This window comes from Podarcis cretensis (assembly GCF_951804945.1).
Source record: "Podarcis cretensis genome assembly, chromosome: 1".
Classification (NCBI taxonomy): Eukaryota; Metazoa; Chordata; class Lepidosauria; order Squamata; family Lacertidae; genus Podarcis; species Podarcis cretensis.
In genome coordinates this window covers 9640246-9928603 of record NC_137170.1, presented here as the reverse complement: position 1 = coordinate 9928603, position 288358 = coordinate 9640246, and the positions used below count along the sequence as shown (strand labels likewise).

The 288358-nt window shown below is 45.2% G+C and overlaps 3 protein-coding genes and 2 long non-coding RNA genes across 6 annotated transcripts; 3 read left to right on the top strand and 2 right to left on the bottom strand.

The window, feature by feature from the left end:
• The first annotated feature begins 10297 nt into the window (after positions 1-10297).
• LOC307208977 lies at positions 10298-32965 on the top strand. The gene is made up of 4 exons (XR_013835281.1): positions 10298-10400; positions 21991-22113; positions 28942-29080; positions 32816-32965. It is a non-coding gene; the product is annotated as an uncharacterized lncRNA (long non-coding RNA).
• A 19708-nt stretch (positions 32966-52673) lies between these two features.
• LOC307209010 lies at positions 52674-57705 on the top strand. Its single transcript, XR_013835288.1, has 2 exons — positions 52674-53279; positions 56864-57705. It is a non-coding gene; the product is annotated as an uncharacterized lncRNA (long non-coding RNA).
• Positions 57171-120550, bottom strand: SLC38A6 (solute carrier family 38 member 6). The gene is made up of 16 exons (XM_079952128.1): positions 120418-120550; positions 117147-117277; positions 115206-115279; positions 108056-108108; positions 106876-106915; positions 91938-92016; positions 79433-79515; positions 78866-78924; positions 70874-70939; positions 63962-64015; positions 63088-63167; positions 61234-61334; positions 60737-60861; positions 58663-58807; positions 58455-58549; positions 57171-58032 (listed from the first exon to the last, which is right to left on the bottom strand). The coding sequence occupies exons 1-16, from the start codon at positions 120535-120537 to the stop codon at positions 57952-57954; spliced, it is 1386 nt and encodes a 461-aa protein (XP_079808254.1). The 5' UTR covers positions 120538-120550; the 3' UTR covers positions 57171-57951.
• A 45-nt stretch (positions 120551-120595) lies between these two features.
• Positions 120596-131351, top strand: TRMT5 (tRNA methyltransferase 5). 2 transcript variants are annotated; one of them, XM_079949779.1, is made up of 5 exons: positions 120596-120737; positions 125307-125962; positions 126385-126512; positions 127371-128016; positions 129410-131351. In XM_079949779.1, exons 1-5 carry the CDS (start codon positions 120733-120735, stop codon positions 129493-129495), a joined length of 1521 nt encoding a protein of 506 aa, XP_079805905.1. In that variant the 5' UTR covers positions 120596-120732; the 3' UTR covers positions 129496-131351. The 2 variants fall into 2 exon arrangements, with proteins under 2 accessions (XP_079805905.1, XP_079805906.1); XM_079949780.1 differs by lacking the exon at positions 120596-120737 and adding an exon at positions 122293-122416.
• A 578-nt stretch (positions 131352-131929) lies between these two features.
• On the bottom strand, positions 131930-283765 carry MNAT1 (MNAT1 component of CDK activating kinase). Its single transcript, XM_079959202.1, has 8 exons — positions 283608-283765; positions 238557-238709; positions 237507-237580; positions 231453-231556; positions 229867-230007; positions 217969-218094; positions 175880-176001; positions 131930-132396 (listed from the first exon to the last, which is right to left on the bottom strand). The coding sequence occupies exons 1-8, from the start codon at positions 283694-283696 to the stop codon at positions 132276-132278; spliced, it is 930 nt and encodes a 309-aa protein (XP_079815328.1). The 5' UTR covers positions 283697-283765; the 3' UTR covers positions 131930-132275.
• Positions 283766-288358: the final 4593 nt, after the last annotated feature.

Genomic DNA, 288358 nt, shown 5'->3' with positions numbered 1-288358 from the left:
ATAACCACAGAAAGGAGGAGAGGGGAGTTGAGGGGAAGGTGAATTAGATTTTGTAAAGATTCTAGGTTTTGGTTTTGGTTTTTTGTTAAAATACTTGTGAAAGGTGAAAATGAAAAATAAAATTATCAAAAAGCAAAGTTGTCGTGCAGATGGGACTTGAGACAACCAGGATTCTCCTTATTATCCTGCAGAGGGCAGCATTGCTCTCCAAACTTCGCCGGTTGATTCTCTAGGCTGCAAGGCAAGGAAGTCTTTCCCTGGAACAGAGAAGCTGGTATTTGGACAAAGGGTCGTTCCCTCCCTCAGACATGTGGACAGAGAGCATCTAAGCTGGGTTATCTATGTCCCACCACAGTCTTGCACCCCAGTCCTAAACCATAGGGCATAAAGGTAAAGGGACCCCTGACCGTTAAGTCCCGTCGCAGATGACTCTGGGGTTGCAGCACTCATCTTGCTTTATTGGCCGAGGGAGCCGGTGTACAGCTTCCAGGTCATGTGGCCAGCATGACTAAGCTGCTTCTGGCGAACCAGAGCAGCACATGGAAACGCTGTTTACCTTCCCGCCAGAGCGGTACCTAATTATCTACTTGCACTTTGATGTGCTTTCATACTGCTAGATTGGCAGGAGCAGGGACCGAACAACGGGAGCTCACCCTATCGCGGGGATTCAAACCGCCAACCTTCTGATCGGCAAGCCCAAGGCTCAGTGGTTTAGACCACAGTGCCACCTGCGTCCATAGGGCATACCTGGTACAATTTCTTCCTACTGATTACTTTCGGTTTCCACTCTGATCCCATCTGCTTTCGCTGTTCTTTATTGGTTAATTCTTGCCTTGTTCCTGGTGTTGCTTTGTATCACTGTATCACTGTCATAAAATCTCAATAAAAACATATATATATATATATATATATATATATAACACCTTAGTATCATGTCCTGTTTTGTGATGCTTCATTGCTGGTAGGGCATCACCAAATACGAGGATATAAATCACCCTCCCCACCCTACCCCCCCAAAAGGAGGACAAAAGAAGGCATTTTCCTACATTGCAGGGGTTGGGCTAGATGACCTCAGGACCCTCGTATTTACGGGACCGCCTCTCCTGGTCTGCCCCGCAGAGGACCTTAAGGTCCATGAATAATCATAGTTTAGATTATGGGCTGGAAGTCAGACTATCCTCCGCCGGGGCCGGGGCCTTCTCAGTGATGGCTCCGACCTGGTGGAATGCTCTGTCTCATGAGACCAGGGCCCTGCAGGATTTAACCTCCTTCTTTCGGGCCTGTAAGACAGAGCTATTCTGCCTGGCTTTCAATTTGAACTTAGCCTGATCTTTTATTCCCCTTCCTTCCCTTCCCTTTTATGAAGATTACCTGCTCTGGGACCCCACAGCTAATTCTCCCCTGGTCTCCTCATTGGCCCAAATATGACTTATTTAGCCAGCTAGCCCTGGTGATCATCTAATGTTTATTGGATGGTTTTTTCCCCTAAATTGATTTTTGAATTCTGAATTTATTGTTATTCATGTTTTATACTGTATTTTATGCTGTTTTCTGTTGCATCAATTAAGTGTTTTAAATTTGTTGTTAGCCGGTTGTGAGCCCGGTTTTCTGAACCGGGAAGGTTGGGGTATAAATATATATATATATATATATATATATATATATATATATATATATATATTATTTATTATTCCAACTCTACGATTCTAGGTCTGCGTCTATGAACCTCCATTGGTTGGAGTTGAGCCAGCCACAGCCTCCTAGCCTAACCTACCTCGCAGAGTTGTTGTGGAGCTGAAAGAACCTTGAGTTCCTTGTAGGAAAGGTGGGATTTAAGTTCAATAACAAGGATAAAACAGATTTTTGGGTATTGAATTACAAGAGGATCTGTCCTGGAGTGTCAACACAAGGGGGCTTGTGAAGAAGGCGCAGCAGAGACTGTACTTTTTGAGAATCCTAAGGAAAAACCACCTTCCGCAGAAACTGCTGCTTGCCTTCTATCACTGTGCCATTGAGAGCGTGCTCACTTATGGCTTATGCGTGTGGTACGGAATCTGTACTACCCAGGACAGGATGGGGTTGTGCAGAGTTGTGAAGGCAGCAGAGAGCATTGTTGGCTGCCCACTCTCCACCTTGGAGCAGATTTATGCCACAAGGTGCCATAGGAAGGCACTGGACATAGTAAAAGATCCATCGCATCCTGGTCACTGTCTCTTCGAGCTCCTGCCGTCGGGACGGAGATACAGGACGATGAAGACAAGAACGAGCTGTCTCAAGAACAGCTTCTTCTCCAGAGCGATCTCGGCCCTGAATGGGAAACCTGGACTTTGAAAGTCATCTAATCTTCCTTGCTGTATTATACTGTATTGTTTTAATTAGTGTTTTTATAGTTGTTCTGATTTTGTGTGGAGTGCCCTACCTGGGTGGATGGAGCAGCCAAGTAAATTTCGTTGTCCCTGAGAGGGGGCAATGACAATAAAGATATTATTATTATTATTATTATTATTATTATTATTATTATTAAACTGTGAATTGTGATAATGGATCAGAAAGATGCTGTAACAGTATAGGCAGTCTGTAACTTCCTGCGTACCATTGATCTGCAAAGTCTTGCACGTTCTTTTCTTTCTTTCTTTTTAAATAGCTGCAATTTCGTAGCACCCTTTCCAAACTTTCTAGAAGTTAAATCCCTTGGATTTTGTAGATGTATATCTGGAAGGGGTGGGGTGGGATTTCTACCCCCCCCCCAACCCTCCACCCCTCGCTCTTGGTGATTATGTCTCATTACCCTTGTCTGGCAAACCCATCGTCTCGCCTTGATTCTTCAACTTTTTCATGCAATAACACTTGTAAATGCTCACCGCAAGCTTAAATATTTCTGCAGTGACTAATAAAATCCATAAACCAGATGCAGACACTTGCAATGCGGGATGAATCAATCCGTTGTGTGTGCAAGCGAGGGCAGAGAATATGCTGTGGGTAGCTAAAATACCGGGATGGGGGGCAGAGAGAGAGAGAGAGAGAGAGGAGGGGAAGCAACAGCTGATTTTAAATGCCTACATCCTGACTTTCTCCCCAGATACCCAAATGGGCGAGAATGTTTGTGGAATACATATAGAATCCTTGCCAAAAGAGCACGCTTTAAATTTAAATTGCTTTGTTTCTTACTTAATGAAACAGGGGCGGGGGGCATTCCGTTGTGAAATAATTTTTAAATATTTTCAGTAGAAAGATTAGATGTTTTCTTTGGGGGGGAAAAAAAATTCCAACCCACCAACCATTTCTGCTTAAAACCCTCCAAGGGAGGGGAGTCCACCATTTCTCTTAGGGGTCCATTCCACCGCTGAGCAGCTCTTACTGCCAGAAATTTCTTCCCAGTGGTGTAGCATGGGGAGAGGCTGGGGGGGGGGGCTGTGGCCTCCTGGCACATTTTGGGGATGGGGCGAGATCAGGCACCCCCATGACAGGCTCCCTCGTTGAAGCCTGGCTCCAGAGCGCAAGGGAGCTGCCATGGAGCAGCCTTCTGGCGCATGACCGCAGCAGCTCTGCCCATCTCTGCTGGGCTGCGGCATGTGAGGTACAATGAGCTCCCTCTCTGCCCCCTCATAAGGCTTGGTTTCCAGACCCTTGATCACATAACCAAGCATCCTGTCTTCACAGTAGCCAACCAGATTACCGTATTTTTCGCCCTATAGGGCGCACTGGCCCATAGGACGCACCTAGTTTTTTTTTTGGGGGGGGATTAAAAAAAATATCCCCCCCAGCCGCGGGGCTGGGGTGGGGGAAGCCCAAGCTTCCGGGCGCGCAAGGCTTGCGGACATCTGCCCGAAGCACGGGGCATGCTCCGGAGCGCGCCCCGTGGTTCGGGCTGCAAGCTGCCGCCGCAAGCCTTGCGCGCCCAGCTGGACCTCCCACCGGGCTCGCTAGGCTTGCGGTTGTCTTCCTGAAGCCTGGAGAGTGAGAGGGGTTGGTGTGCACCGACGCCTCTCGCTCTCCAGGCTTCAGCAAAAGCCTGCATTCGCCCCATAAGACGCGCACACATTTCCCTTTCATTTTTGGAGGGGGGAAAGTGCGTCCTATAGGGCGAAAAATACGGTACATGTGCACAAGAGCATCACTCTCTCCTCTCGTGGTGTCCGGCCACTGGAATTCAAAGGCTGTTGGGAAATAGCCACCATGGATAATCCTGTCCTCCGTGACTTCGTCTCATACTTTTTTAAAAGCCATTCACCTTTGTTGGCCACCACTGCCCCTTGTGGCAGTGAGTTCCACAGTTTAACTATGTGCTGTGTGAAGAAGTGTTTTCTTTTGTCCCAAACTTCCCAACATTCAGCTTCGTTTGATGCAGTGGCGTAGCTTGTGGGGGGGCACGGGGGGTTGCCCCAGGTGCAAAATTCTTAGGGGCGCAAAATTTCAACACCCGGTGCTGCACGCTCCATTGAAAATGGCTTCTCCATGTGAACCAGAAAGTGACCTCTCCAGGCAATGGCTCTTCTTTCCTTATCACTGCGGCTGGGATCTCCTGGGTGACACAGACGCTGTTAGGCAGTTGAATGCTCATGCACACGCTGTTGGTTTCCCTCCCTTTTTGCGGCCCCGGGCACTGGCATCCCACACTATGCCACCGATTGAATGCCCACGGGAAACAGACCGTTGGCCATGCTGGATAGAATCACAGAATCATAGAGTTGTAGAGTTGGGAGGGACTACAAGAATCATCTAGTCCGAGGGTCAGCAAACTTTTTCAGCAGGGGGCCGGTCCACTGTCCCTCAGAACTTGTGGGGGGCCGGACTATATTTTTTTTGGGGGGGTGAACGAATTCCTATGCCCCACAAATAACCCAGAGATGCATTTTAAATAAAAGCACACACACTGATTCCCGGACCGTTCATGGGCCAGATTTAGAAGGCGATTGGGCCAGATCCGGCCCCCGGGCCTTAGTTTGCCTACCCCTGATGTAGACCAACCGCCTGCAGTGCAGGAATACGCAGCTGTCCATTTCCATTTCCAGCTGCGAAATGTAAATTAAAAGAGGGTGAACTTCTCCACATGTGGTGGGCATGCGAGAAAAATGAAAAACTTTTGGGATTCGATATATAACGAAATGAAAAAACTGTTTAAATATACCTTCCCAAAGAAACCAGAGGCTTTCTTACTAGGGATAATAGGAGATGAAGTAAGAAAAGAGGATCGTAAGTTATTTATGTATGCTACGACCGCCGCTAGGATTCTCATGGCCCAGAAATGGAAAACCCAGGAGAACCCAACGTTAATGGAGCGGCAGATGAAAACGTTTGAATATGTTGAGTTGGCGAAAATGACTAATAAGATTAGATACCAAAAAAGTAACAAAGTTTGAAGAGGAGTGGAGTAAATTTGTTGTGTATATACGGAATAATTGTAGACGCTTAAAAACTGTAGCAGGGTTAACTTAAATCTTGTGACGTGGGTGGAGTTTAAATAAGAATCTGTATGAGTGGATGTTAATTTGGGAAAGCCAAAGCAGGGAAGGAAGGACGTCCGAGAGCGACAAAGCGCAAGGTAAATAAGAAAACATTAAGATGCTGAATGTAAGAGTATAACACCGGTCTTGAAAGACCTACATTGGCTCCCAGTACGTTTCTGAGCACAATTCAAAGTGTTGGTGCTGACCATTAAAGCCCTAAGCGGCCTCGGTCCAGTATACCTGAAGGAGCGTCTCCACCCCCATCATTCTACCCAGACAATGAGGTCCAGCACCGAGGGCCTTCTGGCGGTTCCCTCACTGCGAGAAGCCAAGTTACAGGGAACCAGGCAGAGGGCCTTCTCAGTGGTGGCGCCCGCCCTGTGGAACGCCCTCCCACCAGATGTCAAAGAGAAAAACAACTACCAGACTTTTAGAAGACATCTGAAGGCAGCCCTGTTTAGGGAAGCTTTTAATGTTTGATGTATTATAGGATTTTAATATTTTGGGGGGGAAGCCGCCCAGAGTGGCTGGGGAAGCCCAGCCAGATGGGCGGGGTATAAATAATATATTATTATTATTATTATTATTATTATTATTATTATTAGGAAGGAATATGCAGTGTCTCATACGGGGATAAAACCTTGGTCTAAGCAACTGATGGATGGAGCTGATGTGAGTTGCTGTTCAGCAATATTTGAGGGCCACTGGGTTCCCTACCCCTCTCTTCTTATAGAGTCTCCTCTGAACTCCTCAGAGGAAAGACCAAGCACACAAGCGCATGTGTGCACATTCAAGGGAGAGGAATAATGCTCTTTCCAAGAGCATCTCCCCGTCCTGCTATCCCCCCACCCCTTGGGAGCTGTGTGAATTCGTGGCCAGATCAAAACGAAGCCCTTCTGTGTGTGTGGTTTGCATTTTCCCGTATGGCAGATAGCAGGGAGGCCATTAACAGAATTAGCCGCAAGCCGGCTGCCCTGCCAGCACATCAGGTTTACCAGCATTCTTAAGCTTGCGCCTGAATAATAAAGGTAGCCGGTGTGGTCTGCAGCCTCTTAAACATTCCTTGTGTTTTCGTTTTATTAGCATAACCCCTGTTAGCCTGAAAGAAAGAAAAAAAGGCACCCCCAAAGACTTACCAGCAAGTTGCAATGTTCTCTATTTAACACCGAATTGGACTCCGGGGAGTATGAAGGACGTTTTGGCAAGAGGGTAGGGGTTGGGGGTGAGGTTGAAGGAAGGAGCTTTAAAGCATTTTACAAGAGGGGCCTGCTAAAGTGCAAAACTACCTGGTATCTAAGTGGCGGTTGAGGCTGCGCTTGTTGCTCTCAGAAAGGGCTCAGGCATACGCTGGTACCCACCGCCGTGAAGTTAGACTTAACCTGCATGAGAAAATCCCCAACTGAGCGCAACTTTCTGTTTCTGATGGTGGGTGCTTTCAGGAAGCCCACAAGCCACCCTCCAAGCGTCCCGATTTTCCTGGGACAGTCCCAGAATTATGAGAGTCATCCTGGCTTCCAATTTGATCCTGCAATATCCCCATTTCCCTATTGCCAATGCTGCCACCACCAAGCTCAGAGAGGAGTATGAGCCAGCGCTTGTCCCAAGCAGCAGCAGTGAGGGAACGTCTTCTTGCCTCTCCATGGCCGCTGATGCCAGCCTCGTTCTCATGGGCAGCTTGCAGAAGCTCTGGAGAACAGGCAAGGAGGAGAAGAGGTTGCCACGACTGCCAAGGCCCAGCCCTGCATGGTGTGCCAGCTCTGAGGGGCAGAGGGCAGGGCTGCCCTGGTTGGGAAGAAAAGGGGAGCAGAGGGGAGCACAAGAAGTCTTGGGGGGAGCACTCTGCGTCCATCTAATAAAGGTAAAGGGACCCCTGACCATTAGGTCCAGTCATGACAGACTCTGGGGTTGCAGCGCTCATCTCGCTGTATTGGCCAAGGGAGCCAGCGTACAGCTTCCAGGTCATGTGGCCAGCATGACTAAGCCACTTCTGGCAAACCAGAGCAGCGCACGGAAATGCCGTTTACCTTCCCACCAGAGTGGTACCTATTTATCTACTTGCACTTTGACGTGCTTTTGAACTGCTGGGTTGGCAGGAGCTGGGGCCAAGCAACAGGAGCTCACCCCGTCATGGGGATTTGAACTGTTGACCGTCTGATCGGCAAGTCCTAGGCTCTGTGGTTTAACCCACAGCGCCACCCGCGTCCCACTTGCGTCCACCTAACCAAGAGCAAAAGGCTGCCTCTCAAAAAAGCTAGCAGGTCAGGGAAGAGAACAACCCTTCTCCCAAACCTGTGAGATTGTGGGGAGGGTATTTGGTCACACAACTATTCAGCAGTATTGTAGAGTTCAGCCCCTGATGACTATAATAATGCTAGAGGTAAAGGACCCCTGACCATTAGGTCCAGTCGTGGCCGACTCTGGGGTTGCGGCGCTCATCTCACTTTACTGGCCAAGAGAGCTGGCATTTGTCCGCAGACAGCTTCCGGGTCATGTGGCCAGCATGACTAAGCCGCTTCTGGTGAAACCAGAGCAGCGCACGGAAACGCCGTTCACCTTCCCGCTGGAGCGGTACCTATTTATCTACTTGCACTTTGACGTGCTTTTGAACTAGGTTGGCAGGAGCAGGGACCGAGCAATGGGAGCTCATCCCGTCATGGGGATTTGAACTGTTGACCTTCTGATCGGCAAGCCCTAGGCTCTGTGGTTTAGACCACAGCACCACCCGCATCCCTGTAATCATGGTACCTTTTCTGAATTAAAGCTGGAACAAAGCATTCAGAGATGCAGCCGGCAACCTCCTCAGTGCACGGATATGCTGAGCTCACAAGAGCCTCAGATCATGCAACTCATCCATCCATCCACCTGCTCTGTCTTTAATCCTCCCAGTTAGAGAACAACTAGCTCGGGGCCAAGCTACACCTGCCGTTAAACGCAAAGCTTTTGCATCACATTTTAATGTCACTTTCATGTTTTTCTTTATCGCTTAATTTATGCATCGCTTCCTGCGAAGCACCTTGAAATGATTTCACACCATGATGAAAGCAATGCACGAAACAATTTCATATGTGAAAAAGTTAAAATAATTATGCACACCACACATACATGTGCACGCACACAATTGTATATACATATAAAAAAATCAAATAAATTCATAAAGAGAGTGGCATAAGAAATTCCACTTGGAAGTAGGTCTGATCTGCAGTCTCCAGGTTTGTCTGATCCCTTCCAGGTGGCAGGTGGAGGGGTTTAATATCCAGGTAGTTGAGAAGGCCTTTAATAATCATGTTATTTAGAAGACAGTGCATGAAGTTTATAAGCTTAGGCCTGGCAGAAGCTGGCTACAGATAAGACACCTGAGGTGGGAGGCTGCCCTCCTCCGCTCCTCTCTCCCAATTAACCTCCATCTCCTGGGCTCACTCTGTAATGTGACTAAGGGCGTCCCCCTGTGACATCATTGGGCCTGGGTCCTGAAACATCAGGGGCTGGGAGTATTCAGGGACAGTCCCAAATTTACAGAAGCCATCCGGGTCTCTGGTTTGATCTCGGAATGTCCTGCTGTTCCTTAGGACATCCCTATTTTCATCAGAGGGTATGGAGTTGTGCAACCCCTGGAAGAGTTTGGATTTGATATCCCGCCTTTCACTCCCTTTAAGGAGTCTCAAAGCGGCTAACATTCTCCTTTCCCTTCCTCCCCCACAGCAAACACTCTGTGGGGTGAGTGGGGCTGAGAGACTTCAAAGAAGTGTGACTGGCCCAAGGTCACCCAGCAGCTGCATGTGGAGGAGCGGAGACGCGAACCCGGTTCCCCAGATTACGAGACTACCGCTCTTAACCACTACACCACACTGGCTCTCCCTGGGCCAAGGAGATAAGTAACTATACAACCTTTAGAAGAAATCTGAAGGCAGCCCTGCATAGGGAAGATTTTTTTAATGTTTAAAGTTTTTTTAAAAAAATGTTTAATGTTTTGTCATGTTTTTATATATGTTGGAAGCATCCCAGAGTGATATTACAGTGGTACCTCGGGTTAAGAACTTAATTTGTTCTGGAGGTCTGTTCTTAACCTGAAACTGTTCTTAACCTGAAGCATCACTTTAGATAATGGGGCCTCCTGCTGCCGCCGCACCGCCGCTGCACGATTTCTGTTCTCATCCTGAAGCAAAGTTCTTAACCTGAGGTAATATTTCTGGGTAAGCAGAGTCTGTAACCTGAAGTGTATGTAACCCAAGGTACCACTGTATTATCATCATCATCATCATCATCATTAATTATCATTAATTATTATTTAGTATGTACCTATTTTCATTGGAGAAATGTTGGGTGGTATGTTCTTCTGATCTGGCAACCCTAATTAGAAGGCTTATTGCAACTTAATTCCATTTTTAAACTGCAAACGCACCAACTTATGGGGCAAAGGAGTCAAAATAAGAAGATCAGAGCAGGAGAGGGTTATTGAGAGGTGGTAGACTTCAGCATGTGTTGTTTGACTCTTAAACTAATGTAAAAACACGGTGCAGGCGGGTCCTTGGTCCTGACATTACTTTGCTTAAAATTAGACTGATCAATTCCTGCCGCCTGACCTCATGGCCCAAGTGTTTCCGAGTGAATTTACCTGTTGAGGTGCCAGTAACATTAATAGAAGCTGGAGCGAGGAATATCTGTGCACTTCACTTCCCTCATCTCATCACAAACACATCCCTCTGGCTCTTAACCCTCCACAGATTATCTTGCACTCCAAAGGGCTTTGACGTCCCTTGTGCCAAAGGGGGCGGGGAAAATGATGCCAGCTCGGGAGGACATACCCTGGCAAGTAAATTGTTTACCACTTGTGGGTCTGCTTCTACAGAGGCCTCCCAGAATGGACCCTTTTGCCTCCAGGCCTTCCCCCCAATCTTCTGACTCTTCCCTCTGCCACCCGCAGCTTTGAAAACTTTGGCCTTTGTTTCCCAGCGAGTGAACTTGGTGAGCAGGACGCAGGTGGCGCTGTGGGTTAAACCACAGAGCCTAGGGCTTGCCGATCAGAAGGTCGGCGGTTCGAATCCCCGCGACGGGGTGAGTTCCCGTTGCTCGGTCCCTGCTCCTGCCCACCTAGCAGTTCGAAAGCACATAAAAATGCAAGTAGATAAATAGGTACCGCTCCGGCGGGAAGGTAAACGGCGTTTCCATGCGCTGCTCTGGTTCGCCAGAAGCGGCTTAGTCATGCTGGCCACATGCTGTACGCTGGCACCCTCAGCTAATAAAGCAAGATGAGCATCGCAACCCCAGAGTCGTCCGCAACTGGACCTAATTGTTATGTAATGAAGTTCTAACCCTGGGCCAGCAGGGGGATACTGTAGATAGTTATGCAAATAAGGGATCGAAAGTGACGTTCAGTGATTGGATAGTTTTTGAAAATTGTTACAGTTACGTTGTACTGGAGCTCTATATAAGCAGGCTGACTGAACCCTTCAGTTCAGTTCTGTTCTGGCCTGTGAATAAACAAGAGCTGTTTGAAGAATCGCTGTGTCGTCTGATATGTTCACCCACAACTTAACACTAATGTTTACCTTTACCTCTAAGCTTGGCGAACACCAGCCTACTGAAGACTTGAAGCGAATCCCTTTCGCAGCGATCCTCTCTCTGCAAACCTTGCAGGACCTCAGTGTAAGGAGGCAGCCTTGCTAGACATCAGCTGCTAAACGGCCCCTTATTTAACGGGGTTCAAGAGCGACCTCAGCTTGAGCAGGACATAGGAAGGGGGGGAATGGGGTGGGAGAGAAATGAAAAGAACTGTCTGTCTAGTGTGGCACTTCTCTCAAGCTTGGAGTGCAGTTCATGCAGAATGCTGCAGCAAAATTGCTGAGGGAACTTTGGAACTCCCTGCCTATTGAAATCAGGCAGGCTTTTTCACTATGCTGTTTTCAGTTCCTGTTTAAAACATTTCCATTTAGGCAAGCCTTCCAAGACTAGTAGAATGCCGGCATATGTTTCAGTCTGCTTTTACATTATTGCCGATTTTATCTTCTGAATGTTTCAAAGAATTGCTTTTGCTGGTAGTTTCATTCTTTTCTTCCCTTTGAAAGCAGCTTTGAGGGTGGTTTAGTTTTTTCCAATCAAGCAGTGTATAAATTTTATGAAACTAGTAATAAAATAAATTACGGCTTCACAGGCCAGATTGCAGACCCTCCAAGCGTTCCTATTTTCCAGGGACGTCCCTGATTTAGAGAAGCCGTCCCGGATTCTGATTTGATCCCAGAATGTCCCGCTTTTCCTTAGGATGTCCCTATTTTCATTGGAGAAACGTTGGAAGGTATGGAGTTATCTGACTCCCGAGCCGTCCGAATGCAATCCTGTATAAGGAAAGGGATTTTTTAATGTTTAATGTTTTATTATGTTTTTATATATGTTGGAAGGGACCCGGATTGCGCTGTGGGTTAAACCACAGAGCCTAGGACTTGCTGATCAGAAGGTTGGTGGTTCGAATCCCCGCAACGGGGTGAGCTCCTGTTGCTTGGTCCCTGCTCCTGCCAACCTAGCAGTTCGAAAGCATGTCAAAGTGCAAGTAGATAAATAGGTACCACTCTGGCGGGAAGGTAAATGGCTTTCCGTGCGCTGCTCTGGTTCGCCAGAAGCGGCTTAGTCATGCTGGCCACATGACCCAGAAGCTGTACGCCGGCTCCCTTGGCCAATAAAGCGAGATGAGCGCCGCAACCCCAGAGTCGGCCATGACTGGACCTAATGGTCAGGAGTTCCTTTACCTTTATATATGTTGGAAGCCTCCCAGAGTGTCTGGGGCAACCCAGTAACATGTGTGGGGTATAAATAGATTTTTTTTATTATGGAATGGGACGTCCCTATTTTCGTTGGGGAAACGTTGGGAGGGTATATTGAAGGAGTGTGGAGAGTCTTGGACCTATAGCAGGTGCTGTGACAGGATTGGTCCTCAAAGACCACCTGATTTGGAAGACCAGGAAGATTGTGGTCTTCATTATTCGCACCACAATCTGAGCAGTTTACAGCGATGTCCTCCGGCCACAGGCCTAGCAGAGAAGAGCGCAATTTTCAGGGAATTTGGCTGGGGCACGATGCCCAAAGTATTGAGGAACAAAAGGGAGGGACCCCGCATCTGGCCTTACTTGTGCAAACTCGGCTGGCCAAACTCTGAGCTCGGTGGCTGGCGGGGCCTGACTCTGCGTAGCAATTCCTAATGTTCTTAAATGCAAATCTGTCCTATATTTTCCCGGCGTGGCTGCTTCTGGCCTGCCTGCCTCGGTTACCTCATTGCCCTGTTTTTAGCTCCTGAAGACTCTGCACTCTGAATGGCCTGGGACGAATTTACGAAGCCCATATCTGTATATGGGATAAACGGTAGTAACTGGTCCAGAATTTTCCCCCTTCCAGCCAGAAGCCGGAGCATAAATCTTTGAAATATGTGTTGAGCCAGCTGCTGCATCATTTAAAAATAGTTAACTTGGTGCCAATAAGACAGATCACTCAACATGGGGGCCATAAAGAGAAAATCAAAGGCATGTGCTTGTGCCCTGACGGAGGCAGAGCCTTCCAACCCCCCCACCCCCCCATTGCAACCAGCCCCCTCCCGCTGAATACTTTACAGTGTTACACATCCCCCCCACCCCCGAGGAATTGTCTGCTGTCAAACATTGATTTCTCCCTGCCCAGGAGGGCACAGACAGCTTCATGTTGCACTGAAGTCTGGTGGCATCCGTCCCAATCCCTTTTGTCTGACATTATGCAGAGTCTCCTCTACAGCTTAACAAAGGGAGGAAAGCGGTTTTCTTCTCCCACGTATTAACAAAACATATTATGAAGAATTTTTCTGACAGTAAGAGCTGTTTGACAGTGGAATAGTCTCCCTCAGGAGGCAGTGGGCTCTCCTTCTACTTTTAAGCAGAGGTTGAATGGCCATCTATCATGGGTGCTTTAGCTGACATTCCTGCTTTGCAGGGGGTTGGACTAGATGACCCGTGGGTCCCTTCCAGCTCTAAGATTCTACAATTCTGTGTAGTAGTAGTAGTAGTAGTAGTAATAATAATAATAATAATAATAATAATAATAATTTTTATTTATACCCTGCTCTCCCCGGCCAGAGCCGGCTCAGGGCGGCTAAAAACAGTAAAATTACAGTAAAAACGTGATAGGAAAAAACTAATTTAAAAGGCAGGTTAAAATGCCATTTAAAATGCAGCCTCATTTTAAAAGTAACCCATAGATCAAAAGCATAAGGGGAAGGAAACATAAGGGTCAGACTGAGCCCAAACCAAAGGCCAGGCGGAATAGCTCTGTCTTGCAGGCCCTGCGGAAAGATGTCAAGTCCTGCAGGGCCCTAGTCTCTTGTGACAGAGCGTTCCACCAAGTCGGGGCCAGTACTGAAAAGGCCCTGGCCCTAGTTGAGACCAATCTAACCACCTTGCGACCTGGGATCTCCAAAATGTTCTCATTTGTGGACCTTAAGGTCTTCCGTGGGGCATACTAGGAGAGGTGGTCCCGTAGCATACAAAATAAAAATAATAATACTGAGAAGGAGGAGGATTACTAATTATCACATGAACGTAAGGTGAGCCTTGCTCCCAGTGGTGAACTTAGAACCTAGCCACTGCAGCTAGTAGCCTTATGCTTCCTTAATACATCATATTTTTATGTAGCCATATAAATTATTTGCCATAAGGAAAGAGGGGGGGACTCCCACAGAATATTCATGCAATTGTTGTTGTTGTTTAGTCGTTTAGTCGTGTCCGACTCTTCGTGACCCCATGGACCAGAGCACGCCAGGCCCTCCTGTCTTCCACGGCCTCTCGCAGTTTGGTCAGACTCATGTTTGTAGCTTCGAAGACACTATCCAACCATCTCGTCCTCTGTCGTCCCCTTCTCCTTGTGCCCTCCATCTTTCCCAACATCAGGGTCTTTTCCAGGGAGTCTTCTCTTCTCATGAGGTGGCCAAAGTATTGGAGCCTCAGCTTCACGATCTGTCCTTCCAGTGAGCACTCAGGGCTGATTTCCTTAAGACTAAACCGCAATAATAATTATTCTATCTATTCCCCCAAAGTAATTTGGCTGATTGTGTCTTGCACCTTATTATTCCAATATTTTATAAATAACGTTTTGACAAATGTGTTCCATCTTCTTAGCATATAAGCTAAATTCCCAAATCCTTAATAAAAACAAATTATATTGTGGCTGCCCCCTGCCCCATCACAATTCCTCATATTTGAGCAGCTGCTAATGAATTAATACTCTTTCTGAGGCCACATTAAAGACAAGGAAGTATTAAGGAGGCATTTGGAATGGGGACCCCTGCCCACAACACAGAAAAAGGATTTTGGCAAAAGGAGGGTTCTCCGATTTTTAATGCATAGCTTTGTGGCCCTTTCCCAGTTTGAGCCACTGGGATTATTTATCGGTTGGCAGCAGAGCCAGCAGAGACACTGTTCATGACTCAGGGCAGCAATATCTCAAGGACCACCTCTCCATATCAGCCTATCCAGACCCTGAGATCATCCTTTGAGACAATTCTTCATGTGTCTCCTCCACAAGAGATCCAGAGGGTGGCAGCAGGACCTTTTCTGCAGTGGCTCCCAATCTGTGGAAGGCTTTCCCCAGAAAGGCTCACCTGCAGACCCTCCGAGTGTCCTTATTTTCCAGGGACGTCCCTGATTTAGAGAAGCCGTCCCGGTTCCTGATTTGATCCTGGAATATCCACTTTTCCTTTGTTGTTGTTTGTTGTTTAGTCATTTAGTCATGTTCGACTCTTCATGACCCCATGGACCAGAGCACACCAGGCACTCCTGTCTTCCACTGCCTCCCGCAGTTTGGTCGAACTCATGCTGGTAGCTTCGATAACACTGTCCAACCATCTCGTCCTCCATCATCCTCTTCTCCTTGTGCCCTCCATCTTTCCCAACATCAGGGTCTTTTCCAGGGAGTCTTCTCTTCTCATGAGGTGACCAAAGTATTGGAGCCTCAGCTTCAGATCTGTCCTTCCAGTGAGCACTCAGGGCTGATTTCCTTCAGAATGGATAGGTTTCATCTTCTTGCAGTCCATGGGACTCTCAAGAGTCTCCTCCAGCACCATAATTCAAAAGATAAATTCTTTGGCGATCAGCCTTCTTTATGGTCCAGCTCTCACTTCCATACATCAGGCGCCAGTTTTACTTAGGACGTCCCTATTTTCATCGGAGAAATGTTGGAGGGTATGGAGTTATCCAACCCTCAAGCTGTATGAAGGCAATCCTGTATGGGGATTTTTTTAAAAAAAATGTTTTATAATGTTTTTATATATGTTGGAAGCTGCCCAGAGTGGTTGGGGCAACCCGGTAAGATGTGTGGGGTATAAATAGTAAAATTATCATTATGAAATGGGACATTCCTATTTCTATTGGACAAATGTTGGAGGGTGTGCTCTCCTGGTGCCATCATTATACATCTTTAGAAGCCAGGCAAAAATGTCCCACTTCAACCAGGCCTTTCATTGATTGACACTTAAAGCCCCTTTAAATTTGTTGTAGGAGCGGGGATTATTGGTTTGTTGTTGTTGTTTACTATGTATCTTGTTGTTTTTATATTGTGATCTTATGTTGTAGAGCACCCTGAGATCTCTTTCTTTTAAGGCTACACCTTTGGTCTCAATTATGACGGAACTCACAGGCGGAGAATACTTTCATTTATATATATATATTATATTATCTGTGAAGGGAATCTTCCTAGGAGCTGATATTTTTATCATTCCCTTTGGAGCTGCGTTCTGCCTTTGCCCTTTTGTCCTGGTGGGCTCCTTATGGTTAACATTTTTTTTATTCTTTGCTTTCTTCCTTTCTGTTATGTTTGCACTTCTTAATTTTTGTTAACAAATCTATAAAATAGCTTTAAAAGAAAAGAACCAAAAACTACTTGGTTTTTAAAGGAGTGTCTCCAACCCCATTGTTCACCCCAGACACTGAGGTCCAGACCCGAGGGCCTTCTGGTGGTTCCCTCACTACGAGAAGTGAGGTTACAGGGAACCAGGCAGAGGGCCTTCTCGGTGGTGGCACCCGCCCTGTGGAACGCCCTCACACCAGATGTCAAGACATCTTAGAAGACATCTGAAGGTAAACCTGTTTAAGGAAGTTTTTAATGTTTGATGTTTTGTCGTGTTTTTAATACAGTGGTACCTCAGTTTAAGAACAGCCCTGCTTACGATCGATTTGGTTTACAAACTCCTCAAAACCAGAAATAGTGTCTTGGTTTGAGAACTTTACCTCAGTCTAAGAATGGAATCCCAACGGTGGAAAGGCACTAGCGGTGGGAGGCCTCATTAGGGAAAGTGCGCCTCAGTTTAAGAACGGTTTCGGTTTAAGAACGGACTTCCGGAACAGATTAAGTTCGTAAACCGAGCTACCACTGTATTCTGTTGGGAGCCACCCAGAGTGGCTGTGGGAACCCAGCCAGATGGGTGGGGTATAAATAAATTATTATTATTATTATTATTATTATTATTATTATTATTATTATTATTTCAATAGGATGCCTGCATTTGCAGGGGTTGGACTAGATGACCCCTTGCTTGGGGTACCTTCCAACTGTGTGATTCTGTGATTTGCCGTTGTTATATAGCATTCATTGACAGATCTGAGGTTGGCTCTGATCTCTCCCCTTCCCCCCTTCACCGCAGTATGTGCCATTTGTTTCAGCAGTCCTGATTAAGTCATGAATTTACAAGCAAGCGTTCCATCAAGACTGAATCAAAGCAGATGTTTGGGTTTCCTGCAGTCAAGAAGGCATCAGTCAGAGAGAGCCTTGTACATGTCTGGTTGGGTACAGCTCCTCGGGCCCACCCCACTTTTCGCGAGTTCACTGCTGCAAAAGTTTAATTTCAAATCAGGCTCCTTAATAATAATAATAAAATGCATATAGTCTTTGCATTCTGTCACACAGCATCCAAATTTGGTACCAAACTCTTTTCTACCCTGCAGACGGGGAAAGAGGCAGAGTGGAAAAAGTTTAATAATATTCTGTGGAAGGTTAGGAGACACACACACAAAGGAAGGCTGTTGCCAATGCTCTGGGAATTTTCTAACAGCTGCTGCTGCCAAAAACATAGGCAAGGAAACATTTTTTGATGGGAATATTTATGAGGAGAGTAATAGATTTGCACAATCTTAGGAATAATGGAGTGGGGTAGAGGAGAGAAAAGACATACAAAGTCGACTGATACCAAATCATTGGTCCATGTTGTTCCATCCTGCAACTGGCGGAAGATGTCCAAACTCTCAGGCAGAGGGAGAAAGATCATTCCCAGGCCTCTAGGGTAATGGGAGACACTCGATTCAGTTCACCTGCAAAAGTGAACCTACCAGATTAGCATTTTCCTAAACTACATACAAACCAAAACACAGCCATCCGCCAAAACCTGCAATGCGCAAAGCGGTTCCCCAGCCAAGCAGGTTAAACAGTCCTGGTTTCCCCGAAAGATTCTGGGATCTGTAGTTTGTTAAGGGTGCTAAGGTTGTTAGCACACCCCTGTTGCCCTTCGCTGAGCTGCAATTCCCAAAGTGATTTACATATCATCCAACATTTTGCCAATAAAAATAGGGATGTCCTATTCCATCATCATCATGTTATTATTTATACCGCCATGCATCTGACTAGGCTGCCCCAGCCACTCTGGGAGGGTTCCAAAATATAGAAATACATAATAAAACATCGAACTTTTTTTTTAAAAAAAAATCCCCATAGCCTTCAGATATCTTCTAAAGGTTGTATAGTTACTTATCTCCTTGGCTCGGGGGTCACATAACATTTCTCTGATGGAAATATACAGTAATAATAATAGTTGTTGTTGTTGCTGCTGCTGCTGTTGTTTTTTTTTTATACCTCGCCCGACTGAGTAGGTGGCTCCAGCTACTCTGGGTGGCTTCCAACATATATAAAAATATAATAAAATTGTAAATTTCACTATGCAGGGCTGCCTTCAAGATGTCTTGTAAAGGTTGTATAGTTACTTATCTCCTCAGCTTGGGAGTCACATAACTCCATGCCCTCCAACGTTTCTCCGATGAAAATAGGGACATCCTAAGGAAAAGCGGGACATTCTGGGATCAAATCAGAAACAGGGATGGCTTCTGTAAATCTGGGACTGTCCCTGGAAAACAGAGATACTTGGAGGGTCTGTGTTTAACCATCCCACTTCCCAGGGAACTTTGAGACTTTTGATTGTCAGCAGCTGGAAACAGCATCCGGTCCAGATGGGCTTTACCTTGGTCAGATCCAGCAAAGCATTATCAGGCCAGGAATCTGAACAGCTTTAATTAAATTGCTTTAAGAGCAGACTTAACCCTAAGCAGGCCACATCTCCCAGCCGAGAAGCATTTTAAGTTGATGTGCTGGCCGTGCCGTCCAAATAAACAGAGCTTCCCCTATGTTCCGAGTGCATAGCCCCAGGGAGTGCGCCAAGCAAGCACGCCCAATGCCGAGATGGCCTCTTGACTCGTAAAAAGGCTAATTGAAGCCACTGCGTGCGGCTGAAGGGCGAGATGGCGGGTTTACATAGGGACCAGGAAGCAAAAAAGTGGGCGGCAGAAGGGGAGGGCAGGGGATCTTCGGGACAATTTAACAAAAGCCGCCTTCCAGGTGGTCCACAGGCCAGAGGCATGACCCAGGAAAGAGCAATTGGGAGCTGTTCACCTGCAATCAATTGGAGGGGGGCTGAGCTGCCAAGGCTTCTGATGCTGAAGTAATCCAGGTTCCAGTTATTAATTTGGAGCCGGCAATTTAGGACTGTTCCACTAAACGGTTTGGAGAAGAAAGGGGGAGAACAAACAGAGGAAGCAGCCCAGATCCGGGGGGGAAGCCCCGACCTCTCGGCTGCAGCAGCTTATGCGCCGTGGCTTAGAAACAACAGAAAGCCCAAGGTTCTCCCTGACACACCGGCAGCTAAACCAAACAGGCATTAAGGAAATGAAAACATGTGTGTGCCACGCAGATTCTTAACCCACATTTTGTGCAGATCCATATACCAATGGCTATCAACTATTTTGGGATGGGGGTGGCGCTGTGGTCTAAACCACAGGGCCTAGGGCTTGCTGATCAGAAGGTCAGCGGCTCGAATCCCTGCGACGGGGTGAGCTCCCGTTGCTCGGTCCCTGCTCCTGCCAACCTAGCAGTTCGAAAGCATGTCAAAGTGCAAGTAGATAAATAGGTACCGCTCCGGCGGAAAGGTAAACGGCGTTTCCAGGCACTGCTCTGGTTCACTAGAAGCGGCTTAGTCATGCTGGCCACATGACCCGGAAGCTGTACGCCGGCTCCCTTGGCAAATAAAGTGAGATGAGCGCCGCAACCCCAGAGTCGTCTGCCACTGGACCTAATGGTCACGGGTCCCTTTACCTTTACCTATCAACTATTTTATTTATTTTCTGGGTTAAGGACTTCCCTTTTAGGAGATGCTCTTTCTTTATTTAACGTAACTGGTCGTCTGCAAGATTCCATGTGTGAATCATCCAACCATCTAAGAAATTAGTTAAGTGCCACAAACATTGGACAGGGAGAGGTTGGATGAATCCTCTGTCTCTGTAAGATAGCCTTTCCCATGCTGGTGCCCTCCAGTGTCAAAGTGTGAGCTGGCAGTAAATCACACTGTTCAAAGTTGGAGTTAACTTTTTATTAGGAAAACACAATCTTCACCGATTTTGCTGAGTGTGAGGCCTAATGAGCACAGCGGCTCATCCCCAGTAAGTCTGGCCACATGAATCAGTTGCCGAGACAAAGCTCCTGTCTCCCTAGCGCCTTTTCCAAGCAATCGGAGACTGCACCTCCATGCAGCGAATCTCTCCTCTGCCCTCTTCATGTCTCTTCTGGTTCTGGGAGAGAAGGAAGAAGGGGACCTTGTAGCAGCAGGAGGGGGAGACACCGGTGATCCTTTTTTTATAATAATTTTTATTAATTTTCCAATTTTTAACACAAAACAACAACAACACACAAGCATCAACAAATACAAGCACATACAAAGATATCATTTCTTAACCTCATTTTCATAAGCCTCTTTTCTCGGACTTCCCCATACCTCACCCTTTTTGCATCCTTATTTTACAGTTTTTCAACAACTCTTTTTGCCAATTAAGTTTAAGCTCATTGTCATTCTCAGTTTTACCTTAAATCATCAAACAGTTTTAGCTGCAATTCTGCATCTTCCTTCCCCTTGACATTTTATCACTCCTCTATTTTACAACAGTTCTTAAGGTATACTTTAAACTTCTTCCAATCTTCCTCCACTGTCTCTTTCTCTTGGTCGCGGATTCTGCCGGTCATTTCTGCCAGTCCCATAAAGTCAATCACTTTCGTCTGCCATTCTTCCAGTGTGGGTAGTTCTTGTGTCTTCCAATACTTTGCTAAAAGGATCCTTGCTGCTGTAGTAGCGTACATAAAAAAAGTCTTATCCCTCCTTAACACCAATTGGCCGACCATGCCCAGGAGAAATGCCTCCGGTTTCTTGTGAAAAGTACATTTAAGTACCTTCTTAATTTCATTATAAATCATTTCCCAGAAGGCCTTAATCCTTGGGCAGGTCCACCAAAGGTGAAAGAAGGTACCTTCAGCTTCATTACATTTCCAACATTTATTATTGGGCAAGTGATAAATCTTCGCAAGCTTGACTGGGGTCATGTACCACCTATAAATCATTTTCATAATATTTTCTTTTAAAGCATTACATGCTGTAAATTTAATTCCGGTGGTCCATAACTGTTCCCAGTCAGCAAACATAATGTCATGACCTATGTCCTGTGCCCATTTAATCATAGCTGACTTAACAGTTTCATCTACTGTATTCCACTTCAGCAACAGGTTATACATTCTTGATAAATTCTTAGTATTGGGTTCTAACAATTCTGTTTCTAGTTTCGATTTCTCCACCTGGAATCCAATTTTCCTGTCTTGTTTAAAAGTCTCCATTATTTGATAATAATGGAGCCAATCTTGTACTTTAGACTTTATTTTCTCGTAGCTCTGTAGTTTAAATTTACCACTTTCTTGTTCTAAAATTTCAAAATATTTTGGCCATTTAGATTCCATGTTGAGTTTCTTCACCTCCGAGACACCGGTGATCCTTACCCAGCCTGACTCATCTCTGCCTCTTGGCCTCCCTCCACCCCTGCTTCAGCTTCTTCCTCCAATTCTGGACTGCTCTCTGCCACAGTCTCTCCCCGCTCACTAAGCCCAGTTAACATGGAGTCAAAATGGAGTGAAGGGGAATTCCCCAGCAAATCTAAAATTGGCCTGCTCCTTTGATACATTTCCCCCATTGATATATGGATATTTTAAAAGTTTTATAAGGAATTGAATAGTTAATTCAATTTTTAAAAAAATTAAAAAGTATTTTGCGGGAACTGAAAGGACTATACAGTCGTACATTGAAAGTCAAACAGAATCCGTTCTAGAAGTCTGTTCGACTTCCAAAATGTTCAGAAACCAAACCATGGCTTCTGATTGGCTGCAGGAAGCTCCAGCAGCCAATCAGAAGCTCCATTGGATGTTTGGCTTCCAAAAATAGCTCACAAACCGAAACAGTCACTTTCAGGTTTGAGGCATTCATTAGCCAAAACATCTGAAAACTAAGCTGTTCGAAAACCAAGGTATGACTGTACAACTACTGGAAGCTAGTCAGAAGAAGAAAAGGATACAGTCCTTTCAGGTATTAAAAGTTGCAGTTATTTCAAACTTTTGAGTATTTAGCGGTTAAACAAAAATGAAAATCCTCCCCTCAAAAAATATTGAATTCTAATGCTTATGTTCTGCCAAATGTCAAATGTCTGCAAAATGTTGTCTCTCCTCCACCCTCCATTCCTTTACTCTACGAACATAGCACCTACTTCTGTCCTATTATCATAGTACCATTAAGAGTGTCTTAACTTATAGTATATTATCGTGGTATGGGAGCAGCTCTGGAATGGATAAAAAAGCCTTACAGAGAATAATTAAAATTGCCCAGAATGTTATTGGGCTCCAACTACCAACCCTGGATGAGATCTTCACGTCTCGCAGCTTGAAGAAGTCACACAATATCCTGAGAGATCCCACCCATCCTGCTCACAACCTCTTTGAACTGTTGCCTTCGGGCAGAAGATATAGGACAATGAAAACACGAACTACACGCCTTCTGAATAGTTTCTATCCAAGAGCTCTGATTGCACTAAACAGTGATCTCAGGGCCAGTTGTAAGAAATAGCAAGCAGTGAGTAGTAAGGAATGAGATAGGTTTTACGTTATGCTATGCTTCTAATAGGTTGTGTTATATTCTGGATTATGTATGTTTTATAGATTATGTCTGAATAGGATGAGAGTGTTGGAGATACGTGCAAATGTGTATGTGAATCCGGTCTTGGGTGTTTGATTTTCGTTGTTGTGTATACTGTGTATATACGGACAATGACAATAAATTTATCTATCTATCTATCTATCATCTATCTATCTATCTATCCATCTAATCGGACAAAAAAGAAAGGAAGCAATCAGAATTGTTGGCACCTTCATTCGAGGAGCCAATAATAAGGTCAGGGAAGGTGGAGTTCTTAAAAGCCAAAGGGTAAGAAGCCTCTCCTCCCCTCTCGCAAGGACTTTTGTTTTGCTCTTTTGTCTACCAGTCAATTAAAGTCCACTTCAAGGTGACCCGGCCAGGTGTGCTCTCAAAGGGACTTAAAGATCTCTTTTGCTGACTCCTTTTCACTCTAGGCTTCCATTGGTTGGTCTTTTTTAAAAAAAAGAAAAGAAAAAGAAGTATCAATAAGTCCTTTCATGCTGAAACAAGGACTGGAGAAATGCTCTCCAACGGAAACACTTGTAACTGAGTGCAAAGTTACTGGATATATCAGCAAGGCAATTTTTATGTCAGGAAAAAATATATGAAAGCAGGAGTCCTTTAGGCTAACTGAACAATGCAGATGGGAGAAGGAAGGAAGGAAGGAAGGAAGGAAGGAAGGAAGGAAAAGAAAGGAGAAAAAGGAAAAGGAAATGAAAATGAAAAGTCAAGTACTTGCAATGTTTAAGTGTTACAGTGGTACCTCGGGTTACAGACGCTTCAGGTTACGGACACTTCAGGTTACAGACGCTTCAGGTTGTAGACTCCACTAACCCAGAAATAGTAATAATAATAATAATAATAATTTATTATTTATACCCCGCCCATCTGGCTGAGTTTCCCCAGCCACTCTGGGCGGCTCCCAATCAGTGTTAAAAACAGTACAGCATTACATATTAAAAACTTCCCTGAACAGGGCTGCCTTAAGATGTCTTCTGAATGTCAGGTAATTCTTTATCTCTTTGACATCTGATGGGAGGGCGTTCCACAGGTCGGGCGCCACTACCGAGAAGGCCCTCTGCCTGGTTCCCTGTAGCCTCACTTCCCGCAATGAGGGAACCGCCAGAAGGCCCTCGGCGCTGGATCTCAGTGTCCGGGCTGAACGATGGGGGTGGAGATGCTCCTTCAGGTATACAGGACCGAGGCCGTTTAGGGCTTTAAAGGTCAGCACCAACACTTTGAATCGTGCTCGGAAACGTACTGGGAGCCAGTGCAGATCTCTCAGAACCGGTGTTATGTGGTCCCGGCGGCCACTCCCAGTCACCAGTCTAGCTGCCGCATTCTGGATTAATTGCAGTTTCCGGGTCACCTTCAAAGGTAGCCCCACGTAGAGCGCGTTGCAGTAGTCCAAGCGTGAGATAACCAGAGCATGCACCACTCTGGCGAGACAGTCCGCGGGGAGGTAGGGTCTTAGCCTGCGTACCAGGTGGAGCTGGTAGACAGCTGCCCTGGACACAGAGTTAACCTGTGCCTCCATGGACAGCTGTGAGTCCAAAATGACTCCCAGGCTGCGCACCTGGTCCTTCAGGGGCACAGTTACCCCATTCAGGACCAGGGAATCCTCCACACCTGCCCACCTCCTGTCCCCCCAAAACAGTACTTCTGTCTTGTCAGGATTCAACCTCAATCTGTTAGCCGCCATCCAACCTCCAACCGCCTCCAGGCACTCACACAGGACCTTCACCGCCTTCACTGGTTCTGATTTAAAGGAGAGGTAGAGCTGGGTGTCATCTGCATACTGATGAACACCCAGTCCAAACCCCCTGATGATCTCTCCCAGCGGCTTCATATAGATGTTAAAAAGCATGGGGGAGAGGACGGAACCCTGAGGTACCCCACAAGTGAGGGCCCAAGGGTCTGAACACTCATCCCCCACCACCACTTTCTGAACACGGCCCAGGAGGAAGGAGCGGAACCACTGTATAACAGTGCCCCCAGCTCCCAGCCCCTCTAGACGGTCCAGAAGGATGTTATGGTCGATGGTGTCAAAGGCCGCTGAGAGATCCAGCAGAACTAGGAAACAGCTCTCACCTTTGTCCCTAGCCCGCCGGAGATCATCAACCAGCGCGACCAAGGCAGTTTCAGTCCCATGGTGAGGCCTCAGGTTAAGAACTTTGCTTCAGGATGAAAACAGAAATTGCAAGGTGGCGGCAGCAGGAGGCCCCATTAGCTAAAGTACCTCAGGTTAAGAACAGTTTCAGGTTAAGAACGGACCTCCAGAACGAATTAAGTTCTTAACCCGAGGTACCACTGTATTCTTATGTTGACAATATGGGCACATGCAAAGGCACACATATGAGTGGGGTTTGAGCCCTCCAGATTAGGGTTGCCAGACCTCCAGAACTGACCTGGTGGCAGGTTTGAATTTCCAGGTAGGTGGGAGCACCTTAAAAAAAATAAAAATAGGAAGACTATGCATGCAGTTTTCAAGCTTCCATCCCATCCTCCCATTCTGTCCACAAATCATCCGGATCCATTGATGGCTGTCCTGTTCAAGAGAGAAGCGGCAGCAGCTGCTGCTGCCAGTTTCAACTTTGAAAACAGGAAAAATCACCTGTGCCAGGAGTCCTGCGGTTACTCTGAATTTCCACTCCATCTGCAAACTTGAAAAGCACAGGCTCAGATGCAGAGCAGCCTGCAAGATCAAAGGCCTTATTCATTAAAAAAACAAAAAACAAAAACAAAATTGCTTGCCAGGGTTTCCCCTTTCCTTAAATCTTCAGGCACGTGAGGCGCTAGAAGCACTGCTTTAATATGAAAATGCATTGGATGCACAATATGCTTAGGTACCAGTGCAAAATTTAGGTGCCAGTTTTCCAGTGTGATCATGGCATTCAGCTGTTGTTGTTGTTTAGTCGTGTCCGACTCTTCGTGACCCCATGCACCAGAGCACGCCAGGCACTCCTGTCTTCCACTGCCTCCCGCAGTTTGGTCAGCTGGTAGCTTCGAGAACACTGTCCAACCATCTCGTCCTCTGTCGTCCCCTTCTCCTTGTGCCCTCCATCTTTCCCAACATCAGGGTCTTTTCCAGGGAGTCTTCTCTTCTCATGAGGTGGCCAAAGTCTTGGAGCTTCAGCTTCAGGATCTGTCCTTCCAGTGAGCACTCAGGGCTGATTTCCTTAAGAATGGATAGCTTTGATCTTCTTGCAGTCCATGGGACTCTTGAGTCTCCTCCAGCACCATAATTCAAAAGATAAATTCTTCGGCGATCAGCCTTCTTTATGGTCCAGCTCTCACTTCCGTACATCACTACTGGGAAAACCATAGCTTTAACTATATGGACCTTTGTTGGCAAGGTGATGTCTCTGCTTTTTAAGATGCTGTCTAGGTTTATCATCGCTTTTCTCCCAAGAAGCAGGCGTCTTTTAATTTTGTGTCACCATCTGCAGTGATCATGGAGTCAAAGAAAGTAAAATCTCTCACTGCCTCCATTTCGTCCCCTTCTATTTGCCAGGAGGTGGTGGGACCAGTGGCCATGATCCATGAAGGGGATTTTTCCATATAACCCAAATAATAAAATCATGAGAGAAACGCATAAATACAAAACGAAGCCAAAGTTGGCATGGGATGTTACATGCACAATAAGAAGTGATAAAGCAGGCTATCGGGATATTTGTCATAAGATGCAGACAGGGAAACGGAGAGTATCATCATAAGAACTGAGAGGTCCACAGGGGTGGCAACTAAACTATCAGAGGCACAAGGAGTGCAAGAATAAAAAGCTCTATATCACATCAAGAATTTTTCTGATTCAAGCAGTCAGATGTTACTTATCCCAAATTTCCTGAGAGGCTTGTGGAAAAGGAAAATTTAAAGTTTCTCCTTTTTTTTTAACATACAGTGGTACCTCGGGTTAAGTACTTAATTCGTTCTGGAGGTCTGTTATTAACCTGAAACTGTTCTTAACCTGAGGTACCACTTTAGCTAATGGGCCCTCCAGCTGCCACTGCACGATTTCTGTTCTCATCCTGAAGCAAAGTTCTTAACCTGAGGTACCATTTCTGGGTTAGCGGATTCTGTAACCTGAAGCGTCTGTAACCCGAGGTATCACTGTATTCCCACCAAACCGAGACCAACGAGATTACCTTTGATTTTCCTTTAAAAAAATGGGTGTGCCCAGTAAAATTTTCATACACTGTAATCTTCCATATATTACTCCATCATAAAGATAAAGGTAAAGGTAAAGGGACCCCTGACCATTAGGTCCAGTCGTGACAGACTCTGGGGTTGCGGCGCTCATCTCGCTTTATTGGCCGAGGGAGCCGGCGTACAGCTTCCGGGTCATGTGGCCAGTATGACTAAGCTGCTTCTGGCGAACCAAGGCAGTGCACAGAAACACCGTTTACCTTCCCACCGGAGCGGTACCTATTTATCTACTTGCACTTTGAAGTGCTTTCGAACTGCTGGGTTGACAGGAGCTGGGACTGAGCAATGGGAGTTCACCCCGTCGTGGGGATTTGATCCAACCTTCTGATCGGCAAACCCTAGGCTCTGTGGTTTAACCCACAACGCTACCCGTGTCCCCATAATGAGGTGTTAATTTCAGATAATGTTTTCCATCTTTGGGCAATTGATAGACACCCAACAGAGGTAATTTTACGAACTTGCTATTTATTGTGGAATCAGTACTTCCTGTGCATACCAGTTTCTTGAGCATGCAAGATGATTGCAGAATTGGCATCAAGACACCAGCCAGTATCCTGCCCTCAAATTTAATCTGGATTTCCCCTATCTCTAGGAAATTTGATTCTTAAAATAGTTTTTTATTAAAAAAGAAAAATGCCAATGACCCATTTGCGGTATCCCTGGGACCCATTTGCAAATTAAGCCCCTACCTGGAAGCACCAGTTGATTACAGGTGGGGTGCTGTTGGTTTTTTAACATTTTTAACATTCTTAACCGCAATACTTCCAGATCCATGGGTAACAGCGACCTCTGTAGATGAGGATTTCCTCTTCCCCACTCTGGTCTAATCAGGGCTCCCATCTGTGTTTTCCTTGTCTGCTTTAGGAAGCACATGGCTTAGCCCTGATTGGTCCATACCAGTTGTGTCTGCCATGTGTCATGTCTGGAAACGACTCTGGCAATTCTTCTGCAATGTGTAAAATATTAACCAAAACACAACAAAACACAGAGGTAATAGATATGATCTTATCCTCTGCTGATATTATCTTTGGGAAATCCAGGATTTCTGACAGACAGATAGATAGATATACATATAAATTTTCGCCTTGCCACTTTATAGGCAGAAAATCACTAATTGATTTCACACTCTCCAAAAAGAATGGCTTGCGGCAGCGTTGGCAGTGGGGAAATATTCGTACATATCTTAGGAGTCATTCCCGGCACGAGCAAAACTATGAATAGAAACTGTGTTAAGTTTCCTCCTCCGATGCTCATTCCCTGCCCACCTCCAGCAATATATCATCGTAATAATGGAACCAAAAACCTTGCTGTAATGCACTCTGAAGCATGCACTGGAGAAAATGTCGTATTTCCCATTGATTTCCCATTTGATCCATTATCTTTCACACTGGGGCATAAGAAAATGCCAGTCGCCGGAAATCTCTTCACATCTCTGTTGATCGATGGTCAACCGGCTCCAATCTCTATGATGCCTCACTATCTTGGAGGCCGTTCCAGTTTTGGTAAGAAGCTGCCTTATAACAAGTGAAGTCGTCTACACTGACCAGCAGTGGCTCTCCCCGCCCTAACTGGCGATGTCGGGAATTGAACCTGGGATAGTCTGCATGGAAAGCAGGTGCTTTAACCAATCAGCTATCCCTTCCCCTAGTTAAGGATGGAACAAGACGTGACACCTGACACAGGGATGTCCCTGAAAAGAGGCATCCTTTGTTGCTTTCTCGCCTCCTGTATCATTTAGTTAGATGTACCCATGCTGTTTCCCTGAAAATTCCTGAACAGCAAAAGCCAACAACACTGAATGGAGTTGGAGAAACAACACAGAAACGTTTAGCTAAATGTAACAGGATGGTAGGAAATAATTTGACACAGGGCTACCATTTTTGGTGTCAGATCTGTGTCAAGTTTAGCCCCCCCCCCCTTAAATTTAAGACTGCGTATCTCCATCTTTCACTCTTCTCCCGTCCCTGACTTTCTCTTTCTTTCTCTCTCTACTTGTCATGAACTGCCTGGATGCTGAGGAGTGGTGAGAGGCCCAGCCAGGGAACATTCAAGAGAACCCACAGGGGAAGAAGACTCAGAGCCAGGGGGCTGGTGGTGGGACGACAAGGAGCAGTCAGAGGAAGAAGAGGGAGCAGACTGGAAGGAGGAGGTGTTGTAAGCTGAAGAGGTAACAGGTCTTAGTGAGCTGGGAGAGTCTGTGGCAGAGAGCAGTCCAGAATCAGGAGGCGGAAGCAGAGGCTGGTTAGGAGTGGGGCCAAGAAGCAGCTGCTGAAGAATCAAGGGAGTCTTCCCCCGCTGCTGCAACCAGCTCCCCTCCTTGCTGGTCTCCCAGAACTCACAGAGAAATGAAACTGGCAGAGCAGAGGGTGGTTGTGCACAGACGCAGCCTGACGCAGACTTCATGGGAAACACCCTGGAGAGGAGTTGTTCTAGAGCACACTGGGAAGGCGGTGTCAGGCTTCGGGGAATCTCCTTCCTCCCCCATGGCCATAAATGAACAGATCAAACGAAAGTGAATTCTTACCAGTTAATGTCTTTAATAAAGACAGCGAAGGACAAAAGTAAGCCTCTAACCAAAATGGCGGTGCTCCCAATTAAGGTCACTCACTCCTCCATCCCTATTAATCTACGTCACTCCTACGTCTTGTAATCTGAGTTTGTAGCCGCTGCGCTTTCTGTTCTGAAACTTTCTGAGCTCTCCAGGACTTTGAGGAAGGGGGTTGGATACGATCCAGAAACTGAAAATTTGTTAACTCTCTTCTAGTGTTTCTTCTGCTAGCTGTTTCCCCCATCCATGATTTCCCAGCTTCTGCCTTCTGAATTATGCCCCTCTGCAAACCACTGTTCCAAATCTATGCTGTCCTCCTGCTCCTGGGAAGGTTCAGGATCAGGATCAGGACCAACATTCTTCCTCAGTGCAGGCCTCCTCAGCATGGTCCCTGACATGCGGGGACCTTCAGTCCTTCATTGGGATTGCTACATCAGGACAGGACCTCCTGGAAAGGGTTGCTGAGACCATTAGGCCTGAGCTGTGGTTTGTTTCCTTGAACAAAGCTTTAGCTTCACTGGCCTCGAGTGAGCTATTCTTTTTGCTGCTGACTCCAACCATTACAGTACTTTCTTGTCTTTCTGGTAGGCTGGGGCCTCTGGTTGGCCACTGTGAGGACACTGGGATAGGTAGGCCCATGGCCTGATCCAGCACGACTCTTCTTATGTGATTACAGGGCTTCAGGAAGGATTTCTGAGCTGATGTCTGCTCCAAACACTCAAAAAGGGTTGTACAAAATGCAGAGTAGACATGTTGCAGAATCTGTGTGCATAAATTCAAGCCTTATGAGGGAGGGTCACGGAGAACTGCAAGGCTGGGTGTAATTTTAACTCTGCAGCCAGCCAATGGAGAGCCCTTCTGCGATGCATTATTGCATTCAAGATTCCTCCCTAGGACAGGTGACCTCTTCTTCTTCTTGTGACCTTTAATACTTTTGATACTCTTGCTGACATCTGTGACTAATGGATGATCTATGAATCCAAGCTGTGACCAAGTCAAAAAATCTTCATGAAAAATTCTCCAAGTGCATTAACCTGCCATGCTGACCTGTCGCAGAGGTTTGATGTAATAATAGCCCAGCACACACAGAGAGGCACACAGATCGGTTGCATGTGCCCCTCTTTGTTGTCGTCTGCACATTTAACCATTTACTTGGTGTTGGTGCAAGGGAAAAAACCAGGTATAAATATAGAAGAAGTCCCTGGATGCAAAGATCCAGGTTTGGGGCAAGCACTCTTGGGTGAGAGAACTCCACCAGAGATTTAAAATCACAAAATATGCAGCAAGGTAAAACATAATATAGGTTGTTAAGCCTTTAAAATATGCCTTTGTGAATTCCAAAACTTCCCTCTTCCCCAGCATTGGAAAAGACCACACATTTGGTAAGTTAAAATTTGGTTTACTTACAAACTCTTTAAAAGTCAGGTTCATGTGCTTTTCCATACATCATTCAGAATAGGTTGCACAGGCAGTAAAACTTTGCTTAATTACAGTGGTGAAAGTTCCTAAACCATTGGTATAGGAACTCAATAGTGACTTGCAGTCAAAGCTTGGAGCATCCAGCTCAGACCTGAAACACTGAGCTTCTCAGGTAGACTAAGGTGCAACAATAGGCTTGATTACCTTCCTCCCAAGGTGAGGGGTGAATGACCTAGCTAAGCCTGGCAGGACAGCTTACTCTATGGAGTTAACCCCTTCAAGCATTGATTAGACTTAAGCATGCTGGTTACATGAAGCTCAACATGTAAAGCCTGAGCTGGTTGCTGCAAGCTCAGACCGCATGGCTCTTACAAGCCACTAAAAGGAACAAACAAGCCAGATCGCATACAGCTTCCACAACAGCATTCTGAGAACACATTCCAAACACCTTTCTGAAACTTTCAAAGGGTGTGGCTTATGGGGTAATCCTATGGCACCGGTAAACTTCATAGAGGGCTTCCGTATCTGCAGGTACCTGCAGATTGACCACAAACTTGACATGAGCCAACAGTGTGACGCGGCAGCTAAAAAAGCCAATGCAATTCTGGGCTGCATCAATAGGAGTATTGCATCTAGATCAAGGGAAGTAATAGTGCCACTGTATTCTGCTCTGGTCAGACCTCACCTGGAGTACTGTGTCCAGTTCTGGGCACCACAGTTCAAGAAGGACACTGACAAACTAGAACGTGTCCAGAGAAGGGCAACCAAAATGGTCAAAGGCCTGGAAGTGATGCCTTATGAAGAACGGCTAAGGGAGCTGGGCATGTTTAGCCTGGAGAAGAGGAGGTTAAGGGGTGATATGATAGCCATGTTCAAATATATAAAAGGATGTCACATAGAGGAGGGAGAAAGGTTGTTTTCTGCTGCTCCAGAGAAGCGGACACGGAGCAATGGTTCCAAACTACAAGAAAAAAGATTCCACCTAAACATTAGGAAGAACTTCCTGACAGTAAGAGCTGTTCGACAGTGGAATTTGCTGCCAAGGAGTGTGGTGGAGTCTCCTTCTTTGGAGGTCTTTAAGCAGAGGCTTGACAACCATATGTCAGGAGTGCTCTGATGGTGTTTCCTGCTTGGCAGGGGGTTGGACTCGATGGCCCTTGTGGTCTCTTCCAACTCTATGATTCTATGATTCTATGATTCCTGTTCACCACTACTCTAATAACTGGGCAGCAGGGATTTGAGAGATCACGCGAGTGGTAGGTGAGAAATCCTAGCTCCCTTGTTCTGAGCAGTAAATCAGAACACATTTTACAACTGAGTGGTCTTATTCCTTCACTTTCCTCTCTATTGCTGTAAATCACCGAACCCTGTAAAAGACAACAGGTGGTGAAACTGAGGTGTTTTCACTTGGTCTTTGTAGGAGAGCATTGTCTTGTCATTCTGATGGATGGTTTTGGTTTCTAGCAGTTAGTAGAAAGAAATGGGGATTGTGTTGCATTATTACATAGATTGCCAATGAGTTGGAGCTGCTGCAATGTGTTGCAGTGTGGAATGCTCCTGCTCAGGGTTCCAGATTACTTAGTTTGGTGGTTTTGTTCCCCACGGTGGCTAAGCAGGTGCCTTCAGGAAGCCCACAAGAAAGTCATGGAAGCAAGAGCCTTCACTATAATAATACCATATTTACTCAAATTAATGCTCACCTTTTTTGGCCAAATTACACTGCGAAAATTAAGGTGCACATTACATTTGATGGCCCATTTACATTCGCCAGCCAATACTTTTTTGGGTTTCAAGGTTCTGAAAATTGAGGTGTGCATTAGATCCGATGGTGCATTAGACTCAAGTAAATACGGTAATAATTTGATATTTATATGCGGCCATCTGACTGGCATTAATCACAGTAAAACACCAAACATGGAAATCTTCTCTGTACAGGGCTGCCTCCAGATATTGCTGAACCAAAGCTCGCATCATCTCTGCCCATTGGCCTCTTTTAAATGGAAAAAGCCATCACGAGACAACTGTGGTTTTGAGAAAAGTAGAAGAAAAGCAACTGCTCGGTCCTTTCCCTTAAACTGTTTCTCCCACTCAGCTGTACCCATCTATTAATTTTTCCCCTTTAAGGAAAAGATAGGTAAAGGTAAAGGGAACCCTGACCATTAGGTCAAGTCGTGGCCGACTCTGGGGTTGCGGCGCTCATCTCGCTTTATTGGACGAGGGAGCCGGCATACAGCTTCCGGATCATGTGGCCAGCATGACTAAGAGCACCATGAACCAGAGCAGCGCATGGAAACGCCATTTACCTTCCCACCAGAGCGGTACCTATTTATCTACTTGCACTTTGACGTGCTTTCAAACTACTTGGTTGGCAGGAGCTGGGACCAAGCAATGGGAGCTCACCCCGTCGTGGGGATTCGAACAGCTGACCTTCTGATCGGCAAGTTCTAGGATCTGTGGTTTAACCCACAGCGCAATCCGTGTCCCTAAGGAAAAGATACAAGGAGCAGTATCCTTTTCCCCAATGAGAAGGGGAGCACCCTTCTTGAAAGCGAGGAGGGTTATGCAGCCCTTGACCCTCACCTCCTGCTTGCAGCTGTTATGAAAAGAAAAATCTGGGGAAGTTATTCACAACCATGTGTAGCATGTCATTTTGGCCCCCAGGCAGTCTTTCCTCGAACTCCCAGCCGGATCAAAATCTTCTTAGTTGGAGCTTCTCCATACGCCAACGACATCTGCGTGCGCACATGTTGATGATACAGAATTTCACCCTTTTCCTGGGGAACGGCGGGAGAATGGAAAGCCGAAGAGGCAGAGCAGCGAGGGACTCAGTTTACAGCCTGAGGAAGTGTTTTAAAGGAGGGAGTCTTAATAACCAGACGCCACCAGGAAACCGCAATTAATTGGCCCTGCTTTTGCGTTATCTCCACAGATGTGGGGGGAACGGGGAAATAAAAGCAACTCCTGCTGTTGACAACTCTATCTATAGCGTAATCCCCGAGCGAACTCATCCATCACCCTGCTCTCTCCTGTGGCAAAACAGGGATGTAATCCTGTTTTTCAGCTGTGGAAATCAATCACTGGATTGCAGAAGTGATCATTCGCCATGGGTTCTATGTGTGTGTGTGTGTGTGCGTGTGTGTGTAGTTTTATTGTGCCAGTGGATTTATTTCTTTTTTATATATGAAGCATTTTGCTTTTAGCAAGCAGTGTGTTTTCCCACTGGTATGGAAAGGCTTGTCCTCCAACGAAACCAGACCTGATCCTCTGTAACAATGGAAAGGTGTACGCTATGCTTTATGGAAGGAGTGGGGAACGTTGTTCCGCAATTAGGGCAAAAACGGGAAGATGGACCAATTGCCTGACTCCGTGTAAGGCATCCTCCCATGTGTTCCTGTGGCTCCTCCAGACAGCATTTGCAGGGGACAATCTTGTTGGCATCCATCTGTCTTGAGAGACAATGGAGTGTGCCTCTGTGGGTGAAGTCAAGGTAAAGGTAAAGGTACCCCTGCCCGTACGGGCCAGTCTTGACAGACTCTGGGGTTGTGCGCCCATCTCACTTAAGAGGCCGGGGGCCAGCGCTGTCCGGAGACACTTCCGGGTCACGTGGCCAGCGTGACATCGCTGCTCTGGCCAGAGCCAGAGCCAGAGTCAGAGCCAGAGCCGCACACGGAAACGCCGTTTACCTTCCCGCTGGTAAGCGGTCCCTATTTATCTACTTGCACCTGGAGGTGCTTTCGAACTGCTAGGTTGGCAGGCGCTGGGACCGAGCAGCGGGAGCGCACCCCGCCGCAGGGATTCGAACCGCTGACCTTTCGATCGGCAAGCCCTAGGCGCTGAGGCTTTAGCCCACAGCGCCACCTGCGTCCCTGATCCTCTGTAACAATGGAAAGGTGTACGCTATGCTTTATGGAAGGAGTGGGGAACGTTGTTTATGGAAGGAGTGGTGAAGTCAAACCACTGCATTAACCTAAGCAACCTTCCTGGAGTGCAAGCCTGGGCAATGTGTATGGAGGTCCTGAGCTGGCCAGATGACAAGACTGCCCTGTCGGCCTCGGTGATGTGGTCCAAAGGAAAGCGGAGCAAGACGTTTGGCACCAGCTTGGTTGCCAGAAAGAGGTGCACAAGGCACCATCCAACCGTCTTACGGACTCTGGATTTCTGCACGGTTTATGCCTTCGTCTTTTCTTCTTCTCCTGAAGATATCTCACAAGGCAGCGGAGGTTTAGGATCAGTGAAACAAGAAAAATGCCAAACACAGCTGCATAGAAAAGAGGGAATAGAGAAAAGACTGCACTTTTCCAAGGGCAGAGAATTCTGTTTCTCTATCACAGAGCCACAGTGGTTAGAGTGTCAGACCAGGACCTCGGAGACCAGGGTTCAAATCTGCACTCGGTCATGGAGCTCGTTGGTGACCTTGGGCCTCAGTAAGAATATGTGCTAGTAAATATTAAGGATTAGAATATTAATAAAGGAGAAGAGGTTAGTAAATGAAAGGAGTTAATATTATTAGAAATATGAATTTGGAGAACTGTTAAACAGGTGATATAATGAAATTATAGAGGGGAGTTAGAGGGGATTTGAGGAATGTAATGAAATTAGGGATATGAAGTAATAATTCTTTTTTGTGTCTTTTTTCTTTGTTTTGTGTTTTGTAATGTTTTTAGAATCATAGAATCATAGAGTTGGAAGAGACCACAAGGGCCATCGAGTCCAACCCCCTGCCAAGCAGGAAACACCACCAGAGCACTCCTGACATATGGTTGTCAAGCCTCTGCTTAAAGACCTCCAAAGAAGGAGACTCCACCACACTCCTTGGCAGCAAATCCCATGTCGAACAGCTCTTACTGTCAGGAAGTTCTTCCTAATGTTTAGGTGGAATCTTCTTTCTTGTAGTTTGGAACCATTGCTCTGTGTCCGTTTCTCTGGAGCAGCAGAAAACAACCTTTCTCCCTCCTCTATGTGACATCCTTTTATGTATTTGAACATGGCTATCATATCACCCCTTAACCTCCTCTTCTCCAGGCTAAACATGCCCAGCTCCCTTAGCCGTTCCTCATAAGGCATCGTTTCCAGGCCTTTGACCATTTTGGTTGCCCTCCTCTGGACACGTTCCAGTTTGTCAGTGTCCTTCTTGAACTGTGGTGCCCAGAACTGGACACAGTACTCCAGGTGAGGTCTGACCAGAGCAGAATACAGTGGCACTATTACTTCCCTTGATCTAGATGCAATACTCCTATTGATGCAGCCTTTTCTTTGTGAAAAATGTGAAAATCAATTTAAAAAAAAGAAATCAGATCTACGGGTCTCTCCACCCATAGGGCAAGGTGAGCAATTGTCCTGGATCCCACCCATTTAGCGTTAAGCTGCTGGCTTCCTCTTCTACTCCCCACCTTATTCCCCAAGCAACCTCTCTATATTTTGCTACCCAAGCTGCCTCTCTAGGCGATTTTCCCAGCTGGAAGCTTCTCCCCTGGCCTGGTGCTTGGAGAATTCTGGCCATTGCTGCCGGATTTATCTCGGATGAACACCAGATGGCTTTTCAGGGTTCCACAGCTCATGTGCTTCAAGCCCAGCAGCTGTTGGCCGAGAAAGCAGCAGGGCTCGCCATGCCTTCAAAACCAGCCTTCATTCTTCACATGGGGATTAGCGGTTCTCTTTTTTTTTTTTTATAAATATTTATTGAGATTTTTTAGATACAAAATGCAAAAATAATAAACAATATAGCATGGATCATAACGCATTTTTCAGAACTTCTTTGGACTCCCTCACGTCTCCCACTCCCACTTACATCATTATAAATTTTTTCCAGCAATTTATCATCTTATTTATATTCTTAAATCTTGTTCAGTTAATTTAATCTAATCTCCAAAAATTTTATGTTTCCCTCAATCTCACTTATCGTCAAGTTCAAATCTAATTCAATGGTAGGCAATTATTTATGATCTAGCATCCTTCTTAGCATTCAACCAAATTACAATACTTTTGTAAATAAATCTTGAATTTCTTCCAGTCTTCTTCAACCCTCTCTTCTCCCAGGTCTCGAATTCTGCCAGTCATCTCGGCCAGTTGCATATAGTCCATCAGCTGCATCTGCCACTCTTCCAGTGTGGGTAGATCTTGAGTTTTCCAGCTCTTAGCGATGAGTATCCTTGCTGCCGTTGTTGCATACATAAAAAATGTTCGGTCCTTCTTTAACACCTTCTGGCCGACAATGCCCAGAAGGAAGGCCTCTGGTTTCTTAGTGAAGGTATACTTAAATACCTTTTTCAACTCATTATATATCATTTCCCAGAAGGCCTTCACTCTAGGGCAGGTCCACCAGAGGTGAAAGAATGTTCCTTCGTGTTCTTTACATTTCCAACATTTATTATCAGACAAATGGTATATTTTGGCAAGTTTAACTGGGGTCATGTACCATCTATATATCATTTTCATTACATTTTCCTTCAAAGCATGGGATTAGCGGTTCTCCCTGGCAATCTTGCGTGCCTTGCCAGCTTTGAGTTTCAGCCAACTCTGCCCCCAGCCCCTTGGCAGCCTCTCCACTACCTGTCCGTTAATGGTGTATCAGGGTGTTATCTCAGGAGGAGCAGTCCCCTAGCACACCACAGTCTTTGCCCTGCTGCTATATGCCACAAGCATAATTGACTTTGCCTCTCCACACTCTGTAAGGGGTGGAATATACTTGCATGTGTGCATCCCACTATATCTCATCCAAACTGAAGGCGTGATGACTGAACAGTGGTTCACTTCAAATCTCCTTACCCCCAATGCTCAGGGTCAGTTGTTGTTGTTTAGTCGTTTAGTCATGTCCAACTCTTTGTGACCCCATGGACCAGAGAACGCCAGGCACTCCTGTCTTCCACTGCCTCCCGCAGTTTGGTCAAACTCATGCCGGTAGCTTCGAGAACACTGTCCAACCATCTCATCCTCTGCCGTCCCCTTCTCCTTGTGCCCTCCATCTTTCCCAACATCAGGGTCTTTTCCAGGGAGTCTTCTCTTCTCATGAGGTGGCCAAAGTATTGGAGCCTCAGCTTCAGGATCTCTCCTTCCAGTGAGCCCTCAGGGCTGATTTCCTTCAGAGTGAATCGGTTTGATCTTCTTGCAGTCCATTGGACTCTCAAGAGTCTCCTCCAAGATCATAATTCAAAAGCATCCATTCTTCGGCGATCAGCCTTCCAGGGTCAGTTACGTTGGTTATTTTATCTTTGTTTGTTTGTTTGTTTGTTTGTTTGTTCCCCCTTTTTTCTTTGGAGGCCTAAGCTTGGGGCCTTTAGTAAGGTACAGAGACTGTATACTCATGGGGGTAGTAGAGGGTTTATGGAGAATCCTGGGTGAGAGACAGAGAAATGGCAGATCTCAGGTGAGAGGCTGGGAGGAGATGCTTAATCTTCTGTGGGTGGTAAGGGCCAAGAACTACTTTTAAGAGAGGACTCCATATCCTATATAATTTTTTTGTAGTTGCTATTTCATTGCATTATGAAAAACTTTAATAAAAATCTTATTGCAAAAATTGACTTTGGCAAGGGATGGGAATATAAGAAAGAGTGAAAGAGAGAGTTTGCATCCTGCTATATCTCTTTTACACTGCAGGCATGACGACTGATCAGTGATTCCCTTTCCCCAATGCTCAGGGGTGAGTTTCATTCAATTAATTGCTCCCTGAAGTTCTTTCTTCAATGGGAGAAGTCAACATTTGACAAGCTGGTGGCCTCTGGCTGCTTTAGACTACAACTCCCATCAGCATATCAAGATATCTCTGCAAGAGGAACGTAGATACGCAGCTGACCTCTACGCAGGGAATCCGGGCTCAGCAGGTGCTGGGAGGCTCTGCAGAAACAGCCTGCTAATTCTGCAAGGGGCAGGAATGCCTTCTGGAACTCAAAGGCAGACGAGGCCTATTAGGTCATGGTCGGGCCTTCGCCAGAGCCAAGACCATTCCTTGCATTCTGCTTCCTGTTGATTGTGGGCCGAATCCTATGATGGGAATGGGATTGTCTCATTTGCCAAGAGGAGAGACTTCTTGGCTTGCGTGCTGTAGTCATAAAATCCTAGAATTGTGGAGTTGGATGGAACCACGAGGGTCATCTAGTCCAACCCCCTGCAATGCAGAAATCTTTTTGCCCAACGTAGGGCTCAAACTCACAACCCTGAGTTTATGAGTCTCATGCTCTACCAACTGTGCTATGGAAGCAGTTGACCATCCAGAACTGCCAAGAATGGCATGAGAGTTATCTCCTCCTTCGCCTTTCTCCTGAAGCTTGGTGGCGGACTCCACCAGTCAGGGGAAGCAATTCAGCTTAGCAAAATGTTTAATATTATACTGTGCAAGGAGATGTTGTAGCCCTCATTCCACATGGTTCTCCCACACTCAGGGTGCTGGGTGGCAACAATGATTTAAGGTGTTGGCTGCTAATTGATCTACTGTATGTTTTGGGAAGTTGTTGTCTATTTTGCTCTGCATTTGGACACCACTTAAGTTATCATCACTGCATGTTGCATGACGGTTCCTGAGATCAAGGAGAACGGTTACACAAATGCATACATTAGGAGAAAGGATGCACTAAAAATGCACTTACTGCTGAAAATAGCACACAGTGCTTTGTTGTATCAGGGACAATTGCTAGCAAGAAATATTTATATCAGGTTAAATGCACATTACATGGAATGAACATTCAACACTGATGAATTTACATCCTATGCCCTTTAAAAATGTGATTTTTTTGGGGGGGGGCTATTGGGTTGCTGTTTTTATTTTTATTATGTATTTTGTGGTTTTATATCTTGATTTTATTATGTGAACCGCCCTGGGACCCTTGGGTATAGGGCGGTATATAAATTCAACAAATAATAATAATGAATTTTCAAGAGGACTATTTCATTTTAAATTCATTTTGAAAAATTAAATCATAAATTGATGCAAAAATGCTGCAAAATGAGACAAAAACTGGAAAAATGTGACACTAAGAAATACCCAAATTTACAAATCCACTGACCCCTCTTTTAAAACATGCATCAAAATGATGTGTCAAATTCCTAAGACTTCAGCTGGCAGGAACTCTATTAATCCTCTTACATATAAAGGTAAAGGGACCCCTGACCGTTAAGTCCAGTCATGGACGAGTCTGGGGTTGCGGCGCTCTCTTGCTTTATTGGCCGAGGGAGCCGGCGTACAGCTTCCGGGTCATGTGGCCAGCATGACTAAGCCACTTCTGGCGAACCAGAGCTGCGCATGGAAACTCTGTTTACCTTTCTGCTGGAGCAGTACCTATTTATCTATTTGCACTTTGACGTGTTTTTGAACTGCTAGGTTGGTAGGAGCAGGGACCGAGGAACGGGAGCTCACCCCGTTGCGGGGATTCGAACCGCCAACCTTCTGATCTGCAAGTCCTAGGCTCTGAGGTTTAGAACACAGCGCCACCCGCGTCCCTCCTTCTCTTACATATAGATATAGATTTAAAAAACTGCAGGTGGAAGAAGAGGGGAAAATCAGAATTTGAGAGTTAGGGCGTCCTGAAGTGCCCAGTGCTGGGAGTTTATTCCTATTATTCATTTATTGCATTTATATCCCTCCTTTTTCCTCCAATGAGCTCAGTGTGACCTGCACCCCCCGCATCATTTGACGCCCACAATAACCCTGCAAGGTAGGTTAGGGTGAGAAGAAGAAGAAGAGTTTGGATTTGATATCTTGCTTTATCACTACCCTAGGGAGTCTCAAAGCAGCTAACATTCTCCTTTCCCTTCCTCCCCCACAACAAACACTCTGTGAGGTGAGTGGGGCTGAGAGACTTCAGAGAAGTGTGACTAGACCAAGGTCACCCAGCAGCTGCATGTGGAGGAGCGGGGAAGCGAACCCGGTTCACCAGATTACGAGTCCACCGCTCCTAACCACTACACCACACTGGCTCTCATGAGGGGCAGCGACCGCCCCATGATCACCCTATGAGCTTTGTGGCCGAGTGAGGATTTGAACCCCGGTCTCCCGAGTCACAGTCCAACACACTAACCACTGCACCTCCCTGGCTTCCCCAAAACAGCGCTTAGGCATGGATGTCTCGGGAGCTCCACCGCAGCCTGCAGACGATTACGGCAAGAGCCCCACAATGGCGCAGTTGAAGAAAAAATCACCTGTCCGGCCTCGAACCATTCCAAGCATGTCAGAGGGGAAATTCAAGACTTCCAGAGCGCCCTGGCTTGTGCAATGCCAGCCCACGGGACAGGAGAGGACATTTTCCATCTTAATCCGAACAGGTGACCGGATTGTGCAAGAGAACCGCTTGCCCTTGCAACCCGATCCGCGCCGTCCCTGACAGCAGATGCTATTCTTACTCACCGCAAGGCCTAAGCCGTTTCAGCACCCAGGGATCTGCCACAATCATAAATCCCCAGCAGTAAATTGCCAAATAATTACTCAGTTTACACTTGCATGTCTTCAAGTGATTGTCAGCAACAGGTTAGCAACTTGGGTGCCCACACGGATTACGCTGGTGGGTGTGGGAGAATCTCTCTCCTCTCGCTATGAAAAAAGCTGGGGATTTTCCATAAAGGCAGCCTGGGGAGGTCTACATCCTCTCCGCAATGCATCTAAACAGGGCAGAGAGAGGGAAGGAGGGCTCCCATGCGGCTCCATGGTCCCTGATTATCCAGGACAGTCTGAACTTTCCCGGTAAATCACTGCTGCTATGTTTTCCTTGCAGAGATGCCTCTGAAAATGTTGTCAACATGAGTTGCTAGAGGCAGAGAAGAAACTTGGTTCGGTTCACATTTAAAAGTGAACAGGCGAAATCTGCACCTTCTGAAACAATACGCGAACCCAAACACAGCCACCCTATGAAATCCACTTTTCTCAGAATTTTGCAATGAAGTTCTCCAGCCAAGCAGTGTGTACAGGAATGTCTATCCTAGGGGAAAGGGTGTATTTTAAAAATGCATCTGTTGGTGAAAAGAATATACAAAAATGCTTTTGGGAAAAATGTGTGCCATTAGGCAAAAATGCATACAACGATGTGTATATTGGCTCTATGATGGTTATGAATTTTCATGAAGTCCTTCAAAAATATTGCAAACTGCGGCGGAGAATTGAATCCAAACTTGGGGGGGGGGATAAACTGAAATGGAAAGGTTCTCCCATCCTTAGAGGGGTGCATCTAGGCTCTAACGCCCACATGATGCTGGTACCAACTGCAAGACAAACACAGGCACCTCCAGCCAGTCCGGCAAAAAGACAGGGTCGTGTTCTCACAGCAGCCAAGTAGACGCTGCAATAAAATAATAATAATAATAATAATAATAATAATAATAATAATTTATTATTTATACCCCACCAATCTGGCTGGGTTTCCCCAACCACTCTGGGCAGCTTCCAACAAAACACTAAAATACAATAACCTATTAAAAATTAAAAGCTTCCCTAAACAGGGCTGCCTTCTGATGTCTTCAAAAAGTTTGGTAGTTATTTTTCTCTTTGACATGGGAGGTAGGAGGGCGTTCCACAGGGCGGGCGCCACTACCGAGAAGGCCCTCTGCCTGGTTCCCTGTAACTTGGCTTCTCGCAGTGAGGGAACCGCCAGAAGGCCCTCGGTGCTGGATCTCAGTGTCCGGGCTGAGTGGTGGTGGTGGAGACGCTCCTTCAGGTATACTGGACCGAGGCCATTTAGGGCTTTAGAGGTCAGCACCAACACTTTAAATTGTGCTCGGAAACGTACTGGGAGCCAGTGTAGGTCTTTCAAGACTGGTGTTATATGGTCTCGGCAGCCACCCCCAGTCACCAGTCTTGCTGCCGCATTCTGGATTAGTTGTAGTTTCTGGGTGACCTTCAAAGGTAGCCCCACATAGAGCGCATTGCAGTAGTCCAATGGGGAAGCCTGAGTCAACAGCACTCTCCTTATTTGTGATTCCCAGCAAGGGCTATTGCTTTAGTCTGAGTGGATACAGCAACCAGGGCCAGATTCAGTTAAACCATTCCTGTAGCTGAAACCAGCACAATGACTCCCACAGCAGAATAGGGATTTCCCTCCCTCTCCTGCCCCTGCTGTCTCCCCAAAATCTGCTCTGGAGCTTTTGGGGAACCCCCAGATCAGCATATAGAGTGGGAGGAGTGAGGAGGTTATTCCATTGGGCAATCAGAAATGCTTGAATTGATGGAATAACTGAATTTCACCCCTAGTTCTCCAGATCCTTTCTGGATCCTTACCGACACGGGATGTTCTGAAAGGTGCTGTGAAGGGGGAACCACAGAATCTGGGGCTAGATTTGGAGTATCTTGAGAAATGATTATCTATGCAAAAAAAGTGCAAAACTGCTTTAAAGGTGTCCGAAGGTTTGCATGTGTCTGTCTGAACGTGTGTCTGTGACTGAGAGTGTGTTGCGCACTTTGGCCACAGGATATTGGTTGCTGTTAGGCTCGCTCAGGCAGCAGCTGATCTCCCCTGACTAGGCAAAGCTGGCAGCTGCCAGAGCAAACAACTGAACAACTGCTCTCGAAAGACAGCCACAGCTGCGGAGGAAGGTGGGGCAAGTCTTTCTCCTGCCTAAGAATGAGGGACAAGCTGACAGTAAAGGAAGCCCTTCCTGTCCTGGCCAGCTGCCTCGACTGCTGCGGAATTCGCTCCCACAGTGATGGCCACCAACTTGGGTGGCTTTAAAAAGAGGATTAGATAGAGGAACGAAGGGAAAGGCTATCAGTGGCTGCTACCCACAATGGCTGTGCACCATTGCTCCTATCAGAGGCAAAATGCTGGGAATCACCAGTGCAGAACAGGAGGAGGAGGAGGAGGAGGAGGAGTTTGGCTTTGATATCCTGTTTTATCACTATCCTAAGGAGTCTCAAAACGACACAGGTGGCGCTGTGGGTTAAACAACAGACCCTTGCTTGCTGATCAGAAGGTCGGCGGTTCGATTCCCCGCGACGGAGTGAGCTCCCGTTGCTCGGTCCCTGCTCCTGCCCACCTAGCAGTTCAAAAGCACGTCAAAGTGCAAGTAGATAAATTGATACCGCTCCGGCGGGAAGGTAAACGGCATTTCCGTGCGCTGTTCTGGTTCGCCAGAAGCGGCTTAGTCATGCTGGCCACATGACCTGGAAGCTGTACGCCGGCTCCCTCGGCCAATAAAGCGAGATGAGCACCGCAACCCCAGAGTCGGCCATGACTGGACCTAATGGTCAGGGGTCCCTTTACATTTACCTTTAAGGAGTCTCAAAGCGGCTAACAATCTCCTTTCCCTTCCCCACAACAAACACTCTGTGAGGTGACTGAGGCTAAGAGACTTCAGAGAAGTGTGACTGGCCCAAGGTCACCCAGCAGCTGCATGTGGAGGAGCGGGGAAGTGAACCCGGTTCACCAGATTACAAGTCTACTGCTCTTAACCACTACACCACACTGGCTCTGAGAGCTCTGTTGCGCCCAGGTCATTGTGATGTCGGGCGATTGGCATGTGGGTGGTTCTGCCCACCTGCCAAATGTGCCCTGTGAGTTACATAATCTGGCGAGAAAGGTTGCCTACCCCTGGGCTGGAACAAGGGTGGCCAACATGGTTCACTCCAGATGTTATTGGACTACAAGGTCCCCACCCAAAGGAACACACATGCCCAGATAATTAACTTCTTGTCAAAGCTGATAGTTGTTTCTATGGCTACAAATACCCCCCGCCCCCACACCAATCTAACTTCTAGGCAGCTATTCCCAGATCCATGCTCTGCGGAACAGTTGGGGGGCCAATAGTTTAAGTAGCTCCCCCTGATGGGCTGCAAGACATGCAGCCAGAGACGATGCCTACATGGAAACTTCCTCTGCTCCTCCCTTTTCAACCCGCTCCTGGTTCTAGGAGACAGTGGTGCAGGAGAGGGTGGGGAAACACACGGCCCTCCACTTGCCCAACCTGCCTCTTCCTCCTCGCCTTCCAACCCATATTGAGCTCCACTCTCCAGCTCTGAAGCTTCCCCTGCCTCTGACTCTTGCCTTCCCCACAAATCACTGGCCCCCCTTCCCGAGTCAGACTCCTGGCCACTTCCCCCTTCCCCCTGGCCATCAATGTCCTGCCAGTCCCCAACACCTGATCACTGGCAATGCTGGCAGAAGCTGATGGGAGTTGGGAGTCCCAACAGAATCTGGAGGGCCACAGGCTCCCCAGCTGTGGTTTAAACCATACTCTGCTCGGGACCTGTCAAGGAGGAAGCTGAAGGGAGAGTGCTCCTTTGTTGCAGGTCTTCAAGTAGAGGGTGGGTAAAAGGTGCTCTAGCCCTGAGGCTCCTGCACAGAGCAGAGGAGCTGGACTCAGGGGTACCAACTGGAATAAAATATTGTGGGGGCCCAGGTAAGCCCTGCCCCGCATAATCAATCACACGATGCGGTGCAAACACACCATTTAAATGGCAGTGCCCATCAATTTTGGGGGGCTCCAGCCCCCTCAAATATGTTATTGTGGGGGCCAAAGCCCCCACGGCTCTTATGGTTGGACCAGATAGCCTATGAAGCTGTCTTTCACTTTTGTGAGTCTAGGCAGCGCAACGTAGATTTATGGAGAAAGCACTTTGAACATAAGGGAAAACAAAGCAGAATACAGTATGACTGCATCTGATGCAGAATTAATCTGTGTGATTTCAACCTTGCATGGTTGAAAGTAAACTCACTGAAATTGTCAAATTACATGCCCGCAAGGCAGAGAGCTTAAAGGCTCTTTTTGCACTGCATTTTCCCAGCCTGCAGAGCTTCTAAGTCAGCCTTTCTCAACCTGTGGGTCCCCAGATGTTGTTGAACCACAACTCCCATCACCCCTGGCTAGCAAGGCCAGAGCTCAGGGATGATGGGAGTTGTAGTCCAACAACATCTGGGGACCCACAGGTTGAGAACCACTGTGTAAGAAGTCCTGCTCCACACATGGGCTCTGGGATGCTCTTGTGAGAACACAGGCGGCCCTGCAAGATCTCCTGAGAACATCCTGGAAGCCTCACACTGAGCAGAACTTGCCCAGTTAAGCAAGGCGGAGAGTTTAAAACTTCTCTGCATTACTTGGGGGGTGGGTAAGACCCCCTTGGCATGGAGGGTGGTTCCAAGGGGGTGGTTGGGTATATGCATTTTTGTGTATGCCCCATGCCCAGAAGATAACCCCCGCATGAGATGCAATGTTAACAAGGTAAAGGGACCCCTGACCATCAGGTCCAGTCGTGACCGGCTCTGGGGTAGCAGCGCTCATCTCGCTTTATTGGCCGAGGGAGCCGGTGTACAGCTTCAGGGTCATGTGGCCAGCATGACTAAGCCACTTCTGGCGAACCAGAGCAGTGCATGGAAACGCCGTTTACCTTCCCGCTGGAGCGGTACCTATTTATCTACTTGCACTGGTGTGCTTTTGAACTGCTAGGTGGGCAGGAGCAGGGACCAAGCAACGGGAGCTCACCCCATCGCGGGGATTAAAACTGACGACCTTCTGATCAGCAAGTCCTAGGCTCTGTGGTTTAACCCTCAGTGCCACCCGCGTTCCTGATGCAATGGTACTGTATAATAAATCCCCAACAATAATATGGGAGCTGAGAACATGCATGCACGCAACAGCCACACACATTTTCACGGCACCAGCTGACCGCTCCCCGCGCCTCTCCAAAGCCCACCGCCATCTCACGAAGCAACCACCCACCTTCCCAGCCTTTGCAAACTCTCAGCCATGACTTTGATTTGCTACATGACATTTGCTACAATTTTCCGACCCGTTTTCCAGAAAAGTAGTTCCACGAGACCAGGCTGATTAGCCTCCGGGCAAGTAGCTCCCTGTTCGGTTTATTATAAATCTCGGGCCTCAGATTACATCATGCCCGAAAATTGAAACGCAAGTCAGATGGTTAAGGCATCAGCCGCCGCGGCTCTGTGGAGACTCAACAATGCAAGCCTTCCCCAAATGACCCATCGCGACCTTCCCTGGGCTGATAATAAAAAAAAGTGACATCATGTGCAAATGAGTTTTAAATGCAAACCAGGTGCATGGCCCAGGAGTATTATGGGCCACAGAGCAAGCTGCCAACAGCCCGGGAGCTGGGCTAAGCACCTTCAGTATTCAGAAAGGGCTGCCACCAGCCTTGATTCGAAGTCAAGTTCCGGTGGATGCGGTTTCCCCCCTTGAAATCCTATGAATTATGGAGCATCATTTGGACATGCTGCTTGGATGTGAAAAAAGCTCTCTGCATGTAGAAAGCCAGCCTGTCAGGGTGAAGGGCAAAAAAATAAATATGTGGTGGTAAAATTCTGAGACAGTAAGAGTGAAAAGTGGAAGTGAAAGCTGCACAATAAAGAAGGCTGATTGCCAAAGAATTGATGCTTTTGAAATATGGTGCTGGAGGAGACTCTTGAGAGTCCCATGGACTGCAAGAAGATCAAACCTAACCATTCTGAAGGAAATCAGCCCTGAGGGCTCACTGGAAGGACAGATCCTGAAGCTGAGGCTCCAAGACTTTGGCCACCTCATGAGAAGAGAAGACTCCCTGGAAAAGACCCTGATGTTGGGAAAGATGGAGGACACAAGGAGAAGGGGACGACAGAGGATGAGATGGTTGGACAGTGTTCTCGAAGCTACCAGCATGAGTTTGACCAAACTGCGGGAGGCAGTGGAAGACAGGAGTGCCTGGCGTGCTCTGGCCCATGGAGTCACGAAGAGTCTGACATGACTAAACGACTAAACAACAACAACAAGAGTGGGCTGTGCAATGTACCACTTCAGGCTGCAGGTGGGGGCTGCCCACATTTTGGGATGTTCCTCCTTGTTGCAAAAACAAAATCCCTGCAAATAAAAAGCTAACACATTAAGGAGATGTCCCTATGGAAGTTTCATACCTGCAGGGAGGTGTGTTTTGCTTTGGAAGCAGAACCACAGATGAGTTAAAATGCATGGTTCCTCAACTTGCCATGTGACGTTAAGAAGCCCATTCTGCAGTCTCTGGCACCTCTTTTCCATCTCGGTGGATCTCAGCAACAGGTAGCGTTGAAATACTGTCACACCTGGCTGTCAGCTGCACGCCTGGCTGTCAGGCTGTCACCTTGACTCATTGGAAGACCACTTGAAAAAGCTCCCAGGTTTAATCTCAGCTAACATCTCCACATAAAAACAAGAATTATTGGGTGGCAAATAATAGAAATGAACCCGCTTGCTGGACAAAGACAGAGTAGGGAAGGCTGGACTTCATGGACAAAAAGGCAGCTGCCCACATGCCTATGGCAGGTGGAAGATGCATGCACTTAGGCCAGCCTGGGGAGCCTGTGGCCCTCCAGAATTTGTAGGACTACACCTTCCATCATGCATGGCAATTCTGGCTAGGGCTGATGGGTACTGTAGTCTAGCAAATACCTGGAGCATCCGGCTACATAAGCTTGCAATTCACCTGGGAGGTGTGCTGTTGTTTTTTGCACAGTCCATGTGAAAGTGTCAAGTCCCACTGTTGCGAGTGGAGCCAATGGGCAGAGGCAGAACAAGCAGGACACCCCCCCTTTACTTGCAATCCTAGGGCTTCTATTTAAAAGTGAGGTGCTGTTATGTACTGAGTTGAATAGGATCCAAAATGCAGCAGTCTGATTGGTCCTAAAACAATAGGATCCAAAATGCAGCTGTCTGATTGTTCCTAGAACAATGCAGCAGTATGATTGGTCCGCAGGAGCCACCCAATCCAGCTCCAGGTAGGAATGAATCCGCAATCTGATTGGCCTACAGGAAAATCCTGGAATTAGCCAATCATGTGCGGCCCATTGTGTAAATAATGTATATAAAGAAGATACTTTGGGGAAACTTTCATTCCTCACTACTATGAGATGAATAAAGAGCATGAAATCCACTCTCCACTCAGAGTATATTTCAGGTGCCTTTAATTAATTTATTCTAGAATGGGTCAACTAGGAACCTCATAGCACACCATACTATGCGTGCAGCCTGGGATCTCTCCACATCTGTGGACAATGAAGATAACCTGTAGATTGGAGTGTGAGTCCCCCCCCCCCGCCCCGTTCTGTCTGCCCGGCAGCACGATGGAAATTATATTGCTCCCATGAAGGTGTGACTTGCCTCCATTCCATTTAACAGAGTGTCAACTTCAAAGGCTGAGCCTAACCATTGAAACCAGCAGTTTCTAAAAAGCTTGTCTCCCAAGATGTTGCCCATGATTGATTTTCGTTTACTGGCAGTGCCTTGAAATGGTGGGCTTCCCTGCAACGAGGCACTGAGACTATAAAGGAAGCTTCCCAACACTGTGATTTTGAGCCACTTTTACATCCCTGGGTCTGGACATCTAGTTAAGGCTTCTGGTTACGATTGCCAACCCATTCTCCTCCTTTTCTTGCAGGGCTAGGAAGTGTAGGCTGGCGGTTGAGCTCGTACGCCCATTCATGTTTACTCAGTTACCGTATTTTTCGCCCTATAGGGCGCACTGGCCCATAGGACGCACCTCATTTGGGGGGGGGGGGAATGAATAAAAAAAATTATTTTCCCCTCCCAGCCGCGGGGCTGGGGCGGGGGAAGCCCGAGCTTCCCCCGACCCCAACCCCCAGAACAGGCTGCTATCCGCAAGCCTTGCAAGCCCGGCAGCAACTCCCACCGGGCTTGCAAGGCTTGCGGATAGCTTCCTGAAGCCTGGAGAGCGAGAGGGGTCGGTGCGCACCGACGCCTCTCGCTCTCCAGGCTTCAGCGAAAGCCTGCATTTGCCCCATAGGACGCACACACATTTCCCCTTCATTTTTGGAGGGGGAAAAGTGCGTCCTATAGGGCGAAAAATACGGTAAGGCCCGATGCGTTCAGTGGGGCAAACTCCCAGGTAAGTGTCATCCGGTTGCAGTCTTAGCAACGGGCCAGGCTTCTTCCTAAGCAGTTGGCTCCTTACCTCTCTCGCCCTGACCTAGCCACTGTGATCCACGCGACGGTCACCTCCAGACTGGATTATTGTAACTCGCTCTACATGGGGCTGCCCTTGAGACTGACCCAGAAACTCCAGCGGGTGCAGAATGCTGCGGCGAGACTCCTTACGGGGTCCTCACTGCGGGATCACATTGACCCAGTGCTATACCAGCTGCACTGGCTCCCGGTGGAGTACAGGATCAGGTTTAAGGTGCTGGTTTTAACCTTTAAAGCCCTATACGGCCTAGGACCCTCGTACCTACGGGACCGCCTCTCCTGTTATGTCCCACAGAGGAACTTACGATCTTCAAACAAAAACATCCTGGAGGTCCCAGGCCACAGAGAGGTTAGGCTGGCCTCAACCAGAGCCAGGGCTTTTTCGGCTGTGGCTCCAATCTGGTGGAACGCTCTGCCACAAGAGACTAGGGCCCTGCGGGACTTGACATCTTTCCGCAGGGCCTGCAAGACAGAGCTGTTCCACCAGGCCTTTGGCCAGGGCACAGCCTGACTCCCTCCTTTGGCAATCTTCATAGAACTCTAGCCCAATGGTTGCCATCAATTTGATTTGAATTAATTTTATAATGAAATGATTTTAGAATGTTGTATTATTTTATTGTTGTTAGCCGCCCTGAGCCCGGCTTCGACTGGGGAGGGCGGGATATAAATAAAAAAAATTATTATTATTATTATTCCTATTCCTTATTATTATTATTATTATTATTACTCCTTCTTTTAAAGGTGCAGGAACCAGTCCAGGGAAAAATGGGGGCCACAGAGAAATCCTAAATGCAACCAAATTAGTACATTCTATTTCATGTAGTGACAGGAGAGAAAATTGGCTCTATGTTTCTAAGCAAACCTAGCTAATTCAAACTGAAACGCAGCCATCCTTTGAAATTCTCACTTCCCAGAATGTTGTAGCATCATTCACCATTCAAGTAATGCGTACAAAGAGCCGTATACTGGGGTGACATAGTATGCATAAAAATGCATCTATTGGAGAAAATAGCATACAAAAATGTATTCGGTAAGGGAAAATTGCTTTCAGAAAATGTGTATATTGGGGGGAAATGCACACAAAGATGTGTGCTTTAGGATAAATTTGCACCAAAATGCTGCTGGTTTTTCATTAGTATTTGCTTCTATAAAAAATGGAAACTGGTGTGGGATTGTAAAGAATATTGGGTGGGGCATGGAAAAATATAGAAACTGAGGGAGCTTTGAGAAAGGGCTTATGGTTCTTTATCTTCTGACATTTATACCCCACCTTTCTTCCATCACAGAATCCAAAGCTGTGTAAACCCAGTGGTCTCCCAGACCAAGACCTGCTTAGCAGGAATAAGGCTTTGGCCTAAAGTGCCTTCAGGCCATAAGAGGTTTTCTTCTTTTCTTCCCTGGCAGGTCTATTTCAATCTTCCAACAGCTGCGTAAGAGGCAGAAAACAGCAGGTTAAGCTTTTTCCCATCGTTGGATCTCTATGCCAGGGAACTTTCACATCTTGATAGCCGAGAGTTATGCAGCCAACAAAAACAGTGGTGTGGCAGCAGCAAAATTTTGAAGCTCAGCATGTCAGCGCCTCCGAAAAAAAGAGGGTGCATAGCCACATTCTCCAAGGAGAATCGAAAAATGCAGGCAGCTGTGTCTATCCCATATATATATATATATATATATATATATATACACACATACACACACACACAGTGGTGCCTCGCAAGACGAAATTAATCCGTTCCGTGAATCTCTTCGTCTAGCGGTTTTTTCGTCTTGCGAAGCAAGCCCACTGACAGCTTAGTGGATTAGCGCTATTAGTGGTTTAGCGGCTTTTAGCGGCATATCAGCTTAGTGGATCAGCTGATAAGCGGCTTAGCTGCTTAGAAAAAGGGGGGGGAGGGGAAAAAACCCCCGCAGGAACTCGCAAGACATTTTCGTCTTGGGAAGCAAGCCCATAGGGAAATTCGTTTTGCGAAGCGCCTCCAAAACGGAAAACCCTTTCGTCTAGCGGGTTTTCCGTCTTGCGAGGCGTTCGTCTTGCGGGGCACCACTGTATATATATATATATATCCCCCACAAAGAACAACAGCACATAGCATAATACCAGTGAGCTGGTAGAGCATGTTGGAATCTGACCGGCAAGACTTGGTCCTATTGGGACTGGAAAGCTCTACGGTCCTACTGAGACTGTAGAGGTGGCATCCAGCTAACACATCCCATCAGCGCAAGGATTTACGCCTGTGCAACAGAGCTTTCCATCCCTCTCCTCCGCCCATGCATGTCCCATGCTCTTTCGAAATCCGCTCTAAAGGGTTGGGGAACCCTGGATCATATTTAGAGGGTACAGAGAGGAAGGAGAGGTGGGGTGGGTGGGGGAAGTTCACGTGCACGTGTATATCTTTCCTCTGACAGGACACATTACTTGGCTGCCACCCAAGTTCTATAAAATCCATAGCACGGCCAATGGTCCAGCACTGAATCATAGAAGCATGGGATTGAAGAGTCGGAAGAGTCATCTGGTCCAACCTCCCTAAAATGCAGGAAGAGCAATGGAAGTCAACAGGAGTCAGGAGTACATCATCTAAAAAGGTAAAGGGACCCCTGACCATTAGGTCCAGTCATGACTGACTCTGGGGTTGCAGCGCTCATCTCGCTTTATTGGCTGAGGGAGCCAGCGTACAGCTTCCGGGTCATGTGGCCAGCATGACTAAACCGCTTCTGGTGAACCAGAGCAGCACACGGAAACGCCGTTTACCTTCCCGCCAGAGTGGTACCTATTTATCTACTTGCACTTCGATGTGCTTTCAAACTGCTAGGTTGGCAAGAGCAGGGACCGAGCAACAGGAGCTCACCCCGTTGCAGGGATTCGAACCGCCGACCTTCTGATCGGCAAGTCCTAGGTGCTGTGGCTTAACCCACAGTGCCACCCGTGTCCATCATCTAGAGGACCTCAAATTCTTCAGCCCTGGAGTAGTGGATTATGTTCTTCCTTTGCCAGCCAAGAATATTTAGTTAAGTCCTGGAACATCCTATATTGGGTGCAAATGGAAGTTAACAAACTGCATTTTCTCTGGCTTCTATATTAACTTTTAGGGTCTCACAAACTGTCTGGTCAATCCTTGAGAGCTCACACCCGTATCAGAAGGAACCCTGTTATGTGCTTCTAGCTAAGCTTCATGCACCCTGAATTTCAAGACTGCTCTACAGTTCAGCTCCTCTTTCCAAGATGTTATGAACAAGCAATGTTGACAGATCTGATCCTTTTTTGGAAAGAGGGGAAAAAAGAACAGAAGGAAAATTTCCAGGGACTTCAGAAAAAAGGGGGATGCCTCATCAGGCCCTGGGGGATAAGGCAACAAGTAATCATTGATTTACAGCTGTCTTCACTTTTTGCACAAGGTGCGTTTTTGCCATCTGTTATCTATTTAGGAATTTCATCGCACAGACCAAGACAGCTGAGAATAACTGCAGAGCTAAGCCTGTGAATCTGGAGAATTAAGAGATCCTGGGAAAGGAAGGGGTGATGAAGACCACTTGTCAAGGCTACGAAGTGAGCGTTTAAGACTATGTTATATTCTAGTGCATGTGAGTTGGCTTCCACACCAGTGAAGAATCTTTTTTTACAGGGTGTGTATGCGAGAAAACGGGACGCGGGTGGTGCTGTGGGTAAAAGCCTCAGCGCCTAGGGCTTGCCGATCGAAAGGTCGACGGTTTGAATCCCCGCAGCGGGGTGCACTCCCGTTGCTCAGTCCCTGCTCTTGCCAACCTAGCAGTTCGAAAGCACGTCAAAGTGCAAGTATATAAATAGGTACCACTCCGGCGGGAAGGTAAACAGCATTTCCGTGCACTGCTCTGGTTCACCAGAAGCGGCTTAGTCATGCTGGCCACATGACCCGGAAGCTGTCTGCGGACAAACGCCGGCTCCCTCGGCCAATAAAGCGAGATGAGCGCTGCAACCCCAGAGTCGGCCACGACTGGACCTAATGGTCAGGGGTCCCTTTACCTTTATGCGAGAAAACAAAGCACGTACTGCCTGGTTGCAATGAAACCTTAAATCAGTTTGGAACTTTGGAACTCCTTGCCTAGTGACACCAGCCATTTGCCATCCCTTGTACTGTTTCTGACAGCTGCTAAAAACGTTTCTGTTCAGGCCAGCCTTATGCAGACATGTAGGAGTTGACATGTAATTTGAATGCTTTTAGCTCACTGTTGATTTTAATTACAGTTTGGTTTTTAACACCTGTCTTTTATTGGCAATGTGAATGTTCGTTTTAACCTTTTTTGTGAACAGGAATGGTGGAGGCAAGGGGAGAACGAGAGCCGCTGTGGGTCTGAAGTGCTGGCTTCCATCTAGGCTGCCAAATCCGAGGCAGATCTCCAGGCTATTTTAAAAGTGCTTTTAGCCCATGGCTAGATCTTGCGCATGCCAAGTCCTCAAGGAGAGGCACACCTATTGACAGACGGTGCAAGTCCTGTAAGGGAAGCAAAAGGTCGTCCAACTTGGAGTGGAGAAATCTCACAGCAGACCTGGGGCATCGAGGGTTTTTTTGTGCTTTTGGCAGGAAGTTCCAGCACGCAGGCAGGAGTGCTCTGGAGGCAGGGGTGCTTTTGTAAGCTCTCAGCCAAAATTAAAGTCCTTCCATCCATCTGGAAATAATGAGGAACTCCGCACTCTGAATTCTTGCCATTCCAGTATAAGGTTTAATGTCATAATTTCATGTTAAGCTCCTATTTTCTGGAGAAACTCGCTTCCTTTGAGCATACGATTTTCAAGACAGATGAAAGGCTCTCTCGGTTTAAAATACAAACCATCCCTTGGGACGATTTCGGGGGAGAGAGGGGAAAATGTTGTTGTTTCTACTCCATGAATAATATTGGCTTTGCCCAGAAGTGTTCGCAGCATAGCTAATCTGGAGGTTCCCCCCTTGGCATAAACACAATAGAAGTGGTGTTTACAAATCAAGATAGTTTTCCCACGTTTGTGACACTGTTAATTAACGCTTTTCAGAACTCAAGGAGGCAATATTCTCCTGCCCTCTGGAACACTCATGCACACCACACACACACACACACACACACACACACACACACACACAGTGGTACCTCAGGTTACATACGCTTCAGGTTACAGACTCCGCTAACCCATAAATAGTGCTTCAGGTTAAGAACTTTGCTTCAGGATGAGAACAGAAATCGTGCTCTGATGGCGCGGCAGCAGGGGGAGGCCCCATTAACTAAAGTGGTGCTTCAGGTTAAGAACAGTTTCAGGTTAAGAACGGATCTCCGGAACAAATTAAGTACTTACCCGAGGTACGTGTGTGTGTGTGTGTGTGTGTGTGTGTGAGAGAGAGAGAGAGAGAGAGAATGTGTGTGTGTGTGTGTGTGTGTGTGTGTGTGTGTGATTTTCCAATATCATTCCCACAGCAGCCTCATCATAACAATACCAATTTTATCCAATACTGGCCACCATATTTTGGTGCCAACCACATTCATTTCATGCAGGTATGAGAGTGGAAGGACAATAATTCTGACCTACCTAACAGAATTGCTGTAAGGATTATTGAGATCATGTATATGAAAAGCTTTGGGCGCACTCCCCGATTAAATTCCAGGTACAGCTTCCACCCTCTGTTACGGTGCAGGATCTCTTGCAACAAAGCCTTTTCTACAGGGGTCCTGAACTCTCTCCCTGGGGAAGTGCAGCCTGCCCTTTCGCTATTAGCTTTCTAGGAGCAGGGGGCAGGCTGTATATTTTCCCCAAGTCTTTTTAAGCCTTCTGACTGTGGAGGAGACTTTTTCCCATTCGTCATTAAGGTACCCTTCAGCTCCCTCTTGTGATTTTGGCTTTGCTGCTTATTTGATGGTTGCTGCTTAATTTTTTTAAGTTTGCTGTCTTTAATTGCTGCATTTCTTTTTGTCACCCACAATGAAGGCCCTTTGGCACTAAAGGAGGAATATCAATATTTTAATGAATAAAAGTATTAGGAACGCTAATTCTTGGGTGACTCTTTCCCCTTTGTCTTGCTTTGAGGTTCAGGGTGGCTGCTCGGCCTCTATTTTAATAAAATCTTCTCCCAGCCACCACATTACTTTCTCCAATGGCACCCAATTCTCCCTTAACACAGTTCCTTCTGTTCTCTTCTTTAAAACTGACTCAAAATACATATTCCATTTTGGGCTATGCAATTTCAGCCATGTAAATTAAGGGAAGGTCTCAGTGGCAGTTCAATCCCTGGCATCTCCAGATATGGCTGAGACAAAACTCCTGTCCCGAAACTCTGGAGAGCTGCTGGCAGTCAGTGTAGACTCTATTGAGCTAGATGATCTGACTCAGCATAAGGCAGCTTCCTATGTTCCTAGTCCCTAGTTTTCTAAACTTCAATGAATGCGGTGTTTGGACCAAATCGAACTTGGAAGGTTTTGAAGCGATGCAGTCCTAGTTTTGCAATAGACCAGCCTCCCCAAAACTGGTGTCCTCTAAATGTTTCTGATTGCAGCTCCCAAAAGATCTAGCAAGCACCAATTCAAGCTGGCTGATCTTCTAGATACTGTCTAATTGTCTTGCTTGAAAGTGCTTCCCTAGAAAGAGACCCCTTCATATAGAATCATACAAGCTGGAAGGGACCTGAGGGGTCATTTAAATGCCTATTCAACCTCTACTTAAAAATCTCCAAGGAAGGAGAGTCCACAACCTCATGAGGATGTCCATTCCACTGACAAACAGCTCTTACTGTCAATAAGAATTCCTGACGTTTAGTTGGAATCTCCTTTCTTATAACTTGAAGCCAACTACCTCCCTCCAGCTTCCATCTTCCATGTGACAGCCCTTCAGATAGTTGAAGATGGTTATGAGAGCCAGTGTGGTGTAGTGGTTAAGAGCGGTAGTCTCGTAATCTGGTGAACTGGGTTCGCTTCCCTGCTCCTCCACATACAGCTGCTGGGTGACCTTGGGATAGTCACACTTCTCTGAAATCTTTCTGACTTACTCACCTCACAGAGTGTTTGTTGTGGGGGAGAAAGGGGAAGGAGAATGTTAGCCGCTTTGAGACTCCTTAGGGTAGTGATAAAACGGGATATCAAAGCCAAACTCTAGTTCTTCATCATCCTATCTCCTCTCAGTCTCCTCTTTTCCAGGCTAAACATACCCAGCTCCTTTGACCATTCCTCATAAGGCTTGGTTTCCAGACCCTTGATCATCTTAGTTGCTCTCCTCTGCTGCAGAAAGCTTCTAATCCTGCTTTCTTCTCCACCACCCCCAATCCCCAAACCACCTTCTCCTTGATGTGTAACATTTTCAAAAGCAGGGAGGTATTGAGAAATTAGAGGTACCCCCCCCCCAACCTAGTTATATGTGAATTCTGAAGTGCCATAGACGTATGACAGGACTGTACCATGTCAATTTAATACATATGGTTTGAATTAGGTCTGTATTGACATTAAGGATGATTCATAAAATGGGAACTTTATCATTAATTGCACTGAAGTATAAAACGATACATATTTTACAGTTCAGTTATGAAGTCAGGACACGTTGGCAAGGCGGAGTAATTTCACCATCATATTTTACTCCTCTGTTGAACTGTAAATTGTCTCATATGGCAGGCTTTAATCAAACTTAAGACCAGGCCTGATTTCGATCTGCAAATCTAAGAGCTCTGGAAGAAGATTGGAGAGAGTTTGCAAGCTGTTTCTGTGAAACTGACAGTAACAGGTGTAGAAAGATTTCAGCAATTTTCAACCAACCTTCCGAGAAGACCACCTGTCTTGCTGGATTTCAGCCATAACGATTCCACGTTTTGACACGAGACACATGATTATTCACTAATCGGCAAGGAGCATTTCACAAATGATCTTCACACGCTGCAATCTCCACTAGGTCCCATTATGCACCTAAGACCAGATCTAGGCAATGTTAACACAAGGCCATTGGGCTCCAAGTTTCCTCGCTTGATTTCATTAGCTACTACATGCAGGAATTTAAAAAAAAAAAAAATGGGAGAGAGGAAGAACTGTGGAAATCCTCCATCTTCTCTAGCTCCAGCATAAGTGTGCAGGATCACAAAGGCTGCTTTGGAGAATGAAGAGGTAATTGGTTGGGAGTTTGGTTTGTGGTGGTTTTCAAAGCCCCAGACAGTCTCTTTCTGACATCCAATTGAGTGATTTTGCTTTAGACATAGCCGGAAATGATCATTTGGGCTGCTGCAAAGGTGGCAGGGATTATTTCACTGATGAATCCAATCATAAATGATCAGTACTAAACTGACAATACCAAACAAGAGGCCAAGAACTAGCAGTGCACATGCCTGTGAAGAAAATCACACAAACGGTTTAATCCTAAGCAAGAGAAACCAATTTACTCTTCTGTTACACATACAGAGTGGTGGACAGAAAATCGTTTTACCTCTTAGGTGGTAGAGGCTTTTAAATGGTTTCAATTGAAACAAACAGGATAAAAAACCTCTCATTGGTATGCAGACATCACTGAGAATAAGACATCTATTCACAAAAACTGCACTTGTGGGTTAGGAAACGATTACACCAAAGAATTTGCCCTTTTAACTGGGTAAGGCTGCAGTGATCTCCAAGACAGTAATGGCTAGACATAATTGCATATGATCTGCTATTGGGGGGGGCACAAGTCAGAGAGGGCCATGAGCTTTAGCAACTGCTTTAAGTACCTTCCACATTAGCATTCCGAAACAAAGAACTTAGGTTGGCATCTTACCCCAAGCTTCTGTCTCGATATAAAATCCTCTGTGCTAATCTTCAGATAAAACAGCCCAGGGTATACAAAGAGCAAGCAGGTGGATGTGGTTGAGCCTTTAAAAAGATGGCGGGAGCGGGGGAGTTATTTAGTTATTTAGTCAGGTGAGGCTTGCATGCAGATTTTTTTAGAATATAGGATTGGGGAAGATGAAAGCACACAAACTTACCAACCACTCCAAAAAGGTGTCTGATGTCAGGCACATACATGGCAATCAAGAAAACTGTCGCATTGAGTGCCAAAGTGACAAGAATGTGGCAGATCAGGGAGAAAGGAAGATGTGAAAAAAACACCATCATCACAGCCTTCCTCGCCTGTGGAATTCAAAGGAGAAAAATAAAAGCCTATCAGACCAGTAATAAATAAATCTGAAGTTCATTGGGTGGAATTCAACGTAGCGCTAAGAGGGGTATTGCATGCATGGAACAAGGTCCACTCGCACAATGCAACTTCCCTGTGCACTCCTTAAACCTGTTCTGGGTTCCCCACCCCCACCCCCCAGAGTACATTTAGGGGAGGCAGAATAGGGGGCAAGGCCTGCCGTGCAAGTGGACCTTCTTCCACACTTAATAACTTAATTGAATCCTGTCAATTACTGAATCCCCACAAAACAAAGCAAAGCAAAGCACAAAATTGGCATCTGGATTGTTGCTCACCAAAGACTGTCAATTTGCACTAAGAACCGATATCTTAACACATTACACATAAATTGTGTGGGAGCCATGATTAGCTGCAGTTCCCTATTGGGTATATAAAAAAGGTAAAGGGTCCCCTGACCATTAGGTCCAGTCATGACCGACTCTGGGGTTGCGGCGCTCATCTCGCTTTACTGACCGAGGGAGCCGGTGTACAGCTTCTGGGTCATGTGGCCAGCATGACTAAGCCACTTCTGGTGAACCAGAGCAGGGCACGGAAACACCGTTTACCTTCCCGCCAGAGCGGTACCTATTTATCTACTTGCACTTTGACGTGCTTTTGAACTGCTAGGTTGGCAGGAGCAGGGACCGAGCAACGGGAGCTCACCCCATCGCGGGGATTCGAACCGCCGACCTTCTGATCGGCAAGCGCAAGGCTCTGTGGTTTAACCCACAGCGCCACCTGCGTATATACTAGGTTGTAAACAGAGGCAAGGGTGATTTGCCAGGGGGCGGGGCTGACATCACATGTGGAACTTCAGGACGTTGGGAGGAGCCGGGGGAGGAGCTGAGAACGGTGGCAGCTTCAATGGCCAGTAGCTCCTCCTCCTGCCGCTGTCACCGGAAGTGACCTTCCTTCATCTTTGTGACAGGAGGAGAGGAAGGAGTCAGTCCCTGAAGCCATGCTGTGCTCTGCTCCGCATTCAACCTCCTCCACCCGCTGATTTTTTGGGACACTCGGGGGGTGGGGTGGCGCCCTCCCAAAATAATGGGGGAGCAAAGGGCACAGCCCCCAGGAGATGGCACCCCTGGTGGGAATCCTGGACTTGTTACTACATAATGTGTGAGTTGGCCATAAGAGCACTTGCACTCTTCTTGCTCAAGTGCTCCTTATCTGCTTTTCCAAACAAAGGGGGGGAAAGGAGGAGAAAACAGCTTTCAGGAGTCTGAATAAGTAGTGAAGCACAGCATTTCCCTCGGCTGATACTCTAATCAAATGTGCAGCCACCTCCCAGGAACGCTATTCATTTTTTTAAAGAGGTTTGGAGCCAATGTTATATACAACTGTGTGACATCTAGTTTGGCCCCAATACAGCGGGGGATTTCAGAAATGGCTGCGGCCAGCAGCAGTTTTGTGGTTTTCTACAATCCCTGTTAAAAACTTAAAGTAAACTCCATGTCAGGAAGATCCGTTTTGAGCTTGCTTGCAGGAAATCATTAGCAAAGGCCACTTCTTGCTGACTCCTATTTACATTAAAATGCACGCTTGCTTGAAAACCAAATATGAAGAAAACAGAAACAAAACCAAAAAAAAATCAAACCAAATAAACTTTAGGAACGCCACATTCTGCAAACTGCAAGCAACGCTGTGAGTCAGCTCAGATCTAAAACTCGTTAAAAAAGAAGAAGAAAGAAAGAAAGCACAAATTAGCTTAGCGGTTTAGGCCTTGTTCCTTTGCCGCTGTTAACGGAACATACACAAGCACAGCACTCTGATCCACCGCAAGACAAATGGATGAGACAGCCAAGACTAGGATGGAGGGGCCTGCAAATAATTAAGGGAGCCACTTTTGCTGGGCCAGCAATCAGGTCTTTTGCAATACTTACAGGGAAGTGGATTAGGGGCACCGTCAGCAGCACCGCAAAGAGGATGCCCAGTTTTACAGTCATGATTACAGTGTCATGGGGCAGATACGTGCTGTATCCTTGCAGCAATTCTGAGTCCACATGGTCTGAAATTTTGGAGGGGAAAGGTTATTAAAATTGCAAGCTGCAATCTGAATTGGACCCCACCCATACAATAAACAGCAGGCTCGTGCTTTTGCAGGGGTTCTTAAACTGTTCCGAGATTGCTGGCAAGTAAGCAGGGGTTCTTAAGGTGAAAATTAGTCAGAGTATACAAGCTTCCCTGAAAAACTGCCCACTACTGTTTTAAACCTGCAAAGAGCAATTGCAGAAAAGATATTGGCACATTTTAGATTGTTCAAACGGATGGCAGCCCCAGCCCCACTTTTAAGACAGTGTTAAACCTAGTGGGTCACACGATTGCACAGGCCTGCGCCATCACTTATGAAGAAACAGGAATTAATACTTTAAAAACATACCATAAAAAGTGAGGTATCCAAATAGTGCTGACACAAAATAAACCAGAAAGCTCAGGCTAATCCCAGTGTTGGCTACCTTCTGCATCCTGCTTTTGGATGGACTACAAACACAGAGAGAAAAAATAAGACATTATTTAAGACTTTAGGAGGAGGAGTATGAAAATGCAGGAAAGTTGCTATTGACTGTTTCACATCTTCCCAATGCGCATATGAAACAGGTTTCTGGGCTGGCCTACCACTAAAACCGTGAAACAATTCTGAATCTTCAGGGGATTGAAAACTGTCAAATCTTAATTAGTAACGTGCACACTTTCAAGTTCTCAAGAACTCTTTATCAGGGAAGATGATATACAAAGCGGGGCGGGGAGGAAAGAGAACAAAACAAAAATAACAATAACAAAACTGCCTGCATCCAGACTTAGATTGAAGAGGGAGAGTACAGACAGTCTCTGCTAGATCCTGCAGGTCTCAGGACACACCTAGAAACGATGGCTGACAGGTAATTTTTTGAAACATAGGACCAGATGCAGTTAACAAGACCCACCAGCAGAAGCCAATGCAAGTTTTTCCACTAGTGCAATGGGGCTTTCTCCTCTCTCCCCCCCCCCATTGGCCCCTGGGGGTGGGGCGCAAGATAACCCTCAGAACAGCGGGGTGGGAAGAGAGAGGGAATTGCTCGGTCTGTTAAGTTGAAATGCTTATGCTGAGGGAATGATTGCTATAGTGCTACGTTGAATACCTCCCAGAAAGTCTACCAATTACGCAGATATGTTTCCAGCCTGAAGTGAAATACGTTGGTCCCTCGCTGGGCAGAGAGCAGAAGTAAAGAGAAACAAGGCAGGCTTTGTGCTAGCATAGCTAGAGATTAAAGTTAAAGGTAAAGGTAAAGGGACCCCTGACCATTAGGTCCAGTTGTGACTGACTCTGGGGTTGCGTGCTCATCTCGCTCTATAGGCCAAGGGAGCCGGTGTTTGTCCGCAGACAGTTTTTCCGGGTCATGTGGCCAGCATGACTAAGCTGCTTCTGGTGAACCAGAGCAGCACACAGAAACACCGTTTACCTTCCAGCCAGAGCGGTACCTATTGATCTACTTGCACTTTGACGTGCTTTCAAACTGCTAGGTTGGCAGGAGCAGGGACCGAGCAATGGGAGCTCACCCCGTCACGGGGATTCGAACCGCCAACCTTCTGATCAGCAAGTCCTAGGCTCTGTGGTTTAACCCAGTGTTTCCCAACCTTGTGCCTCCAGCTGTTTTTGAACTACTACTCCCATCATCCCTGACTAGCAAGACCAGTGGCAAGGGATGATGGGAATTGTAGTCCAAAAACAGCTGGAGGCACAAGGTTGGGAAACACTGGTTTAACCCACAAGTTAGGTGATGTTTTATTCAAATAAGGCAACAAATGGGGAGATGTACCTACTGGTGGGAGAGAATGTAACCCTCAAAAAGCAAAGTCCCTGTTCAAAAACATCTGCCTTGGATCTGAACTGATTTTATGTATGTGTTGTTGGTTTTACGCTGTACACGCGCGCACACACACACACACACACACACACACGCAATTGCTTTGACAGGTTTTAAATATGCAACTGCCATAGGTAAATTGCTTTGAGATATCTCATGGGAAGCAATTCATAAATGACGTAGTAGCCCAACAATATCTGGCGACTCAAGGTTAGGGAAGACAGCTTACTGGTCCAGTGTATTGGGAGAATCAGACATATAATAAATTTGGCATTCCTTTTGGACATGAACACTAAATGAATCAGGAAGCTTATGTTCTGAGAATGGCAGCAGTCACAGCCAACAACAATTTTTTAAAAAATGATACGTGTTTACAAATCACATGTTACCTTTGGAGCTCGCAATAAATTGGCAATACTGATGTATGGCAGAGAAATGAGAAAGCCATCGTTGGAATGGCATATGCACTCTGCCAAAAAAAGAAATGAAAAACGGAAGAAAAGTCACGCTGCTGAAATGCAACCTATAAATATTTGATACTCATTTCTATAACCTCCCTGGGTGGAATCTAGGCACACATTTAAAATGTTGTGAAAATCCTTAAAAAAAAAAAAGTTGTGGAAAATATATTGAATTTGCCGTAGCTCACGATCGCCATCTAGTGCCACATTTTTATAATGCACTTTACAACACACTTAAAACATTTTATTTGCAGCTGTATTGCTGAGTCCATAGACTATCCCTCAAGAGTTATGATGCTTTTTTTAAAAAATGACTGTTTTTAATGTTATATTTTGTTGTTACGTACACCCTGGGCATTTTTTATGGGAAGGTAGGATACAAATGTTTATAATAAAATAAGAGCTGGGTTGTACAGATTCTCAAAGGGCTGCTGAGGAAGGACCACAGCTGAGTGGAAGAGCAACTGCTTTGCATGCAAACAGTTGCAGGTTCACTCCCTGGCATCTCCAGGTAGGCCTGGGAATGTCCCATCTGAAACTATTCTGCAGAGCCACCGCCAGTCAGGGTAGACAGCGCTAAGCTAAATGGACAATGGCCTGATTCTAAATTAACCCTTTGTTTTAGCCATATGCCGACAGGGCTTTGAACAGTTAAAATTCCACACTCATATTATTTTTAACACCAGAGCAGGGTGCAACACACACGAGGAGACACACAAACTGAGAAACCCTGGCTTAGCCCGATGCTTAAATACATTTTTGCAAACTCTTGTGATCTGTTAAGAGGATGATTTAAGATTACCTCTGCGGAAAAGTTAAACAGCGCTGCTTTACAATCTTCAGTAGAATTTGAGGCCTGTGTTGGACAGAGAGGCAAGAAATGAGACTCAACGGCTGGCTTCCCACCCCATAATTTTATAACAAATACTCTGAAATCCAGTGACTGACTGCGTAACTCCAGCTCACAGTAACACTGCTTCGACACTCATGCACCACCAGTTGTGCACCTTCACTACACCACAACCCAAAACACATCAGAAATGGTTGCAAATGTGCGTATGGACGCTTCCTTAACCTCCCGCTTATCCCTAGACAAGCTACTATGGAGAAAGTCATCCTTCCATTATAAGAAGCACAACTTTCTTTGCAAATCACTCAGTGCAAGCATGTCGGCATAAGAACACAACCAGACCCCTGCTGGATCAGGCTGGTGGAACAACCCCCCCCCCCGGTCACCATCCTGTTCTCACAGTGGCCAACCCAAAGCTCATGAGATGCCTTCAAGCAGGATCTGAGTGCAACTGCACTCTCCCTTCCTGTGGTTTCCAGCAATTGGTATTCAGAAGCATTGCTGATGGCAGAACATAGCCATCAGTGTTGGCACCCATGAATTTGTCTAATCCTCTTTTAAATCCATCCATTCAGGGTTATACAGTGGTGCCTCGCAAGACGAAATTAATTCGTTCTGCAAGTTTTTTCTTCTTGCGAGTTTTTTGTCTTGCGAAGCACGGTTTCCCATAGGAATGCATTGAAAATCAATCAATGCGTTCCTATGGAAACCGCCTTCAGACCAGGTCCGGGGACAGTCTGTCCCCCGACCTCTTCTGAAGGCTGGGGGGGGGGGGATAAGGGCTTTTCTTCCCACTGCCAGCCTTCAGAAGGCTGTTCTGAAGGCTGGCGGTGGGAAGAAAAGCCCTTCTCCCTGTTGATTTGTAGCATCCAAGTGCACAGCGGAATGATGAGGAATACGTGCCAACATGCTCTATATCGCTTTATTTACATTTCAAAGCTGGTAGATTACAGAAAACCATCTTGTCTCTGCCGGAGCAGAAAACTGCATCCTCTCTCCTCTGAAGCTCAGAGAGAAACACACTGAACTGCAAAGAACAGTGAAAAACAGGAAACCAGTGTACATCACATCCAGCCTCCCTTTCCCGTGGGAAAAACTCCAACAGTACAGACTGTGGAAAGTAAACATTGTCTTGTGACAAGCCTTTCGCTGCACAGTGAAGAGAGCAGAAACCAACATCCTCCCCCTTTCTGTGAACACCACTGGGCAGCGTGTTCGTACAATATCAGTACAAACCCAACTTCTGCACATAGGTACAGTGTTGATCCCTTGATACAATCTTGGACAATACATCAGCAGGAATTTCATTACCTGGCATATAGGACACTGTTACGAGTCCCTTCTGAATACGTTCCCTAGCATGTTGCACCTTCAATTGCAAGTGCTTCGTGCTTTGCTTACAACCTTCAGAATTCAGCAAAGCCAAACATGCTTTGTTGTCCTGGTAAACCTGGATTGGACATTTGACAGGAATTTTCATGTCTTTGCACAATTGTAACAACCATTCACAATCTTTGAGTGAATAAGACAGTGCATTCAGTTCAGCTTCACAAGTACTTAAGCTAACTGTTGTTTGCTTCTTGCATGACCAATCAAATAGACCCTGATTGTACATATAGCAAACTCCAGACGTACTTTTCCTGTCTGTAGTGTCACTTCCAAAACTTGCATCTGCAAATATCTCAAGACCACCAGACTTCTGATTGTTAAATCTCAGTCTGTAATGCATAGTGCCTTTCAAATACCGCGCTATGCGTTTCAGAGCTTTCCAATCCTTAACAGTAGGATTGTTGACTTGTCTGCTTAGCAAATTACAGCTAACAGCAATGTCTGGTCTTGAACATCTGGCAATGAAGTTTAGCTTGCCTAGCACACTTCTGTACAGTGTAGTGTCAGAAAATGCTTCTTCAGTGTCATCTACCTGATAACCTGTTATCATCGGTGTGTCTACAGGGTTAGCATCCATCAGGTTTAGTTTGCTTAATACATCAGCAATTTTCCGTGACTGGTGAACTAAAATGTTACCACCTTGATCTCTCTCTATTTCCAGAGATAGGTAGTTGTTTACCTCACCAAGATCTTTCATGTCAAAGTGTTCTTTCAGTTGAGCTAGGGCGTTATTGTACATTGTGACATCTTTCCAAAAGAATAAAAGATCATCAACATAAAACAAACAATACAGTTTCTTTTGCCCCTCCTCTTTGACAAATACACATGGATCAGCTTTCCCTTGCTTAAAACCTAGAGAAAACAATACCTCAGTGAGTTTTGTGTGCCAACACCGTGCACTTTGTTTGAGACCATAAAGGGACTTTTTCAGAGCACAAACAAATCCCTGTTTTACCTGTACGCCATCAGGTGGAAGCATATAAAGTGATTCATCTAGAGATCCGTACAGAAAAGCTGTATTCACATCATGGTGACTAATGTGTAAATTCTCCTCTGCAGCTAGCTTGAGCATAAGCCTAATGCTCTCATACCTCACTGTGGGTGAGTAGGTCTCGTGATAGTCTTCACCTGGTACCTGTGCAAAACCTCTGGCTACCAATCTGGCTTTGTGTCTGACTATCTTGCCATTTTGATCAGTCTTCGCTTTGAAGACCCATTTGCTTCCAAGCAGTTTCATTCCTGGAACTACTGGAACAAGTTCCCATGTTTTGTTCCTTTCCAAGGAATCAAGCTCAGCCTTCATGGCATTTAACCATGGCTCAGCTTCCTTTGAATCCAAATCCTGGATTTCTTGGAAACTTGAAGGTTCAAATACCTTCTTGGAGCTTTTAACAGCTGTTACTGCTATCTTGGCAAACTCATCAGCAAATCTCTTTGGAGGTCTGCCTTTTGTGGTTCTTTGTGACCTGCGAATTAGCCTTAAGTCTTCAACACTCTCCTCTTCCTTCTTAGGAGAAAAGCGACCTATTGTGAACAATGGTTCCTCCAATTCCTGATCAGAGCTTTCAGAGGGTCGCATAGAGGCTTTCGCACTCTTGAAATCCTCTGAATCACCCGATTCAGTTTCAGTCTCAGAATCAGAATTTTCATCAGTGGGTGTGGGTTGCTGTGGTTGCTTTTGACTATCCTCAGTCTCATCACTGTCATCAGGATAACATTGGAAAATTCCCACATTCTCCCCCCACTTGGCATTGTACTCAACACTTCTTGTGAGCTTAATGGTCTTAGAGTCAGTCATCCTTATTCTGTAAGAACCTTTCTCATAACCTAGAAAGATACCATGCAAACCACGCTTGTCTAACTTGGAGTTTTGTGGTGAGTGAATCCACATGTCAGAACCAAAAATTTTCATGTGTTTGATGTATGGCTTCTTGCCAAACATCTTCTCATAGGGGGTACAACCAATCGCTGAAGATAACCTGCGATTATAACTGTAAGTGAAACATGAGAGAGCTTCGGCCCAATAACTCTCTGGAAGATTTGCATCATGCAGCAAGGTTTTTAACCCTTGAAGCAATGTCTGATTTGCTCGTTCTGCAAGTCCATTCTGCCATGGCGAGCGAGGACTAGACAAATCGTGTTGAATTCCTTTCTCAGTCAGAAAAGCTTCAAACTGCTGAGAAGTGAATTCCCCCCCGCGATCTGTGAAAAGAATTTTTACCTTCTTACCATGCACATTTTCCAACCAAGCACAGAATTCCTTGAACCTAGGAAAAGCCTCTGATTTCTGCTTGAGATTGTACACATAAATATACCTGGAAAATGCATCAATGAGAACCATGAAGTACCTATTTCCTCCCAAAGAGGGCGCTAGTGGTCCAACCAAATCAGCATGAACAATTTGGTATGGTTCTGTAGCTTGCCTACTAGACACCTTACCTTTCGCAGCCATTTTCACCTTGTTTGCTGCGCATGCCTTACACTTCATGTGGTACCTGCAGGGTTTAATAGTCATACCTTCAACCAAGGCAGGCATTTTAGAAACTGCCTCAAAACCCAAATGTCCAAATTTTCGATGAAAATCATGAATACATTCTGCATGCAAACATTTGTTAGAACCTGCAATGCAACAAGTGTCATCCTGCACAACATCATCATAATACAAAACATATAAACGATCAACATATTCAGCATACAATACATAATCATTTTTCTTTGTGATGATACACCTTTTGTTCTTAAAGGAAACGTCAATGTTCCGCTCATTCAGCTGTCCAACGCTGAGCAGATTATGTTTGGCATCTGGAACATAAAGTACATTCTGTATCGATAAGTCCAAACTGTGAAGAACAACAGTTCCGTAGCCTTTACTGGGAATTGTGTGGTCATCCGCCTGGTGAATCGCACCTTCCTGCGGTGTAAAAGACACGAACAGTCGCTTATCGTTGCACATGTGATGGGTTGCCGCCGAATCAACAATGAAGAAAGATCTAGACGTCTTCTGGACCTCTGCAACTTTTGGAGTGAAGCGTGAGACCATTGCTTTGGGCTGCGTTGTCCTGGACACCGGACCTTTGCCTCTGCTTTGGCCTTTTCCACGCGATGAGCTTTCGCTGCGCTGCTCTGTCTTGGCCCTGGGATATCTGCATTCCCTCTTCATATGGCCTAGACGTCCACAGGAGTAGCATTTCACTGCCTTCAAAGCTTTGGCGCCATCTGGTGGTTCCACTGCACTCTGGGATGACGACTGTGAAGTCTCCCCCTTTCCCATGCAGCTATCACCCTGGCAATCTGCTTCATTCTGAATCATGGCAGTATCACAGGCTACTCTGAGCTGAGCATGTGGCTGATTGGCATCAGATTCCCCACTTGCATCAGCCAGCCTTCTGCAGCTAGCCATCTTATGCAGCTTGTTAATGTAGAACATAGTAGATCCAGCTTCTGTCATCAAGTGAGCCTCTCTCAAAACGTGCCAAATTTCTCTGGCTGAGGTCTTATCACGCAATAGACAGAGCTCTTCTGGGGATACTATCATTGTAAGAGTTCCCCTTGCTTTGGAATCTTTAGCCTTCCATGCATCTGTAACTGGAGCTGGGGGGGTGTCTGTAATAACTTCAAACAGACCCTCTTTCCGCAGAATAGCCTCTGCATAGATAACCCAGTCCGTATAATTTTTCTTGTTGAGCTTGGGAATCCCACAAGCATCCTGAAGGGCCATCATGACTCTGGCATTAGCCTTCTGCGTCATCTTTGCTGCTTTAAACAAGCTGCTTTATACAAGCTGCGTCTCTGCTGCTTCAAGCCTCATTCCAAAGGCAAGTTCAAAACAGCTTTTTCTCTGCTGCCTTTAAAACATGCTGCGTCACTTCTGTTATCAGCAGCTGCTTCAGCCCAAAAGTTACTTTCGATTTCGCCAGCATAGCCATAGCCGCTGCCTGTTTCCGGCAAACGGACATAAAAGTTCAAAGTCCAGCCATAAAGCCATTAATTAGATGCTGGCAGGCTGCCCGGAGCAGTAGCACATACCTCATCAATCATCTTGACGCGCAGATACCGTCCGATCCGTCCCTCTCCATTCCGATCCTTTTGCCGGCATCAGATGACTGCGTCTTTGCTCCTTTGCCAGGAGCCCGATTCGACTTCTGGGCCCATAACCATGATGTTGATTTGTAGCATCCAAGTGCACAGCGGAATGATGAGGAATACGTGCCAACATGCTCTATATCGCTTTATTTACATTTCAAAGCTGGTAGATTACAGAAAACCATCTTGTCTCTGCCGGAGCAGAAAACTGCATCCTCTCTCCTCTGAAGCTCAGAGAGAAACACACTGAACTGCAAAGAACAGTGAAAAACAGGAAACCAGTGTACATCACATCCAGCCTCCCTTTCCCGTGGGAAAAACTCCAACAGTACAGACTGTGGAAAGTAAACATTGTCTTGTGACAAGCCTTTCGCTGCACAGTGAAGAGAGCAGAAACCAACACTCCCCACCTCCCGCCCCACAAGCTCCGGGGACAGGAGGGCTTTGCTGCCGACCGCCAGCATTTTAAAAGCCCCCGGGACAGCGGAGGTCTTCTGAAGGCAGGCGGTGGGCGAAAGTCTTTGCTCCCGATGGCCAGCATTTTAAAAGCGGTCCGGGATAGCGGGAAAGCGCAGCGCGCTTCCCTGCTATCCCGGACCACTTTTAAAATGCTGGCGGTGGGGAGCAAAGCCTTTCGGCCCCCACCGGCCTTCCTGGACCTCTTCTGAAGGCCGGAGGGGGGCGAAAGGCTTTGCTCCCCACCGCCAGCATTTAAAAGAGGTCCCCGGAGATTTCCCTATGGGCTTTCTTCTTGCGAAGCAAGCCCATAGGGAAATTCGTCTTGCGGAACGACTCAAAAACGGAAAACTCTTTCGTCTTGCGAGTTTTTCGTTTTGTGAGGCGTTCGTCTTGCGAGGCACCACTGTATAATCTTCTGTATGGACTTCTCATAACAGACGAATGTATGCCTCCAGAATAGCCTGCACCCAGATGTCTGTCATTTACTATTTTCTGACATTTATACTGTGCCGTTCTTCCAACATGGAACTCAAGGTGGTATACACGGTTCCCAGGTAGTTGCCCATCCAAACACCAAACCTGCTTAGCTTCAGCAAGGTGCAGACATTATTGGATACATACTATACACTGGGACTTCAAGTTTTTCTGGAACCTGAAGCTGTGCAACATTCAGGAGCGGAGGGCATAAACATTTCCAGCAGTGCTGCTAATACGTTAGTTTTCACAAATACATCACAGTCATAAAATGAGAGCCTTGGATATGACTATAATCACTGTATGGATCCAAAGATCTCACTGCATCAATGTAAGGCATTTCTGCTGTTTCTGTGCAATTTCAAACAATGAAAAATAATTGACCAACTTATCTTACAGTTAAATGTGGTAAGCTCTTTGGCAATCAAATATTGCAGGTAAGTCAGGAAAGGTGCATACCTGGGAGAACCCCATTGCGAGCTTTGGTGGCAGAGGGCAAGGAATGGACCACTTTTTAATTATGACCTGCAGAGAAAGAATACAGTTAATACTTTGCAGACAATGGGCAGGATTCAACTAAGTTGTCGCACGCACAGAATGAGGTCCACTCACATGCTCTGGAGCAGGCATCCCCAAACTCGGCCCTCCAGATGTTTTGGGACTACAAGTCCCATCACCCCTAGATAACAGGACCAGTGGTCAGGGATGATGGGAATTGTAGTCCCAAAACATCTGGAGGGTTGAGTTTGGGGGTGCCTGCTCTGGAGGGTTGGGGAGGAATCCAGAACAGGTTTAGGGGGTGCAGGGGGATGGAAGGGTGGCAAAAGTCTTATTGTGCAAGCAGACTTCATTCCCGGTGTCCGTACTCTGCTCCGCGCTATGCTGACTTGCACCCTGAGCTAGGCAGAAGTATAGCTAAGTCACACCTTAGCTCTAAAATGTAGCAATAAGCAGTGGAAATAATGACTTGTCCAGAGAGCAAGACTGGAGATCTAAAACAATGGTGTTCCATTAGGGAACAGAATGCTGGGCTCTCTACGCATTATTCTAATATGCTAGTAACTCTAGAGAACATCTCTGTCATTCTTAGATCATACGTACTCTCAACAACCCTGCAAGGTAGCTTATTGTTACTCCCATAATAAAGATGGGAAGCAGGCTGCCAAAGATCTCCCAGGTGGGATTTCAACCCGCCTGATGGTCTCTCAGGGCTAAGCCCATTTCTGTAGCCAATATTCAGTGTCTCTCTCTCTCTCTCTCTCTCTCTCTCTCTTAGAGGCAATAATCTGAACAGATGACTCGCCCTAGAAACCAATCACAGAAAATTACAGTAAATGTAAAAGTATTGCTTCCATATGCCTGGTGAAGATTTCCCCTCCGGAACACATTAAAGTGTATCTGCTTGTGACAGCAACAGATGATATGCAAACCGCCGTGTGCATTTCAACACGACATTTTTCCAGCTTCAAAAAGCAAAACAAAAAACACTAACTAGTTTGGAAAACTGAACTGCATTTAATACACCTTCCAGTATTCCAGTGCGGCAAATGGAAATTTTATATAGATGTGGATTTCCAAGCAGCAGCCTAATATATAATGATAAAAAACGTTTATATGGTGGGTGGGGGCCCATACTTGGCTCCTGATGTGCCACATCGACACTTTAGGATACACAAAATGGCTCTAGATTCATAAGAAATCCCCCCTGACTCATTAGGGCCAGAGATAACTTTCTGCATTCGTTTATGGCTCAATAGAGATGGAGATTGAAGATCACCTTGACGAACGTAATTTTCTTAAAATCTAAAGCCCCCCCCCACCCTCATTTGTAGTTATTGCCTCACTGGTTTGCAGAAAGGAGTGTGAATAAGGAGCACTTGATTAATTTCAGATACTAATAAAAATGCTACATTAAATTCTAAGCAATAAATACAGGCAGATACAAGATCGTGCTCCTGAATCGAACTGCATGCAGACGCATGAATGCTTGAAGAACACATGTGTCTCACTTTACGTTTAAGGTCAGCAACCTTGGGCGCATTCTCTTAGGGGTAAGTTTTCACTGAACTCTGTGGGATTCACTTCCGAGCAATGATTGATAAGGTTGAACTGTATTCAATAGCATATGTGGTCTTGATAGTACACTCTGCTCATTCGTCTCTTGCCTGTTCCTTCCTGCAATCTTCATTCTTCAACCTCCATGTTTACCCTTTCCTCTGCCACATGCACACGATCACACCTTTTTAGGCTGCATTAATTCATCATCCTGGAAGAGCTGCCAAACAGGAGTCAACAAATATCGTTGCCAGGCTGCAGGTGGTGAGCTCCTCCCCCCCCCCCAACCCCACCACCCCCAGTCTAGCAACTGCCTGTCTCACTATGAAATGAGAGATGGGTGTTATCTCCGATCTTCTGCTGGGCTTCTGCTTCCCAGTGACTCTGAAGCTCAGCATATGAAAGATGAGACCCTGCCCCTCTCCTGGGTCCTCTGTGCAGGGGAGTATAGCAGAGGTGGTGGCAATCACAAGTAAAGGCTAGCTGGCAGGGCCAGCCAAAATGTGTGGCACCCCCCTCCCTCCCCTGTGTCTAATCCATTTCTATACTGAAGCCAAATGCATCGTATGGCTGCAGTCCTAAACCCACTCACTAGGGAGAAAGCCCTGTTGAGCAAAGTGAAACCTACTTCCAAGCAAATGTGTATACGATGCCTTTGTACCATGCCCAGTCGTGCAAGGAGGGAATCCCTTTTAAGCTTCAAGGAATATAAGGTTCATAAGGAATGCAAAGGCTAAGGCTGCAATTCTATGAACTCTTAGAAACATAGAGCTGGAAGGGACCACCTGGATTGCCTAGTCCAGGCATGTCCAACTCCCTAGGGACTGCGATCTACTCCCTCTAAAAAATAACTGGCAGTGATCTACCCATTGGATTGACCAAAGTTGTTGAGCTGTTTGGGGGGAGCAGTCCCATGGACTGCAAGAAGATCAAACCTCTCCATTCTTTAGGAAATCAGCCCTGAGGGCTCACTGGAAGGACAGATCCTGAAGCTGAGGCTCCAAGACTTTGGCCACCTCATGAGAAGAGAAGACTCCCTGGAAAAGACCCTGATGTTGGGAAAGATGGAGGGCACAAGGAGAAGGGGACGACAGAGGACAAGATGGTTGGACAGTGTTCTCAAAGCTACCAACGTGAGTTTGACCAAACTGCGGGAGGCAGTGGAAGACAGAAGTGTCTGGTGTGCTCTGGTCCATGGGGTCAGGAAGAGTCGGACATGACTAAACAAGTAAACAACAACAACAATTCATCAAAGTTGTTGAACGATCAACCACAATCAACCAGGGACGCCCCACGATCGACCGGTAGATCGCGATTGACCAGTTGGACATGCCTGGTCTAGTCCAACCCCTTGCAATGCAGGAATCTTTTCGGCCAACATGGGGCACGAATCCATGAGCCTGGGCTTTCAAGAGTCTCATGCTCCACCACCGACTGAGTATCCTTCTTAACTGAGAATAAGACCGGTAAGAGCACAATGGGACTTTCACAGAAGCATACATGGGATCAATAAAAAAGGAACCTTGGAATGCAAACAGCAAACCTGCCTCCAGTGCCATATATTTAAGCCACTTTTGAAACAGAGAGGAGTCTGAAAAACAGACTGACATGGAAAAATAGCTTGTTCTTCTAAGTTTAAAAACTCAAAATAAAACAAAAACACATCCCACTGGGAGAGCTCAAGGAGATGAAACATGCTGTGCCGAAGTCCATATTACTAAGTAGACCAAAGTCCATATTACTGAATGGGGATTCAGTTAAGAGGAGGCTGGTGCTGAAGATTACCATCTCCTAGACCTCTACAACGTATTTTGGAATTCTTGACAGACACTGCCCTTAGGGAGCTGCTTCGACAGCTTTGAAGTCTGATGTTATCACATGGTTCAGTTCCTTAATGGGTTGGTTGTCTTGCACTCTGGATGGCATTATTTTTTTTATTTTATTTTTTTTGCTGGATGCCCTATGTATGATTTTTATCTTCTTAAAAATACCTAAGAACAAAATTGGTCCATGTTATCAAAGACCTGCACACAAGTCAATGCAAGCTAAGGGCATTCCTTATGCTGCTAAAATAACAACACTGAACTCTTAGCACAGAAGGCTTAGGAGCAAGGCAGTTCAGCTCCTATTAAGTGCAGGCGTTATTTCATTCATTCATTTACATTCATTTCTTCCCCCATCCATCCACAGGGCAGGTAGCGGGCTTTTAAAAGAAAGGGGAGGGGGTAACAGAATAAAGCACCCAATTAAGTAACACACACACGCACGCACGCACACACACACACACACACACAAACACACATATCAGCCTTTGTTTTAAGTGTAAAAATGCCTTTTGAAATTAAAAAGTATGTTCTCTACAGGACAGGGCACATGGCACCTCATTACCATGTTGCTCCTTAATTCAAGCCATTAAAAGCCAGCCAATCTTCTCCCCTCCCCCAGCAAAACAAGAAAGAAAACCACAGTAAGTCAAAACAGCAAGTCCAGACCACTCAGCAGGTGGTGATTAATCTCATCCTGGGCCTTAGGCTAGATACCCCAAAGGGAAGAGGAGGGGAGAGGCCATTTGTTAGGGGGTTGTTTACTTTTGTAGAGTCCCAAAATAATGGGGGCAACGCAGCTGACCTTCGCATTCAAGAGCCTGCGCAGCTGCACAGCGACTTGAGAGATGATGCACAGGCAGCCAGTCTTGTACAAAACTTGGTTTAATCACAAAGCTCGAACTTACACCGAGGACAAAGAAGAGGAAGAAAAGTGTGCCACGCACAAAAAGATGTGAGGGGAGAGGAACAAAGCCACTATTTCACAACTGCTGATGGACCCGCTTTCATCCAGACTGCCATGTGAAAATATTCATGTGTTCTGCTCTTATGCCGATTATCCAATTCAATTAAACAGAAGCATATTCCTCTGCAGGTAGGGGAATTCCGAGCACATCAGAACTCCCATGTTTGCAATAAATCGCTGGACTTCTCTGAATTTTTAATATGATTAATAATAATCATATTTGTATCTCACCCTTTCTCCAAGAAGTTTAAAGCAGGGGATTTGCCCATTTTTAACCCCTCAGGTTAGGATGATAAATAGCGACCAGCCTAGAGATTTGAATCCAAGTTTCCCAGGTCCAAGTTCAGAGCTCTTACTATGCCGCACTGCACAATGCCATACAAGTGTTATTGTGTTTTCCTTTAACACCCTCCTCTCTTTCTACAGATAAGAAACTGTGCCTGATAAGTGACCAGCTGAAGGCCGCCATAGTGAATCTATGGCACAGGTGGAACATGAACTGAGTCAGACTTGGCACTTGCCATATGTTCCCTTTGTGGCCTGGGTTGCTGTTTCTGTGTGGCTTCTTCTCACACCGCTTCAGCATTAGGGAAACAACCTAGAAATATATGCAACATACCAACTCCACACTCCAGTGCTACTCAACCCTGGGAGCTGGTTGCTTTGCAGTGGAAGGAAAAAATGTTACAGGTCACCCCATCCTTGTTGCAAGTCACCAGAACCTGTTGGAAGCAGCCATGCAGAAACTGCAATTATGCCAAAAAGGTAGCATATGAAGTGCTATAAATTCTATATTCAGGTCTCCAAAATAATGAGCTGCTAGCATGGGGAAATCTGCTTTGCTCTATCATGCTCCAAGGAATAGCTCTGTGTTCCCTTTCAGTTGTTTTCCAGCATCAAATCCCTCACCTTTAAAATAAACACCATCATCTTGCATCTTACGTTATGTGGGGGTTTGCTTATGCTAAGTTTGTGGTAAACCCTGCCCAGCTCAAAAGGCACAGTGGCGTCGCAGAATTCATTCATTTTACTTGTTTATGAATATTTACAATAATTGCTTTTAACTGCTTTTATTGATAACCTCATTGCTTTATGAGACAGCTTTGATGTTTCTTTGTTTTTACTATCAAGCGGTATATGAATTTGGTGAAATACAATAATAAAATAAAATAAAATACTCCATGCCATTTGTGGGCAGTGAAACTGGGGGAGGGGGAATTTGCCAAATATTTGATAGGGAAGTAAAATTCTCAAAGACTTTTTTTTTCCCTTCGAAAGGAGTCTTCTGAGAAATTTCAGCTCACTTAATGCTGAACAAAACTCTGTTGATGGTTCATCTTGGCAGATGAATAAATCAGTGCAATAAGAGACGACGGGAAAGAGCAAACTAGATTCACAGTTGCACCCAAAATTCACAGGTGGCGAAATTCGGGAAACCATTTTGCTGAAATTCTAGATAGGACCGAAATTCTCCAGCGGAGTCGGAATTCACAAAAGAAAAACCACACACCAGTCAGGGAAAAAAAAATTCTGAGAAATTGGTAGAGCATGAGACTCTTAACCAGAGGGTCATGGGTTCAAGCCCCACCTAGGGCAAAAAAATTCCTGCATCGCAGGGGGTTGGACTAGATGACCCACAGGGTCCCTTCCAACTTCACAATTATTTTTGATTACGGCTTCACAAAAGGGAAATCTTGCCTTAGTATGTTATGCTAGGTATTTTACATCAGTTTAGTAATATTTAACATTATATGGTTTTAACGTTGCACTGTGATTACTTGGTGTCGTCAATTTTAAACTACTTTCATGGAATCAGAATTGTAGCGTTGGAAGGGACCCCAAGGGTCACTTATACAAGCTCCTGCAATGTAGGAATCTCAGCTTTTTAGAGCTTGTGATCAAAAAGGGACTAAAATGGTTTTTTTTAAAAAAAGTTCTACCTCCACTGTTGAAGGCAGATATTCCTCTGAATATCAGTTTCTGGGAACCACAGGTGGGCAAAGTGCTTTTGCACTCAGTTCCTGCCTTCATACTTCCCATGTGAATCTGGTTGGACACTGTGAGGATAGGATATTGGGACTAGATGAGCCTTTGGCCTGATCTAACCGGCTTTTCTCGTGTTTATAAATAAATACAATCATTTTGGAAATTCTCTAGAAACCATGGGGCAAGGGCTGGTAGACTGCCCATGAAATGTGAGCTGTATAAATGCTCCATCTCCCTTCTGGAGAGTGCAGTGGTGCCCCGCAAGACGAACGCCTCGCAAGACGGAAAACCCGCTAGACGAAAGGGTTTTCCGTTTTGGAGGCGCTTCGCAAAACGAATTTCCCTATGGGCTTGCTTCACAAGACGAAAATGTATTGCGAGTTCCTGCGGGGTTTCCCCCCTTTTTTTCCCCCTTTTCCTAAGCCCTAAGCCGCTTATCAGCTGATCCGCTGATAAGCCGCTTATCAGCTGATCCGCTAAAAGCCGCTAAACCGCTAATAGCGCTAATCCGCTAAGCTGTCAATGGGCTTGCTTCGCAAGACGAAAAAACCGCTAGACGAAGAGCCTCACGGAACGGATTAATTTCGTCTTGCGAGGCACCACTGTACCATTACTTACTTACCTATCTCCTTGATGAAATCTGGCGGCAATTTAGACATAATGTACCTCTGGTGTGCAGTGCTGCCACAAAGGCATTAACATGCTCAGGATGTATGGGCCAGGGGCCAGCAAGCTAACCTATGCGCTCTGCAACATGGATTAAGAATGTCTTAAGAAAGTTACGGCACCTGCAATACCCACCACCGCAGATAGCGGTTTTGTGGGCACCATACATGCCGTCTCGGAGATGGAATCATGCCTAAAATGATTGTGCCTGCTAAAAACACTTCCAAATACTCCCTCATTTGCAGAAACCACTAGCAAAACAAATCCAGACCAAATGTGTTCCAGTGCTCTGCTTTCCATATATCATATAGGAATCAATGGCTGCAAATATCAGCACTGAAATGCCCTACTTGGCTCACACACAGAGAGAGAGAGAGAGAGAGAAGGGGAGGGAAAGTATTGCTTTCAGATGGAAAGAATAAGGCTTTTGCTATATTAATATATATATTAAATTGCTCAAAAGAGATTTGCTGCGTCTTGTACTTTTTTACTATTAAGCTAACATGTACATTCAATTTTACTTGGAATATATGACATTTTCTTCTGCACGAGTTGCAGTAAATGGTGGTTGGAAGCAAGGACAAAAAAAAAAAAAAAAAAAATTCCATTCCACACGTGGAGAAGGGGAGGGGAAAATGCTCAGGCCAGTATTTTTCATTGCCCTGTCAGCAAAACAAATACACTCCAACTGCATTTTACAGTCCAAACAATTAACGATGGCAAATCTTTTCACATTCGTGACTTTTCAGCCAAACCAACTTACCCCAAAGCAAGAAAATACATACCACCACACTTAAAGGAGAGGAGAAGGAAGACTTCATTTTTAGAGGCAAGCTTTTAAAGCACAGACATCCGTTTCAAAGGAACTCTGAGATCCATCAAAATAATAAGAAAACTTAACATAAGCTGCGATCTGGGTTGGGTTGGGTTTTTGTTTTGTTTTTTCAGACTTACCACAAGAGCAAAGTACACCATAAAGAAAAATGATAAACTACTTGTGTAGCCAAGAAAGCCTGTAAAATAACAGTAAAAATAAGAGGCAATTTATAAGGAAAGTGATCCTGGTGCAGGGCGAAAGGAGCTTCATGCTCTAGGTATGTTTTGCATTACCGAGCTCGGTATCTGGGGCTTAAGATTCAGAATAACAACATTCCAACTTGCCTGTCACAGATCATTTATGTAGTTTTGTAGGGCAGAATTAGAACTGGCTTACCACTAATGGCATGCTGTAAGTAAATGCAGCTCTTTAATGTTCTGTTGTAAAGGTTTTATTTTAGTAGAGCAGACACAGGACTACTGCAATCTAAGTAACAGGTTAACTAGGCAAAGCTGGAGGACAGACTAGGTTGCAAATAAACCTGCCTCCCCTCCCAATCTTTCCTCAAATCTTTAAAAAAAAACACACCACCACCACCCATTAAGGCTTTCTTTTTAAACTCCTCAATTAAATTGCTACTAAAAGAGAACACTACTGCTAATAGTAATTATGGCAGCAATAATACTCCCTTTAAAATTACTTACCAATTTTAGGAAGAAGTGCTAGAGGGAAGACAATGCAAACTGAGGTAAGAAGCAGAAGCAATCTCCCATCAAGATACCAGGAGCTATTGGAAAAGACAGTAGGGTTTCTGTTATTATTCTTATCTCTCTGTTTCCCTGGTTTTCTCTTCATTCTCTTTCTTTCTTATTTGCTGTTTTGTTTATTGTATGTTGAAAAGTCTTAATAAAATTAGGGTTTTTTCAAAGGAAAAGATAGAGACAAACACTGTTTAACTAAACACTTACAAATCATGGATAATTAAGCATCAAAAAACAAGAATACCTTCTTTCAGTCTCCCTAATAACTTCCAAAGAGTGGTCTTTTAAAGGATGCATTTATTTAGAGTTTACAAAAAACATGACACTACTACTCGCAGACTGTGAACAGGTTAGAAGGGCTGTTACCCTGTTAAACAATTCTTAGCTTGCAACCCTACACACATTTACTTGGGAGTAAATCCCATTGAACTTAACGGGATTTACATCTAAGTAAAAACAAGTAAGATAAGTTATTAAAATCTCATGCCTAATTCATCAGGGAAATGTGTTTCATGTAGCAACATATAGTTTTACAGTGGTACCTCAGTCTATGAACAGCCCTGTTAACGAACTATTTGGTGTACGAACTCCGCAAAACTGGAAGTAGGTGTTCCGGTTAGCGAACTTTACCTCGGAAACCGAACAGAAGCCGAACGGTGGAAGGGCACTGGCAGCGGGAGGCCTCAATAGGGAAAGCATGCCTCGGTTTAAGAGCGGTTTCGGTTTAATAACGGACTTCTGGAACGGATTATGTTCGTAAACCGATGTACCACTGTACAGTCATACCTTGGGTTGAAGTAGCTTCAGGTTAAGTATTTTCGGGTTGTGCTCCGCGGCGACCCGGAAGTAACAGAGCGTGTTACTTCTTGGTTTCACCGCTCGCGCATGCGCTCAAAATGATGTCACACGCATGCGCGGAAGCGGCGAATCGCGACCCGCGCACACACGCGTTGTGTTCACTTCAGGATGTGAACAGAGCTCCGGAGCGGATCCCATTCGCATCCAGAGGTACCACTGTAGAGTATACTGCAAGCAGTCGAACCCAGGGCAGATGTGAGGACAATTGCGGCGGCACTTTTAACCGATATAGCGCTCAAGTCAGAGGACCTTGATGACAGGTATGGTCTGCCTTGCCGGGGGGGGGGGGGGAATCCCAAAAGGGGCTATTTTGACTGAGAGCTACAGAGCCACCAAGAATGTTCTGAACGCCACATTAAGAGCCCTCTCTGCTTAAAACCCCTAATGCTGATTGATGAGTGTCTTATGCATTATCCCTTATGGCTGTTCCCTATAAACACCTTGGCCTTTGGTCTCTGGTTTTATTTAGCCCAGAACATGGTTAGCACCTTGTAAACAAGAAGGGGCATCATGTTACCATTTTAAGAGTGCCAGTAACACTTATGGGCATGTCTGTACTGGTTGTTGAAATTAGGTGGGCAGTACTGACCTGAGACATATATTTACACACTTCTGACGTGCCTGAGCAAGTAACGTATTTAACAGTATATACACACAGGGCAATAGGCATCAGTGGCAAATTACAACTTGTGTAGCTGCTTTGGTTGTGGTCGCCCTACTTTCTCAATGAATAACAACAACATGTCTCTGCAGATGTTAACTTGGAATGTTCGAGGTTTGAACTCCCCCAGCAAAAGGAAGAGGATTTTTCATATTCTGAAAAAGGAACAACTGGACCTAATTTGCCTACAAGAAACACATATAACAAGACTCCAAAGGAAATTATTGATAAATAAAAAGTTAGGCCAAGACTTTATTTCATCAGACAAAGTAAAAAAAAGAGGAGTTGTGATCTACGCAAAAGAGAAATTATCACCAAAGTTTCTCCTTAAAGATGAACATGGACGATTTGTGGCAATTGAAATACAATTCCAAGGAGAGAAATTAGTAATAATTGGAGTCTATGCACCTAATGAGGGGAAATCAGAGTTTTATAAGAAACTGCATGAGACGTTAATGGACTTTATAGATCGAAATATCATTTTGATGGGAGATATGAATGGCGTTGTCTCGACATATATGGATAAATCTGAAAGACAAGTAGTCACAAAAGATGGAAGACTACTAAAGACCTTTTTTGAATTGACAGACAATATGGACTTGATTGATATTTGGAGAACTAAAAATCCCCTAGGTAGAGAGGGGACCTTCTTCTCTGAAGCCAATTTGACCTGGACTAGAATAGACCAAATTTGGATTACAAGAGGGATGGCACCCAAGATTCGAAAGGTGGAAATCTGCCCCAAAATCTGCTCCGACCATAACCCAGTGAAGATGGATATGAAACTAACACCCACTGGTTCCTTTAGATGGAGAATGAATGACACCTTGTTTAGAGACTCTGAAATTGTGAAAAAGGCCCAAAAAACACTAAAAGACTATTTTGAGATAAATTTGAAGACTACCGTGGAGAAAAGAGTAATCTGGGATGCAAGTAAAGCCGTAATGAGGGGGTTTTTGATCCAGCAAAATGCTATAAAGAGGAAACTTCAAGAGGAGAAGAAAGAAAAGATTTTAGAGAAAATTAGAGAAGGCGAGAAGAGATTAAGGACTAAACCTAAGTCACAGGACATTCTACGAGAAATTAAATTACATCAGGCACAATATCTGAAAATGGTTAACCAGGATATAGAATGGAAAATTAAACAAATGAGACAAAAAACCTTCGAATCGGCCAATAAGTGTGGAAAGCTGCTAGCTTGGCAGCTGAAGAAAAGACAGAAATTAAATACTGTTACCAATCTTGAAGTAAATGGACGAAATATACAAAACCCACGGGAGATTCAAGACTGCTTCCAGAGATACTTTAAACAACTGTATTCACAAGGGCCACAGAATGAGATCAAAATCGAGAAATTTTTGGAAACAAATGGATTACAAAAAATCTCCCAGGAGAATAAACTAATACTGAACGACAAAATTTCTGAACAGGAGGTTGAAGGTGCCATTAAGAACTTGCAACTAGGCAAGTCTCCAGGCCCGGATGGGCTAACCTCCAAATACTACAAAGACATGAAAGATTACTTAATTCAACCTCTAATGGAGGTTGGCAATGAAATTATGGAAGGGAAAAGAGCGCCGGAGTCGTGGAAAGAAGCTTACATCACGCTTATACCGAAAAATGAGATAGAAAAGACACAACTAAAGAACTACCGCCCCATATCCCTACTTAATGTGGATTATAAAATTTTTGCTGATATTTTAGCTAGAAGATTGAAAAAAGTTTTAGCAACAATGATTCATAAAGACCAAGCTGGCTTTCTCCCAGGCAGACAATTGTCAAATAACACGAGAAACTTAATTGACATTTTAGAAAAGCTACAAGTTAATATAAATACAAAAGCTGTTTTAATATTTATTGATGCGGAGAAAGCCTTTGACAATATTTCCTGGAGCTTTATGAGGAAAAATTTGCAAGGGATGGGGGTTGGAGAAAGGTTTGGAAACGGTATAGGCGCGATTTACTCAGAACAGAAGGCGAAATTAATAGTGAATAATGCAGTAACGGAAGAAGTTAAGATAGAGAAAGGGACACGACAAGGCTGCCCAATTTCCCCTTTGCTTTTTATTTCAGTCCTGGAGGTCTTGCTGAATATGATTAGAAGGGACCAACAGATTCAGGGTATACAGGTCGGAGTTAAACACTATAAACTTAAAGCCTATGCAGATGACTTAGTACTGACGCTACAGGAGCCAATCCCTAGTTCTAAAAGAGCACTGGAAATAATACAAGAATTTGGTCGGGTGGCAGGTTTTAAATTGAATAAATCAAAAACTATGGTTTTAGAGAAAAATCTGACAGCAGTAGAGAAGGAAAGGTTTCAGGAAGAAACAGGTTTAATATTGGTGAAAAAAGTGAAATATCTAGGGGTGAACTTGACTTCGAAGAATGTAAATTTATTTAAAGATAATTATGAGAAGTGTTGGTCAGAAGTGAAAAAAGATCTTGAAATTTGGACAAACTTGAAACTTTCCTTACTGGGTAGAATTGCTGTTATCAAAATGAATGTATTGCCAAGAATGTTGTTTTTGTTTCAGACGCTACAAATCATTGACAAAATGGACTGTTTTGAGAAGTGGCAAAAAGAAATTTCTAGATTTGTCTGGCAGGGCAAAAAGCCCAGAATAAAATACAAAATTCTTACTGACGCAAAGGAAAGAGGGGGGTTTGCCCTGCCGGACTTCAAGTTATATTATGAAGCAGCAGCTTTTTGCTGGCTGAAGGATTGGCTACTTCTTGAAAACACGGATATTTTGGATTTGGAAGGATATGATAACGTTTTTGGGTGGCATGCATACTTGTGGTACGGTAAGGCTAAAGTGTACAAGACATTTAAAAACCATATTGTCAGGAAAGCATTGTTTAATGTCTGGATGAAATACAAAGATTTATTGGAAAATAAAACCCCTAGGTGGCTCTCACCTATGGAAGCAAAGGCCTTAAAAAACCTCAATATGGAATCTAACTGGCCAAAATATTGGGAAATTCTGGAGCAGGAGGGAGATAAAATGAAATTGCAAAGCTATGAGAAACTTAAGGATAAGGTGCGAGACTGGTTACATTATTTTCAGATAAGAGAGGCCTATCATTTGGACAGGAAAATTGGCTTCCAGGTGGAAAAATCAAAGTTGGAAACAGAATTGTTAGAACCCAATGCTAAGATATTGTCGAGAATGTATAACTTGCTGTTGAAGTGGAATACTGAGGATGAAACGGTAAAATCTGCTATGATAAAATGGGCACAAGACGTTGGTCATAACATTATGTTTGTTGACTGGGAACAGTTGTGGACCACCGGTATGAAATTCACGGCATGTAATGCCTTAAGAGAGAATATTATGAAAATGATATATAGGTGGTACATGACCCCAGTCAAACTTGCAAAAATCTACCATTTGCCCGATAATAAATGTTGGAAATGCAAAGAAACTGAAGGGACATTCTTTCACCTTTGGTGGACGTGCCCAAGGATTAAGGCTTTCTGGGAGATGATATATAATGAACTGAAAAAGGTATTTAAGTATACCTTCTTGAAGAAACCAGAGGCCTTTCTTCTGGGCATGGTCAGCCAATTGGTGCCAAAGAAGGATAGAACTTTCTTTATGTACGCTACAGCAGCAGCAAGAATACTCATCGCAAAGTATTGGAAGACACAAGATCTACCCACTCTGGAAGAATGGCAGATGCAAGTAATAGACTATATGGAACTGGCTGAAATGACTGGCAGAATTCGAGATCAAGGAGAAGAGCAGGTGGAAGAGGACTGGAAGAAGTTTAAAGTTTATCTACAAAAACACTGTAAAATCTTTGAATGTTGAGGACATTGAAAAGGAAAGAAGGGGTTCTAGTGACTGAGTTAAATAAGAGCACAAAGGGAGGGATCAAGAATCAAAATGAATAAAGATTGAGCTTGCTGAACTAATTATTACATAGAATACAAGATCGGGAGGCGGGTGGAAGTAAGGAAAATAAGGTTTTGAAGGTTATAATTGGAAAGTGAGGGATTTTTTTTTTGTTTTTTTATGTTAAAATCTCCTTTTTTCTCTTCTTTTTTTGTCTATGTCTTTTTTTTTTTTTCTTCTGTAATGTTTGTGAAAATTTTTTTTTTTGTAATGTTTGTGAAAATTTGCTTTTTTGTTCCTTTTTGTGAAAAATGCAATAAAATTATTTAAAAAAAAAAAAAATACTTTCTCAATGACCGCCCCCCCCCCAACATGTGCACCTTGGCAGATTGCCGATCAACACAACCCCTAAGTCTGTGCAGCTAGCTCCACATTTTTGCACCTCTCAGCCAAGAGGAAACCACTGGTGAAATGAGGAAGGGAGCAGGGGTGCAAATGGACTATTCTCCCATCATCCAGGCCTACTGCCCCACTTGAGTCACACAGCTCCACCATCCCTACTCCTCTACGAGTTCAAGAACAGCTTGTGGCCTTTCCTGCTCCTTGCATCCCCTGGGTCTCTTCGTAATGCATAAAAGACTACGCTAAACCAACAGAGCCTGCATTTATTTGATCACACCATCTCCTGATCCTTATGTTCTGCATTCTATGAAGAACAGAGACATAAAAGGAGGGTAGGTGGGTGGGTGGGTGGGTGTGAGTATTGCTATAACAGGACCCAATTTCCCCCAGAATCTTGATAAATGATTTTTCATCTGCTACCCTGAAAACATGCCTACTCTTCCCAACACACTTTTAAGAGCATCCCTAACCAAATTTGCCCTCTCTCATAAAAACTAGAACTTGTGGACATCCAATGAAGCTGAATTTTGGAAGATCAGGGGCAGATAAAAGGAAGTGCTTCGAGACACAGCACATAGGTAGCCAATGGAACGTGCGCCTACACAAAGCAGTGCTGGCTACCAAGCTGCTATACCTCCATGGTCAGAGGCAGTAATGCTTCTGAATACTAGTTGCTGGAAACCACTGGAGAGAGGGCTCTTGCGCTTTGATCCTGCTTGCAGGTTTCCCATGGGCATCTGGGAGGCCACTGTGCAAATGGGATGCTGGACTAGGTGGACCATTCGCTTGATCCATCAGGCTCTTCTCATGTTCTCGTGTGTTTAGGATTGCAGCCTTAAGAGTGACTGACAAGCAATCCAGCTGGAGTAAAACCATCATTCTCCCATGGAATCTATGGAACAACAATGGCTTTACGCCAGCTGGATTGCCTGGCACAGATTAACAATGAAATTTTATATTGATCTGGCTCTGTGGTTTCATTTCTTTGGTCTCTGGGCTGAGTATTTTAATTTAATTGTTGTGCTTTTATTTTTATTGTGTTTTACTACGTTTTTCTTGAATTGTTTTTAAAATGCCAATAGAATATAAATAATGCATGCAGTTTCTTTAGCACTATGTGACACACCCAAGGAAACAAAAAATGAATCCTGTGCGCAAGGCTTACAGTGCCTCTGCACTCACCTGCCTGAAATATATGAAAGATGCACTTTACTGTTTCAAAATGTACTTTTTCTATTTTGATATTTTTAAAACGTAAAATAGTCATTAGCAGCCAAGCATATTTAAACCCAATTTATATTGATGAACTATAATTAAATATCATAACCTCTTAATATTATGAATCAACCAATCTGTCATCCCATTGTATTACAAAAAAACCCCCAATAACCATTACCCTAATATTGCAATTCCTTGCACATTTTGAAGCCTCTCCTTAGATTCAGCGTTGGGTTGTATATTTTCCATTTCTAAGCATTTCCTCTACTTTAAAAATCCATTGCAAAGAGGTGCACGTGAAAGTTCTACTCCATCATAGATTAACTTAACGAAATTTAAGGCTCCTGGGAACTAGAATCTCTTTTTAAAATGTTATTTAGGCAATTGGGAATTCTGCCCTATCAGCACTTAGTCTTTGGCTGATGTTGACAAAAGCAGGAAAGATGCTTCTTGCTTATACAGCAATTTAAAAATATTTGTTATGGAAAGAACAATATTATTGGAGAAGGTAGTAGCTCCAAAGGTTGGGTCTATGTTCTCAAACTCGCTTTCAAAATGGCCATAAATGAAGCAGATTCTCTCTAAAAAGTTCACTATAGGTTAATAATTTGGCTCCTTCAATTTTCAAAGTTGTTTTGGTTTGGCTCTTTTGGTGGGGGGTAACTATTTTTACAAGGGCTTGAACACTGTTTCTGGCCAAGTGTTTTCCTTGGCAGTTTTGACCATCAGCTGCAGATGACTCCCTAATAAAGAGCTTACTATAGAACTACACAAGTTTTGGCACAGCCAGCTGTCCTCTGCAAATCTGGCACATGCTACAAGAGCCTTGAGATGGGTCAATGTTCATATTTTGGAAACTGTGGCTCTTGTTCCATATAGGTGAAAGCAGCCTGAGCAATGTTATGTGTGGCTCCTGTTTGTAAGTGTAGTACGAAGTTATCCAGAGCATCTTGGTACCCACCTGGCTGGAGTGGGCAGATAACAAAGCAGATGCGGATCTAAGATGGTGCGTGTCTAAGGTCCCGTGAAAAGCAGAGCATAAATTCTCAAACTGTGCGCTGCGAGAAGTAGATTAACTCCTGTGAGCTCAAAACATCATCAACAAAGAAAGCTGCGTGCTGTCTCTCTGATTCTGAAACAGACTACATTAGAAACTATGTCTGGTTTCAATTCAGCCTCCAGTAGAAGATGGATTCTGTCCCGTCTCTGCACTGAATAGATCCAATCGCTACCAATGCAGGTGAAACAGAATGGCCTGTTCTCAGAGCAGGCATGCCCAGAACTGAATGTAATTGGAAGACAAGAAAAGGGCTCCAATGAGGGCAGGCGGTTCTCGCTCTTGCATGCCCTAAAAAAACACAAAGTGCTGCACTGGATTGCCAGTGAGATGGACCCTGATCAAGATGTTAGTACTAGCTTGTAAAGCCCTAAATAGCCAGGAACTGATTACCTAAAAGAGCACCAGTACCAACCATCTTGGACCCTGTGATTGGCAGGTGAGGCCTTGTTGGTGCCAGTGCCACAGGGAGGTGGGGGGGCTGCCTGGTTGGCATGGACCAGTGACAGGGCCTTCTCGGTGATGGTTCCACATTTGCAGAATGCCCTCCCTGGCAAGATGTGTCTGTCTCCCTCATTACTGACATTCAGAAGGTTTACCCAGGCATTTGATGGCTGAAATACTGTTCCTAGCGATCCTGAAATCATTGGCTGAGTGTTTAAGGGGGGGGGCATATTCAGAATGTTTTAATATTGTGAAGAGTGTAGCCACTAGGCAAATATTGAGGAATGGTCTTCCAAAACTGGAGCACCACCATGAAAATCCCATCACCAGTTACCACTCACATAACCCACCCGAGTCTCCAGCACCACACAACTCTCTTTTCCTTCCAGTACAGCAGCTGCAAACAAATCCTACAGAGAAGGGTAGTTCGACTTTTTCGGACACAGTGACTTATCTTAAACAACAGCCTTAACATGGGACCAACTCCTGCACCTTCAGCAGTTGTGAAGAAGAGCTCGTCAGAGAGGGATGGAAAAAGGCTAGCCCTGCCAAAACTCTATGCCTGTGTTTCCCAACCTATGGGTCATGACCCAAAAGTGGGTTGCGGGCTTTATAAGGAAACACAAAATTATTGTTGCTTGGAATCCGCAACTGGTCTATGATGCAACTTTTTGTTTCACTGGCAGATTGTAACGCTGTGTGTTGACACACGCAATCAAATGCCAGCAAGATTTGAGTCTTACATTTGAACACTCAGGAATTCATGTGACAATTAATCTATGGGTCGCCAAACCAAGGTGATTTTGGACTTGTGGGTTACCATGCAGACAAGGTTTAAAACTGCTCTTTTATACAACTATTAAAGGTTCAGGAAACCTGCCTCCCTCAATACTTGCTTTGTTCTAGAAGTAAACCAACAAACTATACAGTGGTGCCTCGCAAGACGAAAATAATTCTTTCCGCGAGTCGCTTTGTCTTGCGATTTTTTCGTCTTCCGGAGCGCGGATTTCCCTGGTATTAACAGTTTTACAAAAAAGAAAGCAAACTCGCAAGACGTTTTCGTCTTGCGAAGCAAGCCCATAGGGAAATTCGTCTTGCGAAGCACCTCAAGAAACGGAAAACCCTTTCATCTAGCGAGTTTTTCGTCTTGCGGGGCATTCGTCTTGCGGGGCACCACTGTACTGATCTGCGTGCTGCAACCTACCTTAGGTTGGGGCCCACCCCACTTGTGGGTCCCAACCAACGAGCTGAAACCCAGTGCTAGCAAAGGTAATCAGGAGGGAAATATCCCAATTGTTTTTACAGCATGGATCACCCAGTGCTAGTGTATTGTGCCCTATTTTATTTCCAAACTTGACTAGAAACTAGGGAGAGAGAATAATGAAAATGGAACAAACGCTTAAGATCAAAAAACTGACCCCCTGCTGCCTCCACCCATAATCAAAAACACCTTTTTCGCTTTTGAGAAAAAGGTCTACTAAAAATGTTGCACGTTAACCTACAGTTCAAGGATTATGTTTCGTGCTAAGAGTTCGAATTCATGGAAACCAGGAGATTGAAAAGACAGGCAAAGGACGCCCTGAAGTTATTGTAGGAGCAGGGGCAACTCCAGCCTATTCAAAACAAGAACAAGCTATTCAAATGTTGGAACATTTTTCTCAGCAAGCTGAACCACATTTTTTTTTTAAAAAAAAAAAAAGAAGTTTTGAGTCAGATCTAAAGATGAAGTGAATGCAGCTGCACAGCCAAATTGGAGGAATTATAAAACAAATATGAAAACTGGCACGTTTCCCAAAGACAAGTCCAATAACTACTCAGCGAAAACAAAAATATTTAAAATTTCACTAACTGCCAGATTTTGCTTTGTGGTTAGAAAAAATATGTTAACATGGTAACATGACAGCGGCAGTTTAAACGTTTCAGGCCTGATTCTCATGCTATGTTTGGTGTGATTTCTTTGGCACAAAGTGGATTTTACAAGTGACAGAAACCCATAGGAAACTAGCCTGCCTTAGTAAGGTAAAACTGGATCCTACCGTGTGAAAAAATATATTCTAAAGTATTTTCTTGTGCAAAAATTAGGCAGTTAAAGCACCTTGTGAAAACGTCACACATGTAAAAGTAAATGGTGATTTGCAACTTGGGAACGACACCACATGACCAAGGAATCTGTTTGGCTGCTTCTGAGTGGAGTTCGAAAATTCATCTAAAGTGCAACTGATTATAACCACACTCACACCATCCATTTGAAGCACTACTTTAAAGATGGCTTCCACTAAAGGAGGCCTCTATTTCCCTCAAAGAGGTACAGTTCCCAGAGTGGTCTAACAATCAATCCCTTTTCACAAGGACCTCTGGGAATTGTAGTTCTGTGAGGGGAAGACGGGCCTCCTAACAACTCTCAGCGCCTTTAACAAACTACAACTCCCAGAATTCTTTGGGGGAAGCCGTGACCATTTAAAGTCATAGCATAGTACTTCACATGTGTGGTATTAATGTGGTCTAAGGCAGAGTTAGGGAGGTGGGTGGCACTGTGTGTTAAACCACAGAGCCTAAGACTTGCCAATCAGAAGGTTGGTGAGTTCCCGTTGCTCTGTCCCTGCTCCTGCCAGCCTAGCAGTTCGAAAGCACGTCAAAGTGCAAGTAGATAAATAGGTACCGCTCCGGTGGGAAGGTAAACGGTGTTTCCGTGCGCTGCTCTGGTTCGCCAGAAGCAGCTTAGTCATGCTGGCCACATGACCCGGAAGCTGTACGCCGGCTCCCTTGGCCAATAAAGCGAGACGAGTGCCACAACCCCAGAGTCGGTCACGACTGGACCTAATGGTCAGGGGTCCCTTTACCTAAGGCAGAGTTGCCTCAGACCTCTTGTTAGAAAACCCAATTTTCCAGAATTGGGGGGGGGGGTTGAAAGGGGGAGGTTAAATCAATGGAATACAGTACTGACAATCAAGTAGGCAGGGCAGGGCAGGGCAGTGGGAGACTTGACTTCAGTATAGCTGCTGTTAAAACCCAGTTCAGCTGCAATTTATATAACCAGCAGAACCAGTTGCTAAAGCTTTGCATGGAATGCACCACTTCAGAAAAAGCAAGAATATTTGAACGACCCACAATTCAGAAACTTTCTTAACATGGAAAGGTAGCACTTCAGCATGGCCTTCACCTCAACATTCCAACTTTCTATGTGCAGAGACATGTGTGTATTTGTGCATGAAAACCTTCTATTTGCAGCCTGAAAATCTGCAATCCAAGAAATGTGTTGCCACTTGGTTCTGCTGACTGTGTAAGCTTGTCTGAAGAAGTATTCCGCATTTGGCACAAAGAAGAAACAACTATTTTTGTGTGAGCTGCAGATGTAAATATGCTGACAGCAAGTTATGATTTTCAGGCCCCTATTAATCACTATGTCCGGGACGCAGGTGGCGCTGTGGGTTAAAGCCTCAGCGCCTAGGGCTTGCCGATCGAAAGGTCGGCGGTTCGAATCCCTGCGGCGGGGTGCGCTCCCGCTGCTCGGTCCCAGCGCCTGCCAACCTAGCAGTTCGAAAGCACCTCCGGGTGCAAGTAGATAAATAGGGACCGCTTACCAGCGGGAAGGTAAACGGCGTTTCCGTGTGCGGCTCTGGCTCGCCAGAGCAGCGATGTCACGCTGGCCACGTGACCCGGAAGTGTCTCCGGACAGCGCTGGCCCCTGGCCTCTTAAGTGAGATGGGCGCACAACCCCAGAGTCTGTCAAGACTGGCCCGTACGGGCAGGGGTACCTTTACCTTTATTAATCACTATGGGAGCAATCAGTAATGCATTACACTTTTGAACAGTAGCACACATCTGCATTGCACAGGTGCAGGAATCTGCAAGATCCCGTCTCTCTCTCTCTTTCACCTGTAGAACAGTGGGAAGCATCGCGGCCCCTATGTTTAAGAAGAAATGCCTTTGCTTGCCCTCGTAGGATGCTTTTACGTTTCTCCTTACCCGCTGTGGTCTCCGCTAAGGAATCCTGCAATGGCCCCAGGAAGTTCGGACTTAACAATGAAAAGATAGGTTGACATGGCTGAGAAATAAGAAAACAGGCATTGGTTGAGTTAGAAACTCGACATCTCTAGGCAAAGTGCAATTAGCTTTGCTAGTACAAAACAGTTAGGAGACTAAGAGACCGTGTCTCACTAAAGGGCATAGCACATAAAAACTCAATTTGTCCCTTTCTTATATTCCGGTGAAAAACTCATACAAATGTTATTTCATAAGTACTAAAGAGGGTTCATTAGAATTGGGGGGACCTTACACAAAGGAAGGGACGCGGGTGGCGCTATGGGTTAAACCACAGAGCCTAGGACTTGCCGATCAGAAGGCTGGTGGTTCGAATCCCCGCGACGGGGTGAGCTCCCGTTGCTCTGTCCCTGCTCCTGCCAACCTAGCAATCTGAAAGCACGTCAAAGTGCAAGTAGATAAATAGGTACTGCTCCGGCGGGAAGGTTTCTGTGCGCTGCTCTGGTTCGCCAGAAGCGGCTTAGTCATGCTGGCCACATGACCCGGAAGCTGTACGCCGGCTCCCTCGGCCAGTAAAGCGAGATGAGCGCCTCAACCCCAAAGTCGGCCACGACTGGACCTAATGGTCAGGGGTCCCTTTACCTTTACACAAAGGAAAAAAACTGGGGCGATTTCATTCCACGTTATCCCAGTGTACAACTTGGAGAGTCAGTGATACCTGAAAAAGAGAGCAGGCTAACCTCTTCCTTTTCCTTCATTACTTTCTCCCATGTAAGTGTCATGGTGCTCTGTACTCTTATGGAAGGGGGTGGGGTGGGAACTGGCGATGAGACACTGCTGAGGCAGAGGCAAAAGGAGACCCCAGCGTTGGGTGAAACAGTCTCGACCACGGGGTTCGGTGGGGAGGATGAGGACGCTGCAAAAGAGGTCTTCTCTCTGCCCTACCTGTCCTCATAATAAATTTACTAGTGACCAGATTGCTCACTGGAGCAAGACGGTTTGAGCGTATTGCACCGATCCTGGTCCGACTGGAATGGCTACCAATTAGTTTCATGGCCCAATTCAAAGTGCCAGTCTTGACCTATAAAGCCTTAAACTACTTAGGACCACAATACCTCAAGGACCGCCTCTTCCCATATGAACCTACCCAGACCCTGAAATCATCTTCTGAGGCCTTCTTTGTGTGCCTCCTCCTCGAGAGGTCCAGAGGGCGGCAACGTGAGAACAGGGCCTTCTCTGCAGTGGCTCCCCATCTGTGGAATGCTCTTCCCAGGGAAGTTCGCCTGGCGCCTTCATTATACACCTTTAGGCACCAGGCAAAAGCATCCCTTTTTAACCAGGCCTTTGGTTGATCTGATTGAAATCCTATAACCTTTTAAAATGTGGCTTTTGGGGGGGTGTTATTGGGTTGTTTTTATTTTGATTATATATCTTGTGGTTTTTATGTTGATCTTTTCTGTGAACCGCTCTGAGACCTCCAGGTATAGGGCGATTAATTGCACACATCAAAACGATTCGATTTGTATCCCGCACCATTTATTATTGAATTCTGTTCTGCACCTTGCTCTGGAAAAAACCCCCACCTACATTCTTTTAAATAACCAGAAAGGTATTGCCAACTAATTCACTTAAGTGGATTTCCCCCCACAAGAAAACATAAAAATGCAACACATTTCTGTAAGTTTGTTATCCGTATCAATCACAAAAAAGGAGTAGAAAGTTAACTGCAGAATGCTGCAGCCCTGAAACAGTTAAAATTACAATTTTTCAAGTGGAGGAATGTGGCCTCCATAAAGAAAAGTGAATTGCATTAATCCAGAGTGGCATGTACCTACAGCAAGGTTAAATTAAAAACAGTTGTGAGGTCACTAAATAAGGAAACATTCACTTCTTTGTATTGAGATACTCAGGTTTTTCCAATCGACGCTGGCCTTCCCTGTTGACTAAGGCATGGGGAGACATTTTATTTGGTGTCTCCAATTTTATTCCTTTTTTAAAAGGAAATTTGATGGAGTGTTATAAGGTCAGGACAGTAATAACGATGCTGTACTTTCTGATGGTAACCATTAGGTGCCAATGAATATAAAGGAGATTTTTCCCCCTTTTTCTTTTTTTAAAAAATCTCTTGCAAAGAAATTCAAACTTCTTCTGTATCGAAACTTAAAATTTCTCTCATGCCCGTTTTGCACATCTGGAATTGAGAGATCAGGCATTTATCTCTTTCACAATTGTTTTTTAAAAGTCACATCGGTTAAATCACACAAAAAACCCAACCTTCAACTAATTTCCAGCTCAGATTTCTTGCTAATATACAATGTGTCACTCTTTCTCATGCATTTATTTTAGCCCCTGGCTAACCATTTGATCATTTTTATCCTTTGTTGTTTGACTGACTCTTTTTGTTTCCTAAATGGCAGCACTGCTCCTCTGAATACCATGCTCCAGAGAGAGACCCGATCCCCTGTGCTACATTCGGGTGCTTTTATACAAAAACCAAAATGAAATGAGCACCCTCTCTTCCCCTCTTAAGCTGTTCCTTTTTTTCCTCTAGGCCATAAGGAAAATGGACTCGAAGTTCAGTGAATCTATTTCTACCCTGAAGCTTCCGTAAGATAGAAATCTCTCTTTTGGCAGCTTGTGAGAAAACAGTACAATTCAGACGTGTGCTTTATCCTGAGTTTAAAAGGTTAAGCTATGGGTTTGGTCCCCCCCCACCACCACCACCACAAAATGCTGAGCACTGAAGAGGGCTTTCACATAAAAGCCACGACCAAACAATAGTAGTAGCTGTTGGAAGAATAAAAAATCAGCCACTGTGCAGCCACTTAAAGCACTGAATTAAAGCGGAAGCACAAGGTCTGCATGTACAGTGGTGCCTCGCAAGACGAAATTAATCCGTTCCGTGAGGCTCTTCGTATAGCGGTTTTTTCGTCTTGCGAAGCAAGCCCATTGACAGCTTAGCGGATTAGCGCTTTTAGCGGTTTAGCGGCTTTTAGCGGATCAGCTGATAAGCGGCTTATCAGCGGATCAGCTGATAAGCGGCTTAGCGGCTTAGGAAAAGGGGGGGAAGGGGGAAAAACCCGCAGGAACTCGCAAGACATTTTCGTCTTGCAAAGCAAGCCCATAGGGAAATTCGTTTTGCGAAGCACCTCCAAAACGGAAAACCCTTTCGTCTAGCGGGTTTTCCGTCTTGCGAGGCGTTCGTCTTGCGGGGCACCACTGTACTTGAATTGTTTATAGCATGGTAGGCAAACTAGGGCCCAGGGGCTGGATCCAGCCCAATCGCTTTCTAGATCTGACCCACGGACGGTCCAGGAATCAGTGTTTTATATCAGTTTTTATATGAGTAGAATGTGTGCTTTTATTTAAAATGCATCTCTGGGTTATTTGTGGGGCATAGGAATTCGTTCAATTTTTTTCCTCCAAAATAGAGTCCGGCCCTGCACAAGGTCCGAGGGACAGTGGACCGGCCCCCTGCTGAAAACGTTTGCTGACCCCTGCCTTACAGGCACAAATTGTGATGCGCACAGTTGCAGAGTTAGCTACAATGGCAGTGCTTAAAAAACCGGCACATTACATCTATTGTTAGACCTGCATTACTAGTTGTCAGCTGAACTGTGGTCAGAGAACTTCCTTGTATACCTTTCCACAGCCACATAACTCAATTATCAATGATGGAGTACTAACGGCAGAAATTAGCTCCTGCTTAGAGACGCTTAAAACTGATTTACAGCCCTTCCTTTCCGCATGGCTCTTAGACAGGAATTTTACACAAAAGATGCCAGCATCTGGGCACTGCTGGGGCATTTGGTTGCTGCTGGAGACAAGAGCGCTGGGCAGAGTAGCCTCCTGGTCTGGTCTGCAGCCAGTTCTCGTGTCTCTCTGAGCTTCACGAGTGAAACTGCCCTACTCCCTGCAGATCCCTGACATTTCTTGGTGGATCTGCAAACAAAAAAGTGCCCCATATTTCCCTATCAGATGCCAGACTCACGTGACTACTTCCCCACATTGCAGGGCTGTTAGGGGAATCAGTTTCTGGTCTACATCCTTGTGGTGCAAGCTGGGTAAGTGAGTTAATTCTTGCAAATGGAACTTGGGAAATTTCAAGCAGCCTTCACATGCGGCACACGTACATCCAATAGCCCAGTCTTAGTGGGAGTAAAGGCCCTAAAGCCACAGAGAGCCCAACGCCCTGTTCCTTTCCTCCCTCCCAAGGTCTGCAATTGGTGCATTCAAATGCTAGGCTGTTTGCGCTTCGCTCCTAGCAATTTTGAATAAATTCACCATTCCTGAAGTGGGCAGGAGTCAACCAATCACTATGCCCAACATGGTACCCTATAGACTTGTCTAACTTCTTGTTCCCCAGTGTGGTTCAGGGCTAGAAGGCCTGCCTTCCCATTTGCTATTTAGAACACTAAATACTAAAACTAAATACTGAAATGTTTGCTGTTCATGGGGTTGGGCTTCCTGTGCAACACCTGTGAAATAACCACACTCTGTATTGCAGGTGGCTGTACCCTGCCATGTATGTGGAATCCTAGCTGAGACTGGAAGCAACCCGGAAAAATGATCCCATGACATTGGCCAGAAAGGAGGAGGAAAGGTCTGTGAGGTTGTGCTACCGCAATAAGTAACCACACGAATGATATTCATTTGCCTTTACTGGAGAGGCTCTTAGTGGGAGCTAGTTCATGGGTCACATCGTACAGCCACTGCCAGACTGTGTAGAAAAGCACTAAGCCAGGCATGGGCAAACTCGGCCCTCCACATGTTTTGGGACTACAACTCCCATCATCCCTAGCTAACAGGACCAGTGGTCAGGGATGATGGGAGTTGTAGTCCCAAAACATCTGTAGAGCCGAGTTTGGCTATGCCTGCACTAAGCTATGGCTGCTTGCTACCTGCCGTAACAATGACAAATTAGAACTGAAATGGAAGAAACGCAACTGGAAATCTAAAAAAACTTTGGGCTGCATCCGCCTAACTCATTTTGTCAGCACAAGGATTCACATTTGTGCAACGGAATCTCCTCCTAATGCACGTACCCTGCACACTCCCCAAATATGCTCTGGAGGTGTGGGGGAAACCCCAGAACAGATTCAGGGTGCACGCAGAGTTCCATTGCACCAGCATGAATCCTTGCACTGACAGAATGAATTACTCTGGATAAAAGCCTGTTTCCTAGAAGGAATGACCACTGGGGGGGGGGGCGCAGAGAAGAAACCCCATGGGATATCTGCAGCACCACAACCCAACACCTTCATCTGCCCCATCTGCAACAAAACATGTCTCGTCTGTATCGGTCTCTACAGCCACAGCAGGCGCTGCAACCTACCATTCGTTTGGCTTCACCCCCAAAGGTGTACTCTTCCATAGTCTCTTGAGACAGAAGATGACAACAACAAAAAATTAGCAAAATGAGTGTTAAGGGGACCACATGGCAGCTTCTTGCTGCTGTTGCTCTGCTAAACTGCAGGACAAATAAAAAGTGAATTTGTTTTTTATTTTTTTTAAGTGTGAATGTGGAAAAGCATGTGCATCATAGGGAGTCAGAATTCCCCACAGTTCCCTGTTGAATGTATCCTTATTCCAGTGACTGGATCGAATTTCAGTCCAAAACATGAATGGAGAAGGCTGCTTTAGTCAGTGTTTGCCCTGAGTAATGTATGAAACAGTCAGGATTTGCCCTGAGAGATATCGGAAACGATTCTAAAGGCATGTGTCTGAAGAAGAAACGAAGAGCAGAGAAATTCAACTTAGACATCGCTTCCCAAACAAATCCCAAAATCATTAACAAGGATTTGCAAGAAATAATGTACTGAAGAAAGATAGAAATATCTCCGTGTATCTCAGAAATCACAGAAAATGTGCCACTCCACACACACAAGGTGGGTTTTGTTTTTAAAGATTTGCAACCAGAGGCTCCAACTTCTCCTAACCACTCCGTCCACAGACAAGAGACCAGAGGCAAATCATTGGTTTGGTGACAAAAGCAGGATGTGTGTTTGTGAGCTTAGGGAGTTGTCAGAGAGTTCATGGGATCAGCCTTCCCTTGCTGAAGGGCTGGCAAGACACCCTTAGAAATATCCGGTGGTTGGAAAGAATGAACCTCATCCCCTCTGGCTAGATGTTCTTACCCAACCAGTTCAGTTCATGACACTGTTATTGCAGGGCTTTATGGAACAGGCTAACAGAGCATTTTATAAAAATGCATATGGGCTGAGGGTGCATTTGGCGACTTCTGAAATCTACTTTCCCTACTGATCATCACTTACTCAGCATTTTTCATTTTCAAAGTGCCTTGCCCTCACTGTGGTTACCCTCGTAACAAGTCTGTGAAGTAGGTCAATCCTACTCAATTCTTTTTGCAGATGGGGAAGTGAGGCTGATACTAGTTGCTTGTCCTAGTTACAGGGACACTGAGGTCCAGCTCCGAGGACCTTCTGGCGGTTCCCTCGCTGCGAGAAGCCAAGTTACAGGGAACCAGGCAGAGGGCCTTCTCGGTAGTGGCGCCCGCCCTGTGGAACGCCCTCCCACCAGATGTCAAAGAGAACAACAACTACCAGACTTTTAGAAGACATCTGAAGGCAGCCCTGTTTAGGGAAGCTTTTAATGTCTGATGTATTACAGTATTTTAATATTTTTTTGGGAAGCCGCACAGAGTGGCTGGGGAAGCCGAGCCAGATGGGCAGGGTATAAATAATAAATTATTATTATTATTATTATTAGTCCACAAATCACACAGGCAGAGGCATCTACCAATTGTGTGATCCACTAGCCTCAAGTACGGCACAGGCGACTGAGGCTTGCTGGGCTCCTTCAGGAGGATCAGTGGGATATAAATTCAGTAACAATAACAACTGATAATAATCCAGCAGCTTTGCAATAATATTGCAACTGGGTGGATCATTTCCAACAGTTCCTGGCCAGGCGCTGTGTTTAACATCCCGTCCCCACCAACCTCACAGGTGGGCCAAGCCTCTCTGGGAACTGTTGCAGATCCTGGGTTTGTTTGAAGTTTACCTGGCCTCAGATTGTGGGACAGGTGGTCACAGGAGCAAAGAAGCATATGTAGCTCTCACTGTATATCTAGAACAGGGGTCAACAAACTTTTCCAGCATGGGGCTGGTCCACTGTCCCTTAGACCTTGTGGGGGGCCGGACTATATTTTGGGGGGGAAATGAATGAATTCCTATGCCCCACAAATAACCCAGAGATGCATTTTAAATAAAAGGACACATTCTACTCATGTAAAAACACCAGGCAGGCCCCACAAATAACCCAGAGATGCATTTTAAATAAAAGGACACATTTTACTCATGTAAAATCACGCTGATTCCCGGACCGTCCATGGGCCGGATTTAGAAGGCGATTGGGCCGGATCCGGCCCCCGGGCCTTAGTTTGGCTACCCATGGTCTAGAGCTTTGGAGGCCTTTTGTAAGCCAGCACATTTGGGGGGGGGGATCCAATTCATGCCATCAGCAGGTCAAAATGATTAGGCCACCTAGATGCCTTTTCGCTACCACTTTCATCCTTGGTAACAAATTACTTTAATGATTGCACCTGTAATGGGTGTATGGGGTTGCTCGTGCGTAAGTTTGCCACCACTCCTGGCTAGTTAGCCTGGTTAAACCTTTCCTGACTGGGCAGCCCTTCACTTCGTGGCTGTTCAGTCGCTAGCAGAATCCGTCAGTGGGCGTTTCTTAAACTTCTTCCAGCACAAAAGCTCTTTGACGCCAAGTCTACGCCTACTTTCCCTGCGCGGAAGTCTTCTGCGCAGGGTGGGTGTGGGCAGAGGAGGACCTGTGCTCTCCCCGCTGGTCTTCAGCGAAGAGTCCTGGAGACCCCTCTCCGATTCCCCCAACCGCCCCCCTTTATCCCTGGTGTTACTCTGATTTCCTTCCCCAGCCGATGAGTTCCCTCTCTCCCTGCTTGGCCCTTCTCCGGCATCGCTTCGGAGCCCTGCCTCCACTTCTGGCTCCGATGTCAGTTCCCTGACAAGTGCATATGGTTATGAAAAACGGGAAATCTTACTGGGAACGATAGGGAAATCTAAGGGAGCCCAATACAAGGATGCAGGTACTCTTGACATGGGCAAAAGAAGATATGGTTTTAACACCACAGGGCACCAATTTGCAGTGGGAAAACACTATGAATTAATTATAAAAGTGGCTGATCCAAGCCCAGTTAGATTACAAGCTCAGAAGTGCTGCTTTTTATTAAGCCCATTCCTTCTCGCATTATTTCCTCTATGCATTCCTGCTAGTCAATATATATGGATGGAATGACACAACCCGCAAGCACATTCATTGTTTCTCTTTTGGAAAGGCCTTCCTGCCGTTAATTTTTTTTCAAAATAAAAATCCTGGACTATTGCCTTAATTATAAAAATAAAACGTAATTGACCTTAATGGGCCTGAATTGTTCAACTAGGACTGGAGATCGCAAGCCTGCCTCTAATTAAAGCGGAGCTGGAAATCGTCAATTTAAAACAATAAGGGTAATTAGCTTTCAGGCCAAACATAAGCTGCTGAAGGGGTGAGCACTCAAATTAGTCCAAATCCCTCTGTAAACAATCTACACTTGCAGCAAATACAGAAGTCACTTAAAAGATTAATTTAGGCAGATCTTTACCAAGAAATGGATGCCCCTTGGCAGGAAATTTGCTCCCACTTTAGGTGTCTGCTTATTTCAAACATGTTTGGAAAGTATGTACTGTGGTGAGAGAAGAAGCTATATATTTCTGGCTTCCTTCCCTGTATTTGCCTTTCTAATTCCCTGGATTAGCACTTTTTGAAACACACTGCGCACACACGAATACAAAAATAAATCTTTTCTCCTTGGCATTCAGGAGTCTGTGATCTGTGCAGGGATTGCCCCACGTCATCCTTTGCAGATAACTGAAGTTTATAAAGGGGGAAAAAAATCTTTTAGATACACACAACATTTTTTGTTCCGTTCCCCCACTTGATCCTGTAGCAATCTTGCAAACTTCCATAAAATTTGCTAATCTACTTGTCCTCAGATGGTAATTTACATTACATTAATGGGAAGGGGACAGGCAGGAAGGAAATGTAACCAATTTACAAAAGCTTCCCTACTTGCCATTATGGCAAATCTCACCACAGGTAATCTGGCAAGTGGATATTTACAAATCTGTCCTACACTCCTTTTTACAAAAGAAAAGGAGGTGAGGGAGTATGCAATAGCATAGCTCCCTGTACACAATCAGAAATCTGACCTGGTTTAGTCAAAGACCTTTAAGGCAGTGTTTCCCAACCTTTGGTCTCCAGCTGTTTTTGGACTACAACTCCCATCATCCCTAGCTAGCAAGACCAAAGGTCAGGGATGATGGGAATTGTAGTCCAAAAAGAGCTGGAGACCAAAGGTTGGGAAACACTGCTTTAAGGATCTGAGTGAAGGCGTCAAAAGGTCTTGGCTTCTGTCCTCTCCATCACCCTTTCAGGGCCAAATCTGACAGAAGTTCCCTATCTGTAGCAGGGAGGCTCCTTCCTTCCCATGCCACCAATCTGAGACACTTATGCAGGAGAAAAGCTTATTGAGGCAACGTTTACTTCTGGAGTCATGTCGCTGCAATATGCCAACTGTTCTACAAATCCTCCACAGCAGACTGATTGCTTCCAAGTCAATGTAACTTGGCCACTTTCCCCAGGACAGACCCATACACTAGTGCAGATGTTTCAGGAGGGGTGGGTAGAAAAAAAGTGAAATGGCAGAAACATAATTTTGAACTCCTAGATGCCGGCACAAATTTGCATAAGCTGTCTGGGTCCTTTCTAAACAGCTTTTTAAATACAGTCATACCTCGGGTTACAGCCGCTTCAGGTTGCATTTTTTCGGGCTGCAGACTGCCGAAACTAGGAAGTACCAGAACAGGTTACTTCCGGGTTTCGGCGGTCGCACATGCCCAGAAGCACTAAACTGCACTTTGCGCATGTGCAGAAGCGCCGAATCGCAACCTGCACATGTGCAAATGCGGCTTGCGAATGCTGTGGGTTGCAAGGGTGCATCCTGCACAGATCACGTTCGCAACCTGAGCATCCACTGTACATATTCTCATTTGGGGTTTTGTTTTATTTTTGTTTTCGTATATGCAATTGCTTTGGCTGTTTTTAGATACGTACCTGCTTTATATATGTTTTTATATTGTAAACTGCTTCAGAATGCCTCACTGAAAGGGATTCAGAAGTGAAATAAAATGACTCCCCTTCACCAAACAGCTACATAAACCCCGGCTGCACAAAGAATTCAGAGTTAAAAGGCTAAAACCATAAAAAGAAAAGGTTCTGCAAAGCAGAAAAGCTGCTCTCTAGATTGCTGCAGAGGAAATACAGATTAGACTAATTACAGACTTGCAAATAAAATTAAGCATGAACCTAGTACAATGGGTTTTAAGATAATCCCCTCTCCCCCAAGGTCAGGATTCACACTGCTCTCTAATTTTTGCTTGTTTGTTATTTTTTGTTGCCTTCCTTCGAGAGAGAAAATCACAAGAGCTTGGCTCCAGCTCTTTCCTGAGAAATGTTCCAGATGCAGCTCTACTTCAAATGACCACCAGATGGAGTGACAACAGCACCGAGGGAACAAAATGTTCTCAAGCGTACCTGGGACTTTTCTTATCCTGTTCTCAGAGAAATAAACACATGCAGCTCCCAATCCAAGCCACCTTTGGTTTCTTCCTACGTGGAAGGAATCTGGAAAAGCTGGACAGCAGATCCTTAATCGTGTCTAAGGCCTGGAGACCAAAGACTCTACAGGTAGCCTTGCACACCCATGCTCCCTTTTAAACGGACTGGTAAATATGGAACAATATTAAGTGCTTGTTGTCCTCTGTCGTCCCCTTCTCCTTGTGCCCTCCATCTTTCCCAACATCAGGGTCTTTTCCAGGGAGTCTTCTCTTCTCATGAGGTGGCCAAAGTATTGAAGCCTCAGCTTCAGGATCTGTCCTTCCAGTGAGCACTCAGGGCTGATTTCCTTAAGAATGGATGCGTTTGATCTTCTTGCAGTCCATGGGACTCTCAAGAGTCTCCTCCAGCACCATAATTCAAAAGCATCAATTCTTTGGCGATCAGCTTTCTTTATGGTCCAGCTCTCACTTCCATACATCACTACTTTAACTAGACAGACCTTTGTTGGCAAGGTGATGTCTCTGCTTTTTAAGATGCTGTCTAGGTTTGTTATTGCTTTTCTCCCAAGAAGCAGGAGTCTTTTAATTTCGTGACTGCTGTCACCATCTGCAGTGATCATGGAGCCCAAGAAAGTAAAATCTCTCACTGCCTCCATTTCTTCCCCTTCTATTTGCCAGGAAGTGATGGGACCAGTGGCCATGATCTTAGTTTTTTTGATGTTGCGTGCTCTGCTCCATGGGATCACGAAGAGTCGGACATGATTAAACGACTAAACAACAACATTGACTCTGCTAAATCCCTTCTGTAGTGACTGCTGCAGTTGCTACTGAGCAGAAGGTAAACTAGGATCTACTGGAACATCGCTGGGTGGTTTCTGCCTTCCAATTGTTTAACAACAGGAACAACCATTTCTCCACATTAGGATTTCAGAATCCCTGCTCTGTAGTAACTCAAATATCGATTTATATTTGTATATGCAGGACATTGCAGTGTACGGCTCATGGGCTGCCGCAGGAAAGCAGCTCCCAACTTCTCAGCCCCCATTTTGGTTCTAGCTCCGTTTGCTATCTGCTTAACTCTTCTCATCATTCCATCTTTTAACAATCGCCAAACTTTTGACGAGGAAGTGGCAGTAAATAACCAGTAAGAGAAAACAAGAGGAAAGTGGGAAGGGACCCAGCACTTCTGCCTGCGGGATTTTTCCTGGCTTTGAAAGAATCGAGAGGGGTCTGACAAGGGCTCTCACGCAATGCATTTCTGGTTTCCAGGGAACATGCAGGTTCTCAGAGCCGGCTTCTGAAAGGTTGCCCTCACCATAAAGGTTCACAGGTGTACCCATTACACTTCCTTCATGCAAATGTCCAGTAGGAAATTATATCAAATCTGAAATTGCTCTTTTTCCTTCCAGCCTTTTTTTTTAAAAAAAAAAATTGCAAGTGTTTACAGTCAAAAAAGAAAGAAAAATGTAAAACCAAGTTAACACAAGACAAAATGTGGTCAGAGGGCTCTATCGGATGCTGCCGTTTCAATAAGCGACTTCCTTTTCTTCCCCGGACAGCCCCAAACACCTTCAAAATCTGCTTCAGAGGCCTGGGAGACCTTCCAGGGCAGATTTTGGGGGCATGCAGGGGGAGGAGAAGAGGGGGAATATCCCATTCCACAAGTGAAACACCAAGTGCACAGATGGATGCAAGTCAGGAAGCTCACCCAATTCAGCATCCTGCTTCTAACAACAGCCAGGCTGATGTCTCTAGGAACTCCCTTAAGCAGCAGCATAGCGTGGGTTGTCAGCACCCGGGGCAAGGCAAGTAATTTGCGCCCCTAACCCCTAACCTGCCGCCGCTGCCAGCTTCTTCTTGCTGCTGCCTGGGCTGGGGTATTTACGGTAAGGTAGCCACGGCGGCGGCGGCGGGTCCGTGTCAGGTGATCTGAGGCGAGTTGCAGCTGGCGCTGCCGCCCAAACGACGCCGCTTGCCCAGAGGAGGAGGAGGGCAGAGAGGCGAGGAAAATGCAACATGGCCCAGCAGCTGCACCAGCAGCAGCAGCAGCAGCGGCGGGGCTGTGAGGAGGGGCTGCCTGGCGCACCCTCCGCGGCCCTGACGTGCGGGGACCGCGGCGAGCGCTGAGAGCCGCTGCCTGCCGGACGCCTTCAGCCCGGACGCGCGCACAGCTCGTCGGTTCCGCGAGACATGGGGCTCTGCTACAGCCTGAGCCCGAGGCTCTTCGGCGACTCCGGATGCGGCGAGCGTGCCCCCCCAGATGTTGCGCCCGGTGCGGCTGGCCCCCCTGCACCCCCCACGCTATACCACTGCCCTTAAGCAAGCTATAAATGCAGAAACCCTCTCCCATTTTCTGCCCCCAGCATGTTATTTAAAAGCCAATAACCATTGATAGATCAATGTTGTATGTTCTGTTTAATCCAGCCACCTTATCCAGAAGTCATCACTAGATCTTGTGGCAGTGAGTTCTACAAATCAGTTATGCACCATGTGAAATAGAACTTAATTGTTCTGAACCTGCTGCTGATAAATGCTTGGGGGGGGGTTAATAAAATAGGTGATGATACTCATATTTTGATATGACTGCCATGGGTACCAGCACAAATGGATGCACAAAAAAGGTGCCAGTACTCTGTACTAGTGAATACAGTGGTACCTCGGGTTACATACGCTTCAGGTTACATACACTTCAGGTTACAGACTCCGCTAACCCAGAAATACTACCTGAGGTTAAGAACTTTGCTTCAGGATGAGAACAGAAATCGCGCTCTGGCAGCGCGGTGGCAGCAGGAGACCCCATTAGCTAAAGTGGCGCTTCAGGTTAAGAACAATTTCAGGTTAAGAACGGACCTCCAGAATGAATTAAGTACTTAACCCAAGGTACCACTGTACTGACACAAAATAGCCCTGCTTGCCAATCTATTTAATCACAACATTGACAATTTTAGAAACCTGTAATACCACCACCACTGCTTAGCTCCTTATGCAGAATGATGGTTGACCGGCCCTTTTCACAGTCAGTAAGCCACCTCTCCATCTGGCTGTGTAGTGTTCTGATTGGTTGGCCTATTTAGCAAAAATGCAGTTATGTTGTACCTTATGGGCATGTTTGCACTGTCCACAGATGTCATTAGCTACGTACAAAGGAAAGCAATACTGTCCATGTAACATGGGAACCATGCAAATATAGTTGTGGCAAGAGAATTATCCTTTTGCGGTGCTTTAGAACAGGTTAATTTTGCGGTGGTGGTGGGAGGTGAAATACCCACACTTTGCAAGAGAAATGTGTGTACTCCTATGGAAAGAAAGCGAAACAAAAGCACCGAATGCTGAAGGAACACGGAAATTTCCATCTAGTGGTATTTAAAAGCTTGAAATAATATTTTCCAAGTGCAAATGCTGCTTCTTGAATTAATCAGAAATGGGAGTTCTTGGCAGATACGTCTTTGCTTTCTGACAGCCAGTGTTATTGTTGAGGACAGAATAAGTAGTTTGATAACACCCAGTGTGCAATAGCTCAGGCCTCTAGGGTTTCTCGGGGGAGTTTTATTAAAAGTGACACACATACAAGGTTATGAACTGTTGGAAGGAGAAGAAAATAAGACTCAAATTTCCTTTGACCAGCACACTCTTGCAATAGGTCCGACCCTTCACTGCTTAGACCCAACTTGTTTAATGACATTTATTTAGAGGTGCAGTCAAATAGGAAAGGAAATTAAAAAATTTGTTTCTCACTACGTAACGTCACTCCAAACCGGTATGAATAAATAATACTCGGTCATTGGGATTAGAGTGTTCATACTCCTGCCTGGAGTTAATAGCAAGAGTTTATTACACTTTAAAACATAGCTTGTTCTACAAAGGACACTAAATTGAATTATGAAAGCAAGCGACCTAGTTCTCAAGTATGTTTATAAAAAGAGCAGTCACTGGGCAGCGTGAGTCAAATTTATGCAGTCACAGTATAATTACGCCACTCAGCAACTCTCGTATGTGCTGCTTGGTCCCAAAGCTACAACAGCCTTTCCTAGGCAGGTAAATATATCTATGATCTCTAACAGAGGTGTCCACAAATTTAAGGACATAGAAACAATTTCAAGCCCAGTTTTCATATGTAGAATAACTAGACCATGACTGGAAGGATGGGACGATACAAGACATTCAAGGAGAAAAAGCAGTTGACCATAACTAGATCAAATTACTATATAATTGTTCTCAGGACAGCTCTGAAAGATCCTCAGTGTTAATAATTATTGTAACTTAACATTTCTTACCTCCGACATTCTGTATAACGATTGTGCTGGCCACAAGAACCTACAAAAACAGTAGATGATGTTAGGAAAAGTAGAAATGTTATTGTCTACCAGATTTAACTATGTCTAGAACAAAAAAGGAGCAGAAGTCATTAAATGAATGTTAGAAGGGGAGATGCTGGGTGTCCATATGGTACAGTGGTGCCTCGCAAGACGAAAAGAATCTGTTCCACGATTCTCTTCGTCTAGCGGTTTTTTCGTCTTGCGAAGCAAGCCCATTGACGGCTTAGCGGATTAGCGCTATTAGCGGCTTAGCGGCTTTTAGCGGCTTATCGGCTTAGCGGATCAGCTGATAAGCGGCTTAGAAAAAGGGGGGGGGAGGGGGAAAAAACCGCAGGAACTCGCAAGACATTTTCGTCTTGCGAAGCAAGCCCATAGGGAAATTCGTTTTGCAAAGCGCCTCCAAAACGGAAAACCCTTTCGTCTAGCGGGTTTTCCGTTTTGCGAGGCGTTCGTCTTGCGGGGCACCACTGTACTGTAGAGAAGAAGGCTGTAAAAGCTAACCATCCCTACTGTCGCTAATCTTTTTTTTAAAAGAGTCAATGAAGTAAGTTCTGACTTGGGCATAATGCTTGGAAACCATGTAAGAACATTCTCATGTGATTCATGAAATATCATACAACAGTCCCCAAGCGGGTGGCGCTGTGGTCTAAACCACTAAGCCTCTCGGGCTTGCTGATCAGAAGGTCGGTGGTTCGAATCCCCGTGATGGGGTGAGCTCCCGTTGCTCTGTCTCAGCTCCTGCCAACCTAGCAGTTCAAAAGCATACCAGTGCAAGTAGATAAATAGGTACCGCTGTGGCGGGAAGGTAAATGGTGTTTCCGTGCGTGCTGGTTTCCGTCACAGTGTTCTGTTGCACCAGAAGCGGTTTAGTCATGCTGGCCACATGACCCAGAAAGCTGTCTGTGGACAAATGCCAGCTCCCTCAGCCTGAAAGCAAGATGAGCGCAGCACCCCATAGTCGCCTTTGAAAGGACTTAACTGTCCAGGGGTCTTTTACCTTTACCTTTTTACCTAAGCGAGCAACAGCCGTAGCTAGATATCCTACATGCTACATCCCTTCAAGTAATGATGGACTTTTATCTCTTAAAAATGAGCAATAACAAAACCAAAAGGAGATAAAGGAGAGTTTGGAAACTACCTTTCCAGGTGAGCCAAATGCGAAGAGACCGAGATCTTCATAAGAAGTAACAGCTGTTAGAAGGAAACAAATAATTCCACATTAATATTTACTGGAAAATTATATGCATGATTTATGCATGCATATCAAGTACAAATCATATGGTTATAAATCTAATATGTGCTTCTTCCATCAAAAAAGCACAAGGACTTAGAAATGCAGATGGGAAAAGATTTGTGGGGTTAATTAAGGTAGTCATGGAGTGTGCCCAAAAATGCTAGTTTTGTGGGTGCTGTATTACTGGTGAAATTACAGTTAATTGCCAAATATTAAATCTAGCCAAAATTAAGCTATTTTAAGTCTCACTGATTTAAATATGAACATAAAGCACATACATATCCGTCTTAATGCTGAACTTTGCTGGAATTACTGAATCATGCCCTTTGTGTTTATAAAAAGAGAAATTAGAATTGCTGAATACAATCAATCAAAATACAGTGGAACCTCGAGTTGCGGACGTAATCCGTGATGGAGGCACATCCACAACCCACACCGTTCGTAACCCGCAGCGCCGTGTCTGCGCATGCGCGTGACACGATTTGGCGCTTCTGCGCATGCACGAGCGACAAAACCCGGAAATAACCCTTTCCGGTACTTCCGGGTTTCCCGCGGCCCGCAACCGGAAGCGTTTTTAACACAAGGTACCATTGTAACGATCTAGGTTTTTATTTCATTATTTTTCTGCATCACAGAAACTAGCATATTACATATTTGGGAGCAGATTACTGGGAAAATGCAGCTGGCATGATACAGAAAATTGCTGCACAATGGAAACAAACATTCTCTTAAACAAGAGGGACATGCACAACCTGTTAGTGCAAAAGTGTGTGAGATTCTGCATTCCATAAAACTCTTTGTCACAAGACTCCTGCATAGCTCAAAGGTTGGGTACTCCTGTACCAACGGAAGTGACCCAATGAAAGGTGCCATCTTATTTTACATCTCAATACTGCCGCCCCCCCCCCCCAAAAAAAATCACAGCGGGTGTAAAAAGGTGGAGATGGGGGACCGGTTGGTGGAAGGGATTCAGGTCGGAGCGAAACAATATAAACTTAAAGCTTTTGCAGATGACCTAGTTTTGACCCTGCAGGAGCCAGAATCTAGTACAAAAAGAGTATTACAACTGATTCAAGATTTTGGTCGGGTGGCAGGATTTAAACTAAATAAACAGAAAACTAAGGTGTTGGGGAAAAATCTGACAGGTGTAGAGTCGGAACAGTTTCAGAGAGAAACGGAACTAACTGTGGTTAAAAAAGTAAAGTACCTAGGGGTAAACATAACAGCAAAAAATCTGAGTCTATTTAAGGATAATTATGAAAAATGTTGGTCTGAAATTAAGAGAGATTTGGATAGCTGGACAAAATTGAAGCTTTCTCTGTTAGGCCGAATCGCTGCTGTTAAGATGAATGTATTGCCAAAGATGTTGTTTTTGTTTCAAACATTGCAGATTGTGGACAAGACAGAGTGTTTCCGGAAGTGGCAGAGAGATATATCTAGATTTGTCTGGCAGGGCAAAAAGCCCAGAATTAAGTTCAAGATACTAACTGATGCGAAAGAAAGAGGGGGCTTTGCCCTGCCAGACCTAAAGTTGTATTATGAAGCCGCAGCCTTTTGCTGGCTAAAAGACTGGCTACTTCTTGAGGACACTGACGTATTGGACTTGGAAGGGTTTAATAATGCCTTTGGTTGGCATGCATATCTATGGTACGATAAGGTTAAGATTAATAAGGTCTTTAAGAACCATATTGTCAGGAAAGCAGTTTTTAAAGTCTGGACAAAATACAAAGACTTATTGGAAAATAAAACTCCGAGGTGGCTTTCACCTCTGGAAGCTAAGGCCCGAAAAAGACTCAATATGGAGGCCAACTGGCCAAAATATTGGGAAATATTAGAAAAAGATGGAGACAATTGGAAATTGCAGAGTTTGGAGAAAATGAAGGATAAAGTGCGAGACTGGTTACATTACGCTCAGATTAAAGAAGTTTTTAAAAATGACAAAAAGCTAGGGTTCCAGGTGGAGAAATCGAAGTTGGAAACAGAATTGTTAGAGCCAAAAACTAAGGTTTTATCAAGAATGTATAACTTGCTGCTGAAATGGAATACACAAGACGAAATGGTTAAATCGGTTATGATAAAGTGGGCTCAGGATATTGGGCATAATATTATGTTTGAGGACTGGGAAAGGTTGTGGACCACTGGGCTGAACTTCACTGCATGTAATGCTTTGAAGGAAAATGTAATGAAAATGATATATAGATGGTACATGACCCCAGTTAAACTTGCCAAAATATACCATTTGTCTGATAATAAATGTTGGAAATGTAAAGAACATGAAGGAACATTCTTTCACCTCTGGTGGACTTGCCCTAGAGTGAAGGCCTTCTGGGAAATGATTTATAATGAGTTGAAAAAGGTATTTAAGTATACCTTTACTAAGAAACCAGAGGCCTTCCTTCTGGGCATTGTCGGCCAGAAGGTGTTAAAGAAGGACCGAACATTTTTTATGTATGCAACAACGGCAGCAAGGATACTCATTGCCAAGAGCTGGAAAACTCAAGATCTACCCACACTGGAAGAATGGCAGATGCAGCTGATGGACTATATGCAACTGGCCGAGATGACTGGCAGAATCCGAGACCTGGGAGAAGAGAGGGTTGAAGAAGACTGGAAGAAATTCAAGATTTATCTACAAAAGTATTGTAATTTGGTTGAATGCTAAGAAGGATGCTAGATCATAAATAATTGCCTACCACTGAATTAGATTGAACTTGACGATAAGTGAGATTGAGGGAAACATAAATTTGTGGAGAATAGATTAAATTAACTGAATAAAATTTAAGAGTATAAACAAGATGATAAATTGCTGGAAAAAATTTATAACGATGTAAGTGGGAGTGGGAGACGCGAGGGAGTCCAAAGAAGTTCTGAAAAATGTGTTATGATCCATGTTATATTGTTTATTATTTTTGCATTTTGTATTTTAAAAAAATCTCAATAAATATTTATAAAAAAAAAAAAAAAAGGTGGAGATGAACTACTGCTCAATGTCCTAGCTAATCCTTTTTGCCATGAGTTCCCAAAAAGATTTAGGCGCCAAAGAAGCTTACTTTCTGCTCAAGGGTCTTCTGCTACAGTATTCTCTGCTCATTCTGCCAGAATTTAATCAACCATCTTGCATCTTCTCTCTCTTTTTTGGGTCCACCATATTCATTATTTTTTCCAGACAAGTCTGTGCTTGCCTTAATACCGACTTGCTGTTCTTGTCATGATTTTAACATTTGCTTATTGCATTGTAACTTTTGACATTAAAAAAAAAGACTTGGCCAGTTTTATGGAATAATATCCTTAAATAATAACCTCAAAATAATAAAAAAGTAACAATCGGACCCTACCTCTGTCCAACATTTAAGAGTGCAGGCCAAGAGGAAGTGGAAGACTAGGAGCAGCAGCCTCGGAGAAGAATCAGAGAAGGCCAGAGATTGACCAGAGACCGCTATGGCGAACAAAAGGAACAAGGAAAGAGAGAAGAAAAGTTTTCTCACAACATGAACCCCCCTTACCAGAAAAAGGCAGAGAGAAGAGTCAGGAAATTAACATGAAAGTGGCGTGACAGAAGAGACTGTGGCCCAAGTATAGAGTGGTACCTTTCTTCTCAAACACCTTGGAACTCAAACAACTTGGAACCCAAACACTACAAACTCAGAAGTAAGTGTTCCAGTTTACGAACTTTTTCCGGAAACCGAATGTGCTCCGTTTTTAGTGTTGCGCTTCCGATTTGAGTGCTACACTTCCATTTTGAGTGTTACGCTGAGGTCTGTCTGTTTTTGCTATTTATTTTGCGTTTTTGTGGCTCTTTTTTGTTTTGCTTTTGTGACTGTGTGGAACCCAGTTCAGCTACTGACTGACTGTGTGACTGCAGTACATTGTTTATTGCTTCCATTTTATGGATCAATGGTCTCATTGGATAGTAAAATTCATATTAAATTGCTGTTTTCGGAGTTGTTTTTAAAAGTCTGGAACAGATTAATCCATTTTGCATTACTTTCTATGGAAAAGCGTGCCTTGGTTTTGGAACGTTTTGGTTTTGGAACGGACTTTCAGAACGGATTAAGTTTGAGAACCAAGGTACCACTATACTGGAAATCCTGCATTCAGGAGGTTGGGAGGCAGGTTTATGTGTTGGAATAATAAAATAATTATGGAGATGACACTGACTCAAGCCTCTTTTCACTCATGTCCCTGATGCAAATGCAGGCAAAACAATGTGAAAGTCAACAAGTAATACTACATGCATTCACATCATGCTTTAAGGCACAGGTGGCGAATCTTTTATGACCTGGGGGCCACATGCACCCGTTGTTAACTCTCTGGGGCCACATGCCACTAGGAAGTGTGGCACCCACACTCTTGAACACATGCTTTTGCATGTGCAGGCATACACACAGGCTCATAGCAGGGGCAGACTGTGGTCTTTCAAATCTCAGTGGTGCCCTGTACAAGGCCAAAATTTGGTGTGTGCACCCCGCCTATCACTCTGCTCAATCCACTATGCCATAATAATAATAATTTATTATTTATACCCTGCCCATCTGGCTGGGTTTCCCCAGCCACTCTGGGCAGCTTCCAACAGAATATTAAAAACAATACAGCATCAGACATTAAAAGCTCCCCTAAACAGAGCTTCAGTTGTCTTTTAAAAGTAAAATAGTTGTTTATTGCCTTGACATCTGCTGGGAGGGCGTTCCACAGGGCGGGCGTCACTACTGAGAAGGCCCTCTGTCTGGTTCCCTGTAACCTCACTTCTCGCAATGAGGGAACCACCAGAAGGCCCTTGGTGCTGGACCTCGGTGTCTGGGCTGAATGATGGGGGTGAAGACGCTCCTTCAGGTATACAGGACCAAGGCCGTTTAGGGCTTTAAAGGTCAGCACCAACACTTTGAATTGTGCTCGGAAACGTACTACCATAGTTGCGGCGCCCCCTAGGCTCAATGCCCAGTGTAATGGAATGTCACGATACCCTAAATCTGCCTCTGCTCACAGCTCCCCTCCTTAGTAGATCCATGCAAATCAGCTGAGGAGGAGAAAAGGTTGCATCAATCTACTTGTCATATGATTGATGACAAGACTGGGGAAAGAGAGATTTGCATCCCCTGTTAGCAATTTCACTCCTCTGATGCCACATTTGTGATTGGTGTAAATCACATGCCTGTCTGCGAAGAGTGTGGGAAATGGAAGACAGTCTTATCTCCGCTGTATGTACTTTGTGATGTACTTTCACTTTTACCTGTGCCTGTTTGTTCTCTCGGAGCTGGAGAGAACGGACGCCATTATGCTTTTGTCTGTACATAGTGTGTAAATAAATAGTAAATTAGCTCTACAATGTCTCATGCTCCTTGCTGTGTTATGCCAGAAGCTTAGTGTGCATACAGTGGACGCTCGGGTTGCGAACGTGATCCATGCAAGATGCACGTTCACAACCCGCAGCGTTCGCAACCCACATCAGCACACGTGCGGGTTGCTATTCATCGCTTCTGCGCATAGCGCGATTTAGCGCTTCTGCGCATGCGCGACCGCCGAAACCCAGAAGTAACCCGTTCCGGTGCTTCCGGGTTTCGACAGTCCATAACCTGAAAAAACACAACCTGAAGCGCCTGTAACCTGAGGTATGGCTGTAGATCATTATGATGTATGTCGCTAGGGAGCACACTGGAAGAGAAGGGAGATGCTTTTTCCAGAGTTGCGCGTACCGGAGGACACAGAGTTCCGGGGGCTTGCAGGCACCCCCAGGGCATTTTCCACTGCTGTGTCTACCTTCCCCTTTTCACTACAAAAATTAGTGGGGTTGGGGGGGGGTCGGATTTGCTAGGTGATTTACTTAGAAGTTCTAAAACACTTGGAATACCATAGGTGGCTCTACTTTGGATGGAGGGAACAGAAGCACAAAAGCAGTGTTAACAAAGAAGCCCCTCTGTCCAAACCACTAACTTTTACTGCTTCTAAAGTTGCTGAAAGCCTGTTTGTTAAATTAAACACGCAGAACTAGCATTCCCACTACTCTTAATTTAAAATCATGGCATGATCCTCAAACCAAATTGGATGTGTGCAATATTCAAAGCAGCACACTGCAGCCTTTCCCCCCAAAAAATTCCTTTCCCTGCCTCCCGCCAAAAGAAAAAAGCTGGTTGATATTCTATGTCTTTTTAAATTTGTTTGTGGGGGAGGAGGTCATGGGTACACACACACCCCTTTTTCGTTCTTGTTTTTATTATGTATTTTGTATTTTGATGCTGTGAACTGCCCTGAGATCTTTGGACGCAGGGTCGTTTACAAATTTAATATAAATAAATAAACTTGGGTCCCTAGCTGCTGTTGGACTACAACTCCCATCATCCCTGACCACTGTTCCTGCTAGCTAGGGGGTGATGGGAGTTGTAGTCCAACAACAGCTGGGGACCCAAGTTCGAGAAACACTGATTTTTAAGAGTACAGCGTTACCTTTTAAGGAGAAATTTTCAAACTGGAAAAACCTGGGTTTACAAAGGGGTTTCTAAATCTGACATTTAATAATGGCAGACAAGCTTAAAAGCAGCTTGCCCAGCACTACTGATCTTCCCCTTTCCAGAGCACCCTTATATGGGGGCAAGGGGAGAGCAGCAAAGAAGCCCAACAGACTTGGCTAGCGCTTTGCACAAATGGGGTATACATTAAAAAAAAAATCCCCCAAAGCCTTTCGCAACACAGTTGTGTGATTTCACTATCAGGCAGGACAGACAACGTGGAAAGGGCTCTATGTTGCAATAACAAGATAAATCACTGCAATAACAAGTCACAGGACTTCCCCTGACAAAACCTTGTGTGGTAGGTTAAGCTGAGAGATGGTGACAGATCTAAAAGTCTGCCAGTGAGCTTCATGACTGAGTAGGGATTTGAATCCTGGTTTCCCAAGTTCTAGCCCAACTCTTCAACCACTATGACACACTGGTTTCTCATACGGCACCAGCCACAGCGATTGTTAGCCCCTGAAATGCGCTTCGCAAATTCTGAATGTATTTCTAACTTGTCCATTCTAAAGGCTTCTCTGATTAAATCACTGCATGCTGCCTTCACTTACCAGTATGAATGCACATAGTAAGCAGGAGAAATACAGAATAAGATGCAAGGATGGCAACAATCAGCAGCAACACACTAGGACAGAAGAAACGAATGATCAAGGCCACACTTAATATATATTTAACATATATATACTTAATACATTGTGTTTTCCCAGAAACAAGCAGAAGAAATCGTTCTTTCCTCATTTTATGGTTCACATCGGCAGAATCTAATTCACGCCACGGTTGGTTACTCAATATTTTCCATGTTCTGCTTTTCTTTTGAATTTTCTGTGTCATTAAATTTGGACTTTTTTCTATATGGGGAAAAGGCCAATTGTTGAACCATTTCACCATCTCTATGCTTTAGAACGTTCTAAAGAACGTTTTGGGTCACCCATTTAATTTGGTATTTGCCTGTTTGTTCATGGCAAATGACAACAGCACCTCTCCTAAGAAAGAGAATACAGCAATCGCACTCTGGCTGGATGATCCACCACTATCGCAAGACACAGCTATTTAAACCTGGCACTGGCAATTTCCTGGTTTGCACACAATGCTAAACCACACATTGCTGAAGATGCAACAAATCACAACTTGCCCCGCCAATCTTTGGCTTGTTTTCCAGCTGCCCTTTCCTCATGCCTTTGTAGCCTGGTAAGACATGGGTGGCACTGTGGGTTAAACCACAGAGCCTAGGACTTGCCAATCAGAAGGTCGGCGGTTCGAATCCCCGCAACGGGGTGAGCTCCTGTTGCTGGGTCCCTGCTCCTGCCAACCTAGCAGTTCGAAAGCATGTCAAAGTGCAAGTAGATAAATAGGTACCGCTCTGGCGGGAAGGTAAACGGTGTTTCTGTGCGCTGCTCTGGTTCGCCAGAAGCAGCTTAGTCATGCTGGCCACATGACCCGGAAGCTGTACGCCACAACCCCACAGTCAGTCACGACTGGACCTAATGGTCAGGGGTCCCTTTACCTTTACCTTAAGCACCCGGTGTGGGATGGCCAGCAAGTTTAAGGAAGGGTGCTGGGTTCACACACAATGCTGAGCTATCATCATCAAGCCATGGTTTGTAAGCTAAAAACAAACCATGGGCTCAGGCTGAGGTTTGTTGGCAGCAAGCAAACCATAATGAACTCACTGGGCAGTGTTCACACATGATGCCAAGCTACAGTTTGGTTGCCACGCCATGTTATGTGTGAAGTAGTTCAATGTGAATCACCCCAGTTCGGGTTTCCAAGCCAGAAATAGTGAGGTATGGCTTGCAAATTTATTAACACATCACAAAAGGTAACTGCACAATTTGTCAAATGGTGGTGGTCTGCTCCTGGTGCCACCATACCTGCAGCACCCCACCAAGCACTGCTGTTGCCCAAACTTGGCATTTGAAGTGGTACTGTCCAATCTACCACCCCAGGATTCTGCAATTTTCATACTGCCGCATGTATAGATCAAGCAGACAAGGGTGGCACACTGAGGAAAGTTGAGATTTTAGCACAACTGCATTCCCCTCCCCCATGTTATATGGAATTTTTGAAGCTTACTTTAACTTTTTTAGTATCACATAGTATATTTCTGACTATAAGGATTAATGTACAAGATTGATATTAATTAATCTACAACTATAAGTGTTGATTTATAGCATTACAGTCAAACCTCAGCTCCTGAACACCTCCGTTTTGGAACATTTCGGATCCTGAACGTAGAAAACCCAGAAGTAAATGCTCCGGTTTTCTAACATTTTTCGGAAGCCAAACGTCCAACGCGGCTTCCGCTTGACTGCAAGAAGCTCTTGCAGCCAATCGGAAGCTGTGCCTCGGTTGCTGAGCATTTTGGAAGCTGAACGGGCTTCTGGAACGGATTACGTTTGACAACTGAGGTTTAAATATATAAAAATCTTACACACTTCTTAAAAATATAGTATGATATAATATAAAATATAATTGACACACACAAAACTTACCTAAATCCAAGGATTCCCGTTTTGGCCATGGCATATGCCAATCCAAGTATCCCACTGCCCATGATAGCATTCATTAAATTAAATACCGAGAAGCCAAACGAAGCCCCAGACGATGTCTGGTTCAAAAATGTCTGTAAATGACAGAACCAGATTGTTAACACTGTGAATTCTTCATGTGGGCAAAAGCAATCACACAAGCCCAGAGCAAATGGGAGTGGGAAAGTATTTTAATTCATAGACCAAGACTCTGGACTACTGCTGACAATCCACTCAGAAGTTTTATTACAGTCAAGTAGTATATTTATTATATTTTTATTTTAGAAATTTCATAAAATTTAGACACCGCTTGATTGGGGGGGGACGGACCTCAAAGAAGTTTACAAAAAGGTAAAACAGTAAAATCAAGAAAAAACTGCAACCACGCCTAAAATCATACAAATGTTAAAATACTGTATTAAAACAGATTTTAAAAATTACCTCAACTTTTAAAACACCTGGGTAGGCTTTTAGCAGGCACCAAAGAGAGTATATGCAGTTAGTTAGTTAGTTAGTTAAAGGTCTGAGTTTGAACATACAAAAAATTATTTAAAACCTAACAGTTACTAGAGATGAATCAGGGAAGACCAAATTCTAATAACTGTTAATCTAGCCAGTAAAAAGAAAAATGTCGTAATTTGTTTGGTTTTTTAGATTTGACATGGCTAGGAGGATGGAAATCTCAGCCTCATTAGGTTTTCTAACTCGATTTCTTTTTTAACCAAGTATTGTAAGTTTAGGGACTTCTCAGAGCCAGAACTTATGAAATACGTAATCAAAATGTGAGCTTTCCAACTTTATTTTTTTCCTTGGTCTCAAAAGTGGCAATAAAAACAGAAAACGAAGCCAGGTCATGCCTGCAAAAGACTGTACCAGAGCCAACACTGTTCCACCTACTAAAACTCAAACTTAATAACATTACTGGTAGAGTTAGTGGATCTCTAGTCTAGTTGAATAGACTCCCACAGTCTATGGAGAGAGTCACTGATAGTTTTACAGTAGTGGCTTTTTGGGGAGGAATACTACGGTGCTTAGAGGATGGCTGTTGTTGCTTTTAGTTCATTTACTACATTACAATTTTGTCTATTTAAAAGACATCCAGAACCTGTGAGACATAAGAGGTATACATGATCTTTGGTTTGGTCTGCAATCCTAACCCCACTTACCTGAGAGTAAGCCCCACTGAATTCAACAAGACTTACTTTTGAGTAGAAACAGGGAGGGTTGCATTATTCTCGCTTTCCTCTCCCCAACACCAATGCAAGTATCTTTTCTATCCAACAGAGACTCTGTGGAATTAATACCCAGTCCATAGATCTCTAGGAATGGAAGAACCATCTTTGGTGGGTCAAGATGGATTCCCACAACCACCACTACAGCTGTAGGAATAATGCTAAATTCTGGAACACTGAGATTGTGAGAAGTGGGATGGAATGAAACAAAAGGGCGGAGAAACCTGTTCTACAACGCTTTTTCTAAAGAATGTGCTGGACAATCCCATTTATAAGAGGACTGTATGCCATGACCTGTATATAATGGGGGGGGGGGGAGAATGTACTATGGGGCCTTCTGGTGACACAGGTCACTTCCAAAGGTTGCAAAAAGCATTTGTAGCATGCCCTGTGCAATGATGTTGGTGCTGTGAGGCTCTATGGAGATGCAATTGTGTTACAAATAACACCGGCAGCTTGGAGAAGTATGTGGGTCCATTCTACAGGACTCTACGGGGCCGAGTCTTCAAACCCAAGTGATGAGCTTCTGTGCCACCAAGCTGAACAGTATGCTGAGCAGTATGTGTCCATTCTGTGGCTTCTATGGGGTTGTGAAGTTCTAAGAGAGGGCCCTATGATGTTTCAGGGGTGGAAGTGTATGCATTCAACAAGTCTTCCTAGGGTTGCAAAGTTTCATGGGTCTGTGCTGTGTGCTTCTACGGCATTAGGAAATGCCACTTTGCCCGTGGGGCTGTGAGCAAGGTGTGCTGGGAAACTCATGGAGATGTGGAAATGCAACACAGGCCTGGAACGTCATCAGGGGTAAATGATGTGCAGTCATACCTCGGGTTACAGACGCTTCAGGTTCCATGTTTTCGGGTTGCACACCGCGCCAAATCCGGAAGTACTCGGGTTACTTCCAGGTTTCAGCGCTCGCACATGCGCAGAAGAGCTAAATGGTGCTTTGCGCATGTGCAGAAGCGCTAAATAGCACTTTGCGCATGCGCAAAAGCACTGAATCGCAACCCGCACGTGTGCAGACGCGGCACTGCGGGTTGCGAACATGCCTCCCGCACGGATCACATTTGCAACCCGAGCATCCTCTGTAGTCTGTCCGCTTCCTATAGGTTTCAAGAGCAGCCAGGCAACATGGGGAATATCTTTTGAGTATTGGGCTAAATATCGTGGAATGAGGAGTACCATGAGTATAGGTTATGGCGCTGTGCAAAGCGAGATGTAAACTGCTGAGCTGGGAAAATCTTTGTGCCCAATCTACGTGGCTTCCGATTTTGAAGACACAGGATGGGGTATCTCCAAAGAAGAAGTGGTTTCAAATCCTTACTCAGCCATGATGCCCAACTCAGCAATTTGGAGGTCACCCTCCCTCTCTTAGCCTAACAGACCTCACAGGGTTGTTGCCAGCATGAAGATAAATTCAACAGTGTAAATAAGTTTTCATGGATATGATAATGGAATACTCAACAATTTAGTTTATATAAAATATGCAGGGGTTTGTGTTAAGCAAAATGGACCATGGAAAGAGAAGAAGGGAAGTCATTGATATTTTAAGGTTGTTTAAATGAGTATTCTAAATTGTAAAACAGAAAATTTAATTAAAATTATGGGGGGGGGCGGGGGGAAACCAATAATACGAATAGCATTGATTTAGAACTGCAAGGACTTGGCAATCATTAATGATTCCTATGGCAATTTCACACACGTTTTACTTACCAAGCCAAGCCAAACCAAACTGGGAAACCCAGCCAGATAGGCGGGGTATAAATAAATTATTATTATTATTATTATTATTATTATTATTATTATCGAAATATCTTTTGAATCCCCAAGCCATGTCACAGCTTCTTCTTCTTTTTAGCACCCCTCACTGTGAGGGGATTTGAAAGCGGGAAGCGCCAACCCGCCCTGCTCTGTGGGGCTGAGCGAGGAGCCGCCCTACGAGCCGGGGGAGTCCTGCCCCACCGCCTCCCCTCTCGCCCCCCACCGCCCCAGCCCCACACACACACCCTGCCCGGCGGCGGCCGCGGCGGCGGCAGGAGCGGCGCTCCGTCCTCCAGCTCCTGCGCCGACAAGTACCATCCCCGCGGCTCGCAGTTGACGCTGCCGACGAGCCGCGGCTCCTCCATGGCGGCGAAGGGAGCGGAGAAGTCCCAAGAGCGGCGGGAGGCCGACCGAAGAAGCCCCGTCCTCGGGGCCGGGGAGGAGCCGGCGGGAGCTGAGAGGAAACAGGGCGGAGTGCGCTACTCGAGGGCGGCGCTTGGGCTCTGGGGAGGCTGGGCCTCGGCGAGCTGAGGGGAAATGCGGCGCGGCGAGAGGCCGGCATGAGGTGAGGCGCCCCGTTTAAAAAAAAAAATGAGGGGCTGGGGGCTCCCCGGCGCTTCCAACGGGGGCTGGGGGGGGGTGGGGAGCCGTTTTGGGCTTGGTTTTAATACTTGACTTTTTATTGTTTTTAATGGAGGCCTCTGCGGAAATCCAGCCAGATGGACCGGCGTATAAATATTATTTTTGTTTCTTCCTTCCCTCGTCTGACCAGGCAAATGCACTCTGCGCGCGCTCAGAGGCACGCGTCCCTGCAGCGTGGAGGAAGAAGGGCCTTTCTTCTTGTAGGCCAGCTAGGCCTCTGCTCCGCGCAGCAAACTGGGGGGGGGGGGGTGTTTTTTGTTTGGACTACCATTCCCATCGTCCCTGGCTTACTGGTCCTGCTGGCTAAGGATGATGGGAGTTGTAGTCCAAAAAAAAACCAACAAGAAGCTGGAGCCTCAAGTTTGGGAAACCCTGATCTGTGGTGTAGTGAAGAGGCGTTGGGATATCTTTTAGACCAGTATTTCCCAACCTTGTGCCTCCAGCTGTTTTTGGACTACAATTCCCATCATCCCTTGCCACTGGTCTTGCTAGCTAGGGATGATGGGAGTTGTAGTTCAAAAACAGCTGGAGGCACAAGGTTGGGAAACACTGTTTTAGAGCACTGGTTATGGTTGCAAAGATATATTAATGACACATGGAGTTCATAGATTCACAGAGTTGGAAGGGACCCCCGAGGGACATCTAGCCCAACCCCCAGCAATGCAAGAATCTCAACTAGATTATCCGTGACAGATGCCCTGCCTGAGCTCTGTCTGAAAACTTCCAAGGAAGATTCCCTGAGGGAGCTCTTACCGTCAGAAAGTTCTTCCTGATGTTTAGTCAGAATCTCATTTATTTTAACTTGAAACTGTTGGTTCAGGTCCTAGCCTCCAGAACAGTTGTCACTACAGTGGTGCCCCGCAAGACGGAAAACCCGCTAGACGAAAGGGTTTTCCGTTTTGGAGGCGCTTCGCAAAACGAATTTCCCTATGGGGTTGCTTCGCAAGACGAAAATGTCCTGCGAGTTCCTGCGGGGTTTTTTCCCTTTCCCCTACCCCCCTTTTCCTAAGCCCTAAGCCGCTTATCAGCTGATCCGCTAAAAGCCGATAAACCGCTAATAGCGCTAATCCGCTAAGCTGTCAATGGGCTTGCTTCGCAAGACGAAAAAACCGCTGTACGAAGAGCCTCACGGAACGGATTAATTTCGTCTTGCGAGGCACCACTGTATTATTATTTATTAAATGTGTTTTGTCACTTTATCTCGCCCAAGGCAACCTAAATTGACTTTGGTTGTTATGTTCCCCCATTTAATAGGTCCTTGTTTTGTTTTTGTTTTCTGCTTTTTCCTCTTTTCATTACACACACTTTTTTTGCATGAGAAGCAAAGATATTATTATTATTATTATTATTATTATTATTATTATTATTATTACCCCACCCATCTGACTGGATTGCACATTATGGTGTATAATGGTTTTTGCTACATATTGTCAAAATATAATATTAATACAAAAAAATTAAACATTGGTTGAAGATCCCAAGCCAGGGAGACGCCCAGCGACCTTCTAGGCTGAATTGGCTGCATTGCCATAACTTGCTATTGCTCTCAAGGTATTTCATGTAATGTTCAGGCAAAAAGATCTTATCCTTCTGCAACTTAAGGTAAGAAGAAAAGAAGAGCCCTTCTGGATCAGGGCAAAGGCCCATCTAGGTCTAGCATCCCTGTTCTCAAAAAAATGGCCAATCAGATGCCTGCTAAAAGCCAGAATGGGGGACCTGAGTGAAACAACACACTCCCCCACCTGACAGTTTCAGCAACTATTGTTCAGAATCATACTGCCTTCGATCCTGGAGGAATAATAATAATAATACAGTGGTACCTCAGGTTAAGAACTTAATTCGTTCTGGAGGTCTGTTCTTAACCTGAAACTGTTCTTAACCTGAAGAACCACTTTAGCTAATGGGGCCTCCTGCTGCCGCCGCGCCGCCGGAGCACGATTTCTGTTCTCATCCTGAAGCAAAGTTCTTAACCCGAGTTAATATTTCTGGGTTAGCAGAGTCTGTAACCTGAAATGTATATAACCTGAAACATATGTAACCCGAGGTACCACTGTAGTAATAATATATTGCTTATATCCCTATGGTGGCTTCCAACAGAATAAAAATAAACAGAATACAGTGGTACCTTGGTTCTCAAACGGCTTAGTTGTCGAACACCGCAAACCCAGAACTAAGTGTTCCGGTTTGTGAATGTTTTTCAGAAGCTAGATGTCCAACACGGTTTCCACTTCAGTGCAGGAACCTCCTGCAGCCAATCAGAGGTCATGCCTTGGTTTTTGAATGGTTTTGGGAGTCGCATGGATTCCCGGAATGGATTAACTTCGAGAACCAAGGGTACCACTGTAGTAATAAAAACAGTGAAACATCAGACATAAAAAGCTTACCGAAACAGGGCTGCCTTCAGAATATAGCCATATTAGGAACTGTAGTTTATCCTCTCCCCCCACCCCACCCCCGCTACAATATGCAGCACCCTTAACAAACTACAGCTCCCATAATTCTTTGGGAGGAAGCCGTGATGGTTGAAGTGGTATAATGTCTTTTAAATCTATGGTGTGCATGTGACCCAAGTTCTTTGCCTTCTCCCATATGGCCAACTTTTGAAGAGTGCTGGCCCATTCTCTCTCAGTCTTCTCATCTGCAAGCTAAACATACCCAATTGTTTCCATTTTTCCTCACATAACTTGTTTTTCTATGCCTGATCTTCTCTTAGGAGTTTGTTTACTTAAAATACCCATTTCATTTCCCAAGGAGATATCAGCGACAGAACCGTTGTGTGTGTGGGAAAACAATCTCCAAATTAAACCCAAATCACACAGTCAAAATATTTCATAGAATTGCAATACAATAAAATATAATACATTTAAAAAGAAACAGAAAAACAGTTAAAATCAATGTGAATATTTAATGCAATGGACGTGCTGCATTTTCAACCACAAATCCACAGACATTATGTGGGCTACCTGCATGAAGTTCACAAACCAGTTTGAGAACTCCTGAGGCCTAGTGTAGGAAGTGAGTGAATATACACATCTGAGTGTTTCAGGATGTGGGCAAAGTGGGTAGGGCTTTTGCCTTTCCACCCTATCTGGGCATCTCAAAAACATCTGGTTGGCCACTGTGTGATAAAGGATGTGTGGTTTTGGACAGATACAAGAGGGCTCTTCTCGTGTTCTTTAAATCAAGTTTTGATTTAAAAAGGAACTCGGTGAAACACAAAGCTATTTGGAAGTTTTATATTCTAACCACCCAGAAAGCCTATTGCCCAAATTAAAGATCCCTGTGTTTGTGACCGGAGGCACCTTCTTACTTTACTTGGTACAAGGATAAGGCTCATGGTTCTTAGGATGTGGTTACTCAGCTGCTGAGGGGAAAATCCTCTGCACATGTTTAGTGAGACCTTCACCTGTTATGGCATACATTTCAGGGCCAGGGCTGCAGTCCTAACTTCAGTTATTTGGGAATAACTGATTTCAATAGGGCTTACCTTTGATTTAGATAAATTTATTGTCATTGTCCGTATATACACAGTATACACAACAACGGAAATCGAACACCCAAGACCGGATTCACATACACATTTGCACGTATCTCCAACACTCTCATCCTATTCAGACATAATCTATTAAAACATACATAATCCAGAATATAACACAACCTATTAGAAGCATAGCATAACCTAAAACCTATCTCATTCCTTACTACTCACTGCTTGCTATTTCTTACAACTGGCCCTGAGATCAGAGCTCTTGGATAGAAACTATTCAGAAGGCGTGTAGTTCGTGTTTTCATTGTCCTATATCTTCTGCCCGAAGGCAACAGTTCAAAGAGGTTGTGAGCAGGATGGGTGGGATCTCTCAGGATATTGTGTGACTTCTTCAAGCTGCGAGATGTGAAGATCTCATCCAGGGTTGGTAGTTGGAGCCCAATAACATTCTGGGCAATTTTAATTATTCTCTGTAAGGCTTTTTTATCCATTCCAGAGCTGCTCCCATACCACGATAATATACTATAGGTTAAGACACTCTCAATGGTACTATGATAATAGGACAGAAGTAGGTGCTGGGATAGATTTGATTAGACAGTTAGGATTGCACCCTGCCATTGACAACAGGGCTAAAATCTTGGGTACCAGATTTGCTCCACAGGGCTACAGGAACCCCTAGAAGAGTTGTAGGTGGCATATGGGGGGAAACAGGAGGAGATGGGGAAAATATTCTGTTGCACAAGCAGCAATCCTTGTGCATAGGAAAGTTCACATAGCACTACTTTGGATACAAGCCCAAAACTCCTTCCTCTGCCAAGCTTCTAATTTGGTGCTGCATCAGTGTTATCTTTGGGTTATGTAGGACAGTTTCGAATAATCTCATACAAGTGCTAGTGATTTTATGAGAACTGTACAGACATGTGGATTTGTAGCATTTCCCCCCCCCCCATTTTTTTTTATTGAATGCTTACATAATGTCTATAAAGTGAATGATTTCCCTTCTAGGATTTTCAGGCGATTAAACAGCTTGCCTGCTAGCCTCCTGAAAGTGAAATATTTTGGAACAACTGCCTCAAATTCATCATTTCTAGCAGTCTGGACGTTTTGTGGTCAGCCTCTTAATAGGCTGCCTGGACATCTTGCAGTAGCTCGTAGAAATAGTTTGTGCACTATGCCGGAGGTACCTGAGAAGAAATTTGACCTTGACCTGCATTCGCCCCATCCCAGGGTCCGTGGAATGACCACCCTTGACAGAGCTGCTTTCAAAAGGAATGTTGTCATCCCAGCTCTGAAGGTTAACAAAGACCTCCTGAGCAAGCTGGAGAAGCCTCTCAAACGAGTGCTGTTGAAGCGCCCAGGTCTCAAAAGAGTTATTGAAGACCCAGAAGATGAAAGCAGAAAGTTTCTTTTGTTAGATCCTCATGCCATATCCGACAGCTGTTCCCTGGGCGAATCTGAGCAACAGATCCTAAAGAGCTTTAACATTAGCCCTGAGATTGTCAAGTATAACCAGGAACTGACATACGACCATTTCAAGGTGGACGAAATTCTGCAAGCAGTGCTTCCTGAAGGTCAGGAAGTGACCACTGCATTCAGCAGAATTGGCCACATCATTCACTTGAATCTGAGGGACCATCAGCTGCCCTACAAACACATAATTGGTAGGTTAAGACTTACATCAGAGAAGTCTTGTTTGGTTATTTCCTAAGCAATGACTGAGCGGTTTCTTTCTGAAGCAGTGTTAAGTATGTCTGAAGTATGTATTTAAATGTACTTTAAATACGTGGTGTGGATATGACTAAATCTAAGCTATAATGTTGCAAAAATTCTGGAGAGACAAAAGTGATCTCTCTCATTCGTAAAGGCCTACTGATAATTAATGGCTACAGGAGGGCAAGCATAGTGCCACATTCCTTGGCAAGGGCAATCAGGATTTCTTCACTAAAAAATTTAAGCAACAGCCTAATGGAAATGGAGTGGGGTTTATTTTATATGTTCTTTATGAGTCTGTATCATAGATGTTTAAATCACATGCCTGCTTTTTTGAAAAGCAAATTTCACAGCCCGTTTCTCTGCCTTTCAGGTCAAGTTATCCTTGACAAGAATCCAGGAATCACCTGCGCTGTAAATAAAACCAATACCATAGATAATGCTTATCGGAATTTTCAAATGGAGGTATTAGCTGGAGAGGAGACCAATATGATCACAAAGGTACCAGGAATTTTTAATAATATTTTCTTGCAACAAAAAAAATGGGGGATTAAAAATCTAACATTGAAAAAGCAGACAAAGCAAAGAGCAGACATTGCAGAAAGATACAGTCTGACATATTAATTCTTTATTCCTCTCTGTTCCATAGACTTGGCAGTCTCTGTGTGTTCCCAGATGTCCAAGTCTAGCCTAAATGAAATCACAATTGTTCATAAGACTTTTGTAGGAAGAACGTAGCTTAGTGGTGGTCAAATGTATAGACGTATATTAATTTTTTTAAAACCACATAATCAAAGATGCTAATGAACTCTTGAATTTTAGAACCAGTTCAGAAACCAGGTGCTGATTTTGCTTCTTTGGAAAAACATTGTCTTCCTTGTGCATTAGTTTGAAGAAACTGTGGGTGGCATTCAACTAAATTATTGTCCAATTGCACATCAAGACCGGCTTCCATGCAGTCCCCAAATCTGTTCTAGAGAATTGGGGGGGGGAAACCCAGAACAGATTTAGGACTTATGATATGTCTTCTACTTGGGATCTGATTGCTGATTAGAAAAGGCAAACATACAGCACCATTTCTGAATGGAACCCACATGTATCACAGCTTTCACCCATGGAGTACACTTGGCTAGGGGCATGATCATTTCTCAGTCACTGATAGTAGGTTTTGCATATGCAAAAAATATTTGATGGGATAGATCTTGATGTCGTAGAAGGTGATGCACATATATGTATTTTATCTTCAAAAGCATCTCATGACTACAAAATAAAATGTGTGAGGCATCCTTTACTGGGGAATTTTGGACCAGAGAGATTCTAGCCTGCTAGCGATCATGCCAATATTTTGAACTCTTGCAGGTTAAGGAGCACCATATCATGTATGAATTTGATTTCTCCAAAGTCTACTGGAACCCCCGCCTCTGCACAGAACACATGCGCATTGTCGGCCTCCTCAAGCCAGGTGACCTTCTCTTTGATGTCTTCGCCGGGGTGGGGCCTTTTGCGATTCCTGCAGCGAAGAAGGGCTGCATTGTGTTTGCAAACGACCTCAACCCTGACTCGTACAAGTGGCTGCAGCACAACTGTAAGCTAAACAAAGTGGACAGAAAAGTCAAGGTCTTCAACATGGATGGCAGGCAGTTCCTGGAGGAGCCAGTGAAGGAAGAACTAACCAGGCAGCTTTCTTTGAAGGAGCGGAACAGCTGCCTGCACATCGTCATGAACTTGCCAGCCATGGCAGTTGAATTCTTGGATGTCTTCAGGCACCTCTTGGATGGAGAGCCGGGCAGCACCAGTCTTCCCACCGTGCACTGCTACTGCTTTTCCAAGCACGACAACCCTGCGCAAGATGTTCAGGAGAGAGTCGAAGCCTGCTTGGGAATCTCCTTAGAGGGCCTTTGCTCTGTGGAGCTGGTGAGGAACGTAGCGCCCAATAAGGACATGATGTGCATCAGCTTCAGCCTCCCATCCAAGGTGTTGTACAAGCCGCTGTCTTCTCTGAAAGGTAAGAGAGTCAAAGAAAGAGGCAGGACTACTGCAAGCTTTTAGGGTCCCCTGTGAATCCTTTGCCTCAGATTGGACATTGAAATGGGGATTAGGGCTGGGCGATACCTGGTTTTCAACATTGTGATATATATCACCAGTTAAACACTGTGATATAACAGTATATCACGATGTCTGAAATAAGGATGGAGATATGCAGAAGCATTGGCTGGCTTCACAGTTTTTCCTGCATCGTGGTTTTTGCTGGCGCCTGTGGTTGTGATCGCTGCACCCTGCAGGAGGCAGAGGAGAGCTGAGCAGGCAGAGTTAACAGGGCTGCAGGAATCAAAAGCAGCATTGGCTGGCTTCACGACATGGACTTCAAACCGGTTTTGATGATAAATCGATATATCGCCCAGCCCTAATGGTGGCCCTTAATCTGGATAGGAGGACGAGGGGAAATGTATTTCTAGGGAGGAAAAAGCATAAAGGTCACAAATAAATAATGTGTTACAGGCGCACATGCAACTGTTTCGTTGCTGTGCATGCATAGGGAAGCTGCAGCCAGTCCTGGTTTCTCAGCACATGAATACATAGGGAAACAAATGTGTGTGTATGCACGCATGACCTCCTATGTGCAGTTTTCCCTGCGGGAAGTTCACAACCTGTGATGTGGCTGCATGTCTTGGGGCAAGTTGCAAGTGTGTTGTCAGTGCCTCGGATGCTTAGTAAAATCCTTTTGCTTTGTTCCTGCTCAAGTTTTGTGCTGCAGACGACCCCAAATCCTAAGAGCTTTGCAGGTGTGCATTGAGGTGTCACCGATGGTCGCTTTCCAACTGCAGGCCCTTTGCCTCCCATTGAGTTCTGCTACTGCAGAGGGTTCCTGAGCTTCGGGAGCAGCAAGAAAGGCTGTGGTGGGAATGGAGGCAGAGCTACAATTCCTCTACATCCTGTCCCAGGTTCCCTTTATTGTACCTCACCTACCCCTCCTGTCTCCACAGCCGCTTTACGTGAGACAAGTTTGAAAGTGTGGTTTTAATTTTGCTCCCTGGTTCCTGCTCCCCACCCCCTCCAGTTTCCTTTTTTAGGACACTTCCCCACCTCCAGGCAGCCTCTTGACTGTGCTGCCTACATCATCACACAGCCTGCTGTCGCTGTAACATGTGTATCCACTGCCACACACAGAACCAGGCTGCTTTTAATGCCACATCAAACCCACTTTCAGATGTGTTTTGTGATGCCAACAAAACTGCCCAGCCACAGGCAGGCCACTGGCACTTGCATGAAAGTCAGGGGGCTGCTGTGTGGCAGGGGACTGGGAGAAAAACTTAAGGGTCTCCCCCTAAACTGCTAGAAATCCACACATGCCTCCAGATCCATATTGATTCAAATAGTCTGTCATCTTTTACTTGTAGGTGCAGATAATCCCCAGGAACCAGCATCTAAACGCCTGCGTCCAAATGAAGAGCCCCTTGAAGAAAAAAATAACCTGATGGTCTAGGAGACTTCGTGGGTACCATTCCAGAAATGATGTCTATGCAGAACTTTTAACTCCCATCATTCAAGGAAGGCAAGCAGATTTGTTCATCAGCACTTGTTAGGACAGCCTCCGAAAAATGGTATTAACAGCTGCTGTGCTGATTATGCCCTGATCATCTTTGCTTCTTTTTAATTCCGTAACAGTTGGATGGGGTACATATTTTTTTTAAAAAAAGAATATTAAATGTTTATTTTGGCACACTTGGTAGCATCTTCTGTTTAGGTTGCGTGCAGTCATTCCCCAGCCAAGGAGAAACTGAGGTGAGAGGTTAAAGGAACCAGGTGAAACAGTCTGTGTCTTTGGTAGCCTTGAAACAACACCTGTTCCTGCCCCTGGGCTGCTTCAGGGGGAAAGGCAGGGTCTAAATTGAATAAACAGATGAACATGTTTTAGACTGACCACCTCCTGCGCAGGTTCTCTTAAGAGGTGAAGCCCAGGCCATCACTGTGTTCATGCTAGATGAGCAGGTGACAAAAAGGTGGCGACAGCAGCAGGTCAAGGGAGCATCAGGAATTGGCAGTGGGCTCTCAGCTGGGATATAGGCTACAGAAAGAGTGCAGCTAAAGCTGACTCCGGATTCCATCCCTGCCCATGTTTGAATCATGACAGAAACACATTCTGGGTCTACTACTGCAACCCAGACCTACCCAAGCCAACTGGTTCTCTCCGCAACACACACAGTGGTATAGTGCTGCTGTAAGCCTTTAAAGCCCTCTAATGACCCAGAACCAGATTTTTAAAGGACCACCTTGAACTATATGAACCTGCCTGGGTCTTCAGCTTGGCATCAGAGGACCTGCTCTCTAGCCCGTTGTTAGCAGGTGGGTACTAGCAACAGAGCCTGGTTGACAGTGGCACTGTAACACTGGAATTTTCTCTGGGGAATTTATCCAAATCTTTCCCTTCCCATCTTTAGATAGATGCTGAAAGTATCTCTCTCTCCCCACCCCCTTTTTATTTTGTTTCAGAGAGCACTGTGAAATTATTTTTAAATGTTGATATTAATGCTGCTGTGCTTTATATTTTAAATATAGCTATTTTTATTAGTGAATTTTATTTTTGAGCAAGCCACTTTTGAGGTTTTTGTGGGGAGAAAGCAGGCTGTAAAAGTCATTTAAATAAATAAACAACATCATCCCAAATTAAAATCAGCAGTCATTCTGAACACAGTGCTTATCTACACCAATCTGCCTTGCCTGAGAAATGTCCAGAGGCACATTTAGGTGCTGCCTGCACTGCTGTCCAAAGTAACTCATTGTCATCACTAAATTTATTTATTTCATTCATTTATTTTATATTTTCATCAATTTCAAAGCAATGTACAATATAATAAAACCAATCAAGCAGCTGCTTTGTTGTTTGTGAAGAAGCAAGAACTTTCCAAACAGGCCCTGGAGTGGCTGAGTTGCAATTTATTGTATTCCCTGGGAGAAAACAACAACTGGTACAAGTATGAGGTTATGATGCGAGCTGCAGACTCTGAATAGATTTTCTGAGAGAGGGAGAGAATCTTTTTGATGCTTGTCCTTCTGACACTATGCATCATTCCACTGAATTAAAATTAGCATATTTAGTGGTATGGGGTTGTGGCTAAGAGACTGGGTTGCAAATCCGGAAGCTGCAACCGCCATGAATTCAGGCATTGGGCTTAGATACGAAGCACTTGCAACTCTCCAAAGTATTGTCTAAATCAGTGGTTCTCAAATGGTGTGGTGCGGCACATTGGTGTGACAGGGGAGGAAGGCAGGTATGGCAGGAAGATTCAAGGACAAACATTTAAACATTTCAGCATAGTATAGTATAATGCAGTATCAAAATATTTTTATTATTTGAAGAATATGGATAGATATATTTTCAAAATGAGAGCAAGGGTATCAAGTGATACTGATGACAATCCTAGTTGTGTTTTCCAACGTACCCGTATGCTGCTAAGGCCACAACAGTGGCACTGACGTGAGCGTGACGGTGGCAAAGGAGCTGCCCTCTCCTGTCCTGTCTGTTCCTCTGTGGCTTGCCTGCCCCCACTACTGTTCTGTCATCATATAGGCAATATATCATATAGGCAGCCATGCAAACTGCTGCATGATGACATCCTTGCAATTTTATTCTACAGCAGGAAAGATGAGACGTTCTTAATGGAGCTGCTGCATTCTGCGGCACAATCATTCTAACTTACATAATTCAGAATGCAAAATAGAATGAATTAGAAATCAGTCTCATATCCAGTTCTTATATTGTGCTTCAAGGAAGGAAACCCCCATTTGCTTGCATTAGGAGAAGCCAGTTTTGTGAGATGAAAGAACTTTGCACTTACTGCAGAGCTACAATATATAAAAGTAGCATTTCAGTGCTTGTGCAAATAAAAGCCTGAAGTACAGCGGCAGAATCTGCAGAATTTAATCACAACAATCTGACTTTATTTTAAAATTTTTACAAGTCTGGTTCTGAAACCTCAAAACATACAAAACAAAATCATTATCTCTTCCAATAGCCTCTAGCTGCAAAGTGACTAGAGCCTTTCCCACCCTTACCCTCATTCCACCAGAGAAGAAGAAACATGACCACCATTTTTAAAAAGAAAGTTTCTGTACATCATGTTTTTAATATTTAAGCGCAGCTGGCTTCACACACAAAAAAGGAAGGAAAGACAGACGGCAGCCTGGCCAGGGTGCAGACGGCAGCAATTTTCACCTGAGGTTTTTTGCTTTGCTCGCTCCGCTCCAGTGTCTGTTACTCCCAACCTAGCCAGGATGCCAAAATAGCCCACTGAAGGCATCTTGAAGGGCTCGATGACAGGCAAGGGAGGAAGTATAGCCACCAGCGAGATCTTGCGGGGAGGCGGCTCGGACGTGGTTTAGATACCTAGAACAAAGAAAGGCATTGTCTGAGCTGAGAAACAAGCATTTCATGCTCCGGGATGGGAATTGAAAGAAAAGCCAATTTCTCTGGTTCCCACCGCTGGATACAGTGCCACAGACACTGGACACTTCTCAAAACATCGGAAACGGAAACAGCAGAGACCAAATCTGATTTAACTCTCCTTGCTGGATTAATCATTCCCATAATTAGAGAGGTTGAACGGATTCGGTGCCTCACCTGGTTCAACCACCTCCTGCCCAGAGTCAGGATGCCCAGTACCAAAAACTTCAACAGATGCCTGCCCAACATTTTCTCGCATATCCAGGAAAGGAGATGGAAAGTTTAAGCTGCTCCCAAATCACTCCCATCAGTACAACATTCATATGAATGTGATTGAAATGGTTTCAAAGCTGCTACGCAGGAAAGAGCCCAACAACATAAAATCTATTCATCTGTTGTGTAGCTCAGCTTTGGGAAATCTTTAAAGCACTCGTTGTGGTTGTAAAGAGATACTAATGACACACAGAGCTTACAGAATCCTAGATTTGCAGAATTGGAAGGGCACCTGAGGTTAATCTGGTCCACCTATTGGTGAGTAAATGGCAAGAGCTAAACATCCACCCCACTGGGGATCTCACATCGCCTCTGTCCAACATTTACAACTGGTGGGTCCAATCTGCTTATTTCTCCTCTGTTGCACAGTTACTATTGCTCAGTAACGTCACCCCATAAATACAGCCTGAGCCTTGAGGAGCAGCTGGTTTTGTTACTATCTTTTCAAAGGGATGATGTTTTGAATCGAGCAACACCTGAAGGGTCACCTCTGACTCACTCCCATACCAGCTGAGACAGAGGCAAACGGATCTTGGCCACCTTCCCGCTCTGCTTTGGCGCAGCAGTGCCCTTACGATGCACCATGGATGCCCGTACCCAAGGGTTCCTCTGTGTGGGAATCAGTAGAGGAGAACTTGGCCAAGGCCTCGGCTGCTGTTTTATGCTAGGAAGGAAATAATTAGAGGAGCCCTTTTGGGGTGGGGAGCCTGTAGCCCTCCAGGTGTAGCTGGACTACAACTCCCATCATCCTTGACCACTGACCACTGACTGAGGCTGATGGGAGTCGAAGTCCAACCATTTCTAGAGGACCACAATTTAAGGAGGATATTGGTAACTCGGAACAGGTAAAGAAGAAGGCAACCAAGATGATCAAGGGTCTGGAAACCAAGCCCTAGGAGGAAAGTTGAAGAAGATGGGGGTGTTTAATCTGGAAAAGAGGAGACTGAGAGGAGATAGGACAGCCATCTTCAAATATCTTAAGGGCTGTCCCATGGAGGATGCAGCAAGCTTGTTCTCTCCTGCTCTGGAGGGTTAGGACTCGAACCCATGACTTCAATTCATAAGAAAGGAGATTCCAACTAACCATCAGGAAAAACTTTCCAATGGTAAGAGCAGTTCGATGGCGGAAGAGACCCCCTCAGGAGGTGATGGACTCTCCATAATTGGAGGTTTTAAAGCAGAGGTTGGATGGCTACCTGTCAAGGATGTTTTAGTTGAGATTCCTGTCTTGCAGGGGGGTTGGACTAGATAACCCTCAGGGTTCCTTCCAGCTCTATAATTCTATGTTTCCACGCCCCACCCAATGTCTGAGTTTGGGAGAAAGTGGCTGGAAGTTAATGAACAGAGGTGAGGGAGTTAACTGGAGGCCAGATGGGAAGCCCATGGAAGAGCTGACTCCCTCCCTCTCCCTGCTCCCTGGCTGTCAGTTGCTTATCTCTATCCTAAGGTGTTATCATGTCATAAGTGGCCAGCTGATTGTCTCAGCCCTTCACAGACAGCAGAATCCCAAATGAAAACCAGCTTTCGCAGCTCCACCTCAAACCAGCAAGATTACGACTCGCTGTTTTGGTTTCGCCCCATCTTGGTCCAACTTGCTCCTGGGAAGGTAGAGTCATTCCATCTCTCCACTTGGCAGCTCAAGCGTAAACTTGCAACCCACCCACAGATTCTCTCGTACGCTTCCCCGAGAAACCTGAAACAGCTGCAGCGCTGGCTGGGGAGAGAACATGGGACCACCAGTAAAACAGGCCAAGCAGTTGCATCTTCTAATTTAGGGCTAGTTTCCGTGAAGAGTGCTTAAACGAAGCCTGCTTTTACAGGGCAGATGTCATAAGCAGGAAGATCCCAGCAATGCTGTAAAAGCGTTAAAGAAAAAAAGGTCTGTCCACTGACTTTAGACATAAGCTTACATACACATTCAATGTTCAAACCTATTATTTAACCTCTCCACTGAGAAAATTGAGTGGTTGGTATAACAAAGTCTTGATTTTGATCGTTCACACAAATGTGCCGCTGGATAAGTGTTTAATGGTTCTTGTATTTGTTTCAAAACCAATAAATTTTTGTTTCTTTGTTTTTTTAAGGTGGGGGGCTTTAATGGATGAATTGATTAATTACAGTTTTCCAAAAGTCTGTGTCTTGCACCTAATAAACAGAACAGGCAGACGTGAGCACTATTTCTAACCTGGTTATTTTTGTGAAGATGCTACGTAGACAGAACAGGGAGGGCAAACGCCCAAGGTCAGTTCTGCTGCAGTGTCTCGGCGGAAGAGGCAGAAGGGGGTCGTGCCCCTACACTTGCCGAGGCACCCAGAGACCTCTGCGCTTCCTTCCAAGGAAAAGGAAACTCGTCACTCCCCTGGAGTACTTAATCTGCCCACAAAGAAATGCTAAGGGGATCACAAGGCACAGCATCCTAATCCCAAATGGAAGAAAGTGACCTGTGATTACTCGCTGGTAGGCATGCCAATTCCGTCAGAAAGGGAGACTGGAGCGGAAATGGCCACAAAGCACAAGTTCATCAGAGATCAGGAACGGAAGTCACACAAGCGAATCCCAGCGGTATTCACTATTGCTTTTTTTAGTCCACAAGTGTTGTGCAAATGATTTAAGTTATTTTCTTCAATCACTCCAACAGGATAAAACCTTTCTCAGTTTTGCAGGGCCCTCAAAATCCGATCGCCAGCACTGCCTCTAAACACAAAAAGGTTGTTTGGCCAGCAGCCATCAAGAAACGGATTCTCTGTTAATTTATCAAATCCTTTCCGATAGCCGTCTGAGTAAGAAGGCAGCCCCGGATCTGGAAACGGCAAACTCCCCCAGTTAATAACATATGATGAGGGTCAAATGTATGCTGGAAATGTAAGGAAAAAGAAGGCACCTTTTATCATATGTGGTGGAAATGTAAGGCAGTAAAAGAATTTTGGGGAACGATATATAATGAGCTGAAAAAAATGTTTAAAATAACATTTTCTTTAAAAAAATCCGAATCCTTCCTTTTAGGAATTCTAGGTGCCGAAATCCCACCCAAGGGAGCAGAAAAGACTATTTATGTATGCGACCACGGCTGCACGGATGCTATTGGCCCAGAGATGGAAAGAAGATAAAGTCCCTGCCAGGGAAGAATGGCAGATGAAGTTGATGGATTATGCCGAAATGGCTAAAATGACCGGAACAATCAGAAATCAGGAAGACCAAAATCTTCATAAGGAATGGGGAAAATTTATAACTTATCTTAAAAATCATTGTAAACAGTTAAAATCGTTAGGAGGATTGGAATAACACTTGTAGTTTAATGGTGAATTTTGGATATAATGGAGAGATAAAAGATTTGGAGTATTATAAAAGATGCAGGAGGAAATGATTTAAAATAGGACACACAAAGGGAGGAAGGAAGTCCAGGAGATTCTCTGGAATCTTGTTCCTATGTTGTACGTTGGATATGTGACTGTAAAATTCTAATAACCAAATAAATAAATTTATATAAAAATAACAACACTTGATGACTAGGGCAAAAGCAGCAATGAAGGGCAGTCAAGCCATTCCTCCACCCAACTGCCCCACCAGCCTTTGGGCATCTCTCAGGGGTGCTTCAAAAATCTGCTTCCTCACATGCAAGACTCTGTACATGGGAGGCAAAAACATAACCCCACCCCTTAAATATTAAATTTGCATTCCTGATAGCCCAGGAAACATTTTATCCTTTCCTTTGCTTTCTCTGGGAAGAAAAAAAAAACACCCCAAAGGCGTCCCGCTTCAAATGGCAAAGAAATTGGTTTTGGCACATTTCTTAAAACACCCCAAAAAGAAAATCTTGTTCGCTGGCAGGCATCTTGAATTGCTCAAGATGTGCGAATTGTGAATATTTGTTTAGAGCAGCCAAGTAGGAGGTTTAATCCAATATTTATACGTTGGAATAAGTGAAGTGCTGCCTAGAAACAAATGCCAGCTGTCTGTTGCAAACTGGGGACCAGTCTTGGGGGGCCTCTTCAGCCATGGTTTTACCAGTCCAGGACTGGTGGGGAAGGCACCCTCAGTCTCAGTGGGTCCCATTCATCTGTGACTAGGTAGTTGACGGCTCGAAGGACTGGGGAACAGGGCTGGGCGATATGGTTTGAAGTCCATATTGTTAAATAGGTTTCATAATTGTTGACGTGGCAATATATCGTGAATCATGATGTGTTTCTGTGTGCTGTGCAAAAATAACAATGAGGGGGAAACCGTGAAGCCAGCCAATGACTCTGAATAGCACCATCCTTATTTCAGACACCCTGGTATATTGGTATATTGCGATGTTTAGCTGGTGACACTGTTAGAATTCCTGCTCTATGATTGCAGTCATGGGATTGTTGTTTTTCACATGATGGTGTATATTTTGATTCCACAGAGTGGGAAGTGACGGAGACAGGATCTCTGTGTTACTGTGTTCCATGAAGTGGGACTATTGTCCTTTGTTTTTTTCTCTTTGCTGTCTGATGCTAGAGAGGGAGGGAGCCATGTTGCAGTGCTCCGTGTGTGTTTATATGTAAATAAAGTAGATTAGCCAAAATGCCGAGTTGCTGAGGTCTGTCACGCATGATGTGCAAACTCTGCGGATCCCTAAGTGTGCCAGTGTCAGTTGGCATCGGTCGCTGTGATGTTCGGGCTGAAGAAAGCTTTTGAAGATTGTTGGAACAATCGACCAGGAGGGAGGGAACATGCCAGTCGGGCATGTGTCTCTGCCAGGGTCCTACTCGAGTGTAGGCTGAACTCCTGACAGACATATCATGATGTTGAAAACCAGATATCGCTCAGCCCTAGTGGGGAATAGCTGGTGTTAGTGCAAAATTGACAGAAGGTCTTGAAATCCTGTGTTCGGGGAAACTGATCAGCAGTGCCACGTGACAGCTTTTTGTCTCTCTCGGAGCAGGGCCCAGACCTAGCCCTGAAAAGGCAAAGCGATTCTTCCTGGAAACATGGGCGACAGAAGCATCATTCGCTCTATTCTGTCCTCGCTTGGTCAGCCTGAAAGTGTGCGTTACACACAGACTGTCGACAGCGCACCATACATCTGCAAGTATTTGGCATGCAGATGTTTCCCTCCTCAAAATCTGCTGTCCAGATGTCTTAACAGGCGGCATGGGGAAGATAAGATTCATTCATTTGCCGGTTGTTTGACAGGAGGGGAGAAAGTTGCACACCCACTGGAAAACGTTGCCGGCTCCCTGATTTAACCTCAGCATCACAAACTGGGGGACAGGAAAGTACGACAGCTTTTTAAAGCGGGAGAAAAATGCAGAAATACGTTCTTCCTACCTCCTGCCCTCTCCCTTGGGGTAGACTCATAGAACTGGAAGGGATCCCAAGGGCCATCTAGCATCCACGGCCAATGGCCATCCAACTTTTGCTGAATGACCTCCAAGGTAGGAGAGTCCACAACCTTCCATGGTCAAACAACTCCCACTATGTTGGAACAATTATCAGTAATATCCAAGGCAACACGATGACCAAGTACAACAATGCAATATCAATATAAACTCTTTATATAATCTATACAGAACATTGAACAATATGAAAAACTCTTGATGGATTCTCTTGAAAACATAGAACCAAATAAACATAAGTCTTATAAGTCTCTGAAAGTCTTTGTAGACTATGCAAGTCTCTGAAAGAAGCAAAGGGTCAGAAAACAAGTTGTAAAGCTTTGTTTTATGACGCTGCCAAAGTGGTCCACAAACAGACGTAGTGAACAGTGATTCCGGATATACCCACTGTTTCGTAGAATTCTTCAGCACAGCAGAAGGATACAGAAATGCTTCATAAACTGCAAATGAATTATTGAAACTTTATGGCTGGTTTTCATCAGATAAGAATCTGACCCTTACAACTTGTTTTCTGACCCTTTGCTTCTTTCAGAGACTTGCATAGTCTACAAAGATTTTCAGAGACTTATAAGACTTATGTTTATTTGGTTCTATGTTTTCAAGAGAATCCATCAAGAGTTTTTCATATTGTTCTATGTTCCGTATAGATTATATAAAGAGTTTATATTGATATTGCATTGTTGCACTTGGTCATCGTGTTGCCTTGGATATTACTGAAGCAGCTCCCACTGTCAGAAAGTGCTTATTGCTGTTTAGTCGGAATGTGCTTTATTGCAGCTTGAAACCATTGGTTTGAGTAGGAGAAAAGAAACTTGCTATTACGATTGATCCAGACAAAACCTGCCTTGATCCTGGACGTAAACAGCCAACACAAATCAGCAAAAAGCCTTACAACGCATTCAAGCAATGTTCAGGCCTGCTTCCAGGGAGAGGGAGCATGGCAAATATTATTACTACCATTGCCGTTATCGTTATTTTATAGAGGAAAGTCATTAATATACATCTGCTGGCATCCCCTTGCGAATGGTAAGGTGGAAGGCAGGGAGGTCAACATGATTTGGAGCCAGTGCCAATGAAAAGCAGAGACCATTAATTCTAGTTTACCTCCCAACCTCTTCCTCCTTCCTGATGAGTTCTACAAGGGGCGACATAGAGACCGAGGAGGCAGAAGGAGACAGGCAGCTTGGCCCCTGTGCTCAGGCCTGGCCCAAGACTCTTGTTGGAATAAATGGAACTTTTAGCACAAATATAGGATAAAAAAGACCCCCATGGTACAAACAATAGCGGAGTTTTTCTACATTATCCTCAGGAGGTCTCCCACTGTTGATCTCTTGCCCCACGTGCTTCTGCAACCCCACATTCTTATTGATGTTTCTATTCTACTTCCAGCAGATCCTGCTGAACCGACGCGGGTGGTGCTGTGGTCTAAACCACTGAGCCTAGGGCTTGCCGATCGGAAGGTAGCAGTTCGAATCCCCACGACGGGGTGAGCTCCCGTTGCTCGGTCCCTGCTCCTGCCAACCTAGCAGTTTGAAAGCACGTCAAAGTGCAAGTAGAGAAATAGGTACCACTCTGGCGGGAAGGCAAACGGCATTTCCGTGCGCTGCTCTGGTTCGCCAGAAGCGGCTTAGTCATGCTGGCCACATGACCCGGAAAAACTGTCTGCGGACAAATGTCTGCTCCCTTGGCCTGTAAAGCGAGATGAGAGCTGCAACCCCAAGGTCGTTCATGACTGGACTTAACTGTCAGGGGTCCTTTACCTTTTTTTTTTTATTCTACCTCCACAACATGTCCTGTTGATTGATTGATTGATTGATTGATTGACTGAAATGTAACCCTAAGATCTCGGGGTGGTTTACAAGATAAAAATACAGGCTAGAAACATAAAATAAATAGTTAAAAGAAAAGCAAAACAATACCCCCCTCCCCACAAACACATTTAAAAGGCTGTGGAATATTGATCGGCCCAAAAAGAGGAACGTTTCTGTCCGGCACCTAAGAATATACAGTGGTACTAGGGTTACATACGCTTCAGGTTACAGACTCCGCTAACCCAGAAATAGTGCTTCAGGTTAAGAACTTTGCTTCAGGATGAGAACAGAAATCGTGCTCTGGCAGCATGGCGGCAGCGGGAGGCCCCATTAGCTAAAGTAGTGCTTCAGGTTAAGAACAGTTTCAGGTTAAGGACGGACTTCCAGAACGAATTAAGTACTTAACCCGAGGTACCACTGTACAATGAAGGCACCAGACGGACCTCAAGGGGGAGAGCATTCCACAAATGGGGAGCAACTGAAGAAAAGGCCCCTTCTTGTGTTGCCACCCTCCAGACCTCTTGTGCAGAGGGGGCACACAAAGATTATCTATCCATCCTAGCCCAGATACTGCAATGATTTCATAAATGTGTCCAGGCAAAACCAGAGGAGGATTACAGAAACTGCCATTCCCCTCCTAAACACGTTTACTGGGATAAAAGTCAAAAGAGATCAAACCTCCAAGAAACTTGTTCTGGGTGTTGCACCCCAGAGTGATTTGCATAAAACTACTGATTTGCATAATTAAACTTGAAAGCAGCATTTGAGTTTCCTTTAGTCACCGACTTCCTCACTCCACAATCCCTATGCTCCTGTTTCGACATGCAGGGAGTGCTAACTTTACATTTCCTTCCAGATTTTCTTTTTTTAAAGCGACTGAAGTTTTCAACAGGTGCAAATGCGCCCTGCTGAGAAAGGCCCATGGGTTATGCTGGGTAACAAATGCCTTTTTAATTTCTTTCTTTCTATATATGTGTGTGTGTGTGTTCAAACAGCCACTGGTGTCTTAGATTACAGCGGTGATCTCATCCCTACAACATTCCGCATGCCGTCGCTTGGCTGCGCAACAAGGTCGGCTCCAACCAGCTTTTTCAGTGCGACAAAGGAAGGCAGAAATGTGCCTCTCCAAATTCACAAGGGAATCTGCGTCCCTGGATGCCGAGCCTCTGAGCACAAGCCCCTGCCTGTTCATCAGAAACGGCAAAGGGAGCTCGCTGGGGGCCTCCTCTCGGCCTGAGCTCCTTCCGCCCACCCTCCTCCAAGCTGGGGCCTGGCTTAGCTGGAGGCATTCTGTAGCGGACCGAGACACCTGGCCCTGCATTTGTCATTCTCCTGAGGTCATCGGCCAGCTGTCTGTCCTCTCAACACCCGGCTCCGCCAAAACAGCCAGCGCATTTTCTGCTGCACTCGGGTTTCCAGGTCCGAAAGCCTCCAGATAGAGCAAATCAATCATCTCTCCGCAGAAAACAACTGCAAGTAAGCATTTTCACATCCTTGAGCAGCTCGTCTGCCTGGCAAGGACACTGCAGTCGAGTCCCCGGGCCAGAATCCGGCAAACGCGCTCCCGCTGCATGGTGGGGATAGATTGCATGCTCGGGGACCGCAAAGCATTCAGGCCATGGCTAAATCGGGCTTCGCATGCATCTCGCTCTGCAGGGAGGGGAATGTCAGGGAGCGTGAGGGACACTTCTTTGTTCCCATTGGCTCTCCCTTGGATTTCGGCTCCCTCTCAGCCACGTACACAACTGGGCAGAATCCAAAAGCTTGGGTTTCTCATTAGACCGGTGTTGCCATTCCCTCCGTCTCTGTTGAGCAGGGCACTCAGAAAAGCAGGCGGCCACAGGAGCAGGCCACAAGCCACTCAGCTTTTGACATACTTCTGAAGGAGTCTCAAAGACTTCGGCGGAAATGGAACGGAGAAAAGGAGGTTGCTGGTCATGTTCAGCAAAGCCAACCGTTTGATTTCAGATCCTGCTGGCTTGATTCCTTTCCTGATGAATGGCGAAAAGTGCAAATAGGACACCTTTAATTGGCTTTTGCATCCAAAGTTTGTGGCAGATCCACCAAAGTGGTGTTGGACACAGGGCAGAAAAAATCCTGCTCAAATCTCCCTTGACCCAATCACTGCCTTTCAGCCGAACTTAGGTTGGCGGGGGGGGGGGGGCGTTATCCTATTTGATCCTCACATGTCAACCTGAGTTCCATGGACAGACACCACAATACAGTACTGATAAGCAATGGTAACAAACAGGATGATCTCAGAAATAGTCTGGGACTGTGAGAACTGGCAACTGCAATCCATAGTGTAACACAGTTGTTTCCCCACATGCCACGATGCAAGAATTTTAGCACAAATTCCCTTTAGATCTATAGATCACCCTCGCTGAAATTAAGTTCCTGTAAATTCCCCCAACCTCTTAAAGTGTTATATAAATCCCCCTGCTGTGCAGAATGGATTCCACCTTGCATGATCCTGGTCATAATCACTCACACACTCACCATGTACAGTGGTGCCTCGCAAGACGAAATTAATCCGTTCCGCGATTCTCTTCGTCTAGCGGTTTTTTCGTCTTGCGAAGCAAGCCCATTGACGGCTTAGCGGATTAGCGCTATTAGCGGCTTTTAGCGGCTTAGCGGATCAGCTGATAAGCGGCTTAGCGGCTTAGAAAAAGGGGGGGTAAGGGAAAAAAAGTCGGAAAAACTCGCAAGACATTTTGTCTTGCGAAGCAAGCCCATAGGGAAATTCGTTTTGCGAAGCGCCTCCAAAACGGAAAACCCTTTCGTCTAGCGGGTTTTACGTCTTGCGAGGCATTCGTCTTGCGGGGCACCACTGTATTGAATGGGCACTAATGTAAATTTGCCGCTCCACCCCCACCCCAATTATTATTTCTTAGAAAAAGTTAACAACAACCCGTGTAGGCTGGCATTGCCAGCATGACCAAGTGCCATTTTGCTTCAGCTGCTGTGAGAGGACAGCCAAGGATAGGTAGCCTGAGCTCAGAACCCCAGGCAAACTCACCTAGGTCACTTGCCCCATCAGACTGGATAGCTCAGTTGGTTAGAGTGTGGTGCTGAGAACGCCAAGGCTGCAGGTTCAATCCCTGAATGGGATAGCTTCATATTCCTGCCTTGCAAGGGGTTGGACTCGATGATCCTCAGGATCCCTTCCAACTCACAATTCTACTCTGACAGCCCTGATTCCAAGCGCCGCATGCTTAGAGCCAGTGAGCAGAAAACAGTCCAGGCGAACTCACCGCCCCCCTTTTGGTCAATGTATTAGGAGCGCCATTATTCTTTGGCTTCTGTTGCGCCAAACACTGTGCCTGTTTTTCCTATTTGTTACAAAGTCTGTACATAACTCACTGCATTTTATTGTCCCGCTCCATCTCGCCATGATAGACTTTCCAGAGAAACGCAGTTAAAAACACAAATAAGTAGGGGGGGGAGGGAAGCAGACAGAGAAGTTCAGCTTCCTTTTAGAGTGAAGACAACAATGAATGAGGATGCTAGAGAAAGGAGGGCTTAAAAAACAACAACACAGAATCCAAAACCATGTTTGTAGGTGATACGGTTCTGTGGGGCTAATATGATTTCCTGAAGCCGCAGGAGCCAAGCCATCAGGACCGAAGTATGCAGATCTCTATTTGTGACTTTGCACCTGGGAAAGGAAAAGAGCTAAGAAACTTGTTGTGCAGAGCAGAGACAGCGTTTCTCATCCGCTGGAATTCTTCACGGTTGCAGGAGGAAACCGTGAGACACCCATTACAAATTGCAGCCTCAATAACAAAGCCGTATTAGGGTAAAATCAACAAGAAGTTATAGATATAAAAACTAAACAGGTTTTTTTTTTTTTTTTAAGGACAACATCTTCTTCTGAGAAAAGGGCTGCATTTTCCAGCTGGTGCAAAGGGTACTGTTGGGACAGAGCCAGCACATTCAGTGACCAAATGGAACATTTGTCCCTGGAACCGGGTACTAGAGAGGGACTCAGCCAATTGCTTCAGTGCTTGCCCAGGCCAAAGGGCCCCTCATGGCTGACCTAGTGTTCTTTGCTAAATGGGAAGAATGTACTCAGGGCCAGCCCAAGACATTTTGGCACCTGAGATGATCCGCAATATGGCACCCACCTCCCCACTACAGAAGGGGTGAGCGAAGATCAACATCAGGAACAAGGGGGGAATGAAGATCTGCAGAAATAACTGCTGTCCCTGTGGATCCTGCCGCCTGAGGCAGTCACCTTGCCTCATGGGTGAGCCGGCTCTGAATGCACTGAAAGATGGAAGCATCAATTGACATGTCAATGTCATGCAATTTTATTTTGGGGTGGGGGCATACTACCTGTGCTAGTCCCCTAATCTGCCATCCGGACTGGCAGGACTCATCACCAAAATTACATGGAAAGCACCCAGAAAAACGTCCTCCAGGGAACAGGTTTAGGGCAAACTTACACAATATGTCTGGACTAAACCTCTTCAGCCTGAAGGTGAATGCATCAAGCGCTTGTATGCCCTTAACCTCAAAACGGCTTCTACGTATGAGAGCTCTGAATTATGTTTATATAGGGAATTTCTGTTTATATGGGGGAATGTCTGAACATTCAAGGACCCATCTGCAACTTCGATTGATACTGCCTGGCAACTGATTGTCAAGTGAGACTGGTGATCAATGGTTCCAGCTCCCAGGCTTGGGGGATTTAGGGAACAAGAAAACTGATGGCCTGCCCTGAGCTCCAACGAGGCAAGGCAAGAGCTGAGGCTCAATACTAAAGGAGAGAAGAGTTTAGATGATGGGAAAGCAAACTAAGGCCCAGGGGCCGGATCCAGCCCAATCGCCTTCTAAATCCGGCCCGCGGGTTGTCCGGGAATCAGGGTGTTTTTACATGACTAGACTGTGTCCTTTTATTTAAAATGCATCTCTGGGTTATCTGTGGGGCCTGCCTGGTGTTTTTACATGAGTAGAATGTGTCCCTTTATTTAAAATGCATCTCTGGGTTATTTGTGGGGCATAGGAATTCATTCATTTTCCCCCCAAAATATATTCCAGCCCCCAAGGTCTGAGGGACAGTGGACTGGCCCCCTGCTGAAAAGGTTTGCTGACCCCTGCTTTAGATGTTGCTTCGGCAAAAGGCAACCTTACACTGAGCCCTATATAGAGGCAGTAGGTCTGTCCAAACTACAACCTCCACCTTTGCTGAACGGGGGCTCTCCAGTTAAAGAGGCCCAGCTTGCTTCCAGCAGTCTTACTCTGAGGAAGTGGAAGAGAGATTGGTTGTCCTGGGGCTTCTGCAATAGAGCATTCTTAAGTCAGAAGATGGCAGTGTGATATCATCAAGTTGTACTAGCACCACAGGCTCATCTTGCAGAGGTGCAATTCCTCTTCTGATTAAGAGGGAAGAAAGGGAATCTTAGAATCACAGAATTGTAGAGTTGGAAGGGACTCTGAGGGTCATCTAGCCCAACCCCCTGTGATGCAGGAATCTCAACTAAAGCATCCATGACGGATGGCCATCCAGCCTCTGCTTAAAAACCTCCAAGGAAGAAGAACCCACAACCTCCCAAGGGAGACAGTTCCACTGTCAAACAGCTTTTACTGTCTGCAAGTTCTTCCCGATGTTTAGTCGGAATCTCCTTTCTTTTAACTTGAAGCCACTGGTTCGAGTCCCACCCTCCAGAGCATGAGAAAACAGTTTGCTCCATCTTCCATGTGACAGCTCTTTAGATATCTGAAGATGGCTATCATATCTCCTCTTTTCCAGTTTAAACATCCTCATCTTCTCCAACTTTCCTCCTCAGGCTTGGTTTCCAGGCCCTTGATCATCTTGGTTGTCCTCCTCTGCACGTTCCAGCTTGTCCACTGCCCTGACTCCAGGGCTATGGCACTTGAGTTACCTGTCTCTCTCTCTCTCTTACGTGGCCTCCAAAAAATAAGGGGTGTTTGAATGTCTGGTGGAACCAGTGTTGATTATGTACACAAGCTTTTGCAGCCTCCACTTGATTATCAAATTCCAGCTCCTACGTGAAAACTCACACACATCTGAATGCAGCCTGGATAGCTCAGTTGGTTAGAGCAAGGTGCTGATGATGGGAAGATTGCAGGTTCAATCCCTGCAAACAGGAAAGTTTTTAATGTGTGACATTTTGATGTATTTTTAATCTTTGTTGGAAGCCGCTCAGAGTGGCTGGGGAAACCCAGCCAGCTGGGCGGGGTACAAATAATAAATTATTATTATTATTATTATTATTATTATTATATTCCTGCTTTGCAGGGGGTCGGACTAGATCATCCTCAGGATCGCTTCCAACTCTACAATCCTGTGATTTAATCCAGTTTTCCTTATAGAGTTGATCACAATTTTCTTAAATAGCCTGTAGTTTTAATTATTGTTCTGCACTGCTTTTAACAGGGGGGTTTTGTGTTTGTGTGTGTGTGTTCTCATAGTGCATCACCCTGATATTTTGTAAAAGAGAAGTATAGAAATACTTGTGTAAAGAAAGAAATGTTGGAATCGCTGCATTTTCTTGAGCACATCTCGAAGAAAGCATGGATCTCTAGGGAGAAGGGAAGAGCAAGTTGACGGCCGTGTAGAGGCTGCCTGAATGCCTGGCACTGAGCAGGAGCCATGAAAACTGCTTGCTGTAAGCTTTCCGAAGGCACAAAAAGTGCCTCATCAAACACTAGGTGGCAGGAGGTTCCGTCTCATCTGGGCCACCTGCAAACAGACCGAATAACTTATCCTCGGGCAGATTTTCAATGCATGGGAGGGTGAGGGAGGCAGAGGCCAGTCAGGAAAAGCTATTTTTGTGCTACTGGTTCCTTCTGTCAGCAATGCGGGGTGTGTTTATGTGTGTTGCTATTCGGTGCACAAAGCACTAGAACTGCCGGGACAAAAAGCAGTATCGCATTCATAACCAGCTTTGCATTTTGAGCCTCACCCTAGGAAAACATGGGTACACGGCTAAGGATCCACACCTGTCCACACAAACGCCCTGGGAGACCACCTTTCCCCCATGTGCTCCATTCAGAACCCCCTCTAGAGCGTTGGTTTATAGCACGGCAAGTGCATGGTTCTTACTGTAAGAACAAGAGACCGTCTATACTCCCTGGGTTATTCACATTATCCCAGCACTCAAACCACAATATAACGTCGCAGGAAAAGTGAGGCTGCTCCCTCCTGCTTTCTATTGTGAATTGCAGTGTAGCTGCAGAAGAAGGCTGCGCAAGTATCACAGGAACATTTGTCCACGCCTGTGTCGGACTGTTGCTTCACCTGGCTCAGGATCCTTGACACTGGCTGGCAGCATCTGTCAAGGGTTTCAGGAGTCTTACCCCAACCCTACCTGGAGACACCACAAATGGAACCTGGACCTCCTGCATGTGGAGTAAATGCTCTACCCCTGAACTACAACCTTTCCCCAAAAGAGCACAGGAAGCTCTGGGTTCTTGACACTGACTGGCAGCTTCTCTCCGGGGTCTCAGGCAGGGGTCTTTCCCAGCACTCCCTGGAGATGCTGGGGATCAGAGGCAGGCTGATAGGGCAGAAAGCAGGGAGACCAACAGCAGGTGGCGCTAGAGCCAATGATAGCATAGCCGGCTGGTTCTGGCTTTGTCCCCATCCTCTCCCTCCCTGCTGAGTTCCACAACAACAACACTGAGGCTATGGAGGAGGAAGCTGGGAGCCAGGGCCAACGCCTGGACTTATTGGAAGTACAAAGGCAGGTGGGTGAGGGCTGGCTGATGGCAGAATGAGGGTGGTAGTGCAGAGACCCATTCACCCTACTAGAAAAGCCCCCACTGAGGAGGACTGAACCACCAGTGCCAGCCAGTATGGGGAACTAACAAGGATGACGGGAGTTGTAGTCCAACAGCATTATAAGCAACTATCCTACTTTTAAAAGGCAGCCCTGTTTAGGGAAGTTTTTGATGTTTAATGCTGTATTGTGTTTTTAATATTTGACTGGGAGCCACCCGAAGTGGCTGGGGAAACCCAGCCAGATGGGCGGGGTATAAATAATAAATTATTATTGTTATTAATTACCCTTGGGGTCCCTTCCAATTCTATGATTCTGTGCTCTAGAGAGTATCCTGAACTACTGTACATTTCCTTCCAGTAGCACCTTAGAGACCAACTAAGTTAGTTATTGATATGAGCTTTCAGTGCCCTTCAGCTCTCTATATTGGACAAACAGGCCAAACCCTATGCCAAAGGATAAATGCGACATAAATCTGATATCAGGATTCACAAGACAAAGAAACCAGTAGGAGAACACTTCAATCTCCCAGGAAATTCTGTACAAGATCTCAAAGTAGCTGTCTTATTACAAAAGGATTTCAGAAATAGACTAGAAAGAGAAATTGCTGAATTGCAACTTACTACCAAACTTAAAACCACGGAGAGACCTGGTCTGAATAGAGACATTGGATTCTTATCTCATTATACATGATAAAGCTATTTTTAGCCATCTCACCCTTTGCTTTTTCCTGTAAGACCAATTGCAGTCATTAACAGTCATTAACAGGTCTACCACACTTATCAGCCAATCACCCATTCCCACCACCCTTCTGAGTAATACCCCTCCCCACCCTCTCACTATATATAAGGGTCTGGTGACTTCCGTTTCAGTGTATCTGAAGAAGTGTGCATGCACACGAAAGCTCATACCAATAACTAACTTAGTTGGTCTCTAAGGTGCTACTGGAAGGAATTTTTTTTATTTTGTTTCGACTACAGCAGACTAACACCTACCTGTAACTAGTATTGTAAATTTGACTAGGAAGATCCAAACGGGGATGTGGATCAGTAGTGAGCGCCCATCTTCCCAACGTACAGTTCGGGCTTTGTTCTTGCAGAAGACTTACAGAGAAAGTCCAGTCCCTTTGCTCTGCCATGACTTTATCTGGAGCTTTGCTACTCCTCTGCAGGTATACCGGGGAAGATAGTCTAGCAAAAATAAGGGAAAGCCGTAACTCGCTGGTAGAGCTTTCCTCTGGCATCACCAGGCAGGAGACTGGTTTGAAACCCTGGAGACTTGCTTCCAGGCAGTGTGGGCAACACTGAGGTAGATAGATCAATGGTCTGACTCTGTTCCTAAATGCCGTCGTCTTTTGTGTCGCCTAGAATGGGTAGAATGGGTTAGCCCCAATTTATGGCGTGTTCTACACTGAAAGAAAATCATACGAAAATGATGTACTGGTGGGTATTTGACTCCAACGAAGTTAGCAAAAATGTATAAGACAAGTTCAAATATCTGCTGGAAATGGTAAAGAAAAGGAAGATACCTTTTATCATATGTGGTGGAACTGTAAGGTAATAAAAGCTTTCTGGGAGATAATATATAACGAAATGAAGAAAATGTTTAAAATAACTTTTGGGTTTTTTAAAAAACAAAACCAGAAGCTATTTTATTAGGAATTACAGGTACCGATATCCTGAAGGAGCAAGAAAAGACTTTTTATGTATGGAACAACAGCCATGCAGATGTTATTGGCCCAGATTTGGAAAGATGATAAAGTCCCAACCAGAGAAGAATGGCAAGCCAAGTTGATGGACTACGCCGAGATGGTAAAGCTGATTGGAAAACTCAGAAACCAAGAGGATAAAAACTTTATAAAAGAATGGGAAAAATTTACAAATTATTTAGGAGACCACTGTAAGCAGATGAAAACAAGAGCATGATTCTAACACGCTTGTGGTGTAAAAAACATTGTGGATAATATGGTTTGATATAATACCTGGAGTACAAACTAATACGCAGTTGTAGATGTTCTAAAACAAGACTCCATGGATGGGATGGGATGAAGATGCGAGATTCGAAGAATCTCCACATATTACATATTACAATGTGTGTTTATTTGTATTTTTTATTCATAAAATTAATAAAATTTCTTTTTTAAAAAAAGGAATGGGTTAGCCCCTTAAGCAAACAAATCCTGTCTGAAAACAGTGTTTTATAGTTTGGTGGAAATCAGGCTTATTTGGTGTTAAAGAGCTGCTACCCACCTGCATCCCCTGGGACAAGGTGCAGTAAAAATCCAAAATAGTGCAGCTCAGTCACAGAGTACCTGCTTGGCATGCAGAATGTCCTGTGTCCAATCTCATATAGGGCTGGGGGTGTCCCCTGCCTGAAGCCCCCAGAAAGCTACTGCCAGTGTGGGGAAAATAATGGGACATAGACTGGCTCGTGATAAGGCAGCTTCCTAAGTTCCTGTTTAAAACGGTGCTTCATTCAAAACCATGGGGACTATAGACTCTCGCTTTATATGGGGAAGGGCCATATAGCCCAGTGGTTAGAGCATCTGCTCCTGCGTTTAATCCCTGGCATCTCCAGGCAAGGCTGAAGCCCTGTTGCCAGTCAGTGTAGACCAGGGTTTCCCAAACTTGGGTCTCCAGCTGTTTTGGGACTACAGTTCCCATCATCCCTGACCGCCACTCCTGCTTGCTAGGGATGATGGGAGTTGTAGTCCCAAAGCAGCTGGAAACCCTGGTGCAGACAATGCCAGGTGAAGGTGCTTCAATGGTTTGACTTGGTATAAAGCAGCTTCCTATGTTCCGGTTTAATAAAAATTCTAATTGTTGCCACGCTGGCCCCCTCCCAACTTTGAAGTGAGGGTCACAGTGCGGGGGGATGGGGTGCTGATGCTTTGGTCAGAACCCACCCACCCCCTTTGTTGAACCGCCTCTGTCGCTAGAACAAGAAAAGCAAATGATATGCCAGACCTGGGAGGAGAGCCAAGTTCTGATGAAGAACACTGAATATTTACGGCATAATTATATGTTATAACACTGATTGCCAGAAAGGGTAAGGCGGCCGGGGGGGAGGGAGAGTATCAACATGTGAGCATCTTGAGTAATACTGTGTCCTGCTAAGCTGAAACAGATTTTGAAAACCAAAAACTGGGAGAGGGCGGAGACAAGAAAACAACATGTGATCCTAAGACTTAGACATGATCTTCAAGGGGCTAAATTTTAATAAGTGCACTTATGTGTTGTGGTGGCAGTGGGGAACCTCTCAGAAGTTCATCCATAAAAATGAAAAATAATTTGCACCGGCTGCCCAGAAAGCCAGCAATTAACAGCGCAACGAACTGCCCCTGTCATGTTTAAATTACTGTCTGCTTTTCACTCTTCAACGCTAACAAGAATCAATATGCTTCAAATAGGGGGGGATTTCATAAAGTTTAAGTATAGAAATGCAAAGGAACTCTATGCTCCTAATATGATTTGGAGGCAGAAGACAGGCTTTTAAAGAACGAAAAGATGGCAACATGGTAAACTCTGCAAGAAGAAAATCAGCCTCATAGTTATGAAAATGGTTCTGTTTCCACAGTTTCGTAAGTGTTTATTTTTATTCCAAAGATAGCATTCAGCATTTCCCCCCCAACCGCAAAAACATGTAATCATAACCCCATGTTTTCATATATATTGTATTCTTTTCAAAAGAAATCTCTTGAAGCAGAATGAGAAAGGAAAGAAAGTTGGATAAAACAACAGAGAAGGATCCAAATAAAAATTAAGATGACCCAAGACAAGAAACCCAACAGTGGCTGAAAGCAAAATGGAGGCCAAAAAAGGAGAGGAGAAGGCGGAAAACGTTTGGAGTTCCCTTTACAGAAAGTAAGGCTATCCAAATGAAATGTCCTTGAAGAAGAAGAAGAAGAAGAAGAAGAAGAAGAAGAAGAAGAGGAGGAGTTTGGATTTGATATCCCGGCTTTCACTCCCTTTAAGGAGTCTCAAAGCGGCTAACAATCTCCTTTCCCTTCCTCCCCCACAACAAACACTCTGTGAGGTGAGTGAGGCTGAGAGACTTCAGAGAAGTGTGACTGGCCCAAGGTCACCCGGCAGCTGCATGTGGAGGAGCGGGGAAGCGAACATGGTTCACCAGATTACGAAACTACCGCTCTTGACCACTACACCACCCCTGGATTTCAGGCGTCCGGTATAAATCGGCAAACATACACACAAGGCGCTGCAAAGCCTATTTTATCTGTTCCGGCTCTGAAAGGGGAAAAGTCTCTTTCTGGAGAAAGGATGCAACTCTATGGCAGAGTGTGCAAAGGGCACCAGGAAAGAGGAGCTGCAAGGTAGTTCAGGACAATAAATTAATACTGAGCATCACCTTGCCAACAAAGGTCCGTATAGTAAAAGCTATGGTTTTCCCAGTAGTGATGTATGGAAGTGAGAGCTGAACCATAAAGAAGGCTGATTGCCGAAGAATTGATGCTTTTGAATTATGGTGCTGGAGGAGACTCTTGAGAGTCCCATGGACTGCAAGAAGATCAAACCTATCCATTCTGAAGGAAATCAGCCCTGAGTGCTCACTGGAAGGACAGATCCTGAAGCTGAGGCTCCAAGACTTTGGCCACCTCATGAGAAGAGAAGACTCCCTGGAAAAGACCCTGATGTTGGGAAAGATGGAGGGCACAAGGAGAAGGGGACGGCAGAGGACGAGATGGTTGGACAGTGTTCTTGAAGCTACCAGCATGAGTTTGACCAAACTGCGGGAGGCAGTGGAAGACAGGAGTGCCTGGCATGCTCTGGTCCATGGGGTCACGAAGAGTCGGACACGACTAAACGACTAAACAACAACAACAACAGAATCGTCCTGGTCCCAGGGTCAAGTGATCCCAGCTAGTGGGTCCTGTGTCACTCACTGCCTGTTATACAGAGTCTGCTGCCCTTCCTCAGTCTAAGCAATTCATCATTGAGAGAATCTGCACTTGCTTGGCTGGCTGGACTCAACTCCTACATTGACTTCCTGTTTCCTCCATTTCCTTGAACCCCAGTAACTGAGGTCTCCTTTCTGGGCTATGCTTTCTACCTTGGCTCACCTCGTCTCCTTCCTTTTTTTTTTTTTTAATTCATTGTATCACATCATACAGTTAGAACAAACAAAGACAACATACAAAACACAGACCCACAAAGAAAATACATAGAAAAAAGAAAGAAAAAAGAAAAAGGAAAAAAAACCCATCACCTAACATAAAACACCAACAAATTAATTTACATTAACTCACACAACATTGATTAACTTCCCTTCATCTCGGTTTCGGAATGTGTTGTAAAGTTTTTCTATCTGCAGTTTCTTTTCCTCAGAAAGCTCTTTGCATCACAAGCGTTATATCGCCTCGTCTCCTTCCTAATACCAACAAACCCAGCTTTACCAGCATAAGAGCTCCAAATCTCCTTTGTGCAAAGAAACTCAACTGTTTTCTTTGCAAACCATCTTTGACCAGGAAGGTGCCCGTTGCAGTCGAATAATTCTTCTTTCCATTTGGGACCAGTCAGTATTGTGCATTGATGATCTGTGCTATCTTGCTGCCTGGTTTCTTTAGATTGTGTGTTATCTACGTCACTTGGCTTTTTTTTGGGGGGGGGGCAACCAAATGTCCGCTCTCATCTCCGCAGGGATGAAAAGTAGGATATAAATTATTTTGAACAAATAAATAGACACGTGCTTTAGTCAAGAATACCATACCGTTCAGTGAGAGGACGTACAATGCTGTAATATCCCTACTGAGCCACGTGCCAGATCTGATCATATTTTACGACAACTATAATTTACATCCATCGCTTTCCCGCCCCCCCGCAAAAAAGGGTTTCTGTTCATACCAAATCAATGGGCAACGTTCCTAATTAAAGGCAACAGAGAAGGCAAGCAATTGCACACATACTACAGTTTGCAGTGAAAACAAAACATAACCTAAAAGGAAGATTTTATTAGGAAGAGGTTGATGGAGCCAAGCAACTATGCCATGGAAATTTGGGAAAGGCTTCTGGTAGGATATAGCAAACCAGGCTAATATGGAGCAGAGATTGAATATGTGAGATGACTTAAAGAACAGTGCATTGCCTAAAGCTGTGTATGATTTATTCCTGTTTTTAAGAACAAAGTCGCTTCAGGGTCTTATGAATCATATAGAATCATAGAGTTGGAAGGGACCACGAGAGTCATTGAGTCCAACCCTCTGCAAGAAATCTTTTGCCCAACATGGCGCTCAAACCCACAACCCTGAGATTAAAAACCTTATGCCCTACTGACTGAGCTATCCCATGTCCGCATTAAGGTACAGAAACGGTATACATAAAACAATAGATAAATGCCCTCCAACTTGGCCCCACAAGTTCTACCGCCATCTGTGATTTAAACAAAACTGGCCCCACACAACCATAGGGTCAGGGGGGGAAAGCTATACTTAAAGAGAGAAAGGGATGTGAGGGTTCGCAAGGCTCCTTTGAAGATGGAAAGGGAAGGGGAGAGAGCTAGCTTGCTAAATTTAAAGGTATGGAAATTTAAATAGATTTAAAGAGTATGTGTGCTGTACAGCCTCGCTTTCATTTGTACTTCTTGCCTTAAGATGCTGTTTTTTGCTTTCTTAGGAAAGCTGGCAGCCAGGATCCTGTTCTAAAAACAGGTCGCAAAACATTTCACGGAGATACCGTTTCCACCAAGGCTCAGCCAAAATAGTGTGTGGCAGGACTCTGCTGTTTCAGCTGCCGGAGACCTCGGAAAGGGCAAATATATGCTGAATGCAAGCAGAAAGAAATGATGATTCTGGCTCTGCAGCCCATTGCTGGCCTCTGGTATCATCAGGAATATAAGGAGCCACCTTAAGTAGCCCTTTTGGGCCGAGAACATGGAGTAGCAATGGAATAAATAATCAAAAACTAAGCGGAGGACAGAAATTACTCCATGCTCGGGATGGGGGGCGGCGGGGTATCATATCAGAAGGAAGAGAAAATACTAGAGGTCGCTTTAAAACCAAGCATATACTAAAACATTCAAACCAAGCCAAACATTGGATCCATTTAATAGTTTTATAGTTCAAATTTATTCTCCTGTGTGGCTCAGGCAGAAACAAAAGTATGAGATTTTCCTTTCCGTCCAGGCCCCCCTTTTGGGTTGACGGCAAGATCTGAATCTTAAGTACAGAAGCAGACATGCTGTCAAACCAGCTACCAAGTTGTGCATCAGGGTAGCAGACCAAGGGCTCGGCACGGTTTTGCAACGCTGCTTTCTTGTTGTGAAATACGGGCCCAGTGATGGGGAGAAGCCAGGGCTGTGGGTGGCGAACTGCCAACCTCCGACCTGGAACCTTATCTGCTCTCCCACCCAAGACCTCCAGGCTCAGTCACTGGAGCTGGACTCAAAACCTCGAACTGAACTCCTAGCAAGAACTTCAGCTAGAAGCCAGGGCATAAAGTGCCATCTGTACTGCTTGTAGTTAATCAGGCAGAGATACTTTCTCTTTAAATGTTATAGTTGTGTGTCATTAAAAGCATAATTGTTGCTTTCAAAAGGAAGACGAAGGTGATTTCTCATGCGCTGTCTCCTGCAATTGTTGCACAGGGTTAAGAAAAGCGGTGTTGCCTGACTAATTGGGGGATACCCTTTTAAGTCAGTCAATCAAAAGGCTTTTAGTCAATTCATCAGACTGATTAATCAGCTATATATTGCAGCCCTAGTTACCTGCCCCTCAAAAACCTTCCTTTAGACTTCATTCAAGGGGGCACTAACTCAGCATGGGTCAAATAACTATCCCCCGCTTGGCCTATAGAGTCAATCAAGTTCTATTGAACTTCCAAGTAAGAGGAAACGGAGTGAAATTGAGTGTGAATTACCAGCATCATTAAAGCGAACAATAAAACCCTCTGCTGACTTCACTGGAGACATGATTTTGGTGAGGGGTAAAAAAATAAACCCAAATGTTACTTAGAAATGGTGCGTAGTGGTTTATTTGGAGGGGGCGACTGGGAGGGAGACCCAGGGAAGGGCCTTCAATGGTCCTTTGGCCACGACAGATACATGATGAAATATGCTTAGTGAAGCCGCACAATGAAGCCTCCGCATTCAAAGCCAGTGGGCCGTCTGAAATATCGATGTGGGAGAGCAGCAACGGGAGAGGACTTTTGCATCCACAGTTTTTGTGGGATTCCCAGAGGCACATGGCCAGCCACTAATGGACCGAGGATGATGGGCTAGATTGGCTTAGGAAGCCTCTTCTTGGTGCTAAATTTTACTTGCACAAATCCTACTAAAACAGGAACAAGAGCTAAGCCAAGAGAAGAAGAAGAAGAAGAAGAAGAAGAAGAAGAAGAAGAAGAAGAAGAAGAAGAAGAAGAAGAAGAAGAATAGTAGTAGTAGTAGTAGTAGTTTGGATTTGATATCCCGGCTTTCACTCCCCTTCAGGAGTCTCAAAGCGGCTAACATTCTCCTTTCCCTTCCTCCCCCACAACAAACACTCTGTGAGGTGAATGAGGCTGAGAGACTTCAGAGAAGTGTGACTGGCCCAAGGTCACCCGGCAGCTGCATGTGGAGGAGCGGAGACTCGGACCCGGTTCCCCAGATTACAAGACTACCGCTCTTAACCACTACACCATACTGGCTCTCGAGCTGCCGTTCTCTTTAGCAGGGCTTGTGCAGGAGAATTTCTTCCTCAGTTGTGCCTTTAGTATGGGAGCCATTTAGGCAGCCAAGAGGCAGAGAGCAGAGCAAGGCTCATGTTGTTGTTGTTTAGTCGTTTAGTCGTGTCCGACTCTTCATGACCCCATGGACCAGAGCACGCCAGGCACTGCTGTCTTCCACTGCCTCCCGCAGTTTGGTAAATAAAACTCATGTTGGTAGCTTCGAGAACACTATCCATCTCGTCCTCTGTCGTCCCCTTCTTCTTGTGCCCTCCATCCTTCCCAACATCAGGGGCTTTTCCAGGGAGTCTTCTCTTCTCATGAGGTGGCCAAAGTCTTGGAGCCTCAGCTTCAGGATCTGTCCTTCCAGTGAGCACTCAGGGCTGATTTCGTTAAGAATGGAGAGGTTTGATCTTCTTGCAGTCCATGGGACTCTCAAGAGTCTCCTCCAGCACCATAATTCAAAAGCATCAATTATTCGGCGATCAACCTTCATGGATCACTGCCTTGCCGTGGTGAAGGGGCTTGAATAACTCAGAGAAGCTATGAACTATGCCGAGCAAAGCACCCAAGATGGACAGGTCATAGTGGCGAGTTTTGACCAAACGTGATCCACCTGGAACAGGAACCGGCAAGCCACTACAGTATCCCTGCCAAGAAAACTCCAGGGACAAAGACAACAGGCAAGGTTCATGGGGCAGTTCAAAAGCCTTCCCCTCTTAGGATCTACTGAAGAACGAAACTGCCCCAAAACAATATTCAACGTAGTGCTAAGAAGTTCACACCGTCAGTGCAAGCATTGCCCTCTACTCCCGCTATGCGCTGTTCTGGGGATTCTCCCAAGCAACGCCAGCCCGAGCCAACTTGGGGGGCATAGGGGCAAAGGCCCATTGCACTAGCCGAAGGTCTTGCATAGGCTTCTGCTAGCGGGACCCATTAGTTGAATGCAACAAAACTTGTGGTCCCTTCGTTACATAACATTATAACGGGATAGGGAAGCATCCTGAGGAATATGCATGCGTGCTGAACATGCAAACTGAAATATGCAACGTATTTCATATATTGAAATGTATTTCATATACTGAAAAATGCATATATTTCATATATTGAAAAACACGAAACATGAAGCGCTGAGATATAAGGAGTGGGCAACGCACCTCTCTGCTCCCCCTGAACCTGGAGTGCCTAATTTCTAAAGGTTTGCAAAATACAACACAGATCAGAGACATTTTGCATTCAGTGCAGGAGCTGAACGACAGACTTAGCTTTTCCAAAATGAAGGAGTTCCTGACCCTTACTCTTAATATTGCTCGCAAAACCATCCGCAGACATTTATACTAGGAGTGATAGATGCTGGGGAAAATGTTAACCGAAGAATGAATTAACAGAAACATATTAAAAAATCCAGAAAATACAATTTCTATAATGAAAAGTCAACCAAAGTAAGCAAAGCAAACGCAAACCCAAGAACTGACAATAAATCAGAATCAGCAATTATCATCAACCTAACGCTCTGACTCTCTTTTGAGGTATTTTCAAACAAATCTTTTTACTGTGTGAGGTTTTTTGTTTTGTTTTGTTTTGTTAAATGCAATTACTTTAGGTAGTGGAAAAAGTCTATGGAAGGTACACTTTCATAGACATCAATATTGCTGGGGATTTATTTTTTTTTAAGACTAAGAACCCATTTTTTAAAAAGCAAAAACAAATTAAAGCATTCAGCTTTATTTTTTTAGTGGTTTTTTTCTTTTTTAAGAAAAAGATTGTGTACACACACCTGCTACAGGTCTATCAATCTAGAGCAGGAAAACATTTCACCTCTGCATCATAAGTAAGAGCAAAAGTGCTTATTAAAACATTAATCACAGTCCATTATATTCTGTCTCTCTGCCAAACGTTTCCCATTACATCACTGAAAAATATCTATTAACTAAAACTTGATTCTGACAAGTTGCAGAAATATAGAGTTCCTACAGCTCAGTAATGTACAACCCAGGGATTTTTTGGTATGTGTGTGTAAGGTGAAGTGGAGAAAAAGTTACACAATTGATTTTGCAGTGGCATGCAAAAGCATAGGGAAGGGAGCAAGGTAGAAAGGAGATTGGCGACATTTATGACTGCAAGGGGGGGAGCTGATTTAACTTGTGATTTTACTGTGAAATAATTCAAAAATTATTTCAGACCTCACCACGCTTTATTAAACACATTCACCGAGATTGTACGACATACCCAAGGCTGCCTAAACAAGTTTCAAATATTTCAGATACATGCTGCTGAACGCAAAACTGCATTGTCTTGCAAAAAGGTAGGCCTTGTTTGGAACAGTGTCTCACAGGAAATTATAGCAAATGAAAACCACACCACCCTGCCGTCTCCTCTCCAACGAGGTAGGATTTATGTTTTTACATTTAAAGCCAGTTGCGCAAAGGAACAAAAATACAGCCGTGTTACCTTCTAGCCTTGACAATGGCTAATCTGTAAATTCTGCATATGTTCAAGTCATTATTTTATTATTAGAAACATTACAAGACTTTGAGACGTTCCGAGTCCAAAACTCAAAAAACACATTTCTTGACATTGCAGGTAAGGCCAGGAACTGTATTTACTTACTAACTGCCTGGAATTTGTTTGAAGGTATTAAAGTTTAATAAAAAAACCACACAAACACAAATACACCTCTGCTTTACCAAGACATAATGGAGCAACCACTTCAGTTATTAGTAGAGTGAATTTTTCGTTCCTCTCTCATAATGCTAGAAGTTGGAGGCGTCCAATGATGCTAAATGTTGGAAGATTCAACACAGCCAAGGTTAAACTAGGAAACTCACTCTCATAAGAAGCAGTGGTGGCCACCAATTTGTTGTTGTTTAGTCGTTTAGTCGTGTCCGACTCTTCGTGACCCCATGGACCAGAGCACGCCAGGCACTCCTGTCTTCCACTGCCTCCCACAGTTTGGTCAAACTCATGTTGGGAGCTTCAAGAACACTGTCCAACCATCTCGTCCTCTGTCGTCCCCTTCTCCTTGTGCCTTCAATCTTTCCCAACATCAGGGTCTTTTCCAGGGAGTCTTCTCTTCTCATGAGGTGGCCAAAGTACTGGAGCCTCAGCTTCAGGATCTGTCCTTCTAGTGAGCACTCAGAGCTGATTTCCTTAAGAATGGGTCGGTTTGATCTTCTTGCAGTCCATGGGACTCTCAAGATTCTCCTCCAGCACCATAATTCAAAAGCATCAATTCTTTGGTGATCAGCCTTTTTTATGGTCCAGCTCTCGCTTCCATACATCATTACTGGGAAAACCATAGCTTTAACTAGGTGGACCTTTGTTGGCAAGGTGATGTCTCTGCTTTTTTTTTTTTTTTTTTTTTTGGCTTTAAAAGAGGAACGGGCAAATTCATGGAGGATAAGGCAATCAATGGCTACTAGCCATTGACAACTATGTTCTTCATCTGATTGTGACTTGTTGGGATTTAGAAGTGGAGAGAGAGATGTTGCACTCAGGTCCTGGTTCAGGACTTCCTACAGACATCTGGCTGGCCAGTGTAAGAACGGGGGGGGGGGGGTGTTGGGACTAGTGTTGGCAAGCACCTAAGGAAACGGGGGCAATTGGCAGGCCCCCAGCTGACTCCAGCCCACTGGCCGGTGTGCCGGGCGAACTCCGGTCCTTGGTGCAGCATAAATCTGTGGCCCCAGGCTTTAGAAGACTGAGCACGCTATGCAGCAGAGCAAACGCTGCACAAACAGAAGTGGCACGAAAGGCTGTGTGAGCGTATTTACAAGCAGGTTTATTCAGCGTAGACCAGGACAAAAGGAGACATGTCTGATCTCCTTCGTGTCCAAAGCAAAACAGCATAAGCAAAAGCTATACACAAAACAGAAGTACCCAGCAAACTGTGCTGGAATGTAAACAGACATGTGACATGCAACAATTCCACATGCCTGTTCCTTAAGGTGGAACGGAATTTTCAACAACTAGATGAGCCATTGACCTGATCCAGCAGGTTTCTTCTCCTTGATTTTGTATTAAGGAACCAGCCACTTTGCCCTTTGCGCAAACACGGTACAATTTAGATCTCCAGGCTTGCGATCGCACTAAATGAAAGACTGCTTTATGCCCGGTGCCTAAGTGTATTTATTGGTCAACCAGCTCTCCGTGTGGCAGAGCAACAGAGACATCTCTCTCCCCAACATAGAACATAACATGCTGCGTTTGTAAGAAAGCTCTTCCCAAAGAGAAAATACTACGTCTGAACATGCCACTAAGGAAGGAAAGCTTACAACAGGGAGGCTACTGTCTGAATGATACGGACACCTGAAACTTTTCGAAAACTGGAAAACTCTTTTATTGCCAAAGGACTCTCAAATTGGCCTTCTCAAAGCTCAGGAGAAGGAAGGTTGCAGGAGGTGGACCAACGTTTTTTCCATCTTAGCGGGGAATCCAACGGGTGCCCTTGCGCTCAAAGAAAAGCTTTTGGTCCCGCTGACACCTTTGTTAATGGAAGAGGAAGGGGTTCACTCTTCCCACTATGCCCCCCCAAACCACCTCTACCCTGTCCCAAAGGGTGGTTTTAAGAGGTGGCGGGAGATGCAGGGAGGAGAGGGAAATTGGCAAAAATCGCCTCCTTTCCCCTCCAGTTAGCAGAGAATCCACTGGGTCAAAAGCTCACCTGTGAATACAAGGGCATATTGACTTGGTTTTCCTGTCCCAATTTTGATGATAATGTTTAGCCCAGTTGCATTGGGGGGCCCTCCTGCACATTCTGTAGGGGTGGCAGCTGAACTTCTGCCCCAAAGTCCTGCCCTGATAGCATTCCATGACTGATCTTTTCATAAAATTTTGAAGGAGCCATCAAAATGCCTTGGAAGATGCTTTGAAAGCCACTAACTTTTCAGCGCCATCCTACCCAACATACCATAAACCCATTCCTTTCTTGCCCTGAATTTCCAACACTTTTAGCCACTGAAAAGTGACTGTCCGTAACTTCAGCAAAACACTAAGACTGAAGATTCAGTAGGCCTTGCTACCCTCCTACAACATACACAAAAACCCAGGGACTATTCCAGAATAAAATGGTATAATTACATTTCCTACAGTGACCTTGTAATCTCTGGAGTATTTACTCTAGACTAAACAATCCCCTTCAGCTGCCCTGTGTCTGATTGTCAATGAAAGAAGCTTGTTTGACAACTGCTCAGAGCAGAAACGTTTTTTTTCCATGATTGCTTTTTTTCCTTTTCTTTTTTAAGTGAAGGGTCGGGGAAAGCACATATTACTGGAGAAGCATTCAGAGCACACCGGCTCATGTGAGATCAATGAGTTAATTCTGAAGCCGAACGCCAACAAAAACAATTACTGGGGACATTCTCCTGTCAGGTCCAGGCTTTTGAGGTTAATTTAGTGGTAACATGCGCAGCTGAAGCCAACTTGGAATATAAGTAACTGCACGGTCTGGTGTAGGCTTCCTTTTTTGCCCCCCCCTTCCTTTATACATTTTCCATATTCTTGGGTTTTATCATCCTCCTGGGGCCGTTAACAGCTACAGAACCCACACTAGGCCCACAGGTGGGCGGACAGGAAGGAGAAAAATTCTGTTTCATAAGCGGCCCGCTCCTAACATATTCCGTTAACGACCTTGACAGAAGTGCTCCTTGAAGAGAAAAGGAGAGAAAGCTCCATATACTGCAGGGTGCCATTTGAAAAGCCCAGAAGACCTCTTGCCAGAAACGTCCCAGCTTCTCCAAACAGCTCCAGGCTTCCTGCAGGAGGCCACGTTGCTGTCCTTGGTTGCCGTTCAGCTGGCCAAGCCTCTGCTATCTGCTTCCCTCGTTATTTGGAAAGAAAACAGGCTCACGTTGGTTCCAAGCCACCACCTCACCATCAAAGCAGGGTCACTCCAAACATTCACGAAGGCCAAATAAACCCGTTCCTAGAAATCAGGAGTTGTGATCCAGCTCCTGCCGTGCAGAACTCATCTTTTCGGCAACGCTGGGTGTCCCTGGAGAGGAGTCCACAAACCCATCAGAAGGCCCGTCCAGTCTGTTCAAAGGAGCAAGGGACTGTGAGGTGGTTGCACATCTCCCGCCAGATGTGTATCTGCACCTCGTTCCCAATGTGTGCATTAGCCCAGCTTCTGCACCTGATTCTCTCTCCATTGCTGGCCTGGGACAATTTCACTGTTATTTGTTGATGCCTATTGAATCATTCCAATGCTTGCTCTTCCATAGTGCTATCCATATGGAAAGTGAATTAAACATATTTTTCACATTCTCTTCCCAAATGCAGTGTAGAGGTAGGACAATGAGGAGGAGGAGGCAGTTTCACTGGGCCGATCTCATGGTGTGAACCATTTGTTCAACCATGGAGTAGCAAGTCGTACTGATTCAGAGAAAGCTCCGGGTCCCAAATTCTGCCTTTTGCACCACTCTCATGATGCCACTGGCTGGGGATCTTGTGGTCCTCCTGATGATCATAGAATCAGAGTCCCATGGACTGCAAGAAGATCAAACCTATCCATTCTTAAGGAAATCAGCCCTGAGTGCTCACTGGAAGGACAGATCCTGAAGCTGAGGCTCCAATACTTTGGCCACCTCATGAGAAGAGAAGACTCCCTGGAAAAGACCCTGATGTTGGGAAAGATGGAGGGCACAAGGAGAAGGGGACAACAGAGGACGAGATGGTTGGACAGTGTTCTCAAAGCTACCAGCATGAGTTTGACCAAACTGTGGGAGGCAGTGGAAGACAGGAGTGCCTGGCGTGCTCTGGTCCATGGGGTCACAAAGAGTTGGACATGACTAAGCGACTAAACAACAACAACATAGTTGGAAGGGACCCCAAGGGTCATCTAGTCCAATCCCCTGCAACGCAGGAATCTCAGCTCAAGCATCCCTGACAGATGGCCATCCAACCTCTGCTTCAAAACCTCCAAGGGAGGAGAGTCCACAAACTCCCGAGAGAGGCCGTTCCACTCTCAAACAGCTCTTACTGCCAGAATGTGTTTCCTGGTGTTTACTCAGAATCTCTTTTCTTCCAACTTGAAGCCATTGGTTGGACTACAACTCCCATCAGCCCCAACCGGCATGGGAAATGGTATGGGATGGTGTGAACCATAGTCCAACAGCATCTGTCGGGCCACAGGTCCCCCAGCCTTGCATTTCAGCCTGAAAAGGCTCTTGATTTCCATTTCAGCTTGGATCCTCGGGTAGCAGCTGTGGCTAGGAGCGCTTTTGCTCGGCTTAAGCTAGTACGACAGCTGCAAGGAGAAGACTGATTTGGCCACTGCCACTCATGCCTTGCTTGTTTATTTATTGGCCAGTCTTCAATCATGGCTCTCAGCGTTGCTTCCAATAAAACCACAAAAAGTACAATAAAGAAGAAAACCCAACACAGCATACAAATCACAGCAGGCAGATAAAAGCCAGAAGAACATCACAACAGACACAGTCCTAGCCACATCCAAGCTGAATTAGTGGAGGTTCCTTTGAAAAGGTGGTGCAAAACATGGCAGTAAAGAAGCAGCGCGTGCTATGAGCTCCACTTTTAAAGCAGTTACGGAGGCTTAAAATAGTTTCTGAACCAAAATTCAAATGGTTGATCTTCCACACCACCTTCAAAGCCCTCAACCAGCCTTCTCAAACGTGCTATCTTCAAGATACTTTGGGAGTCCCTGGCTGGGGCTGATAGGAATTGTAGTCCAAAACTGCAGGAGAATGAGCCTGGAGAACACTTCCCTAAACGGTTTAGGACCCGGATACTTGAAGGACCTTCTCTAAAATGAACCCGCTGATCACCATGTTCTTTGGGTGAGGTCCTACTCTAGGTCCTGCCTCGGCCCAGTGTACCTGAAGGAGCGTCTCCACCCCCATCGTTCTGCCCGGATGCTGAGGTCCAGCGCCGAGGGCCTTCTGGCGGTTCCCTCATTGCGAGAAGCAAAGCTACAGGGAACCAGGCAGAGGGCCTTCTCGGTAGTGGCGCCCGCCCTGTGGAACGCCCTCCCATCAGATGTCAAAGCGATAAACAACTACCTGACATTCAGAAGACATCTTAAGGCAGCCCTGTTCAAGGAAGTTTTTAATGTGTGACATTTTAGTGTATTTTTGGTCTCTGTGGAAGCCGCCCAGAGTGGCTGGGGAAACCCAGCCAGATGGGCGGGGTACAAATAATAATATATTATTATTATTATTATTATTATTATTATTATTATTATTATTCGCCAATGATGGAAGACTGGCTCGTCTGCAATGGCCGTGTCATTCAAACCCTGACACAAAGTCCTTCCTTTGATGCTATTTTGATTCAAGATGGAAACAGTATTTTTCCAAACAGCTTTTGACTAATGTAACTAGCTCTACGCAGGGCTGCCCTTGAAACTGTCCCACAAACTCCAGCGGGTGCAGAATGCTGCAGTGAGGCTCCTCACGGGGTCCCTGCCATGGGAGCATATTCACCCAGTGTTTTACCAGTTGCACTGGCTCCCAGTGGAGTATAGGGTCAGGTTCAAGGTGCTGGTCTTGACCTTTATAGCCCTTTGCAGCTTAGGGCCCTCATATTTACGAGACCGCCTCTCCTGGTCTGCCCCGCAGAGGACCTTAAGGTCCATGAATAACCATAGTTTAGAGGTCCCGGGCCCTAAGGAAGTCAGACTATCCTCCACCAGGGCCAGGGCCTTTTCAGTGATGGCTCCAACCTGGTGGAATGCTCTGTCCCATGAGACTAGGGCCCGTCAGGATTTAACCTCCTTCCATCGGGCCTGTAAGACAGAGCTATTCATAGAATCATAGAATCATAGAGTTGGAAGAGACCACAAGGGCCATCGAGTCCACAAGGGCCATCGAGTCCACAAGGAAGAGACCACAAGGGCCATCGAGTCCAACCTGCCTGGCCTTTAATCTGAATTCAGGCTGATCTTTTATTTCCCTTCTCTTCCCTCCCCCTCCCCTTTTATGAAGATTATCCGCTCTGAGACCCCACAGCTAATTCTCCCCTGGCCTCCTCACTGGCCCAAGTAGGACCAATTCAGCCAGATAGCCCTGGGGATTACCTAATGCTAATTTCCCCTAAATTGATTTCTGAATTTTGAATTTTATTGTTATTCATGTTTTTATACTGTATTTTATGCTGCTTTTACAATTAAGTGTTTTACATTTGTTGTTAGCTGCCCTGAGCCTGGTTTCTGAACCGGGAAGGGTGGGGTATAAATAAAACATTATTAATTATTATTATGATTATTATGATTATTAATTTTTGGCCTGAAGTCGCTTCCCATTTGATACTGATGCTTCTCTGCTCAGTTGTTTTTGCTTTATTGCGATTCATTAAGCATGTCAGATGCCTATCACAATAGCTCACTGATGTAGATAGAACCTTTAGCTCGTGAGACAAATTAGGCCCAGCGGGGCCCCCAGTTTCCTATGACATCACTGTGATGTCACGAGTTTGACAAAGTGGTCTGTGGGCTTGGAGGACACCAGGATCCTATCCTAGCCTCTAGGCAGTTTACAATAAAATATTAACAGTTTGCTGTTGTTCTTTCTGTCCTTTTTTCATTGTTGTTACAGGGCTACACTGAATGGCAGAGCAAGGGTGGAAGCCCCAGCATGGATGAGATCCTACTTTGTAAAATGCTAGGCGTATTGATCCACTCTAAGATGGAAGAGGCAACAAAACCACCCAACACAAACTTTGGATTCCAAAAGAGCGCCAGATGGCTACTCAAGAGTGGAGCAGGGAGCGGACGGGAATATTTATCTAAATACATAAAAAGGATAAGCTTACATTAGTAGCATAGGAAAATCTCAGCTGCCAACAGAGCAGTCTTGGGAACCTCATTCAGCACTTAGCACTGGGAAAACTCAGCCCTCATTGGCAAAACATTAACTTGTGTTTCCATCTCGTCTGGAGCAAATTAGTGTAATTGGCAGTGCCAGAGAGAGAGAGCGGTGCCACTTGGGAGTCGCATGGATCTTGCAATCCTTCTTTTTATCCCGCAATAGAAAATATTCTGCTGTATTTCACAAAAACCATAGGCAACGTGTTAAAATTATTTTGTTCTTCTTTCCAAGTAAGACACAAACAAGAAAGCGACAGAAGGCTTCAGTCATCAACACCGCTACCCTGTTCATAAAATGTGATAAGCAAATGTTTTGGCTACACAAATTTATTTGACTAAAAGAAGACTATTCACACACAAGAGGGAGGTTTTCAGAAGAGTGTGTGCATGTGCCTATAAACAATTTTTTTTTTGGCGGGGGGATTAAGAGGGCAAAAAAGATTCAGTCGGGGCTAAGCACACCCAGTGGGCACTAAATGATGGCTGTCAAGGGGAAGGGTGGACGGAAGAGGAGGGCAGGAAGTGGAATAGAGTATTCTGGAATAGGGCACGGTTACCTCACCTGGAGTACTGTGTCCAGTTCTGGGCACCACAGTTCAAGAAGGACACTGACAAACTGGAATGTGTCCAGAGGAGGGCAACCAAAATGGTCAAAGGCCTGGAAACGATGCCTTATGAGGAACGGCTAAGGGAGCTGGGCATGTTTAGCCTGGAGAAGAGGAGGTTAAGGGGTGATATGATAGCCATGTTCAAATATATAAAAGGATGTCACATAGAGGAGGGAGAAAGGTTGTTTTCTGCTGCTCCAGAGAAGCGGACACGGAGCAATGGATCCAAACTACAAGAAAAAAGATTCCACCTAAACATTAGGAAGAACTTCCTGACAGTAAGAGCTGTTCGACAGTGGAATTTGCTGCCAAGGAGTGTGGTGGAGTCTCCTTCTTTGGAGGTCTTTAAGCAGAGGCTTGACAACCATATGTTAGGAGTGCTCTGATGGTGTTTCCTGCTTGGCAGGGGGTTGGACTCGATGGCCCTTGTAGTCTCTTCCAACTCTATGATTCTATGATTATATACCTGCTTGAAACCCTGAACAAGCAACATTTTATTGCAGGTCTTAAAGGTAAACGGTAAAGGGACCCCTGACCATTAGGTACAGTCGTGACTGACTCTGGGGTTGTGGCGCTCATCTCGCTTTATTGGCCGAGGGAGCCGGCGTACAGCTTCCAGGTCATGTGGCCAGCATGACTAAGCCGCTTCTGGCAAGCCAGAGCAGCACATGGAAACGCCGTTTACCTTCCTGCCGAAGTGGTACCTATTTATCTACTTCCCTTTGACGTGCTTTCGAACTGCTAGGTTGGCAGGAGCAGGGACCAAGCAACGGGAGCTCACCCCGTGGCGGGATTCGAACCACCAACCTTCTGATCAGCAAGTCCTAGGCTCTGTGGTTTAACCCACAACGCCACCCGCGTCCCTTTCATTGCAGGTCTTACCTGTACCCATTTAATACTAAACTTTTCCCTTTCTCACCTTTGCCCTGCCATCTTGTCCACGCACAAGATCTGCAACATTCCACATTCTCTAGCTTCAGGAAATCCCTTCCATAGCAACTATTCTGCCAAGAAACCTGTGTGCATCTGGCACAGCAGTGCCTCTACGCACAGACAGAGACACACCTGTCTGCATCTGCCACCTGCCCACCCACAGATTCTGGGGCGCATTGAAGGGAACACAAGTGCGCTGGGCATCACTGTCACCTTGCATGAACCAAGTGAACCCATGGGGAACCCATGGGGTGCATCTGGTAGTCCCCCGTGGCTGTGCAACGCAGGGGTGGACAGCTTGGCTGGAGCAGGAGTCCTGAGCAGCCAGGAAAGTCTGTTCATCATTACTGACTCTCTCATTGAGGAATCCTTGACACGTCTCCGTGGAACCCCAGGATTCCTTTGGAACCTTGGCTTGAAAACCACTACATTAGAACATCAAGACTGCTGCCATTTCACTTTGCTGTTTGTTCTTTCCCCCCTTTTAAACAAATATCACTGTTAGTCATCGGCTACAGCAAAAACTTCACATTCCTAAAATAATACTGCAACTTGATTACTACAAGTTATCGCTTACTAGCCAGTTTCCCAAAGCGATGTGCAGACCTCAGCTTCTTCAAGTCTCAGGAGCAAAGGACTCCCTTCCCCCCACCCACCCACCCACCCACCCCTTTTTGCTGCCAGTGCAGCGTATTATTTTTGTCCTGCAGCTTTCTGAAAAAATTACTTCTGGTAGCATTTTCTATTGATTTTTGGAGACATTGTTTATTACTTTCAGGGCATTTCATGAGATGGGTCTTTCAAAAATATATTTCTGCCTGTCTAATATCCTTTCACAGCGGACTTGCTGCAGCCTTATCAGCAAAATCACTGTACATTTCGCTGAATAGCCAGGTGGGGAGGAACAGAACTCTTAGGGCCTTAGCTACGGGGCTATGGGTGATGGAGCCAGTGTTGTAGTGTAGTGGTTAGAGTCCTGGACTGGGACCTGGGAGACCAGGGTTCAAATCCCTACTCACCCATTCATTCATTCACTCATTCATTCATTCATTCATTTTCTATGCTAGCCTTCATCTGTAAGATCTCAAGACAGTTCGCAACACAAAAATACAGTCATACCTCATGTTACGTCTGCTTCATGTTACGTTCTTTCAGGATACGTCCCGCGGCGACCCGGAAGTACCAGAAAGGGTTACTTCCGGGTTTCGCCGCTCGCACATGCGCAGAAGCGGCAAATTGCAACCCACGCGTGCGCAAACGCGCCGCTGTGGGTTGCGCTCTTTTCATGTTGTGAACAGGCCTCCGGAACAGATTTGCAACCAGAGGTACAACTGTACAAGATAAAAACTCAAAATGCACAATAAAAATGAGAACAACACACACACACATTTAACGCCCCACTTGGTGACTTTGGGCCAGTCACAGTGTCTCAGCCTCACCTACCTCATAGGGTTGTTTTGAGGATAAAATTGGCAACCGGGGGTGGGGCAGGGACAAGAGAAGAGAGAACCATGCACACTGCTTTGAGCACTTGGGGAAAAGAGCAGGATATAAATAGAATGAATGAAGCTCTGGATCAGGAAGAGCGAATATGAAGCTTTCCGAGTGTTCAAAATTAGATGGGCACCAGGCACATTTTGCACCTGGCTATTGGCCACTTGCGACCAAGTGCAGGTGCCAGGGTGCCAGGAGGGCGCTTGACATCTCCACCACCTGGAGGTGCATGCCTAGGAATCCTTGGATCTTAACCGTTTGCACACACTGATACCACTTCCTGTAGAATTCCATCCGTTATATTTTACTTGCACAATCAGAATGAATTTCAGGAACAAAAATGCTTTTTCTGTGCAGCCTGAGCAGGAGCACTGAACGACATTATAGTGAATTGTTGTCGTTTGTCTTCACTTACCACACCCCACTGCCCTTCTCACAATTGTGAAGACTATCCCTACATTATGAATGGTCGTCTGTGTCACCATTCAGAAAAAGATGTCAGAATAGGCCAATCAATATATATGGACTGTCCCTGGATCAAGTGACTTTTCTTCTTTAAGTTCTCAAAGCCTTCACCTTCTTCTCTCCTTCCTTTGGGGATCACTCGTAGCTAGTAAGATTGTCTTCCATAAACAAGGTCTTAACAGTAAGGCCTTAGAATCATAAAATCATAGAGTTGGAAGAGACCACAAGGGCCATCAAGTCCAACCCCCTGCCAAGCAGGAAACACCATCAGAGCACTCCTGACATATGGTTGTCAAGCCTCTGCTTAAAGACCTCCAAAGAAGGAGACTCCACCACACTCCTTGGCAGCAAATTCCACTGTCGAACAGCTCTTACTGTCAGGAAGTTCTTCCTAACGTTTAGGTGGAATCTTCTTTCTTGTAGTTTGGAGCCATTGCTCCGTGTCCACTTCTCTGGAGCAGCAGAAAACAACCTTTCTCCCTCCTCTATGTGACATCCTTTTATATATTTGAACATGCCTATCATATCACCCCTTAACCTCTTCTTCTCCAGGCTAAACATGCCCAGCTCCCTTAGCCGTTCCTCATAAGGCATCATTTCCAGGCCTTTGACCATTTTGGTTGCCCTCCTCTGGACACGTTCCAGTTTGTCAGTGTCCTTCTTGAACTGTGGTGCCCAGAACTGGACACAGTACTCCAGGTAAGTGACTGTGGAGGCCAATTCTGGATCCACACATCCTTCCACAGTGGGGACATAGGTTTCTGGGCAGGAGTTGATCACGGTGTGCATTCGCCACGCCTGTCTTCCTCTTAGCGCATTTCTCCCTTTCGTCCTGAGTTCAAGCATCTTCAAAGCCCATGACACCTTTGGTAAAGGCTGTTCTCCAATTGAAGCGCTCACAGGCCAGTGTTTCCCAGTTGTCTGTGCTTATACTACTTTTTTTAGATTTGCCTTGAGAGAGCCTTTAAACCTCTTTTGTTGACCACCACATTATGTTTTCCATTTTTAAGTTCGGAGTAGAGTAGTTGCTTTGGAAGACGATAATCAGGCATCCGAACAACATGGCCAGTCCAACAAAGTTGATGTTGAAAACTCATTGCTTCAACACTGGTGATCTTTGCTTCTTCCAGTACACTGGCATTAGTTCGCCTGTCTTCCAAAGTGATGTGTAAAAATTTTGGAGACACCGTTGATGGAATCTTTCAAGGAGTTGGAGATAGTGTTTATAAGTGGTCCATGTTTCACAAGAGTACAGTAAGGTTGGTAGTACTACAACTTTGTAAACAAGGATTTTGCTTTCTCTGTGAATGTCCCGGTTCTCAAACACCCTGCACTTCAATCGGGAGAGAGCTAGCTCAAGGTCGTCATCTGAACTAGCCAGATGTTTAATGAAAATCAATCACCGACAGCCCATCATTTAAAACACAAGACTTCAGAGCTGTCCTGCCCCAAAATGGCAACCAGGCATTCCATTTTGGCAACTGGAACCTTGGATTGAAGAGCCACTTGGCGCCCAGTTTATATAGCTGAGTTTCTAACACTGCGCCTTCCAGATGGCACTGGGTGCCAACTCCAACTAACCCTGCCAACAGGGCAAATCATCAGAAATGATGAGAGCTGCAGTCCAGCGACACGTGGGGTGTCTCACGTTGGCTCCCCATCTCCTCACCTAGGGTCTTGAGGTCCTGATGCAGATACCCACAACAGCTAGCAAAATTGGCAGGGTGTGCCTTTTGGCTCATAGTCTCTTACCCATGTTAGTTACCGTAAGACGCACTCCATAAGACGCACTTTTTTCCTCCTATAAAGTAAGGGGAAATGTGAGTGTGTCTTATGGAGTGAATGGCGCTGCGCAGAGAGGTAGAGCTGCGCAGCGCCCTTTCAGCAAGGTGCCTGTCTTGCGAAGCTGGAGGAGGAACAGAAGGGACTCCTTCTGTTCCTTCTCCAGCTTCGCTTGAAGGGGCGCTGCACAGTTCTCCCTCTCTGCGCAGCGCCCCTTCAGCGACGTGCCGGTCCTGGCTTCTGTCTTAGCCGCGCGCAGCCTCTTCGGGCAGGGGGAGCCTTCATCCTTATCCTATAAGCCAGGACAGCAAGAGGGATCGCTACACAGCGATCCCGCTTGCTGTGATGGCTTCTGCCCTTAGCTCCGCGCAGCCTCTTCCAGGCAGGGGGAGCCTTCATCCCGCTGCCTGAGAGAGGCTGCGTGCGGCTATCCTATAAGCCAGGACAGCAAGAGGGATCGCTACACAGCGATCCCGCTTGCTGTGATGGCTTCTGCCCTTAGCTCCGCGCAGCCTCTTCCAGGCAGGGGGAGCCTTCATCCCGCTGCCCTGAAGAGGCCTGGCGTGGTCATTCCAGAAGCCAGAACAGCCACACGGTATCCCAGAAGCCAGATCCCTCTTGCTATTCTGGCTTCTGGGATTCAAAATATTTTTTTTCTTGTTTTCCTCCCCCAAAAACTAGGTGCGTCTTATCATCTGGTACGTCCTATAGAGCGAAAAGTACAGTGTTTGTTACATGTACTGCTTTTAGGCAAGAGCAAGGACATTTAACAAACAGCGAATGTCACATGATGACTTCAGGCTGTGTGCCAGCAAGCATGACACAGGGAGGCTGTTTCATGTTTGGCTGCTGAAAGCCGGTTCTCAAAACTCTAGTGGAAAACACGAAATGCCAAGAGCTGAGAGATTCCTGATGCGGAATGAGAGGCCCATTCCTTACCACCACACATTGCAACTCGTCATTCGGAATCCCAGGGCTTTGGAGGCCCAAGCAGCTGTTCTGCTAACAGGTGGCGTTTGCAAGCTCAGGCTGCGCCAGGGCTGGGAAAGCTAATTAACATTTGCCTCTAATAACCTGATACACCAGATAGTGAGAAGATGTGAAACCCAAAATGTAAAGGGCTCCTCAAATAAAACAGTTGGGGCAGACCCTCAAGAAACCAAAGCAAACCCTACACAATGACATCATAGGTTAATTCCCTATGAATTCCCTACCCAAAGAAGCAAGAGAGCGAGGAACGGATCTCCTGAACTGCTTTGTTGCATATGAAAGGATCCACATTTAGTCTCAGCTCATCACCTTGAAGGACAACAACAACAACAATAATAATAATTTATTATTTGTATCCCGCCCATCTGGCTGGGTTTCCCCAGCCACTCTGGGCGGCTTCCACAGAGACCAAAAATACACTAAAATGTAACACATTAAAAACTTCCCTGAACAGGGCTGCCCTAAGATGTCTTCTGAATGTCAGATAGTTGTTTATCGCTTTGACATCTGATGGGAGGGCGTTCCACAGGGCGGGCGCCACTACCGAGAAGGCCCTCTGCCTGGTTCCCTGTAGCTTTGCTCGGATGAGGCCAGGCCCTAGATTAAGATAGCTATTATGCCCCCCGCCCCCAGCTTCTGCTATAAACTGGCCATGAAACTGTTGTCCACAGACTCTGAAGCCCTTGAAGAACAGCACTGTCAATGTGACATTGCTGGTGTCAGGGCTGGCACATGTTTGAGAACGGCCCTTTGCCACCTACTCTCCAAGCACCAGGGCCAAAAGGAAGCCTGCTCTCCCACCCTCCGCAACCAATACTTCTAATGCGGGGGCCCAAAAGTATCCTGGGGCAAAATGAGAATGACAGAAAGCAGCATTGCCCTCAACCCACCCAATTTCCTGTAAGCTGATGGCTGTGCATTTTTGAACCTGGTTGCTGAATATGATGAACCACGGGAGGTGGCCGATACCTTCTGTGTTTAGGATAGCATTTTATTCCCTTGCTAATTATGCTGATTCTATACTTGACCTTCCTTTGTGATGCTTTATTCTGAAATCTTTAGGAGAATCTTTTAGTTTCCTGTTAAAGTCATCCAAGTTGGCAGCCGTCACTTCTCTCTCGCAAGAGCGAGTTGCAAAGTTTTACTGTGCCGTGGGAAGAACCTCCTTTTGTCTGTTCTGAACCTTCCAACATTCAGCGTCATTTATTTGTTTTGTTTTGTTTTTTGAATTTATATACCACCCTATACCCAGAGGTCTCAGGGTGGTTCACAGAAAAGATTACAATATATAAAATCAAAATAGGAACAATGACCCAATAACAACAACACACACACCCTCCAAAAAAGAGCCACATTTTAAAAGGGTATAGGATGTGGGATGCCAATCCGGTCAACCAAAGGCCTGATTGTTATTGGTATTGTTATTATTTTTTTATTATTAATACTCCACCCATCTGGCCAGGTTTCGCCAGCCACTCTGGGCAGCTTCCAACAAAATATTTAAAATACAATAAATCACCAAACATTAAAAACATCCCTAAAAAGGAACATTTTTGCCTGGTGCCTAAAGGTGTACAATGAAGGCGCCAGGCGAACTTCCCTGGGGAGAGTATTCCACAGATGGGGAGCCACTGCAGAGAAGGCCCTGTTCTCATGTTGCCGCCCTCTGGACCTCTCGAGGGGGAGGCACACGAAGGAGGGCCTCAGAAGATGATCTCAGGGTCCAAGTATGTTCATATGGGAAGAGGTGGTCCTTGAGGTATTATAGGTCAAAACCAGCACTTGGAATTGGGCCCAGAAACTAATTGGTAGCCAGTGCAGTCGGACTAGGATCAGTGTAATATGCTCAAACCTTCTTGCTCCAGTGAGTAACCCAGCCTCTGAATTCTGCACCCGCTGAAGTTTCCGAACCGTATAACACATTGCAGTAACCTAACCCTGAGGTTACCAGAGCACAGACAACAATAGTTAGGCTATCCCTGTCCAGATAGAGGTGTAGCTGGACCACCAGCCGAAGCTGATGGAAGGCACTCCGGGCCACTGAGGCCACCTGAGCCTCAAGCAACAGCACAGGATCCAGGCGTACCTCTAAGCTGTGAGCCTGCCCTTTCAGAGGAAGTATAACCGCATCAAGAACAGGCAATCTCCCACCCATCTGGTCTAGGGAACCACCCACTAACAGTGCCTCAGTCATATCTGGATTGAGCTTTAGTTTGTTGGCTCTCATCCAGTCCATTACTGAGGCAAGACACTAACCTTTGAAGGTGACCCACAAACTGCAACTAATCCAGAATGCGGCAGCCAGACTGGTGACTGGGAGCGGCCACTGAGACCATATAACACCAGTCTTGAAAGATCTACATTGGCTCCCAGTACGTTTCCAAGCATAATTCAAAGTGTTGGTGATGACCTTTAAAGCCCTAAACGGCCTCAGTCCAGTATACCTGAAGGAGTGTCTCCACCCCCATCGTTCTACCCGGACACTGAGGTCCAGCACCGAGGGCCTTCTGGAGGTTCTCTCCCTGCGAGAAGCCAAGTTACAGGGAACCAGGCAAAGGGCCTTCTCGGTAGTGGCACCCGCCCTGTGGAACACCCTCCCACCAGATGTCAAAGAGAACAACAACTACCAGACTTTTAGAAGACATCTAAAGGCAGCCCTGTTTAGGGAAGCTTTTAATGTTTAACAGACCACTGTAGTTTAATATTTTGTTGGAAGCCACCCAGAGTGGCTGGGGAAACCCAGCCAGATGGGTGGGGTATAAATAAATTATTATTATTATTATTATTATTATTATTATTATTAGTCCAGCACTTCCACTGCCTCACCTGCAGATGTAAAGGAGAAATAGAGCAGATGTAAAGGAGAAAGGGCCTTTCATTTTTGAAGCCATGGGAAAGACCTTTCATGCAGCTGGAACTATCTCACAAATTGAACAAGGAGGTGAGCCAGTACTCCCAATCCAGGGTCAAATGGAGCTTGGACAATGGATGCTCTCCTGATGGATGGAACACACCACTGAGCTTTGGACCAGAGAGCCAAATCTAACCGCTCTCATGGCAAAGGGCCAGCCCTGTTATTTTTCCTGGCCTCCTATGGCTGGACAAATCAAGGCCCCCCCCCCCCAATTTTTGGAGGGGTTTTGCTCTTTAATGCTGTGCAACTGAAAATGAACAGCTACTTCTCCTTAGCTGCCAACGGCAACCTTGAAAACATGAATGCGATCCAGCCAATTCTCAGCTGATCTATAAAAGACCAGAAAAGCAGAAAGAGAGCAAGAGAAAAACAAAACCAAAAAAAAATTATATTCGGCCACCCAAACAAAACATTGATTTGGGCAGGAAGTCTAGTATTTCATTAAGGTCTGTTTTGCTTTCACTCCCCCCCACCTCCCTTTATTTGGGGGATAAGGTGGCAAGTTTCCCGCCTGAATACCATTTCACTGACAGTGACGTTGGTTCAAATAAATAAATAAGGAAAAACTTACCCAAATTTCCCCAACACTTCAATATCTGGAACTGGCGGCCCGTAGGTCTCCACATGCAATGGCTGATATTCATAGAGCACTTCCTCGATCTTTGGAACAGGTCCCAACGAAATATGCTGACCCTGTTGGGAAGTTACACCAGGATGTAGAAGACTGTTACATTTTAGGGCTTTGGTACAACGAAGGTAATATTGACCCTTAGAACAACGCTGGACTGAAAACATCACATCCAGCACATGCTAGCTATTATATGATCCATTTCCTGCTTCTAACTTGGCATTCTTCCCTAGGACTTCAACAGTATGGGAATAATGGTTTGGTAAGGATAATTCTTCTGGAAGGGGAGGGGCGGAAAATAAGATTTACTAATGTCAGATTTATTGTAACTGAGTGCAGCTGCTTCCCAATGTCAATGGTGAACTAATTAGGTAAAAACTTATCATTAGCAATATCAAGCAAACATTGTGCAGCAAGCCTGTTGCAATTTGTAATCAATTATTTCCTGAGAGCCCTAATTAAGAAGGGGAAGCTACTTTTAATTAATCTCTGCAGGGCTTTTTAAGCTACCATGCATAATGGTTTTCAGGATGGGCTTTTACAATGGAGTAACAATTAATTCATTCAGCAAATTCCCATTTGTTTCATAACTGAAAAGGAGGAACACAGAGACGTAATAGGTTAACTTCAGATGGCACATTTGCAAGCTAACTGCCTTTGAGAAACAATAAGGACTCATTTAGAATTCCCATATCATCTGTACCATAAACTATGGTTAATCTTAACCATGGTTAGTTGAAACAAGCCTGCTTCATAAACTATGGTTTGAAGTTGGCTTGTTTAAACGAACTGTAGTCAAGATTAACCACAGGTTGTCTTGGTTCAAATAACACGGCAAGCTGCAGGAAATTTAGGACACTAGGAATAGCTTCCAATCTTTGCATCACAGCTATGCTAGAACAGGAGGGAGATGAGCGCATGCCAGCCCAAGATTCACTGCAGCTCATTCCTGAAACGCTAGCCTATGTTTTTAGCATCATGTCCAGAGAATTCTCACCTAACTTGGCATTTGCCAGCCACGCAATCTTGTCCAATATATCACAATGGCTTCTTGTACTGGGTCAGCTTTTAAGATGCAGTTGAAATGCTACCTCCTTGCCTTTGGTGGTTCCCACATCTCCTTAAGGAGACCAACCTCATACTTTGAGAGACATTGGATCTGTAACATCGGAGGCTATGGAGTTGACGGGGACCAGAGGAAGGTGAAGGCTGGTGGTGGAATGGTACTACTGCATACGAGTTCACTGACATTCGAATTTCTCACCACCAGAAACCAGCTCTTTTCGCAGAAGAGCAGATTATATTGCTCCGATTCCTCCTGCGCACTGAAAGAACTCTAGAATTTACAACAGGGATTGCCCATTCAGACAGCGGCACGTGTCCCCTTCGTTAAAGCTGGCTGGCTGGGCAGGGAGGAGAGGGAACCCACCAGTAATCAACAATGCTAAATGCTAGTATACTCTAAGTACATTGGCTTTCCCTGAACTTGAAGGTTGGCGGGTCTTCATGAAAGCACAGTTTCAACATTGCATCCCTGACTCTGAGTTGACAGGAAGCTAGGACAGAGGCAGGAGAAAGGAGAAATAGGAATAGAGGAAGGAGAAAAGAGAAAGTAGGAATTAAACTTTAGCTCGGGCAGGTTTGGCCTGTCCATCAAGACAGCAGGGTGTCTCTGCAGCCCTCAAATCTGCCTTTGCTTTGCTTTACCCTATCAGGCCTAGCATTTGATTCTGTGGTCACAGGTAAGCATGTCTCATTCCCTCTGGATGCTGTAATGTTTGTAAAGGGGATACTGACAGACTCCAAATGGTACATGGAAAAAATTCCAAGAACAAAGACAACAGGGATAAGGGGTTGTTGTTGGGGATTTTTTTGGGGGGGGTGTTTCATGACTTATCATGGTCTGCTTCGTTTACTGTACACTGTCCATTCTTTGCAACTCTGGGAACTGCGAAACCATCCAAAGGTTTATTACGAGACTGCTTGCATAGGACTTACATTTTCCACACAGTGTGTAAACGAAGATTCAAACTTAACTCGGGAGGATAATGGCAGCAAGGATATGATCTGGCCTGACACTTGGGAGGACGAGGTGTGGAATGGTGGCGCAACTGGTCAGTGTGTCTGGCTGTTAACCAAAGGGTTGGGGGTTCGAGCCCAACCTGAGACAGCTGTGGGAAGGATTCCTGCATTTCATAGGGTTAGACTACATGACCCTTGGGGTATCTTCCAACTCTACAATTCTATGAATCTTAGATAGGCCTGAGAGATCTGCATTGGCTCCCAGTACGTTTCCGAGCACAATTCAAAGTGTTGGTGCTGACCTTTGAAGCCCTAAACGGCCTCAGTCCTGTATACCTGAAGGAGAGTCTCCACCCCCATCGTTCTGCCCGGACACTGAGGTCCAACGCCAAGGGCCTTCTGGTAGTTCCCTCACTGCGAGAAGCCAAGTTACAGGGAACCAGACAGAAGGCCTTCTTGGTAGTGGCGCCCACCCTGTGGAACACCCTCCCTTCAGATGTGAAGGAAATAAGTAGCTATCTTATTTTTAAAAGACATCTGAAGGCAGCCCTGTTCAGGGAAGTTTTAATATTTAACGCTGTATTGTTTTTAATAGTTGATTGGGAGCCGCCCAGAGTGGCTGGGGAAACTCAGCCATATGGGCGGGCTATAAATAATAAATAACAATAACAATAACAATAACAATAACAATAACAATAACAATAATAATAATTATAGCATGTGTATACCAGCCCTGAATCAGTTTACCTCCCAGAAGCTTTGCAAGTCTCACTGGTAGTTCTAGAAGAGCAGAAACCGTGGGGGCTTTGAGGCAGCTGAGATGGACTCAGGGTAACAGAAAACACACCAGCCAACCTCCCGGGTGATCCAGATTTTCAGCATTCATCTTTATTTGCAAAGTTTACATTCCCATTAGGTCTTTTACCAAGACTCATTTCTGACTTGTTTACAGAGCAGTTACATGATAGTGGGCATTCATTCTGCATCCATCCCAGTTTGCTTATGGGGTGTTTACACACCTTCCCATTAGTCATTTGCTCACGCCACACTTTTCAACGCATTTCCTAAGGGAGAATCAGCTTGCTACGCAAAACCCCAACCCAAATTTCCATTCTATCCCATCCCTTCCACCCCAAGTCATATTCCTGAACTTCCACCAACCTCCCCCAAACCCCACATTCTGCTCAAGCTGCTTACAATAACACCCAGGAAGAGGAGAGTAAAACCGATAGATGAGGAAGACCCCGTTTAGTATTATTTTAACCTCTAACCCTCCCCATCTTCTGAAGCCTGTGAAAACAAACAAGTGTCAAGCTGAAATGTGCAATGCCATCGCTGCCCTTTTAATTCCCAGGCAAAGTGGGATTCTGGCCTCGCAGAGTAACTCAGGCTCCTGCTCCTCACAATTCATTTGTTGCTGTTGTTCTGCTTTTTAAGTACAAGCAAGTGCCAGATGGAAAAAGCATTGGCTACTTCGCAATTTCACAGATCTGACGCCTGCTGTGTTTTTTTCCCGTTGTTACCCTGGCAATGGTAATTACCCACAGACAGACAAACAGACGCACAAACAAACATACACATGGGACCTCTCCAAAACACAAAGACAGCATAAAAACCAGAGGAGAGAGAATAGATGAAACACTTCACCCCTCCCCCCAGAAAAGTCACAAGAGTTTCATGTATAGAGGGAACCTCAAATTACCAAGCTTCCTGATGCACATTTTATAGTTTGTTTTAATGAAGGTCAGGAGTTGAGGGATTCTGAAATATGAGTTATAGAATTAAAACAGGAGGGAGGAGGGTTTTCATTTATCTATCTATCTATTTAGTATATTCATCTGAAGATCACAGGGAGGTTCGCAGCGTAAAAATGCAAAATAAAATACATTTTAAGCTGTATTTTAATTAACTGTTTTTTCTTTTTTCTATTACGTTTTATTATAATTTACATTCAGTGTTAGCTGCCCTGAATTTGGCCCTGGCCAGGGAGGGCGGGGTATAAATAATTTTTATTATTATTATTATAAACAATAACAAAACAAATCAAAACTGCCCCCACATAAGAGATATATGCAGCTAAAATACTGCATTCATTTGTCACAAAATAGTTTTAACAGCATCTGCTAACGGACTAGCTGTGAGAGTAGGAACATAAGAAGCTGTCAGGCCATTGGTTCATCGAACTCAAAGTAGCCTACACTGACTGGCAGCAGCTGTCCAGGGTTTGAGAAAAGAGACTCACTCAGCCCTCCATGGGAACTGAACTTGGGGGTTTCTGCAAGCAGGGAAGATGCTCTACCAAAGTGCTATGTCCCTTCACCCAAATGAAATGCAGGGATGCAGAGATGTTATTCAACATCTTTATCAACGACTTGGATGATGGACTCAAGGGCATCCTGATCAAATTTGGTGGCTAACACCCTAGAGGACAGGATCACACTTCAAAACGACCTTGACAGATTAGAGAACTGGGCCAAAACAAACAAGATGGATTTTAACAGGGAGAAATGTAAAGTATTGCACTTGGGCAAAAAAAATGAGAGGCACAAATACAAGATGGGTGACACCTGGCTTGAGAGCAGTACATGTGAAAAGGATCTAGGAGTCTTGGTCGACCACAAACTTGACATGAGCCAACAGTGTGACGCGGCAGCTAAAAAAGCCAATGCAATTCTGGGCTGCATCAATAGGAGTATAGCATCTAGATCAAGGGAAGTAATAGTGCCACTGTATTCTGCTCTGGTCAGACCTCACCTGGAGTACTGTGTCCAGTTCTGGGCACCACAGTTCAAGAAGGACACGGACAAACTGGAACGTGTCCAGAGGAGGGCAACCAAAATGGTCAAAGGCCTGGAAATGATGCCTTATGAGGAATGGCTGAGGGAGCTGGGCATGTTTAGCCTGGAGAAGAGGAGGTTAAGGGGTGATATGATAGCCATGTTCAAATATATAAAAGGATGTCACATAGAGGAGGGAGAAAGGTTGTTTTCTGCTGCTCCAGAGAAGCGGACACGGAGCAATGGTTCCAAACTACAAGAAAGAAGATTCCACCTAAACATTAGGAAGAACTTCCTGACAGTAAGAGCTGTTCGACAGTGGAATTTGCTGCCAAGGAGTGTGGTGGAGTCTCCTTCTTTGGAGGTCTTTAAGCAGAGGCTTGACAACCATATGTCAGGAGTGCTCTGATGGTGTTTCCTGCTTGGCAGGGGGTTGGACTCGATGGCCCTTGTGGTCTCTTCCAACTCTATGATTCTATGATTTAAATGCAGCCCCCTCAGGCCTCTGGATCTGGATCTCAGAATTTCCTGGGGGCTCTGACTCCTCCCCAGGGCACACCCCACAGCAGTCCAGCCCCATGCCCACTTCAAGTGTTTTTGTGTTGCTGGAATGTGCCCTTTGCACCGTGAGATTGCCCCTTGTTTGCCTGGACAGACAGATGTAGACCTCTGGCACTTCTGTAGCTGGAATGCAGCCTTCTGTACAAAGGTCAAATTCTCACCCACTTTTTGCCTCTGGCCCCAATCACCAGTGGCACATGGGCTCTGCAAGGGCATGCGGACGTCAGGATGAAAAAAATATCCCCCCACCATTCGGCATTAATAGCTAAATCCAAATGCTCTAGGCAGGTGGTTCATCTCCTTTATAGCTGCTAGGCTCACACAATGGGTGTAAAAACCCATTGCATGTAACAGGATGAAGAGATGATCTGGAAAACAACTCTGAGCTAGAAATATGGATGATGATGATGATGATGATGATGATAATTTTATTTGTACCCCACCCATCTGACTGGTTGCCCCAGCCACTCTGGGATGCTTCCAATAAATATAATAATAATAATAATAATAATAATAATAATAATAATAAATTTTATTTATATCCCGCCCTCCCCAGCCGAAGCCGGGCTCAGGGCGGCTAACAACATTAAAACAGTATGACATTATAAAACATTATAAAAATGAATTAAAATCAAAATTGATGGCAACCATAAACTAAAGCTTTGTAAAGATTGCCAGAGGAGGGGGTCAGGCTGCGCCCTGACCAAATGCCAGGTGGAACAGCTCTGTCTTGCAGGCCCTGCGGAAAGATGTCAAGTCCTGCAGGGCCCTTGTCTCTTGTGACAGAGCGTTCCACCAGGTTGGAGCCGCAGCCGAAAAAGCCCTGGCTCTAGTTGAGGCCAGCCTAACCTCTCTGAGGCCTGGGACCCTCAAGGTGTTTTTATTTGAAGATCGTAAGTTCCTCTGTGGGGCATACCAGGAGAGGCGGTCCCGTAGGTACGAGGGCCCTAGGCCGTATAGGGCTTTGAAGGTTAAAACCAGCCCCTTAAACCTGATCCTGTACTCCACCGGGAGCCAGTGCAGCTGGTATAGCACCGGATGAATGTGATCTCTAAGCGAAGACCCCGTAAGGAGTCTCGCTGCGGCATTCTGCACCCGCTGGAGTTTCTGGGTCAGTCTCAAGGGCAGCCCCACATAGAGCGAGTTACAATAATCCAGTCTGGAGGTGACCGTCGCGTGGATCACAGTGGCTAGGTCAGGGCGAGAGAGGTAAGGAGCCAACTGCTTAGCTTGGCGGAGATGAAAAAATGCCGCCTTTGTTGTAGCTGCAATCTGCGCCTCCATGGAGAGGGAGGTATCGAAGATTACACCCAAACTCTTAACGGACGGTGCTGGCACTAATTGCACCCCCGCAAGAGATGGGAGTTGCCCCCTAAGTCCCAGCCAGAGGACCTCTGTCTTCGAAGGATTTAACTTCAGCCGGCTCCCACGTAACCATCCGGCCACCGCCTCCAAGCATCTGATCAGTGTGTCTGGGGCCGAGTCCGGGTGGCCGTCCATCAACAAATAGAGTTGGGTGTCATCAGCATACTGATGGCAGCCCAGCCCAAAACTCCGGACAAGCTGGGCGAGGGGGCGCATAAAGATGTTAAAAAGCATCGGGGAGAGTATTGCACCCTGAGGCACACCACACACCAAGGAGTGGCGGGATGACAATTCCCCCCCAAGCGCCACCCTCTGTCCCCGACCAGAGAGAAACGAGCGCAGCCATTGAAGGACTGTGCCCTGGATCCCCACGTCGGTAATATAAAAGCATAATAAAACACCAAACATGAAAAACCTCCCAACACAAGGCTGCATTCAGATGTCTTCGGAAGGTCATATAATTGTTTATCTCTTTGACATCTGATGAGAGGGTGTTCCACAGGGCGGGAGCCACCACTGAGAAGGCCCTCTGCCTGGTTCCCTGCAGCTTTGCTTCTCGCAGCGAGGGAACCGCCAGAAGGCCCTTGGCGCTGGATCTCTGTGTCCAGGCTGAATGATGGGGGTGGAGATGCTCCTTCAGGTATACTGGACCGAGGCCATTTAGGGCTTTAAAGGTCAGCACCGACACTTTGAATTGTGCTCAAAAATGTACTGAAAGCCAGTGTAGATCTTTTATGACCATTGTCAGTATTTGGAAAGCTGTATCCTTCATCCCTACATGGATCAATATTATTTCCTTCTTAATTAATATTTTTTCCACTCACGTGCATGATGCGCTAGAAGGAATGAGCTGTCAGGTCCCTGCCCCAAAGAGACTACAGTCTAGATGCTGACACAAGGCTGGCATTGTAGGAAGGGGAGGGAAATGGAGACAAGGCTAATCCAGCAAGAATATGCCATTATTTCAGTTGCATGTACTTAGGCTTAGTTACAATAACGTATGTGGTGTTACCAAAGGCTTCGTACTTATTATAAAACTTTATACATGCCAATTTATGGGGTATCAAATACCATCTGGATAATGTTTTAAAGGTGTCAACGTACTAAATATTGCTAGAAAATATGCAGAGGGTTGGGAATTTTCACAGGAGGTATATCCCAAACTCCAGCAATGTTGGCTGAGAACAGCAGCCCACAGCAAAAACAAAACCAAAAGCGGTGTGGTCAGGGATTGCCAACCCAAAGAGTTGGCAATAGTTCTTCATTCAATAGCAATTAAGTTTCAGGACGCTCAGAAACTGAAGATCATGTACCTCTACACACACACACACACCCTTAAATCAAACAGTTTGCATGATGGCATTTGGGGAAACCTTCCGATGGATAAATAATAATCTCAGCTAAAGATCACATCTAACTTCAGGCACTCCAATGGCTTTCCGAATAAGAGACCTCCCCTTCCCAGTTAAAGTAGACTTTGTGGGCTGGAAATTCAAGAGAACAGTTCAGCAGTTTGGGTCCTCTGTTTCTCATTTTCCCAACCTTTCGTCCACATTTCTGCAGGAATGTGCAATTTAAAATTTTGAAAAAATGCTCATGAAAATTATTCAGCGCTATGGAACTAATTTTTCCTAGTAACCTTTTTAATGTACACTTTTAAAGCAATTTCTCCTAATATAGTGCATGCTATTTTCACCCATATATTCGTTCTATGCCAATGTCCCCCAATGTATTCATTTTTGTAAATATCGTTTGGTTGGAGTACCGCATCGTGAAATCTGGATGAGTGGGAATTTCAAAGGGTGCTTGTGTTTTGGTCCTCATTTAGTTTTGTAGCATGCAAATTTGACATACATCTTTAAATTGGAATTAAATTTAATGTTTCCCCTGTCTTTACTCAGACTTTGTTGGACTCTGACTCCCATCAGTCGACACGGCCAATGGTAGTGGATGTTAAGGAGATGAGTAATTATATAACATTTAATAAACATTTGAAGGCAGCCCTGTATAGGGAAGCTTTTTAAGATTTAAGATTTAATTATATTTTTATATATTCTGGAAGAGTGGCTGGAAGAACCCATTCAGATGGGCACGGTACAAAGAATAAATTATAATTAGTCCAACAAAATCAGGAGAGCCACACGTCTCCTAAAGTTTTTGATTTTCTCCCCAGTCTTTCCCCACTTCGTTTGGTTGATTTGGGGATCTTTTTTGTTCTTGTTGGTATGAGGCAGGACGTTACTTTTGAAAAGTAAAAACCCTTCCAAAATTCTCTAAAGAACGAAGAGCTGTGTTGCTGCTGTTTTAACCGAACCACGCTAGCTTCCTTTCAAAACGATGCCATTTCTGCAGCGTCTCTGAAGAAAGCAAATGTCTGTTTAATAATATATGGCAATATCCGTCTGCTTGGCTGCGGAGCAAGTTTCGGGATTACAAGGCATGGAGCTATCGAGCATCTTTCCGCCCATTCACATCAATACATCGAAACTTCCTGGACTGCAGTGCCAGATGCGGACAGGGACAGGAGGGGGAAGAGGGAATTTGTGGATGTTTCTTGGAACCAGCCACTCATTTAGCTTTCAGCAAAGATTCCAGAAGGAGTTCCAGAAGGAGCCATCGAATTCTCCTTTGAATCCCATCTGCCAGGCACAAAGGTCTAAGACGAGAGGAAACCACACAATTCCTCCCATTACATATCAGACAAGGGCCGTCGCTATTGTCTCTTGGGCGCCTTGCGAAGCCCTTCCTTTTCCAACAAGGCTTTTAAGTGGAGATTCTTATCCCAGTCTGTCTCTGGTTGGATTTGAAACTGTTTTTGTTATGTGTTTTTCTTATGGGTGCTTTTTATGCCCTATTTACTGTTAAATCACTTTGGGGTGTTTTGTGGGAAGTAGGGAAGTAGGATATCGATATATCGTCCAAAACCGGTTTGAAGTTCACATCGTGATAATGGTTTCATAATATCTGAGCTGGCAATGTATCGCGAATCACAATGTGTGTAAGAGCTGGGTGATATCTGGTTTTCAACATTGCAATAACTCGCCAGGTAAACACTGCAATGTTACCAGCAGCTAAACCTCACAATGTCACCAACTAAACGTTGCAATGTTATCACCAGCTAAACCTCACATTAGCACCAATACAGTGGTACCTCGGGTTACATACGCTTCAGGTTACAGGTTCTGCTAACCCAGAAATAGTACCTCGGGTTAAGAACTTTGCTTCAGGATGAGAACAGAAATCGTGCTTTGGTGGCATGGAGACAGCAGGACGCCCCATTAGCTAAAGTGGTGCTTCAGGTTAAGAACAGTTTCAGGTTAAGAACGGACCTCTGGAACGAATGAAGTACTTAACCCGAGGTACCACTGTATTGCAATCTAGCACAATGTCTGAAATAAGGATGGAACTATACAGAGGCAAACGGGAAAATGTCCTGACAACTGCTACTACTTAGGGAACCAAAATGGATAAATGACAATCTTATCAATCATCACACACTCAGTTTCATCAGCAGGCAAGCCAAAATGCATCCCAACAGGACTTTTGGTTTTAGGCTTGGCTACCAAATGGTGGTATTCAGGACAATCCAAAGGACGGCAATGAGTCATAGTGAATACAAATAATCTGGGACCGCCAGCCTGCCAGCCTGCTAGGAGGCAGAAGCAGCAGCGGCAGAAACAGCTTGCCATGACCGCAGTATATGATGGCAGTAGCAGCGACAACCTGCAAGGGCAGGCAGTGCTGGGACAATCAGTGGTGGCCTGCGAGTCCTCGTGGTGGCAATGGGAGGGGGCAGCAGTAGCAGCGGCAGCCTGCAAGGCCTCGTGGCGGCAGAACAAGCAGTGGCAACTTGTCTCTCATTAAAAGAAAAAAAAAACCAAATTATAATATATGGGGAAATCGTGGAATGGAATCTTTTTTTGACCCTAGGGGAAACGTCTTAAGAATAAGTTCAGATATATAAGTTTTAATGAGAAATAAGATTAAATGAAGTAAAAGTGGATGATTAATTGGTGAAAGAAAGAATGGAAAATTACAGTATATTAAGATAAGATATAAGGATAGAAATAAGATGAAGGATTTGCCGAAATATCTATATGGATTAGAATACAAAGAGGGGAGGTGTGAAGAGGTCAAGGAGATAAGTTAAGAAAGGGAGTTATATTAAGGTTTAACTTGTTCTTTTGGTTTTTGCTTTTCCTTTTTTTAGTTGTTTTTGCTTTGCTTTTGCTATTTTTCTATTTTTATTTTTCTTTCTTGGATATGTTTTGTTTTTGTATATTGTGTTCTTTTTTGTAACCTTTTAAAATTTGAATAAATATTATTAGGGGGGGGAACAAGCAGTGGCAACTTGTGAGGCCTCACAGTGGTGGCGGAACAAGCAGTGGCAACTTGTGAGGCCTCACAGTGGTGGCGGGAGCTGGCGGCAGTAATGGTGGTAGCCTGCAGGGCCTCGCGGCAGCGGCACAAACAGTGGAGGCCAGCGAGGCCTTCCAGCAGTGATAGAGTGATGGCAATAGCAGCAGCGGCCTGCAAGGACTCACGGCAGCGATGGGAGACACCAGCAGTGGTGGTGGCGGCCTTTGAGGACTCACAGCAGTGAAGGGAGGTGGTGGCAGTAGCGACAGCCTGTGAGGCCTCATGGTGGCAGGAGGTGGCAGAAGTAATGGTGGCAGCCTGCAATGCCCCACAGCGGTGAGAGGGAGTGATGAATGTAACGGCACCCTGCAAGGCTTCTTGGCAGCGACAAAAAGTGGAGGCAGTAATGGCAGCTTCATGGCAGCAACAGGAGATGGTGGCAGTAGCAGCGGCAGCCTGCAATGCCTCACGGCGGTGACAGGCAGTGGTGGAAGACTGCGAGGCCTCGCAGTGGCAGCAAAACATGGTAGCGGTAGCGGCATCCTAAGGATTGGTTGAGAGCTGAGCAAACTGGGGCTTCTTCAAAGCCTCATCTAAGTTCATAGCTGTTTCCTTAAGCTTTGTGTAATACATTTTTAACCTAGTGGGTTTGTTTTTTTAAAACTGTCTGTCAGGAGAAAGAAAAGGATGATTAAGAATCAAAATGACAGGCATTTGCTAGTCAAAAGAGAAGACATAGAGGGAGGTTCTCTTTTCTTTGACGATGTCCTATGTGGCATTTCCATAAAGGAAAATCTGCACTAAGCTCTTGGCAGTCGATGCAAATGGCCTTGCTGTGTTTCAAGGTACCTCTTCTGAGAAATAAACCCAATAACATCTATCAGTATCCGCCTTTCCATCTGAAGAGACGGGGGGGAGGGGGAAACACCCACTTCATAAAATGAAGCATCTCGCTTTAACAAACCGTATCCTGAATCTGCTGTTGTCTTTGTCCATGGAGTTTTCTTGGCAGGGATACTGGAGTGGCTTGCCGGTTCCTCCTCCAAGTGGATCACGTTTGGTCAAAACTCTCCACGATGACCTGTTCATCTTGGGTGCCCTCCTCGGCATAGTTCATAGATTCTTTGAGTTATTCAAGCCCCTTCGCCACGGTAAGGCAGTGGTCCATGAAGGGATGAAGTGAGAGCTGGACCATAAAGAAGGCTGATCGCCGAAGAATGGATGCTTTTGAATTATGGTGCTGGAGGAGACTCTTGAGAGTCCCATGGACTGCAAGAAGATCAAACCTCTCCATTCTGAAGGAAATCAGCCCTGAGTGCTCACTGGAAGGACAGATCCTGAAGCTGAGGCTCCAATACTTTGGCCACCTCATGAGAAGAGAAGACTCCCTGGAAAAGACCCTGATGTTGGGAAAGATGGAGGGCACAAGGAGAAGGGGATGGCAGAGGACGAGATGGTTGGACAGTGTTCTCGAAGCTACAAACATGAGTCTAACCAAACTGCGGGAGGCAGTGGAAGACAGGAGTGCCTGGCGTGCTCTGGTCCATGGGGTCACGAAGAGTCGGACACGACTAAACGACTAAACAACAACAACATGCTGAATCTGCAGGCGGTTGGTACTGCAGTTTAATTAACTGTGCCAGTTAAACTACAGAACATTTGTTTTTCACCAAAAGTCTGAAACACTCAGTTAGACTCTCTGGACCAGTAGCACTCAGCAGGTTTCAAACCTTTAGCATCCTCTTAACCTGGGGCCAGGGGACGCAGGTGGCGCTGTGGGTTAAAGCCTCAGCGCCTAGGGCTTGCCGATCGAAAGGTCGGCGGTTCGAATCCCTGCAGCGGGGTGCGCTCCCGCTGCTCGGTCCCAGCGCCTGCCAACCTAGCAGCTCGAAAGCACCTCCGGGTGCAAGTAGATAAATAGGGACCGCTTACCAGCAGGAAGGTAAACGGCGTTTCCGTGTGCGGCTCTGGCTCTGGCTCTGGCTCTGGCCAGAGCAGCGATGTCACGCTGGCCACGTGACCCGGAAGTGTCTCCGGACAGCGCTGGCCCCTGGCCTCTTAAGTGAGATGGGCGCACAACCCCAGAGTCTGTACCTTTACCTTTACCTTTTTAACCTGGGGCCAGAGGGATGACAGCCAGGGTTTGGGTCAATGTTCCACAATGCACTTCTGGCCACACCAGCAAGGAGACCTCTTAACATCAAGAGGCCATGATGGGTCACAGCTGGTGCCCCTTGACTTCTATAGTGACTTCCACATCAGAATGGCCCTGATTCATTTCTGCATCACACTGCTCTGCTTCCACCTTGAGAGGAGCACCACGTGACGGACATTAAAACCAGCAGAGCGTGGCACTAATTTAGCCAATGTGATTACTTTTCGTATCCCATTTGTAGTAGACGCATGTGCACGGTATGCATATTTTCTCTGCTGGCCTTGGAAAATTCTGTTTGCATGGAAAGGCAACATGCAGAGAACACTTATTTGCATTATTAAAAGCCAAGTAATCCTTCATGACAAGGCTTGTAAAGCACCTCTGTAAATAAATACTTCATCAACACAATGCAAACTGTCTTTTGCACACTCCTTCTCAGACTACTTCCAGGTGCTCCTTCCAAGAGCACCTGGAAAATAAGGTTTTTAAGATATAGCATCCTAGGTATAAATTGCTTTCAATCCTACAGGGTTTGTTTGTGTTTGTTTGTTTGTTTGTTTGTTTGTTTGTTTGTTTTGCGTTTCTGGACCCATTTTTCTTTGACACAGAAATTAAACCATGTATGGTACTTTGAACAAACAAGTCACTGCGGTGAGCGAAACCCTGTTGTGTTCGGGCTGGTTGTACATACATACATCTCTTATCATGTTCCTTCTTTCTTGTCATTTCTATAAACTAAAGGTAAAGGTAAAGAGACTCCTGACCATTAGGTCCAGTCGTGACCGACTCTGGGGTTGCGGCGTTCATCTCACTTTATTGGCCGAGGGAGCCGGCATACAACTTCTGGGTCATGTGGCCAGCATGACTAAGCCGCTTCTGGCGAACCAGAGCAGTGCTCGGAAACGCCATTTACCTTCCCACCAGAGCGGTACCTATTTATCTACTTGCACTTTGACATGCTTTCGAACTGCTAGGTGGGCAGGAGTTGGGACAGAGCGATGGGAGCTCACCCCGTCGCAGGGATTCAAACCACCGACCTTTTGATCGGCAAGTCCTAGGCTCTGTGGTTTAACCCACAGCGCCACCCATGTCCCACATTTCTCTAAACTAAGTAACTGTATAAAAGATGAAGTATCACTACTGGGTTGGAATCAAAACTTAGCCATCTCCAAATGGAGGGCTCTTCTGTCCACAGAAAACCTCCCACTGTCAGAGGAAGGGGAAGTGGTTTTCCCCTTTCCAAGTCCCTCTATATGTGTGTGCACACACAGTCAGAAGGAGTCCTCCAATTCTGAAGAGCAGATTTTCAGAGGATGCAAGGAGCTATTGGCAAAAGTTGCCTCCCCTCTCCCACCAGCAGAGTCCCCTGAGCAAAACTCCACACTTTAGGTATGCTCCTTCCCCAGGGAGTAAAAATTCTAGATCCAAGCCATGATCAGCTATTACTTAATTTAAGCAAAGTTCAGGGGGCGGGGGGGCGGGATAAGATCTTCTGAGTTTTACAAGTTGAAGGGTTTTGTGGCTTAATTGGATTACTTTTAACAAAACACACACACACACACACACACACACACACACACACACAATGCCTCGAAGGGACTTGCACGCCAATGGCAAGTTATAAATAACACAAATAACTGATCAATCAGTTAGCAAGCAGTTAGGTTACTATCTATGCATGGGATTTCCCAAGGTTTACGAGTAAGCTTAAATTTATACAGCACTACGAGCAGTTGCAAGGGAAGCGAGTGGCGCTGTGGGTTAAACCACAGGGCCTAGGGCTTGCCAGTCAGAAGGTTGGCGGTTCAAATCCCCGCAACGGGGTGAGCTCCCGTTGCTCGGTCCCTACTCCTGCCAACCTAGCAGTTCGAAAGCACGTCAAAGTGCAAGTAGATAAATAGGTACCACTGTGGCGGGAAGGTAAATGGCATTTTCGTGTGCTGCTCTGGTTTGCCAGAAGCGGCTTAGTCATGCTGGCCACATGACCCGGAAGCTGTACGCCAGCTCCCTTGGCCAATAAAGCGAGATGAGTGCCGCAACCCCAGTGTCAGCCACAACTGGACCTAATGGTCAGGGGTCCCTTTATCTTTACCTTTACGGGCAGTTGCATTAAATCTTCGCAACCACTGGACTTCGCTTCGCAGCAAGTGATTGATAAATCTCTGCATATGAAATTTTGCAGCTGAAATACAGGAGAGCTATTCATGGACTTCTAAAAGTTTGCTTGGGGTTTGTTGCAAAGGCTGCCTGTCACTGCTCCATGAACGTATTTCGCTCCCATCGATTCTGCCTCAGGAATTAACACATTTCAACTACACTTATAAAAGGGAAGGGCCATAGCTCAGTGGCACAGCATCTACTTTGAATGCAAAAGGCACAATTCCTGGTATCTCCAGGTGGGGCTGGGGGAGACTCAGTTTGTAATCCCAGTTTGTAATCCCAGAGAGCTCCTGCCAGCATAGACAATACTGAGCTGGGTGGACCATTGGTATGAGTCAGTAAGGTGGCGTCCTATATTCTTAAAATAAATATTAACTCAGCCTCTAGCGGGACTTATTCTTCTTCTGGGGTTGCTGGATGAGCAGTTTGGGAATGTTGTTTTGTACATTGTTGCTTAGATTTCTGGCTTTTAATTAATCTCTTTGCATATTATCTTGTTATCTCGCTTTGAGGCCTCTTTTTTATATAAATCAACTTAAAAAAAGATATAATTAATTTAAAATAAAAATTAAGTGTCTGAAGGAGCAGACTTCAGGAAGCCAAGATGCGGGACAGGGGAGGGAGCGCTTGGCAAACCCTACCAAACCCTCCTTTTGGAATACAGTGGTACCTCAGGTTACATACGCTTCAGGTTACATACGCTTCAGGTTACAGACTCCGCTAACCCAGAAATAGTCTTCAGGTTAAGAACTTTGCTTCAGGATGAGAACAGAAATCGGGCTCTGGCGGCACGGCAGCAGCAGGAGGCCCCATTAGCTAAAGTGGTGCTTCAGGTTAAGAACAGTTTCAGGTTAAGTACGGACCTCCGGAACGACTTAAGTACTTAACCCGAGGTACCACTGTACCTGGAAGTTTAGCAAAAGGCTCTGTGGCCATCACATTATCTTTTGAGCCGGAGGAACACTGCCCTGGGCCCTTGCACTGACATCCAAGGCAGGGAAGTGGAGTGGCAGCTTCCACACCCAAACTCAGCCTGCTTTTTCTCCTCCGCAGCAAATCACAAAATCAGGCTAGGAGCCACCTATTTAAATATTTTCCAAACAGCACATGTAAACATTACTGCTTAGTCTGGCAAAGGGCAACAAAGATAAATCAATACGGAGGTTTACAACTTTTTTTTTTGTAGGATTTTTCAGCCTGCCTTACATCCCAGATCAAACCCTCGAGGCAGCCAAAATATATATAATAACGAAAACATTGAAGTCCCGTAAAAATAAAGTTATATTTTAAAAAACAGAACAGCAGACGTAAAACAAACAATCTTAAAACGTGAAGACATAAAAACGGTAAAGGGTTTAAAAAGCAATTGCGGGGGGGGGGGGGAGGGAATCATGCTAAAAGTCCTTCAGTGGTGCTGGGTACCCTTTTCTCTGCAGAGGGCAACATTCCCTTGAGCAGGAATCTGCTTAGAGCTGCGTGCTGGCAATGGGAGGAATCAGAATCAATGACTGGGAGAGCCAAGAGACAAAAAACGTTGTGGAAAAATCAGCCCAAATTAAGACCACCCTGCTTCATTTTTCTTCCCAGCTATCCAGATTAGAATTCCCAATCCTAGGCTGCTCTATACAGAAGTTCACTCCACTGGGTTTGAGGGAGTTACTCTTAAACAAACAGATTTTTTTTTATTTATACATCCCTGCATTACTATACATTGCTGTGCACTGCAGTTCTGTGCTGCTGGGCTATTATTCTGATAGTGGCTGTTTTTGTGGTTTTCACTGTGTGTTTCTAATTGCACTGTTTTCTTCTTCTGCAACTTGCCCTGGGACCGTTTGGTGTGGGGCAGGCTACAGAAATACAAATAAGTTCAGCTACAAACTGACAATTTGTTTTCAGGCTGCTTCCCCGCCCTGGGCCATTAGCCATCAGTAAAAATATATATACAGAGAGAGAATGGGTGGGATTCAACATCACATTGTGATAAATGTTCTGTCTGCACAAGCAACTCAGTTTTGCCAGACAGAACAACCCCCACTTTCCTCCTCCATGTGCAGTTCTGGGGGTTCTTCCAACCCCAACCCCCAAAACCATATCCCTTATTTCCCATCGTTTTGGTTTTAATTGAGATCCTGTACCCCGCAGACATATGCGTTTGAAGCATAGTGGCGAATAATATAAAATGGCCCTGATCCACCTTCAGCTGCATATATCAACTAGATTAGAGTTTCCCAAACTTGGGTCTCCAGCTGTTTTTGGACTACAACTCCCATCATCCCTAGCAAGCAGGACCAGCGGTTGGGGATGATGGGAATTGCAGTCTGAAAATGGCTGGAGACCCAACTTTGGGAAACCCTGAACTAGATGCACGCTCCAGGTGGGTATGTATATAAAACAAAATATACAGGCAGTTCAGTGAGTATCCGGATGTGCCTTTGCACCTGTATAATCCACACACAGAGAGTTCTCCCTTGCTGCATTGGGGGCAAGTTCTTCTTTTCCATTAGTGGGTCTTATTTTTATACAGCATGTGGAAGTCCAATTATTTTTTTAATCTTCTCATAACGCCGAGCTTACTCCGTAAAACTTTAAAAAGGAAGTTCCCTACACTAACGAACACACTGCTTTGAAGCAATTAGCACAGATCCGCTTGGAAGACTTAACGCACCTCTGAAGCCTTAAGCCTTTTTGGAAATAGCTGCCCCAGAAGAAGAACCCTCTTTCCACCAGTTGCCGCCACACATGCTGATGCCACTCAGGAGCATCTGCCGGAGCACATTCCGGAGTTTGCTAAGTAATCCCCCCACCAAACTCGCCCCGCCCCCCACTGGCCATGTGCAGTTAGAAGCAATCCCCTCTTCTTTTTAAGGAATAGAAAGCACAGCAGTCCATGAGGCTGGGGGCGGGGGGAGCCGGGAGCCCAGCTTTTGCTTTCCTTTTTCCATTTCAGAAACGCTGCTGTAATATCAGCCAAAGATAATATATAGTAAACTGCTGAGGAGGGGGGGGGGAGAGAGAGAAATGAATCTCCAGGGTCTATTTTTACAAGAAGATAAGAATCGTGGTGTTGGCCGAGATCACAGCCCATCTAGCTCAAATTAAGTAATCAAGTCAGCTAAGTGTGAAGAAGTAGTGAACCTATCGCCAAATCAACTTCACTGGGTGACCCTACGCCCTTGTAATATACGGCGAGGGAAGGAACGCACTCTGGAGCGTTCCTAAGGTCGGCAAGGAAAGCCACTGGACCTTCGGATGATAAGGGAGTCAAAGGTGCGCTAACGGAGGAAAAGGTGACTACAGAGAAGCTAAAGGAATTATTTGCATCTGTCTTCACAGGAGAGGGACGCGGGTGGCGCTGTGGGTTAAATCACAGAGCCTAGGACTTGCTGATCAGAAGGTTGGCGGTTTGAATCCCCACGACGGGGTGAGCTCTCATTGCTCCGTTCCTGCTCCTGCCAAACTAGCAGTTCGAAAGCACGTTGTCCAGAAAAGAAGGATGCTAATACACGTCAAAGTGCAAGTAGATAAATAGGTACCACTCCAGTGGGCAGGTAAACGCCGTTTCCGTGTGCTGCTCTGGTTCGCCAGAAGCGGCTTAGTCATGCTGGCCACATGACCCGGAAGCTGTACGCTGGCTCCCTCGGCCAATAAAGCGAGATGAGCGCCGCAACCCCAGAGTCAGTCACGACTGGACCTAATGGTCAGCGGTCCCTTTACCTTTACCTCACAGGAGAAGATGGAGGGGCAGATCCCTGCACTTGAACTTTTTTCCCCCCAGAAGGGAGTCTAAGGTGATTCTGGAAATTACAGAATGTTTCACCTTATTGTCTCTTCCAGGAACAGTGGTGGGAAAGCATTGTTAAGGAAACCAAGCATGTTGAAGAGCAAATCTTGCTGAAGCACAACCAGTGCAGCATCTTTAAGAATGTCAACAAGCAGATATAGATATAGACACTGCATATATAGACTTCCAAAAAGCTTTTGATAAGTTTAAAGTAATGCACATTGGGGCAAAAAGCCCTAATTTCACATATACACTAATGAGCTCTGAACTGGCAGTGACTGACCAGGAACAAGACTGCCGGGTCTCTGTGGATAGCTTGATGAAGATGCTGACCCAGTGGCAGCTGTGAGAAAGGCAAATTCCAAGACAGGGAAGACCAGGATAGGGAAGAGTGTTTGGTTCTGGTCATTTCATCTCAAAACAAGGAAAGGGTTCAGAAAGAGTAAGAGGAGGCATGAGAGAGGTGAGTAAGATTGTGCATGGCGTAGAGAAATTGGGTAGAGAAAAGTTTATTCCCCTCTGTCATCAAACCAGAACTTGAAGCCATCCACTGAAGCTGAACACTGGAAGATTCAGAACAGAGAAAATAAAATACTTCCTCGTGGAGTTAAATTATGGAATCCGCTCCCATAAGATGGCTCGGATGGCTTTAAAAGAAGATGAGACAAGTTCGAGGAAACAAGGTGATCAATGGCTACTAGCCACAACGACTAGGCTGTATGTTCACTGTCCGAGGCAATAGGCACCTGAACACCAGTTAGGAATCACAAATGGAGAGACAGCTCTTGCACTCAGTTCCTGCTTGTGGGCTCCCAAATGATCTGGCTGGCCACTGTGAGAACAAGAAGCTGGTTTAGAAGGGCCTTTGGCCTGATCCAACAGGGCTCTTCATGTGTTCCTGTTTTATAATGGCCCTTGTTTAAGCCAGTATCTTTTTAAATTAAAAGCCCCAAATGCTTTAGTAGTCAGTCATTGCTTTCCTCCCAAAAAGACGCCTGCTTCTTGGGAGAAAAGCAATGACAAACCTAGACAGCATCTTAAAAAGCAGAGACATCACCTTGCCAACAAAGGTCTGTCTAGTTAAAGCTTTGATTTTCCCAGTAGTGATGTATGGAAGTGAGAGCTAGACCATAAAGAAGGCTGATCGCCAAAGAACTGATGCTTTTGAATTATGGTGCTGGAGGAGACTCTTGAGAGTCCCATGGACTGCAAGAAGATCAAACCTCTCCATTCTGGAGGAAATCAGCCCTGAGTGCTCACTGGAAGGACAGATCCTGAAGCTGAGGCTCCACTACTTTGGCCACCTCATGAGAAGAGAAGACTCCCTGGAAAAGACCCTGATGTTGGGAAAGATGGAGGGCACAAGGAGAAGGGGACAACAGAGGACGAGATGGTTGGACAGTGTTCTCGAAGCTACCAGCATGAGTTTGACCAAACTGCAGAATGCAGTGGAAGACAGGAGTGCCTGGCATGCTCTGGTCCATGGGGTCAAGAAGAGTCGGACACGACTAAACGACTAAACAACAACAACAACAACAACAAAATTCCCAAGCCAAGTGTTCCAAGAATTGCAATTATGCTGCAAGAAACTGAGGGTGAGGGTGATGAAACCTGAGTACACATCCGCAGAGGAGGCTGCCCACTGCAACTCTGCATGAGCATCAGGCTCAGATGGGGGTGGGCATTTTTGCCACATCTCTGCACCAGGTGTAACTGAATGATCTAATCGCACCCAGTGCAAAGATGCAGAATAATCGCTTGCTGGGAAGGGGCCGCCCACCCTGCAGACTCAGACGAGAACAAAAGAGGTAAGCCGTTTTGCAGGTGAGGTGCTTTGAAAACCGTGATCTCCGTTTCGGGGAATCGCTGGCTCCAGCCTTTCCTCCCAGCTCCTTGGGCCATTTCAGTTGCCAAATATACGTGGTCACGAAACCAGCTTGGGGAATTAAAAAGTGCCGTTGTTGTAAATGGGATCCACTCCATAGATCAGAAGGGAAAAGCAAGTTGTAACTTCTTTTTCTTTTTTTCCCCCAACAAGTAAACCTGACCTGCTTCAATCTCCATTTTCACATCAGGTTTTAAACATACCCCGCCGGCTGCCATAAAGCTGCTCTCATTCAGTAACACAAGCTAGCTCCATGACCTTCCCAACGACCTCTGAAAAAACAGTTGTGCGTACTACTGTGGTGTAAATCCTCGCAGACAAGTCGAACCTGTTCTTTCTGGCATCTTGCCCTTCAGACGAATATTCCCTTAAGATTTATTATGAAAGGGGGACGAAGGGGCGTTATTGCACAACATGTGTCTTCCACGTACGAGTCAAGTTTAACCCTCCTACGCCTTTTTTTAAAAAAACCCACTTTTACTTATCTGGAGGTCAAATAGAGCCCGATAAAATCAGATTTTTTTAAAAATGAGACGTATTTGCTCCAATTAAACATTAAAAAACAACAACAACCTGTATCAACATGGGTATAAATATCCCCAGGGTAGTGGTTAGGATATGCAATGAGCCCCCTAAGTAATTTCCAGGGGGGTCCCCCAATACTTTTGTTCATCCACTTTTTCAATGGAAAGCTTCCTGGGGGTATGAACAATTCTTTAAAATGCACCCAATTGTTCACACCTAATCATCTTAAAGCGGGGGGGGGGGGGCTTTTCAGCCTGAAGGCCGGATGCCTTTCTTGACAACCTCCCAGGGGCCACATCCCAGCAGTGGGTGGGGCTAAAGGCAAAAGTGGACAGAGCCACAGAGGTGAATTTTACCTTTGTGTAGTGGGCCGCTTTCTACAGAGATTCACACACCCGTGTCCCTAGCCTCCATAAAGGTAAAGGGTAAAGGGACCCCTGACCGTTAGGTCCAGTCGTGGCCGACTCTGGGGTTGTGGCGCTCGTCTCGCTTTATTGGCTGAGGGAGCCGGCATACAGCTTCCGGGTCATGAGGCCAGCATGACTAAGCCGCTTCTGGCGAACCAGAGCAGCGCACGGAAATGCCGTTTACCTTTCCGCTGGAGTGGTACCTATTTATCTACTTGCACTTTGACGTGCTTTCGAACTGCTAGTTTGGCAGGAGCAGGAACGGAGCAATGGGAGCTCACCCCGTCATGGGGATTCAAATCGCCAACCTTCTGATCAGCAAGTCCTAGGCTCTGTGGTTTAACCCACAGCGCCACCTGCGTCTGCTTTCTACAGAGATTCACACACCCGTGTCCCTAGCCTCCATCCATGCAAGCAAAAGGCATTAGCAGAGTTCAAGGAGACATTTCGGCCACACAAGGACACTCAAGGAGGGCCCACAATGGGCACGGCCTGTGGAGAGGGGCATACTGGGTAAGGAGAGTCCTGAGGGCCAAATAGAGGCTTTAAGGGGCCACATTTGGCGCCTGGACCTGAGGCTCCCCACTCCTGTCTACTATCGTGTTTGTTCAATGGCAACCTGTGCCATAGTGGAGTCATTTAGATTCCCAACGCTTTGTGGACGTGCGCCATTTTATTTCACCGCTACACCCTTTCAGCGGAACCGTCAAACCATCACAGAGAAGTGAGGTCTGAAACACTGCAAAACCAACTTTTTTTTATCAGATGAGACCGTATCCGTTATGAAGCGGTATAGATGAGAAGAAAGAGTTTTCCGTATTTATTTTATACCTGAGTGAGGACTCCAAAATGCGTACAAACGGTTAATCCCTTTTAGCGTTTCCAATGGCTAAATCCACAGGATCTTTGGTGACTTATGAAAGATCTTTTGCTGCTGTGTTTTAAATGCCAGGCTTTAATGTCATTATGGATGCAGAGAGATCACACGAGACAGTGCCTGCAAGTATTGGAAGGGCCTTTTATTAATAAATTAGTATTTCCTGTAACTGGACTCGGGGGATTCAGCAAACCATTCAGCTGTTTATCTGAAGTATATTTCCATGCTCAAACAGCATCAGATTCCCCTAAAACGATGCACTTTAATGTGATTAAACATGAGCGCTCAGGGATCATTAACAGCACGAGCCTAACTAACTAGGTTTACTCAGAAGTAAGCCCTAGCTTAGCAGGGTTTGGACTGCAGCTATTTTCATGGGAAACGTTCCCCTCCCCGCATCTGACAGCCTTGGGCACTGGAATTTTAAATCTGAAACTCAAAGGGGAATGAGAAAGACGTATTCTGAAGCCTCCCATTATAAATTGCCAATGACATGAACAGTACTCAAGCACTAAGCCTTACGGAAACTGCATGTAAAGTAAGTTGAGGACTCACATGCACAGCTGCATGTCTCTTGCCGGTAAAACAGGAAGGCATACGAAACATATGTTCCTGCAGAGCGACAGCATGACTAAATTATTCTGCCAGCTAAATTAATGCATTACAACAAGAGGGTTTCTTTCCCACCATTCGAGGCGATGGCCATGAACAAGCTACTCAGTTTTCACGAGGCATCTCCTATTGCAGGGTATCAACAGCGTCTGACATCCTTGGTTTCAGAATGTAGGGCTTCGCAGAATTCTACAGAACGGAAACTAAATATGTATCATCTCTCCCCTTGCACTCGAAGCGTTGATCCAGAAATCCCACGGAAGTGGTATGTCGATACTGACATTTGTCCTCCAAGGCCAAAGGTGTCCGTGTGAGCACAACCACCCACAGGACGCTGCTGCCTGAGCTTATCACTAGGGGGACCAGCTTCCTTCGTCAGATCTGCTGTGTGTGCTACTCAGACCTACGGCCAAAAATGGTGCACGAAAACTGGGACTCAAGGCTGGGCAGAGATAAACCCACCAAAAGTTAACGGACCCAAATCCAGGACCATGCCCGTGCCAAGAAAAATATATTTTACCATTCTATCTGAATGTCTTCTTTAAAACAAAAAACTGAAATCAAAAGATAATTGCTGTATTTTTCGCTCTATAAGGCGCACCTAGTTTTTGGAGGAGGAAAACAAGGAAAAAAATATTCTGAATCTCAGAAGCCAGAACAGCAAGAGGGATCGCTGCGCAGTGAAAGCAGCAATCCCTCTTGCTGTTCTGGCTTCTGGGATAGCTGCGCAGCCTGCATTCGCTCCATAAGACGCACACACATTTCCCCTTACTTTTTAGGAGGGATAAAGTGAGTCTTATAGAGCAAAAAGTACGGTAACTTTTTTTTACCATAGGTGATTAACTAACAGTAAGGCATAACTGCATGAGCCAGCAATGTGTGTATGTCAAAACCAGGAGGAGAGGAGATGAAGGAGTTGGGCTGGCGGGGGACATAGCTCATGCATGCTAAACTACATCAAACTTAATCACAGAAACATCTACATCCTTTACATTAACTCCAGAGCTCTAAGCGATCAGCCATCAAAACATCTCTTTGTTGAAAAGAGAAGGGAAAGGAAACAGAAAGGAGCTAATGCAACCGGGTTGAGTATTTTCATCTGGGGACTTCAGGTTCAAACTAGCTTATCAGAAAAATCACTCTCCTTTGCCAAAACTGAAATATGTTGATTCAGGTGACATTCCCTTATCTGACCTCTCTCTCCCTCTCTCCCCTTCCAGCCTCAACATTGGCTGTCACAGGCAATTGAAAATTCATGAACGCACCAATAGAACTGAAAAATAAGGAATTGGGACATTCCCAGCTGCGCGCGCGCGCACACACACACACACACACACACACACACGGAGCCCTCTGGGAGAAATACTTTTCTCCTAGTGCAGGGATAGTGAATTCATGACCCTCTCAACAAGGTTGAATTCCAGCTGAAAAATCTCTGCAAATTAGAGTTGGGGCATTTAAAGCACATTTAAATCACATTACTTCCCCCAAAAGTCTGGGAACTGTAGCCCTGTGTGGGATAAACTACGGTTGCCATGATTATTCAGAGGCCATGGTGTGCTTTAGAAATATAGCGTGTATGCTGTCCTTGTCTCCAACCTGCCACTTCAAATCCACTTCTATTAATTTTTTGTCGGAACAGAAAGGATCCTGCACTTAGCAGCCACCATCACCCACACCCAGCATCTAGTTGTTAAATGAAATCATGTCGGTGCTCAAGGCTACGCGGCCTCAAAATCCATCCCCTTGCCTCCCATTTTTATGGACTGGTCATCACTATTCATTAGTAAAACTAAAGCACAAGACAGGAGGTGGCTTTTTCCTTTATTTCTACTCTGCATCTTCCACGTCTAGCCCTTCCCATGGATCAATCCCTCTGAGCAGCCAATGATGTGAAGCAGGGGCAAGGCAATGGGGGGACACTGGGGTGGCCCCATACTGGAGGGCAGCCATTTTGACTGTCAACTTAGCCAAAGAAATTGGAAGTTGGTGAAATGGAGGGGAACTGACAGTGAAATGTTCATAGAACAGTAGAGTTGGAAGGGACCACGGGGGTCATCTAGTCCAGTGTTTCCCAACCTTTGGTCTCCAGCTGTTTTTGGACTACAACTCCCATCATCCCTAGCTAGCAAGACCAGTGGTCAGGGATGATGGGAATTGTAGTCCAAAAACAGCTGGAGACCAAAGGTTGGGAAACACTGATCTAGTCCAACCCTCTGCAATGCAGGAACGTTTTGCCCTGTGTGGGGATTGAACCCGCAACTCTGGAATTAAGATATTGAGGGGCTCCATACATACATGGAGATTACTTGGTGAACCTTAGCTGACTGTATGAACAGCCGCCACCTAAAGTATTAAATGTCCGAGCTGAAATAAAACGTATATACAGTGGTACCTCGGGTTACATACGCTTCAGGTTACAGACTCCACTAACCCAGAAATAGTACCTCGGGTTAAGAACTCTGCTTCAGGATGAGAACAGAAATAGCGCAGTGGCGGAGCAGTGGCAGCGGAAGGCCCCATTAGTTAAAGTGGTCTTCAGGTTAAGAACAGTTTCAGGTTAAGAATGGTCCTCCAGAACGAATTAAGTTCTTAGCCCAAGGTACCACTGTATAATGTGGAAAATAAGCTGTCCATTTATTTACCTGTGAAATTAACAAACACTGGTGCACCTCTTAGCTGGGCTTCATTAGAGTTGAAACACATATTTCTAGCCCTCATCATCATAAACAGAGACAGACAGACTCCCATCTCCTGCAGATTCAAACACACATGCACACCCCAATGTGTTACAAACTACAGCAAGTGTTCTCATGTCCCATTAAAATACTAAAAGTTTTATTTACAGGTAAAGGATTTGCAAAGGGTCTGTAATGGTATACTTTGAAACTGGATTAGCTGGGTTAATTATCTGAGAGGAAATAAGAGCTGATACAATAAAACAAAGATAAGCCATTAAACCTTTCAAAGGCTGAATATTCTTATCCCTTTAAACAAACAGGGATGTTTCTTTCAAGAGTAACCATTGGGTGAGTGAGTTTGCCTCAGTTTTGTCTTCACGGACATACCAAACCTGCCCTGGGTGCAAACCGGGGATGCCAGCGTTTGATGTCTGACAATGGTTGCAGGGAACAATAATCTCTTCTCCGCCCCTGAGCACCTGAGCAAACACCCTTCATGCAAACCATCATTAGGACATCTTCCACACTTTAGCTCATTGTCTCTTTGATGCAAAAACCCTTTTCACCACAACACATGAAGGCAGGCACTCAACGCTTGTACAGTGGTACCTCTGGTTACGAACAGAATCCCTTCCGAAGGTCCATTTGTATCCAAAAACCGCTCAAAACCTGAGGCACCATTAGTGAAACCGTGCCTCCCGCTGCGCACGCACCTCCAGCACACAATTTCTGCTCGCATCCTGGGGCAAAATTCACAACCGGGAGCGGCTACCGGTTACCGGAGCTTGTAACCCACAGCATATGCAACCAGAGGCAGTGGCAACCAGATGATGATGATGATGATGATATATTTATACCCCACCCATATGGCTGGGCTTCCCCAGCCACTTTGGGCGGCTTCCAACAAAATATTAAAATGCAATAATGCATCAAACATTAAAAGCTTCCCTAACCAGGGCTGCCTTCAGATGTCTTCAAAAAGTCTGGTAGTTGTTGGGAACAGTTATGGACCACAGGTATGAAGTTCACGGCATGTAATGCCTTAAGAGAGAATATTATGAAAATGATATACAGGTGGTACATGACACCAGTCAAGCTCGCAAAAATATATCATTTGCCCGATAATAAATGTTGGAAATGTAAAGAGACTGAAGGTACATTCTTTCACCTTTGGTGGACGTGCCCAAGGATTAAGGCTTTCTGGGAGATGATCTATAATGAAATGAAAAAGGTATTTAAATATACCTTCCTGAAAAAACCAGAGGCCTTTCTCCTGGGCTTGGTCGGCCAATTGGTGCCAAAGAAGGATAGAACTTTTTTTATGTATGCCACAACAGCAGCAAGAATACTCGTCACAAAGTATTGGAAGACACAAGAGCTACCCACCCGGGAAGAATGGCAGATGAAGGTGATGGAGTACATGGAGCTGGCGGAAATGACTGGCAGAATCCGAGACCAGGGAGAAGAGTCGGTAGAAGAAGATTTGAAGAAATTCAAAGACTATCTACAGAAATATTGTAAAATTAAGGAATGTTAGAAGGATGTTGGAATGAAGTTATGTGGTTTTAGTAGTAATGTTATAAAGGAGTATTTAAAGATGGATTATTAACAGGTGAGAATGTAAAGTTATAATATATTAAGATAAATTAGTAAGATAAAAGTAAAAACGGAAAGGATTTGCTGAAATAACCAATTGAACTAGAATACAAAAAAGGGAGGTGTGAGGAGGTCAGGGAAACAAGTATATGAAAGACAAGATATGGAAAAGTTGGTTTGTTTTTAATTGTTTTTACTTTATTGTATTTTGTATTTTTGTATTTTTTTTGTTTTTTTCTGATTTTTGTAACTTTTTTGAAACTTTGATAAATATTATTTTTTTTTAAAAAAAAAAAAACCAAATAGTCTGGTAGTTGTTGTTCTCTTTGACATCTGGTGGGAGGACATTCCACAGGGCGGGTGCCACTACCGAGAAGTCCCTCTGCCTGGTTCCCTGTAACTTGGCTTTTCACAGTGAGAGAACCGCCAGAAGGCCCTCGGAGCTGGACCTCAGTGTCCGGGCAGAACAATGGGTAGAACACTCCTTCAGATATACTGAACCGAGGCCAGATATACTGGACCAGAGGTACCACTGTACTGTACCTGATTAAGGCCAATTCCCAAACATGCAATGGGCACCCAAATAAATTCACTCTTCTTTAGTTCCCCACAGGAGGAGGAGCACCTCTGGTGGGGGACACGTCATGCTCCTTCTGGGGTAGCTTGTCCACCTTTGGTCTCCACCCTGCACTCAGCTCTCACCTGGGGCTCCTAGAAGCTATCAGCGGCCACACCCAGGAAACGACTTCGACTGGGTGGCAAAACCAGGGGAAGGTAGCCAATGGGTCTCAGCCCCTCGGTGTGTTAGGACTTCCACTGCATGCGAAGACAGGCTCTACTGGATTGGACCCAATAGCGGGTCCAAAGGTCAAAACCTCTTATCCCAAACCTCTGCTGCCTTGCTGGATAACTAAGGAGTTAAAGGCTAAGCTACGGTCTTCAAACAAAAACATCCTGGAGGTCCCGGGCCACAGGGAGGTTAGACTGGCCTCAACCAGAGCCAGGGCTTTTTCGGCTGTGGCCCCAATTTGGTGGAACACTCTGTCACAAGAGACTAGGGCCCTGAGGGACTTGACATCTTTCCGCAGGGCCTGCAAGACAGAGCTGTTCCACCAGGCCTTTGGCAAAGGCACAGCCTGACCCCCTCCTTTGGCAATCCTCATAGAACTCTAGCCCAATGGTTGCCATTAATTTGATTCTGAATTGATTTTAGAATGTATTTTAATTAATTGATGGTGATTTTATGTAAACTGTGTTACTTTTACTGTTGTTTACTGTTGTTAGCCGCTCTGAGCCTGGCTTCAGCTGGGGAGGGCGGGATATAATTTTTTTTTAAAAAAAATATTAATATTATAAGCATCAAATCGTACACATATCCAGGGGTCTTGTGGTCTGGACAGCCCAGCACCTCCGTACACACTGCCCTGGCTTGCGCCCCAGGGAGGTCACTTTGATGCTGCTAACGCGTGGTTAGACTTCACCCCTGGAAGTATACTCCGTTGTCTCTCAGGGCAGATGGGTGCCAATGGCTCAGGACCGCAATACTTCAAGGACCGCCTCTTTCCAAACTATTTTAGAGCATACAGCAGCCACATGCCTGTAAGACCTTGCGACTTACACTTCAAGGGGAACAGAGGAGGCTACAGCCCCTTAGTGCATCTAGCTCAATGCTGTTCACACTGGGAGTGGCCCTCCAGAGTTTCGTACCAGGACCCCTTCTCAGTCCTACCCAAAGTTTCCTGGGGACTGAATCTGCAACCGCCTACATTCAAAGCAGATGGTCCCAATGAAAAGCAGACACTCTACCACAGAGCTGCATTACTCGGTTTTAAGAAATACAAAAAAAAAAAAAAAAAAAAAAACCTGCAACAAATCACACAAAATACTGTTTAAGCTGAGCTGCAAGCAAATGGCGCTCCTTGCCAAAGTTGCTGATGTTCTTATGGGTTGCCCCAGCTGTGGCTATCATGGAAAATGCCCCTGTGACGGAATGAGGTTTGAAACCAATCGGTTCTATTGAAGCCAACAGCAGGCTGTTTTCAAGACCCGTTGTAGTGGTAGTAAGGGGTTACTTGTGCGTAAGCTGCCTTCAATTTCAGTTAGATTGCCTGGTTCACCATTCCTTGGCTGACAGCCCACACTCCGTGGCCGGTCAGTCGCTTGCAGAATCCGTCAGTGGGCGTTTCTTGAACCTCTTCCAGCATAAGAGCTGTTTGACGCCAAGTCTCCTCCTACTTTCCCTGCGCGGAACTCGTCTGCGCAAGTAAGGGGAAGGCAGGGGCGTGTCAGCGCTTTCCCCACTAGTCTCTGGTGAAGGGTCTCGGAGCCCTGTCTCCAAATCCTCCATCTCATTCTCTTCTCTACTGGTGTTACACTGAATTCCTTCCCCCCTGCTGGTCCCCTCTCCTGCATCCCTTTGGAGCCCTGCCTCCACCTCTAGCTCTGATGTCAGTTCCCTGACACCCGTGGAACTCCTTGCCAGTAGAAGTCCAGAGGGAGACATCCCTGCTTTCTCTCAGGCATCTTTTGACAACTGCACTGTTCAGGCAGGCCTTCGCAACTAGAATTCTTTTTTTCCAATCGGTTTATTGTTGTCTTCACTGATGCTATTGTTGTAAGGCTATGTTTTCTATGCCGAACACTGCCTTGCTACGTTTTCTAGGAAAGCACCGTTTTTATATATTTAAATAGAGAAATGCTTAAAAGCAGTGGGATCTGATCTCACGGCCACCAACATTTGCCAGCCATTAAAACTTCATCCAAGTTTCTTTTCTCAGCCATTTCACTTTGAATATTAAAAGTTTATTACCAACATTCTAGAGCAGTAAAAGTTACCACTCAAAATGCATCTTTCCATTATATTTATATAGTGCAAGGTTTTATTTCATTTCTTGGCCCTCCGTGATTTATTCAGCACATGGTCAAAAAAAAATCACGGTTAACAAAAGAAGGAATGCAATAGACTTCGTCTTTTTAAAAAAGAAAAACAACCCAGACAGCAGAAATGAGAAGTTATATTGAGATAATCTATTAAATGTGCTTGCATTGCACGGATGATGTGCTGTTCCGTCAGAAAGCATGTAGGAAGTCAGCATTTATCCAAAGTGTGAAGTACTTCCATGTGCTTAAAACGTGATCTTTCCAAAGCAAACAACAGAGGAAAGAGGAGGGAAAAACAAAGAGTATCTATTCCCCGCCAGCTATTTTTTGGCTAGTTCTATGAGACACCTTCTGTCTTTCAGTACTGGTCTTTCTTGCACAGCTTAGGCGAACAACACAGGAAGAGACAGCAAAAAAATCAGCACTAAAAACCCTGGGAGTCCACTGATGAGTATTTACTTACTAATGGATATACTGGCGCCCTGTCTTCTGGTCTCTAAAGATATACAAGGTGGTTAACAACATGTTGGAAATATTAGAAATTAATAATAAACAAAAAGAAGACAGGCACAGAAAAATGAACGCAACAGAAAACTGCAGGGAACAGGGGCACCATACCAAAGCAATGCCTTTTACCAGCATCTAAAGATCAGCAGAGGCTGGACAGAACAAGCATCCCCCAGGGAGGATGTTCCACAGCCATGGTGCCACTGTTGATAAGGCCCTGCCCTGATGACAATGATGATTTACATTTGTTTATCTTGCCCAGCACAATCCATAGCGACTTACAAAAAAAACCCCGACAGACAAAAAACCACACATTAAAACCAACTGGAAAAAGAAGTACATTAAAAACATCCCACCCACTTCTAAAAAGCCACAGCTAGTTCAAGACCAATGGCCCAGTGACAGAGGAAAGTTTTTGACTGGCACCTAGGTTGCAATTTTCAGCTGAAACCACTTGAAGCATCCATTGTGTTGAGCTATTTCAATTGCTGTTTCATTGCAAACAGCTGAAAGTCTGTACATTTTGATAACAAACCTGATTTGCAAGGGGGTGTTGAATAATTTCGATTGCAACTGTATATAATGATGGTGCCAAGCAAGCCTCCCTGGGGAGAGCATTCCACAAATGGGGAGCCACCACAGAAGAGGCCCATTCTCATGTTGCCATCTTCCGGACCTCCTGTGGAGGGGGCACACGAGAGTCTCAGGGGATGGTGATCCCCTCCATTATAACCTTGCCAGCAGAGGGACCTAAAGTATCGTGGATACCATATACAGCCTGCAACAAAGCAGACATTGCAACCTAGTCTGTGGCTACAACAGAACGTTTATTTTCTTTTGGGGGGGGTGTAGAGGGCTGAGAGCAGGACGCGGGTGGCGATGTGGGTTAAACCACAGAGCCTAGGACTTGCTGATCAGAAGGTCGGTGGTTCGAATCCCTGCGACGGGGTGAGCTCCCGTTGCTTGGTCCCAGCTCCTGCCCACCTAGCAGTTTGAAAGCACGTCAAAGTGCAAGTAGATAAATAGGTACCACTCTGGCGGGAAGGTAAACGGTGTTTCTGTGCGCTGCTCTGGTTCGCCACAAGCGGCTTAGTCATGCTGGCCACATGACCCAGAAGCTGTACGCCGGCTCCCTTGGCCAATAAAGCAAGATGAGCGCCGAAACCCCAGAGTCGGTCACGACTGGACCTAATGGTCAGGGGTCCCTTTACCTTTACCTTAGAGGCTGAGAGCACTAGGGAAGATCTTTCTGGAAACACCCTGGCGAGTCCTGAATGAGTGTTTGCATATCCCATAAGCCAGGGGTAGGCAACCTAAGGCCCAGGGGCCGGATGCGGCCCATTCGCCTTCTCAATTGGAATCAGCGTGTTTTTACATGAGTAGAATGTGTCCTTTTATTTAAAATGCATCGGCAGATGAAGATGATGGACTATATGGAACTTGCCGAACTGACCGGGAGACTCCGAGACCAGAGAGCAGAGACGGTGGAAGAAAGCTGGAAGAAGTTTAAGGAATATTTGGAAAAAATATGTTAATGTTTAAACCTTAGAATAGCTTTGGAAGTGGATATAGGCTGTAGGGTTAGAAGTAGAAGATAGGGTATTTAAAATAGTATTATTTGTAAGTGATAAAATGTGAAGTTATTTTAAAACAAAAAGATTATGATATATGTAAACTGCTAAAGATGAAGTAAAATGAAAATCAGATAGGTGGGACTTGGGGAAGCCCACTTAACAATGTTTAGAAAAATAAGGATATGACAAGAATTTGTTTATATTGTTTGTCTTTTCTGTTTGTGTTTTTTATTTGTGTTCAAAAAAATAAAATGCATCTCTGGGTTATTTGTGGGGCATAGGAATTCATTCATTTCCCCCCCAAAAAATATAATCCGGTCCACCACATGGCCTGAGGGACAGTGGACTGGCCCACAGCTGAAAAAGGTTGCTGACCCCTGCCATAAGCTACTGAAACCTCAGTGGATGACTTGGGTGGTCCAGTTGATGTCAGGGACTCTACTGAGGAGGAATGGTGGATACCCCCCCCCAACGTTTCAGAGAAGAGGAAGACAGTATAGATTTACAACAGTGGTTTGCAGAAGGTCACGGCTCAGAGATAGATGAGGGGCAAAGCTGGGAAATAATGGGAGGGGGTAGCAGAGCCGGAGCAGCTGGCTGACACATTATCACTAGAAAGCATTCCATACCCGCCCCCTTCACCCAGAACCTGACAGGCATTGAAAGTAGGAGAGCAGTATTTCACTGTTGAATACTGACTATAAAATTTTTGCGAGTATATTAGCAAAGAGAATTTAAAAAGTATTGCAAGAATTTATACATAAGGATCAAGCGGGTTTTCTTCCTGGCAGACAGAGGAAAGATAATATAAGAAACATAATACATATATTGGAATATCTGAATGCCAGTGTAATGGGTTAAGGGGCTGCTTGTGCGTAAATGGTTGAGTTCTCAACTCATGCAATCAGTTTCTAAACTCTCCCAGTCCGCGGAGCCATGGATGCATGGCTACCTTAATCGCTGGCAGAATCCGTCAGTGGGCGCTTCCGGAATTTACGCCAACATAAGAGTTCCTTAACGGAAACTCTCCTTCTGGATTCTCTGCGTGACAGTTTCCTGCGCGGAGTAGGCGTCCCCAGCGGAGGTCCTAAGACCTCTCCGCTGTTCTCACTGGAAGTATCTTGGAGCCATCCCTCCGACTGAGTTTCTGCGGGAACTCTCTCTCCCCCCCTGCTGGTTCCTTCCTCAGCATCCGAGGGTCTCCTAGCCTCCTTGAGCCCTTCCACCACCTGACTCTCCGATGGCAGTTCCCTGACAGCCAGGAACGAAAAACAAGCTATTTTAATCTTTGTGGACGCTGAAAAGGCCTTTGATAATATATCATGGAACTTTATGTTAAAAAATCTAGAGTATATGGAAGTGGGCAAGGAATTTTATAATGGGATAAAGGCAATATATACAGAACAGAAAGCGAAGCTGATAGTAAATAACTATACTACAGAAGATATTAAAATAACCAAGGGTACAAGGCAGGGATGCCCACTGTCACCACTATTATTCATTATGGTGCTGGAAGTTTTGCTAAAATCATTAAGAAAAAATGAAGATATAAAAGGGGTGTCTATAGGGAAAAATGAATACAAAGTGAAAGCATTCGCGGATGACTTGGTAATGACAGTAGAAGAACCAGTGGAAAGTATTAAAAGAATCTTAGAAGAAATAGAACAATTTGGTCGAGTTGCAGGATTCTATCTCAACAAAAAAAGACAAAAATTATTGCTAAAAACATGAATCAAGAATTAATTGAGGAAATACAACAAAGGACAGAGATAGAAGTGGTGAACAAAGTGAAGTATTTAGGAATATGGTTAACCCCCAAGAACACTGATTTGTTTCAAAACAATTATTTACCTATGTGGAATCAAATAAAAAGGGATTTGGAGGTGTGGGGAAGACTGAAATTGTCCTTTTGGGGGAGAATATCTACGATAAAAATGAGTGTGCTACCAAAGATGTTATTCCTTTTCCAATAATTGCCGATAATTAAGGAGGCATCAATCTTTAAGGAATGGCAAAAAATAATTTCAAGATATATCTGGCAGGGTAAGAAGCCAAGGATTCAGTTTAAGTTATTAACAGATGCAAAAGAAAGAGGTGGCTTCGCCCTGCCAGATCTGAAATTATATTATGAAGCATCATGCCTCTGTTGGATAAAGGAATGGATTAAATTAGAGAATGGAGAGTTGTTAGATTTAGAAGGATTTGATAACAGGTTTGGTTGGCATGCTTATCTATGGTATGAGAAGAAAAAAATTCACAAAGGTTTTGAAAACCACATCTTCCAAAGATCACTGATAGAGGTGTGGGAAAGGTATAAAAATTTGTTGGAACCTAGACTCCCCCATTGGATTTCACCATTAGAAGTGATGAGTGTGAAAAAAATTAATATGAGGGGGAGGTGGATAACATATGGAGAATTGGTAATAGGAGAGGGGGGAATGGAAAATGAAAACTTATGAAGAGGTGAAAGAATCTGTTTACGACTGGTTACATTACTTTCAGATCAATGAAATGTTTAAAAAAGATTGTAAAATGTGTGGGTATGAAGGTAAAGAATCAAAATTCCAAGTGGAGGTATTGAATAATGAGTACAAAAATCTGTCTAAAATGTATAAAATGTTGCTGGAGTGGCATACAAAAGATGAAGAGGTAAAAGCAGTAATGATACATTGGGCAAGAGACTTTGGTTATAATATACAGTATGATGATTGGATGAAATTATGGAATGAAAGGTTAAAATTTACGGCATGTACTGCGTTGAAAGAAAATGTAATGAAAATGGTTTACAGATGGTATATAACGCCAGTTAAACTGGCTAAAATGTATAAAACATGCAATAAGTGTTGGAAATGTAAAGAAAAAGAAGGTACTTTCTATCATCTGTGGTGGGAGTGTAAAAGGGTGAAAGACTTCTGGGAAATGATATACAATGAATTGAAAAAGATGTTGAAATATACGTTTGATAAAAAAACCAGAGGCCTTTATATTAGGAAACGAAATTAATAAGAGAGACTGTAAACTGTTTCAATATGCAGTGACTGCCACAAGGATACTTCTGGTCCAAAGATGGAAGCAGGAAGAAATTCCAACAGTGGAAGAATGGAGAAGGAAATTGACTGAATATGCAGAATTGGACAAATTGACTGGGAAGATTCGATATCAGAAAGACCAAAAGTTTATCGAGGACTGGGGGAAATTTACAGAATATCTGAAAAATATATGTGATGTACAGATAACGCTTGTTGGTTTTGAAGAGACTCTGTGAGTGAGTAAGAAATACTGCAAAAAAGAGAGAAAGAGGAAAAGGAGTTGGGAAAGGCAATATTATGTTTAGAAATGCGTTAATAAATAGAAATTTCACGAAAGATTGACAGAGAAACTGAGGGAAGTCAAAAATTGAAGAATGAGTGCAAAATAATTTGCTGACTGTATAAAATTTGTTTGGAAAATGAATAAAAATTATTTAAAATAAGAAAGTAGGAGAGCAAAGAGCTAAGAGACAAGTGGCCCTAAGGTACTAGGTACCTTATACTAGGTAGCAGTGCCAAAGAATGCCTACTTCTCCACCACCATTACATCCTGGACTATTTTGGGCTATTCTGTACGACAAACTACCTGATGAAAACCAGTCCATCATAAGGGGCATCAGAGCCCCTGGAAAACAGCTGTGCCCAATCTTCAGAGAACATATTATGGGCTCCACTTTTGGTGGGGTCAACCAGGAGTTTGGAACTTGCTGTCATCAATATGCCAACAACCTTCAGCTCAGTCTCAGGCTACTGCATGCAAATCAGGTGAGGCTGTGTGGATGCTGGGCCTCTGGCTGGGGGCGTAAATGGGCAGGATGATGACCAATTAAATGACTTATTAGTCACTTACGATTTTTAAAAAAACTAAAGTAAACTAAAAACTAAATCCAAGCTAATTGAGCTGAATGCTTGACACTCTGAAAGATCGGCAATTACATAGTAATCCCCAGGCTAATTAACATATCTTATGCACTAGTTGGCAGGTTAGCACTCATTTAAAAAAAGAAAAAGTGATCCAATGATAGGCTGCTTTTCAACACACTCTGTCTGGTTTACACTTCAAATAACAAAAAAAGAAGAGAGAAAAGGAGGAAATAGCCCAAACCTCTCAAATGTAGCTAAACATGTTCCTACTTGAACCTTTTCTTTGCTAAGAACGTTTTAATTTTCTAATGTGGCTGAAAGGTCTTTGTTATATCCTCCACAACAACAACAATAAACTCCAGGCTTTGTGTCTGGCCTGAGACATTCCAGTGCACAACAGAAATCTACAAACTCTTTCCAGGAGGGAGAGTCCCATTGCCCCAGCTTCTGCTAGCTCAACAACTTGGTTGAATCCGGCCCTATATTTTTCAGAAAGTTGTTTGCTCTGCAGTTGGACAGCTCTTAAGATTCCACAACCAAATGTTGCATGGCAGTTCCTGAGATCGAGGATTTGGTTTTCATCTATGTTCAGATACAGTTGGGCACCATTTTGAATCAAGACGGTGGACTGAACTGTTCAAAAAATTTGAAACACTGAATTTAAATACTCCCAAGCAGCACTGGGGAGAGAGACTGATAATAAGAACATAAGAAGAGCCCTGCTAATTCAGATCAAAAGCTCTGTCTGGTCCACCATCTTGCTTCCCACAATGGCCAGTCAAAACCAGATACCGCATGGAAGCATACATGATGAAGGCATGAACCCCCACCTCTATTCTGCAATTGTCTCTCTCCACACGGACGTAAGATGTTCTTCTATACCCGATCACCCCAATGGTATGCATAGTTCTGTACTTTCTACAAGGATAGCCAACATGGTGGCCTTCCAGGTGTTGTTGAAACAAACCTCCCTTCATCCCCAACCACCGTGAAGTGTGCAACTGAAGCTGCTTCTAATACAAGAAGATAGAGCAGCTGGGGGAATTGTGCCAGCACACAGATGCTCCTTGCAAAATATCCAGAAAGTGCCCCTGCATTTTTCAGCTGCATGCATGAAATTTTCATGATGCACTTTTAAGGTTGAGCATTTGCCTTTTGCACAGTGAGGACAGGTAAAGGGGTCCTGGAAAGCTTTTTCCAAATGTTTTGTGGTAGGGGCATATGGGGAAAATGGAAGGTGAAAATTAAGTGAAGTTACTAAGAATTAAAAATGTGTGCCTCTGGTTAGTAAAGGTAAAGGTAAAGGGACCCCTGACCGTTAGGTCCAGTCATGGCCGACTCTGGGGTTGCGGCGCTCATCTCGCTTTATTGGCCGAGGGAGCTGGCATACAGCTTCCGGGTCATGTGGCCAGCATGACTAAGCCACTTCTGGCGAACCAGAGCAGCGCACGGAAATGCCATTTACCTTCCCACCGGAGCGGTACCTATATATCTACTTGCACTTTGACGTGCTTTCGAACTGCTAGGTTGGCAGGAGCAGGGACCAAGCAACAGGAGCTCACCCCGTCGCAGGGATTCGAACCGCCGACCTTCTGATCAGCAAGTCCCAGGCTCTGTGGTTTAACCCACAGCGCCACCCCTGTCCCTTGTGCCTCTGGTTGGTTTTGTGCATTGCCCTTTGAATGTGATTGATTGTTTGTGTGTCTGGCCCTGCAGCCCTTTGCCTAAAAAACATTCCAGAGCATCCCTGCACCCACAGTACTTGTGTCAACAGAGAAAAACAAGGCTGGCCCTAGATTTTGAATTTGCAAATGCTGGGACCGTGAGCCTCCCTGAACCAAAAACCACCAGCGACTCGGCGAACAATGCTGCTAAGATGATGCAGTTGGCAGAACTCTGTCCTGTTCCATATCCAACAGACTGCATATTGCAGGGGGGTTGGCAAGCATTTAAGACCCTGAAAGAAAGGCTGTGAGCTCTTCCACTACCGCTACACGCTGCATTTTGCTGAATGGGAAGCTTTCTGAATGTGGCCTCCTCACCCAATCAAACCATGAGCAAATGTACTAGGGTAGCCCATCAATGCCAGGATTATGGAAGGGCCATCATCTCCCATAAGAACGTCCTTCAGAGGCCTTCTCTAGGGGTCCCCATCTACAGAGGACAGTTAAGAAATGAATAGGGACAGCACCGTATCAGTCGTGGTGCCCGGAATATGGAATGCTCTCCCCGACACCTTTCCTTTATTAGCTTTTAGGTGCCAGGTGATGTTTTTGTGGATAATATTTCAGGGCAGCTTTATCATTTGACTGCTGACTTGTTGCTGATTGTTTTATTGCTGGCCTCCTCTCGCTGCTGTTTGAGACATTTTTATTGCCACATTTGTTTTAAATTTAGAGCTTTAATTTCTGTTGTTAGCTGCCTGGAAAGCTGTTTTGCCGAAAGGCAGGGGGAAATTAATATTTTGAAATCAGTAGTTCCATACCTCTCTCCTGGAAACAGCTCGTACGTCAGAGAGAGCTGGAAGATAAGTGGGACATCTAGGCCCTGTAATATCTTCTGATAGAAAGAAGAGGAAGAGGGAAGAAGAAGAGGAGGAGGAGGAGGAGGAGGAGGAAGAAATAGAAATAGAAATAGAAATAGAAATAGAAATAGAAATAGAAATAGAAATAGAAATAGAAATAGAAATAGAAATAGAAATAGAAATAGAAATAGAAATAGAAATAGAAATAGAAGAAGAAGAAACTCCTCCTCCATGGTTATTGCTATCCATTTCCCAGCAGATGCCATTTTTTAGATCGACCTTCCAAGGACCACATGCCAGTAGAAGGCAGGGCCAGAGGCAAAAGTGGGCCAGTACTAAATGTAAGTTTATGCTTGTACAGAAGTCGAGTTTCTACAAACGCTCACGCATCCCTGTGTAGCCTCAACCCAACGTCATGGCGGGTGCCGGGTGCAGCTCTGCAATAACTCACAAGCTGTCACTGACGTTAACTCTTTATTCAAAGAAACAAAACAGCTCAGGCCTAGTGAGCACAGCAACCAATGAGGTCCTCACCTTCCCACGGCTCCCTAAATCTCCTCCTCCCTGGGTCCTTCCTAAGCAATGTGAGACTCCATTGCCTTGACTGTTTTTGCTCCCTCTTTTTTTTTATACCTCTTCTGGTTCTGGGGGATTTTTATACCTCTTCTGGTTCACAGCAGCCTTTTTTATGTTTGATAAGTTTTTAATGTCTGATGTTTAGTTGCATTTTTATACGTGTTCAAAGTCGCCACAGCCAGATGGGTGGGGTATAAGTAATAAAATTATTGTTGTTGTCCCACCGCCTATCCCTTGGCTCTGAGCCTTCCTCCCTTGGGGGTTCCTCAGCTAGTGCCTCCCCCCCTACCCCTCTGCATCCAGCCAAGCATTATTAGATTTCAAGGACACTTGCCAGGCCGGCAAACACACTAGGGCATTGAAGGAGGGGTGTTGTTGTTGTTGTTGTTACTGTTATCATTATTAATACCCAGCCCATCCAGTTGGGTTTCCCCATCCACTCTGGGCGGCTTACAGCATATCTAAAAACATGGTTTGGCCTGGGAAGTGTTCCAAGGGCCAGACAGAAAGGCTTTGAGGGCAATATCTGGCCCCTGATCTTGAGTTTTCCTACTCCTGCTGCAGAGAATTCTCTCTATGCCAGATATGTATCTGTAAAGAGTAGCAGGCAAGGGAAGCTAAGTCCATGCAGAAGCTAGATCCCCAGGAAAAATCAAGAATCCCGGGTAAGATCCCTTTTGCCAAAATATGGGCTGGACACATGCTGACACAAGACTTTGGCCAACCTGTCTGTAAGGGTAAAAAAGTTTGCAGCTTGCTTTAGCTGCCAATTATCTGAAGTGTTCTTACAGAAATCACGCTGAACCTCTTCACCGTTTACAAGATTGACGTTCCAGATAATACAGCTCCAAATGGCATTTGGATATTTGAGGAATTAAGTAATTATCTCCATACAATGCATTTTGCTACAGGGAACCAACAAAAATGTGTTAAAACAAGCAAGGAAAGCATTGGAGGGCTAACATCGAGGGAGGAAAGAAAAGGAAAAGCATTTCAACATTGCATGCAATCGGCCCTATTTTTTATTTTGAATTAAGAGAGCAAGGAGCGTTTAAGCAGCACAGAAGATTAAGTCATTATCCAAACAAAAACTACTTGTGGCTTTGTTAACTACTGAGCAACTAGAAAGTATGGCAGAGTCGCTTGCGCAATCATGGAGTTCTTGTGTACCTACGGATTGTGCAAACACCACTTAGACTCATCGGGTTGCGTCCAATGAAGTTGTTTGGTTAACACAAGGATATCTACTTGCACAACGCAACTTCCCATCCTCTCCCTGCACATCCCTGCATGCCCCCACTCCTCCAAATCTGCTCCAGAGGGTTGGGTGGAACCCCTAAAACAGTTGGGGGGCATGGAGAGCACACACTGAGAGGAGAGGGAGGGGAAGCTCTATTATGCGAGCAGAAGCCCTTATGTGAATCGAACCATTTTGTTGGGTAAAACCCAAAGAATGTTGGAAGGGATTCTAGTCCAACCCCCCCAAACCCCCCATCACTCTAAACAGAGGTCTGCCTACTTCCACCCTCACAAGCCCACTCAGAATAGGTGACACGCATGTTTACAATAACCATGTGGAAATCTGGTTCACACCAGATTGCATACACCAGTGTAGAACATAATGTATTTTAGGGGGGCTTATACTGTAAACCACCCTGTGATCTTCGGATGACGAGTGGTATAGAAATTTAATAAATAATAATAATCCCCCTCCTTTATTTATTTTTTAACCACCGCCTTCAAATTTACATTAAAAGGTAAAGGTACCCCTGCCCGTACGGGCCAGTCTTGACAGACTCTGGGGTTGTGCGCCCATCTCACTTAAGAGGCCAGGGGCCAGCGCTGTCCGGAGACACTTCCGGGTCACGTGGCCAGCGTGACATCGCTGCTCTGGCCAGAGCCAGAGCCAGAGCCAGAGCCGCACACGGAAACGCCGTTTACCTTCCCGCTGGTAAGCGGTCCCTATTTATCTACTTGCACCCAGAGGTGCTTTCGAACTGCTAGGTTGGCAGGTGCTGGGACCGAGCAGCGGGAGCGCACCCCGCCGCAGGGATTCGAACCGCCGACCTTTCGATCGGCAAGCCCTAGGCGCTGAGGCTTTAACCCACAGCGCCACCTGCGTCCCTTCAAATTTACATTATACCAACACTATTTAAGTGCTACCACAAAGTTTGATGCGGGCATGGTGTTAAATGCAAGTCAAATGTAGATCTCAAAGACCAAGACGGAAGAAGCTAAAGACTGCGATGCAGAATGCAGAAAACTCATCCCTCTCCCCCCCCCCCCCACATATGCACAAAGATGTCTGGCCTTACCATTTTGATGCCAGTCGAAAATGCAACTGGCTTGACTGGTTTGGGAATCTCCAGTTGCATTTCGAGTTGGGTAGACCTGTCTTTGTGCTGGGCCAACAGCAAAGAAGCCGGAAGATGAGAACTTTCCTGTAAATGGAATTAAGGAGAGAGAGAAATAAGACAGAGTAAAATATTTAAAAGGCATAAACAATTCACCATTAGTGCCGTATATTCCTAGAATGACAAATTGCATCTCAAAAGGCTGTTTTCAGGAGAACAGGACACGGCTCGATACTCCTGGTTTACCAGAAAACGATCACTTTCAGTAATAAGAAAAAGCTGCATTAGCCTCATAAATCAGAGGGACTTGCAAACAGCCATTTTTATAGATTCCACATTAAATGACAATATAACAAGCTCCTTATTTCAGAAGGCCAAATGCAGCCATTATGTATTAAAAAATGTTTTTTTAAGTAATAATAATTAGAACTTAATCACAAAAACAAGCAGCACAGAAAGTCATCTAACTTGGATCAGATGTTTATCTAAGACGCATTCTTTCGACCAATGAACTCCATCCAGTTTCAAATTGGTTCTCCATTAGATTTCACCTGAGGCCGTTTGGAGGTGATCCTTGCTCCCCCTTTGCACAATAGCGCTATTGTACACGCAACCAACAGCATATTTATTTTCTCCTTTAGTGATTTCTCTTTAGGGAGGCCAGTCAAAACCTTTTCTATTTTAAGAGAAAATGGGCGTGCGTGCACATACGAAGCAATGAAAGTTGCTCAAAAACGAAGTTAAAATTACTTAAATTTTTATGAGCAAGAGAAACAACAGAAGGATTGTTAATGCGGGCAAACACTCTGCATACCAAGGAACAAGAAATCAAATTATTGGCTGAACTGACTCCCGAGCTTTGACGGGAACTAGATGCAATGCCCGCCGCGGGCTTGAGACCAAAAATGGCAGATTCCTCACCTCCTCCTGATACGCAGTTAAGAAAACGAATTATGTAGTATCACAGTGCACATTTTTCTGCTCCACTTCCGTAGGGCAGGACAATGCATGTGATGATATGGCTTGAGGAAAAACTCCTGGAGGATAAGGTTAGGAATTGCTGCTAGTCATGATGGTACAAATAATAAAATTATCATTATCCTTATCATCATCATCATCTCCGTTATCAGAGGCAGACTGTTGGCGAACACCAGTTGCAGGAAAACACAAGTGGGAACTAGGTAAAGGTAAAGGTACCCCTGCCCATATGGGCCAGTCTTGACAGACTCTGGGGTTGTGCGCCCATCTCACTTAAGAGGCCAGGGGCCAGCGCTGTCCAGAGACACTTCCGGGTCACGTGGCCAGCGTGACATCGCTGCTCTGGCGAGCCAGAGCCGCACACGGAAACGCCGTTTACCTTCCCGCTGGTAAGCGGTCCCTATTTATCTACTTGCACCCGGAGGTGCTTTCGAACTGCTAGGTTGGCAGGCGCTGGGACCGAGCAGCGGGAGCGCACCCCGCCGCAGGGATTCGAACCGCCGACCTTTCAATCGGCAAGTCCTAGGCGCTGAGGCTTTAACCCACAGCGCCACCTGCGCAAGTGGGAACTAGGACTGGGCAATATCTGGTTTTCAGCATCATGATATATCACCAATGAAACATTGCAATATACCAATGTATCACAAAGTCTGAAATAAGGATGGAGGCATTGGCTGGCTTCCCAGTTTTCCCCGCATCGTGATTTTGGCCGACACCTGCTCTTGTGATTCGCTGTCCTGACAGAGCTAACAGGGGCTGTGGGAATCAAGAGAGGCATTGGCTGGCTTCACATTTTTCCCTACATTGATCCAGCCGCAAAGCTCTTCTTATTTTCCTATTGCTCATACAAAGCAGATTGTGCCAGTTTTGGAACAGCGACACTGGAAACTGGTGCATTTCTGAGCACAATTCAAAGCGTTGGTTGTACCCTACAAAGCCCTCAATTGCAAGGGGTCAGGGTACAAAATTTTAAAGGACCACATTCTCCTGGATGAATCTGCCTGGCTTCAAATCAGCTCCAGAAGCCCTGCTTTGGCTGCCCATCTGCATCAACACTGAAGTTGGGAATGGGGTGAAAGGAGACAGGGGCTTTTCAGTGGTGGCCCCACAGATTGCAGAACTCCATTCTCAGGGAGATTCTCCTGGCAGTGTTTTTATTTTCAGCACCAGGCAAAAATTCGGTTTCCAAAGCTCTTTAGTTCTGTCTATATTTTTTGCTGGATATTCTAAACTGCCTGCTCAATTCTCTTTTTGTTTCATTTTAATGTCACTTTGTAAACCCCTCTGAAAGCCACGGCTGAGTAAATATGTTAAAGAAATAAACAGTGCACTGCGTGAAGCAGCAGTATATTTTTTCCCAGTCCAGAGCTTACCTGCCAATCAAGCCTTGTTCCAAACCTCTCGTTTGACATGTGAGTAAACGTGTATATATAAACACCATCCACTCAAGCTCTCAGCTGCCATCTCCCAATATTATTTCACAGAACAATTGAATCATCAAACTTAAAATGACCCTAGAGATCCTTCCGCTTCTGTTCTCTACAGCGTACAGAGGCAGAAATAGCCAGGCAAGGAGACATGGGAGAGGAGACAGGACTGGCCATCGGCAAGGCTAGAGTGCTTGCCTCCAGATGCAGCAAGGCTCCCATCAACACCCAGCAGCAGGCGATTGGCCGGTTATTATGGGATTATAGTCCAGAGACATCAAGGGACTGGATTGGCCCAGTTTTGGCACAGAAACTGCTTTGGTCACCCTGTATGATGACCTCTGTCAAGAGAGAGACATGGGAAACATGTCCCTGTTAATTTTTCTCGACCTCTCAGCGGCTTTCAATACCATCAACCATGGTATCCTTCTGGAGCAACTGTCCAAACTAGAGATGGGTGGTGCCGCTTTACGGTGGTTCCAGTCCAACTTGGATGGTCGTTCCCAGAGGGCATTGCTTGGGAAAGCTTTTCAGCCCCGTGGAACCTTCGATGTGGAGTTCCGCAAGGCTCAATCCTATCCCCTATGTTGTTTAACATCTACATGAAACCGCTGGGTGAGGTTGTCCGGAGGTTTGGAGTACGTTGCCAGCAACATGCCGATGACACTCAGCTCTATTTCTCCTTTACATCTGCAGGTGAGGCAGTGGAAGTGCTGGACCAGTGGCTTGCCTCGGTAATGGACTGGATGAGAGCCAACAAACTGAGGCTCAATCCAGATAAGATTGAGGCACTGTTGGTGGGTGGCTCCTTAGACCAGATGGGTGGGAGATCGCCTGCTCTTGATGGGGTTAGACGGCCTCTGAAGGAGCAGGTTCGTAGCTTGGGGGTACTCCGGGATCCTGTGCTGTTGCTTGAGGCTCAGGTGGCCTCAGTGGCCCAGAGTGCCTTCCATCAGCTTCAGCTGGTGGTCCAGCTATGCCCCACCAGCTACCAGCTACAGGGATAGCCTAACTACTGTTGCCTATGCTCTGGCAACCTCAGGGTTAGATTACTGCAATGCATTATATGTAGGGCTGCCTCTGAAGACAGTACGGAAACTTCAGCTAGTGCACAATTCAGCAGCCAGGTTGCTCACTGGAGCAAGACAGTTTGAGCATATTACATCGATCCTGGTCCGACTGCACTGGCTACCAATTAGTTTCCGGGCCCAATTCAAAGTGCTGGTTTTGACCTATAAAGCCTTAAATGGCTCAGGACCGCAATACCTCAAGGACCACCTCTTTCCATATGAAGCCACCCAGACCCTGAAATCATCTTCTGAGGCCTTTCTTCATGTGCCTCCTCCTCAAGAGGTCCGGAGGGTGGCAACATGAGAACAGGGCCTTCTCTGCTGTGGCTCCCTGGCTGTGGAATGCTCACCCCAGGGAAGTTCGCCTGGCAGCTTCATTATACACCTTGTGCCAGGCAAAGGTGTATATACATTTTGTGCCAGGCAAAAACGTTCCATTTTTAACCAGGCCTTTCGTTTATTTGGTTGACATCCTATGGCCTTTTAAAATTAGGGTTTGGGGGGGTATTGGGTTGTTGTTTTTATTTTGATTATGTATTTTCTGGTTTAATATTTTGATTTTATTCTAGTGAACTGCCCTGAGGCCTCTGGGTATAGGGTGGTATAATAATAATAATAATAATAATAATAATAATAATAATAATAACAATAAAGGCACCACGTTGTCTACCTCTGCTATGAAAAGGGACCCAACCCCTCTAGGGTGATCCTGGGAATTTAAAAACACAGTTTATGAATTGAAAGGGGAAATTTCCAGGTCATACAGTCGCAAAGAGGGAACCCAAAAAGCATGTGGGCAATTTCTGTATAATGCAAGGAAGTCATACAGAGACGGATGCTAATAATAATCAACAATAACTTTATTATTTATATGCCACTCATCTAACTGGGTTGCCCCAGCCACTCCGTGCAGCTTCTAGCAAAATACAAAAACTCAATAAAACATCAAACATTAAAAACTTCCCTAAAGAGATGTCTTCTAAAAGGTGTGTAGCTCTTTATCTCCTTGACATCTGATGGGAGGGCGTTCCACAGGGCGGGTGCCACTACCGAGAAGGCCCTCTGCCTGGTTCCCTGTAACTTCACTTCTTGCAGTGAGGGAACTTCACTGCAGGGGTGAACCTCCATGTCTGGGCTGAACTTGGGGGTGGAGACTATAAGAGGGATGCTGTCTGGAATGCAGAGGACTTGTTTATAGATTCAGAAGCATCCCAGAACTACTTAAGCTCTATCCCATCAGAATGATAACCTGCACTCCATAAGGCATGAGGTTCTCACCACCAATGCAAACTGAGATTTTTTTTTTTTCTGTTAAAGAAAAAAATTAATTGAGAATTCACAAAGGAGATTGTGAATATTCCCTTTAGGGTGGAAAGAAACACAAACAAGAACCTTCTTTCCCCCCTGCCCTTCGCATTACCTTTCAGTCATTAACAACATATTTAGATATGTTTAGTAGCAATGTGTGCACAAATGTCATTAAGTTACCTATTTTGGTCATGTTATAAAGATTATTTATAACTGCTCTTTCTTTTTTTTTTTTTTTGCAAGCCATCTGGCAAAATGGATTTCCAGTAAAACCAACTGCTGTGTAAGAAAACAATGTCCGCCCCGTATAAATTAAAAGAGCATTTAAAGCTGAGTTGGAAACACTTTGGTGACTCAGTTTAAACCCCCCCCCCCCCGCTCCAGCCATTAAAAGAAATAAACTGTTAGTACTGGAGCTGTTATGAACTTCAGACTATGTCTACCTTACAGCTTGCCTCCTCCATGTATTCCTCCCCTCCCCTGCCACTTGAGATAAAGAGATAGGGCTTTCCGTCATGTTTCCCCATGTACTGGGGGAGATGTCTTGCCTACTGACCATGTGTAATGATTAGAGGGTCACACTACAATTGGGGACAACAGAATTCAAATCCCCATTCAGCCATGAAGCTCAGTGGGTGACTTTGGAACAATCGCTGCCTCTCAACCTAAATTACGCAACTCCCGACCAAGTAAGGACCATGTGGCCCCTTTTCTGCAAATCACTGGAATACCAGCAAAGACCGTGGTTGATTAGTTATTATTTTAATTTGTATACCACCTTTATTTTCCATGGATTTTAAGGTGGTGTAGATCAGAGCTTTCCAAACTGTGTGTCGCGACACAATCGTGCGTTGGCTGCAGTGTGTCATGCCAACGTTCCCCGTGTGCTTCCCGGGGCCGGAAAGGGGTTAGTTTTAACCTCCAGTTTACTAGTAAAACCGATTTACTTTGTCACAAAATGATGCATGTCTAAAAAGTGTGCCAGCGACATGAAGCTTGGGAAGCTCTGGTGTAGGTGGCTTTCTCCCCCCCCCCCCCCATTTCGTCCTCACAACAACCCTGTAAGGAAGGCTAGGCTAGGAGAGGGTGACTAGTCCAAGGTCACCCAGTGAACTTCATGGCTGAGTAAGGATTCGAACCCTGCTCTCCCAGGTCCTAGTCCAATGATCTAACCATTACACCACACCGGCTCATTTGGTGTGGATTTTCTCTTCGCTGGGCTTTTGTTTGTCTGTGCTGCTGAATTTTCATCTATTCCTCTTTTCTGCATTAGGTAACATTGGTTGTTTACTTCCCATCATGTTGAATTTACTTGGGCTCTCATGTCCAGTCAATTGCAACCAATGATTTATTTTTTTGGGGGGGGGGGAGGGACTGCAGAAATTCCCGAAGCCAGGCTATGGGAAAAAATTATCTCAGACATTACAAAAGGAAGGGGAAGGTAGTGAGTAGCGCAGCTGTAGTTTTCTTCAACAGCTGCGGATTTCGGACAGCCCCCAAGTTTGCCTTGATTTTGCTTATTGCCATAACACAGCATTCAAAAGCATTATTTCAGTAGCTTTGTTGTTAGGCTTTGGAATGTCCTGGTCTGCTTTACGTTTTTACCAGAGGCTGCTTTGGAAATATTTTACACACAAGGACGCATCTGTGAAAGTTTCATGGGGGGGGGGGGGGAAGTCTGTCCTTCAAAGCCCTCTCTTGGGACCTTTAAGATTTTAAAAAAGGGGGGGGTAAACCCCAGAGAGAGAGAGAGAGAGAGACTAGGCTCAGAGGCAACTTCCCCCTTAGCCCACCCAGATTCTTTTAGCTGTCATAGCTTAAAGCGGGGGTGGCCAATGCAATACCATTGAGATGTGGCTGTACTACGACCCCCATCAGCCAGCAAGAGCAATGATGATGGGAGTTGTAGTCCAAAATCTCTGGAGGGGCCCACATTGGCTATTCCTGGCTTAAAGGATGCTATTGCTTGAGATCTGGCTCTCAAAAGGTACCGTATTTTTCGCTCCATAAGGTGCACCTGACCATAAGACACACCTAGTTTTTTTGGGGGGGGTATTATTCAAGGAAGGGACGCAGGTGGCGCTGTGGGTTAAAGCCTCAGCGCCTAGGGCTTGCCGATCGAAAGGTCGGCGGTTCGAATCCCTGTGGCGGGGTGTGCTCCCGCTGCTCGGTCCCAGCGCCTGCCAACCTAGCAGTTCGAAAGCACCTCCGGGTGCAAGTAGATAAATAGGGACCGCTTACCAGCGGGAAGGTAAACGGCGTTTCCGTGTGCGGCTCTGGCTCTGGCTCTGGCTCTGGCCAGAGCAGCGATGTCACGCTGGCCACGTGACCCGGAAGTGTCTCCGGACAGCGCTGGCCCCTGGCCTCTTGAGTGAGATGGGCACACAACCCCAGAGTCTGTCAAGACTGGCCCGTACGGGCAGGGGTACCTTTACCTTTACCTTTATTCAAGGAAAAAATATTATTTAAAGGGAGCACTGAGCAGAGCCTATATGCATCCCAGGCTCTGCTCAGCGCTCCCTTTCATGAGCCGCGTGGAGCATGTGTGCGGCGTTTGCAGGCTTTTCCCCGAGGAGGGAGAAGGGCAGCCATCACTGATGGGCTGCCCTTCTCCCTCCTCGGGGAAAAGCCCCCAAGAGCCACACACACACTCCGCGCAGCTCTTTAAAGGGAGCATGGCTCTTGGGGGCTTTTGCAGGAGGTGGGGGAAGTGAGAGAGCCGCGCTCTGTCCCTTCCCCCACCTCCTGCAAGAGCTACGCCTCTTTAAAGGTAGAGTGGCTATCCCTGGCTTTTGCGGGAGGTGGGGGAAGGGACAGAGCTTCTCGGGGCTGGCGGGGGAAGCCCGGGTCCCCCCCCCAAGCCCCAGGGACCACACATTCGCTCCATAAGAAGCACAGACATTTCCCCTTAGATTTTAAGAAGAAAAAGGTGCGTCTTATGGAGCGAAAAATACGGTATGTGATCGCGCCATCTGAGTCCAATTCCTTCTACTTTTTTGGAGTGGCTGTAAGGAAGAAAATGGCAGGCCAGCATTCCTAGGCCTAACAACTGTGGGCTTAAGACTTCCAGGCTGCTGCCAGGGGTACTTAGCACCGTGCATATACAGTCTTTGAAACCTGCCAGTTTTGAGGGGAGAGGGGTTTGCTTAGATCTCCCCAGTACTTACCTACAGGATGAGAAGAAAATGCAGCAGCTTAGGGGTAGTCCCCAAGTTCAATCCCGACATCTCCAGGAAGGGCTGGGAATAATATCCCCAGCCCAAAACCCTGTAAAACTGCTGCTAGCTCGTGTTGGCAATGTTGAACTAGATGGACCAGTAGTAAGGCAACTTCCTAAGTCTCTGCCAAGTGAACAGGACCATAGTTCCATAGTAACCTCTGGCATCATGAAGCAGAACTGGGGAAAGACTCCTGCCTCAAAACCTGGAGAGGTACCTTTAAATAATATTTTCGGAGCTAGCTCCGAAAAGTCCATCATCTTCATCAGCCAATCTTCCACTGTTGGTAGTTCTTGTGTTTTCCAATTTTTAGCAAGTAGTATTCGGGCAGCCGTTGTGGCATACAAAAATAATTTAACATCTTTCTTGGGCAATTCCAAACCTGTTATTCCAAGAAGAAAGGCCTCTGGTTTCTTAATAAATGTATATTTCAACATTTCTTTTAGTTCATTATAAATCTATAAAATTAGAAATTACTTGAAAGAAACAAATAGGCCTAGGATTAAACTAAATTATAATTAAATAAATGGGATTTAGAATGTTAAGAAAAGTGAATAAGATGGACCATAATTGGAAATTGTTTTAGTTTAATAATGATATTGGAAAGCTGTTACTTTTAATTACAAGGAAACTCAGAAGGGAGGGGTTTGTGTTATCATTGTGGAAAATCTAATAAAAAATATTTTTTTAAAAAAAAAGAATGGCAGATAAAGATGGTGGACTATGCCGAATTGGCAAAAATGACCGGGAAAATCAGAGATCAAGAGGACAATAAATTTAACAAAGAATGGGGAAATTTTCTAAGTTACTTGAAACAACTGAAAACATTGGCAGGATTGTGAAAACACTTGCAATGAAGCGAGAACTATGATAAAAACTGAATTTTAAGAAAATATGGAGAATATGATATAATGCAGTTTGAAAAGAGGATCTGGGGAAACCATGGAGGGAAGTTCCAGCATTCTGAGAATCCTTTTTGTAAAATGATCATGATTTATGTATGATGATAAATGTTAAAGGTGAAAATGAATTTTAAAAATGTTTAAAAAGAAAACCTGGAGAGCAGCTGCCAGTCAGTGCAGACACAACTACGCCAAATGGATGAATGGTCTGACTCTGCATAAAGCCTGTAGTGCGTTCCTGCCTTGCCCACCTGTTTGGGCTCTAAGTGCATCCATACACTCAATAGCCACTTGGATAATACAGGGGAAGTGACAGAGACTATAGACTTAAGAAAAGAAGAAGGGAAGGAGGGGAAACAACCAGACCCTGAGCAGGTTGCAAGGTCTTTAAAACATTATACTGTTCTGCTGCCTGCAAGGTCAAAGGCCGCACAGGATTTCCTTTTTCTGTCAACATCCAAGAAGGGGAGCATGCCGAAATATCTAGGCCCTTGGCCCAGGAATAATTAAAAAATACAACACCTCCCCTTTAAAAATAAAAAAATCCACATGCCCCCTTGCTCCCAAGCGAGGTTCTCCCTGGGTATAGCCGCCCGCTCAATAAAACCACCTCTTAAATCACCTGACACTAAATCTCCTTCCCGTTTCAGTGGCTATCCCTCAGGGTCAGATAAGGACTTCAGGTGCTCAGCCTTCCCAAAGGAAGAACGGAAACAGAAGAGAAATAAAAACACATCAACAATTGGATAGGACTATTAAAGCAAAACAATAAAAAGTGTTGTTGGGGTTTTGGGGGGGAGGGGGTGCAAGACAGGAAGAAAGTGAAATCCAGCTGGTGGGCTCGTAACAAGAGACCCAGAGGAGAGGAGAAGGGGGAAGTGAATATTATGGGATGCAATGAAGGAACCATGTGACCAAAATGAAAATTCAGGTTGGGCCATGATGCCAATAGAGTAGCCAGGGTGTGTTTTTTAAGAGATCTGACACAGCCCGATGACCAGTCCTGTACACAACTGACAGACTGATGGAATACCTCCTCTGGTGGTAGGGGGTGGAAGACAGAAAAAGTGCCAGTCTCCAGAATAAACCAGTCATTCTCCTGCTCCAGCCCACAGAGTCAGCGTGGGATAATTGGTTACTGTATGGGACTTGGACCAGAAAGGCTGGGGTTTAAACCCCCATCAGTGGTGAGACTTGCTGAGCAACCTCTGTACTCTGCCTAACCTACATCGCAGGATGGCTGCGCAGAATAAAACACAAGGAGACATGTGTCACTCTGAATTCCTTGGGAGGAAGGGTGGGATACAAAACGTACGCACCGAGACAAACTGTGTGTACAAACTGACAAAAAGCGCCACTGCCAGATGGGTGGCTCCTAATGCAATCTAATCGCTGCTCTCCCACTGCAAGCTGCAAAAGGAATTGCGATCAACTTCCCACAATATCTGGCGTGCTGCAGTTTTGCTGTGTGCACATCCTGCTATGGTCTGTGCAACCCATTCTTCTGGGGAAGAAGGAAAAAAATCAGAGTTGCTGCAGTCTGCAAAAAGGCAGATCCTCAGGGAAAACGCAGAATCATCAATAATGGAGTTTGGTGGTCATGTTTTAACCTTTAAAGCCCTATACGGCCTAGGACCCTCGTACCTACGGGACCACCTCTCCTAGTATGTCCCATGGAGGACCTTACGGTCTTCAAATAAAAACATCTTGGAGGTCCCAGGCCACAGGGAGGCAGAGTCAGGGCTTTTTCGGCTGTGGCCCCGATCTGGTAGAACGCTTTGTCACAAGAGACTAGGGCCCTGCAGGACTTGACATCTTTCCGCAGGGCCTGCAAGACAGAGCTGTTCCACCAGGCCTTTGGCCAAGGCACAGTCTGACCCCCTCTCTCCTTCTGTAATCCTCATAGAACTCTAGCCCAGTGGTTGCCATTAATTTGACTCTGAATTGATTTTAGAATGAATTGATTTTAGAATGTATTTCAATTAATTGATTGTGATTTTATGCAAACTGTTTTATTTTTACTGTTGTTAGCCGCTCTGAGCCCGGCTTTGGCTGGGGAGGGCGGGATATAAATAAATTATTTATTATTTATTATTATTTATGTGGATGTTCCATCAAAAAGTGACTAAACAAAGCATGGCAATAATAATAATAATACAGTGGTATCTCAGGTTACATACGCTTCAGGTTACATACGCTTCAGGTTACACACTCCACTAACCCAGAAATAGCGCTTCAGGTTAAGAACTTTGCTTCAGGATAAGAACAGAAATCGGGCTCTGGCGGCACGGCAGCAGCAGGAGGCCCCATTAGCTAAAGTGGTGCTTCAGGTTAAGAACAGTTTCAGGTTAAGTACGGACCTCCGGAATGAGTTAAGTACTTAACCCGAGGTACCACTGTAATGTAAGGTGGCGCTGTGGGTTAAAGCCTCAGCGCCTAGGACTTGCCGATCGAAAGGTCGGCGGTTCGAATCCCTGCGGTGGGGTGCGCTCCCGCTGCTCGGTCCCAGCTCCTGCCAACCTAGCAGTTCGAAAGCACCTCCGGGTGCAAGTAGATAAATAGGGACCGCTTACCAGCGGGAAGGTAAACGGTGTTTCCGTGTGCGGCTCTGGCTCGCCAGAGCAGCGATGTCACGCTGGCCACGTGACCCAGAAGTGTCTCCGGACAGCACTGGCCCCTGGCCTCTTAAGTGAGATGGGCGCACAACCCCAGAGTCTGTCAAGACTGGCCCGTACGGGCAGGGGTACCTTTACCTTTACCTTTTACATCTAGCTGAGTTTCCCCAGCCACTCTAAGTAGCCTAGTGTGGGAACATCATCTTTCTGGGAGTGGAACCTAGAAGAAGGGTCATTTGGTGCCATGATATAGGAATAAGCCAGACAAGCAGAGAGAGAGAGAATCTGCCCATTTCCGTATTAAGTAATTGAGCTGCCCTTCTGGGTGCTGCATCACCTACCAGCTTATCGAGAAGGTCCTGCTTGTTCTTCCTCTTCAGCATCTGTTGCATTTGCTCCTCCTTTTGTATAAGAAGCCGCCTGATCTCGCTTTCCTGCCGCTCAACCTCCAAAGCCTCTTCCAGCTCCTCTTGCTCTCGAGACTAAGAGAGAGAAAACAGGGAGCACTTGGGAGGTGAAGCCAAAGAAAAGGGTGTCTCAACAATGACCATTGCAGCAGAAAAACAATGGCATAGCTGTCAACTTACAGATTTGAAAATAAGGGACCAGAAGCCTCGAAAATAAGGGAACAGCAGCCAAAATAAGGGATTTTCCCAGCGCAGGTATGTTCAACTTCTGAGCCCCTCTGAGCCAAAGGCAGAAAACCCAGCCAGCAGTCAAACGAAGCCTCAAGCAGTGGTTCCCACAGCACAGCAACCCGGCAAAGGGGATGCAGCAAGGGAAACCACCGTCACCTCTCCACTGGGAAGCGCTGAGCAAAGGCGAGTCCCCAGGCAAGGCGGCCGATTTGATCGGCACAAGGCATGCAAGCTCCACCCCCCAGTCATTCTTAGACTCCTTATTGGGTGAGCAACGCAGCCAAGCAACACAGTTGGAGCCTCCCTCCTCACTGGCCGGCAGGGAGGGAGGGAGAGGAGCAGCTTCCTTTGAAACCCAGGAAATTTAAGGGACATCATCAATAAGGGACAGCAATGGGACATAGTGCTGGGATAAGGGACTTTCCCGCCAAATAAGGGACGATTGACAGCTATGCAATGGGAAGAGCAACCCTTTGACTGAGCCATGTTTTGGAACATCACAAAGGCTCGTTCCCCAGAGGTGGTGAACTTGCGCCTAGGCTGCACCACTTCAGACTACCCTTGCCGGGCGGGTAACATGATGGAATGCAACTAAACACGAACAAGCAAAAAGGTTTTCCTCCAGATAGAAAGCTAGCATATCCATGGGGAGAATCCAGCCTGAGATGCTAGTTCTCTATGTAAAGGGATTTTAAAAATTATTTTTTGAGTAGAATTCACTGGGTCCCCTCTATCACCCACTTGCAAGCTGAAGTGACAGAGGTCATGTACACACACAAAATACATCAGAACTAAGCTGAGTCTCAAATACTATAAAGCAGCCAGGGAATTGCTCTCTCCTTCCTCAGTATGTTTAGAATGATGTGCGGGCTAAGCTTCAGACTTGCGAAACAGCAACAGGTACTGAAGCACAACTCCCTTGCATGTCTCCTTACTCGTTCTGAATATGGGTGCCAGCACAGCTTTCCTGTGTGTTTGCTCTAATTTCAAGACAGACTCAGAATGCTACATATAAAATTACTAAAAATTAATTTTTGTTTTTGTTCTCCAGCCCAAAGAACATGCCTTAAATTTGTTCAAACTTAGCTTGCTTTATTTAAACCACTACTTTACCCATTCAGAAGACTGTCTATAGAGAACCAAGACCTTTTTACTCTAGCAAGCCTACTATTTTGGATACTGGACAGAACTAGGGGTTTTAAAAAAAAAAAAATGCCATTGTTTCTTTTAGCAAATAACCCAAAGAACTGTAAACAAAACAAAACAAAAGCCAACCCTAGGCAACTTACCAGTTTGATCTTATTTTTCTGAATGACTTCCTTGTTTTCCTTCTGATACATCTCCATCTTCTTTCTTGTATTTTCTACATCAATGTTGTTGGTCAGGTTGAACACTAGATCAACGTTTTATAAATTAGCAGTGGGGAAGAGAGGGGTGAAGAAAAGAAGCAAAGCTTCATGTTAAACAGCAGTCATAACAAAGCATTACTTCTACTCAAGGACAATGTTTTCTAAAAATATATTCCCACCTTAAAATTAAGACTCCGTTTCTATCATCAGAAATCTTAATTTCTGCTACTATTCCCCCGCACCCCGAAATTTGAAAAGATTTAAGTAACAACATACCTCATGCATAATTATACACAGTGCTTTTTTTTCGGGGGGGTGCAGGGGTACGCATACCCCTAAACATTTTGTGAATCTAAGTTTGGCCTCATTGAGGGGCAGTATTTCAATATGAGTAGGAAAATGAGAGTGCCCCTAAACATATTTTTTTTAGAAAAAAAGCACCAATTATACATATAGATGTATTTAATTTTCTAGTTTATCCTGGTTGCGAGACAATTGTTCACAAAAAGGCAATCACAAAAGGATTTGAGCGTGCGTGACACAAATTCAAATGCAACGTTTGATATCTGCATTAAGCAGAGCAGCAAACCTTTTGAACTGCACTTATTTTCTTTAGCAAATAGGAAGGCAACGACAAGCTTTCATCTTCAGTTCCTAACTGGCATATTCAGGTTTTTAATAAGCTTGTCCACAGACCATAAGCCAGGTCATCAAACCTCCCACATTGACCCTATGTGTCTCGTGACCTGTGTATTCTTCGCTGCCCTAGCACCCTTGACCTCATTGGCTTAGCTACTCTGATGTCAAAGAAGGACTGGGTAGCCAACAGCTCAGCAGCTTAGTACTAATGGAGGGGCGAGGGAGGGGGTGCTTGGGATTTTCCTCTTTCATTGTTCACGGGATACCACTGGCTAGCATTCAGAGCCACTGGCTGGAAACGGACAGAAAACACTTGCGGTTATATATGAAATGGGATACAAGACTGCCAACGTTTGTGTATGAATGGTACTTTTAAAAAATTGGGTTCTTCCTATTTCAAATGGGGTTTATGTTTTCTTTTCCAAGCTAGGAGTACCCGTTGTCGGCCTCAGCTTCTACGCAGGGGTTTTTTGGGGGGACATAAATAAGGGCTGGGGAACCTCACGCTCAGAGGCTGAATTCCACTGGAATGTAGCCTAGTATACAACAGTTAAGTGTCACCCTAACCCTAACCCACCATTAGCATGACACCACCACCCCAGACAGCTGCTCAAGAGGGAATGTGGCATTAAAGGTAAAGATAAAGGGACCCCTGACCATTAGGTCCAGTCGTGGCCGACTCTGGACTTGCGGCACTCATCTTGCTTTATTGGCCGAGGGAGCTGACGTTTGTCCGCAGACAGCTTCCGGGTCATGTGGCCAGCATGACTAAGCCACTTCTGGTGAACCAAAGCAGCGCACGGAAACGCCGTTTACCTTCCCGTCGGAGTGGTGCCTATTTACCTACTTGCACTTTGACATGCTTTCGAACTGCTAGGTTGGCAGGAGCAGGGACCGAGAAATGGGAACTCACCCCGTCATTACGGGGATTCGAATTGCCGACCTTCTGATTGGCAAGTCCTAGGCTCTGTGGTTTAACCCACAGCACCACCCGCGTCCCCCAGTGTGGCATTAGGGCCCCCAAATAGCATTTTTTAAGAAATAAAAACTAAGCCAAGCCTTGTTATATTGCAGAAAAACTTTGGATACCAGTCGCTGGAGTTCACAAGTGAGATGGAACTATTGCACTCAGGTGCAATAAGTGAGATTGGACTATTGCAATATGTAAGTGGGCTTCCCAGAAGAGGCACCCTGTTAGCCATTGTGATAGAAGGAACCTGGACTGAATGAGCCACTCTGGCCTGATCCAACTACAGGGCTGCTCCACTTACGTTCTTATGAGCAGGTCGCTGTTTTGCAGGGATTTTAAAGAAGCCTCTCTTTTGCGTTCAGACAGAAGCATACTGTACGTTTCCAAACAAGAACCTGCCCACAGGGGCTGGGAGAGCAAGAAGGAAAATAGACTAGTGTGCAGCCGCTCTTTATCTCCTGGCCCATCTCTTATTGGCTGGGCTTACACACTGGCCTGCCTTTAGACATCTGTCAAAATATAATACAAAAAGCCCATTGTTTCTGAAGCCCAAAAGGTTTACTGCTCTTTGAATAGCAATCCCACTTCTGAAAAGCCAGACTTTCTTCTGCGGAGAAAGAAAAATGCTCTGAATTGAAAGGAAGGAGCATTTTCCAAGCCACTATCCAAAAAGGGAGGGGAGCGGCGTGATGCTAGAACTGCAGGTGAACTACTATGGCGTGGCTCAGGGCCACAAGCTCAGTGGTGGAACATCTGGCTAAAGCCTTGCATCTCCAGGCAGGACTTGGAGAGAATCCTGCCTGCAACTCTAGAGAGTGGCTGCCAGTCAGTGTGGACAATACTAAGCTAGATTGTCATGGTTATGATCAGATAGATAGAAGATAGGGTGCAGCAGAAGGGGAAAAACAACAGCTCCATAGAAAAAGGAGTGTGAAGTCAACAAAAATGAGAAAAAGATGAAACTGTGTTTTGACTGTATATGTTTAAAATATTGAAACTTAATAAAATATAATTTGGGGGGGGGGCACTAATCTAGATGGACCAGTGGTCTGATTCAGTATAAGGCAACTTCCTACATTACTATATTTCTGAGCTGCACTGTTTTTCCACCTGCTACTGCAGCCCAGGCCTCAAATTTAAGACTCGGGCACCCAGTTCCATACAACCTCACTTGTCTGCGTCACCTCGCCAGAAGAAGGAGCCACTGGGCTTCTATCCAAGGCACCTACAGCTTACAGACTCACAAGTTGTCAGGTGACACAAGGGACCCATCAATTGGCAGTGAGTCCTACAAAACCTGCCCCCTGTTTTGTCTGGCCCGGGAGGGTAGGATTTCGACTGACTCCAGCTGCTGCAAAGGCGGCTTCTGCTGTCCAAGATACTTACAGGCCACCGGGGTGAGGCTGTTGCTGGCGTCAAGATAGTTTTGAGGATGCATTGGCTTTTTGCGACTAACTGGATTGTGTTCCTGTAAATTTTGTTGTTAGACCTTATCACGAGCTCCTACTACTCCTCCCTAGACAGAGAGAGGGAGAAGGAAAGAGCTACCCAGCCACGATTCCTGCCTCGAGCAGAGACTCTGCGGTTACAGGGAGGCACCAAGGCTGGGAGTGGGACTGTTCCGCCATCAGAGGGGAAAGGTAGCCAAAAGGAAAGGCAGGCATCCAGCCGCCAGAGGACTCGCAGCTCTATCGCCTCCTGGAGTTTTGATGACTGTGCTTCGCAATACATTGCCCGCTCAATCATTTTGAAATGGTTGAAATGGTGTTGGACGAGGTGTCACGAGCCCTACTTCCAATAATGGGCAATAACTACTCTGGCAGTGCTAGTATCACAGGAAGGACAGATCCTGAAGCTGAGGCTCCAATACTTTGGCCGCCTTATGAGAAGAGAAGACTCCCTGGAAAAGACCCTGATGTTGGAGAAGGGGACGACAGAGGACGAGATGGTTGGACACTGTTCTCAAAGCTACCAGCATGAGTTTGACCAAACTGCGGGAGGCAGTGGAAGACAGGAGTGCCTGGTGTGCTCTGGTCCATGGGGTCACGAAGAGTCGGACACGACTAAACGAATAAACAGCAACAACAATGCCCACAGTCACTTGCCCAAGACACCCTGATCACTTTAATAATATAGTTTCCTACCACTATTAAGGGTGGCATGACTGTACAATATTCTCAGCCACTAGGGAAATTTCGCCTAAATGAAAAGCTGGCTACATCTTCTCCTGGCATATTTTTATTTCACAATGTTTTTATTCTGAATCTTTCAACATTAAAAGCAGAGGAAAACAGCAAAAAAAAGTACAATGAACCAATAAATAATAATAATAAAAAGCAGGGCGGGGGGGGGGGGACACACAACCCAGGGTAAGCCAATGAAGCAAACACACAGTTTAATAAAGCTAATCCTTTAATGCTCCTTGGAACAAAAAGGTTTTAACACTCGGTAGAGATGTGGGACAGAAAACTTTCCACTGCTTTATTTTTCCATAGAAAATTTTCCATTTCGTAAGTTCATTAGTAGCAATGAACAGGTGCCAATTATAAATACAGCAAGGGACAAGTTTGGCAGTCCACAACATACAAGTAGAATCATATAATTGTAGAGCTGGAAGGGACCCAAGGGTCATCTAGTCTAACCCCCTTGCAATGGAGGAATCACGCTAAAAAATCCCCAACAGATGACCCTCCACCTGCTGTTTAGAGACCACCAGCGAAGGACAGTCAAGCACTCTCTGTCTGTTCCACCATCCAATAGCTCTTAACATTAGAATAAACAAACTAAATTAATTCACTCCCTAGACATCAGGAAAAAAATTCCAGTGCAATCTGACAATTTTCTGTTGCAAATTACCCTACGCAAATTAGTCTAATCTGCATGGTGGAGAATCGATTCAACATTTTAAAAAAACAGCAACACCCAAATCACTGACCCTGGGACAGAAAGCAAAAGTAATGCACCAGACACATGGATGGTTCTATATAAATAAATAAATGCATTATAAGGAACACTCCTGTCTGTTCTCATTTTCTGCACAATGGAAATTTCATTTCAAACCCTGGGTCCATTTGAGTTTGTTGGTTTGTTTGTTGGCTTGTTGGCTTGTTTGTTTGTTTCAAACCCCACGTTTCCCCAATGCAGGACACATGGAGGCTCACGACATAAATTAAAAACAGACACATCAAATAAATTTTTTAAAAAACCAATCAATTACAAAAAATAAAAAAGTTAGCATACTAAAAGTAGCACTGAATTTAAAAAAAAAAAAAACTTTAAAAGCACAGCAAAAGGGGAAGAAAATGTATAACACCCACTATTAAAATACCCTTCTGCAACATCCAATTAGTGGCCAAAGGCCTGTCTAAACAAAAAAAGTATTTGCCTGCTGATGAAAGGAAAGCAGAGGGGACATCAGTCAAGCCTCCTTCAGAAGGGAGCTCCACCACCTGGAAGCAGCCACTATTGTCCACTCCTGCATTATGTAATTATATCCTTGTATAGCTCAGTTGGTAGAGCATGGGACACTTAATCCCAGGGTTGATGGTTCAAGTCCCACGTTGGGCAAAAGGTTCCTGCAATGAAGGGGGGTGAAGTATTTGATCCTTGGGGTCCCTTCCAACTCTACAATTCCGATAACCCAACTATTTCACCTCACTTGCCCACCACCTCCCCAAATAATCTGCCCGGCAACCCTCTGGGGTGGCTGATTTCTCTTCTCTTGCCAACATATTCAACTCATCTGCCACTCTCTTGCCCTACCTAAAAATAAGTACGAGCCCCGCACAAAAGCTAGAGAGCCCTCAGGCAATGGCATCTGTAGACCTGAAATCCAAGCAGAGAGAGAAAGAGAGAGAGAGAGAGAGAGAGAGAGAGAGAGAGAGAGAGATCCGGGCCTGCTCTTAAGCCTCCCTCGCTCTACATTAGCACCATAAAAAACCCGTTCCCAAAGTGGTATGCAAGGTCAAATGCTTCAAAGCGCTCCAAGCTACTGTACTTGAAGAAGTGAGAGGATGAAAAAGGGGCCATATGGCTTGTGTCACAGTAAACAAAGCCAATGGAAGCACAGATCCCCCTTTCTTTTTTATTTGATCTCCCCACCCTCTCTGTTTCTTCAGCATCCCTAGCGCCTTGACAAAGCGTTTTCTTTGGGTGAATTTGCTCCCTGCATCTCGCACCCACTCCCTGCAACCCTGACAGCTAGAGACAAGACACGGTGCTCCAGTTGAAGAGTTTCCGATTAAAAAATGTAAGGAGATAGTAATTAGATAACTATTGGGTACCAAGATAGAGACCTGATGAAAGAGATTCAGCTTTAATATTCTGCAGGGCCTGCGAGAGACGAAAGCACACCATGCATCAAATATGGAAGCATTAGGACTTACCAATTTCTTCAACTTCTTCTAGGAAATCATTATACTCCGTTAGACTGCGGAAGTCATCCTCTCTTTTGTTGTATCTGTGAGAGAAGATGAAATGAAATCAGCATTATGCTTGCATGCAATCGTGCCAAGATGACAACGCCTGATGCTTCAACGTTCTTCCTGAGGGTCCAAGCGCCCTGGGCGCATTTGAACTGAGCTCTTGAGCAATTTCAGGATCAGGATCAGGCCAAAGGCCCAGTCGGTCCAGCATCCTGTACTTGCAGTGGCCAGTCACATGCGAGACACATGGGAAGCCTTCAAGCAGGACCCAAGTGCGAGAGCACTCTCCCTACCTGTGATTCCCAGTAGCTGGTATTCAGAGATAAAGTGCCTCTGACTGTAGAGACAGAACACAGCCAGTTTAGAAGCTAGTGAAAATATTTTTCCTGAAAGACAACAAAGCACAGCAAGGATCGAGATCCGAAGGGCAGTATGGCACCACTAAGACAACTGTGACTTCGAGTGTAAGATAAGCTTAGAGAAGCCTTTGCCAGATGTTCTGGACTGCTGCCAGCTGGTGGGAATTGTAACCTCAAACATCTGGAGGGCCAACCATGCAGTTAGAACTGATGTCTATTATATTTTTTAAAAGCTGTTTCATAAGCACTTGTTAAAACACAAATATCTGTAAATTAATTATTGGCATTAGGGGTTCCTCTAAGTTTGAATGGTAACAATCCAGCTTTTAAATCTTCCAACCTATGGGGTAAAGGTTCTCAGCCCCGTTTAAAGAACTGAGAGGGTCATTGTATGCAGTCATCAACCATAAGTGCAATTTAACTATGTTCTCTAAAACAAGCAGGTGATGAGATCACTGGCAACCATCAAAATCTCCATTTGGTCTGTCTCCACTGAGAGATGCCTTTCTTATATTCGGTTTGTATCTCTGGAGATCAACTCGGCAAACAGTTTAAACAGACACCCTTCCACAAGCACAACCAAAGGGAATCTGGCCTTGACCGGCGGGGCAATGGAGGCGGCCTCCCTTATTTGGGGCTTTGTGACACTAACATTTTCAACACCTTCTTCCGGATTTCCACCTCCTTGTCAACAGCTGGGTCCTCAAAGAGCTGCACTCTGAAGTTGCTCTTCCGCAAAGGGGTGTCGCACTCCTGGCAGTTCCCAGCCCCTCGGACAAACAGCAGCTCCACGCAGCTTTCACAGCTGAAAGAGAGAAAACAGCTGAATGCAGAAACTGGTGCTCTATTTATTTTTTTGAAAGAAAGAAAGAAAGAAAGAAAGAAAGAAAGAAAGAAAGGAAGGAAGGAAGGAAGGAAGGAAGGAAGGGGGTGGGGAAATGCCACTTCAGCCTCACATAGTTGCTGCTGAGGGTTCTTGCATTTGTTTTCTGCTCTTTAGGGCCCTTCGAAATGGGGGCTTTTTCGTTGGTGCATTCTGAAGATGGCTTGAAAACTTCAGCTAGTGCAGAATTCAGTGGCCAGGTTGCTCATGGGGGCAAGATGGTTTGAGCACATTACACTGATCCTAGTCCAACTACACTGGCTACCAATTCGTTTCCGGGCCCAATTCAAAGCGCTTGTTTTAACCTATAAAGCTTTAAATGGCTCAGGACCATAATACCTCCATATGAACCTACCTGGACCCTGAGATCATCTTCTGAGGCCCTCCCGCAACATGATAATGTGCCTTTTCTGCAATGAGTCCCCAGGGAGGCAAAAATGTTCCTCTTTCACCTGGCCTTTGGCTGATGGACATCCAATGCCCTTTTAAAATATGTCATGGAAGGGGGGGATTATTGGGTTGTTTTTATTATGTATTTTCTGTTTTTTTTTAATATTGCGATTTTATGTTCTGAACCACCCTGTGATCTACAGGTATAGGGCAGAATACTAATTTAATAAAATAAAACAAATTCTGCAACATAGCGTCTCCACCCCCATCGTTCTGCCCGGACGCTGAGGTCCAGCGCCGAGGGCCTTCTGGTGGTTCCCTCACTGCGAGAAGCAAAGCTACAGGGAACCAGGCAGAGGGCCTTCTCGGTAGTGGCACCCGCCCTGTGGAACGCCCTCCCATCAGATGTCAAAGCGATAAACAACTACCTGACATTCAGAAGACATCTTATGGCAGCCCTGTTAGGGGAAGTTTTTAATCTGTGATATTTTACTATATTTTTGGTTTCTATGGAAGCCGCCCAGAGTGGCTGGGGAAACCCAGCCAGATGGGTGGGGTATTGTTGTTGTTGTTGTTGTTGTTGTTGTTGTTGTTGTTGTTGTTATTATTATTATTATTATTATTATTATTATTATTATTATTATACTGGGCTGTCCACACACCATTAAGAACATAAGAGCCTGGTGGATCCAGCCAATGGTCCATCTAGTTAGTCCAGCATCCTATTCTCACAGTGGTCAACCAGAGGCTCCATTGGGAAACCAAGAGCAACTCTCCCCTCCTGCAATTTCCAGCAACTGGTGTTCAGAATCATTACTTCCTCCGAACACTTACCCTTGCCAGCCTCCCTGAATGCAACGGGTAGAAAAGTGGGAATTAAATGTAGTTTAAATAAATGAATTAATAAATGAAGAGGGAGCATCCCAGGATGTGCAGTCTAAAGAAACAATCACAGACCACATTGTGATTGACTGTGAGGCTGCGCTGGAGTGATGGCAAGCTCCTCTTCCACAAGAGGCTGTTATGCGCAATAGAAAAAAGGGCAAAGCGGCTGATTTCGCAAAGGCTGACCCAACCATATAAGAAAATGCTCCTCACCCCTGATCTACAAGGTTAGGAAATGAACGACAACAACTAGTTTTAAATGAAGGTCAGAACAAGCGAGTTGGACTGGATTTTTAGAAGGAAGCAAAACTTCTTGAAATACGTGAATACGTGTTCTCAGGCTATTACAAACGAAGGCAGCAGCAGCAACAACAACAGTCACTTTGGCCTGGGGGTTGAGGGGTGAGATGAGATAACCAACACTGGGCAGGTCAGAAATCCCTGTTTTGCAAAGGAAATCTCCACACAGAGCTTAGGACGAATGTATGGAAACCAAGTGGTTTTGCACAGTTTGCAAATCATTGCTAAACTTCAGATTTATTTATTTTTTTAAGGAAAGGAAAAAAGGTTGGTGGAGGAATGGCATTTAGGTCTGGGGAAGGCCTACAGAGCCGCTGACAGTCAGTGTAGACAATACTGGCTTGGTTCACACATCATGGTAAGCCAGAATGGAGTTTACCCAGGGCGGAGGAAGAGAAGTGCAGGGGGAACACAACGCCCCCAGCAGCGGAATCCCGGTGGGGTGCCATCGCTGCTGCCCCCCTGCCCGCTCTAGGTGCCACACCCCCACAGGCGTCGTGCCACGCCCCCAGGACGCATGCCACACCCCTGCGGGCAGCGCGCCACGCCCCCGGGACAAGCACCAGCCCCGCCAGTACATGCTCTCCGCTCCCCGGTGCCAGAGCAAGAAGCTCCGCCACTGAGTTTGCCATGACCACGCAAGCAGGTTGGCACCCAAGGAGGGAACAGCTTGTACCAACTAGGCTTTTCTCCAGGCTTAATAGGTCAGAGTGGGAGGAGAGCTAAGCCAACACCTAACACAGCAGATCATCTGAACTTAGGATCACAGTTAAGGTGTCTGCTCCTTAACCACACCTTCTAAAAATTATTTTTATATTGGACGTTAGCATCCAAAGACGTGCTCTACGGGAAGTTGGTGACAGGTACCAGGCACGCTGGCAGACCAACTCTAATTCACGGAGATGTATGAAGGCTGGCAACATCAACCCCACCCTGTGGGAATCCCTTGCAGTCGACCACAGCGCCTGGAGACAGACAGACAGGTTGTGCATCCACAGGAGTGACCAGAGGAAGAATTACCACTGGGAGGAGCAAAGAGAGAAGAAACGCTATGGTGCATCTGCAGCAGCAGCAGCACCGGACGCCCTCAGCTGCAACAGAACATGTCTCTCCCATATTGGACTCTACAGCCACAGCAGGTGCTGCAACCTTCTAACAGTTTTACGTCACCCCCAAAGGCGCAATCCTCCATTGTTTCCAGAGACAGACAGATGCCAACACAGAATGTTTTATGTATATTAAATGCTGTGATTTTTTTTCATTGCTGATGCTTTTATTGTGAAATTGCTTTGAGATATTTTATGGGTGGCAAGCCATAAATGGAATGAATGAATGAATCAGTGGTAGGCAACCTAAGGCCCGGGAGCCAGATGCAGCCCCATCGCCTTCTGAATCTGGCCCGCGGATGGTCTGGGAATCAGTGTGTTTTTACATGAGTAAAAACACACTGATTTACAAGCTATAAGGAACACCATTTCAGATAAAACCACAGCAGACTTTGCTACCAAACTCTGCCAATTTGTCCTTACCCACAACAACTTCAAATTCGGTGATGACCTGTTCCTTCAGATCAGCGGCACAGCAATGAGCACCCATGGTCAACAGACCCTGGACACCTTCCACCAGAAATTCAATGATTTTCACCCCACAATCAACCTAACAATGAATCAATCTATGCAAGAAATACATTTTTTGGACACTACTATAAAAATACAGGATGGGCGCATAGACACCACCTTATACCGTAAACCAACTGACCGACAAACATATCTACATGCCTCTAGCTACCATCCCAAACATACCAAACAGTCCATTGTATATAGCCAGGCACTACGTTACAGCCGCATCTGTTCCAATTCTACAGACAGAGACTCTCACCTAAGAGATCTACAGCAAACCTTTTTAGAACTAAAATACCCAGCAGATGAAGTTAGACAACAGATCAACAGAGCCAGACTGATACCCAGAGAGAACTTGCTGCAAGACAGACCCAAAAAAGAAAATAACAGAACACCTCTAGTCATCACATACAGCTCCCAAGTTAAAACAGTACAACGCATCATCAGAGATCTACAACCTCTCCTGGACAATGACAGTTCTCTTTCTCAAGCTCTGGGAGGAAGACCTTTCATTGCCTACAGACAGCCACCCAATCTTAAACAACTCCTAACCCACAATAATACTACAACCAGACTTAACATGGACACTGGCACCAGAGCCTGCAATAAACCCAGATGCCAACTTTGCTGCCACATACACCCGGACAACACCATTACTGGCCCCAACAACATCACACATACCATCTCGGGACTATTTAATTGCTCATCGTCTAACATTGTGTATGCCATCAAATGCCAACAGTGTCCTTCAGCTCTCTATATTGGACAAACAGGCCAAACCTTACGCCAAAGAATAAACGGACATAAATCTGACATCAGGAATCACAAGACAGAGAAACCAGTAGGAGAACACTTCAATCTCCCAGGACATTCTATACAAGATCTCAAAGTAGCTGTTCTATTACAAAGGAATTTCAGAAATAGACTGGAAAGAGAAGCTGCTGAATTGCAACTTATTACCAAACTTAAAACCATGGAGAGACCTGGTCTGAACAAAGACCTTGGATTCTTATCTCATTATACATGACAAAGCCATTTTTCACCTTCTCACCCCTTGCTTTTTCCTGTAAGACCTATTGCAGTCGTTAAGAGTCGTCAACAGGCTCATCACAACTATCTGCCAATCACCCATTCCCACCACCCTTCTGAGTAATACCCCTCCCCACCTTCTCACTATATAGAAGGGTCTGGTGACTTCTGTTTCAGTGTATCTGAAGAAGTGTGCATGCACACGAAAGCTCATACCAAGAACTAACTTAGTTGGTCTTTAAGGTGCTACTGGAAGGAATTTTTTTATTTTGTTTTTACATGAGTAGAATGTGTCCTTTTATTTAAAATGCATCTCTGGGTTATTTGTGGGCCTGCCTGGTGTTTTTACATGAGTAGAATGTGTGCTTTGATTTAAAATGCATCCCTGGGTTATTTGTGGGCACAGGAATTTGTTCATTTTTTTTTTTTTTTTCAAAATATAGTCCGGTCCCCCACACGGTCTGAGGGACGGTGGACCAGCACACGGCTTAAAAAGGTTGCTGACCCCTGGAATGAATGAACAAACAACCATTCCAAGCTACTGCGTTGACCTAAAAATCCTGGGGCAAGGCAATTGCAAGGCAATTGCTGTGGGTTAAACCACAGAGCCTAGGACTTGCCAATCAGAAGGTCGGCGGTTCGAATCCCCGCAACGGGGTGAGCTCCTATTGCTCAGTCCCTGCTCTTGCCCACCTAGTAGTTCGAAAGCACGTCAAAAGTGCAAGTAGATAAATAGGTACCGCTCCAGCGGGAAGGTCAACGGCATTTCTGTGCGCTGCTCTGGTTCGCCAGAAGCAGATTAGTCATGCTGGCCACATGACCCGGAAGCTGTACGCCGGCTCCCTCGGCCAATAAAGCGAGATGAGCGCCGCAACCCCAGAGTCGGCCACGACTGGACCTAATGGTCAGGGGTCCCTTTACCTTTACCTCGGTAAATGCCAAGACACGGTCTGGCTTCGCGTGTGCTCCAAACACAACTGCAGAGCTAAATGGCCCAATGGCCTCACTCTGCATAAGGAGGCTTCTTCCTAAGCTCCCATAAAAAGCTGAGGATGAAAAGGTCATGGAAGAAAAGTGCTGGGAAACAAGGGCCGAGAGATTGTGCGGAGAAAGTCCGAGGGAAATACTTGCACCCAACCACCACCTGCCACACTGCAGATACGTGGCGGAAATGTCGTGTCTGTAGGTGTGGGATCCAAGGGAAAGAGAATAAAAGGTTACGGATTCTCCCCACCCCCACCCCCCGTTGTCTAGCAGCAGCAAAGCCCTGTTTGAGTAACACTGCGGTACATTTCGCTCAGGCTGCATGCCAGCGCTAAAGACCATGACAAATAACTACAAAGACATTGTTGGCTAAACTGTCCCAGCCTGAAAAGGGGAACGGGAATGTGTTGGGGGGGGGCGTGGGTGAGAGAGAGGAAAATGGTTGGCCACAGCCTGTTCAACCCCAATAACCAAAGCCGGTCTCATCTAGAAGAGGTCCTGGAGGCAGCGGGTTTGTTCCAACATCAATGCACACTTCTCTGCCAGAAATCTTGTTGCAGCAATCATTTTGCCAGCCTGAAATTGAGAGAGGGACAGAGGGGGAGGCAGGCATGCTACAACTGGGTCTTTCTGTGACACACACACACACACCCCGCACCCTTTCCCCTCTCCAGCACGCCAAGGATATAAATAGGCCCTCTTTGGACAATAGGAAGTGACCGCAACAGGTGTAGCCTTGCTTCCTTTGGCAGAGTGACATTTTTCCATAAAGGGCAGAGTTCCTTATGCCTGCAGAGCCTGTCGAGCTCTGAAGTAGGATAACATCTAACAGGTGTGCTTTGCCCCACAGCCAAGTAAGTGGACAGTGATTGGGGGTGCTGGGAGGAATGCTTGACAAAACTTCCTTTATTTTTTTATATTCTTATGCCAGCTTTCAGGGGATAAGGATACTAACCCGCCCAAGGCAGCTCGAAACTAAAATACAATACACCCCAGCAATAAATTAATTAAAAGCCTACAGATAAAGTCCAATGAACAGCCCACACACCCCAAAATCACAATAAAAATCTGCAGAATGCAGCTTTAAGAAAAAGTAGTCGGGGGGGGGGGGAGAACAGAGTCTCTGGGGCTTTCCAAACTCTTAGCAGCGATGGGGATGTCAGAGTGCAGCTGGCAAAAGGTTCCAGAGACCGCTTTTTAAACAGACAGCTGCTCTGCCTTTCTGGGAAGAAGAGAAGGCCAATATTTACACATGCATACAGGATTGCAAGCTTACACAGGCATTACTAGCCGACAAAAATGTTTACTGCCCATTCATTAGTCATTTGTGGCACAGGAAATAATAATAATAATAATGATAATGATAATGATAATGATGATAATAATAATAATAATAATAATAATAATAATAATAATAATAATAATACAGTGGTACCTCGGGTTAAGAACTTAATTCGTTCTGGAGGTCCGTTCTTAACCTGAAACTGTTCTTAACCTGAAGCACCACTTTAGCTAATGGGGCCTCCTGCTGCCGCCGCGCCGCCGCTGCACAATTTCTGTTCTCATCCTGAAGCAAAGTTCTTAACCCGAGGTAATATTTCTGGGTTAGCGGAGTCTGTAACCTGAAGCGTCTGTAACCTGAAGTGTCTGTAACCCGAGGTACCACTGTATACCATGATCAATGGTAGTGAAAGCTGCTGAAAGGTAGGGCTAGAGAAGATTTCCACGCCTGAAGCCCTGGAGAGCTGCTGCCAGTCAGAGCAGACAACAGTGAACTAGGTCAGGGATCAGCAAGCTTTTTCAGCCGTGGGCCGGTCCACCGTCCCTCAGACCATGTGGTAGGCGGGACTATATTTTGAAGGGGGGGAAATGAATTCCTATGCCCAACAAATAACCCAGAGATGCATTTTAAATAAAAGGACACATTCTACTCATGTAAAAACACACTGATTCCCGGACCATCCACAAGCCGGATTGAGAAGGAAATTGGGCCACATTCGGCCCCCGGGCCTTAGGTTGCCTACCCCTGAACTAGGTGAACCAATGGTCTGACTCAGAATAAGGGGATTTCCTGTGTCCCTATGTCCCCTTCTTAACTGAAAAATGGAGCGACCACTCAAACTGAGGTGGGGGGGGGAGCCTCTTCTACTCCTCCACTCCCAGCCCAGAAGTGGCAAGAGCTGGTGATTCAGCAAGGAATGTGAATTAAAGGTATGGCTAATGTCTCCTGCACTGGGACTGCAATGACTTTCTCTGCTCAACCTAAATATTTGGATGGCAACTTAACTGTGTTCGAGACATCGCAAATAGGCTTCGGGAAGATTATTTCAAATGTTTGTTCTACCCACTCGGATAACATTAGAGTGCATGTTAAAGCAATACGGCTTGCTTGAAACTCAGCAGTTGTTCTGGGTCAGCTGCCTATAAAAACAGAAATGACGGTACAGCAACGCTAGAACAGGGCCTATTTCTACCAAAAATCAGTATTGGCAAGCTCCTGGGCAAATGAATTAGCCTCTGCACAGCCGGACACCTCCATCTGCCCCAACTGCAACAAAACATGTCTCTCCCGCATCTGTCTCTATACCCACAGCGGCCACTGCGACCTTCCAACACGATGAGTTTGACTTCATCCCCAAAGGCACACTCCTTCATTGTCTCCCGAGATGGACGGATGCCAACAACTCATCACAGCATGCCTTTCAAGGTCAGCTCATAGTTCAGTGTACAGCACGTGCTTTCTGAGTTCAATCCCTGGCATATCATGGTAAAATTGACAGTAAAGCCCTCTGCCTAAAACCCTGGAGAGATGATGGCAGTCAGCGCAGACCAGCCTTTGCCAATGTGGTACTTTCAAGATGTTCTGAACTACAACTCCCATCACCACTGACCATACTGGCTGGGGAAGGTGGGAGTTGTAGTCCAACCATCTTGACGGCCCCAGGTTGAGGAAGGCTGAGGTAGACAATACTGGTCTATATGGAGAAATGGCCTGACCTACTTTACAGAAGTTTACAATGTTCCCTACAGGCCTGCCATCATCACACCTCAGACCAGAATTGTTCCTATCCAAACAATTTTTATATTCCTGGGGGTGAGCCAGTGAGGCCCAAATACACGCCATTTGTTTTAAAAAGAGCTAATGTTCTATGAGAAAAGCAAGCACTTGCACAATATGTACGCACTGCCAGATTAAACACAAAATTTACCCAAGGTGCAAGAAGGACCACTTCAAAATCCATTAGCATGTTGGGCAAACAGATGTACTTAATGCACCCAAGTGGGGGGGGGGGCGAAGAGAATGTCCACAATCTTTCAGTATGTCGTCCTGGCATGGGAGCGTTGGCAGCGGAAGGAAGCTTTTAAAAATGAGTAAGGATCGTTGCAAAAGTCTTTACCTTGGTCCCCCCCCCCAACCGACGCATCACCTCCAGTTCATCCGAGACACAGTTCCTAATATCAGTTGCCTCTGGGCTGTCACAAGCCAAGACAAACAGCTTTGACAAAAGGCAAGTTGGGGGGGGGGGGGAATAAAGAACGCTGGTTCAAGGAACAGGCCAGTTCATTGCTCAACTTCCTGCACAGTGAGGAACTCACAGCCTACCCTTCAGCCTGAGTGTTTTGCTAAGACTCTCAAGGGCTGTACAGCTACCTACTTATTTCACCCACGCTGTATGAGAAAGACACCCCACTCCTGTGCCCAAGGCACTGGTTTTTCTAAAGGAAAGGAAATCCATGCAACTCATGATGATTTTTGAGATCCCGTCATTCAGGGCTTGCCTACAACTAAACACAATGCCAAAGGCGTGTCCATATTTACCTTTCTCATTCTCCCAAACAATTGCATCGGAATCTGCTTCCACACTTCCTTTCTACTCTGCATCAATCTGGGAAAGAGCTCCGGCTTAGCGGGGGAAAGGTTGCAGTTTAATGGCGGAGCATCTCTTAGCATGCAAAAGATCCCAGGTTCAATCCTGAACATTTCTTGAGTAGGAAGGGGAATACCTGCTGCCTGAAGCCCCAGAGAGAGAAGCTCCAGAGTAGATAATAATGAACTAGATGAACCAATGGTCTGTCTCAATATAAGGCTGTTTCCCCTGATTCTAACTTCTCAAGTGCATCGCTCTCCAATGATACCATTTGTCTTGTGTTGTCTTTTCCTTACGCACTCAACAAAGAAGAACGATGAAGGCCGGCACTCAGAAGAAGAATATACTGTACTAGAAAAGGAGTTTTAAAAGGGGGTCCAGTCTTTCATGTTGGGAGTGGTGGTCTAGTGAGATCTGAAAAGACTCAATGCTACAACTGTCCGTCAACTGAAAGTGCTTCCCCAAGGTCAGAGCTGCCCGTCAACATTATATTTCAAAGTTCCCCTAACTTCCCAAGATTTCACAAAAGGCTTTGTTTTCTCTCCAAGCGCAAAAAGGTCAGGAGTCAGGGCTCTAGATCAGACCGTATGGAAAATTTTTACATCCCCGTAATGCTTTGCGTTCAAGTTCTTATCTAGAAATCTCGCTCAGAGTCACTTTTGCAAAGTGAGGGCTATTCAGCTTCAACTTCAAGATATACAAGAATTGGGACACACACACACACACACACACTTTCTTCCCTTTGATACTGCACAAAGCACTAAGCCAAGAGGAGCTATATACCCCACCTGAGTGATGAGGCACCAAAGGAGGGCTCTTCTTCCTTGGAAGTTTCTAAGCAGAGCTTAGATGGCCACCTGTCGTGTTTGAGGTGGCTGAGATTCCTGCATTGCAGGGTGTTAGAAAAGAGTGGCTGGGGAACCACAGCCAGATAGGCGGGGTGTAAATAAAACTACTACTACTACTACTACTACTACTACTACTACTATTAACTCCCAGAAAGGAAAGGGAGAGAGCATCTCCAGCAGGGGCTTAACAGAAGACTTATTAATAATTGGTTAACTGGAAAGTTTTGAAAAACCCACCCACCTTACTTGTACAACGGGTTGCACAACTTGTGACCTCTCAAGCCGCAGGTCCTTCCTTCCCCCTCCCCTGCCACGTGCTGGTTTCTGTGGTCCCACACAGGGACCAAACACAAAGGGTGAACTGAACCCATAGAAGGCTGTCAGTGGGCCTTGTTCCACTTTGCAAACCACTAGGGCTGGGCGATATATCAATATTTACAGACATACCTTGGTTTTCTAACAGCTTAGTTCTCGAACGTTTTGGCTCCTGAACACCGCAAACTTGGAAGTGGCTATTCCGGTTTGCAAACTATTTTTGGAACATCCGACGGGGCTTCCACGGCTTCCGATTGGCTGCAGGAGCTTCCTGCAGCCAATGAGAAGCCGCACTTTGCTTTCCGAATATTTTGGAAGTCAAGCGGACTTCCGGAACAGATTCCGTTCGACTACCAAGGTACGACTATACTACAAAGGTGAAAACCAACTCAGACATTGTGATATATCAGTATATCGTGGTGTTTAGCTGGTGATGCATCACAAAGTTGAACACCAGATATCGCCCAGCCCAACAAGCCACCAGCTGGCAAAGGCCCACTCTGTAGGAAAGGAAGGTTGGGTACTTCAACCCAGCAGGCCAAACGAGGCTCTCCTCTTTATCTGACCCTCGGAACTCTCTCTTGGAGACACTCGCAGCCACATTTGCCCGCTGGGGTTTCTTCACACCCTTCTGGAGTGCCTTTTTGCCCACAATGGACTCTGGTAATGCCTCTGGAAGGTGCCTAAGTGTGTGTAGAAATTAGCCTATCATGCAAAAGTAATATCTGCTTAATTGCCCAACCCATCTTTGCCTGCCCAGCACAGGTATGTGGCCTTCAGACGATCTCCCAGTAGGGGATGGGAACCCTGGAGCTGAGAAAAGTCCCTATCCCCCCATGATCCAGAACATCCCTCTTGCTAAATGGATGTGGCAACATTTTCGAGCGGGTGCCTGAGGGCCACATAAAGCACCCTTAGAGGCCCTCCCTCCAGCTACACGCCGTATGTCACCCACCCCTGACGTAATTCGCTCTATCCATTACTGGCAGCGGCACGCACTCCCCTGCCATATGCCACCCTTGCCTAGGGGGAAACCCTTTGACTCCCGTCAATCATCATTAGCAATCTCAAGCTCTCACATGCCTTCTTTTAAACGTCTGTGATTTCAAAGACTCTTTTCATAAATCTTTCAGATCCCCATTAAGGAAACCCGCTTCCTTAATTTTCTGGCTTTTATCTAGAGCCGAGCTGCTTTCAACCTTTATAAACCACACGCAGCGGGGCGGACAAGGGGTGGGGTGGGGAGAGAAAGGTGCAAGGATTTACACTGTTACGTCAAGCTTCTAAAATAGGAGAACAGGGCTTGGCGAAAGAACGCCTCTCGCCTTCCCCTCATGGTCTTGCAGAAGGGCAGGCAAGACTTGAAAAGAGCACTGGGTGAAGTTACACTGGAATATTTCCGGCTTCTCTATGCTTAATTTATTTTAGAAGTACTTTGGTTCTACGGAATATGAAAAATAAAAACAGGTACTGCCGTATCCTACACAGGAGTTCTGAACTCAGAAGTCCAATCGACACCGAGGGATGATCCAAGGTTATTATTTTTTAAAGAAAGATTCTCTTTTTGGCCAATTTGAAACCCACCAAATGTCATTCACAACAAGGGCACCCTATAAATATCTGGGTGCATGAAAACCAAAACTGCAATTACTGCCAGCAGACACCTTGGAAAAGGCACACAGCCCTTTACGAAACCCATGTCAGTGTTTGCGTGTGCAGTTCCAAAAAGGTTTCGAAAAAGGCGGCAGATATAATCTTTGGCAAGCGCAGCAGAAATGACTGCCCCACCCCGGGTGCATCAATCCTTAGCCCTAATCCAGTTCCCTGCCACCTACAAGTCCCATTTCATCTTTCTTTCTCTCTCAAAAAGTTTCAGAAGTGGAATCCAAAATAAGTCTTGGTTCTCTGTATGTCAGGCAGCCAACAATTTTTGTAGCTCAGGAATTTGAAGAAACAAAAGGAAATCAGCGCAGTTTTGAAATCAGTGGTTAAAATCAATGCAGTCTTTAAAGGTTCAGTCTACTGCCTTGATTCAAAACAGTATCTACACAGAAACACCTGCTTCTTGATCTCAGGAACAGGATCTTAGGAGATATCCAAATTCATAGCAAACAAACAGCTTTCCAAAATATATAGCAGATTTGTATGTATGTAAACTGCCTGGATGGGACGCAGGTGGCGCTGTGGGTTAAAGCCTCAGCGCCTAGGACTTGCCGATCGAAAGGTCGGCGGTTCGAATCCCTGTGGCGGGGTGCGCTCCCGCTGCTCGGTCCCAGCGCCTGCCAACCTAGCAGTTCGAAAGCACCTCCGGGTGCAAGTAGATAAATAGGGACCGCTTACCAGCGGGAAGGTAAACGGCGTTTCCGTGTGCGGCTCTGGCTCGCCAGAGCAGCGATGTCACGCTGGCCACGTGACCTGGAAGTGTCTCCGGACAGCGCTGGCCCCTGGCCTCTTAAGTGAGATGGGTGCACAACCCCAGAGTCTGTCAAGACTGGCCCATACGGGCAGGGGTACCTTTACCTTTACCTTTAAACTGCCTGGGAGGTCCTAGCCCTGAAAGGTGGCACTGAATTCTTAAAACTACATAGATAACCTCTGTTTTTCATTGCTGGTTTGTTTTTAAGTGCGAGTCTCTCGCATATTTATTTACGTATTTCCTTTTTGTTTATGAATCGTTTCCTATGAAACAACTCAAAGTGATTTAACAATAAAAACATCGGCGTTGAAATACACACAGAGGACTATGTCATATGTTTAACAACTGCTCCAAATCCAACACAGATTCAGACTGGGATAATAATAATAAAAAATCTCCACTTTAAAAGACTGGTTGAAAAAAGGAAAGTCTCCAACAGGTGCCAAAAAGACAGAAGAAATTGTGGCAACAGGAGGGAGTTCCAGAGGGTAAATGTCACTACACTAAAGTCCTGATTCCAACATCATACAGACAGATGGCATCTCACAGTGGTCGGCTGGGTATATAAGGGGTGAGATGATATTTTAGGTATCCCAGCCCCAACGTAGCAGGACCCAGATTCCTGACCCCCAAAATCCCTGCTCAACACGTGCAGGTGCAGCTGCAGAAGCATCAAATGGACTCTACCGCTGCTTCTGCATCAGGTTCCCCACGGCATTGGCCTTCTCCCTCTTAGTGCCCGGCAGTGCATCACGCTGCCAGCAGCTACTGTGTTTAGGTCTCTGTGCACCAGGCTTCAGGCACCAAGCCCATTGGCAGACCAACTCTGCGCTACAAAGATGTCTGCAAACGTGACGTGAAGGCTGACCCCGCCGTGTGGGGAATCCCTTGCAGAAGACCACAGTGCCTGGAGACAGACAGTCAGGTCATGCATCCACAGCAGTGAGCAGAGGAGGAATGACCACTAGGAGGAGCACAGAGAGGAGAACTGCCGTGGCGCATCTGCAGTGGCACAACGGGACGCCTTCATTTGCCCCAGCTGCAACAAAACATGTCTCTCCTGTATTGGTCTCTATGGCTGCAGCAACCTTCCAACAGTTTGACTTCACCTCCAAAGGCACACTCCTCCATTGTCTCCCATCAGACAGATGCCAACAACACCAGGACTGATACCTTGAAGCAAACTAGAAGCCAGTGTTTAACACAGGGGTAAGAATGCCAGGAAGGGACGCGGATGGCACTGTGGGTTAAACCACAGAGCCTAGGACTTGCCGATCAGAAGGTCGGCAGTTCGAATCTCCGCGACGGGGTGAGCTCCCGTTGCTCGGTCCCAGCTCCTGCCAACCTAGCAGTTTGAAAGCACGTCAAAGTGCAAGTAGATAAATAGGTACCGCTCTGGCGGGAAGGTCAACGGCATTTCCGTGCGCTGCTCTGGTTCACCAGAATATGGCTTAGTCATGCTGGCCACATGACCCGGAAGCTGTATGCTGGCTCCCTCAGCCAATAAAGCGAGATGAGCATCGCAACCACAGAGTCGGCCACGACTGCACCTAATGGTCAGGGGTCCCTTTACCTTTACCTTTAAGAAAGCCAGAGTACAAAACTAAAAAAAATTGGCTGTTGAAAAGGTTCCCCCATCCCACCTCACAAACACATGTAGGCTTTCTAGGGATCTTCATGGCACAGCTTCTCTGAGCCACTCTCCCTCAGCCGCTGTCTCTTAGTTCTCCCAGGGGCTCCTTATTTGTCTTTCGAAAGAAATCTACTCTGCAAAAGACATCCGAAAGTTGCTTGGGAAAATATATTGCTTCATATCTCGTTTCTGTAAATTCAGCTACTATAACGTTCTTATTGATTGCCCTTTTTTATTTAGGCCTGATGTACTGGTCTAAGGAGACATTCACATTCAATCAAGTTGGTTATGTACAGTCTCCAAGGGCTTATGCAAGCGCTCATCACCAAAAGCAGGAAGCAAGAGGAGACACGTCAGCGACTCCCGGCGGCCGTTTGAATTAGAGGAGTCCATAGCTCTCAGCTGCCTCAGGCTCCAGGTGTTATCCCCTCCTTGCAGAGGAAATATATGGGCCTGTACTTTGGATGTTATGCCAGAAGCTGGGAACCGGAAGCGCAAGCCCTGTACTCGAGGAAAGCATCCAATTTGGCCATTTCCCCAGGAAGTGGGAATATTCCTGCAGGTGTCCCTGGACTCTGATAATACCTGAATGGAGGATAGAGAGATCTGTAAGAGTCTAGCCTACTGTACAAAGGTAATGTTTTCATTTGTTGCTCCACCCACTTTTGCCTCTGGCCCCGCCCATCACAGGCATATGCCCCCCCCCCCGCCCTGCCGGAATGATGCTCAGGAAAGGATGTGATTTTTAAAGATGAAAAAGGTTCCACACCCCTTGTACTACAGTAACCATTCCAACATTTCATTCTGCTCTGGAGCTATAAAAGAAAATGCATTAATCCATCAATTGTTTAGAGCAGTAGTTCTCAATGGTGGTCCGTAAACTCCAGGGGGTTCGCATAACCTACCCAGGGGGTCCGTGGCACCATTCACATAACAAAAACTACCATAGGGATATTGAAATTTTCAGAAGTTGGGGGTCCATGGCTTGGCTTTTGGTTTAGAGCACTTGTACCCCTCAGCCAAAAAGGGTCTCAGAGTGGCCTGTTGTTGTTGTTGTTGTTGTTTAGTCGTTCAGTTGTGTCTGACTCTTCGTGACTCCTTGGACCAGAGCACGCCAGGCACTCCTGTCTTCCACTGCCTCCCGCAGTTTGGTCAAACTCATGCTGGGAGCTTCGAGAACACTGTCCAACCATCTCGTCCTCTGTCGTCCCCTTCTCCTTGTGCCCTCAATCTTTCCCAACATCAGGGTGTTTTCCAAGGAGTCTTCTCTTCTCATGAGGTGGCCAAAGTCTTGGAGCCTCAGCTTCAGGATCTGTCCTTCCAGTGAGCCCTCAGGGCTGATTTCCTTCAGAATGGATAGGTTTGATCTCCTTGCAGTCCATGGGACTCTCAAGGGTCTCCTCCAGCACCATAATTCAAAAGCATCCATTCTTCGGTGATCAGCCTTCTTTATGGTCCAGCTCTCACTTCCATACATCACTACTGGGAGAACCATAGCTTTAACTGTACGCAGTCAAAACAAGAAAGTCCCTACCCACAGGCGTACAATCTAAAAAGCATGACACACAAGAGGAAAGTGACAGGGAAGAGGAAAATAAAAACTGGGGAACCAAGTTCTGAAGAGTTGTTCCTACAATGATCGGCTGGCCCAGCTCAGGGGCAAAAGGTTCCTGACAGAGCTGGTCTCTCCCACCAGAGCCAAGAGAGTGAGCTCTACTTCTTAGCTCTCCCACTGAGGAGGAAATAGAAGCTTACTTCTCCCAGACGGTATGGGGAAATGGTTTATCATGCACTCAAAAAACCCCAACCCTTCCTCCGCTCTCCACACTATGGAGTGTTTGCAAACATGACGAATGCCAGGGTGCGTTTCAGCATGCCATCCACATCTCCCCCCCTCCCGAAAAAAAGAACTGCTAGAGAATCAGCACCTGCCCCCTGGCACAAAAGGCTGACTCACCTGCGTAGCATTCATTACCAGGGACACAAAGACACAATGTGCTTCTCAAAGGCGGAACGGCTCTTTCCCCCCACAGCTGCACACACAAAAGTCACTTCCAGGGAAGAGACATTCCCAAAGCATAAAGAAGAGCATCAGATGATAATTTCAGGGTTGAGGTCAGTTCATATGGGGACAAGCGGTCCTGAGCCATTTAAGACTTTATGGGTCAACACCAGCACTTTGAATTGGGCCCAGAAACTAATTGACAGCCAGTGCTGTCAGGCCACAACTGCTGTTATATGCTTAAACTGTCTCGCCCAGGTGAGAGCAACCTGGCCACTGATTTCTGCACGAGCTGAAGTTTCAGATGCAGCTTCAGTTGTAGCCCCATGTATAACACGTTGCAGCAATCTAATCTAAATATAAAGATCTTTGTATACAATTTTACTTAACACGTTCATTTTATCTTGTGTTGTTATCTTAGCTGTTATTAAAAATCTTATAACACAAAATATATACATTTTTGCAAAGCAACGTTCCCTGACATAACGCATGTATAGATGCTATTTTCACTAATATATGCATTTTTAAGTGCACATTGCCCTAATAAACACATTTTTTAACACACCGCTTGGCTGAAGTGTGACCTTTGAAGGCTGATTGTGTTTTGGGTCATGTCTTGTTTCAGAAAGTGCGAATTAGGTAGCTTCACTTTTAAATGTGAACTTCATTGAACCCTGCCCCCCTCCAATCCCTACATCCATGCCATATATTTAGAGCTCAAGGCTTCTCCCAAAGAATCCTGGGAACTGTCACTCACCCCGCAACAAGCTGCAATTCCCAGCACCCTTAACAAACTACAGTTCCCAGGATCCTTTGGAAGAGTGGCGTGCTTTAAAGGTACAGTGCAGAGGTGACCTTAAGAGGGGTTCCATTATGAGCAGAGCTGCAATTCCATTAATGACAGCTGGCAACTACAGGGGAAGACTGGCAGCAGTGGGCAAGAATGCCAAAGAGGCCTGGGTAGCATTCCACATGACATAATAATAATAATAATAACAACAACAACAACAACAACAACAACAACAACAACAGCAATAACAACAACAACAACAACAACAATAATAATACTTTATTTATACCCCGCCCTCCCCAGCCAAGACCAGGCTCAGGGCAGCTAACACCAGGTATAAAAACAATTGATTAAAATACAACTTAAAAACAAGATTAAAATACAACATTAAAATTCAGCCTCATTTCAGTAGAAACTCAAATCAAAAACTTTTTGGGGATGAAAACGTCAAATCTTCACCAAGGCCAACTATCCAGACTGGTCCTACATGGGCCAGAAAAAAGCCAGGGAAGTCCCCAGATAGGGGTTCCATTACAGAAGGAAAAGGAAAGAGGGGGAGGGGATCAAGTTGATTCCAAGCCAAAGGCCAGGCGGAACAACTCTGTCTCACAGGCCCTGCGGAAAGAAATCTGATCCTGCAGGGCCCTGGTCTCATGAGGCAGAGCGTTCCACCAGGCCGGGGCCAGTGTTGAAAAGGCCCTGGCTCTGGTTGAGTGTGCACGACCTAGAACATGCACCATAATCCCAGAATGTAAAAAGCAGGGTGTTGGAGGGGGAAAAGACATAATACTATGCTAACTGGAGGACACCATGAACAGACTCCCTCAGAAGGTGGTAAGCTCTCCTTTCTTGGAAGTTTTTGAATAGAAGTTGGGTGGCCATCTGTAATGGATGCTATCGCTGAGATTCCTGCATTGTAGGGGGTTGGACTAGATTACCCTGGGGGTCCCTTCCTACTCTGCGATTCTATGATTCTACGATAGTTGATCTGTTTTAAATTTGCAACACAGATTGGCCCTAATCTCCAGAGCCCCAGGACCACACTTTGAGATCTGCTGTAGTAGACACACACTTCAATACATCTTTTTACATGCATTTATAATAAAATATGACTTGCAAGCTTGCATTTCTCCTTAATGCCTCATTCATCTTTTTTTATACTGACACCGAAAGAGGGTGGGCTGAATGGGGGGGGGGGGAGGGAGAGAACTAGGCAAGTAGAAACATATGTATGATTTCTGCTAAGAAAAGAACGAACCTCCCATTTCGAGATTGCACTTGAGATACCAGCACAAGGCTACATTAGCAGAGAATGTGCCTGGTTGTTAAGTTTTATGCTTCTGTATTCAATGACATCGCCTTATATGGGCCTCTCCTTCTTCGAATGCCTCTCCAAAATACAAATCAAACCGTGAATGGATATACGCCAGTTATAATTATGAGAAACCGTAAGGAGGCTATGAACTAAACAATGCAGTCAGTAGAACGAAAAGGGCTGGTTCTATTTTATTGTTTGGAAAAGCGGGGAGAAACCTAGCCATCGTTAATACTCAAGCATGCATTTGGATACTCTGTTGGTAAATAAAGACAGCTACTGTGACCCGGAAGCTGTACGCCGGCTCCCTCGGCCACTAAAGCGAGATGAATGCCGCAACCCAAGAGTTGTCCGCGACTGGACCTAACGGTCAGGGGTCCCTTTACCTTTTACTGTAAATATATATGTATGTATATATGTATATAGGGACGCAGGTGGTGCTGTGGGTTAAACCACAGAGCCTAGGACTTGCCAATCAGAAGGTCGGTGGTTCGAATCCCCGTGACGGGGTGCGCTTCCGTTGCTCAGTCCCAGCTCCTGCCAACCTAGCAGTTTGAAAGCACATCAAGTGCAAGCAGATAAATAGGTAGCGCTCTGGTGGGAAGGTAAACGGTGTTCCCGTGCGCTGCTCTGGTTGTCCAGAAGTGGCTTAGTCATGCTGGGCACATGACCCGGAAGCTGTACGCCGGCTCCCTCGGCCAATAAAGTGAGATGAGCGCCGCAACCCCAGAGTCGGCCACGACTGGACCTAATGGTCAGTGGTCCCTTTACCTTTACCTATATATGTATATATAAATAAAATGAAGTCTCTAGGTTTCATTTTCAACTGAGAATGAAGAGCCAAGGTGGCGAGCACCAAAGAGTGGGGCTTTGGCCGGAGAGTTCCAAGTTCAAATCCACCCCCCGCTTAGAACGAAGCTCACCCTTCGAAGGAGAAAGACAAAATCAATAAGCTCCACAGCAGCCAGCGTACAAACACATTTTGTGCTTGCTGGTAATGTTCTGCAGCATCACTCTCTGTTATGGAAAGCCTGTCCCTGTTGAGGCTGACCCTTAGCCTCTTTGAATGAAACTGCATCACTTGTTCTTAACTAATAATCAAAAACCAAATATTTATTTCTTAATGTTTATTTCGTTTGTTTTCCATTGTACTGTTTGGCTGCTTTGTTGCTCACCACTCCTGGGCTCCTTAGGGAGGAACAGCCGGGTGGGTATTGAATAAATGAAATAAACAACCATCCCCGTCCACTGGCTATGCTGGCTGTGGTGGACTACAACTCCCACCATCCCTCACCACTCACACTGTTGCTGTGAACTGTGGTCCAAAAGGTCTGGAGAATAGCGAAGGCTGTACCTAGTGGCAAATTACCACATGCTAAATCAAGCAAACACTGCTCTGATGAAACACAGCAGGACTCGGGGGATTGAGCACAAGTAGCTGCCCAAGCCAGGACTGTGGTGCGTGAGTTTTAATACATGGTGCCAGATGAAAGTAGTATAGAATAGTTGGGGGGGGGGCAGGACTCCTTGGTGGCCAAATGAGTTGTATGCCTCAAAAGGCGAACGAATTCAATTTAGCCTCTGAATTGCTCTAAGAAATAACATTGCAGACAATGGGACATGCCTTTTGTAAACACATTAGCCATGGCCACTGGCAAGTTGCTCCTTTTACCCAAAAGTAGAAATTGCAGGCTCATGAAATATAAATAAATCACTGCAAAACTGCAGAGGCAATGCACCACATCGATAGAAGCATCATTAAATTTTCAGTAATAACTACTTCCGTATTTGGCTTTGTCTTTTTTCTTTTCTTTCTTTTCTTAAAGTGAAGCAACGTCATGTTTGGGGTTTATTACATTATTCTTCAAATTCAGCATTTTCTCACTTTCCACGCCTCACTCCACAAAAAGTCTTTAAGATAATAATAATAATAATAATAATAATAATAATAATAATATAAAAATAATAAAAATCAAAATCAAATAATGTTTTGCACAACGAAAACTGGACCACACTGCTTTGTGGAAGCATGCTTTCATATGGTACATCAACTATGCTAGAGAGGAGCCCATAACCTCAGTAATAAAGCTACTTTTATTGTTGTTAGCCGCTCTGAGCCCGGCTTCAGCTGGGGAGGGTGGGATATAAATAAAAATTATTTATTATTATTATTATTATTATTATTATTATTATTATTATTATTTCACATTCGTAAGACAGTAAGAAGAGTCCTGCTGGATAAGGTCAATGGCCCATCTAGCTCCCCATCCTGTTCTCACAGTGGCCAGTCAGATACCCTGAGTGGAAGCCCACAAGCTGGATTTGATCACAAGAGCCCTCCGGCCTCCTATAGTTTACAGCAGCTAACGTTCAGAAGCCTAGCTGCCTCCAACTGTAGAGGCAGAGTACAACATCATGGCTAGTAGCCATGGATAGCCTCTCCATGAATCCTCTTTCAAAGCCATCTTTGTTGGTAGCCACCACTGCTTCCTGTGGGAAAGAGTTCCATAGTTCAGCTTTGCGCTGTGCAAAAGAAGTCCTTTCTTTTACGTGTCTTGAATCTTCTAACACTCGGCTTCATTGGGTGTCCACAAGTCCTGGTGTTATGAGAGAAAGAAACTTTTCTCTATCCTCTGCCTTGCATATTTTCATAAACTTCTATCGCATCAACTCTTATTTGCCTTTTCTCTGTAGCAAATAGTCCCAAACGATGCGAGTCCCTCCAACATCCTGACAGGGGCTTTTCTATGGGGTTGCCTAGAGAGACTGGGCCCAAGGCCTGGAAACGATGCCTTATGAGGAACGGCTAAGGGAGCTGGGCATGTTTAGCCTGGAGAAGAGGAGGTTAAGGGGTGATATGATAGCCATGTTCAAATATATAAAAGGATGTCACATAGAGGAGGGAGAAAGGTTGTTTTCTGCTGCTCCAGAGAAGCGGACACGGAGCAATGGTTCCAAACTACAAGAAAGAAGATTCCACCTAAACATTAGGAAGAACTTCCTGACAGCAAGAGCTGTTCGACAGTGGAATTTGCTGCCAAGGAGTGTGGTGGAGTCTCCTTCTTTGGAGGTCTTTAAGCAGAGGCTTGACAACCATATGTCAGGAGTGCTCTGATGGTGTTTCCTGCTTGGCAGGGGGTTGGACTCGATGGCCCTTGTGGTCTCTTCCAACTCTATGATTCTATGATTCTAAGGTCTTTTGCACAGGTCCCCATGTCTCCTTCTCATCCCACACACTCTTTGCTAACATGGCAGGTTGTCATGCAGCAAAGCCCAGTGCCAATAATAATAATAATAATAATAATAATAATAATATAATTTTATTTATATCCCACCCTCCCCAGCCGAAGCTGGGCTCAGAGCGGCTAACAACAATAAAAGTAACACAGGATTCTAAAATCAGTTCATTCTAAAATCACTTCAAATCAAATTAATGGCAACCATTGGGCTAGAGTTCTGGTGAGGATTACCAAAGGAGGGGGTCAGACTGTGCCTTGGCCAAAGGCCTTGTGGAACAGCTCTGTCTTGCAGGCCCTGCGGAAAGATGTCAAGTCCTGCAGGGCCCTAGTCTCCCTGTGGCCCAGGACCTCCAAGATGTTTTTGTTTGAAGACCTTAAGGTCCTCCGTGGGACATACCAGGAGAGGCGGTCCCGTAGGTAGGAGGGTCCTAGGCCATATAGGGCTTTAAAGGTTAAAACCAGCACCTTAAACCTGATACTGTACTCCACCGGGAGCCAGTGCATCAATGAGACCCCAAATTCCAGGTATCCAACCAAACATCAGGAAGAACTTTCTGACAGTAAGAGCTGTTCAGCAGTGGAACAGACTCCCATGTGAGATGGTGGACTCTCCTTCCTTGGAGGTGTTTAAGCAGAGGTTGGGTGGCCATCGGTCCTGGATGCTTTTGTTGAGATTCCTGTGTTACAGGGGTTTGGACTAGATGATCTCCAGGATCCCTTCCAACTCTAAGATTCTCTGACTCTATGCTTTCCAGGGAAATGTCCCAGCTTCAGTCAGGTTGAGCTGAGGACTATCTGAAACCCTGGAGAGATGCCACCAGCCAGTGACAACACCAAGATAGGGAGACCAATGGTCTGACTCCCTAGATGGCAGCATCATAGGTTTCCAAGATAAACATTGGCATGAACCGATTTCCAGAGCTTGTTCTTTTACTGTTAAGTTGAAAGACACAGCATAGATCCAGGAGCCTGAAAAACTTAAGCCTAAAACTCTTTGTGTCATAACTACAGCAAGGAACAGTACTGTTTTCATAGCACATAAAACTTACACACACAGGCATACATATATACACAATGTACATAAAAACTGCACACACATACGTACCTCACAGGCGCAAGGAGATTTACAGCTATTTAATAAAAGTCCTATTAATCACCGTTTCTCCAAGGCACACAGTTTAAGTAATGGGCATGGATGGCTTGAAGAAACAAACGAAGGCAAACGAAGAATAATAAAGCAGTAATTTCTGCTCACTAACACTTTCATGTCCCAACTACATAATAATTCAAGCATGCAATCGAAAAAGTTCAATCCTGCAAACAATTCTTCAGATATTACTCATCTCCCACAATAAAGAACATCAGAGTGATTATATGGCTAGGTAACACCAAAAGAGACCCTCCTGGATGTTTCACTCATTAATCACCTCAATAATTGATGTGTAATAGGCATTGGAGACACTTATAAAGGAGCAAGCGAAGTCTGCCCCAAAACAGCTACATCAGCACAACACACACACACACACACACACACACACAGAGAGAGAGAGAGAGAGAGAGAGAGAGAGAGATGTTCATGATACATGAGCACTACCCACAGATCTAGCAATGAGAGCAAAGGTTTTTTGGGGGAGGGGGGAATTAAATGTATATATTGGAATCTGGATCCCATTTTGGGGTTATTTTGATGACAGTTACTTTAAGCAGTTTTAAGTGACGCCTCCCCTCCTCAATTGAAATAATATTTTTGTGTGTGTGCTTAATATTTTTGATTTTTTATTGTAAATTTGTTTTTATTCACCTATTTTGAATTTTAAAAGCACCGATAATCAGTTCAAAGCATCTGTAATAAGAACAGACCTATCTCGCACATCCGTACGTCTGTGTTTATTTTAAAAGCTTGCCTCTTTGGGGTTGGGAGAGGAAACGGGAGGTCACTGGCAATGATTATGCTGACATTAACCAGTAGGGATGATTATCTTTGTAATGTTTGCTAATGTTCCTTTAAACTTCCAGTGAAATTGTTGTAAGACTAAGAAAGCGTCACCATGACACAATCACAAGGATGGCCCCTTCAGTCCTTCAATACGTCAAAGGTCTCACACACGGAGATGCACACAGGTATAAAATCCTACTGCTTGCAGTATGCCTCTAAATCAGGATTCCTCAACCTCGGCCCTCCAGATGTTTTGAGACTACAATTCCCATCATCCCTGACCACTGTTCCTGCTAGCTAGGGATCATGGAGGTTGTAGGCCAAAAACATCTGGAGGGCCGAGGTTGAGGAAGCCTGCTCTAAATCATGGAAGAAAAACTCTCTAACAACAGCCAAACCACACAGATGCACTGTAAAACAAATAAAGGTAAAGGTAAAAGACCCCTGGACGGTTAAGTACAGTCAATGGAGACTATGGGGTTGCAGCACTCACCTTGGTTTTCAGGCCAAGGGAGCCGGTGTTTGTCTGCAGAAAGCGTTCCTGGTCATGAGCCAGCATGACTAAACAGCTTCTGGTGCAACGGAAACAGCAAGGCGGAAGCCAGAGAGCATGGAAACGTTGTTTACCTTCCCACCACAGTGGTACCTATTTATCTACTTGCACTGGTATGCTTTCAAACTGCTAGGTTGGCAGAAGCTGGGATAGAGCAACGTGAAACAAATAAGACACAGACAAGAGAAAAGCAGGCAACACTCCCACTACAAAAACAGGTTATACCCGTCTGTCTCAAGAGACAATGGAGTGCACTTCCGCGGGTGAAGTCAAACCAATGAGGAATCACAGCATCTGCTGTAGCTGCAGAGACCGGAAACTCGTAACTGCTGCCTCCCGTGCTGTTTTTGCTGCATTTAGCAGCACTGACATGACTTCCCTGGAGCGCAAGCCTGGAAAGTGTGTCTAAAGGTCATGGGCTGCCCAGATGACAAGACACACACCCCCCCGGCCTTGCTGAGGTGGTCCAAAGGAAAGCAGAGTAATACATTTGGCACCAGCTTGGCTGCAGGAGTTCCCAGAAGGAGGCATACAAGGCACCATCCAACCATCTTAGGGATTGTGCTCCGGATCTGTGAAGCCTTTTTTTCTTCCAAAAGTATCCCACAAGGCAGTGGAGGCTTAGGATCAGAGTTTTGCTTCTTCTAGATGGGCTAACTTTCCAGGCTGATGAGCCCCACCTGCCCCTCATTTCCCGCTACAACACGTCCTCTCAAACTGTCAAAGCCTGTCTTTGCGGGTATGCACACACATATACAGTACAGTGGTACCTCGCAAGACGAATGCCTCGTAAGACGAAAAACTCGCGAGACGAAAGAGTTTTTCGTTTTTTGAGTTGCTTCGCAAGACGAATTTCCCTATGGGCTTGCTTCGCAAGACGAAAACGTCTTGCAAGTTTGTTTCCTTTGTCTTGCAAGTTTGTTTCCTTTTTCTTAAAACCGTGCATTCACTTTGAGGAGCAACTCATAGCACGCATTGTGGTAGCCTTTTTTGAGGTTTTTGAAGACTCTGGTGATTTTTGAAGCTTTTCCAAAGTCCGTGCTTCGCAAAACGAAAAAATCGCAAGACGAAAAAACTCGCAGAACGAATTAATTTCGTCTTGTGAGGTACCACTGTACACCCAAACCAACTTAAAGAAACTAGGAGGGGAGCCTTGGCAGGTGCCCAAGAATATAAATATTATGATTCCGGTATGAATGATCAAGAGACATTGACTTATTACGGCCCAAGTTTTTGCTTATTAGTGGTCAATTTGATACCTCCTAATGAGCTGAGGCATCTGAGCACCCAGCATCCCTGTGCTACATACAAAGAGATGCTTCCCACGTTACAGGAAAGAGAAGTTTCCGTCTGTCTGCCTTATGTCTCTATGCAGTGCATAGAAGAAGAAGCAGGTACGGTATATCTATATTTGAATCCAAAGATACAATTGGCACATGTTTTCAGCCACAACTCGTCTCAGATATTACAGTGCTCTCTTTTTGGAGAAATGAGTAGGACAAATGGGAACTTTCATTGTAATGGGAAGTATTTGATGCTGGCCCTACTCAGAGTAGACCCATTGACTGTAATGGACATTGCTAACTTAGAATCATTAGTTTCAATGGGTCTGGGCTCTGAGTAAGACTTCACTGAATACAACCCTATGTGACCTTGAGCTATATATAACCCATCATTCCACATGCAACAAACAGATTATGATTCATGCATTTATTAATGCATTTATTCTTCTAAGTTTTTCCAAAACTTAGAAGCCTATCTGAATTCCCTATCATTCTTCTCAAGCCAGGAATTTTTACAGACTGACCTTCCAAGCCGCACTATGTCAGGTAGGGAAACGGTCAACATCTTTTCTGAGTTGAGTTTTCATGTATGCTCCAGGCTGCCTGAAAGAGGACTTTAAAAAAATTAAATAAAAAAAACCCCTACAACATACACCAACCTGCTTTAAGTACGGTAATCACGATTGTTTATCCAACTCCAACTTTCACAGACAGCATCTCCCAAGAGTGACCACAAAGGATGATTAGGATGTTGCTACTTCTACAGTCATAGAAGTCACTGCCTCATCAAAAGCACCATGAGGGCTAGAAAATTGCTGCCATGTTTTGAGAGAGAACTCGAATGCAAATACTCTTCACTCCTGCACAAATTGCACAGACCTCAAAAGGAATAATCAAGGAAGTAGAATTAAGCATGCCCTTGGATGCCTCCAAGATTGTTGCCTGAAATTAAAGCTGCAATTTAGACCTCTCAGCCTCTAATGGCTTACTATACTGAGTACTTTCCTTCAAGCCAACAGGAATGGTGAAATCAGGTCTGGACTAGCTGACAATAAAAAAAGTGTTTCAGATCAAGTAATCGCAAGCAACAGCACTATTAGCTTTGGCCCTTTTCTCAGTGCCAAAGACTTCTGCATTTAAGGTAATAGTTGTAGTTCAAAGTCCCCTTCTTCTTCTTCTTTTTTTGAACTGTAGCCACAGAGAGCCACAGAAGATGTCAAAGCAATCAGATCTTCTATTTTTAAAACTGTACATCTTAGAGATTGCAACTTTCTTTCTCTCTCTCTCTCTGGATCACATTTGCAGCTGATACAGCTTTCCTGAAACAATAGTGCTGCATCTGCTTTTGCTGACCGAGTGGTTGACCTTCAAGGAATATGGTACAGCAGTGCCCCCCCCAAAAAAAAATCTGATAGCAAAAGCATGCTTTTTCTTCTTCCTCCCGCATTAGAAAAAGCACAGGCCCACTTATTCTCAGAAAGTGTTGCTTTTAAACATGAAAGAGAAAAGGCTACCAACCTGCCTGCCCCTGTACAGATCACATCTGGGGAAATTCTATTCATGGCAATACACCCTACAAAATACCACAGGGTAGTGATGGCTGTTTTGCAGAATGCCCTTTCATGTTCCATACGCGAAGCAGCAGCCATTAGTTGCTTCAAACTTATCTTTTTGCCCAGGCGTTCCCCAGTCCATAAGACTGGATCTTGCTTTATGCCTCTGAATTTTTTGTTTAAATTCATTTTTATATCCTTCGCTGTGTTTTCATATTGCTGGTTTTAGGCTGTGTTTTTGGTTTTTTTATCATCATCAAACCTTTTATTGGCATCACATACAAACATCCCAAACAAATCGATACAGAATTACCACTTCCCCAGTGGCACAAAACATTTGCTAAAATAAAGGAGGCAGAGCAGTCTATCATCACAGGTTTTTTTATGATATATTGTTCTGGTTTTTTTAAGATGGTACACTGCTTAAAAGAATCCTGAAATATTAAGCAATATATACCGTATTTTTCTCACCATAGGACGCACCGGACAATAGGACGCGCCTTGTTTTAGAGGGGGGAGAACAAGAAAAAAAAAAATCTCCCCCTCTCTGCCCAGCGCCCCTTCAGCGAAGCGGCAGGAGGCGCTGCGCAGAGAGGGGGAGAATTTTCCCCCTCTTGTTTCCCCGCTCTAAAACAAGGTGCCGTTTAAGGTGCGTTCAGGCGGCTACCTTGGAAGCCTGGAAAGCGAGAAGGGTCGGTGTGCACCGACCCCTCTCGCTCTCCAGGCTTCAGGTTCCTTTCGACCTGCTCTTTGGGGCTGGCGGGGGGGGAGCCCACCACCAGCCCCAAAGAGCAGGTCAGGGAGCAGCGGAAAGGCGCAGCTGAGAGGCTCCTGCCATAGCCGCGCGTCACCTCTCCAGCCGGGCGAGGGTTGCGGGGCTATGGCGTCTTCGCTCCATAGGACGCACACACATTTCTCCTTCATTTTTGAAGGGGGAAAAGTGCGTCCTATAGAGCGAAAAATATGGTAAATGCTTTTAAAGAAAGAAAGAAAAGAACTGGGCTTATAGCAGTGGCAGAAAACCTCAGGCACAAGAGCGAACTGCAGCCCTCCAGCCCTCTCTATTCAAACCTATAAGGGGGTTGTTGTTGTTTAGTCATTTAAGGTAAAGGTAAAGGTACCCCTGCCCGTACGGGCCAGTCTTGACAGACTCTGGGGTTGTGCGCCCATCTCACTTAAGAGGCCAGGGGCCAGCGCTGTCCGAAGACACTTCCGGGTCACGTGGCCAGCGTGACATCGCTGCTCTGGCGAGCCAGAGCCGCACACGGAAACGCCGTTTACCTTCCCGCTGGTAAGCGGTCCCTATTTATCTACTTGCACCCGGAGGTGCTTTCGAACTGCTAGGTTGGCAGGCGCTGGGACCGAGCAGCGGGAGCGCACCCCGCCGCAGGGATTCGAACCGCCGACCTTTCGATCGGCAAGCCCTAGGCGCTGAGGCTTTAACCCACAGCGCCACCTGCGTTTAGTCATTTAGTCGTGTCCAACTCTTCGTGACCCCATGGACCAGAGCACGCCAGGCACTTCTGTCATCATGTCTTTGTCCATGGAGTTTTCTTGACGGGGATACTGGAGTGGCTTGCTGCTTCCTCCTCCAGGTGGATCACGTCTGGTCAAAACTCTCCACTATGACCTGTTCATCTTGGGTGCCCTGCATGGCACAGTTCATAGCTTCTCTGAGTTATTCAAGCCCCTTCGCCACGGCAAGGCAGTGATCCATGAAGGGGGTTACTCGAGAGCAATCAGGCAAATGCCTCCCTGGTCAGCTGTAAAGCCTCGTTATTGGTGCCAAAAACCCTTCACCATGCAGAGCGCCACTATTCCGTGGCTGGCTCATTCACTGGCAGAATCTGTGAGTGGGTGGTCCTTAAACCTTCCCCAGCAGAGTGGTTTCTTGACGCCCAGTCTGCGCTTCCGCTCTCTGCACGGAAGCCTACTGCGCAGGGAAGGCGTGGGTAACGGAGGACCTCTCTCCTCCCTGCTTTGCCCAGGCAAGGTGTCCTAGCCCCGCCTCGCCTCCTCCGAGCCCTGAAGCTCCTCTCCACTGGAGGCGTGGTTACTCTCCTCCACTGAGGAGGTGCTGCTTCCCACGATCTTTGGGGGCTCTCTGTAATCCATCCGGCTTTTCCCCTCTCGCCCCTGAGCCGATGGCAGTTCCCTGACAACACCCTTGTGCATTTTTGCCTTGCTGGCCTTGAACTCAAGCATGCCTGGATGCAGCAAAGCAGGTGTGAGAGTGTGGGTAGATCAGACTTTTGGCCCATCTTGTCAAGCACAGCCTACTCCAGCCTGGTGCCCTCCAGCTGTTCTAGACTAAACTCCCATCATCCACATCCTGCATGGCCAATGGTCAAGGATGACTGGGGCTGTAGTCTAAAACACCAAAATATGCAGACTGAATTCTCCTCCAGCCCTACAGTAGGGTCTACTTGATGCAGTACGTCTTCTGGAACGGTTAAATACTCTACTCGAAGAGGGCTGAAAATAGTGGGAGAGTGCTGCAAGGCTCGGTTAACAGGCTGGTGCGAACATCAGTTTGGTGTAAAAAGAAAATGTTAAAGAATTATTTGAGAATGCAGTCTACGGCCTCATCCAATACCACATAGATTAAGCAGCCTTGTATGCTGCTTGAGCATCTTGGAGGAAGGACAAGATAAAAAAGTAATTTTAAAATTATAGAGTATTTAAAAAAATAAAAAAGTGTTCCACAATTAGGCAAGATCAGACAAGCCACAGAGATTAATTTGATCTGCACATTTTATGCAATCAGCAGAGTTCAGCGACTCTTGGATCAGAATTTAGTGTAGGGTTTTGATTTTATCATTTAAAATAAAGAATTATTCCTGACAAGCTTTACGGATGTGGTGGACCGCCCTTCTTCTTCCTCTTTGATATGGGAGGAAAAAAGGAACAGGTCCAATTTTAAACTGGTTGGTTTTTTAAATATTTCTCTATATATTTTACCCCATGTAAGAGATCTGGCCCCTGACTTGTAGAGGCCATGTGGCACATTTTACAACCAACCATAAACCTCATTTCCACAGTCCTGTTCAACACAACAGTCTTCACATTAATTAGATGTATTTTTTCCCCTTTGTGCAGTATTTCCGTTCCATTTTCTTTCTTTTTAGTGCCTGCAAGACAACTCATAAAGCTAAACTTTCCCAGCTAAGGTTCATTACAAGCAATGAAACTTAAGGAGGAAGTATTAAGAGATAAGCTCGTGGTATTCCCATAAAGCCAGCCTGGCAAGCATACACTCAGATGGGCAACCAGACGTTGTCATGCTCATACACAGTTTTTTCCCTCTTGGTTAAACACAAAGGACAAGAACCAACCAAAGTTTAAGGGCATTCAAGACCTACTGATTTAAACCGGAGAGACTCAAGCACAAGCTCAGCTCTCTCACTGAGTGCTTAATTTCTACTCCATCAGCTTTCCCCAGTCTACTTGCCTTGCAGGCAGCTTGGACTACAACTCCCATCAGTCTCAGCAAACACAACGCTGGCTGGGGCAGATGGGAGCTGTAGTCCAAAGCATCTGGAGGGCAGCAGGTTGGCAAAGGCTGGGCCTGATAAGCTGAGTCCTAAAATTAAAGTGATGTACACAGAAAACTAGACAAAAATCCCAGTAAAAATGTACCATAAAACTGAACACTACCTTAAAACGCATGCTGGAAAAATAAAGTTTATTCATGCACCTGAAGTTCAACAAAGAGGATGCCTGTCTAGGAGGGCGTTCCACAGGATTGGGCACACTACAGTGGATGCTAAGGTTGTGAACATGATCCATGCGGGAGCCACATTCGCAACCTGCAGCATTTGCAACTCGCAGCACCACGCCTGCGCACGCGCGGGTCATGATTCGGTGCTTCTGCGGATGTGCAAAGCATGATTTAGCACTCCTGCGCATGCGCGAGTGCTAAAACCCGGAAGTAACCCATTCCGGTACTTCCGGGTTCGGCGCGGTGTGCAACCCAAAAACACACAACTGAAGCGTCTGTAACCCGAGGTATGACTGTACAATGACTGCATATTCTTGCTGACCTTGTACTGAGCCACAAATAGGTAAGCTCCTTCCCTGCCCGAGCTTGAAGCTGGTGAGGAAGGCACAGAAGGCCTATCCCCACAGCTGCACTGGTCCTTGGAAGAGACCCATGATGTCACAACCAGGACCTCAGCCCTACGCATTGCGCATGTTTTTAATTTGAGGGAGCATCCAGTTATGAAGGTCCCCGCGTAGCCTACAAATTTTTAGTTGTGCCCAGGCTTGTGCTCAACACTGCCTGTGCCTCTCTTGTAATGTGTTATTTTTGTAAATTTTCTGTTCTAGGGACTTCCTTGTCAAGCTCACCAGACGGTAGTTACCTGGGTCTTTTTCTCCTTTTTGAAGATGGGGACAACTTTTGCCCATCTCTAGTCTGTTCTCCAAGAATTCTCAAAGATAATAAACAAAGGCTATGAAATTACATCCACAAGCTCTTTTAGCACCCTTGGTTGCAGCTCATCAGGCCCTGGTGATTTAAATTCATTTAAAGTAGCTAGGTCCTCCCTTACTACCTCTTTTCCTATCTTGGGTTGCAGCTCCCTCCTTACATCATTAATTTTTTTATCACCAGATATAAAGTACAAAAGTAGTCCTGTTTCTATGAGCAAAGATGCTAACATATTACCGGTGCCAAGAGAGAATCATTTATACTGCCAATAGGGTTTAAGCACTGTTCCTACTAGTGTTGAGATATAGTGTATTGCTAGCAGCCCTACTCTATTCCCTGGAATACTGTTGCCCAGAATGTTATTACTACAACTGCCATATAGGCTTTCAGTGATGGTGCTGTAATAAATAAGAATTGTTGGAATATCAAGCAACAACTAAATCTTACTTTACTAATACATCCTCTTCTAATCTATCAAGGAGACATTGGCCTGGTTAACACGTAATAACTTTAAGCCATTGTTTGTTTAGCCTAACTTTGGTTTGTCTCTATTGTTTCAGGCAGGAACCTTTCCAAGAAGACACCAGGGACTGAACTTGCGACCTTCTGCACATGAGGCATAAAAACATAAGGGGAACATACCTTCACATGTGGTGGGAGTATCCCAAAATCCAACTATTCTGGACAACAGCCATACGATAAATATGTAAAATAACCAAGCAGGTATTAGAAGTCACCCCAGAACTGGCCCTACTAAACATATTCCAAGACAACAATGCCCACTTACACCACAAAGAACTCATAACCCACCTACTCTCAGCATCCAGAAACATCATAGCCAGACACTGGAGAGACCTGTCAGGAATAAGCATGGACCAATGGTACCAAATAGTATGGGAAACAGCCTTACTAGAAAAATGAACCAATAAACTGAAACTGACACGGGGACAAATAGTAGAAGACGCCTTCTCCCCGGTATGGCTCCCCTTTATCACATACACAGCCCAACAAGACAATGACATGACAAAAATCCACAAACAGCATACAAATCAATATGGCTAACCTGATCCAAAACACCCACCCACCCCACTCACACATGAAAACAAAGACCACCACAGCCAACCACAAATGAACAGCCACACCCTAGGCCAACCCCAACCTCTCTCACCACCAAAGGAACACAAGTGAACAGCAGAGAATCTGCACAAGCAACACTGACACAAAACCCCACATATATTAAGTAAAATAGAAACATCACCACCCGACCCCACCCCCACCCATCTTCCCCCCTCCACCTCTTTCCCCCTATTCTTCCTAATGTCTCAACAAATGAAACAGATTTGGTTTTTAAAAAAAATGTTACATGGAAAAAAAATACGAGAGACATTGCACATACCTTTGTAAATCAAGAAAATATTTAATAAAAATACATTTAAAAAAATCAGATGAATCCTGCTGGAACAGGCCAAAGGCCCACCTAGCCCAGCATGCTGTTCTACCAGTCACCAGCCAAATGCCTGCAGGATACCCACAAGCATGACCAGAGTCCAACAGTCCTCTCCCCATTTGTGATTCTCAGCAAATGGTATTCAGAGGCATAATGCCTCTGACAGCAAAGGGAGATAATACAGCCATCATTACCACTGAGTTCTGACCCTTCCCTAAAGACTGTGGCTCATAGCTAAGCAAGACACCCCATCATCCTAGTTTACAAAAACAACCAGCCAGAGCTAACTGATAAAACTTGGCGAGATCACCTTACCCCTGCATGCGCCCACTCGACCACTTCAATCAGAACTGGCACGGCTACAAGTGCAGCCATGTAATATCTGTTCTGCATCTGTATGAACTCAACTGTTTTTAGCATGGCAGCACCCCCACTTTGGAACTCCCTGCCTATTGATATCAAGTGTGGGAAGCCATCGCTGTGCTCTTCTCGGTGCCTGCTAAATACAGCTCTTCTTTAGGCAAAGCCTACCCTTGTGCTTAGAAATGCTGGTGTGATTTTTTAAAAAAAAAAAACACAAACCTGTTAAGTATTTTATTATTACTATTCAATCTGTCTCCAGAGAAGAGTGGGCCATCAGGGTGAAGTCAACCCATTGGAGAGTTACAGTGCCTGGTATGGCTACAAAGAACAACATGAGAGAGACATGTTTCATGCCACTGAGGCAGATGAAGGCATCCAGTTTCGCTGTTACAGACGCACCATGGTGTTTTTTCTCTCTGCACTTCTTCTCTCTGCTATTACTATTAGTAGTAGTAGTATTTATGAAATTTCTATACTGCCTTCCATCTAGGATCACAGGACAGTTTACAATATAATGCGAAAGGCTTTACAATATTCATGCGAAAGGCTGGGCTGGATGAATCCGAAGCCGGAATTAAGATTGCCGGAAGAAATATCAACAACCTCAGATATGCAGATGACACAACCTTGATGGCAGAAAGTGAGGAGGAAATAAAGAAGCTTTTATTGAGGGTGAAAGAGGAGAGCGCAAAATATGGTCTGAAGCTCAACATCAAAAAAACGAAGATCATGGCCACTGGTCCCATCACCTCCTGGCAAATAGAAGGAGAAGAAATGGAGGCAGTGAGAGATTTTACTTTCTTGGGCTCCATGATCACTGCAGATGGTGACAGCAGCCACGAAATTAAGAGACGCCTGCTTCTTGGGAGGAAACCAATGACAAACCTAGACAGCATCTTAAAAAGTAGAGACATCACCTTGCCAACAAAGGTCCGTATAGTAAAAGCTATGGTTTTCCCAGTAGTGATGTATGGAAGCGAGAGCTGGACCATAAAGAAGGCAGATCGCCGAAGAATTGATTCCTTTGAATTATGGTGCTGGAGGAGACTCTTGAGAGTCCCATGGACTGCAAGAAGAACAAACCGATCCATTCTTAAGGAAATCAGCCCTGAGTGTGCTCACTGGAAGGACAGATCGTGAAGCTGAGGCTCCAATACTTTGGCCACCTCATGAGAAGAGAAGACTCCCTGGAAAAGACCCTGATGTTGGGAAAGATGGAGGGCACAAGGAGAAGGGGACGACAGAGGACGAGATGGTTGGATAGTGTCTTCGAAGCTACAAACATGAGTCTGACCAAACTGCGGGAGGCAGTGGAAGACAGGAGGGCCTGGCGTGCTCTGGTCCATGGGGTCACGAAGAGTCGGACACGACTAAACGACTAAACAACAACAACAACAACAAGTATTTATGCAATTTCTATACTGCCTTCCATCTAGGATCACAGGACAGTTTACAATATAAAAGCACAAAAATGCATAACATAGTAACAAACAAAAACAATAAACCCCCTCACGTAGTTTAAAAGGCCATAGATTGTTTAGTTAGACAAAGGCCTGGGAGAAGAGGATGTTTTTCGCACCTAAAGATATGTAACAAAGGCTCAAGGCAAGCCTCCCTGGGGAAAGCATACCACAAGCAGGGAGCCACCACAGAAAAGGCCCATTCTCATGTTACCACCTTCCACAGAGTAGTGCCTCTGATGACTTCAGGGTCTGGGTCAGTTCAGTCCTTGAGGTATTACAGTCCTGAGCCATTTAATGCTTTATATATCAAAACCAGCACTTTGAATTGGGCCTGGAAACTAACCGGCAGCCAGTGCAATCTGGCCAGGACTGGCATTCTATGCTCAAACCGCTTTGCCCGGGGAAGCAACCTTATTGCTGAATTCTGCACCAGCTGAAGTTTCCAAACCCACTTCACATGCAGTCCCACAAGTCACAGAGGTAAATAACTACAGTTTTTAGAAGACATCTGTCTAGGGATGTTTTTCATGTCTGATACTTTTTTATTATATTCTGTAAACCACCCAGTGTGGCAGGGGCAACCCAGTCAGGTGGGCAGGGTACAAATAATAAAACTATTATCATTGTTATCCTTATTGTGCTTTTATATTTGCTGGTAGCTGCCCAGAGCGGCTGGGGCAACCCGGTCTGGTGGGCGTGGTACAAATAACAAAATCATTATTATTATTACTATTATTATTATTATTATTATTATTATTATTATTCTAATGCCTTGCAGTAATCTAGTCTACAGGTTTTTTATCAGACCAGGGGCAGTTATTAATAGTAGCATTTTAGTACCTGAACCGGAAGAGAGGCAACTATTAATTTTAGTACCTGCCTGTTGCGATTGTACAATTCCCCTTGGCTTTTTGCAAGGGGGGTTGGTGAGATGGCCTTTTGCGGTCCCTTCCATTCTATGCCTATAGCTATCTATCTACAGTAGTGCCTCGGGTTACATACGCTTCGGGTTACATACGCTTCAGGTTACACACTCCGCTAACCCAGAAATAGTGTTCCAGGTTAAGAACTTTGCTTCAGGATGAGAACAGAAATCATGCTCCGGAAACACTTTAGCCCATTAGCTAAAGTAGTGCTTCAGGTTAAGAACAGTTTCATGTTAAGGAACAGACCTCCAGAAGGAATTAAGTACTTAACCGGAGGTAAAGGTAAAGGAGACCCTTGACCATTAGGTCTAGTCGTGGCCGACTCTGGGACTGCGGCGCTCATCTAGCTTTATTGGCCAAAGGAGCATACAGCTTCCGGGTCATGTGACCAGCATAACCCGAGGTACCACTGTATATATCTATATCTATCTTTTTTTTAAAAAAAAATATTTATTAAGAATTTTTCATTTACAGTAAAAAAAAAATGAACATAACATTGCATATCACATATTTTCTTATCACTTCTGGACTTCCTCACATCTCCCGCTCCTACGTTCTAGTTTAATACACTTAAAACAACAATTTATTCCCTTATCTCCATCCTTACTGTCAAATTTCGAATATATTTCAAATTTTAGATACGTTTATTCCAATCCTTACAAAAGAAAATTTAATTTAGCCTAATAATTATCTAAAAAAAAAAATAGGTTTTTCATCTTATATTTAAATTATCTTAATGATTTACTTCATCTATTTTGATAGTGCCAATTTGTCTAAAATCAAGCATCCTGCTTAACATTCATACAGTTTACAATATTTTTGCAGATAAAGCTTAAATTTTTTCCAGTCCTCTTCAATGATTTCTTCTCCCAGGTCTCGGATTCTGCCAGTCATCTCAGCCAGTTCCATGTAGTTCATCAGTTGCATCTGCCATTCTTCCAGTGTGGGTAGATCTTGGGTTTTCCAGTGTTTAGCAATAAGTATCCTTGCTGCTGTTGTTGCATACATGAAAAAAGTTCGGTCTTTCTTTAACACCCCTTGGCCGACAATACCCAAAAGGAAGGCCTCTGGTTTCTTAAGGAAGGTATACTTAAATACCTTTTTCAGCTCATTATATATCATTTCCCAGAAGACCTTCACCTTAGGACAGGTCCACCAAAGGTGAAAGAACGTTCCTTCATTTTCCTTACATTTCCAACACTTATTATCAGACAAGTGGTATATTTTTGCAAGTTTGACTGGGGTCATGTACCATCTATATATCATTTTCATTACATTTTCTTTCAGAGCATTACATGCAGTGAAATTCAACCCAGTAGTCCACAACTTTTCCCAGTCCTCAAACATAATATTATACCCTATGTCCTGTGCCCACTTTATCATAGCCGATTTAACCGTTTCATCTTGTGTGTTCCATTTTAACAGCAAGTTGTACATTCTTGAAAGTACCTTGGTCAAAAATATCAAATATCAAAAATGTACAACCAGTTACTTGAGTGGGACACCAAGGACGAGGAAGTAAAGGATGTAATGGTGAAGTGGGCGGTAGACCTAGGGTACAACATAGAGTTTGACAAATGGAAGGCATTGTGGTGTAAAGATATGAATTTTTCAGCATGCACGACACTAAAGGAAAACATGTATAAGATGATGTACAGATGGTACATAACGCCGGTAAAACTACATAAAATGTATAGAACGGGCGATAAACTGTGTTGGAAATGTAAGAGCAAGGAGGGCGAATTCATTCATATGTGGTGGACGTGCGAGATTCTCAAAAAATTTTGGGAATCCATCTATAATGAATTAAAAAAAATTCTTAAATACACGTTTGTTAAAAAACCCGAAGCCTTCCTGCTGGGGATAATTGGTAAGGATATCAAAGAAGAAGATAGAACCTTTTTTCAATATGCAACGGTGGCCGCCAGAACCCTCATAGCACAGTACTGGAAAACACCAAAAATCCCAACACTAAAGGAGTGGCAACTTAAATTATCTGATTATTTGGAGCTGGCTAAATTGACACAGAAAATAAGAAATCAAAGAAGTGCAAAATTTAACAATGAATGGGATAAATTTAGAATATATATGGAAATAGAGACAAGGGGAAAATTAAAATGTTGATCAGAAACACATATGTACTTATAGAAATTACAGTAGGCATGAGATAACGCTTACTACGTAAAAAGTTTTATTAAGGAATAGACACAGCAGATAGATAAACAAGTTAATAATTTCCGAAATCGAGATAAAGGGAAGTCGATCAATGTCATCAAAGTTGTATGTATTTCATGTTTTGTTTGTTTGTTTTTTTCTCTTTTTCTGTTTTTTCTTTTTCATTTTGTCTTTTGTATGTTTGTGAAATATATTTATGTCAAAATTTAATAAAAAATTTAAAAAAAAAAAAAGAAAGTACCTTGGTCTTAGGCTCTAGCAATTCCGTTTCTAATTTCGATTTTTCCACCTGGAATCCTAATTTTTTATCAAGTTTAAAAACTTCTTTAATCTGGGCGTAGTGTAACCAATCTTGCACTTTATCTTTCATTTTCTCCTGACTCTGCAATTTCCAATTGTCTCCTTCTTTTTCTAATATTTCCCAATACTTTGGCCATTTGGCCTCCATATTGAGTCTTTTTCGGGCCTTAGCTTCCAATGGTGAAAGCCACCTTGGAGTTTTATTTTCCAATAAGTCTTTATATTTTGTCCAGACATTAAACACTGCCTTTCTGACAATATGGTTCTTAAAAGCCTTATGAATCTTAGCCTTATCGTACCATAGATATGCATGCCAACCAAATGCATTGTTGAAACCTTCCAAATCCAATACATCAGTGTCCTCCAGAAGTAGCCAGTCTTTTAGCCAGCAGAAAGCTGCTGCTTCATAATACAGCCTTAAGTCTGGCAGGGCAAAGCCCCCTCTTTCTTTCACATCAGTTAGTATCTTAAACTTGATTCTGGGCTTTTTGCCCTGCCAGACAAATTTGGAAATATCTCTCTGCCACTTCTGGAAGCATTCTGTTTTATCCACAATCTGTAATGTTTGAAACAAAAACAACATTTTTGGCAATACATTCATCTTTACAGTGGCGATTCGGCCTAACAAAGAAAGTTTCAATCTTGTCCAACTTTCTAGATCTCTCTTAATTTCTGACCAGCATTTCTCATAATTATCCTTAAACAGATTTAGATTTTTTGATGTTATATTTACCCCTAGGTATTTCACTTTTTTAACCACATTTAACTCTGTCTCTTTCTGAAACCATTCTGACTCTGTATCTGTCAAGTTCTTTCCCAATACTTTAGTTTTCTGTTTGTTTAATTTAAATCCCGCCACCCGGCCAAATTCTTGGATCAATTGTAATGCTTTTTTCGTACTTGGCTCTGGCTCCTGTAGGGTCAAAACTAGGTCATCTGCGAACGCTTTCAATTTGTATTGTTTCTCTCCGACCTGAATTCCTTCAACCATCCGGTCCCCCCTAATCATGTTCAAGAGCACCTCCAAGACCGAAATGAATAACAATGGGGAGATAGGGCAGCCTTGTCGTGTTCCCTTTTCAATTTTAAACTCTTCCGTAATCACATTGTTAACTATCAATTTAGCCTTTTGTTCTGAATAGATTGCCTCTATCCCATTTTCAAAGCCCCGTCCCACTCCCATTCTTTCCAGATTTTTCTTCATAAATTTCCAAGAAATGTTATCAAAGGCCTTCTCCGCATCTATAAAAATTAAAACTGCTTTTGTATTAATATTTGTTTGTAAAAGTTCCAAAATGTCAATAATATTCCTTGTATTAGCAAACAAATGTCTGCCAGGGAGAAAGCCTGCTTGGTCCTTATGAATTACTTCATTTAACACTTTCTTAAATCTAGTTGCTAATATGTCTGCAAATATTTTGTAATCCACATTTAAAAGGGAGATGGGGCGGTAGTTTTTAAGTTGTGTCTTTTCAGTTTCTGATTTTGGTATCAATGTGATAAAAGCTTCTTTCCACGTTTCTGGCGCCTTCTTCCCCTCCATAATTTCATTGCTGACCTCCATCAGTGGTTGTATCAAGTAATCTTTCAATGTCTTATAGTACTTGGAGGTCAGCCCATCTGGCCCTGGAGATTTGCCCAATTGCATGTTCTGAATGGCTTGTTCCATCTCTTGTCGTGTTATTCTGCTATTCAGGATTGATCTATTTTCTTGTGACACTTTTGGCAGCCCATTCTTTATCAGAAATTGTTCTATCTGTGCCTCATCTTGCGGACCTTGAGTATATAGTTGTTTAAAATACCTCTGAAAGCACTTTCTGATCTCCATGGGGTTCTGAACAATTTTCCCTTCAATCTCTAAATTGGTAACTGTATTCATTTTCTGTCTCCTTTTCAACTGCCATGCTAGCAGTTTCTCACATTTATTTGCCGATTCAAATGTTTTTTGTTTCATTAATTTAATTCTCCATTCTATTTCCTGGTTCATCAATTTAGAATATTGTGCTTGGTATAATTTAATTTCTCTCAAAATCGGCTGTGACTTCGGGTTTGATCTTAATTTCTTATCCAGTTCTTTAATTTTCTCCAAAATCTTGTCTTTTTTCTCATTTTGTGCCCTTTTCTTTACAGCATTCTGTTGTATCAAGAACCCCCTCATCACCGCTTTACTTGCGTCCCAGATAGTTGTTTTTTCCACTGAAGTGTTCAAATTTATCTCAAAATAGTCCTTCAAAACTTTTTGGGCTTTTTTAACAATCTCCTGATCTCTGAACAAATTGTCATTCATCTTCCACCTAAAGGAGCCGGATGGTAGTAGTGTCATATCCATCTTTACAGCATTGTGGTCGGAGCAGGTTTTTGGGCAGATTTCCACCTTTCTGGTCTTCGGTGCCAGGCCTCTAGATATCCATATTTGGTCTATTCTTGTCCATGTCAGCTGGGCTTCAGAAAAGAATGTTCCTTCTCTTCCCAAGGGGTTTTTTGTCCTCCAAATGTCAATCAAGTCCATATTGTCAGTCAGTTGAAAAAAAGTCTTAGGTAGTCTGCCATCTTTTGATATATTTTGATTTTGTGACTTATCCATGTTGGTTGATACCACTCCATTCATATCTCCCATCATGATGATGTTATCATAGTCCAGATAGTCCAGGACGCTCTCATGCAACTTCTTGTAAAATTCTGATTTCCCCTCATTCGGTGCATAAATTCCTAATATCAAAAATTTCTCTCCTTGATGTTGTATCTCAATTGCCACAATTCTTCCTTGTTCATCTCTGAATAAGAGTTTAGGTGCCAGGCTCTCCTTTGCATAAATCACCACTCCTCTCTTCTTTACTTTGTCCGAAGAAATAAATTCTTGGCCTAGTCTTTTGTTAATTAACACTTTCCTATGGAGCCTGGTCACATGTGTTTCTTGCAAACAGATAATGTCCAATTGTTCCTTTTTTAATATATGAAATATCTTCCTCCTTTTTTCCGGGGAGTTACAACCATGAATGTTCCAGCTCAAAAGTTGCAGAGACATCCTGGATAAATCTGTTATTGTTCTGGTGGTGGTGTCTTTTTTTCTGGGTCTCCAGGTTCTGGGGGTGAAGGTACAGCCGATGCTCCAGGCCCAAAGGGTGTTTCAATTCCTTTCTGAAGGTCCTCTCCATGAACAATCAAAAATTTGTCTCTGTCCTCAAGTGTTTTGATTTTAACCTTCTTCCCTCTGAAAGTGAAAGATAATCCCTGGGGAAATTCCCACCTAAAGATGATTGAATTACTCCTTAGCAATCCAACCAGTTCAAGGTAGGCGGATCTAAGATCCAACAGTTGTTTCGGGATATCTTTGTAAATTTCAGCCCTTTTATCCAAAATGTCCAGTGACTTTTCGTAGTGTAAGCCTAATATCTTGTCCCTTTCCTGCTTTGATCTCAAAATTATCAAGCAGTCTCTGGGCTTGTCTTTCCTTGCAAATTTTCCAAATCTAAAAGCCGATATAATTCTAAAGTCCTTTTCCTCTTGGATAGGCCAGAACTTGGTAAATTCTTTGGTCAGGAACTCAGCTAAGTTACCTTCTTCAACCTCTAGTATTGACCTTAATCTTAAATTACTTTCCCGATTCCGCAATTCTAGCATGGACAGATACATCTGGTGCCCTTCGACTTGTTTGCAGAATGGTTTTACCTCTTGTTCTAAATTTTCAACTTTTTGGCTGGTTGCCTCAGCTAATTTGCGATTTTCAATAGTGGCCTCAGTTAATTCTCCAATTGCTTGTACATTCTATGCTACCTGTCCAGTTATTTTATTTAGACAGGCTGTGTTTTGATCTATTTTAGCTGTTTGTTCATCAGCTTTCTTGTCCAAAGATTCCACTCTCTTGTCCAAAGATTCCAATTTTTCATATATTTTCTCTAAAATTGCAGCAGTTGCTCCTGTGGCCATATCTTCCAATTGTAGCTGCTCTGTTCCTTCTTCCAACGGCAGCCCAGGCACACTTTCTTCTCCCCCTGCTGAGGGCAAAGTAGGTACAGAAGATCTACGTGTCTGTAAAGCTGAGGTTAGGGTTGTTTGTCTAGTTCTTGGTCCTCTTCTTCTTGTACCGCTCATTCCAAGTTTATCTCTGAGTCAAGGTCAAATTCAGATGTTCCCATGGGAATACAGCAGCCCCAGAGCACCGTCGAGTAGGAGGAAAGGAAAGAGAAAGTAAAATAGTGTCACTGCTGTAAGCCCAAAATCCTCTAGGGGGGGCTTAAAATTTCTTATTGAGAGAAGCCGGAACAAAAATAAAAATAAACAGGCTAATAAAGTTCAGTTTATCCAAAGACCTTCTGTAGTTAAAATTTAGCAGAGTTGGTGTTAACAGTGTTACAGTGATTCTGACAAGTACCGGCTGATGATTCAAAGTAGCAAGTTCAAATGCCCTAGATTGTTGCAAGTCCAGTTTTAAAGTAGCTAAGTCTGCAAACTGACAGCTCTGTTCCTGGCAGCCCAAGTATCTGGGCTTCACAGTCAATAAATTGTAATCCAAAAGAAGAGGATAAACACAGTCCATATAAAGAGTAAATCATGTAGTTAACTTGTGCCCTTTCTTTACGTAAAAACAATTTCAATGGGTGCTCAAAACAGTCTATTTAAAAGCCTCTTTAACGACTCCACCTCCAGCTCTTTTGCTTTGAAGTTTAAATAGCAGCGGAAGACGGACTTCCTGTTCTCCTCGCTCCGCTTTTAGCCAAATTTCCTCAATTTTAGGTTCAAATTGTAAAGGTCCTTTCTTACTCACGGGTTGTTGCCTTCTAATTCGAAAATTTTTCAGGAAGAAAGGTCAGCGCTCACCGACAGCAGCTGCGCGGCTTCGTTCCGCAGAATAGCGATTGACTCACAGCGCCGCAACCCCCTCTATGATCGGAGGCTCCTTACGGGGTCTCCTCTCCGTTTTAGGGGCCGCTTCTGGCACCCGCCGAGTCCCACGTCCTCAGGCTCTTGCTGCCTGAGGTTTTTCGGTGCGGGTCTCCGCTTTGCCGTAGCGGACGACCCGTTTCTGCGGAGCTTCCTCCTCAGCAAGCAAGGAGGACCGCCATTGTCGTTCGCATTTATATCTATATAAACAACAACACCTGCTTGTTGTGATTGTACGATTCCCCTTGGCTTTTTGCAAGGGGGTTTGGTGAGATGGCCTTTTGCGGTCCCATCCACTCTATGCTTATATCTATCTATCTATCTGTCTATCTATATCTATCTATCTATCTCTATCTCTCTCTATATAACCAACAACACCCCAGAATGTTATATATATATGTGTATATATGGAGTCACGAAGAGTCGGACATGACTAAACGACTAAACAACAACAAATATACATACACACACACACACACACACATATATATATATTATAGAATTTATATAAAATGGGATCTTTCTGTGTGTGTATACACACACACATACATACATACACATACATACACACACACGCATACATATATATATATTATAGAATTTATATAAAATGGGATCTTTCTGTGTGTGTATACACACATACATACATACATACATACACATACACACACACACACACACATATATATTATAGAATTTATATAAAATGGGATCTTTCTGTGTGTGTATACACACATACATACACATACATACACATACACACACACACACACACACATATATATATATATTATAGAATTTATATAAAATGGGATCTTTCTGTGTGTGTATACACACACACATACACATACATACATACATACACACACACACACACACACACACACATATATATATATATTATAGAATTTATATAAAATGGGATCTTTCTGTGTGTGTATACACACATACATACACATACATACATACACATACATACACACACACACACACATATATATATATATTATAGAATTTATATAAAATGGGATCTTTCTGTGTGTGTATACACACATACATACACATACATACACATACACACACACACACACACACACATATATATATATATATATTATAGAATTTATATAAAATGGGATCTTTCTGTGTGTGTATACACACATACATACATACATACACATACACACACACACACATATATATATATATTATAGAATTTATATAAAATGGGATCTTTCTGTGTGTGTATACACACATACATACATACATACATATACATACATACACATACATACACACACACATATATATATTATAGAATTTATATAAAATGGGATCTTTCTGTGTGTGTATACACACATACATACATACATACATATACATACATACACATACATACACACACACATATATATATTATAGAATTTATATAAAATGGGATCTTTCTGTGTGTGTATACACACATACATACATACATACACATACACACACACACACACATATATATATTATAGAATTTATATAAAATGGGATCTTTCTGTGTGTGTATACACACATACATACATACATATACATACATACACATACATACACACACACATATATATATTATAGAATTTATATAAAATGGGATCTTTCTGTGTGTGTATACACACATACATACATACATACACACACACACACACACATATATATATATATTATAGAATTTATATAAAATGGGATCTTTCTGTGTGTGTATACACACATACATACATACATACATACACACACACCTATACACAGCCCATTTTATGCAGCAGCTAACAGACAAGGATTACTGCCGCCCTGAAGCAACCCCCCCCCCCCCGCCCGCCGAGGCCGGCAGCACTTACAGCGTGTGGCCGCAGACGTTGACCATGAGCTTGAGGGAGGGGTTCCTGTACTTGGTGGTCTTGCAGCGGGGGCAGCCCTGGTCGTCCATGGCGGCTGGGGCTCCCTTCCTCCTCCCGGCGCTGCAGCTACTCCTCGCCTGGCAACTCCGGCCAGCCGCGTCCCTCCGCAAACAACGTCCGGGCGGCTCCGGAGCCTCGGGAACGAGAGTTCCGCCTGGCAGAGGGCGAGGAGCGGGGGAAGGAAAGCCGCGCCGCACAGAGAGCCCGACGGCTGACTTCTTTGAATTGTAGACTTGGGAGTTGTGATGGGCAGTTGTCTTTCCCCAAGGGCCCAGGCTGATGCCAAAATCCGGCACCGCCTGAGCTGTGCGAGGGCGGCTGTATCCCGATTGAAGTGCAGAGTGTTTGATGAGTGGGACCTTCGCAGGGAAACCAAAACGCTTGTTTACAAAGCTATTTGTCCTACCAACCTTACTGTGTGCTTGTGAAACATGGGCAACTTATAAACGCCATCTCCAACTCCTTGAAAGATTCCATCAATGGCCATAGCTGTCAACGTTTCCCTTTTTTTAAGGGAAATTCCCTTATTCCGAATAGGAATCCTCGTAAGAAAAGGAAAAAGTTGACAGCTATGTCAATGGCATCTCCGGAAAATTTTACACATCACTTGGGAATACGGGCGAACTAATTCCAGTGTACTGGAAGAAACAAAGATCACCAGAGTTGAAGCAATGATTCTTCAACATCAACTTCGTTGGACTCCTCATGTTGTGCGGATGCCTGATGTTCGTCTTCCAAAGCAACTACTCTATTCCAAACTTAAGAATGGAAAGCGTAATGCTGGTGGTCAACAAAAGAGGAGGAGGAGGAGGAGGAGGAGGAGAAGAAGAGGAGGAGGAGGAGGAGGAGGAGGAGTTTGGATTTGATATCCCACTTTATCGATACCCTAAGGAGTCTCAAAGCGGCTAACAATCTCCTTTCCCTTCCTCCCCCACAACAAACACTCTGTGAGGTGAGTGAGGCTGAGAGACTTCAGAGAAGTGTGACTGGCCCAGCAGCTGCGGGTGGAGGAGCAGGGAAGCAAACCCGGTTCACCAGATTACGAGTCCACTGCTCTTAACCACTACACCACACTGGCTCCCAGAGGTTTAAATACTGTCTCAAGGCATTTTTTAAAAAATGTAGTATAAACACCAACAATTGGGAAACACTGGCCTGCAAGCCCTCCAGTTTTCATGGGCTTTGAAGACACTTGAACTCAGGATGCAAGGGAGAAACATGCTAGGACGAAGGCACACTTGGCAAATCCACACCGTGATCAACTCCCACCCGGAAACCAATGTCCCCACTGTGGAAGGACATGTGGATCCAGAATTGGCCTCCACAGTCACTTACAGATTCATTGTTAAAACCGTGTTTATGGAAGACAATATTACTCGGCTACGAGTGATCGCCAAAAAAGAAGAGACTTGGAGGGGGGCAGCCAGGATTTATTGGGGGGGGTGGAGGAAGGATACCCACCTGTCATCATGGGCGTAGCCAAGGAGGGGCAGCTTCTAAATCCATCAGAATCCATGAAATACATATTTAAGAAATCGAGACAGCAAACTTTTTAGAAAGGAATGGGCGAGGTTTATTGAGTATTTGCAAAACAAACCTGGAAACAGATTAAGACAGGGTTCTTGTAACAACCTGCAGGTTGATATTGGAGATCTATATTAGAAGAGACGCATAAAAGAATGAGTTAAAACAGGAGTAGGCAGGAAAGGGTAAAAATGAATATAAGGAACCGCAGAAAAAGGGGGAAGGGAGTCGAAACGGAAAATGTTAAAACTTGATAAAATAATTGTGGCAATGTATAAAAAGGGACGCGGGTGGTGCTGTGGGTTAAACCACAGAGCCTAGGGCTTGCCAGTCAGAAGGTTGGTGGTTTGAATCCCCAAAATGGGATGAGCTCCTGTTGTTCGCTCCCTGCTCCTGCCAACCTAGCAGTTTGAAAGCACGTCAAGTGCAAGTAGATAAATAGGTACCGCTGCAGCGGGAAGGTAAACGACGTTTCCGTGCGCTGCTCTGGTTTGCCAGAAGCGACTTAATCATGCTGGCCACATGATTCGGAAGCTGTACGCTGGCCAATAAAGCAAGATGAGCGCCACAACCCCAGAGTCGGTCACGACGGGACCTAATGGTCAGGGGTCACTTTACCTTTACTTATATAAATGAAAATTGTAAATAAAAATTTAAAAAAATACAAATACATACAAATCTGAGGTTCGGTTCCCCCCCCCCCAACAAAAATCAATGCAAATAAATACAAAGCTGAGGTTCTGTCTCCCCCCCCCCCAAACAAAAATACTGGCAACACCCACACCTGTCATCTTCCTCTGGCTGTATCAAGCAGATTCAGAATGAAATGTCTCAACAACAGTTGCTTTAAAATTATTTCTCAGAGAAATCTGTCAAAATCTTTCTACAATTTCTACTTTTAGTTAAGTATTTTTGTATTGGACTAGATTGGGGTGGCACGACTACGCCCCACACACCGTTTTAGCTTTCAGACTGCAGAAGGCCATGCAGGTCTCTGCCCCGAGGTGCTTCCAATCTGCCTTTGCGTTGGAGAAGGTAATGTGGCTCCTGCAAGGGGACCTTGGCCTTACTCAGGTGTAAGCCCTGGATATTTTAAATAGGGCTTGCTTCCCAGGTTGCAGCATGGTCCTCCTGCCTACTGGGAAGCATATCCTGTTTAATTCAAGGAGGCTTGCTCTCAGGGAAGCCAGGGTTGGCATTGCATCTTTAGCTTGCGTAGGGTCCCACAGCCTAATTCAATAGCACTTACTCCCCTTTGTTGTAACGTTGCATACCCTCCAACATTGCTCGGATGAAAATAGGGACATAGAATAATAATGAAGTACTGTATATAAATATTAAAAATACTAATGCTTTTAAATGAATACATATGTGGATGTTTAAAGCTCACATACCTGGGAAGGGGCGTAGCTCTTCAGTGGTCGAGGATCTGCAGAAGATATCGGGTTCAATCCCATCTTATCTCCAAGCTGATGGTGTCTGTGAGCCACTTTGGAAGACAATCATTCTCCAATGGAGAAAGTTAGAAGTACTTGCTTAGTTTTCCCACTAGGAGCAAAGAGTTGTGCAGCCCAGTACTATGAACATTTCCTCACAAGTAAATCCAGCTATGTTCGGTGGAGCTAATTCCCAAGTATATATTGCCAGGGAGAGCCTAAGCATGCTTAGAGCCAGAAACAAGTCCAACTGAATTCAGATGGTCTTGCAGTTCAATCCCATTCCTTAGCTTCATTATTTTCCATGGGGCTTTCTCCCAGGTCAGCACGTACAGTATAGGACTGCAGGCTGATCAGCAACCATCATTGTAATCCCAGGCCCGTCAACTCAGAATTAAGTGCCATTGTGTTCAATGGGGCTTACTCCCAGGTAAGTGTGTAGAGGACTTTTCAGTCTAAGTGTGCATGGAGCCCTAGGCTGGAAAGGGGGTTATTTAAAGTCCCAATGACCCATCAACATGCCAAATATTACTACTTGGATCTGAACCGAATTAACCCTGCTCTAGTCAAGGGACGATTCACACGGCAGATCTTGTCTAAATGCTTGAGTCGGTAACGGTGTCCCAAAGGCATTAAAATTGCAGATAACCAAAATGGGACTGGGTAATAGCTGTCAACTTTTCCCTTTTCTTGCAAGGAATCCTATTCGGAATAAGGGAATTTCCCTTTTAAAAAAGGGAAACGTTGACAGCTACGGACTGGGTGCTCTGCAATAATGTCACAATCTGACACGGATCTAGGCTTGGTATGCAGTTAGGGGTCATGTCAATCAAATGTAGTGTAGAGCCAGTGTAGTGTAGTGGTTAAGAGCGGTAGTCTCCTAATCTGGGGAACTGGGTTCGCTTCCCCGCTCCTCCACATGCAGCTGCTGGGTGACCTTGGACTAGTCACACTTCTCTGAAGTCTCTCAGCCCCACTCACCTCACAGAGTGTTTGTTGTGGGGGAGGAAGGGAAAGGAGAATGTTAGCCGCTTTGAGACTCCTTCGGGTAGTGATAAAGCGGGATATCAAATCCAAACTCTTCTTCTTCTTCAAATCCTAATCATGAATGCGCTGATTTCAGTGGGGACTTGCTCCCGAGTAAATCGGGTTAGGAAAGCAGCTTCCATCATTTCCACACTAGAAATTGTTTTTCATTCACAGGGTCAAAGTACTTTTCGTCTTCCAAAACAAAACCCAACCTGTGTTTATTAAGATTTTCTCAAGAACAGAGAATAGGTTTATAGGGCAAAGATTGGGGGCTGTAGCTTTCCAGCCAGCAGGAGCAGTGGTTAGGGATGATGAGTCCTGCAGTAGTTGGAGGTCCGCATGGCTGCTATATGAGAAGGGTTCATGCTAAATGACTGGCTTGGTACTGGGAGTTCAATTTAGGGCACAGCCTAAGTACCTTATGGATTGCGTCTGTCTTGGCAGCAATCTACAAGGCGCTAGAGAGGATCTGTCAGACTAGTCCAGATGGCAGATGGAAGAGAAAGACGTCTCATATAAAATACAATTGGTGACTTCTGAGCAGAACAGTCACATCCGCTTTTATACATGAAAACTGCTTTGCAATCTGTACTGCCAATCCAAGTTAATAAATTTGCTAGGATCATACATCTGATGTCCTTTCCCATTCCAAACACCTCCGTGAAATGGGTGTCTGATTCTGATTCACAAAATGCGGGGAAT

Coding starts and splice junctions, on each gene's coding strand:
- SLC38A6 (XM_079952128.1), bottom strand. CDS start 120,537: ATGGAGGAGCCGCGGCTCGTCGGCAGCGTCAACTGCGAGCCGCGGGGA. Junction 78,925..79,432: donor AGCACTTCTTCCTAAAATTG/GTAAGTAATTTT, acceptor GTTATTTTACAG/GCTTTCTTGGCTACACAAGT. Junction 63,168..63,961: donor TGTTTAACTTTTCCGCAGAG/GTAATCTTAAAT, acceptor TTTTTTTGGCAG/AGTGCATATGCCATTCCAAC.
- TRMT5 (XM_079949779.1), top strand. Junction 125,963..126,384: donor GCCCTACAAACACATAATTG/GTAGGTTAAGAC, acceptor TCTGCCTTTCAG/GTCAAGTTATCCTTGACAAG. Junction 126,513..127,370: donor AGACCAATATGATCACAAAG/GTACCAGGAATT, acceptor GAACTCTTGCAG/GTTAAGGAGCACCATATCAT.
- MNAT1 (XM_079959202.1), bottom strand. CDS start 283,696: ATGGACGACCAGGGCTGCCCCCGCTGCAAGACCACCAAGTACAGGAAC. Junction 238,710..283,607: donor AACGTCTGCGGCCACACGCT/GTAAGTGCTGCC, acceptor TCTCTCTTTCAG/CTGTGAAAGCTGCGTGGAGC. Junction 237,581..238,556: donor CGGAAGAAGGTGTTGAAAAT/GTTAGTGTCACA, acceptor CTTCTCTCACAG/ATACAACAAAAGAGAGGATG.